The sequence below is a fragment of the Lissotriton vulgaris genome, unplaced genomic scaffold (assembly GCF_964263255.1).
Source record: "Lissotriton vulgaris unplaced genomic scaffold, aLisVul1.2 SCAFFOLD_563, whole genome shotgun sequence".
NCBI lineage: Eukaryota > Metazoa > Chordata > Amphibia > Caudata > Salamandridae > Lissotriton > Lissotriton vulgaris.
In genome coordinates this window covers 463499-751856 of record NW_028253855.1, presented here as the reverse complement: position 1 = coordinate 751856, position 288358 = coordinate 463499, and the positions used below count along the sequence as shown (strand labels likewise).

Sequence of the window (288358 nt, the reverse complement as noted above, 5' to 3'; positions counted from 1 at the left end):
CCATGGCTGCATGACTCGACAGAAACTGCCTCCTCTGCCTGAGGCCAGTCCTGCTATACTGGTTCTCGTGTTCGTTGGCCTGATCATGATTAGGCGGCCGAAGCTGGTAGCCTTGCCCATTTACGACCCACAAACATCTCTTATCCTGCTTTTCTATCTTCTGCACCTGGCTCTGCTCCTTTCCTTCTGGGCCTTTATTAGGGGGAGGTAACGAAATTTACGATGAGGCGGTCCGGCTCTTGAATAAGAAGTTGACATGGAATTGTGATGGAATAGTGGGAACCCCTCGTTCGTAATGTTTTGACATCAGATATTGTCGACGATTCCTGTGCAACGCCAAATATTTATTGTTTAGGACACAAAGGTTTGGGAATGTACTAACATGTGAAGAATTTGCCCGAAGCCTAATATTTAGTATATAAGGAGCAACCCTTTTTGTACAAATCGAACAGGCTCCTAGAATCTGCCCGTGTGTAGTTTCTGTGACTTCTGTGTCCCTGCAGTAATAAACCTTTGGTCTTTGACGCCACCATCGAGAAGCCCGTGTTTCTGTTTATTTGTGCACCGAGACAGGTAGAACTCCGGGGTCTTCGGGTGTTATCCCTGACACCTCTGGACGGAACCAAAAAGTCCAGAACTCCAATTGGCGCCCAACGTGGGGCGACGTCATTCGGTACCGGTCCAAAAGCCTGAAGAGTTCGAGAAGCTTCGTGTGAAGATTCCTGAGGGAGGCGCCCCACTTCATCGATCCCGGCATATCGCAAAAGTGGCCCGACGTTCTCTTCCACGAGGGTTCCCGTTCAGGATGGCTGCAGTGGTCCGTTGCCTTGACCGTCGCCCTGTCTTGGACCCGAGGTGCAGTCCTTAGTACGGCGAGACAAGACGGGTTTCTCCTTGGTGACGTTTTCAGTGCCTCAGTTAAGTATTAAGTGGTTGCTAGTTGGTTACTTCGTAAGGGTTGTTCTTGTTTGGATAAAATCCTTTTAGTTTTTGGTTTGGTTTGGTTTCGTAAGATTGTCACTGGTTGTTCTGGTTACGATAATCTTTTGGTTTAGTTTGGGTATCGATACATTGGTTCGCTTTGGTAGGCCTAAGTTCTTGGTTCGAGTGCACATTTCTGTTTGTATTTTTGTTCGTTCTGTGTTCCGGATTATAAAATGGTAAGTCGGAAAAATTGTATGTTGTCGTGTTTTGGTTGCAACAGTGATTCCCGGTTGGAGGACTCATGTCTGGTTCCTCCGATTGGAACTCCTCTATATGATCTTTATTGTAAACACGGTGTGGGTCCTATATCTTATAATGAGGTGTGGGTCCGATATACGGAAAAAGACGGTGTCCTTAGTTGGCCACTGCATGGTAGTTTTGAACCCGAAGTCCTTGACAATTTAGAAGTGAAATTGTTTAAGAAGAAAGCCCCGCCGGCAATGTTTGATTCTTTCCGTTACTGGCGAAAAGAATCTAAACAGAGAGAAATTAAAAGGTTGAAGAAAGAACAGAAAGAGCAAGAGTTGACTTTAGAACAGGCTGCTAAGCAGCTGCAAGTCAACGAATCTGAGAAGGCAATGGAGGTGGCTACTAGAGAGCGTAATTTAGCGATAGACAAGTGCTATCCTGCCTTGCCATCAAGTACGGCTAAGATAGTAGAGGACCCCGAAAACGATCCTCTGTTGTCTTACTTGTTAAGGTCACCCCCACCGTATGCACAGGGTGCTACGGCTCCACCGTTACCGAATGTTCAATTACCGGTTGCTGGACAACATGGTATTCCTGCTCCTGCTCCCCTGAATCAAGCTCCTGTACCTCCTGTGGTCAATGTGAATGTTCCTTCGGCACCCCCTCTTCCAGGGTTGCCGGCTTCTTTGCCTATACCTGTATCGCTTATACCTACTGTTTCACAGGCTACCCTGCCTGATACTCCTACTGTTCCTGTTCTATCTGTTCCAACTGATACTGTGTTTTCTACATCTGCTAGTATTATGACTCCACTGTCTGTTCGTCGGAGAATCACTGATTCTGTCTCTAATATTCTGTCTCCCTTCTATAAAACTTTAATTAAGACTCCTGCCTCTGACTCTGTACAGAGACGTAGTCAGCTTCCAAATCCTGAGGAACGGGGAATATTAGATTCCACGGCTCTCAGATGGATTTCGAAGAGTAGGAGATACAGTACTAGAGATGTATTAGATACATTTATGCAATGGAAAGAACCGACACAACGATATGTGTTCGACGAAATGTGCTCCCTTTTACGTGAGGAATTGGAAGAAGATGACACTGACTCGAATTTAGAAGAATTAATTAATGTTCAAAAAGAATTTGCTGCAGGTATGATAGTTGGTCAAGATATAAAGGAAGCGATGGAACTGATTTTAAGCTATAGGAATGACCCATCCCTTCGTTCACCGAGAGAGTTAGAAAGACATAGTACGAAGCAGAATCGCCAATATCCAATGAGGGAGGTTCCACCAATTTGGCGCGAAGCTGTGCAAGCTGATGCAGTCCTTGGTATTGCTGCCGCTCCGGCGCGATTCCAGAGAAGTGTTAGCAGTGAAACAGGCCTTACCAGATCCGCGTAAGAATCCTGCCGGATACTATAAGGAGTTAGCACAGACAGTTGAGGCTTGCGTGATGAATTTAGCGGACATTGACATGCTATTTGGGAATGTAGTTCCGCAACCAATCTGGGCTAAAATTCGGAAAGAGAATCATCCAGTTGCCCTAGGTGGTGATTGGGCAGCTATCATTGCGGCAGATGGTCAGCAAATAGGTGGTTCCAAACCCGAACCTCTAATTGCTAATCTTCCAGGTAGGATAATTGACTTAATGAAGACTCTGATGCCAGCATTGCGCGTTAACTGGGACAAGTTGTCCGCATGCAGGCAGAAGAAAGACGAAAGTGTCTCCGACTTTTTCACAAGGTTCGAAGAGACTTTTGTAGATCACAGTGGTCAGGATATGAGCACAGAAGGAGGACAGAGATTGTTTGTCGATAAATTTGTACACAATTTGCTACCAGAGCTCAGTAATAAATTGAAAGATTCCGAGAGTGCGTGGGCTGTCTCTACAACTGCGCAAATAGTTGCAATTGCACAGCATTATGAAAATAGGGATAAAGAGGAGAAAGAGAAATCAGAGAAGAAAACGAAAGATTTAAAAACTAAAGTTCTTTTGCAGCAGGCATATCCGCCTCGTATGAATCAGACTAATACACAGCAAGGGTCGTATCAAAGGACAGATTATAGTTCACCGAGGCCGCAATATCAGTGGAACCAGTGTGCATACTGTAAGAAAGAGGGTCATTATAAAAATGAGTGTCCAATCTTAGCGCAAAATAATGCTGCAGCAGCACAAAGAGGTTGTGGTGGTTCCATGCAAAATTCTAGAGGTCGAGGACGAGGTGCTATGCCTCCACAAACAAATGATCGCCCTTCTAATCACTTTGATCAGCGAAATGGACAGTCTGCCCAACAAAATAGATCTCAACAGTATCACGTTGAGGATTATTGTGAAGTTGATGAGGGATTTCAACAAACTGAATACTAGGACAGCCATGGACAGAGAGAGGGAGTAGTATCAGTTCCAGTGGATCAGAGTGGGCCTTATGTCGCAGTAGCAACATCGGGTGTAGTCGAACCGTTTCTGTTGGATACTGGTGCTGCAAAAAGTTCTATCATTCATGCGAAACTCCCTGGCGCACCTTTGTCCGGCTTAACAAATGTTTCCGTAGGTTTTTCAGGCGCCCCTGTTTACAACCCCGTATCTGGTCCTTTGTCTATTTCTGTTGGACCATGTCAATTGAAAGCACCCTTGATTTTGACAACCGGTTGTAATGAAAATCTGCTTGGTTTAGACTTGTTAAAACGCCTATATGCGACATTGTACTGTTCTCCTTCAGGAGTACAGCTTACATTGGGTAAAAGAATCACCTCTCCGATGTATTTGTCAATAGATGCACTCCAGCCAGAGCTGCGTTCACTCCCTGATACTCTTTGGGCGACTGGTCCTAACGATGTAGGCCTTTTGGAAATTCCACCATATGTAGTCACTTTGAAAGCAAATGTCAAATTTCCACGAATTCCTCAATACAGGATTTCTAGTGAAGGTGAACGTGCACTTTTATTGATCGTGCAAGATTTGATTAAGAAAGGTGTGGTTGAGGAAACTAGAGGAAATGTCTGTAACAGCCCTGTATTACCAATTTTGAAACGTACTGATCCTTCAAAGCCTCCAGTGTATAGGTTTGTTATCGATCTCAGAGAGGTTAATAAAATCGTGGTTCCGCAGTTTCCTGTGGTTCCAGACATTACTGCATTGTTAACGTTGATTCCTGCTACAGCCACATGGTTTTCAGTTATCGACTTGAAGAATGCCTTTTTCAGCATTCCGATAGCCGAAGAAAGCAGAGATATTTTCGGCTTCTCTCTAGGAGGTCGAAGCTTCAGGTTTAAACGTGCTCCACAAGGCTATTGTGAGAGCCCATCGATTTACAGCCAGGCATTAAAAAGTCAGTTAGATTCCTTTCTACTTCCTCCTGGTTCTGCTCTAGTGCAATATGTAGATGATCTTCTAGTGGCTGCCGATGACAAGGAGACTTGCAAAGTAGCTACAATTTCTCTATTGCATCATTTGTCTGATTTGAACCAGAAGGTGTCACCTTCCAAAATGCAATACTGCTGCCAAGAAGTGACTTACCTAGGTCATCTCTTGTCAAAGGAGGGAAGGAAGTTGACCCCAGAGAGAATAAAAGCAATTACGCAGATGAATGTTCCTAGCACACAGAGAGAAGTACGTGCCTTTTTAGGTATTACCTCGTACTGTAGGCAGTGGATCCCAAATTTTTCTCTTTTGGCAAAACCATTGGTAGCTTTGACTGGGAAAGGTGTTCCGAGTCCGGTGCCATGGTCTGCTGAATGTCAGGAGAGTTTTTCTGAGTTACGAAATGCACTATGTTCAGCTCCTGTATTGGGTACACCCGATTACAGTAAGCCATTCACGCTCTATGTTCACGAGAGAGAAGGTTGCGCGTTGAGTGTTCTGACACAGAGATTTGGTGATAAACAACGCCCTTGTGCGTATTTTTCATCAACATTAGATCCGGTAGCTAGAGCGTTGCCTAGTTGTTTGAGAGCTACAGCGGCAGCTGCGGCTTCCATTCGACAATCTGCTGGTTTGGTGATGAATAACATGCTAGTGGTTATGGTTCCTCATGCTGTGGATACACTCATGAACCGAACCAAGACACAGCATCTTACCAGTGCTAGGTTATCAGGCTATGAGCTGACACTGTTAGCTAGTCATATTCAGATCAAAAGATGCAATGTATTGAATCCAGCAACATTGTTGCCGACTAGTCAGGAGTCGAGTGATTCTGAACCCCATGATTGCTGTTTCAGAACCGAGGAAGAGACAAAAGGACGAATTGATTTAAAAGACACTCCGTTGTCAGATCCAGATGGCACTTGTATGTGGATGGGTCATGCTTTAAATTGGAGAATGGTGATGTGACTGCTGCTTATGCAGTAACGACCTTGAGTACGATTGTGGAGACTGCAAGAGTGAGTCAGAATTCTGCCCAAGCTGCAGAATTGATCGCTCTAACGAGAGCGTGTGTTTTAGCTAAGGGAAAGAGAGTGAATGTGTTTACAGATAGTCAGTACGCGTTCGGCGTGGCCCATAGTTTTGGCCGTTTGTGGAAAGAAAGAGGTTTCATTATGTCCCATGGGACTAAGATTCAACATGGTCAGCTAGTTAACGACTTGTTGGAATCTCTAACCTTGCCGACTGAAGTTGCGATTGTGAAATGCAGTGCTCATAAAGCAATCACGGATGATGTTGGTCATGGAAATGCTTTTGCTGATGAGACCGCTAAACAGACAGCTAGAAATATGATGAGTAGAATGTATGTTGCTACGTCTGCGAGATGGATTTCCGAGTCTGGAATGTGTGAGGACACAGTGGAAAGTGTGAAAGAAATTCAGAAAGAGGCGACTGAGGAAGAAAAGCTTGCATGGAAAGAGAGTACGGGTAAATTGGACTCGAGTGGATGTTGGATTGATTTGTCGGAACAACAGCGTTGGATGTTGCCTGATGCGTACGTGCTTGCAGTGGTAACGATGGCGCATGGAGCTGCGCACATTAGTTCTAAAAGGATTTGTAAGATGTTGGCTCCAGTCTGGAAAAATGATGGGATTAGTAAGTGCGCAGAGAGAGTGGTGAGAAATTGTATGGTATGCCTGATGCATAATCCTGGCAAGGGAGTCCCCACACCTGCTGGTCACTTCGCTCCTCCTTCCTGCCCCTTTGAAGTGATTCAGTTAGATTTTATTCACATGGATCGTTGCAACAACCTAAAGTACGTCCTAGTGGTAGTTTGTGCTTTCTCCAGATGGATCGAAGCATATCCACTGAAGGACAACACTGCCCTGTCAACTGCCAAAATCCTTCTCAAAGAATACTTCCCTAGGTACGGTATGCCACAGATTGTATGGTCAGATAACGGAAGTGAGTTCGTAGGGAAAGTTATGCAGAGTGTGTCTGCCGGTTTAGGGATCAAGCAGAAATTTCACAGTGCGAACCATCCCCAGTCTGCTGGTTTAGTTGAGGGTTACAATGGCACCCTCAAGCTGAAACTTGCTAAAATACAGGCATCCACGGGTTTGTCCTGGCCAGACGCACTACCCTTGGCTTTGTTATCAACGAGAGCGACTGTACATTCTAGAGTAGGGCTTAGTCCATATGAGATAGTTTTTGGTCGTCCCGCTAATGTTTGGGGAGTGCCAAGGCCAAAAGAATTCTGTTCACTGGAATATCCAATGTTGATTGATTACCTTTACGACTTGACTGCTAAATTGAGTCTTATTCACCAACAGGTTTTCGATGCATTGCCAAAGCCACCGGAGAGTCCAGGTCATCAGCTGAAACCTGGAGATCAAGTCGTCGTTCGCAACTTTGCAAGGACGAAAAATCTTCAACCCAGATTCGTCGGCCCATACCAGGTGCTGCTAGTAACAAGAACTGCTATTCGTGTGGCTGGCCGGAAGAATTGGATACACACGACACACGTCAAACGTGTGCCCCTGCCACTTCCTTACGATAACTGGGTGAAGACGGGAATTGGTGCCTCTGAGTTTGAACGGACACCCAGGTTTATCCCTTTCAGCGATGCCGAACTAATAACTGACACATCGAACTCTGGCTCTCCTCCTGAAACTGCTCCTTTGAATTCTGAACATTTATCCTCTGCATCAGAAGTAACTTTGCCATCTGCGAACTTGAACATTGCAACGTCTGCTGAAAATACACTGTTTCCAGATCAAACAGCTCCTGCAAAACTGAGATACAATTTACGGTCTCGTAATATGGACAAATAAAGCAGGAAACTGCCTATTTTACACATTTGAATTTTGACACTTCGCCTCCAGCCAGGAAATTTGCTATTGTTTTTATTGTTTTAAATTGCCTTGCCGTCTGGGTAGCCGTAGGGTCGTGGCTGTGTGCCTAGCTGAATCTGCGGGGGTCAGACACTAGGTCGATCTTTCTGTTAGTTCTGGGAACTCCCAGGGCTGATAGAGGCATTTTCATCTACGTACACATCATCAGTGGTCGCGAGCGGATTGTAGAAGATGGAGCTTCCTGAGCTGCAACGAGAAAATGTAATTTATGTACGCAGAAATAGACTTTACAGAATTCTTCACAGCAAATGCTTTCTGATGCAATGTGCCATTACATTTTTGATTGTTTTGATAACGTTGGTGGGTGGAATCGTCTTTGGTGTGAATTTAATTTTTATGCCAGTAACTACAGTACATCCCCTTGATCCTGCTACTTCTACTGTTTCTTCTATGCATTCTTTTCACTCATTTCCTGAACACGAACAAGCTCGACGCTCAGAATTCATAAATAACACTTTCGTACAGCTCTTGCACCAACACCAACTGGTAGTTAACACTACAGACTGTTGGGTGTGTGGCTTGATGCCCCACACTATGGATAAAGGCATTCCCTATTTAGTTTTGCCTTTTAGCTATAATGGATCATTTCAGGCCTTTCAGACCATTTTTGCCTATGCCCTTGAGACCTATCCTCCGCGTCCACCACGTTCCACTAAATACAACTCCGTCAACAAAGCTTTAGTCCAGGGAATTAGTGACATGATCAAAGACGTCAATAATACTCCATCTTACCCTAGAGATGAATTACGAGTATATTTGAGTTGGAACTCCACAGAGTATTGCCTTAGTTTGGGAGAAAGCAAGCGTAAAAGCTCAACTCCAGTCTGGGTCGTACCTCACCGAGGTCAGGTCTGTTTGCAAGGAAATGGGAGAAATCCGAGATCTCAGCTAGGGAGGAGCGAGTGCGTTGAGACTTACGTGTTTCCGTCTAACTCTTCCCCTGCCTTCCTTACTGCTAGGGGTACCTACTTCATCTGTCAAGACAGAGCGTATACATGGTTGCCTGCTGACTTTTCAGGTTCGTGTTATATTGCTCGATTGTTGCCTCCAACATACACTGCTTCTTCTGATTATCACAAGACCAGAGTAGCAAGAGGTGTCTTCAGCAAGGAAGATACCGCTGGTCAGGAAGCTGGAGACTTCTTCAAAGGTTTCCTTCCGTTCTGGGGGCCTATGGCCAATAGTAGAAATATACGTCAGCTAACACGGATAGTTGAATCTACTATTACCGAAACTGCTGGTGCCCTTAGTAACTTGACAGCTGAGCTTCAGGCGGATCGTCTCATGACGTTGCGGAACCGTATGGTTCTAGACGTAATACTTGCAGATCGAGGTGGGGTATGCAGAATGATCCAATCGAGCTGCTGTGTTTTTATTCCCAATAATGCTCCAACTGTCTATGAGGCGATCTCTAAGCTACACAAGATTTCCGACTCTATACACGTAGACAAGGGAAACTGGTCCTTCATGGAGTGGTTTTGGACTCTGATATCAGCGTGGGGATGGAAGGTTCTGATGGTCATTGGTGTCATCTTAGTATTCCTGTTCTCGTGCTGCCTGATTATCCAGTGTGGTCCCGCTTTGTGTAGTCTCTGTGCTGCAACCTGTTTCAGAAAACCACCTGCTTTTGGAGAAAAGGCGCGAGAAAGAATGATGATACAACAACATGTCACTGACCTGATGAGCATAGAGTTAGACTCTGACATAGACTGAGTAATTGCCTATGTAAGGGCAAAAGGAGGGTCTGAGGTTCCGTGACGATTTGAACCCGTGTTTTCAACATTGTCGTAAATACATAATTTTCGTGTCAGCGAACCGCAAATGATCCATTTAGCATATCCTGGTGTTTTCGCTATGCTACGAGCAAGAGTACTCCTGTTACAAACACATTTCTGATCTACCCATGGCATCCATCTTAGATTATGGCAGCCATTTTGTGTTTCTTGCCCTCACATAGACAATGGACACGCAATGACCTCTGATTACTTCATTTCGATTAAGGACACGTAGGCTTTAGCCAGCGATTCACCTCTCCAGTGACACGTGCACCTTAGAACAGAACACGCCATGGCTGCATGACTCGACAGAAACTGCCTCCTCTGCCTGAGGCCAGTCCTGCTATACTGGTTCTCGTGTTCGTTGGCCTGATCATGATTAGGCGGCCGAAGCTGGTAGCCTTGCCCATTTACGACCCACAAACATCTCTTATCCTGCTTTTCTATCTTCTGCACCTGGCTCTGCTCCTTTCCTTCTGGGCCTTTATTAGGGGGAGGTAACGAAATTTACGATGAGGCGGTCCGGCTCTTGAATAAGAAGTTGACATGGAATTGTGATGGAATAGTGGGAACCCCTCGTTCGTAATGTTTTGACATCAGATATTGTCGACGATTCCTGTGCAACGCCAAATATTTATTGTTTAGGACACAAAGGTTTGGGAATGTACTAACATGTGAAGAATTTGCCCGAAGCCTAATATTTAGTATATAAGGAGCAACCCTTTTTGTACAAATCGAACAGGCTCCTAGAATCTGCCCGTGTGTAGTTTCTGTGACTTCTGTGTCCCTGCAGTAATAAACCTTTGGTCTTTGACGCCACCATCGAGAAGCCCGTGTTTCTGTTTATTTGTGCACCGAGACAGGTAGAACTCCGGGGTCTTCGGGTGTTATCCCTGACACCTCTGGACGGAACCAAAAAGTCCAGAACTCCACCAGTCATACAAATCAGAAAAACACAATGACGCCAGCAAAAAGTGGGGTTGACCAGACCATGAAAGCAGATCCTACTTTCCTACGTGCCATATAAAAGAAAACTGCTGCTTTGCAGCCCCGTTGATCCAGCAATTCCTGGAAGCGTAGGAGCAAGCCATCAGAGAACAAGTCCCCCATCATGCCATTACCTACTCTCTCTCATGCTGACAGAAACCTGGACATGTTGGTGCCATGCCCTGTAGGGATTCCCTCAAGTGGCACGGCCAGGGCGTAGGGCTCTGTTGATTTACTGCAAGAGAAACCGCATTTTAAGCAGCCCATAGCAGTAGTGAGCAGTAGTGAATGGGTGACCAGGACTAATGGATCCAGGGAAGAGGACACCACGAAGGACTCCCTCCCAGATCTGAGATTGCACGAGGTCTGTCTCCAAGAGGTTGTATCCAGCCAACCAGTATGCCGCCCATTCCAGTTGTGTTGAAATATTATAGTTCGTGAAATCAGGGGCTCCCATGCCGAGGTTGGGGGTTTAAGTTTTGCAAATGCTATGCATTTCCTACCCATGCCCCAAATATGATCATTTAAAAGGCTGTCCAACTCACTGAATTTTCAGGAATGGATCTCGATTGGAAGGTTGGCAAAGTAATGGAGGAGGTGGGGGGGCATTACCATTTCAGACAACACTATACGGCCCGCCACCAACAATGGGAGAGGGATCTAAAAGGAGACCTGTGACCATAACAATCTTATAGCTTTCCCAAGATTACTCTCCAGCAGGTCTACCTATGCATGATGGATTTGGATTTGCATATAATGAAAGGTGTGTGGAGAACCCGTTAGGGTCCCACTCCCCAGATGGATCGCGCGTTCTAGGATGGCATTGCGGAAGGGAAATACTAACAATTATTTAATTAACTTTTTGCCCCAATAGCCTCCAGAATTCCTCTATAGTGTAAACCACGGTACCGTGCCATATAAATATCACACATAAACAGTATCATGTCATCTGTTCAGAGAGAAATTATGTGTGTAGCTGTCCTCTTTGAGATGTCGCAAAAGAAGTCCCTGGGCACTTATTTGCACCCCTCAGAACGATGTAAAATCGCCTGACATTTTACATACGTAAAGTATTACGACTGGGAATTCGAAAAACGTGAACAATTACATCTATATTTAATCAGCATATACAAACAAGAGAAAAATGTGATGGATGGAATGCCCAAATTAATTTCAGCCACAGGTAATGACTTGGGCCGCATCCCCGTCCATGACAGTTTCACACCATGCCACCTCAGCTTTGGATTGTTGTGGCGCACAGCAGTAAAGGAACCATGGGCCATATTATCAAGCAAGGGCGATACATTATCGCTGCTTTTAGCGGCAGGAAACTGCAGATAATGCGGCGATGATGGGCTTGATAATATGCCCTTGTGAATTCCCATAGAGGCCCAGGTTCTGGTGTGGAGAAAATAGATAATTAACACAAATTGCCCAAGGACTGTGTCTGATTCATCCTCCACAAACGAAGTGGAGGTTATCCTTACTGGGGCTCAGTGCTGCAGGGAGTTCTGGCTTCCATTACACTCGACTGATGTCATTTAACGTAGGCATCCATGCTGGCGCTCACTGCACCGGATAGGCTGAGGCAGGACACTGACCATCGGACTCATGCACGAGTTGGACCTGTGTTGCTGGGCCGGCAAAAAAACAATTAGATCATGATGCCATTTGGCCATCGTGTGCGACCGGGACCCCTAACTCCTACCCTGGCATTTGCAATCATAATAGCATGATCCTGCATTATAGCATTTTGGACTCCAGGGCGCTCTCTGTCCCACGTGGGGCCTGGGCGGGGCCAAGCCGGCACTCGAATCTCCATCAGGATGTGAGAGGCAACATAAACAGTCGGATGTAATCATCAGCTGCCTAATAATTATATAAAGACACTGTTAGATTGAGTCAGTGGTAACCCTAGGCGTAGGACTACACTACGCTTGCATAGTGTGCGTAGTTTGCGCAACTACGTGCTATGCAAATTGCATGTAGCACAGTGCAAAAACGCATAGCATAGCGGGCATTTTTTGCTTGCTCGCAATCCTCAACGTCAAGTTTGCGACCGCGAGCGATCAAAATCAACATCCCGGTGAGACTTTTTCCTTGTTTGCGATAAGAGACATTAAGTTGCCAATCGCGAGCGTGGAAAATAAACCTCCCGGCGAGATTCTTAACGCGGGGAGGTCAGGTTTCTCATTGCGAGTGGTCGCGCATGCTCGTGACGAGAAACTACCAGTCCACGTTGAGAAAGCTGCCGCTCGAGTACAAATCTACTCGAGCGGCAGAAAACGACCGCTTGCACTGTGCAAGATGCCATTTGCAATGATTGCACAAGGCGGACAAGCATCCAGCACTGTGCAATCAGAGCGAACAGCATTTTCCTACCGCACTACGCACTTGCGTAGTGCGAAGTGCACTCCGCATAGCTTTGCGTAGCTACATGTAGCGCTACTACACAAACTACGCGCAGGGTTAGTCAGTGGACTCATTCGAGCCAACAATACCGGGCATTAAGTCTCTGAGAAGTCGGTGAATCAGTGTAGACGAGACTGAGGTAGACTGAGACACAGGTCAGACACATAGGTGACAGCCAGGCGGCCTCAAGCTGGCTGTATTATTATTATTTTTTTAAACTACAAAGTTGTTTACTCACGGCTGCAGGCGCAGGTAATCAGCCTGTCACATAGCCTTAGACATAGCTGCACCACATCACACAAGCCGCACGCACGGCGCCCCCAGCATCAACTCATTCACAGAGCTGAGCTGGGGCCACTCTGCTAAACATCAGTGACAGGAGCAATGTAATTACTAGCATAAGCAGCAACTAAAGTCATTGACACTCCCCAGACACTCACTTTTTTGCAACGAGCAGGGCAATTTGATAATGGTGGTGCCGACAAGCCACAAAATTACAAATGGACTAAAACCCACCGCCACGACCCTGCAGGCGGCCGGTGGCACTGCCAACGAATGGAAACTCCCAAGCTATCATGGTTCTGGGATGCTGGTCATGTGTGTTCAGCTCTGGGACCCAAATGCACTGTGTAATGGTGTGATTCAGAATACCCGCCGCCGTGCGAGGACCCAAAAGTTATTAACTTGCCGCTGCTGCAGTGCGCACGCTCTGAGGAAACCGGCACACTGTAAGAAAAGCGGCCCCCTGAGGCCACAAAACCGGCCCCACCTGACCCCTCCAGCCCACCGGGGAAATGCCTGGTGCCCGCTACGGCCAGTCCGGCTCTTTATATGTCCTGGCATATTTCACCCTCTGCACTTTCAGAGCGTTCCCATACTGTTGCCCACTGTATAATGGTAGATGGATAAGATGGGTAGCAAGCCTGCTCTCAGAACATTTATTCTAGCTAATACAAGCGGCCTTCAATGGATGCGGGAAGAACGCGCCCAGTTTTAAAAGCTGGAAAACCCAAAATGTTAAATCATCAGGTGAAAGGGCTACTCTGTTCAGCAGCCCCCACTAACCCCCAGGCACCATCACCCCTTCCCCTCCGCTCCTGTATGGGAGCCGCACATACATTAAGCAGCTCCTCAAAGCAGCTGGTAAATGTATGCATTGAACCCCACTGAACAGGGAAGAATGGGCTTCATGCCACCTGGTAACTTCTGGGCAGCTGTTATTCCCCATTCCTCAGAGTTTAACTTATGATTACACAGTGCAGGCAAGGTGTTACTACACATTGCAAGGGAGTAGCCAGAAATGAACATACCCCTTCTTTGACCCAAAGCGCTATAGACCAACCAAGCAAAGCAAGTGATGGCAGCCCTCTGCAGAAGAGCACTCTCGCCTCCTCCATCCAAGAACCCTCCGAGAGCTCTCTCGCCTCCTCCATCCAAGAACACTCAGAGAGCTCTCTCGCCTCCTCCTTCCAAGAACCCTCAGAGAGCTCTCTCGCCTCCTCCATCCAAGAACACTCAGAGAGCTCTCTCGCCTCCTCCATCCAAGAACCCTCCGAAGGCTCTCTCGCCTCTTCCATTCAAGAACACTCAGAGAGCTCTCTCGCCTCCTCCATCCAAGAACCCTCCGAAGGCTCTCTCGCCTCTTCCATCCAAGAACACTCAGAGAGCTCTCTTGCCTCCTCCATCCAAGAACCCTCCGAAGGCTCTCTCGCCTCTTCCATCCAAGAACCCTCCGAGAGCTCTCTCGCCTCCTGCATCCAAGAACCCTCCGAGAGCTCTCTCGCCTCCTTCATCCAAGAAAGCTCAGAGAGCTCTCTCGCCTCCTGCTTCCAAGAACACTCAGAGAGCTCTCTCGCCTCCTCCATCCAAGAACACTCTGAGAGCTCTCTCGCCTCCTGCATCCAAGAACACTCAGAGAGCTCTCTCGCCTCCTCCTTCCAAGAACCCTCCAAGAGTTCTCTCGCCTCCTCCATCCAAGAACGCCCAGAGCTCTCTCATCTCATCCATCCGAGAACCCTCCGAGAGCTCTCTCGCCTCCTCCATCCAAGAACCCTCTGAGAGCTCTCTCGCCTCTTCCATCCAAGAACCCTCCGAGAGCTCTCTCGCCTCCTCCATCCAAGAACATAGAGAGCTCTCTCGCCTCCTCCATTTAAAGAACCCTCCGAGATCTCTCTCATCTCGTCCATCCAATAACCCTCCGAGAGCTCTCTCGCCTCCTCCATCCAAGAACATAGAGAGCTCTCTCGCCTCCTCCATCCAAGAACCCTCTGAGAGCTCTCTCATCTCGTCCATCCAATAACCCTCCGAGAGCTCTCTCGCCTCTTCCATCCAAGAACCCTCCGAGAGCTCTCTCACCTCCTCCATCCAAGAACCCTCTGAGAGCTCTCTCGCCTCCTCCATCCAAGAACGCCGAGAGCTCTCTCATCTCGTCCATCCAATAACCCTCCGAGAGCTCTCTCGCCTCCTCCATCAAAGAACAAAGAGAGCTCTCTCGCCTCCTCCATCCAAGAACCCTCCGAGAGCTCTCTCGCCTCCTGCATCCAAGAATCCTCAGAGAGCTCTCTCACCTCCTCCATCCAAGAACGCTAAGAGTTCTCTCGCCTCCTGCATTCAAGAACCCTCCGAGAGCTCTCTCGCCTCCTCCATCCAAGAACGCCGAGAGCTCTCTCATCTCGTCCATCCAATAACCCTCCGAGAGCTCTCTCGCCTCCTCCATCCAAGAACATAGAGAGCTATCTCGCCTCCTCCATCCAAGAACCCTCCGAGAGCTCTCTCGCCTCCTGCATCCAAGAATCCTCAGAGAGGTCTCTCACCTCCTCCATCCAAGAACGCTAAGAGCTCTCTCGCCTCCTCCATCCAAGAACCCTCTGAGAGCTCTCTCGCCTCCTTCATCCAAGAACCCTCCGAGAGCTCTCTCACCTCCATCCAAGAACCCTCCGAGAGCTCTCTCGCCTCCATCCAAGAACACTCCGAGAGCTCTCTCACCTCCTCCATCCAAGAACGCTGAGAGCTCTTTCGTCTCGTCCATCCAAGAACCCTCTGAGAGCTCTCTCACCTTCTCTATCCAAGAACCCTCCGAGAGCTCTCTCACCTTCTCTATCCAAGAACCCTCTGAGAGCTCTCTCGCCTCTTCCATCCAAGAACCCTCAGAGAGCTCTCTCGCCTCCTACATCCAAGAACCCTCCGAGAGCTCTCTCGCCTCCTCCATCCAAGAACCCTCCGAAGGCTCTCTCGCCTCCTCCATCCAAGAACCCTCCGAGAGCTCTCTCGCCTCTTCCATCCAAGAATCCTCTGAGAGCTTTCTCGCCTCCTCCATTCAAGAACACTGAGAGCTCTCTCAACTCCTTCATCCAAGAACCCTCCGAGAACTCTCTCCCCTCCTCCATCCACGAACCCTCCGAGAGCTCTCTCGTCTCATCCATCCAAGAACCCGCTGAGAGCTCTCTTGCATCCCCATCCAAGAATTCTCAGAGAGCTCTCTCGCCTCCTCCATCCAAGAACCCTCCGAGAGCTCTCTTGCCTCTTCCATCCAAGAACATCGAGAACTCGCTCGTCCCGTCCATCCAAGAACCCTCTGAGGGCTCTCTCGCCTTGTCCATCCAAGAACCTTCCAAAAGCTCTCTCGCCTACTCCATCCAAGAACCCTCCGAGAGCTCTCTCGCCTCCTGCATCCCAGAACCCTCTGAGAGCTCTCTCACCTCCTCCTTCCAAGAACCCTCCGAGAGCTCTCTCGCCTCCTCCATCCAAGAACACCGAGAGCTCTCTTGTCCCATCCATCCAAGAACCCTCCGAGAGCTCTCTCGCCTGCTCCATCCAAGAACCCTCCGAGAGCTCTCTCGCCTCCTCCATCCAAGAACCCTCCCAGAGCTCTCTCACCTCCTCCATCCAAGAACACCGAGAGCTCTCTCGTCCTATCCATCCAAGAACCCTCCGAGAGCTCTCTCGCCTGCTCCATCCAAGAACCCTCCGAGAGCTCGCTCGCCTCCTGCATCCATGAACCCTCTGAGAGCTCTCTCGCCTCCTCCATCCAAGAACAGAGAGAGCTCTCTCGTCCCGTCCATCCAAGAACACTCTGAGGGCTCTCTCGCCTCCTCCATCCAAGAACCCTCCGAGACCTCTCGCCTCCTGCATCCAAGAACTCTCTGAGAGCTCTCTCGCCTCCTGCATCCAAGAACATTCTGAGTGCTCTCTCGACTCCTCCATTCAAGAACCCTCCGAGAGCTCTCTCGCCTCCTCCATCCAAGATCCCTCCAAGAGCTCTCTCGCCTCCTGCATCCACGAACCCTAAGAGAGCTCTCTCACCTCCTCCATCCTAGAACGCCAAAAGCTTTCTCATCTCGTCCATCCAAGAACCCTCTGAGGGCTCTCTCGCCTTTTCCATCCAAGAACCCTCCGAGAGGTCTCTCGCCTCCTACATCCAAGAACCCTTTGAGAGGTCTCGCGCCTCCGCCATCCAAGAACCCTCTGAGTGCTCTCTCGCCTACTCCATCCAAGAACCCTCCGAGAGCTCTCTCGCCTCCTGCTCTCGCCTCCTCCATCCAAGAATGCCGAGAGCTCTCTCACCTCATCCATCTAAGAACCTTACGAGAGCTCTCGCTTTTTTTTTTGAGTTTTATATAGCGCAAACTTGACCCAAACCGAACAGAGTATCAGAGCGCTTTACATAGCACCAGTTACATTATATGAGGACACACATTTATTTTGTTAGGCACGGGAGATTAAGTGATTTGCCCAGAATCACAGGAGGTTTAGTGACATTACCGAGACTCGAACCCGGTTCCCTAGGTCCGAGGTCGAGTGCCCTAGCCGTTAGGCCAACTCCTCTCTCCAAGATTGCTTCCTCCATCCGAGAACCCTACGAGAGCTCTCTCGAATCCTCCATCCAAGAACCCTCCGAGAGCTCTCTCGCCTCCTCCAAGAATCCTCTGAGAGCTCTCTCGCCGCCTCCATCCAAGAACCCTCCGAGAGCTCTCTCGCCTCCTCCACCGAAGAACCCACCCAGAGCTTTCTCGCCTCCTCCATTCAAGAACGCCGAGAGCTCTCTCGTCTCGCTCATCCAAGATCCGTCCAGGAGCTCTCACGCATCCTCCGTCCAAGAACCCACTGAGAGCTCTCTCGCCTCCTCCATTCAAGAACGCTGAGAACTCTCTAGTCTCGTCCATCCAAGAACCCTCCAAGAGCTCTCTCGCCTCCTCCTTCCAAGAACCCTCCGATATCTCTCTCGTCTCCTTCATCCAAGAACCCTCCAAGAGCTCTCTTGCCTCCTCCATATAATAACCCTCAGCGACCTCTCTTGCCTCCGCCATCCAAGAGCCCTCCGAGATCGCTGTCACCTCCTCCATCCAAGAACCCTGCAAGAGCTCTCTCGCATCCTGCATCCAAGAACCCTCAGAGAGCTCTCTCGTCTCCTCCATCCACGAACCCTCAGAGAGCTCTCTCGTCTCCTCCATCCACGAACCCTCAGAGAGCTTTCTTGCCTCCTCCATCCAAGAACCCACCGAGAGCTCTCTCGCCTCCTGCATCCAAGAATCCTCTGAGAGCTCTCTCGCCTCCTCTATCCAAGAACCCTCTGAGAGCTCTCTCGCCTCCTCTATCCAAGAACCCTCTGAGAGCTCTCTCGCCTCCTCCATCCAAGAACGCGGAGAGCTCTCTCGCCTCCTCCATCCAAGAACCCTCTGAGAGCTCTCTCGCCTCCTCTATCCAAGAACCCTCCGAGAGCTCTCTCGCCTCCTGCATCCAAGAATCCTCTGAGAGCTCTCTCGCCTCCTCTATCCAAGAACCCTCAGAGAGCTCTCTCGCCTCCTCCATCCAAGAACCCTCTGAGAGCTCTCTCGCCTCCTCTATCCAAGAACCCTCCGAGAGCTCTCTCGCCTCCTGCATCCAAGAATCCTCTGAGAGCTCTCTCGCCTCCTCTATCCAAGAACCCTCAGAGAGCTTTCTCGCCTCCTCCATCCAAGAACCCGCCTAGAGCTCTCTCGCCTCCTCCATCCAAGAACCCTCCGAGAGCTCTCTCGCCTCCTACATCCAAGAACCCTCCGAGAGCTCTCTCGTCTCCGCCATCCAAGAACCCTCTGGGAGCTCTCTCGCCTCCTCCATCCAAGAACCCTCCGAGAGCTCTCTCGCCTCCTGCATCCAAGAATCCTCTGAGAGCTCTCTCGCCTCCTCTATCCAAGAACCCTCAGAGAGCTCTCTCGCCTCCTCCATCCAAGAACCCTCTGAGAGCTCTCTCGCCTCCTCTATCCAAGAACCCTCCGAGAGCTCTCTCGCCTCCTGCATCCAAGAATCCTCTGAGAGCTCTCTCGCCTCCTCTATCCAAGAACCCTCTGAGAGCTCTCTCGCCTCCTCTATCCAAGAACCCTCCGAGAGCTCTCTCGCCTCCTGCATCCAAGAATCCTCTGAGAGCTCTCTCGCCTCCTCTATCCAAGAACCCTCAGAGAGCTCTCTCGCCTCCTCCATCCAAGAACCCTCTGAGAGCTCTCTCGCCTCCTCTATCCAAGAACCCTCCGAGAGCTCTCTCGCCTCCTGCATCCAAGAATCCTCTGAGAGCTCTCTCGCCTCCTCTATCCAAGAACCCTCAGAGAGCTTTCTCGCCTCCTCCATCCAAGAACCCGCCTAGAGCTCTCTCGCCTCCTCCATCCAAGAACCCTCCGAGAGCTCTCTCGCCTCCTACATCCAAGAACCCTCCGAGAGCTCTCTCGTCTCCGCCATCCAAGAACCCTCTGGGAGCTCTCTCGCCTCCTCCATCCAAGAACCCTTCGAGAGCTCTCTCGCCTCCTCCATCCAAGAACCCTCTGAGAGCTCTCTCGTCTCCGCCATCCAAGAACCCTCTGAGAGCTCTCTCGCCTCCTCTATCAAAGAACCCTCCGAGAGCTCTCTCGCCTCCTGCATCCAAGAATCCTCTGAGAGCTCTCTCGCCTCCTCTATCCAAGAACCCTCAGAGAGCTCTCTCGCCTCCTCCATCCAAGAACCCTCTGAGAGCTCTCTCGCCTCCTCTATCCAAGAACCCTCCGAGAGCTCTCTCGCCTCCTGCATCCAAGAATCCTCTGAGAGCTCTCTCGCCTCCTCTATCCAAGAACCCTCAGAGAGCTTTCTCGCCTCCTCCATCCAAGAACCCGCCTAGAGCTCTCTCGCCTCCTCCATCCAAGAACCCTCCGAGAGCTCTCTCGCCTCCTACATCCAAGAACCCTCCGAGAGCTCTCTCGTCTCCGCCATCCAAGAACCCTCTGGGAGCTCTCTCGCCTCCTCCATCCAAGAACCCTTCGAGAGCTCTCTCGCCTCCTCCATCCAAGAACCCTCTGAGAGCTCTCTCGTCTCCGCCATCCAAGAACCCTCTGAGAGCTCTCTCGCCTCCTCTATCAAAGAACCCTCTGAGAGCTCTCTCGCCTCCTACATCCAAGAACCCTCCGAGAGCTCTCTCGTCTCCGCCATCCAAGAACCCTCTGGGAGCTCTCTCGCCTCCTCCACCGAAGAACCCACCCAGAGCTTTCTCGCCTCCTCCATCCAAGAACGCCGAGAGCTCTCTCGTCTCGCTCATCCAAGATCCGTCCAGGAGCTCTCACGCATCCTCCGTCCAAGAACCCACCGAGAGCTCTCTCGCCTCCTCCATTCAAGAACGCTGAGAACTCTCTAGTCTCGTCCATCCAAGAACCCTCCAAGAGCTCTCTCGCCTCCTCCTTCCAAGAACCCTCCGATATCTCTCTCGTCTCCTTCATCCAAGAACCCTCCAAGAGCTCTCTTGCCTCCTCCATATAATAACCCTCAGCGACCTCTCTTGCCTCCGCCATCCAAGAGCCCTCCAAGATCGCTGTCACCTCCTCCATCCAAGAACCCTGCAAGAGCTCTCTTGCATCCTGCATCCAAGAACCCTCAGAGAGCTCTCTCGTCTCCTCCATCAACGAACCCTCAGAGAGCTCTCTCGTCTCCTCCATCCACGAACCCTCAGAGAGCTTTCTTGCCTCCTCCATCCAAGAACCCGCCAAGAGCTCTCTCGCCTCCTGCATCCAAGAATCCTCTGAGAGCTCTCTCGCCTCCTCTATCCAAGAACCCTCTGAGAGCTCTCTCGCCTCCTCTATCCAAGAACCCTCTGAGAGCTCTCTCGCCTCCTCTATCGAAGAACCCTCTGAGAGCTCTCTCGCCTCCTCCATCCAAGAACGCGGAGAGCTCTCTCGCCTCCTCCATCCAAGAACCCTCTGAGAGCTCTCTCGCCTCCTCTATCCAAGAACCCTCCGAGAGCTCTCTCGCCTCCTGCATCCAAGAATCCTCTGAGAGCTCTCTCGCCTCCTCTATCCAAGAACCCTCAGAGAGCTCTCTCGCCGACGCCTCCTCCATCCAAGAACCCTCTGAGAGCTCTCTCGCCTGCTCTATCCAAGAACCCTCCGAGAGCTCTCTCGCCTCCTGCATCCAAGAATCCTCTGAGAGCTCTCTCGCCTCCTCTATCCAAGAACCCTCGGAGAGCTTTCTCGCCTCCTCCATCCAAGAACCCGCCTAGAGCTCTCTCGCCTCCTCCATCCAAGAACCCTTCGAGAGCTCTCTCGCCTCCTCCATCCAAGAACCCTCCGAGAGCTCTCTCGCCTCCTCCATCCAAGAACCCTCTGAGAGCTCTCTCGCCTCCTGCATCCAAGAATCCTCAGAGAGCTCTCCCGCCTCCTCAAAGAACCCTCTGAGAGCTCTCTTGCCTCCTCCATCCAAGAGCCCTCCGAGAGCTCTCTCGTCTTGTCCATCCAAGAAACCTCCGAGAGCTCTCTCGCCTCCTCCATCCAAGAACCCTCCGAGAGCTCTCTTGCCTCCTTCATCCAAGAACCCTCTGAGAGCTCTCTCGCCTCCTCTATCCAAGAACCCTCTGAGAGCTCTCTCACCTCCTCCATCCAAGAACCCTCCGAGAGCTCTCTCGCCTCCATCCAAGAACCCTCTGAGAGCTCTCTCGCCTCCTTCATCCAAGAACCCTCCGAGAGCTCTCTCGCCTCCATCCAAGAACCCTCCGAGAGCTCTCTCGCCTCCATCCAAGAACACTCCGAGAGCTCTCTCACCTCCTCCATCCAAGAACGCTGAGAGCTCTTTCGTCTCGTCCATCCAAGAACCCTCCGAGAGCTCTCTCACCTTCTCTATCCAAGAACCCTCCGAGAGCTCTCTCACCTTCTCTATCCAAGAACCCTCTGAGAGCTCTCTCGCCTCTTCCATCCAAGAACCCTCCGAGAGCTCTCTCGCCTCCTACATCCAAGAACCCTCCGAGAGCTCTCTCGCCTCCTCCATCCAAGAACCCTCCGAAGGCTCTCTCGCCTCTTCCATCCAAGAACCCTCCGAGAGCTCTCTCGCCTCTTCCATCCAAGAATCCTCTGAGAGCTTTCTCGCCTCCTCCATTCAAGAACACTGAGAGCTCTCTCAACTCCTTCATCCAAGAACGCTGAGAGCTCTTTCGTCTCGTCCATCCAAGAACCCTCCGAGAGCTCTCTCACCTTCTCTATCCAAGAACCCTCCGAGAGCTCTCTCACCTTCTCTATCCAAGAACCCTCTGAGGGCTCTCTCGCCTTGTCCATCCAAGAACCTTCCGAGAGCTCTCTCGCCTCCTCCATCCAAGAACCCTCCGAGAGCTCTCTCGCCTCCTGCATCCCAGAACCCTCTGAGAGCGCTCTCACCTCCTCCATCCAAGAACCCTCCGAGAGCTCTCTCGCCTCCTCCATCCAAGAACACCGAGAGCTCTCTCGTCCCATCCATCCAAGAACCCTCCGAGAGCTCTCTCGCTTGCTCCATCCAAGAACCCTCCGAGAGCTCTCTCGCCTCCTCCATCCAAGAACCCTCCCAGAGCTCTCTCACCTCCTCCATCCAAGAACACCGAGAGCTCTCTCGTCCCATCCATCCAAGAACCCTCCGAGAGCTCTCTCGCCTGCTCCATCCAAGAACCCTCCGAGAGCTCGCTCGCCTCCTGCATCCATGAACCCTCTGAGAGCTCTCTCGCCTCCTCCATCCAAGAACAGAGAGAGCTCTCTCGTCCCGTCCATCCAAGAACACTCTGAGGGCTCTCTCGCCTCCTCCATCCAAGAACAGAGAGAGCTCTCTCGTCCCGTCCATCCAAGAACACTCTGAGGGCTCTCTTGCCTCCTCCATCCAAGAACCCTCCGAGAGCTCGCTCGCCTCCTGCATCCATGAACCCTCTGAGAGCTCTCTCGCCTCCTCCATCCAAGAACAGAGAGAGCTCTCTCGTCCCGTCCATCCAAGAACACTCTGAGGGCTCTCTCGCCTCCTCCATCCAAGAACCCTCCGAGACCTCTCGCCTCCTGCATCCAAGAACTCTCTGAGAGCTCTCTCGCCTCCTGCATCCAAGAACCATCTGAGTGCTCTCTCGACTCCTCCATCCAAGAACCCTCCGAGAGCTCTCTCGCCTCCTCCATCCAAGATCCCTCCGAGAGCTCTCTCGCCTCCTGCATCCACGAACCCTAAGAGAGCTCTCTCACCTCCTCCATCCTAGAATGCCAAAAGCTTTCTCATCTCGTCCATCCAAGAACCCTCTGAGGGCTCTCTCGCCTTTTCCATCCAAGAACCCTCCGAGAGGTCTCTCGCCTCCTACATCCAAGAACCCTTTGAGAGGTCTCGCGCCTCCGCCATCCAAGAACCCTCTGAGTGCTCTCTCGCCTACTCCATCCAAGAACCCTCCGAGAGCTCTCTCGCCTCCTGCTCTCGCCTCCTCCATCCAAGAATGCCGAGAGCTCTCTCACCTCATCCATCTAAGAACCTTACGAGAGCTCTCGCTTTTTTTTTGGAGTTTTATATAGCGCAAACTTGACCCAAACCGAACAGAGTATCAGAGCGCTTTACATAGCACCAGTTACATTATATGAGGACACACATTTATTTTGTTAGGCACGGGAGATTAAGTGATTTGCCCAGAATCACAGGAGGTTTAGTGACATTACCGAGACTCGAACCCGGTTCCCTAGGTCCGAGGTCGAGTGCCCTAGCCGTTAGGCCAACTCCTCTCTCCAAGATTGCTTCCTCCATCCGAGAACCCTACGAGAGCTCTCTCGAATCCTCCATCCAAGAACCCTCTGAGAGCTCTCTCGCCTCCTCCAAGAATCCTCTGAGAGCTCTCTCGCCGCCTCCATCCAAGAACCCTCCGAGAGCTCTCTCGCCTCCTCCACCGAAGAACCCACCCAGAGCTTTCTTCCCTCCTCCATTCAAGAACGCCGAGAGCTCTCTCGTCTCGCTCATCCAAGATCCGTCCAGGAGCTCTCACGCATCCTCCGTCCAAGAACCCACCGAGAGCTCTCTCGCCTCCTCCATTCAAGAACGCTGAGAACTCTCTAGTCTCGTCCATCCAAGAACCCTCCAAGAGCTCTCTCGCCTCCTCCTTCCAAGAACCCTCCGATATCTCTCTCGTCTCCTTCATCCAAGAACCCTCCAAGAGCTCTCTTGCCTCCTCCATATAATAACCCTCAGCGACCTCTCTTGCCTCCGCCATCCAAGAGCCCTCCGAGATCGCTGTCACCTCCTCCATCCAAGAACCCTGCAAGAGCTCTCTCGCATCCTGCATCCAAGAACCCTCAGAGAGCTCTCTCGTCTCCTCCATCCACGAACCCTCAGAGAGCTCTCTCGTCTCCTCCATCCACGAACCCTCAGAGAGCTTTCTTGCCTCCTCCATCCAAGAACCCACCGAGAGCTCTCTCGCCTCCTGCATCCAAGAATCCTCTGAGAGCTCTCTCGCCTCCTCTATCCAAGAACCCTCTGAGAGCTCTCTCGCCTCCTCTATCCAAGAACCCTCTGAGAGCTCTCTCGCCTCCTCTATCCAAGAACCCTCTGAGAGCTCTCTCGCCTCCTCCATCCAAGAACGCGGAGAGCTCTCTCGCCTCCTCCATCCAAGAACCCTCTGAGAGCTCTCTCGCCTCCTCCATCCAAGAACCCTCTGAGAGCTCTCTCGCCTCCTCTATCCAAGAACCCTCCGAGAGCTCTCTCGCCTCCTGCATCCAAGAATCCTCTGAGAGCTCTCTCGCCTCCTCTATCTAAGAACCCTCAGAGAGCTTTCTCGCCTCCTCCATCCAAGAACCCGCCTAGAGCTCTCTCGCCTCCTCCATCCAAGAACCCTCCGAGAGCTCTCTCGCCTCCTACATCCAAGAACCCTCCGAGAGCTCTCTCGTCTCCGCCATCCAAGAACCCTCTGGGAGCTCTCTCGCCTCCTCCATCCAAGAACCCTTCGAGAGCTCTCTCGCCTCCTCCATCCAAGAACCCTCTGAGAGCTCTCTCGTCTCCGCCATCCAAGAACCCTCTGAGAGCTCTCTCGCCTTCTCTATCAAAGAACCCTCTGAGAGCTCTCTCGCCTCCTACATCCAAGAACCCTCCGAGAGCTCTCTCGTCTCCGCCATCCAAGAACCCTCTGGGAGCTCTCTTGCATCCTCCATTCAAGAACCCTTCGAGAGCTCTCTCGCCTCCTCCATCCAAGAACCCTCCGAGAGCTCTCTCGCCTCCTCCATCCAAGAACCCTCTGAGAGCTCTCTCGCCTCCTGCATCCAAGAATCCTCAGAGAGCTCTCCCGCCTCCTCCAAGAATCCTCTGAGAGCTCTCTCGCCGCCTCCATCCAAGAACCCTCCGAGAGCTCTCTCGTCTCCGCCATCCAAGAACCCTTTGAGAGCTCTCTCGCCTCCTCCACCGAAGAACCCACCCAGAGCTTTCTCGCCTCCTCCATCCAAGAACGCCGAGAGCTCTCTCGTCTCGCTCATCCAAGATCCGTCCAGGAGCTCTCACGCATCCTCCGTCCAAGAACCCACCGAGAGCTCTCTCGCCTCCTCCATTCAAGAACGCTGAGAACTCTCTAGTCTCGTCCATCCAAGAACCCTCCAAGAGCTCTCTCGCCTCCTCCTTCCAAGAACCCTCCGATATCTCTCTCGTCTCCTTCATCCAAGAACCCTCCAAGAGCTCTCTTGCCTCCTCCATATAATAACCCTCAGCGACCTCTCTTGCCTCCGCCATCCAAGAGCCCTCCAAGATCGCTGTCACCTCCTCCATCCAAGAACCCTGCAAGAGCTCTCTTGCATCCTGCATCCAAGAACCCTCAGAGAGCTCTCTCGTCTCCTCCATCAACGAACCCTCAGAGAGCTCTCTCGTCTCCTCCATCCACGAACCCTCAGAGAGCTTTCTTGCCTCCTCCATCCAAGAACCCGCCAAGAGCTCTCTCGCCTCCTGCATCCAAGAATCCTCTGAGAGCTCTCTCGCCTCCTCTATCCAAGAACCCTCTGAGAGCTCTCTCACCTCCTCTATCCAAGAACCCTCTGAGAGCTCTCTCGCCTCCTCTATCCAAGAACCCTCTGAGAGCTCTCTCGCCTCCTCCATCCAAGAACGCGGAGAGCTCTCTCGCCTCCTCCATCCAAGAACCCTCTGAGAGCTCTCTCGCCTCCTCTATCCAAGAACCCTCCGAGAGCTCTCTCGCCTCCTGCATCCAAGAATCCTCTGAGAGCTCTCTCGCCTCCTCTATATAAGAACCCTCAGAGAGCTCTCTCGCCGACGCCTCCTCCATCCAAGAACCCTCTGAGAGCTCTCTCGCCTGCTCTATCCAAGAACCCTCCGAGAGCTCTCTCGCCTCCTGCATCCAAGAATCCTCTGAGAGCTCTCTCGCCTCCTCTATCCAAGAACCCTCAGAGAGCTTTCTCGCCTCCTCCATCCAAGAACCCGCCTAGAGCTCTCTCGCCTCCTCCATCCAAGAACTCTTCGAGAGCTCTCTCGCCTCCTCCATCCAAGAACCCTCCGAGAGCTCTCTCGCCTCCTCCATCCAAGAACCCTCTGAGAGCTCTCTCGCCTCCTGCATCCAAGAATCCTCAGAGAGCTCTCCCGCCTCCTCCAAGAACCCTCTGAGAGCTCTCTTGCCTCCTCCATCCAAGAGCCCTCCGAGAGCTCTCTCGTCTTGTCCATCCAAGAAACCTCTGAGAGCTCTCTCGCCTCCTCCATCCAAGAACCCTCCGAGAGCTCTCTTGCCTCCTTCATCCAAGAACCCTCTGAGAGCTCTCTCGCCTCCTCTATCCAAGAACCCTCTGAGAGCTCTCTCACCTCCTCCATCCAAGAACCCTCCGAGAGCTCTCTCACCTCCATCCAAGAACCCTCTGAGAGCTCTCTTGCCTCCTCCATCCAAGAGCCCTCCGAGAGCTCTCTCGCCTCCTGCATCCAAGAACCCTCCGAGAGCTCTCTTGCCTCCTTCATCCAAGAACCCTCTGAGAGCTCTCTCGCCTCCTCTATCCAAGAACCCTCTGAGAGCTCTCTCACCTCCTCCATCCAAGAACCCTCCGAGAGCTCTCTCGCCTCCATCCAAGAACCCTCTGAGAGCTCTCTTGCCTCCTCCATCCAAGAACCCTCCGAGAGCTCTCTCGCCTCCATCCAAGAACCCTCCAAGAGCTCTCTCGCCTCCTCCATCCAAGAACCCTCTGGGAGCTCTCTTGCCTCCTCCATCCAAGAACCCTCTGAGAGCTCTCTCGTCTCCGCCATCCAAGAACCCTCTGAGAGCTCTCTCACCTCCGCGATCCAAGAACCCTCCAGGAGCTCTCTCGTCTCCTACATCTGGGAACCCTCCAAGAGCGCTCTCGCCTCCTCCATCCTAGAACCCTCCGAGAGCTCTCTCGCCTCCTCCATCCAAGAACCCTCAGAGAGCACTCTCGCCTCCGCCATCCAAGAAGACTCCGAGAGCTCTCTCGCCTCCCCCATCCAAGAACCCTCCGAGAGCTCTCTCGTCTCCTCCATCCGAGAACCCTCCGAGAGCGCTCTCGCCTCCTCTATCCAAGAACCCTCCGAGAACTCTCTCGCCTCATCCATCCAAGAACCCTCCGAGACCTCTCGCACCTCCTCCACCCAAGAACCCTCAGAGAGCTCTCTCATTTTCTCCCTCCAGGATACCTCCAAGAGCTCTCTCGTCTCCGCCATCCAAAAACCCTCCGAGAGCTCTCTCGTCTCCTCCATCTAAGAACCCTAGAAGAGCTCTCTCGTCTCCTCCATCCAAGAACCCTCAGAGAGCTCTCTCACCTCCTCCATCCAAGAACCCTCAGAGAGCTCTCTCGCCTCCTGCATCCAAGAACCCTAAGAGAGCTCTCTCACCTCCTCCATTCAAGAACGCTAAGAGTTCTCTCGCCTCCTGCATCCAAGAACCCTCCGAGAGCTCTCTCGCCTCCTCCATCCAAGAACGCCGAGAGCTCTCTCATCTCGTCCATCCAATAACCCTCCAAGAGCTCTCTCGCCTCCTCCATCCAAGAACATAGAGAGCTATCTCGCCTCCTCCATCCAAGAACCCTCCGAGAGCTCTCTCGCCTCCTGCATCCAAGAATCCTCAGAGAGGTCTCTCACCTCCTCCATCCAAGAACGCTAAGAGCTCTCTCGCCTCCTCCATCCAAGAACCCTCTGAGAGCTCTCTCGCCTCCTTCATCCAAGAACCCTCCGAGAGCTCTCTCGCCTCCATCCAAGAACCCTCCGAGAGCTCTCTCGCCTCCATCCAAGAACACTCCGAGAGCTCTCTCACCTCCTCCATCCAAGAACGCTGAGAGCTCTTTCGTCTCGTCCATCCAAGAACCCTCCGAGAGCTCTCTCACCTTCTCTATCCAAGAACCCTCCGAGAGCTCTCTCACCTTCTCTATCCAAGAACCTTCTGAGAGCTCTCTCGCCTCTTCCATCCAAGAACCCTCCGAGAGCTCTCTCGCCTCCTACTTCCAAGAACCCTCTGAGAGCTCTCTCGCCTCCTCCATCCAAGAACCCTCCGAAGGCTCTCTCGCCTCTTCCATCCAAGAACCCTCCGAGAGCTCTCTCGCCTCTTCCATCCAAGAATCCTCTGAGAGCTTTCTCGCCTCCTCCATTCAAGAACACTGAGAGCTCTCTCAACTCCTTCATCCAAGAACCCTCCGAGAACTCTCTCCCCTCCTCCATCCACGAACCCTCCGAGAGCTCTCTCGTCTCATCCATCCAAGAACCCTCTGAGAGCTCTCTTGCATCCCCATCCAAGAATTCTCAGAGAGCTCTCTCGCCTCCTCCATCCAAGAACCCTCCGAGAGCTCTCTTGCCTCTTCCATCCAAGAACATCGAGAACTCGCTCGTCCCGTCCATCCAAGAACCCTCTGAGGGCTCTCTCGCCTTGTCCATCCAAGGACCTTCCGAGAGCTCTCTCGCCTCCTCCATCCAAGAACCCTCCGAGAGCTCTCTCGCCTCCTGCATCCCAGAACCCTCTGAGAGCTCTCTCACCTCCTCCATCCAAGAACCCTCCGAGAGCTCTCTCGCCTCCTCCATCCAAGAACACCGAGAGCTCTCTCATCCCATCCATCCAAGAACCCTCCGAGAGCTCTCTCGCCTGCTCCATCCAAGAACCCTCCGAGAACTCTCTCCCCTCCTCCATCCACGAACCCTCCGAGAGCTCTCTCGTCTCATCCATCCAAGAACCCGCTGAGAGCTCTCTTGCATCCCCATCCAAGAATTCTCAGAGAGCTCTCTCGCCTCCTCCATCCAAGAACCCTCCGAGAGCTCTCTTGCCTCTTCCATCCAAGAACATCGAGAACTCGCTCGTCCCGTCCATCCAAGAACCCTCTGAGGGCTCTCTCGCCTTGTCCATCCAAGAACCTTCCGAGAGCTCTCTCGCCTCCTCCATCCAAGAACCCTCCGAGAGCTCTCTCGCCTCCTGCATCCCAGAACCCTCTGAGAGCTCTCTCACCTCCTCCATCCAAGAACCCTCCGAGAGCTCTCTCGCCTCCTCCATCCAAGAACACCGAGAGCTCTCTCGTCCCATCCATCCAAGAACCCTCCGAGAGCTCTCTCGCCTGCTCCATCCAAGAACCCTCCGAGAGCTCTCTCGCCTCCTCCATCCAAGAACCCTCCCAGAGCTCTCTCACCTCCTCCATCCAAGAACACCGAGAGCTCTCTCGTCCCATCCATCCAAGAACCCTCCGAGAGCTCTCTCGCCTGCTCCATCCAAGAACCCTCCGAGAGCTCGCTCGCCTCCTGCATCCATGAACCCTCTCAGAGCTCTCTCGCCTCCTCCATCCAAGAACAGAGAGAGCTCTCTCGTCCCGTCCATCCAAGAACACTCTGAGGGCTCTCTCGCCTCCTCCATCCAAGAACCCTCCGAGACCTCTCGCCTCCTGCATCCAAGAACTCTCTGAGAGCTCTCTCGCCTCCTGCATCCAAGAACCATCTGAGTGCTCTCTCGACTCCTCCATCCAAGAACCCTCCGAGAGCTCTCTCGCCTCCTCCATCCAAGATCCCTCCGAGAGCTCTCTCGCCTCCTGCATCCACGAACCCTAAGAGAGCTCTCTCACCTCCTCCATCCTAGAACGCCAAAAGCTCTCTCATCTCGTCCATCCAAGAACCCTCTGAGGGCTCTCTCGCCTTTTCCATCCAAGAACCCTCCGAGAGGTCTCTCGCCTCCTACATCCAAGAACCCTTTGAGAGGTCTCGCGCCTCCGCCATCCAAGAACCCTCTGAGTGCTCTCTCGCCTACTCCATCCAAGAACCCTCCGAGAGCTCTCTCGCCTCCTGCTCTCGCCTCCTCCATCCAAGAATGCCGAGGCCTCTCTTACCTCATCCATCTAAGAACCTTACGATAGCTCTCGCTTTTTTTTTTGAGTTTTATATAGCGCAAACTTGACCCAAACCGAACAGAGTATCAGAGCGCTTTACATAGCACCAGTTACATTATATGAGGACACACATTTATTTTGTTAGGCACGGGAGATTAAGTGATTTGCCCAGAATCACAGGAGGTTTAGTGACATTACCGAGACTCGAACCCGGTTCCCTAGGTCCGAGGTCGAGTGCCCTAGCCGTTAGGCCAACTCCTCTCTCCAAGATCGCTTCCTCCATCCAAGAACCCTACGAGAGCTCTCTCGAATCCTCCATCCAAGAACCCTCCGAGAGCTCTCTCGCCTCCTCCAAGAATCCTCTGAGAGCTCTCTCGCCGCCTCCATCCAAGAACCCTCCGAGAGCTCTCTCGCCTCCTCCACCGAAGAACCCACTCAGAGCTTTCTCGCCTCCTCCATTCAAGAACGCCGAGAGCTCTCTCGTCTCGCTCATCCAAGATCCGTCCAGGAGCTCTCACGCATCCTCCGTCCAAGAACCCACCGAGAGCTCTCTCGCCTCCTCCATTCAAGAACGCTGAGAACTCTCTAGTCTCGTCCATCCAAGAACCCTCCAAGAGCTCTCTCGCCTCCTCCTTCCAAGAACCCTCCGATATCTCTCTCGTCTCCTTCATCCAAGAACCCTCCAAGAGCTCTCTTGCCTCCTCCATATAATAACCCTCAGCGACCTCTCTTGCCTCCGCCATCCAAGAGCCCTCCGAGATCGCTGTCACCTCCTCCATCCAAGAACCCTGCAAGAGCTCTCTCGCATCCTGCATCCAAAAACCCTCAGAGAGCTCTCTCGTCTCCTCCATCCACGAACCCTCAGAGAGCTCTCTCGTCTCCTCCATCCACGAACCCTCAGAGAGCTTTCTTGCCTCCTCCATCCAAGAACCCACCGAGAGCTCTCTCGCCTCCTGCATCCAAGAATCCTCTGAGAGCTCTCTCGCCTCCTCTATCCAAGAACCCTCTGAGAGCTCTCTCGCCTCCTCTATCCAAGAACCCTCTGAGAGCTCTCTCGCCTCCTCTATCCAAGAACCCTCTGAGAGCTCTCTCGCCTCCTCCATCCAAGAACCCTCTGAGAGCTCTCTCGCCTCCTCCATCCAAGAACCCTCTGAGAGCTCTCTCGCCTCCTCTATCCAAGAACCCTCCGAGAGCTCTCTCGCCTCCTGCATCCAAGAATCCTCTGAGAGCTCTCTCGCCTCCTCTATCCAAGAACCCTCAGAGAGCTCTCTCGCCTCCTCCATCCAAGAACCCTCTGAGAGCTCTCTCGCCTCCTCTATCCAAGAACCCTCCGAGAGCTCTCTCGCCTCCTGCATCCAAGAATCCTCTGAGAGCTCTCTCGCCTCCTCTATCCAAGAACCCTCAGAGAGCTTTCTCGCCTCCTCCATCCAAGAACCCGCCTAGAGCTCTCTCGCCTCCTCCATCCAAGAACCCTCTGAGAGCTCTCTCGCCTCCTACATCCAAGAACCCTCCGAGAGCTCTCTTGTCTCCGCCATCCAAGAACCCTCTGGGAGCTCTCTCGCCTCCTCCATCCAAGAACCCTTCGAGAGCTCTCTCGCCTCCTCCATCCAAGAACCCTCTGAGAGCTCTCTCGTCTCCGCCATCCAAGAACCCTCTGAGAGCTCTCTCGCCTCCTCTATCAAAGAACCCTCTGAGAGCTCTCTCGCCTCCTACATCCAAGAACCCTCCGAGAGCTCTCTCGTCTCCGCCATCCAAGAACCCTCTGGGAGCTCTCTCACCTCCTCCATCCAAGAACCCTTCGAGAGCTCTCTCGCCTCCTCCATCCAAGAACCCTCCGAGAGCTCTCTCGCCTCCTCTATCCAAGAACCCTCTGAGAGCTCTCTCGCCTCCTGCATCCAAGAATCCTCAGAGAGCTCTCCCGCCTCCTCCAAGAATCCTCTGAGAGCTCTCTCGCCGCCTCCATCCAAGAACCCTCCGAGAGCTCTCTCGTCTCCGCCATCCAAGAACCCTTTGAGAGCTCTCTCGCCTCCTCCACCGAAGAACCCACCCAGAGCTTTCTCGCCTCCTCCATCCAAGAACGCGGAGAGCTCTCTCGTCTCGCTCATCCAAGATCCCTCCAGGAGCTCTCACGCATCCTCCGTCCAAGAACCCACCGAGAGCTCTCTCGCCTCCTCCATTCAAGAACGCTGAGAACTCTCTAGTCTCGTCCATCCAAGAACCCTCCAAGAGCTCTCTCGCCTCCTCCTTCCAAGAACCCTCCGATATCTCTCTCGTCTCCTTCATCCAAGAACCCTCCAAGAGCTCTCTTGCCTCCTCCATATAATAACCCTCAGCGACCTCTCTTGCCTCCGCCATCCAAGAGCCCTCCAAGATCGCTGTCACCTCCTCCATCCAAGAACCCTGCAAGAGCTCTCTTGCATCCTGCATCCAAGAACCCTCAGAGAGCTCTCTCGTCTCCTCCATCAACGAACCCTCAGAGAGCTCTCTCGTCTCCTCCATCCACGAACCCTCAGAGAGCTTTCTTGCCTCCTCCATCCAAGAACCCGCCAAGAGCTCTCTCGCCTCCTGCATCCAAGAATCCTCTGAGAGCTCTCTCGCCTCCTCTATCCAAGAACCCTCTGAGAGCTCTCTCGCCTCCTCTATCCAAGAACCCTCCGAGAACTCTCTCGCCTCATCCATCCAAGAACCCTCCGAGACCTCTCGCACCTCCTCCACCCAAGAACCCTCAGAGAGCTCTCTCATTTTCTCCCTCCAGGATACCTCCAAGAGCTCTCTCGTCTCCGCCATCCAAAAACCGTCCGAGAGCTCTCTCGTCTCCTCCATCTAAGAACCCTAGAAGAGCTCTCTCGTCTCCTCCATCCAAGAACCCTCAGAGAGCTCTCTCACCTCCTCCATCCAAGAACCCTCAGAGAGCTCTCTCGCCTCCTGCATCCAAGAACCCTAAGAGAGCTCTCTCACCTCCTCCATCCAAGAACGCTAAGAGTTCTCTCGCCTCCTGCATCCAAGAACCCTCCGAGAGCTCTCTCGCCTCCTCCATCCAAGAACGCCGAGAGCTCTCTCATCTCGTCCATCCAATAACCCTCCGAGAGCTCTCTCGCCTCCTCCATCCAAGAACATAGAGAGCTATCTCGCCTCCTCCATCCAAGAACCCTCCGAGAGCTCTCTCGCCTCCTGCATCCAAGAATCCTCAGAGAGGTCTCTCACCTCCTCCATCCAAGAACGCTAAGAGCTCTCTCGCCTCCTCCATCCAAGAACCCTCTGAGAGCTCTCTCGCCTCCTTCATCCAAGAACCCTCCGAGAGCTCTCTCGCCTCCATCCAAGAACCCTCCGAGAGCTCTCTCGCCTCCATCCAAGAACACTCCGAGAGCTCTCTCACCTCCTCCATCCAAGAACGCTGAGAGCTCTTTCGTCTCGTCCATCCAAGAACCCTCCGAGAGCTCTCTCACCTTCTCTATCCAAGAACCCTCCAAGAGCTCTCTCACCTTCTCTATCCAAGAACCTTCTGAGAGCTCTCTCGCCTCTTCCATCCAAGAACCCTCCGAGAGCTCTCTTGCCTCCTACATCCAAGAACCCTCTGAGAGCTCTCTCGCCTCCTCCATCCAAGAACCCTCCGAAGGCTCTCTCGCCTCTTCCATCCAAGAACCCTCCGAGAGCTCTTTCGCCTCTTCCATCCAAGAATCCTCTGAGAGCTTTCTCGCCTCCTCCATTCAAGAACACTGAGAGCTCTCTCAACTCCTTCATCCAAGAACTCTCCGAGAACTCTCTCCCCTCCTCCATCCACGAACCCTCCGAGAGCTCTCTCGTCTCATCCATCCAAGAACCCGCTGAGAGCTCTCTTGCATCCCCATCCAAGAATTCTCAGAGAGCTCTCTCGCCTCCTCCATCCAAGAACCCTCCGAGTGCTCTCTTGCCTCTTCCATCCAAGAACATCGAGAACTCGCTCGTCCCGTCCATCCAAGAACCCTCTGAGGGCTCTCTCGCCTTGTCCATCCAAGAACCTTCCGAGAGCTCTCTCGCCTCCTCCATCCAAGAACCCTCCGAGAGCTCTCTCGCCTCCTGCATCCCAGAACCCTCTGAGAGCTCTCTCACCTCCTCCATCCAAGAACCCTCCGAGAGCTCTCTCGCCTCCTCCATCCAAGAACACCGAGAGCTCTCTCGTCCCATCCATCCATGAACCCTCCGAGAGCTCTCTCGCCTGCTCCATCCAAGAACCCTCCGAGAACTCTCTCCCCTCCTCCATCCACGAACCCTCCGAGAGCTCTCTCGTCTCATCCATCCAAGAACCCGCTGAGAGCTCTCTTGCATCCCCATCCAAGAATTCTCAGAGAGCTCTCTCGCCTCCTCCATCCAAGAACCCTCCGAGAGCTCTCTTGCCTCTTCCATCCAAGAACATCGAGAACTCGCTCGTCCCGTCCATCCAAGAACCCTCTGAGGGCTCTCTCGCCTTGTCCATCCAAGAACCTTCCGAGAGCTCTCTCGCCTCCTCCATCCAAGAACCCTCCAAGAGCTCTCTTGCCTCCTCCATATAAAACCCTCAGCGACCTCTCTTGCCTCCGCCATCCAAGGGCCCTCCGAGATCGCTGTCACCTCCTCCATCCAAGAACCCTGCAAGAGCTCTCTCGCATCCTGCATCCAAGAACCCTCTGAGAGCTCTCTCGCCTCCTCTATCCAAGAACCCTCTGAGAGCTCTCTCGCCTCCTCTATCCAAGAACCCTCTGAGAGCTCTCTCGCCTCCTCCATCCAAGAACCCTCTGAGAGCTCTCTCGCCTCCTCCATCCAAGAACCCTCTGAGAGCTCTCTCGTCTCCTCTATCCAAGAACCCTCCGAGAGCTCTCTCGCCTCCTGCATCCAAGAATCCTCTGAGAGCTCTCTCGCCTCCTCTATCCAAGAACCCTCAGAGAGCTCTCTCGCCTCCTCCATCCAAGAACCCTCTGAGAGCTCTCTCGCCTCCTCTATCCAAGAACCCGCCTAGAGCTCTCTCGCCTCCTCCATCCAAGAACCCTCTGAGAGCTCTCTCGCCTCCTACATCCAAGAACCCTCCGAGAGCTCTCTCGTCTCCGCCATCCAAGAACCCTCTGGGAGCTCTCTCGCCTCCTCCATCCAAGAACCCTTCGAGAGCTCTCTCGCCTCCTCCATCCAAGAACCCTCTGAGAGCTCTCTCGTCTCCGCCATCCAAGAACCCTCTGAGAGCTCTCTCGCCTCCTCTATCAAAGAACCCTCTGAGAGCTCTCTCGCCTCCTACATCCAAGAACCCTCCGAGAGCTCTCTCGTCTCCGCCATCCAAGAACCCTCTGGGAGCTCTCTCGCCTCCTCCATCCAAGAACCCTTCGAGAGCTCTCTCGCCTCCTCCATCCAAGAACCCTCCGAGAGCTCTCTCGCCTCCTCCATCCAAGAACCCTCTGAGAGCTCTCTCGCCTCCTGCATCCAAGAATCCTCAGAGAGCTCTCCCGCCTCCTCCAAGAATCCTCTGAGAGCTCTCTCGCCGCCTCCATCCAAGAACCCTCCGAGAGCTCTCTCGTCTCCGCCATCCAAGAACCCTTTGAGAGCTCTCTCGCCTCCTCCACCGAAGAACCCACCCAGAGCTTTCTCGCCTCCTCCATCCAAGAACGCGCAGAGCTCTCTCGTCTCGCTCATCCAAGATCCGTCCAGGAGCTCTCACGCATCCTCCGTCCAAGAACCCACCGAGAGCTCTCTCGCCTCCTCCATTCAAGAACGCTGAGAACTCTCTAGTCTCATCCATCCAAGAACCCTCCAAGAGCTCTCTCGCCTCCTCCTTCCAAGAACCCTCCGATATCTCTCTCGTCTCCTTCATCCAAGAACCCTCCAAGAGCTCTCTTGCCTCCTCCATATAATAACCCTCAGCGACCTCTCTTGCCTCCGCCATCCAAGAGCCCTCCAAGATCGCTGTCACCTCCTCCATCCAAGAACCCTGCAAGAGCTCTCTTGCATCCTGCACCCAAGAACCCTCAGAGAGCTCTCTCGTCTCCTCCATCAACGAACCCTCAGAGAGCTCTCTCGTCTCCTCCATCCACGAACCCTCAGAGAGCTTTCTTGCCTCCTCCATCCAAGAACCCGCCAAGAGCTCTCTCGCCTCCTGCATCCAAGAATCCTCTGAGAGCTCTCTCGCCTCCTCTATCCAAGAACCCTCTGAGAGCTCTCTCGCCTCCTCTATCCAAGAACCCTCTGAGAGCTCTCTCGCCTCCTCTATCCAAGAACCCTCTGAGAGCTCTCTCGCCTCCTCCATCCAAGAACGCGGAGAGCTCTCTCGCCTCCTCCATCCAAGAACCCTCTGAGAGCTCTCTCGCCTCCTCTATCCAAGAACCCTCTGAGAGCTCTCTCGCCTCCTCTATCCAAGAACCCTCTGAGAGCTCTCTCGCCTCCTCCATCCAAGAACCCTCTGAGAGCTCTCTCGCCTCCTCCATCCAAGAACCCTCTGAGAGCTCTCTTGCCTCCTCTATCCAAGAACCCTCCGAGAGCTCTCTCGCCTCCTGCATCCAAGAATCCTCTGAGAGCTCTCTCGCCTCCTCTATCCAAGAACCCTCAGAGAGCTCTCTCGCCGACGCCTCCTCCATTCAAGAACCCTCTGAGAGCTCTCTCGCCTGCTCTATCCAAGAACCCTCCGAGAGCTCTCTCGCCTCCTGCATCCAAGAATCCTCTGAGAGCTCTCTCGCCTCCTCTATCCAAGAACCCTCAGAGAGCTTTCTCGCCTCCTCCATCCAAGAACCCGCCTAGAGCTCTCTCGCCTCCTCCATCCAAGAACCCTTCGAGAGCTCTCTCGCCTCCTCCATCCAAGAACCCTCCGAGAGCTCTCTCGCCTCCTCCATCCAAGAACCCTCTGAGAGCTCTCTCGCCTCCTGCATCCAAGAATCCTCAGAGAGCTCTCCCGCCTCCTCCAAGAACCCTCTGAGAGCTCTCTCGCCTCCTCTATCCAAGAACCCTCTGAGAGCTCTCTCGCCTCCTCTATCCAAGAACCCTCTGAGAGCTCTCTCGCCTCCTCCATCCAAGAACCCTCTGAGAGCTCTCTTGCCTCCTCCATCCAAGAACCCTCTGAGAGCTCTCTCGTCTCCTCTATCCAAGAACCCTCCGAGAGCTCTCTCGCCTCCTGCATCCAAGAATCCTCTGAGAGCTCTCTCGCCTCCTCTATCCAAGAACCCTCAGAGAGCTCTCTCGCCTCCTCCATCCAAGAACCCTCTGAGAGCTCTCTCGCCTCCTCTATCCAAGAACCCTCCGAGAGCTCTCTCGCCTCCTGCATCCAAGAATCCTCTGAGAGCTCTCTCGCCTCCTCTATCCAAGAACCCTCAGAGAGCTTTCTCGCCTCCTCCATCCAAGAACCCGCCTAGAGCTCTCTCGCCTCCTCCATCCAAGAACCCTCTGAGAGCTCTCTCGCCTCCTACATCCAAGAACCCTCCGAGAGCTCTCTCGTCTCCGCCATCCAAGAACCCTCTGGGAGATCTCTCGCCTCCTCCATCCAAGAACCCTTCGAGAGCTCTCTCGCCTCCTCCATCCAAGAACCCTCTGAGAGCTCTCTCGTCTCCGCCATCCAAGAACCCTCTGAGAGCTCTCTCGCCTCCTCTATCAAAGAACCCTCTGAGAGCTCTCTCGCCTCCTACATCCAAGAACCCTCCGAGAGCTCTCTCGTCTCCGCCATCCAAGAACCCTCTGGGAGCTCTCTCGCCTCCTCCATCCAAGAACCCTTCGAGAGCTCTCTCGCCTCCTCCATCCAAGAACCCTCCGAGAGCTCTCTCGCCTCCTCCATCCAAGAACCCTCTGAGAGCTCTCTCGCCTCCTGCATCCAAGAATCCTCAGAGAGCTCTCCCGCCTCCTCCAAGAATCCTCTGAGAGCTCTCTCGCCGCCTCCATCCAAGAACCCTCCGAGAGCTCTCTCGCCTCCATCCAAGAACACTCCGAGAGCTCTCTCACCTCCTCCATCCAAGAACGCTGAGAGCTCTTTCGTCTCGTCCATCCAAGAACCCTCCGAGAGCTCTCTCACCTTCTCTATCCAAGAACCCTCCAAGAGCTCTCTCACCTTCTCTATCCAAGAACCTTCTGAGAGCTCTCTCGCCTCTTCCATCCAAGAACCCTCCGAGAGCTCTCTCGCCTCCTACATCCAAGAACCCTCTGAGAGCTCTCTCGCCTCCTCCATCCAAGAACCCTCCGAAGGCTCTCTCGCCTCTTCCATCCAAGAACCCTCCGAGAGCTCTCTCGCCTCTTCCATCCAAGAATCCTCTGAGAGCTTTCTCGCCTCCTCCATTCAAGAACACTGAGAGCTCTCTCAACTCCTTCATCCAAGAATTCTCCGAGAACTCTCTCCCCTCCTCCATCCACGAACCCTCCGAGAGCTCTCTCGTCTCATCCATCCAAGAACCCGCTGAGAGCTCTCTTGCATCCCCATCCAAGAATTCTCAGAGAGCTCTCTCGCCTCCTCCATCCAAGAACCCTCCGAGTGCTCTCTTGCCTCTTCCATCCAAGAACATCGAGAACTCGCTCGTCCCGTCCATCCAAGAACCCTCTGAGGGCTCTCTCGCCTTGTCCATCCAAGAACCTTCCGAGAGCTCTCTCGCCTCCTCCATCCAAGAACCCTCCGAGAGCTCTCTCGCCTCCTGCATCCCAGAACCCTCTGAGAGCTCTCTCACCTCCTCCATCCAAGAACCCTCCGAGAGCTCTCTCGCCTCCTCCATCCAAGAACACCGAGAGCTCTCTCGTCCCATCCATCCATGAACCCTCCGAGAGCTCTCTCGCCTGCTCCATCCAAGAACCCTCCGAGAACTCTCTCCCCTCCTCCATCCACGAACCCTCCGAGAGCTCTCTCGTCTCATCCATCCAAGAACCCGCTGAGAGCTCTCTTGCATCCCCATCCAAGAATTCTCAGAGAGCTCTCTCGCCTCCTCCATCCAAGAACCCTCCGAGAGCTCTCTTGCCTCTTCCATCCAAGAACATCGAGAACTCGCTCGTCCCGTCCATCCAAGAACCCTCTGAGGGCTCTCTCGCCTTGTCCATCCAAGAACCTTCCGAGAGCTCTCTCGCCTCCTCCATCCAAGAACCCTCCAAGAGCTCTCTTGCCTCCTCCATATAATAACCCTCAGCGACCTCTCTTGCCTCCGCCATCCAAGAGCCCTCCGAGATCGCTGTCACCTCCTCCATCCAAGAACCCTGCAAGAGTTCTCTCGCATCCTGCATCCAAGAACCCTCAGAGAGCTCTCTTGTCTCCTCCATCCACGAACCCTCAGAGAGCTTTCTTGCCTCCTCCATCCAAGAACCCACCGAGAGCTCTCTCGCCTCCTGCATCCAAGAATCCTCTGAGAGCTCTCTCGCCTCCTCTATCCATGAACCCTCTGAGAGCTCTCTCGCCTCCTCTATCCAAGAACCCTCTGAGAGCTCTCTCGCCTCCTCTATCCAAGAACCCTCTGAGAGCTCTCTCGCCTCCTCCATCCAAGAACCCTCTGAGAGCTCTCTCGCCTCCTCCATCCAAGAACCCTCTGAGAGCTCTCTCGTCTCCTCTATCCAAGAACCCTCCGAGAGCTCTCTCGCCTCCTGCATCCAAGAATCCTCTGAGAGCTCTCTCGCCTCCTCTATCCAATAACCCTCAGAGAGCTCTCTCGCCTCCTCCATCCAAGAACCCTCTGAGAGCTCTCTCGCCTCCTCTATCCAAGAACCCTCCGAGAGCTCTCTCGCCTCCTGCATCCAAGAATCCTCTGAGAGCTCTCTCGCCTCCTCTATCCAAGAACCCTCAGAGAGCTTTCTCGCCTCCTCCATCCAAGAACCCGCCTAGAGCTCTCTCGCCTCCTCCATCCAAGAACCCTCTGAGAGCTCTCTCGCCTCCTACATCCAAGAACCCTCCGAGAGCTCTCTCGTCTCCGCCATCCAAGAACCCTCTGGGAGCTCTCTCGCCTCCTCCATCCAAGAACCCTTCGAGAGCTCTCTCGCCTCCTCCATCCAAGAACCCTCTGAGAGCTCTCTCGTCTCCGCCATCCAAGAACCCTCTGAGAGCTCTCTCGCCTCCTCTATCAAAGAACCCTCTGAGAGCTCTCTCGCCTCCTACATCCAAGAACCCTCCGAGAGCTCTCTCGTCTACGCCATCCAAGAACCCTCTGGGAGCTCTCTCGCCTCCTCCATCCAAGAACCCTTCGAGAGCTCTCTCGCCTCCTCCATCCAAGAACCCTCCGAGAGCTCTCTCGCCTCCTCCATCCAAGAACCCTCTGAGAGCTCTCTCGCCTCCTGCATCCAAGAATCCTCAGAGAGCTCTCCCGCCTCCTCCAAGAATCCTCTGAGAGCTCTCTCGCCGCCTCCATCCAAGAACCCTCCGAGAGCTCTCTCGTCTCCGCCATCCAAGAACCCTTTGAGAGCTCTCTCGCCTCCTCCACCGAAGAACCCACCCAGAGCTTTCTCGCCTCCTCCATCCAAGAACGCGGAGAGCTCTCTCGTCTCGCTCATCCAAGATCCGTCCAGGAGCTCTCACGCATCCTCCGTCCAAGAACCCACCGAGAGCTCTCTCGCCTCCTCCATTCAAGAACGCTGAGAACTCTCTAGTCTCGTCCATCCAAGAACCCTCCAAGAGCTCTCTCGCCTCCTCCTTCCAAGAACCCTCCGATATCTCTCTCGTCTCCTTCATCCAAGAACCCTCCAAGAGCTCTCTTGCCTCCTCCATATAATAACCCTCAGCGACCTCTCTTGCCTCCGCCATCCAAGAGCCCTCCAAGATCGCTGTCACCTCCTCCATCCAAGAACCCTGCAAGAGCTCTCTTGCATCCTGCATCCAAGAACCCTCAGAGAGCTCTCTTGTCTCCTCCATCAACGAACCCTCAGAGAGCTCTCTCGTCTCCTCCATCCACGAACCCTCAGAGAGCTTTCTTGCCTCCTCCATCCAAGAACCCGCCAAGAGCTCTCTCGCCTCCTGCATCCAAGAATCCTCTGAGAGCTCTCTCGCCTCCTCTATCCAAGAACCCTCTGAGAGCTCTCTCGCCTCCTCTATCCAAGAACCCTCTGAGAGCTCTCTCGCCTCCTCCATCCAAGAACGCGGAGAGCTCTCTCGCCTCCTCCATCCAAGAACCCTCTGAGAGCTCTCTTGCCTCCTCTATCCAAGAACCCTCCGAGAGCTCTCTCGCCTCCTGCATCCAAGAATCCTCTGAGAGCTCTCTCGCCTCCTCTATCCAAGAACCCTCAGAGAGCTCTCTCGCCGACGCCTCCTCCATTCAAGAACCCTCTGAGAGCTCTCTCGCCTGCTCTATCCAAGAACCCTCCGAGAACTCTCTCGCCTCCTGCATCCAAGAATCCTCTGAGAGCTCTCTCGCCTCCTCTATCCAAGAACCCTCAGAGAGCTCTCTCACCTCCTCCATCCAAGAACCCGCCTAGAGCTCTCTCGCCTCCTCCATCCAAGAACCCTTCGAGAGCTTTCTCGCCTCCTCCATCCAAGAACCCTCCGAGAGCTCTCTCGACTCCTCCATCCAAGAACCCTCTGAGAGCTCTCTCGCCTCCTGCATCCAAGAATCCTCAGAGAGCTCTCCCGCCTCCTCCAAGAACCCTCTGAGAGCTCTCTCGCCTCCTCTATCCAAGAACCCTCTGAGAGCTCTCTCGCCTCCTCTATCCAAGAACCCTCTGAGAGCTCTCTCGCCTCCTCCATCCAAGAACCCTCTGAGAGCTCTCTCGCCTCCTCCATCCAAGAACCCTCTGAGAGCTCTCTCGTCTCCACTATTCAAGAACCCTCCGAGAGCTCTCTCGCCTCCTGCATCCAAGAATCCTCTGAGAGCTCTCTCGCCTCCTCTATCCAAGAACCCTCAGAGAGCTCTCTCGCCTCCTCCATCCAAGAACCCTCTGAGAGCTCTCTCGCCTCCTCTATCCAAGAACCCTCCGAGAGCTCTCTCGCCTCCTGCATCCAAGAATCCTCTGAGAGCTCTCTCGCCTCCTCTATCCAAGAACCCTCAGAGAGCTTTCTCGCCTCCTCCATCCAAGAACCCGCCTAGAGCTCTCTCGCCTCCTCCATCCAAGAACCCTCTGAGAGCTCTCTCTCCTCCTACATCCAAGAACCCTCCGAGAGCTCTCTCGTCTCCACCATCCAAGAACCCTCTGGGAGCTCTCTCGCCTCCTCCATCCAAGAACCCTTCGAGAGCTCTCTCGCCTCCTCCATCCAAGAACCCTCTGAGAGCTCTCTCGTCTCCGCCATCCAAGAACCCTCTGAGAGCTCTCTCGCCTCCTCTATCAAAGAACCCTCTGAGAGCTCTCTCGCCTCCTACATCCAAGAACCCTCCGAGAGCTCTCTCGTCTCCTTCATCCAAGAACCCTCTGAGAGCTCTCTCGTCTCCGCCATCCAAGAACCCTCTGGGAGCTCTCTTGCCTCCTCCATCCAAGAACCCTTCGAGAGCTCTCTCGCCTCCTCCATCCAAGAACCCTCCGAGAGCTCTCTCGCCTCCTCCATCCAAGAACCCTCTGAGAGCTCTCTCGCCTCCTGCATCCAAGAATCCTCAGAGAGTTCTCCCGCCTCCTCCAAGAATCCTCTGAGAGCTCTCTCGCCGCCTCCATCCAAGAACCCTCCGAGAGCTCTCTCGTCTCCGCCATCCAAGAACCCTTTGAGAGCTCTCTCGCCTCCTCCACCGAAGAACCCACCCAGAGCTTTCTCGCCTCCTCCATCCAAGAACGCGGAGAGCTCTCTCGTCTCGCTCATCCAAGATCCGTCCAGGAGCTCTCACGCATCCTCCGTCCAAGAACCCACCGAGAGCTCTCTCGCCTCCTCCATTCAAGAACGCTGAGAACTCTCTAGTCTCGTCCATCCAAGAACCCTCCAAGAGCTCTCTCGCCTCCTCCTTCCAAGAACCCTCCGATATCTCTCTCGTCTCCTTCATCCAAGAACCCTCCAAGAGCTCTCTTGCCTCCTCCATATAATAACCCTCAGCGACCTCTCTTGCCTCCGCCATCCAAGAGCCCTCCAAGATCGCTGTCACCTCCTCCATCCAAGAACCCTGCAAGAGCTCTCTTGCATCCTGCATCCAAGAACCCTCAGAGAGCTCTCTCGTCTCCTCCATCAACGAACCCTCAGAGAGCTCTCTCGTCTCCTCCATCCACGAACCCTCAGAGAGCTTTCTTGCCTCCTCCATCCAAGAACCCGCCAAAAGCTCTCTCGCCTCCTGCATCCAAGAATCCTCTGAGAGCTCTCTCGCCTCCTCTATCCAAGAACCCTCTGAGAGCTCTCTCGCCTCCTCTATCCAAGAACCCTCTGAGAGCTCTCTCGCCTCCTCTATCCAAGAACCCTCTGAGAGCTCTCTCGCCTCCTCCATCCAAGAACGCGGAGAGCTCTCTCGCCTCCTCCATCCAAGAAACCTCTGAGAGCTCTCTTGCCTCCTCTATCCAAGAACCCTCCGAGAGCTCTCTCGCCTCCTGCATCCAAGAATCCTCTGAGAGCTCTCTCGCCTCCTCTATCCAAGAACCCTCAGAGAGCTCTCTCGCCGACGCCTCCTCCATTCAAGAACCCTCTGAGAGCTCTCTCGCCTGCTCTATCCAAGAACCCTCCGAGAGCTCTCTCGCCTCCTGCATCCAAGAATCCTCTGAGAGCTCTCTCGCCTCCTCTATCCAAGAACCCTCAGAGAGCTTTCTCGCCTCCTCCATCCAAGAACCCGCCTAGAGCTCTCTCGCCTCCTCCATCCAAGAACCCTTCGAGAGCTCTCTCGCCTCCTCCATCCAAGAACCCTCCGAGAGCTCTCTCGCCTCCTCCATCCAAGAACCCTCTGAGAGCTCTCTCGCCTCCTGCATCCAAGAATCCTCAGAGAGCTCTCCCGCCTCCTCCAAGAACCCTCTGAGAGCTCTCTTGCCTCCTCCATCCAAGAGCCCTCCGAGAGCTCTCTCGTCTTGTCCATCCAAGAAACCTCCGAGAGCTCTCTCGCCTCCTCCATCCAAGAACCCTCCGAGAGCTCTCTTGCCTCCTTCATCCAAGAACCCTCTGAGAGCTCTCTCGCCTCCTCTATCCAAGAACCCTCTGAGAGCTCTCTCACCTCCTCCATCCAAGAACCCTCCGAGAGCTCTCTCGCCTCCATCCAAGAACCCTCTGAGAGCTCTCTTGCCTCCTCCATCCAAGAGCCCTCCGAGAGCTCTCTCGCCTCCTGCATCCAAGAACCCTCCGAGAGCTCTCTTGCCTCCTTCATCCAAGAACCCTCTGAGAGCTCTCTCGCCTCCTCTATCCAAGAACCCTCTGAGAGCTCTCTCACCTCCTCCATCCAAGAACCCTCCGAGAGCTCTCTCGCCTCCATCCAAGAACCCTCTGAGAGCTCTCTTGCCTCCTCCATCCAAGAACCCTCCGAGAGCTCTCTCGCCTCCATCCAAGAACCCTCCAAGAGCTCTCTCGCCTCCTCCATCCAAGAACCCTCTGGGAGCTCTCTCGCCTCCTCCATCCAAGAACCCTCTGAGAGCTCTCTTGTCTCCGCCATCCAAGAACCCTCTGAGAGCTCTCTCACCTCCGCGATCCAAGAACCCTCCAAGAGCTCTCTCGTCTCCTACATCTGGGAACCCTCCAAGAGCGCTCTCGCCTCCTCCATCCAAGAACCCTCCGAGAGCTCTCTCGCCTCCTCCATCCAAGAACCCTCAGAGAGCACTCTCGCCTCCGCCATCCAAGAACACTCCGAGAGCTCTCTCGCCTCCGCCATCCAAGAACCCTCCGAGAGCTCTCTCGTCTCCTCCATCCGAGAACCCTCCGAGAGCGCTCTCGCCTCCTCTATCCAAGAACCCTCCGAGAACTCTCTCGCCTCATCCATCCAAGAACCCTCCGAGACCTCTCGCACCTCCTCCACCCAAGAACCCTCAGAGAGCTCTCTCATTTTCTCCCTCCAGGATACCTCCAAGAGCTCTCTCGTCTCCGCCATCCAAAAACCCTCCGAGAGCTCTCTCGTCTCCTCCATCTAAGAACCCTAGAAGAGCTCTCTTGTCTCCTCCATCCAAGAACCCTCAGAGAGCTCTCTCACCTCCTCCATCCAAGAACCCTCAGAGAGCTCTCTCGCCTCCTGCATCCAAGAACCCTAAGAGAGCTCTCTCACCTCCTCCATCCAAGAACGCTAAGAGTTCTTTCGCCTCCTGCATCCAAGAACCCTCCGAGAGCTCTCTCGCCTCCTCCATCCAAGAACGCCGAGAGCTCTCTCATCTCGTCCATCCAATAACCCTCCGAGAGCTCTCTCGCCTCCTCCATCCAAGAACATAGAGAGCTATCTCGCCTCCTCCATCCAAGAACCCTCCGAGAGCTCTCTCGCCTCCTGCATCCAAGAATCCTCAGAGAGGTCTCTCACCTCCTCCATCCAAGAACACTAAGAGCTCTCTCGCCTCCTCCATCCAAGAACCCTCTGAGAGCTCTCTCACCTCCTTCATCCAAGAACCCTCCGAGAGCTCTCTCGCCTCCATCCAAGAACCCTCCGAGAGCTCTCTCGCCTCCATCCAAGAACACTCCGAGAGCTCTCTCACCTCCTCCATCCAAGAACGCTGAGAGCTCTTTCGTCTCGTCCATCCAAGAACCCTCCAAGAGCTCTCTCACCTTCTCTATCCAAGAACCCTCCGAGAGCTCTCTCACCTTCTCTATCCAAGAACCCTCTGAGAGCTCTCTCGCCTCTTCCATCCAAGAACCCTCCGAGAGCTCTCTCGCCTCCTACATCCAAGAACCCTCCGAGAGCTCTCTCGCCTCCTCCATCCAAGAACCCTCCGAAGGCTCTCTCGCCTCTTCCATCCAAGAACCCTCCGAGAGCTCTCTCGCCTCTTCCATCCAAGAATCCTCTGAGAGCTTTCTCGCCTCCTCCATTCAAGAACACTGAGAGCTCTCTCAACTCCTTCATCCAAGAACCCTCCGAGATCTCTCTCCCCTCCTCCATCCACGAACCCTCCGAGAGCTCTCTCGTCTCATCCATCCAAGAACCTGCTGAGAGCTCTCTTGCATCCCCATCCAAGAATTCTCAGAGAGCTCTCTCGCCTCCTCCATCCAAGAACCCTCCGAGAGCTCTCTTACCTCTTCCATCCAAGAACATCGAGAACTCGCTCGTCCCGTCCATCCAAGAACCCTCTGAGGGCTCTCTCGCCTTGTCCATCCAAGAACCTTCCGAGAGCTCTCTCGCCTCCTCCATCCAAGAACCCTCCTAGAGCTCTCTCGCCTCCTGCATCCCAGAACCCTCTGAGAGCTCTCTCACCTCCTCCATCCAAGAACCCTCCGAGAGCTCTCTCGCCTCCTCCATCCAAGAACACCGAGAGCTCTCTCGTCCCATCCATCCAAGAACCCTCTGAGAGCTCTCTCGCCTGCTCCATCCAAGAACCCTCCGAGAGCTCTCTCGCCTCCTCCATCCAAGAACCCTCCCAGAGCTCTCTCACCTCCTCCATCCAAGAACGCTCCGAGAGCTCTCTCGCCTCCTCCATCCAAGAACACCGAGAGCTCTCTTGTCCCATCCATCCAAGAACCCTCCGAGAGCTCTCTCGCCTGCTCCATCCAAGAACCCTGCGAGAGCTCGCTCGCCTCCTGCATCCATGAACCCTCTGAGAGCTCTCTCGCCTCCTCCATCCAAGAACAGAGAGAGCTCTCTCGTCCCGTCCATCCAAGAACACTCTGAGGGCTCTCTCGCCTCCTCCATCCAAGAACCCTCCGAGACCTCTCGCCTCCTGCATCCAAGAACTCTCTGAGAGCTCTCTCGCCTCCTGCATCCAAGAACCCTCTGAGTGCTCTCTCGACTCCTCCATCCAAGAACCCTCCGAGAGCTCTCTGGCCTCCTGCATCCAAGATCCCTCCGAGAGCTCTCTCGCCTCCTGCATCCAAGAACCCTCTGAGTGCTCTCTCGCCTCCGGCATCCACGAACCCTAAGAGAGCTCTCTCACCTCCTCCATCCTAGAACGCCAAAAGCTTTCTCATCTCGTCCATCCAAGAACCCTCTGAGGGCTCTCTCGCCTTTTCCATCCAAGAACCCTCTGAGAGGTCTCTCGCCTCCTACATCCAAGAACCCTTTGAGAGGTCTCGCGCCTCCGCCATCCAAGAACCCTCTGAGTGCTCTCTCGCCTACTCCATCCAAGAACCCTCCGAGAGCTCTCTAGCCTCCTGCTCTCGCCTCCTCCATCCAAGAATGCCGAGAGCTCTCTCACCTCATCCATCTAAGAACCTTACGAGAGCTCTCGCTTTTTTTTTTGAGTTTTATATAGCGCAAACTTGACCCAAACCGAACAGAGTATCAGAGCGCTTTACATAGCACCAGTTACATTATATGAGGACACACATTTATTTTGTTAGGCACGGGAGATTAAGTGATTTGCCCAGAATCACAGGAGGTTTAGTGACATTACCGAGACTCGAACCCGGTTCCCTAGGTCCGAGGTCGAGTGCCCTAGCCGTTAGGTCAACTCCTCTCTCCAAGATCGCTTCCTCCATCCAAGAACCCTACGAGAGCTCTCTCGAATCCTCCATCCAAGAACCCTCCGAGAGCTCTCTCGCCTCCTCCAAGAATCCTCTGAGAGCTCTCTCGCCGCCTCCATCCAAGAACCCTCCGAGAGCTCTCTCGCCTCCTCCACCGAAGAACCCACCCAGAGCTTTCTCGCCTCCTCCATTCAAGAACGCCGAGAGCTCTCTCGTCTCGCTCATCCAAGATCCGTCCAGGAGCTCTCACGCATCCTCCGTCCAAGAACCCACCGAGAGCTCTCTCGCCTCCTCCATTCAAGAACGCTGAGAACTCGCTAGTCTCGTCCATCCAAGAACCCTCCAAGAGCTCTCTCGCCTCCTCCTTCCAAGAACCCTCCGATATCTCTCTCGTCTCCTTCATCCAAGAACCCTCCAAGAGCTCTCTTGCCTCCTCCATATAATAACCCTCAGCGACCTCTCTTGCCTCCGCCATCCAAGAGCCCTCCGAGATCGCTGTCACCTCCTCCATCCAAGAACCCTGCAAGAGCTCTCTCGCATCCTGCATCCAAGAACCCTCAGAGAGCTCTCTCGTCTCCTCCATCCACGAACCCTCAGAGAGCTCTCTCGTCTCCTCCATCCACGAACCCTCAGAGAGCTTTCTTGCCTCCTCCATCCAAGAACCCACCGAGAGCTCTCTCGCCTCCTGCATCCAAGAATCCTTTGAGAGCTCTCTCGCCTCCTCTATCCAAGAACCCTCTGAGAGCTCTCTCTCCTCCTCTATCCAAGAATCCTCAGAGAGCTCTTCCGCCTCCTCCAAGAATCCTCTGAGAGCTCTCTCGCCGCCTCCATCCAAGAACCCTCCGAGAGCTCTCTCGTCTCCGCCATCCAAGAACCCTTTGAGAGCTCTCTCGCCTCCTCCACCGAAGAACCCACCCAGAGCTTTCTCGCCTCCTCCATCCAAGAACGCCGAGAGCTCTCTCGTCTCGCTCATCCAAGATCCGTCCAGGAGCTCTCACGCATCCTCCGTCCAAGAACCCACCGAGAGCTCTCTCGCCTCCTCCATTCAAGAACGCTGAGAACTCTCTAGTCTCGTCCATCCAAGAACCCTCCAAGAGCTCTCTCGCCTCCTCCTTCCAAGAACCCTCCGATATCTCTCTCGTCTCCTTCATCCAAGAACCCTCCAAGAGCTCTCTTGCCTCCTCCATATAATAACCCTCAGCGACCTCTCTTGCCTCCGCCATCCAAGAGCCCTCCAAGATCGCTGTCACCTCCTCCATCCAAGAACCCTGCAAGAGCTCTCTTGCATCCTGCATCCAAGAACCCTCAGAGAGCTCTCTCGTCTCCTCCATCCACGAACCCTCAGAGAGCTCTCTCGTCTCCTCCATCCACGAACCCTCAGAGAGCTTTCTTGCCTCCTCCATCCAAGAACCCGCCGAGAGCTCTCTCGCCTCCTCTATCCAAGAACCCTCTGAGAGCTCTCTCGCCTCCTCTATCCAAGAACCCTCTGAGAGCTCTCTCGCCTCCTCTATCCAAGAACCCTCTGAGAGCTTTCTTGCCTCCTCTATCCAAGAACCCTCTGAGAGCTCTCTCGCCTCCTGCATCCAAGAATCCTCTGAGAGCTCTCTCGCCTTCTCTATCCAAGAACCCTCTGAGAGCTCTCTCGCCTCCTCTATCCAAGAACCCTCTGAGAGCTCTCTCGCCTCCTCTATCCAAGAACCCTCTGAGAGCTCTCTCGCCTGCTCCATCCAAGAACGCGGAGAGCTCTCTCGCCTCCTCCATCCAAGAACCCTCTGAGAGCTCTCTCGCCTCCTCTATCCAAGAACCCTCCGAGAGCTCTCTCGCCTCCTGCATCCAAGAATCCTCTGAGAGCTCTCTCGCCTCCTCTATCCAAGAACCCTCAGAGAGCTCTCTCGCCGACGCCTCCTCCATCCAAGAACCCTCTGAGAGCTCTCTCGCCTCCTCTATCCAAGAACCCTCCGAGAGCTCTCTCGCCTCCTGCATCCAAGAATCCTCTGAGAGCTCTCTCGCCTCCTCTATCCAAGAACCCGCCTAGAGCTCTCTCGCCTCCTCCATCCAAGAACCCTTCGAGAGCTCTCTCGCCTGCTCCATCCAAGAACGCGGAGAGCTCTCTCGCCTCCTCCATCCAAGAACCCTCTGAGAGCTTTCTCGCCTCCTCCATCCAAGAACCCGCCTAGAGCTCTCTCGCCTCCTCCATCCAAGAACCCTTCGAGAGCTCTCTCGCCTCCTCCATCCAAGAACCCTCCGAGAGCTCTCTCGCCTCCTCCATCCAAGAACCCTCTGAGAGCTCTCTCGCCTCCTGCATCCAAGAATCCTCAGAGAGCTCTCCCGCCTCCTCCAAGAACCCTCTGAGAGCTCTCTTGCCTCCTCCATCCAAGAGCCCTTCGAGAGCTCTCTCGTCTTGTCCATCCAAGAAACCTCCGAGAGCTCTCTCGCCTCCTCCATCCAAGAACCCTCCGAGAGCTCTCTTGCCTCCTTCATCCAAGAACCCTCTGAGAGCTCTCTCGCCTCCTCTATCCAAGAACCCTATGAGAGCTCTCTCACCTCCTCCATCCAAGAACCCTCCGAGAGCTCTCTCGCCTCCATCCAAGAACCCTCTGAGAGCTCTCTTGCCTCCTTCATCCAAGAACCCTCTGAGAGCTCTCTCGCCTCCTCTATCCAAGAACCCTCTGAGAGCTCTCTCACCTCCTCCATCCAAGAACCCTCCGAGAGCTCTCTCGCCTCCATCCAAGAACCCTCTGAGAGCTCTCTTGCCTCCTCCATCCAAGAACCCTCCAAGAGCTCTCCTTCATCCAAGAACCCTCTGAGAGCTCTCTCGCCTCCTCTATCCAAGAACCCTCTGAGAGCTCTCTCACCTCCTCCATCCAAGAACCCTCCGAGAGCTCTCTCGCCTCCATCCAAGAACCCTCTGAGAGCTCTCTTGCCTCCTCCATCCAAGAACCCTCCGAGAGCTCTCTCGCCTCCATCCAAGGACCCTCCAAGAGCTCTCTCGCCTCCTCCATCCAAGAACCCTCTGGGAGCTCTCTCGCCTCCTCCATCCAAGAACCCTCTGAGAGCTCTCTTGTCTCCGCCATCCAAGAACCCTCTGAGAGCTCTCTCACCTCCGCGATCCAAGAACCCTCCAAGAGCTCTCTCGTCTCCTACATCTGGGAACCCTCCAAGAGCGCTCTCGCCTCCTCCATCCAAGAACCCTCCGAGAGCTCTCTCGCCTCCTCCATCCAAGAACCCTCAGAGAGCACTCTCGCCTCCGCCATCCAAGAACACTCCGAGAGCTCTCTCGCCTCCGCCATCCAAGAACCCTCCGAGAGCTCTCTCGTCTCCTCCATCCGAGAACCCTCCGAGAGCGCTCTCGCCTCCTCTATCCAAGAACCCTCCGAGAACTCTCTCGCCTCATCCATCCAAGAACCCTCCGAGACCTCTCGCACCTCCTCCACCCAAGAACCCTCAGAGAGCTCTCTCATTTTCTCCCTCCAGGATACCTCCAAGAGCTCTCTCGTCTCCGCCATCCAAAAACCCTCCGAGAGCTCTCTCGTCTCCTCCATCTAAGAACCCTAGAAGAGCTCTCTCGTCTCCTCCATCCAAGAACCCTCAGAGAGCTCTCTCACCTCCTCCATCCAAGAACCCTCAGAGAGCTCTCTCGCCTCCTGCATCCAAGAACCCTAAGAGAGCTCTCTCACCTCCTCCATCCAAGAACGCTAAGAGTTCTTTCGCCTCCTGCATCCAAGAACCCTCCGAGAGCTCTCTCGCCTCCTCCATCCAAGAACGCCGAGAGCTCTCTCATCTCGTCCATCCAATAACCCTCCGAGAGCTCTCTCGCCTCCTCCATCCAAGAACATAGAGAGCTATCTCACCTCCTCCATCCAAGAACCCTCCGAGAGCTCTCTCGCCTCCTCCATCCAAGAACCCTCTGAGAGCTCTCTCACCTCCTTCATCCAAGAACCCTCCGAGAGCTCTCTCGCCTCCATCCAAGAACCCTCCGAGAGCTCTCTCGCCTCCATCCAAGAACACTCCGAGAGCTCTCTCACCTCCTCCATCCAAGAACGCTGAGAGCTCTTTCGTCTCGTCCATCCAAGAACCCTCCAAGAGCTCTCTCACCTTCTCTATCCAAGAACCCTCCGAGAGCTCTCTCACCTTCTGTAATGGCTGGATTTCCTGTCTAGATGGGATCAGCCCCCAGGGGCCCCTGTGACCCAGCCAAAACGTACTCACCTTCCCTTCTTAGATCGTATTCACAATAAGTACCTATACAGATAAATATACAGATTGCACCTAAGAATGGGGAATGACAATATACATATATGGGTTTTTTACAATATCTTATTCACATCAGTTGGCCTCGCGGTCGCCCCGACCCAGACCGTTCTACCCTAGGGCAGATCTGACACACAATCCGGCGTGTCTACACACGGGCCTGCAGAACCCAATGCTCCCTTTTCCAAAGCGTTCGCGATCCTGCGAAACATCCACGTCAGTATCCCCCCTGACGCTCTCATTTAGTCTTATGCCACAATCCGGTGGCTTTACACGGCAGTATCCCTCCCGCCGTTCTCATTAACGCCGCATATCAACGACGACCACATTCCTATGAAACATTATTGGGATGATATCTCAACAGTCTACTTAGGATAAAACTACAATGATGACTTTGGATATGGATTCAGATTGTATAGTGTACTCCGTGCTTATGACATCAAAGGTCCACTCACTCCCTCCTTATTTGACGACTATTCATCTGATCGGGATTTCTCATCCGTTCGTCTAAATAGTGCTCAACTAGGAGCATCATTTACCAAGATTGAACACAAGAACCAGGTACACGATAATTCTATATGAATTAGGGCATTTATTAACCATAAACATAAATCACATTACTATGCAGCATTACATTTACACAAGAAATAAAAGAGAAAGATTAGGGTGCACGCACTATAAGAATCGGTCGGACATCACCTGGTTAATGGGAAATCGGGACTCGGCAGTCATCTAGGCTCCTGTCTCGTCTCTGGGTCCTGGCTCGCCTTGCAGTCACCCTCAGCCGTCACAGGTACACGTCTGCACTGATAGGCTCAAACTCGTCTGCTCTCCCTCAGGACCTCGGAACCTCGCTGTTAATTAGCTACCGTCTCTCTCTCTCTCTGCCTTAGTGCGCTCCGCGCCACTTCTCGTTCGGTCTATTTTCAGAGAGTTTCGGTCTTAAATCTTTCTCCGACTTCAAAGATGGCGACTTGTCCACCATGAAAATGAATAATGGTAGAGATGCTAACGGCTAGATGCCGCCTACGGACTGACTGACTGAAAGACTAACACCTTCGCTAATATCAAAGCCCGTTCCTTCATGGAAATTCACGGCCAGTAACCTGCCGCCCACCAAATTCTTGTACCTCCCCGTACCAAGGACACTTTCCCAGCCGGCCGGCCTGAAGTTGTGTCTTCGGAGTGGAGAAAAATACATTCCTTCGATAAGGGTCAGCCTGAACCGGTTCTCTCCAAGCGAACAACAGCTTGAAACTAAAACATTACTCTTGACCTAGAAAGCCTTCTCGAGCTACCAGGCAGAAAGCAAAATGGAGTCTGTCTCGCTTAAGGCCTACGGAGCCCATAATATACATAGCTCCATGAGAAACAAATCGGCATGTTAGCAAATGAGTAAATCATGACTAATACCTATATATCTAACCCCTAACTTAAATTCATAAGCCTTACTCTAAGGGAAATGGCACGAAAATGCCCTTATATCTGTAAGACAGGGTCCCTGTCTATCGGCCTAATCCCTATGCTATGAGGGTGATAGGCTGGAGTCACTCTCCATCATTCTCCTTCTCCAGAGGGCTGGCAAAAGGACAGCCATAACATTACACCCCTTGACTCCAGTCTATTAACCACAAACTAAATGGAACTAACGTCAGTAGACGAATAATATGAAACAAAACTAACTGATCTATGAGCCTTAGTAAGTTTAAAATATTGTAGCAGGGAAGGGATACACTGAATAAAACAGCAAATCGCTATAAGGATGCAAACAATAATAATAACCCCTCCCAAAATTTGTCGTAAAAAATGCATGTCAGGGAGCCAATTAAAAAGCCAGTCAAAGAAACCCTGATCTATGTGTTCTCTAATTTCTGCAGTCAAGTCGTGGAGTTTATTAATATGGGATTGGATATCTTTAGAATGGTCAGATAAATTAAAACAGCACAGACCTTCAAATTCAGAGCATTCATGCCCGTGTTTTAGCAACAAATAATCGATAGCGGCACGATTTTGCAAAATAGCTCTACGTTCACCTTGGGAATCTAATAATAAATCTGACAGAACAGTAGAAGTTTGGTTGATCGATTTGACCATCCAGCAGGCCATCTTGCCGATTGTTTTGGCATTATAAACGGCCAATGCAGGAACACCAATAATGGAAAAAGCTAAACCAAGATATTCTGATCTGGAATAAAGATGAACAGAGGAATCACAGTCTTCATGCAATGACATAGAGTCTCGAACAATACGGGAATGTGAAGGAGGATGTGAAGAAAACATTAGCAAACTTAATCTAGTGATGGCACATGGGCCACCAGAAATATTCGCAGGAATATAGGGCCAAGATGAATTCCCGCATGAAAAGAGCCATCCAGCCGGTAACAACATTGAACGATAATGGCTAGTGGCAACAACTAAACTTTTGCAAGTCATATTGTTCTTCACTGAAAAACATGAATTAGGAAGTCTTTTCATACATAACAAACGCTGGTGAAATGAAAAAGTAGTAGCGGCTTGGAGTTTCAACCGCAAACATTCAGAGATGGCTTTAGGATTACAGGTCATCATGAAGCAAAGGTCACCAGGGGTAATGTTAAAAGTAGTGATTCTGGAATTAAGTAGGACATCTTGGTCTGGAAGAAGAGTACATGAGGGACAATATTCATGGGCCAAGAAGTCGCCCAAAATGACATTAGGTCGGGCACTGGATATATTAAATACATGACGAAGTGTATCAGTAGATGCAGGGACAGCAACCAAACAGGTTGATAAAATGTTAGTAACGGATTTCATGGGAGTAAGGCAAAAATGCGGAGAGTTCGTCACTCGCTTCGCGAGTGTGATCCAAAAATTGGAGGACTTCTGCCACGCGGATCGCGCGGCTCTTGTTATCCCATCACTCGGCGTCGGTAGATCCTCTCCTCTCCCGGCGTAGCAGGCCAAAAGGAGTCCAACGACGACACATCCTGCAGCAGCAGTCCAAAGAATGATCTGAAAGAATACAAACACAGGCCTTAATCATTCTCGTAAATAACATTTGTCAGCTGGGACAGCTTCCCAGCCATCTTTCCCTGGCTTCATCACCAAAACGGTGTTGTCATGACCGGTCGCAATAATATCAGCCTGTTCAGGAGGATTCTTAGGCGATTGCACCCATATTTTAGCTCCAGGAAGATCAGATGAACCGAAGCCTTTTTGTCCTCGCACAGTTAGCAACGTTGGGGCAGAGCCTTTCTTGATCTCACCACTGAAGACAGGCATAATCAGTAACTGAGCAACACGGTCAGACTTTTTGATAAATAAATCAATCTCACTGCTGTTAAGCAAGAGAACCTTAATCTCTCCCTGATAATCACTGTCGATCACACCACCAAGGACTTGAACACCTTTCAGGGCCAGGCCAGATCTAGGGGCAATTAATCCAAAATTACCGGCAGGTATAGAGACACCTATGCCAGTTTCAACAATTATTCGATCTTTTCCTGGGAAGTGTACATCATTTAAAGCATGCAGGTCGAGGCCTGCGGAACCTGGGGTTGCTCTACATGGAGCCAAAGCACCGGGGGTAATTTCCCAATAAGTGACAGTACTTCCAACAGAATTAGGTTTCGCATCAACATGTGGAGGAAACAAACGCATCAAAGGAGATTCAGCATGCAACAAAGGACGATTATTCAATATTAACAAGGCTTGAAGTAAGACATCTCTCCACTGGCTGTAACGGTCATCAGTCAACTTGCGCAACTGTTCTTTCAACAAACCGTTCATTCTCTCAATCAGTCCTGAAGCTTGTGGATAATATGGAATGTGAAATACCCAGTCGATATTGTTTTCCATACAGAATTCCTGCACCAATCTTCCACGAAAGTGGGATGCATTATCTGATTGAATTTGGAATGGGACACCATAATATAAAATAATCAGCTCCAGGGTTTTAATTGTATTCACTTGGGTAGCATTCTTGCAAGGGAAAGCGACCAAAAGGCCACTATAAGTATCAACTGCTGTACAAATGTATTGACAATTTCTGCTCATGGGGAGCGGACCAATATAATCAATCTGCCAAATTTGGGCGGGCAATTTACCTCGATGTAAGTGACCTCGAACAATTTGAGGCACCTCTTTCTTTCTAGAATGCTGGCAAATGGGGCAATGTAAAATGGCATCTTTAATTAAAGAAAAGGGAATATGAATTCCTCTATCAGCAGCCCACCTGTTAGTGGCTTTCTCTCCAAAATGTCCTGCTTTCTGATGGGCCCATTTCGCCAATCCCGCCAAATCAGAATCTTGCATGTCAACCACTGCCTCAGAAATTTTAGACTGTTCATCTGCAATGTTATGGAAAAATTTGTCAAGGGAGTCGATTGGAGTATGAGCATCCACGTGAAAGATTGTTACAGTACTCTGCGGAAGCAGTTCCCAAATTTCTTGCCACAATTCTTTACCCCACAACTCCTTAGAATGCAATTCCCAATTGTGCGAGTGCCATGTAGGCAACCACACCGCTAGTCCATTTGCAGTGGACCAAGAATCAGTGAAAATATGACATGTACCTGGTAACTCTTGTTTCAAAACTTGGTAAATCGCATAGAGTTCAGCATATTGACTACTCTTACCGTCTCCAGTTGTGCTCAACAATTTCTTAGTAGTCGGGTTATAGGAGACAGCTTTCCAATGTCTCTTGTCACCAATGAACTTCGCAGAACCATCCGTAAACCACACATGTTTTCTATCCTCCACGGACAGATCATCAAACGATTTACCCCACTTCACGGGAGACTCCTGCACTACGGGAACCGAACGCTCACTCTCAGCTTCATTGGAGGGCGCCTGCGCCACTCGCTCATGTAGAACCGCAACACCTTTCGGACCCACACGTGCCCTGTCCTGAATGTACCATTTCCATTTAATCACACTAGCCTCCTGAGCATGTCCAATTCGATGGGACTTCGGTGAACTCAAAACCCACTGCATGATGGGAATCTCAGGCCTCAAAATCACAGCATGGCCTAAAGTCAATTGCTCGGTATCCACCAGAGCCCAATAACAAGCAAGCAACTGTTTTTCAAAAGGAGAGTAACGCTCACCAGCCTCTGGTAGCTTTTTGGTCCAAAAACCTAATGGCACTTTTTGTCTGCCCTGCTTTTGCCACAAACTCCAATTGGCATACAGACCTTCCACGGACACATTCAAATCCACATTACCTTCACTCACGGGCCACAAATCCAAAGCATACTGAATAGCTTCTTTAGCCAAATCAAAAGCAGCTTGTTGAGGTTCACCCCACTCAAACGCATTCTTTTTACGAGTGACTCGATACAGTGGAGCCAAGATTTGACTCAAATGTGGAATATGTTGACGCCAAAATCCAAACAACCCAATAAAGGACTGCGCCTCTTTCCTATTTCTGGGAACAGCAAAGTCAAGTATCTTACGTTTAACTTGTGGGATCACCTCTCTGTGACCCTCATGCCAGTTAATTCCTAAAAATTTTACAGCTTGGGATGGAGTTTGTAATTTGTCAGGATTGATTTCCCAACCTTTTGCCCGCAAACAGTCAATAATCTGATCTAAATGAGACTGTACCTGATCTTGCGTCTCACCTTGAATCAAAATGTCGTCAATATAATGACAAACCTGAACCTGTGGATTCGTAGGCACCTCAGACAAATGTTCCGCCACCAGCCGGTGACAGATTGTAGGACTATGTACATAGCCTTGAGGAAGACTCCGGAACGTCATTTGACGTCCATTCCATGTAAAACTGAATTGTTCTTGACATTCGGGGGCAATTGGAATCGAAAAGAATGCATTAGCAATATCAATAGAAGCATACCATGTACCTGGATGCTTTTGAATTCTCTCAATCAATGTAACAATGTCAGGCACTGCCACAGTCAATTTAGGTGTATGTTTGTTCAATTCTCGATAATCAACAGTCATGCGCCAAGAGTTGTCACTTTTGCGCACTGGCCAAACAGGATTATTCCAAGCAGATGTGACCGGAGTAATGACTCCTGCGTCAACCAAATCCTGAATCGTAGCTGTAATTTCTTCATGACCACCTGGGATGCGATATTGTTTCTGAGAAATCACTTTCGTTGCTAAAGGGATCTTAATAGGTGGCATGCGTAAACGGCCAACCCGTACGGGTCTGGTCGAAATGTACTGTCTAGTACCAAACTGATAGTAACCATCATCTAAATGCAAGGTCATACCTTTCAAGATGTCAATTCCAATAATGTATTCCAAAAGTGGCACAACCAACACAGAGTATTCTCTACGAGGAATCCTACCAATTTTAATTTCAAGTGCAGTTTGAACTGCGGGTGTTTCCTTACCACCCAACCCGGTAATTGTGAAAGACTGTCCATGAAATTTTCTTGATTTACCATGAATTAAAGTGGCCTCCGCCCCAGTATCAACCAACGCTCGGGCCCTTTGGATATTACGATGTTTCCAAAAAATCTCAATATCTACATATGGTCTGTAATCTCTGTGGGCCCACCTGCGTACCGGAGCTTGACCTATTTCCTAGTCATTTTTCCTGCGTTCCGTCAACCAAGACAGATCAGGGTAGATGTTTTCAGTTTTCTTCGGTATCAAAATCTCTTGTTCATATCCGTCTCCAGTACGAAACGGATTAGTGTCAGGTTCAAAAAGTTGTGAATTACGGTCAGAGAGTCTGTTACGATCCTCCCTCCTTCGTACATCAGGGGAAAAACTCCTTGCATCTCTACGTCTGTTAGAACCACGATCATCTCTTCCCCTTTCACGATCATCCTCTCTCCCCCTCCCATCACTCCGACGGGGGGAATCACCACGTTCCTGGCGCCGATCATCACGGCGATCAAAATTCACACGTCGTCTCTCATCACCACTGTCATCCGAACCACGATCATAATCATTCTTTCGCACACGACGGGCACCTTCCTTCCGATCCAAACCACGCTTACGAAACATATCCCATAGGATATTATTAGGTTCACCATCGATCTCTTCCCTTTTGACACCATCAGCAATGAGAGCAAGAAACATGTCACGTCTAGAGAACTTATAGTCCCCTCCAGTACGACCCTCAGGTCGGGATTGTCTTTCAGGTTTAAACCATTCACCCAGCTCACCAAGCTGACGAACAGACTCAAGCACAGCAGACAAAGGATTGCCAGTTTGATTAATCAACAATGTCATCATGACCTGCTTGTAAGCAACAGGAGAAGTACGTATAATGCGGTTACGCACGGAAGATGTTAACAAACCATCCAATAACCTATCAGCAGTACTAAGGAAGATACACGTTTTCATGACTTCCTCCTTCAAACGTTGCGACGCATCGCGCAAAGTGTACCACGGCTTTTCATCAGAGGGCCAATCAGACTCTGTTGGATATTTATGATTACAGCCATCAGACGCAAGCTGGAGCAAAGAAGTTTGGACATTACCATTAAAATTTCGAAAATGGTCCTGAATAGTAGAATCAGAACTCAAAGAGCAAAATCGTAAGCAATCAACAGCATCGAGCATAATACCGGAAGCGCCAAGCTCATAAAGACGCACCATCCAGGTAAGCAAGGCCTCACCAGGCCGTTGTTTAAAACGTTGCAGGATGTCACTAATCTCCTGCTGAGTAAAATCTTCAATACAGTCAAGAGGGATGCCACCCGGATTACCAGGGGCTTGTTGTAATTTCCGTCGAAAGATCGGGTGAGCAGAAACTGCGGGAAGAGCTTCCGAGGAAGCCCGCATTTTAGATTTAACAGAACAATCAGGGCAAGCTACGTCATCCGCACGGGAAGAACGAGCACAGTCAGAATCGGGAGTCAAATCAATGCATGAAGCAGATTTACAATCACGTCCGGAGCGAGAAGACTCGCGCTTGTCACCCTCCTCTGCCGAGGAGTCAGAAGTATGAGAATCCCAGATATTACCGTCCCATTCATCAGGGTTCCAATCCATTCCAGCTTTTGCTACAACCATACGCACTTTGCGTGAAGACACACGTCCACGCCGATGTTTGTATTTATATCGTGCAATACGGACCGCAGCTCTTTCGGCAATGGTCTGATACGTTTCAAGTTTGTCGGCAAGCAGTTTATTTTGACAACGTAAAAGAGTATGCGAATTTTGCAACTCAACACACTGTCCTTCCGTATCTTTAAATTGTTTCTGTAGTTGAACAAACTTCTCATGCAATATTCTGTATGCATTAAGAATAATCCACCCTCTGCGTCCTAAAATAGGAAGCTCATCGCCTTTCACTATCGGCGCTTTCTGTAAGCATGAAATCACATCGGCAGGCTCCGCCTGCTCCAAGCATGAAGACCAATTTTCACTCAAACCAGTAGAATCAGCCCACTCGCGGGCCAAGGCCTCGTAAGGCGTAGACTCCCAGCCGGGAATCTGAATCGGTAATTTGAAAACCGACGGAGATTTTTTCGGAAACATATTAACACGCAAAAAATTATATACACAATTATAAACAAAATTTGATACGTACAAGCCGAGCGCAAACCAACGAGATGAAAACAACACAATGCACACAGGCTTCGTAAACAGTTCGTGACGCCAGATGTAATGGCTGGATTTCCTGTCTAGATGGGATCAGCCCCCAGGGGCCCCTGTGACCCAGCCAAAACGTACTCACCTTCCCTTCTTAGATCGTATTCACAATAAGTACCTATACAGATAAATATACAGATTGCACCTAAGAATGGGGAATGACAATATACATATATGGGTTTTTTACAATATCTTATTCACATCAGTTGGCCTCGCGGTCGCCCCGACCCAGACCGTTCTACCCTAGGGCAGATCTGACACACAATCCGGCGTGTCTACACACGGGCCTGCAGAACCCAATGCTCCCTTTTCCAAAGCGTTCGCGATCCTGCGAAACATCCACGTCAGTATCCCCCCTGACGCTCTCATTTAGTCTTATGCCACAATCCGGTGGCTTTACACGGCAGTATCCCTCCCGCCGTTCTCATTAACGCCGCATATCAACGACGACCACATTCCTATGAAACATTATTGGGATGATATCTCAACAGTCTACTTAGGATAAAACTACAATGATGACTTTGGATATGGATTCAGATTGTATAGTGTACTCCGTGCTTATGACATCAAAGGTCCACTCACTCCCTCCTTATTTGACGACTATTCATCTGATCGGGATTTCTCATCCGTTCGTCTAAATAGTGCTCAACTAGGAGCATCATTTACCAAGATTGAACACAAGAACCAGGTACACGATAATTCTATATGAATTAGGGCATTTATTAACCATAAACATAAATCACATTACTATGCAGCATTACATTTACACAAGAAATAAAAGAGAAAGATTAGGGTGCACGCACTATAAGAATCGGTCGGACATCACCTGGTTAATGGGAAATCGGGACTCGGCAGTCATCTAGGCTCCTGTCTCGTCTCTGGGTCCTGGCTCGCCTTGCAGTCACCCTCAGCCGTCACAGGTACACGTCTGCACTGATAGGCTCAAACTCGTCTGCTCTCCCTCAGGACCTCGGAACCTCGCTGTTAATTAGCTACCGTCTCTCTCTCTCTCTGCCTTAGTGCGCTCCGCGCCACTTCTCGTTCGGTCTATTTTCAGAGAGTTTCGGTCTTAAATCTTTCTCCGACTTCAAAGATGGCGACTTGTCCACCATGAAAATGAATAATGGTAGAGATGCTAACGGCTAGATGCCGCCTACGGACTGACTGACTGAAAGACTAACACCTTCGCTAATATCAAAGCCCGTTCCTTCATGGAAATTCACGGCCAGTAACCTGCCGCCCACCAAATTCTTGTACCTCCCCGTACCAAGGACACTTTCCCAGCCGGCCGGCCTGAAGTTGTGTCTTCGGAGTGGAGAAAAATACATTCCTTCGATAAGGGTCAGCCTGAACCGGTTCTCTCCAAGCGAACAACAGCTTGAAACTAAAACATTACTCTTGACCTAGAAAGCCTTCTCGAGCTACCAGGCAGAAAGCAAAATGGAGTCTGTCTCGCTTAAGGCCTACGGAGCCCATAATATACATAGCTCCATGAGAAACAAATCGGCATGTTAGCAAATGAGTAAATCATGACTAATACCTATATATCTAACCCCTAACTTAAATTCATAAGCCTTACTCTAAGGGAAATGGCACGAAAATGCCCTTATATCTGTAAGACAGGGTCCCTGTCTATCGGCCTAATCCCTATGCTATGAGGGTGATAGGCTGGAGTCACTCTCCATCATTCTCCTTCTCCAGAGGGCTGGCAAAAGGACAGCCATAACACCTTCTCTATCCAAGAACCCTCTGAGAGCTCTCTCGCCTCTTCCATCCAAGAACCCTCCGAGAGCTCTCTCGCCTCCTACATCCAAGAACCCTCCGAGAGCTCTCTCGCCTCCTCCATCCAAGAACCCTCCGAAGGCTCTCTCGCCTCTTCCATCCAAGAACCCTCCGAGAGCTCTCTCGCCTCTTCCATCCAAGAATCCTCTGAGAGCTTTCTCGCCTCCTCCATTCAAGAACACTGAGAGCTCTCTCAACTCCTTCATCCAAGAACCCTCCGAGATCTCTCTCCCCTCCTCCATCCACGAACCCTCCGAGAGCTCTCTCGTCTCATCCATCCAAGAACCTGCTGAGAGCTCTCTTGCATCCCCATCCAAGAATTCTCAGAGAGCTCTCTCGCCTCCTCCATCCAAGAACCCTCCGAGAGCTCTCTTACCTCTTCCATCCAAGAACATCGAGAACTCGCTCGTCCCGTCCATCCAAGAACCCTCTGAGGGCTCTCTCGCCTTGTCCATCCAAGAACCTTCCGAGACCTCTCTCGCCTCCTCCATCCAAGAACCCTCCTAGAGCTCTCTCGCCTCCTGCATCCCAGAACCCTCTGAGAGCTCTCTCACCTCCTCCATCCAAGAACCCTCCGAGAGCTCTCTCGCCTCCTCCATCCAAGAACACCGAGAGCTCTCTCGTCCCATCCATCCAAGAACCCTCTGAGAGCTCTCTCGCCTGCTCCATCCAAGAACCCTCCGAGAGCTCTCTCGCCTCCTCCATCCAAGAACCCTCCCAGAGCTCTCTCACCTCCTCCATCCAAGAACGCTCCGAGAGCTCTCTCGCCTCCTCCATCCAAGAACACCGAGAGCTCTCTTGTCCCATCCATCCAAGAACCCTCCGAGAGCTCTCTCGCCTGCTCCATCCAAGAACCCTGCGAGAGCTCGCTCGCCTCCTGCATCCATGAACCCTCTGAGAGCTCTCTCGCCTCCTCCATCCAAGAACAGAGAGAGCTCTCTCGTCCCGTCCATCCAAGAACACTCTGAGGGCTCTCTCGCCTCCTCCATCCAAGAACCCTCCGAGACCTCTCGCCTCCTGCGTCCAAGAACTCTCTGAGAGCTCTCTCGCCTCCTGCATCCAAGAACCCTCTGAGTGCTCTCTCGACTCCTCCATCCAAGAACCCTCCGAGAGCTCTCTGGCCTCCTGCATCCAAGATCCCTCCGAGAGCTCTCTCGCCTCCTGCATCCAAGAACCCTCTGAGTGCTCTCTCGCCTCCGGCATCCACGAACCCTAAGAGAGCTCTCTCACCTCCTCCATCCTAGAACGCCAAAAGCTTTCTCATCTCGTCCATCCAAGAACCCTCTGAGGGCTCTCTCGCCTTTTCCATCCAAGAACCCTCTGAGAGGTCTCTCGCCTCCTACATCCAAGAATCCTTTGAGAGGTCTCGCGCCTCCGCCATCCAAGAACCCTCTGAGTGCTCTCTCGCCTACTCCATCCAAGAACCCTCCGAGAGCTCTCTAGCCTCCTGCTCTCGCCTCCTCCATCCAAGAATGCCGAGAGCTCTCTCACCTCATCCATCTAAGAACCTTACGAGAGCTCTCGCTTTTTTTTTTGAGTTTTATATAGCGCAAACTTGACCCAAACCGAACAGAGTATCAGAGCGCTTTACATAGCACCAGTTACATTATATGAGGACACACATTTATTTTGTTAGGCACGGGAGATTAAGTGATTTGCCCAGAATCACAGGAGGTTTAGTGACATTACCGAGACTCGAACCCGGTTCCCTAGGTCCGAGGTCGAGTGCCCTAGCCGTTAGGTCAACTCCTCTCTCCAAGATCGCTTCCTCCATCCAAGAACCCTACGAGAGCTCTCTCGAATCCTCCATCCAAGAACCCTCCGAGAGCTCTCTCGCCTCCTCCAAGAATCCTCTGAGAGCTCTCTCGCCGCCTCCATCCAAGAACCCTCCGAGAGCTCTCTCGCCTCCTCCACCGAAGAACCCACCCAGAGCTTTCTCGCCTCCTCCATTCAAGAACGCCGAGAGCTCTCTCGTCTCGCTCATCCAAGATCCGTCCAGGAGCTCTCACGCATCCTCCGTCCAAGAACCCACCGAGAGCTCTCTCGCCTCCTCCATTCAAGAACGCTGAGAACTCGCTAGTCTCGTCCATCCAAGAACCCTCCAAGAGCTCTCTCGCCTCCTCCTTCCAAGAACCCTCCGATATCTCTCTCGTCTCCTTCATCCAAGAACCCTCCAAGAGCTCTCTTGCCTCCTCCATATAATAACCCTCAGCGACCTCTCTTGCCTCCGCCATCCAAGAGCCCTCCGAGATCGCTGTCACCTCCTCCATTCAAGAACCCTGCAAGAGCTCTCTCGCATCCTGCATCCAAGAACCCTCAGAGAGCTCTCTCGTCTCCTCCATCCACGAACCCTCAGAGAGCTCTCTCGTCTCCTCCATCCACGAACCCTCAGAGAGCTTTCTTGCCTCCTCCATCCAAGAACCCACCGAGAGCTCTCTCGCCTCCTGCATCCAAGAATCCTTTGAGAGCTCTCTCGCCTCCTCTATCCAAGAACCCTCTGAGAGCTCTCTCTCCTCCTCTATCCAAGAATCCTCAGAGAGCTCTTCCGCCTCCTCCAAGAATCCTCTGAGAGCTCTCTCGCCGCCTCCATCCAAGAACCCTCCGAGAGCTCTCTCGTCTCCGCCATCCAAGAACCCTTTGAGAGCTCTCTCGCCTCCTCCACCGAAGAACCCACCCAGAGCTTTCTCGCCTCCTCCATCCAAGAACGCCGAGAGCTCTCTCGTCTCGCTCATCCAAGATCCGTCCAGGAGCTCTCACGCATCCTCCGTCCAAGAACCCACCGAGAGCTCTCTCGCCTCCTCCATTCAAGAACGCTGAGAACTCTCTAGTCTCGTCCATCCAAGAACCCTCCAAGAGCTCTCTCGCCTCCTCCTTCCAAGAACCCTCCGATATCTCTCTCGTCTCCTTCATCCAAGAACCCTCCAAGAGCTCTCTTGCCTCCTCCATATAATAACCCTCAGCGACCTCTCTTGCCTCCGCCATCCAAGAGCCCTCCAAGATCGCTGTCACCTCCTCCATCCAAGAACCCTGCAAGAGCTCTCTTGCATCCTGCATCCAAGAACCCTCAGAGAGCTCTCTCGTCTCCTCCATCCACGAACCCTCAGAGAGCTCTCTCGTCTCCTCCATCCACGAACCCTCAGAGAGCTTTCTTGCCTCCTCCATCCAAGAACCCGCCGAGAGCTCTCTCGCCTCCTCTATCCAAGAACCCTCTGAGAGCTCTCTCGCCTCCTCTATCCAAGAACCCTCTGAGAGCTCTCTCGCCTCCTCTATCCAAGAACCCTCTGAGAGCTTTCTTGCCTCCTCTATCCAAGAACCCTCTGAGAGCTCTCTCGCCTCCTGCATCCAAGAATCCTCTGAGAGCTCTCTCGCCTTCTCTATCCAAGAACCCTCTGAGAGCTCTCTCGCCTCCTCTATCCAAGAACCCTCTGAGAGCTCTCTCGCCTCCTCTATCCAAGAACCCTCTGAGAGCTCTCTCGCCTGCTCCATCCAAGAACGCGGAGAGCTCTCTCGCCTCCTCCATCCAAGAACCCTCTGAGAGCTCTCTCGCCTCCTCTATCCAAGAACCCTCCGAGAGCTCTCTCGCCTCCTGCATCCAAGAATCCTCTGAGAGCTCTCTCGCCTCCTCTATCCAAGAACCCTCAGAGAGCTCTCTCGCCGACGCCTCCTCCATCCAAGAACCCTCTGAGAGCTCTCTCGCCTCCTCTATCCAAGAACCCTCCGAGAGCTCTCTCGCCTCCTGCATCCAAGAATCCTCTGAGAGCTCTCTCGCCTCCTCTATCCAAGAACCCGCCTAGAGCTCTCTCGCCTCCTCCATCCAAGAACCCTTCGAGAGCTCTCTCGCCTGCTCCATCCAAGAACGCGGAGAGCTCTCTCGCCTCCTCCATCCAAGAACCCTCTGAGAGCTTTCTCGCCTCCTCCATCCAAGAACCCGCCTAGAGCTCTCTCGCCTCCTCCATCCAAGAACCCTTCGAGAGCTCTCTCGCCTCCTCCATCCAAGAACCCTCCGAGAGCTCTCTCGCCTCCTCCATCCAAGAACCCTCTGAGAGCTCTCTCGCCTCCTGCATCCAAGAATCCTCAGAGAGCTCTCCCGCCTCCTCCAAGAACCCTCTGAGAGCTCTCTTGCCTCCTCCATCCAAGAGCCCTTCGAGAGCTCTCTCGTCTTGTCCATCCAAGAAACCTCCGAGAGCTCTCTCGCCTCCTCCATCCAAGAACCCTCCGAGAGCTCTCTTGCCTCCTTCATCCAAGAACCCTCTGAGAGCTCTCTCGCCTCCTCTATCCAAGAACCCTATGAGAGCTCTCTCACCTCCTCCATCCAAGAACCCTCCGAGAGCTCTCTCGCCTCCATCCAAGAACCCTCTGAGAGCTCTCTTGCCTCCTTCATCCAAGAACCCTCTGAGAGCTCTCTCGCCTCCTCTATCCAAGAACCCTCTGAGAGCTCTCTCACCTCCTCCATCCAAGAACCCTCCGAGAGCTCTCTCGCCTCCATCCAAGAACCCTCTGAGAGCTCTCTTGCCTCCTCCATCCAAGAACCCTCCAAGAGCTCTCCTTCATCCAAGAACCCTCTGAGAGCTCTCTCGCCTCCTCTATCCAAGAACCCTCTGAGAGCTCTCTCACCTCCTCCATCCAAGAACCCTCCGAGAGCTCTCTCGCCTCCATCCAAGAACCCTCTGAGAGCTCTCTTGCCTCCTCCATCCAAGAACCCTCCGAGAGCTCTCTCGCCTCCATCCAAGGACCCTCCAAGAGCTCTCTCGCCTCCTCCATCCAAGAACCCTCTGGGAGCTCTCTCGCCTCCTCCATCCAAGAACCCTCTGAGAGCTCTCTTGTCTCCGCCATCCAAGAACCCTCTGAGAGCTCTCTCACCTCCGCGATCCAAGAACCCTCCAAGAGCTCTCTCGTCTCCTACATCTGGGAACCCTCCAAGAGCGCTCTCGCCTCCTCCATCCAAGAACCCTCCGAGAGCTCTCTCGCCTCCTCCATCCAAGAACCCTCAGAGAGCACTCTCGCCTCCGCCATCCAAGAACACTCCGAGAGCTCTCTCGCCTCCGCCATCCAAGAACCCTCTGAGAGCTCTCTCATCTCCTCCATCCGAGAACCCTCCGAGAGCGCTCTCGCCTCATCTATCCAAGAACCCTCCGAGAACTCTCTCGCCTCATCCATCCAAGAACCCTCCGAGACCTCTCGCACCTCCTCCACCCAAGAACCCTCAGAGAGCTCTCTCATTTTCTCCCTCCAGGATACCTCCAAGAGCTCTCTCGTCTCCGCCATCCAAAAACCCTCCGAGAGCTCTCTCGTCTCCTCCATCTAAGAACCCTAGAAGAGCTCTCTCGTCTCCTCCATCCAAGAACCCTCAGAGAGCTCTCTCACCTCCTCCATCCAAGAACCCTCAGAGAGCTCTCTCGCCTCCTGCATCCAAGAATCCTCAGAGAGCTCTCCCGCCTCCTCCAAGAACCCTCTGAGAGCTCTCTTGCCTCCTCCATCCCAGAGCCCTCCGAGAGCTCTCTCGTCTTGTCCATCCAAGAAACCTCCGAGAGCTCTCTCGCCTCCTCCATCCAAGAACCCTCCGAGAGCTCTCTTGCCTCCTTCATCCAAGAACCCTCTGAGAGCTCTCTCGCCTCCTCTATCCAAGAACCCTCTGAGAGCTCTCTCACCTCCTCCATCCAAGAACCCTCCGAGAGCTCTCTTGCCTCCTTCATCCAAGAACCCTCTGAGAGCTCTCTCACCTCCTCTATCCAAGAACCCTCTGAGAGCTCTCTCACCTCCTCCATCCAAGAACCCTCCGAGAGCTCTCTCGCCTCCATCCAAGAACCCTCTGAGAGCTCTCTTGCCTCCTCCATCCAAGAACCCTCCGAGAGCTCTCTCGCCTCCATCCAAGAACCCTCCAAGAGCTCTCTCGCCTCCTCCATCCAAGAACCCTCTGGGAGCTCTCTCGCCTCCTCCATCCAAGAACCCTCTGAGAGCTCTCTCGTCTCCGCCATCCAAGAACCCTCTGAGAGCTCTCTCACCTCCGCGATCCAAGAACCCTCCAAGAGCTCTCTCGTCTCCTACATCTGGGAACCCTCCAAGAGCGCTCTCGCCTCCTCCATCCAAGAACCCTCCGAGAGCTCTCTCGCCTCCTCCATCCAAGAACCCTCAGAGAGCACTCTCGCCTCCGCCATCCAAGAACACTCCGAGAGCTCTCTCGCCTCCGCCATCCAAGAACCCTCCGAGAGCTCTCTCGTCTCCTCCATCCGAGAACCCTCCGAGAGCGCTCTCGCCTCCTCTATCCAAGAACCCTCCGAGAACTCTCTCGCCTCATCCATCCAAGAACCCTCCGAGACCTCTTGCACCTCCTCCACCCAAAAACCCTCAGAGAGCTCTCTCATTTTCTCCCTCCAGGATACCTCCAAGAGCTCTCTCGTCTCCGCCATCCAAAAACCCTCCGAGAGCTCTCTCGTCTCCTCCATCTAAGAACCCTAGAAGAGCTCTCTCGTCTCCTCCATCCAAGAACCCTCAGAGAGCTCTCTCACCTCCTCCATCCAAGAACCCTCAGAGAGCTCTCTCGCCTCCTGCATCCAAGAACCCTAAGAGAGCTCTCTCACCTCCTCCATCCAAGAGCCCTCCAAGAGCTCTCTCGCCTTTTCCATCCAAGAACCCTCCGAGAGCTCTCTCGCCTCCTACATCCAAGAACCCTCTGAGAGCTCTCTCGCCTCTTCCATCCAAGAACCCTCCGAGAGCTCTCTCGCCTCCTCCTTCCAAGAATACTCAGAGAGCTCTCTTGCCTCCTCCATCCAAGAACCCTACGAGAGCTCTCTCAACTCCTCCATCCAAGAACCCTCCAAGAGCTCTCCCGCCTCTTCCATCCAAGAACCCTACGAGAGCTCTCTCGCTTCTGCCATCCAAGAATCCTCAGAGAGCTCTCCCACCTCCTCCATCCAAGAACCCTCCGAGAGCTCTCTCGCCTCCTCCATCCAAGAACCCTCCAAGAGCTTTCACATATCATCCATTCACGAACCCTCTGAGAGCTCTCTCGCCTCCTCCATCCAAGAACCCTCCAAAAGCTTTCACATATCATCCATTCACGAACCCTCTGAGAGCTCTCTCGCTTCTTTCATCCAAGAACCATCCGAGAGCTCTCTCGCCTCCTCCATCCAAGAACCCCCCAAAATCGCTCTTGTCTCCTCCATCCAAGAACGCCAAGAGCTCCTCGTCTCCGCCATCCAAGAACCCTCTGAGAGCTCTCTTGTCTAGTCCCTCCAAGAACCCTCCAAGAGCTCTCTCACCTCCTCCATCCAAGAACCCTCCGAGAGCTCTCTCTAGCCTCCTCCATCCAATAACCCTCCGAGAGCTCTCTCAACTCCTCCATCCAAGAACCCTACGTGAGCTCTCTCACCTCCTCCATCCAAGAAGCATCCGAGAGCTCTCTCGCCTCCTCTATCCAAGAACCCTTCGAGAGCTCTCTTGTCTAGTCCCTCCAAGAACCCTCCAAGAGCTCTCTCAACTCCTCCATCCAAGAACCCTCCGAGAGCTCTCTTGTCTCCTCCATCCAAGAACCCTCCGAGAGCTCTCTCGCCTCCTCCATCCAAGAACCCTACGTGAGCTCTCTCGCCTCCTCCATCCAAGAACCCTCCAAGAGCGCTCTTGCCTCCTCCATCCAAGAACCCTCAGAGAGCTCTCTTGCCTCCATCCAAGAAACCTCTGAGAGCTCTCTCGGCTCCTCCATCCAAGAACCCTACGAGGGGGGCGTGGCCAAGCAACATAGCTGACAGGACGTAGGCTCCTGCGGCTCCTGGCGGTCCGACACTACAATCCTGCATTAAAGATCCTTTTCGGGCTCACTGTTCACCCCAAAGCAGGGTGCAAGAGTGCCAGGAACTGTGCCCACATCCTGGTGACATTTCTGGGCGGACCGCTGGAGGGGAAGCGCGGAGATCGGCTCAGACGCTGCAGAGGCCGGATCAGACGCTGTGGAGGCAGGGCTGTATTCACGCGAGGCTGGAGACTTGGCATGTATTCGCGTGAAGGTGGTGGAGCTCGCCTGAAACACTGGCGGTAACTAGTACCTCCGGACCAGAGGGGCCCGCGGTGGTGGAGGCGAGGGATGTGACCGCCTGGGACCTAGACTGCTGGTGATCGTTGGACTGCAAATCCTGTCAGGAGTCATCGGAGCATCCAAGGTGACTGCTGGGCCACTGGTGCTGGGGGAAAGTGAAGCAGCTCGACCGGCTCGATAGATTGGAGCCGCCCTGCTGGTGGGAGAAACATTCGGGGAGGTGCCCTTTGTTATCGGGGCCCTCCTGTTCGTACCCGAGCCCTGCTCCGGAAATCCTGGCCTGGTGAGCACCTGCTGTGTGGGCTCAGGGAGGATCCTGATTGCCGGTGGTGCGTGGCCTGGTCCCGTTGGACTGGGAAAAGCAGACCCCGGGAGCCCATGGTCATCGGGCCCTGGAGGGAGTAGGAGAGATTCGGCGGCGACGAGACCCACTGCTGGCTGGAGCCCCCCCGGGTGCTGGGGACAGGAGGCGGTGCTGCTGGGCCTCCTGTTGGGCCTGCAGGGATTGCAGCACACCGGCACAGGCTGGTGGGGTGAGACCCGCGCCGCCTAGGAACCGTGGAGCCGTCTTGTTGGTGGGGGAACTGACCGCGGAGGTGCCTGACGTCGCTTGGACTCGAGCCCCGCGCTTGTAAAAGTGGCCAGGTGAGCGACAGGTGTGCGGGACAGCGGGGCCTGAGGTTGGAGTATCCTGGGCGCTGGCGGTCCGAGGCCTGGTCCCGTAGGACGGAGCAGAGTGAATCCCGGGAACCCATTGCCATCGGGCCCGGGGGAGGGGGAAGAGATTTGGCGGATACAAGGCCTGCGGCCGGCTGGAGCGCCTCGGGGGCTGGAAACAGTAGGAGGTGCTGCTGGGCCTGTTGTAGGGCCAACAGAGTCTGAAACGCATCAGCGCCGGCAGGTGGGATGTGACCCGCGCTGCACAGGACCTGGACCCCCCCCCCACCACCAGTAACATTCTGCGGGGAGCGATCCGGAGGCGCCCGCTGCCATAGGGGCCTCCTGTGAGGACTGCGCCGGGGGATAGCATTGTGGCCCAGCGGAGGACAGGAAACCGGACCGGGGGGAGCTGAGTGGTCCCGGAATCCTTGGGAGTCTTGGTCGGTGGCACAGAAGACGGCAGCTAGAGGGGACGGCTCGCGGTACCTCTGTTGACCGGGAAACGATGCTGGGGGAAGTTCCACCCTCGTCGGGGGCCAGGAGGCCAGAAAGAGCATTGAGGGCCTAACTTGGAAGAGTGGCGGTAGTGCTGGCGATGTCTGCCTGACCGTGGCTTGAGGTACTGGTGCTCTGGGGGACCTTATCTGGGGGAGCCTGCCTGTTGCCGGAGGGGTCTGAGGTTCTGTAAATTACAAATTTGTTCGTGCTCAGCCTCCATTTTGTAGTCGCCGCCATTTTGTGTTGCCCTCACTCAGGTAGTGCGGCGAACGCAATGTTTTTGTCGTTTCTGCATTAACGTGTCAGGTGGCTTCTTCGCCTATGTTTCCTAACGAGTGTCAGGGTCTGGCCGAGTACACTAATTCCTGTCTGAGCTGATTAATCCCCGTCCGGACCATTTGTTGGTTCACACCATTCTTTCCTCCAAGTTAACTTATCTGCTGTCCTTCGCTACATGTTTCATGCATTCTCCTGTTTCACGACTGTCCTTCTACAACATGCAGCTGTGTTTTCTCTACTTGTAAATCGGATTGTGTGGATTCACTTGTAATTTACTCAAGGGGTCGAGTGACAAACATAACCGGGAAACTTGAGTTGCTTTGGACTTAACGTATTGTTTATAAGGTTTGCCTATGGCTCATGCTCTCGTGTGATTGCATTTTGCATTGTATTGTATTGTATCTAAACCTGTGCGCCACGGAGTTAAGTTGCAGTCTCTTTTGAACCTCGTTATACCAACAACTTCTAAGACCACTGTACTAGGTGCAGCTAATAAATACTATCTTCTACGCCAGATGAAGAGTCCGTGTCTCTGTTTCTGACAAGGCAGGTCAATCCCGGGGATTTCAGGCGTACCCTGCGCCGCTGGGCCGTAAGGCTGCGGTTCTCCAACTGGCGCCCAACGTAGGGCGACTTCAGCGGTAGTGGTTGAGCCTGAGGGTCGTGAGGATCCCCGCAAGAAACTTCCGGAGGAAGCGCACCACGTGATCGATCCCTGTATGTCGGAAGTGGACCGAAGGTCTTTTACAAGGCGGCTACTCCTCTCCGACGGCTTCTGACGACTGATGCCCTGACTGTCCCCCTGCCTTGGACCCTTCTGATGTTTTGGTAAAGCGAGACGATAGACAGACCTTCGCTGGTGTAGGACGATCCTTAGTTAAGTATTTGGTGGGTCGCTCCCACAAAACTTTGTTTTTTTTTTGAGTTTTTATTCAGGTATTGCAATACCCGAAGCCAAGTGGTAAGTACGTTTGTACTGTTTCTTTGATTTACACCCCTTGTTGTTTGTGAGCAGTCTAGAGAAGTAACGATGCCTGGACTGAGTAAGTTCAAAAGAATTTATTGTTTAGGTTGTACGAGGGATTCCCAGTTGGAGGAATCATGTCCGATCCCTCCAGTTGGAACTCCCACTTATGAGCTCTATTGGAAACTTGGTATTGGTCCCATTACCTTTAACGAGCCATGGGTCCGATACACGAAAAATAGTGGAGTTTTGAGATGGCCCCAAAATGGTAGTTTTGATCCCGCCATCTATACTACTATTATAAAGAGAGAACTCTCACCTTTGAGCCAGGTAAACTCTGGAACCACAGTGCCAATCTACACACCCGATACACCGTTGAAATCGGCAGGGTGTGTAGATGGTCATAGGCGTTAAACATTTTAAAAAAAATCCTTATATAAAAAGTTAATTTAAAAAAAAAAGTAGTTCTCCAAAGTAGCGCCGGCCGCGACGTGCGTCGTCACGTCAGGAGCAGGGGAGGAGCGGCGGACATCACGCGCGGGGGAGGAACGGTAACGTGCAAGGCGCTTGAGATAATTAGACTGACACATGTTGCCACGATCTTGCTTCGCTAATGCGTCCTTCCATCCAGCTAATAGTGCAGAATGGGCAGTGCCCCTACTCCGTAGGGTGAAAATGAAATCCATTCACCTCGAGTTGCATGAAAATCTACCAGTTATGTGCAATGTGCCCACTAGATGGCAGTAAACGACTGGTTAAATGTGCCAGTACGAAACAAGCTACAAGAGAAGAATGTTTTTCGTGCTACATCAGTCACGTGAACTGAAACCAATTATTGACAGTGATTCCATGCATCTGCTTAAAGACACATTAAGCAAGACCATTTTTTCTGAAACTTACCAGCGCTATAACTCATAGCAAGAAGTCCATTTACCGGTGCATTTGAAGGATTACAGCGAGAAGGGAATGCCTGTTAGAACCTCATTTTCAAGTGGGCCGTTATTTGGAATGCAATATTCCACCCGGTAAATACGATACTGTTTGGTGCGGTATTTAACAGGTGTGGAATTACCGTCAAATTCTAAGTTCAGCACCTCGCAATGTGGGATAACATGAGAATGAGGCACAGCAGTGACATGTTGGCATTCTATCCCTTCATATGGGTTTAACACAATGACATCTAAACATGGAGGAGTACACAAAGAAAGTGTAATCTATACTACTATTGTAAAGAGAGAACTCTCACCTTTGAGCCAGGTAAACTCGGGAACCACAGCGCCAATCTACACACCCGATACACCGTTGAAATCGGCAGGGTGTGTAGATGGTCATAGGCGTTAACATTTTTAAAAAAAACCTTATATAAAAAGTTAATTTAAAAAAAAAAATAGTTCCCCAAAGTAGCGCCGGCCGCGACGTGCGTCGTCACGTCAGGAGCAGGGGAGGAGCAGCGTCCCAGGAGCGGCGGACATGGCGCGCGGGGGAGGAGCAGTAACGTGAGGCCAGCGGCGGAGCAGAGAGGCGGACATGGCGCGGGGGAGGAGCAGCGGCGGACAGGTGGTGAGTACCAGAGCGGCGGAGCTGGACCGGCGGTGAGGAGCAGAGGCTGAGGTAAGGAGCCGGGGTCGGGGCAGGCGGGGGACGGGGCGGGCGGAGGCACTGGCTGCTGAGCACTGACACAGGGCAGGCGGGGGTGGGGGAAGCCAGCATTTCAGGCTTGCGTGCACTCCCGCCCCGGCCCCCGCCCGCCACGACATTGTTCGGGACACAGACAATGTCGTGGCGGGCGGGGGCCAGGGCGGGAGAGCACGCAAGCCTGAAATGCTGCCCGCAGCCCTCTTCTGCCCCGGGCAACGCCGGGGCGGGCTGCTAGTACTAGATAATTTGGAAACGATTCTGTTTAGAAGAAAAGCCCGGCCGGCAATGTTTGACTCTTTTCGCCTTTGGCGTAAGAAACCCAAACAGAAAGAAATTAAACAAACGAAAAAGGATAAGAAAGCACAAAACATGTCAATTATAGAGGCTGCTTAGCAGTTTAAAAATAACGAAGCAGAACGAAGCAGACGGTGCGAATGAGATACTAGAGAGACAACATCGCATGGCGATAGATAGATGCTATCCGATGCTGCCTACTTCCTCTTCAGATAAAAGTAAGGAATTGGAAGAAGATTCCCTAATGTCTTGTTTATTGAATTCACCTCCGCCCTATGCCCAAAATGCTAATGTACCTCTGTTACTCCTCCTATTGCTCAACCAGTGGTTGCTCAATTGCTGATTGTTCAGCCACCAGCTCAGCCTACTAATGCTTCCTTGTCTGCCTCTGCTCCGTCTTTACAGCCTGTAATTCAGCCCATACCTCCTCTTCAATCCCCCACTCTTATTCCTCAGTCGGCTACGTTTCAGTCTCCGTTGCTTTCTACATCTGTAATGCCTCCTATTCTCTTAAGGGATTCTCCTACATCACATAGGAGAATTGCAGATACTGTTTCGAATTTCCTTTCTCCTCTTCTTGGGTCTTTTAATCTGTCTCCAGCTTTCTCTAGACGACAATCTCGTGGTCAACTTCCTCTTACGGATGAAAAAGTAGTTTTGGGTTCCCTCGCTCGTAAATGGATTGAGAATGGAATAGAATATAGTACAGAGGATATTATGAGTTCCTTCCACCAATGGGTGGAGCCCACGCAGAGATATGTTTTTAACGTCATGTGCCAAACTCTTATTAAAGTTTGGGAAGATATGGAGTTTCCTACAGTCCCTTTGGAGCTATTGAAGTTACAAGCTGATTTTGATAAAGGTTTTATTGTAGGACCACGGGTTGAAGAGGCAGTGAATAGACTCGTTGCGTTTCATGTTTTTGTCCCTGTCTTTTTCCGAGGCTGATCCTGCTAATAAAAAAGGCATTAAGAATTATCCGATGCGTGAAGTTCCTCCCGTATGGAGAGAAGAGGTGGTTGGTCCACCCCTTACCCCTGCTCATTGTGGTAAATTTAAATTACCTATACTTAATTTATGCGGTAAAGTTCAATAAGAATAACTCAGTCAAAAAGAAGAGGCAAAATCCGTGATATTTGAGGTTTATAAAGGGGTTTTATTCCTTAAAAAGGAATTGGCATTGGTTCGAACCAAGGTAGCATACCATTCCGTCACCACGTAGGTTCGGGAAGGGACTGACAGACAATACTTTATTGACAGTTAATCGTATATATAGTCAATGCATTACAGTAGAGACAGATGCAGTAGGCGTAACAGCTGAGAGGAGAGATAAGAGTACACATACGTAATGAAAAGGCGTTACAATAGGCGTGCATGAAGACGTGTACTAGAAACGTCATTAAGAAGATGTCACAAGTGGGTGGATCCATAAGAGAATCCTGCAGTGTCAGCAGAAATACATGGCAGAGATGCGCGCGCAGGCAGCATGACGTGTGATTGACGTGTAACTGGAGGGTGAAGGGGACTTGACATTTAGCCCTACATGAGGAGACAGAAGTCTGGGATGTCAGATCAACCTAATCCCAAATCGTATCTAATATCTCGTGTTTAAGGAACTGTATTATCTGGAAAGAAAGGTCTCTCGGACAGAGGCTATTCTATACTAACTGTGAGTGCGTGTATAAGCGTCTACGTGTCTGCATGAGATGCGAGGGGGCATGGGCCTACCATGGTAACAGGAGCTATGAATTACTTGCACGGAGACAGTGAGGTCGGGCCCTTTGCTCTGCAGCTGGAAGGATGTTTACTTGAACTACTAGACAGGAATGTATTTTTCGCGGAGCAGATAACTTGAAGGCTGAATACAGTCTTGGCAGGCCGGCAGGATGAGCCAGGCACCGCTAGCCGCGCAGGGAGTAAGCCAAAGGTCACGGATACAGATGCAGGCCCAAGCTGAAACATTCAGAGGCAGAAGGCAGGAAAAAGCTCGATGGCAGAATTCAGGGCCTACTTCGCCAGAGCTGAAAAACGTGTTAAGTACACCACATAAAGACGTTGGCAAGGCATACTTAGGAACTGAATATTCGACCCATTCATGGTGGGTCTGAAAGAGGATATGTTAACGTTGGACGCAAATGTATTTGCGTCTTCATAGCTGGAAGTGGAGGGAACATACATGTACTTGTAGCGCGTACACGGAGTCGTTGGGGTCTAAGATAGGGGACACAATTGATCATAAAAATTCATATTTCCTCATTCCCTCCTTGTCCCCTACGGACCCTTCATGATATATCGATCCTCATGAATCGATCAATCTGTTCACGTAACATCATTTGCTCTTCTTTCTTCTTATGGCGTTTTGAATGGGAACTTGAATGTGGAATACATGATGTGGCACACAGGCCGCAAATCGCTGGCCCACATTGCAGACATAGGCAGCAACTGAATACTACGAGAAGGGCAATGCCTAGGAAAGATAGGACCTTCCATCCCCAGGCGGTCAAGGTGGTCCAGAACCAACCGGACCAAGTCCAGGTGCCTGGATTCTGGTGTATCAAACTCGCAATCTTATGAAGACGGGTTATAGCTTTGTATACGGATGGCGCGTTTTCTGGAATGAAAACACAGCAGCTCGACCCGATGACCTTACAGGCTCCGCCCCTATCGGCCAGAATGACGTCAAGGACGAGACGATTCTGAAGAACAACAACCCGCATCGCAGACTGTTCCTCTGTTAAGTTGCCTAGGGCAGAAGTAGTCTCATTCACTACTGCTTCGAGGGTTCTAGTCAATTTGCGTATCAGTTTACTATTGAAGACAGCACCTAAGTAGGGAAAGAAACCTTTATTGAAGTCTGTGTATTGCTCCCATGCCGTTTCAGTGTAATCGACAATCGGGAGATCTCTTCGGAGTCTATGGTTTACTAGATTACTATTTCTATGATAATCAGGAGGGGCTAGGAAGACGGGTGGCAGAAGGAATGCAATGTAACAGGTACCATCCCAATCTAGAGGTAAGCGTATATATGCGGTATGACCACAAATGAAGTAGGAATGACGAGTAGCTCTGAATGTAGACTTGCCTTGATCACTGAATTCGACTACAGTAGTACATTTACTATGACCTAAGTGCACTGAACCATTTTTCCTAACACATAATTCACCTGTGACTGGTAATACTGACATAGCAGGCAAAACTGGAGCAGCTTCGGATTCAACATTCAAAATCATGAGGTTAATGGTAAAGTTACCTAATCCATATACTTCATTTTCTAGATCAGTTCCTGTCCTTGTGGGAAGTCCCTCCTTGTTAGGGTAGCAAGCTTTAAGCAAAACTAAGTTCAGGTTTCCCCAAACCCAATTTCCTTCATAAACTATAGTATCAGAATCTAAAGAATTAATCAAACTAAACCATGCACCACAGGAACCATTGTGTGTGAACGGGTACGGAAAAAGGGGCAGAACTCCCTTGTATTTCTGAAAGGGAGGGAGTCGGCCACATATCCAACAATTTGTAGCGTTATTGGTCAGATGGGAGTGATGTAACATACTAATGAATGTGTTGTTGCGCAGCGCAAGTCTGTAAGACAATTCATGCGGAGGTAATTCGCTAAAAGAATGTTCGGCAGTGACGTTGAAAGCAGAATGTGCAGGCTTGAAAATAGGGTAATAGATATGCAATAATGTACTGGCAGCAATAATCAGCAGACTCAGAAAAAACATAATCAATAATGTCACTATACAGTGACTACGAAGAGATTTACAATAAGCACGTTTCTTGAGCTGTATCTGTCTATCTCTCTCTCTATCTCGGTCTAGGGGATACATGTCAGAGACTAATTTAACCGATTCACCTAGGGGAGGACTTAAACAATTAAACTGTCTGACTTGCTAGACCGTAGTTTCAGTCTATATTCCTCGGAGGCGGTTTTCTCAACCAGGGGGAGTTTTGAGTCAGTCTGTGGAGGAGGGCAGGGCTTAGAGTCCAAGTCCGAAGGGAGTCCGTAAAACTTCTTAACGTGGCTTGAGTGCAGCCACCCTTTTCTGCCCTCAACCTTCACGGCGGGCCTCGTCGTCAGAAGAACCAATTTCGGGGTTTGCCAGCGGGGTTCCAGCGGACTTCTCCGATCAAAATTGCGAACAAAAACAAAATCCCCGGGAACCACTTCATGGGGCTTCACCTCGGTGTTGTCGGGAAAGGCTGCAGCTACCTGTGAACGACAAGATTGTAGTGCAGACATCAAGGAAGCAAGGTAATCTGTCAGCATAATACAGTCAACATCTGTTATTTTACGAGGTATGGGCGTCCCCCACATATTTGGTGGCCTACCGAAGACCACCTCATACGGGGATAGCCCTGTTCGAGAATGCGCAATCATTCTCATGTAGAAGAGCGCAACTGGCAAAGCTACTATCCAGTCAACACCTTTCTCTCTGCAGATTTTTGAAAGTCGGATTTTCAGAGTCTGATTATGACGCTCCACGAGACCTGCTGCCTCGGGATGCCGGACACAATGGAATTTCCATTGGTAGCCTAACAGGAGTGTAATGTGTTTCACAAGCTCGGATGAGAATGGCTGACCGTTATCTGAGTACACGATACGGGGCAAACCATACCGTGGGAAGAATTCACGAACCAGCTGCTTGGCGGTGGTCGGAGCAGTGTAATCTGGGACTGGATATGCTTCTGTCCATCGGGAAAGTGCACATACGACTACAAGGACATATTTGAATCCTCGACACCGTTCCATCTGGATATAATCCATCTGGAGGACTTCAAAAGGGTGATCGGGAGGCTGAAATCCACCTTGCTCTACGGGAATGCTTTTACCTGGATTGAACTGACAACAAATCATGCAAGTACTCACTTTCTGTTTGGCTGCTGCTCGTAAGTTTTTATTGAACCATATGTGTTGAATACTGTCTAGCATGGCTTTTTCTCCTAGGTGTGCTGGACTATGTATCGTGTTAATGATGACTTGAACCATAGAGTCGGGGAGAAACCATGTAGATTTTCCCTTCGTCATCCATCCCTGATCTGTTTGGATCCCTCCTAGTTCAGTCCATTTCTTGATTTCATCTGGTGTAGCATGTGTCTGTATGTCAATTACATCATGTGCGGGATCCCTGACTGTCATGCAATGTGTCGATGTCGGAACTATTGTCTTTGTCACGTCAGTTACATGAGTTTGATTCTGGGCAGTTTGCTTAGCTGTTCGGTCTGCCAGGTCGTTACCCTGGGAGATGATATCGGTGACTTTTGTATGTGCTTTACACTTCATGATAGATATTGCAGTAGGCAGGTGTATTGCATCTAACAGGGCTTGAATGAAGGGACCGTGTTGAATGTTGGCACCGTGAGAAGTTAAGTAACCTCTCTCTCGCCAGAGGACTCCGAAGTCGTGAACGACTCCGAATGCATAACGTGAATCAGTGTATATGTTAACTTTCTTATTTTTGGCTTGAATGCAGGCTTGTGTCAGAGCGATGAGCTCTGCTGCTTGAGCTGACAGGGTGTCGATACAATTGGTTTCAATAACTTCGGTGTCTGTCGTGACTGCGTAGGCGGCCACTAATACACCTGTCCTTGTTCTCATACATGAACCATCCACATAAAGTGTCAATCTGGTAATGGGACGTCTGTCAAGTCTTGTCTGGGTTTCGTTGTAATAGTAATGACTTCAATACAATCATGTGCCAATGGGTCTACGCCACTTAATGGCAAAAGTGTGGCAGGATTTAATGTACTACAGCGTCTGATTTCTATGTGTGGCTGAAACAATGTCAATTCATAACCTGTCAGTCTTGCTATAGTCAAGTGTTGGGTCTGTGTACGGTTTAAAAGAACTTCCACGGAATGTGGAACTTGCACTGTCAATTGATGTCCTAGTACTATGGAATCGCTTTGTCTGATTGCTAAAGCTGTCGCTGCAACTGATTTCAAGCACGCAGGCAGAGCCTGGGCTACTGGATCCAATGTGCTAGAGAAGTAAGCACACGGTTTGTGTGAACTTGCTTGTTCCTGAGTGAGTACTGACAAGGCAGTACCTTCACGTTCTGTGACAAAAAGTGTAAAAGGCTTACTGTAACATGGTGTTGCTAAAACAGGTGCTTGGCATAAGGCTTTCTTTAAGTCTTCAAAAGCTTGTGTATGTTCTTGAGTCCAACGGAGGACAGTCGAAGACGCTGCCTCCTGGGTTGTCAACTGAATGAGTGGTTTTGCTAGAAATGCATATTGGGGAATCCATTGTCTACAGTACGAAGTGAGGCCTATAAAGGCCCGCACCTCCTTTTGTGTCTTGGGTGGTGACATGTTTACAATTAACTGGATGCGATCAGGTGTGAGCTGTCTCCCCACTTTGGACAGCAAGTGACCAAGGTACACAACTTGCTGAACACAGAATTGCAGCTTCGAAGGGGATACCTTGTGCCCCTTGTCAGCCAGAAAATTTAAAACCGTAAGTGATGCTTTTTCACATTCCGGTTCGCTTCGGGCGGTGATCAGCAGATCATCGACATACTGAAGTAGGGGGGTGTTAACAGGCATGTAGATACTGTCAAGTTGTCTTTTCAGTGCTTGGCTATAGATGCTGGGGCTTTCTGTGAATCCTTGAGGTGCGCGTGTAAATTTGAAACTTCGTCCATTTAAACAGAATCCGAACAAGTATTGGCTTATCGGATCGATTGGGACGCTAAAGAAGGCGTTCTTGAGGTCAATTACAGTAAAGAACGTTGCTTCTGGATCAATAGCTGTCAGTAATGAAGAGATATCTGGAACCACGGGGTACTGTGGTACAATGCATTTATTCAATTCGCGCAGATCAATAACTAATCGATAAACTGGTGGTGAATTTGGATCAGTACGTTTAAGAACTGGAATGATAGGAGAATTACATACATTGGAGTCGGTCTCTACGACCACTCCTTGTGCAATGAGCTCGTCAATGATTTTCAGTAAAGCCACTACAGCATCTGGGGGCAACTTGTATTGCCGAATTCGTGGTAATACCACTCCTGCTTTGAGTGTGACTCGATATGGTGTGATGTGCATACAACCTACATCAGTGGGGCCTTGTGCCCACAAATGTGCAGGGACATTCTGTAATCGGTGATCCATGTCTTTCAATACATAGTGACCTTTAAAATCTCGCAAGAATAATCGTACTCCTTCCGGAGAACAGCATATTATAGCTCCTAGAGCTTTCAGTGTCTTTATACCTAGCAAGTTTTCTGGGCATGATTTTGTAAGCAATAAATCTGTAGTCCGTGTCAGAGGACCAACTGCAAGAGGAAGAGGTTGTGATACTTCGTTAATAATAGGCTTTCCTGAAAATCCAAGGGAAACATTCTGTGAGCCTGGGAGGGGTGCCCCTGGAACCTCATCGTGACTAATCGTTGTTCTGCTTGCCCCTGTATCAATTAAAAACTTTCTGTCTTTCTCTAATACTTGACTGTGTACATAAGGACCCTCTTGATCTACAGGAACCTCAATAAGAGGCAAGCCAACCTCCCTCTCTAGGCTGTTTCATGTGTATCGCTGGTAATCGGGGTAGTCATTTTGTGCATACTGGTACATCTGTTGTGTTGTGTTTTGTGTTGCGGCAATAGGCTGTGGCTGTGGTACTGCTACGGTCTGTTGTGAAGCTGGCATAGGCGGTATATGCTGTATATTCTGGGGTACTTGTTGTTGGGCTTGATCTTGTCTAGGTGGACGTGGTCTCTCCTTGGTCTTACCCGTGGAGATATTGTGTTTCAGAACTGCACAATCGTTTATATAATGACCTGGCTGTTTACAATAGTTACATACCCCTTTAACAGGAGCCGTTGAATTACTGGGCTGGGTCGCACCCTTTTTATGACCGTCAGCTGGAACTGACTGAGCAACTAACATTTTCATTTTCGTGTCTTTCATACGTCTTTGTTCGTGTTCTTGTTCTTCTCTAATTCTGTTCTGGTGGTACTGTAACATTTGCAACATTTGTGAAGGGGTATTAGCTTGCCAAGTACTCTCGACTTTTAGTACTCTGTTCTTAACCTGGGGCAGTGAATTCTCGACTAATTTTGTTACAAAAAGATGTGGATATGATTCGCTACTTGCTTTCAGGCCGCTGTTAATACCAAAACATTTTTCAAATCGGGAATAAAAATCGCTCGTGTCCTCATCGGGTTTCTGTTTACAGGCTGAGATTGCACCCCAGTCTTCCTTTTTCGTACTTAATAAACGTGGCAATACTTGTACTAACAACCCTGGTAACGCTTTAACTTTGTCTCCAAGCCCTAGGCCTGGAATTCGGGTATTTTCTTCGTTTTCTAATGCAGCCCAATCAATCTTTGCATTTCCCACTTCCCATTCTTTTTCTTTGAGTTTCTCGTAAATACCAGCAGGCAGTAGTACTTTCAATATTTTCATAAGGTCAGGATAAGTGTAATCACCCATGAGTAACATGTCTTTTATTTCACGATGAAAACCTGCGGGATCTTTGTCATGGCTAGGAACTAATTTTTTCATTTCCAATAATTCTATTTTAGTTATGGGCGTGTACACAAACACGCGTCTAAGCGTATTATCAGCATTCTGGACTGGGTGCACTTCTCGTAACGGATTTTGTCTGTCTATATAATACATTTTTCTTTCCATGGAGTGTGCTGAATCAGGCTGTGGGCACAGGAAGGCACTATATCTGTGCCGATGTTCTAGAATTACTTTAATTAGATCGGTACCTAGACCTCTCCATTTATTCATGAGTAGTTCTGCTAATATATCAGGCAGGGGACCTGGATCAGAGTGTTGGCTTCTATACAATAGGAGTAGGTGTTGTATCATGTATGTACCAGCTAAACGCTGCTCGCTTGGTGTCATGTTCAAAAATGTGTGTGCTAACGCATCATCACTATATTTCTCAGGATTGTCAGCCCATTGTACTGCTGACCTGGCTAATTCTTGTTCGTCCATAGAATCGAGTACATGGTACCCCATTCGTTCTCGAAGTCTGTTGTCAGTGGCTTGGAATAAGTGTTCAGGCGTTCTCGGATTAGACATGGCTTCCTGAAAAATTCTTTTACTATCTGGACGTACTGGACGCATTGAATTATTATAGGATCTTCCTTTACCTACATAAGCTATCATTTCTCTAACTGGTAATTGTGCTTGTCCTCCTGTCTCTTCTGGTGCGTCCTCCTCCCCCGAGGATTCAATTTTGTCTGAATCTATTTCTGGTGCTGGCTGTCTTCTTTCATGTATCTTTATTACTGCATTTCTGATCCTTCGGTACATATTTTCTATACAAGCCTGTTTATCATGATTCCCGTCTGCTATATTCTGACCCCATCTATGAAGTGCTTTTATTTCCTCCGGGTTTGCACCCGGCCTGTCCACTTCTCTTATTAGGCAGTTTATGAAAAAACGTAATATTTTGCCTTGAGTATCAACTTTTTGGTAAGCCATGGCCTCGCCAATACTTTCAGGGCCTATCCCTGTTTGAACAAAATGATATATTCTATCTAGATGATCAACCATTCCAGGTAGTGTCAATAAAAAGTTTGTAACTCGTCGCAGTCGTACTGATGCGAGCATCATTCTGTCATCATTCTTTTTACCGGGTACTGGATCATATCTACAATCTGCAAGACGTTCTTTATATATGTCAAAATCGGCTGCTTGAGGTGTACGTTGCTGTGCTAAATCCCTATAAGTCCATCGATGTGTTGGTGGTGGGGTTTGGAAACCTATCGCCCCTCCTGACGCGCCTCCTGAGGCGCCGGATCCGAAGGGATTCGTTGGGTGTAAAGTAGGAGGAATAGGTGCAGGAAGAGGTGGAAGGACAGCCGGAAGGGTTGGAACGGGAGGAGGAGTAGTTTGTCGCGGAGGTGGGGGTTGACTATCTCGAGGTCGAGCGCCGCCAGTAGGAGGTGTGCGGGGCGGTGCGGTATTAACATATTCGGGGGCTACATCGTCTAGATAGGAAGACAGGAAAATATCCTTTGCGGTTTTATGATGTATTTTAGTCGGGAGTATTGGAGGTGGCAGATCTTTTGGTACTTCCGGGTTGGCCTTAGGTAAACCCTCGGCCAGAAGAGGATACATACCATTCATAAGGGTGTTTCGTTGTCTATCTACTTGTTCTATTTTTACTCGGATACCTTCCTCAACTAATACGTTTTCTCGGGCCTTGTCTGAATCCTCTCTTCTTTTCTCTTCTTTTCTGTGTGCTTTTTCTGTACGCCTATGCGATCCTTTACGCCATAATTCAATGGCATCTTTCTGTGACTGTCTGGCTTTCTTTTTCCATAATGCTTCTTCTACTCTCATGATGCAATCTGCATCCCATGTCCCAGCAGCGGGCCATCTCTGATTCTCTGCTAGATCCTTGGTGTAGTCTGTGAGAAGTTGGCCCGATATGCAGCGTTCGCTATTCTAGCGACCACTATGTATCGTTCCAAACGACCCTTATGGTGATTGGTTGTAAGTCAACCTATAGACCAGCTATCCTAGTAGCGTGGATACGAGCAGTCTAAGGCTAAAGACTCGAGAGGGCGTGTTAAGCCAGCTGTTTACCACACATGTACCCCTTGAACACCAAGTGAAAGGACACCACACAAGTGTTATGAAAATAAACAGGATATTTATTAAGATTCACAACAGCCCTGGACTCTTTATGAGGACAGGGTACTACGCACAAACCAAATCTCTTAGGAAAATACTTCAAGTGCACAATTAAAACAAGTGTCCTAGGACACGGAAAGTTTAAGGTCTCGGGCGGACCCGATAAGGCAAGTCGGAAGCGAGGGACTCGGGACCCTAGAGTAAAGAGGCTATGCAGGCACCGAAATGCCGAGTTACCTAGCCACGAGGGCTGCGGCTGCACAAGTCTTACAGGCGTCGGGGTCTTCGCTGACGAGCCAGGAGCCGGAAGAAAAGGAGTTGCTGGCCGGCGACCAGTGATGAATAGTTCGTAGAGATCCAAGCCTGGATCAGAGATTGATGATACCTGAAAGCAGAGGGGACCAAGTTCGTACTACTAGCCAGTAGTCAGAGGGTACCAGGAAGGCACCGGTTGGCCGTCACCTCGACCAGGTGAGTGGGCGACGCTAGGCTCTGCAGTCTCACGGACCAGGAGGCGTTGTCGGCGACCACGGTGGAGGTGCGAGCTGTCCCACGAAGGATGATGCTGTCGGCGTCGCTGGGCCCAGGATGGGGCAACAAGCCTTGGCAGATCTCAGGGCCACGTGGTGGGCCTAAGATGGCGTCTTGAGTGGACCAGGAGGGTCCGGGGTGCTTCTCGCAAAGGTGGAAGCAAGGGCCAGTCTGGAGCAACCAGGCCAGCAGTGTTGATTTCCGGATGTCGTCACAGAAGGGCACAAGCCAGCGGCTAGTGACCAGACAACGTGCTGAGCAGCGAGCAGAAGGGCCCCACGCAGATCGTGGAGATGCTGGGAGACTGCACTTCGGTGCTGGAGCGGCTCAGGGTCGGGGCTTCTCGGACCCCAGAGCACTCACCAGAGAATTGCTTCGATGGTCGTGCTGGTTAAGAAAGCGTGCAGGTTTTGATGATGGCCGGTCCCTCGAGGTCTCGTCGCACCCACAGATCACAGCTGAGCTGATGACGTGGGTAGAGGTCAGAGGTGCCAGGGAAGCCGGTTCTCGTCGAGCTGGGCCGTCGGATCCTTGAGGAAGGACTTACAGCAACCCGCAGAGTTCTTAGATGGTGCCCGCTGATGCAGGGTGACTACTCCTTAGTCACAAGGGAGAAATCTTGAGAAGAGTCTCGAATGTCCTTTCGTAGAAAGTAGTTCTTGATTCAAAGATGATCTAATTTGGAAGGGTCCCCGCTCCGGTCTTTATTCTAAAGAAAGGGGTGGGTACATGACTAGGTCCTGCCCTAAGGGTGGGACCAGGAAGTGGGGTAGTTACACCCCTCTCCCCTGCCGGACTTTCCCCAGGCCAGGGCTGGCGCCCCTGGAACTGGTTCTGACCGGCAGATGCGTAGTGAGCACCGGGGTGCCACTCCGCAGTCACCTTCTCGCAAAAGCCCTACCTACCCAGAATACACAAACCCTGTCTGGGACGGTGCGAACACCGCCCTCGACAGGAAACCCTTTGTCCAAGCGCTCCTCGCTGGAAGGACTCCCAGCAGCAGGAGGTCAGACTCGTGTCTGTGGTGGCAGCATCCATTTTGTGGAGCTGAGGCTTTAGTTAACTTTAACCGGGGTTCACAGTTACGTACATGTCGTGTCCCTCTAGAAGGGCGGAATGCTAACCTCGTCGCCAGAGTTGGTGAGAGGGCAGCATCCCGATTCGTATGACACCTTACTCGACATGTCTTGATAACGCGACACCGAAGTTACCGATATGGTACGCGTTATCATGGAACAGCCATTGGGTCTTGATTCCGCAAGCTGCAACCGGCTCGGCTCGGGCCAGAACACAGTTCACACGAGCCCACGCACTCTGCCTTCAGGATTGTCAAGGCCTGCCATAGGAGTGACTGATAGGAACTCGGGTGTCCATTGTATGGTTAGATATAGGGCTACCATATCTAAAGCAAAGGGTGATTACACGACTTCGCCCCAGCTGTCATGCAGCCAGTTGTGTCAAATTTAGGAGGCCAGCCAGGGGTGGCATAATACATGCTGCAGCCCCGGGCGGCCCTGGGTACACCTATGCCCTGAGTTACAGGGTCTGATAAGGTGGCCCAGTACCAATTGGTAAATGCACCTAGGGTACATATCGTAATTTAGAAAGAGAACAGCCAGGCTGTGGGTCTGATTAGCAGGCCCACAGCCAGAGAAAGTCGTAAACCAGTGAAACAAAAGCAAAAAATCTGGGTGATCATAGGATTGCAGACCCTACTCTCCTACATGACCCCCCCCCAAACGTCGGAACAATAAGCTAACCTTGACCAGGTGAGTCTTCTTGCTCTAAGTGGAAATATCTGGAGAGCCCATCGGCATTGCCATGATCAGTACCAGGTCTATGTTCCACTGTAAAGTCCATCCCCTGTAGGGAAATGGACCACCTAAGCAGTTTGGGGTTTTCACCCTTCATCTGATTTAGCCATAAGAGGGGCTTATGGTCGGTCTGAATCTTGAAGTGAGTGCCAAACAAGTATGGCCTCAGCTTCTTCAGGGCCCAAACCACAGCAAAGGCCTCCCTCTCAATAGCTGACCAATTCTTCTCTCTAGGGGTCAGCCTTCTGCTTATAAAAGCAATGGGCTGGTCTTGACCATCAAAATTCAGTTGAGAAAGAACAGCTCCCACACCCAACTCAGAAGCATCTGTTTGGACAATGAATGGTTTGGAGTAGTCCGGACTCTTGAGGATAGGCGCCGTGCACATGGCCTGCTTTAGGTCATCGAATGCTTTTTGACAGCTCGTTGTCCACTGAACCTTTTTTGGCATTTTCTTGCTTGTCAGTTCGTTTAATGGTGTCACGATGGAACCATAGATCCTGACAAACTTCCGGTAGTATCCAGTCAGGCCCAAGAAAGCTCGAACCTGAGTCTGGGTGGTTGGAGGAGCCCAGTCCCTGATCAACTGTATTTTGCTCTCCAGTGGCTGAACCTGGCCTCCACCTACAAGGTGGCCCAGGTATACAACCTGTGTCTGCCCTATCTGGCACTTGGTGGCCTTGATAGTGAGGCCTGCTGCTTGCAGGGCCTCTAACACTTTCCGCAGGTGGACCAGGTGATCCTCCCAGGTGGAGCTAAAGACAGCAATATCGTCCAGATACGCCACACAGAAGTCATCCAGCCCAGTAAGGACTTGATTCACCAACCTTTGGAAGGTGGCAGGTGCATTTTTCAGACCAAAGGGCATCACCACGAACTGATAATGCCCACCAGGGGTTGAAAATGCGGTCTTAGGCTTGGCGTCCTCAGCTAACCTGATTTGCCAATACCCAGCTGTCAGGTCAAACGTACTTAAGTAGTTGGCCGAAGCCAATCTATCGATAAGCTCGTCTGCCCTTGGTATTGGGTGGGCGTCAGTCTTAGTGACTGCATTGAGACCCCTGTAGTCTACGCAGAACCTCATCTCTTTCTTACCGCCCGGGGTGTGAGGTTTCGGCACTAGAACTACGGGACTAGCCCAAGGGCTGTCCGAGGGTTCAATGACTCCCAGCTCCAACATTTTCTGCACTTCACTCTTGATGCAGTCTCTAACGTGATCAGGCTGCCGGTAGATTTTACTCTTAACGGGCAAGCTGTCACCAGTGTCAACCTCATGGGTACACCAATTGGTCTGACTGGGTGTTAGAGAGAACATATGTCTGAACGACTGAAGAACCTGTTTACAGTCGCTCTGTTGATGTTCGGAGAGGCTGCCACAAAAGACAACACCATCTACCGATCCATCGTCAGGATTCTGAGTGAGCAGGTCGGGGAGAGGGTCACTCTCCTCTTCCTGTCCCTCATCTAGGGCCATGAGCAAACTCATGTCCTTCCTGTCGACATATGCCTTGAGCCTGTTGACATGAAGCACCCTGTGGGGGCTCCGGGGAGTTCCCAGGTCGACCAGGTAGGTGACCTCTCCCTTTTTCTCCAGGATGGTGTAGGGCCCGGACCATTTGTCCTTGAGTGCTGCTGGGGCCACTGGCTCCAACACCCACACCTTCTGTCCGGGCTGGTAAACAGTCAAGACAGCCTTTTGGTCATGCCAAGCTTTTTGGAGTTCTAGGCTGGCCTTAAGGTTTTCAGATGCCTTCTCCATGTATTCAGCCATCCGCGAGCGGAGGCCAAGCACATAGTCCACTATGTTGGCTGCAGGCTTTTTGAGAGGTCTCTCCCATCCTTCCTTCACCAAACACAGGGGTCCTCTTACAGGATGTCCGTACAAAAGTTCAAAAGGGCTGTAGCCAACCCCCTTCTGTGGGACTTCTCTGTAGGCGAACAAGAGGCAGGGGATCAGGACGTCCCATCTACGCCGAAGCTTTTCCGGTAGTCCATGAATCATCCCTTTCAGGGTCCTGTTGAATCTCTCAACAAGCCCATTGCATTGTGGATGATAGGGTGTAGTGAACTTGTAGTTGACACCACATTCCTTCCACATAGCAGTTAAGTAGCTCGACATAAAGTTTGCACCTCTGTCGGAGACGACCTCCTTAGGGAAGCCCACTCTGGAGAATACTCCAACTAGGGCTCTTGCCACAACAGGTGCTGTAGTGGTCCTAAGGGGAATAGCTTCAGGATACCTGGTGGCATGATCCACTACCACCAGTATAAACTTGTGCCCTGATGCTGTTGGTGGTTCCATGGGACCGACAATGTCGATCCCCACCCGTTCAAAGGGCACCCCCACCACAGGCATTGGTATAAGGGGGGCCTTTGTCGTGCCACCTGACTTACCACTGGCTTGGCAAGTGACACAGGAGCGGCAAAACTCCTTGGTATCTTCGTTCATATGAGGCCAGTGAAAGTGCGAGACAAGCCTGTCCCACGTCTTCGTCTGGCCTAAGTGACCTGCTAAGGGAATCTCGTGGGCCAAGGTAAGTAGGAAACCACGCTGAGACAAGGGTACAACCAGCCTCCTGGTCATGCCAGGCTTGGGGTCTCTTGACTCAGTGTACAGGAGTCCATCTTCCCAGTATACCTTGTGAGTACCTGTGGCGTTCCCAGCAGCCTCAGCAGCAGCCTGCTGTCTGAGGGGTTCAAGAGAAGGGCAGTCTAACTGGTCCTTCCCCAGGTCTTCCCTTGAGGGTCCCCCTGAACCCAAGAATTCAACTTGATCAAGTTCGAATTCCCTAGGCTCAGTTTCCCTCAATTCCTGTAGGTCAGCCTCCTCTGAGACTTGATCCACGACCTGGGGCAAGGGGGAAGGCGCAGCCTTAACCCTACTGCTCTTTTTCTTGGGAGGGGTCTGGTCCGTTGTTCCCGGATCCAGCACCTGTTCAGTGGGGCATTTCCTGACCTGTGACCTGGTCACAGCGAACACATGTGCTGGCAAGCCTAACATTTCCATGTGAGTCCGGTGCTCCACTTCTGACCATTGTGATGACTCCAAATCATTGCCCAACAAACAATCCACTGGGAGGTCTGGACTAACTACAACCTTCTTTTGGCCAGTTACCCCTCCCCAGGAGAAAGCTACAATTGCCATACTGTGATTGGTAGTGACATTGCTTGCATTGGTCACCAGGAATTCTGTACCTGGCATGATCTGTCCAGGGTCCACAAAGTTAGGTGTCACCATGGTGACACTGGCACAAGTGTCCCTATAGGCCTGAGCCATTTTTCCATTTATGAAAGGTGTCTGTCGGTATTTGCCCAAAGTATTGGGACTTACGTCAGGGGATATATCCACATCCCCTGTACTGACAAGGACAGCCTGAGTGAGTGTACCAACTAAGTTGTCACGCCCCTCAGAACCCAGGGTTAACCCTACTAAACCCTTGGGAGGTGCACTACCACTGCTGGCTGTACTAGGGGGCACAGGTGCCTTAGGGGCTGCAGTGGCAGGAGTCTGCCCTCCTCCTTTCTTGGTGCACTCACTAAACCAGTGAGATTTACTTTTGCAGTACTGGCACCATCTTTTGGATTGGCCTTCTTTCTTCTTTTGGGGAGCCTGACCCCCACCCTCTTTGGGTTGTTGGGGACCTGTCGAAGACTTCTGGTCATTTTGTTCCCCCTTTGAATCTTTACCCTTCTGGTCTGCTTTCTTCTGACCACCTTGATTCTGGCCCTGGTTCTGTTTAACTCTTGTACGAACCCATCTGTCTGCCTTCTTTCCCAATTCTTGGGGAGAGGTCAGATCCGAGTTGACAAGATGCTGATGCAACAACTGGTTCTGACAATTGTTTAAAATTTGTTCTCTCATCATCAAATTATACAATCCTTGGTAATCAGTAACCTTACTGCCCAGCAACCAGCCCTCAAAAGCCTTAGTGGCACAATCGACAAAGTCAGACCAATCCTGAGACTGCGTTTTCTGGGTATCCCTGAACAGCACCCTGTACTGCTCAGTGGTTAGGCCAAACCCTTCAACGAGTGTATTCTTCAAGACGTGGTAATTATTAGCATCCTCTACCCTTGTGGTGAGGAGCTTGTCTCTTCCTTTACCTTCAAAGGAGAGCCACAAGATAGCTGCCCACTGACTCTGGGGAACACCTTGCACAGTGCAGGCCCTCTCCAAAGCAGTAATCCATTTGTGGATGTCGTCCCCTTGTTTAAAGGGGGGCACTATCTTACCAAGGTGTTTCGTATCAAAACTCCTTTCCCTATTACTAGGTACAATGCTGCCACCAGTGGGGACTACCCCACTTAACTGTTGCTCTCTAGCAAAGGCAAGCCTTTCTTTGGCCAGGGCAAGTTCTTCCCTTTCAATCCTCAGATTAGCTGCCCTTTCCTTAGCTTCGTACACTCTCCTCTGAGGGGACGTCATCCCTCTTTGAGAAGAGTTGTGAGAGCCATTGGTTTGAAGGGATCTGCCCGAGTCTCTCGACAGAGATCGGGCTCGTCCATTCCCAATATTAAGCTGACCTGACAGTAGCGCTGGGGGTCCCCCAGTACCACTATCATGTTTGCTTAAGTTGGACCGGGTTAGTCTGACGACTTCTACCTGTCCCTTATCTGCCTCATCCCCAGAGGGATCCTCATCATCATCATCCTCCACATCTTCGTTCTCAGTTGCGAGGTTGATGAGGTCAGGATCGTCTCTGGTTCCCTCGAGGGGAGGCATGTCTCTTTCTGGATTAGAAGAGCTGGGAAGGGTCTCAGCTTTTCTGGCATCATAAGTCTCCAAGAGACCAATCAGAAAGGACGTGGTGGGGTTAGACCCCTGCTTGATCTTCCTGGAGTGACACACTTGTCTTAACTCCTTGAAGCTCAGCACAGTATATCTCGAAGGGATGACCTGTGGAGGGTCAACTGACACAAGGGGAGACTCAGAGTTTCCTCCTTTGTCCGACATACTGTTTCTAGTGTGGTGTAAGTGATGCACCTACCTACACTATGTGTTTACCTACTATTCCCTTGCTAAGAGTTGCAGCCAAGGTGTGCTAAGCCTTGAGGAGCTGCAACAGCTGGTTCAGTAGAACTCAGAGTATTCTAAGCTTTAGTTATATGTACTAACAGTACTTATGTGATCTTTCAACAAGATATTCTTAGGATACGTGTGGTAAAACAACAGCAAGCTCAAATCCCAACCGCTGCTCACCAATGTGAGAAGTTGGCCCGATATGCAGCGTTCGCTATTCTAGCGACCACTATGTATCGTTCCAAACGACCCTTATGGTGATTGGTTGTAAGTCAACCTATAGACCAGCTATCCTAGTAGCGTGGATACGAGCAGTCTAAGGCTAAAGACTCGAGAGGGCGTGTTAAGCCAGCTGTTTACCACACATGTACCCCTTGAACACCAAGTGAAAGGACACCACACAAGTGTTATGAAAATAAACAGGATATTTATTAAGATTCACAACAGCCCTGGACTCTTTATGAGGACAGGGTACTACGCACAAACCAAATCTCTTAGGAAAATACTTCAAGTGCACAATTAAAACAAGTGTCCTAGGACACGGAAAGTTTAAGGTCTCGGGCGGACCCGATAAGGCAAGTCGGAAGCGAGGGACTCGGGACCCTAGAGTAAAGAGGCTATGCAGGCACCGAAATGCCGAGTTACCTAGCCACGAGGGCTGCGGCTGCACAAGTCTTACAGGCGTCGGGGTCTTCGCTGACGAGCCAGGAGCCGGAAGAAAAGGAGTTGCTGGCCGGCGACCAGTGATGAATAGTTCGTAGAGATCCAAGCCTGGATCAGAGATTGATGATACCTGAAAGCAGAGGGGACCAAGTTCGTACTACTAGCCAGTAGTCAGAGGGTACCAGGAAGGCACCGGTTGGCCGTCACCTCGACCAGGTGAGTGGGCGACGCTAGGCTCTGCAGTCTCACGGACCAGGAGGCGTTGTCGGCGACCACGGTGGAGGTGTGAGCTGTCCCACGAAGGATGATGCTGTCGGCGTCGCTGGGCCCAGGATGGGGCAACAAGCCTTGGCAGATCTCAGGGCCACGTGGTGGGCCTAAGGTGGCGTCTTGAGTGGACCAGGAGGGTCCGGGGTGCTTCTCGCAAAGGTGGAAGCAAGGGCCAGTCTGGAGCAACCAGGCCAGCAGTGTTGATTTCCGGATGTCGTCACAGAAGGGCACAAGCCAGCGGCTAGTGACCAGACAACGTGCTGAGCAGCGAGCAGAAGGGCCCCACGCAGATCGTGGAGATGCTGGGAGACTGCACTTCGGTGCTGGAGCGGCTCAGGGTCGGGGCTTCTCGGACCCCAGAGCACTCACCAGAGAATTGCTTCGATGGTCGTGCTGGTTAAGAAAGCGTGCAGGTTTTGATGATGGCCGGTCCCTCGAGGTCTCGTCGCACCCACAGATCACAGCTGAGCTGATGACGTGGGTAGAGGTCAGAGGTGCCAGGGAAGCCGGTTCTCATCGAGCTGGGCCGTCGGATCCTTGAGGAAGGACTTACAGCAACCCGCAGAGTTCTTAGATGGTGCCCGCTGATGCAGGGTGACTACTCCTTAGTCACAAGGGAGAAATCTTGAGAAGAGTCTCGAATGTCCTTTCGTAGAAAGTAGTTCTTGATTCAAAGATGATCTAATTTGGAAGGGTCCCCGCTCCGGTCTTTATTCTAAAGAAAGGGGTGGGTACATGACTAGGTCCTGCCCTAAGGGTGGGACCAGGAAGGGGGGTAGTTACACCCCTCTCCCCTGCCGGACTTTCCCCAGGTCAGGGCTGGCGCCCCTGGAACTGGTTCTGACCGGCAGATGCGTAGTGAGCACCGGGGTGCCACTCCGCAGTTACCTTCTCGAAAAAGCCCTACCTACCCAGAATACACAAACCCTGTCTGGGACGGTGCGAACACCGCCCTCGACAGGAAACCCTTTGTCCAAGCGCTCCTCGCTGGAAGGACTCCCAGCAGCAGGAGGTCAGACTCGTGTCTGTGGTGGCAGCATCCATTTTGTGGAGCTGAGGCTTTAGTTAACTTTAACCGGGGTTCACAGTTACGTACATGTCGTGTCCCTCTAGAAGGGCGGAATGCTAACCTCGTCGCCAGAGTTGGTGAGAGGGCAGCATCCCGATTCGTATGACACCTTACTCGACATGTCTTGATAACGCGACACCGAAGTTACCGATATGGTACGCGTTATCATGGAACAGCCATTGGGTCTTGATTCCGCAAGCTGCAACCGGCTCGGCTCGGGCCAGAACACAGTTCACACGAGCCCACGCACTCTGCCTTCAGGATTGTCAAGGCCTGCCATAGGAGTGACTGATAGGAACTCGGGTGTCCATTGTATGGTTAGATATAGGGCTACCATATCTAAAGCAAAGGGTGATTACACGACTTCGCCCCAGCTGTCATGCAGCCAGTTGTGTCAAATTTAGGAGGCCAGCCAGGGGTGGCATAATACATGCTGCAGCCCCTGGCGGCCCTGGGTACACCTATGCATTGAGTTACAGGGTCTGATAAGGTGGCCCAGTACCAATTGGTAAATGCACCTAGGGTACATATCGTAATTTAGAAAGAGAACAGCCAGGCTGTGGGTCTGATTAGCAGGCCCACAGCCAGAGAAAGTCGTAAACCAGTGAAACAAAAGCAAAAAATCTGGGTGATCATAGGATTGCAGACCCTACTCTCCTACATGGTCCACCCATAAATCGAGATATAAAACGGCATCTAGGCCATGTTTGTGGTACATAAAGTACCCTGGAGTGTCCCTAGGTGGAATGGGAACGGCTTCCTCGAGAATCCCTTTTCTAGTTTTTATCTGTCTTAATTTGGAGAATAACGGCATCTTAAAAATCAGGCTACTTGATCCTTACTTAGATATGAACACAATTAACACAATAATCACAATAATGAAAATCAAACAAACACTCATACCACGACATTTTGAAAACACATTAAAACATTTTAAAATGAACAACAATGATTAGAATAAAACTAGCTAACGACATGATACTGGATATACTGCTAAACAGTACAGATACACTGCTAAACAGTGCAGACCAGGTCTGTGTACCCAAACCCGTCTTGACCGGCACAAATTAATGCGCACGTCTAGATTGCTCCCCAGCAATGGTACTCACCGGGAAGCACGGAACGGAAGGCCTCGGAAACTGGACTGGACTGGACCGGACTCGACTCGTGACGCAGATACTTCGGAACTTCGGAACCTGGTGGGCCTCTGTATACCTCGGATCTTGCTCTCTCAGCTAGGCTCTGGTCGGGATCCTCCGCACTCCTCACCGCCTCGTCTGGGTGTTGATCGCAGCCTCGGTCACCTCCGTTAGCCTGAGGGAGATACAGGAAATCCTGCGGGTACGCGTAGTTGTCCGTCCGGCTGTGGCAGGGGGCTAGGCCTGCAACGCACCTCCGGCGCGTGGGGTGGGGGAGGGGTCCCTGTTCGGGCGCCAATTATGTGGTAAATTACACAAACACGCGTCTAAGCGTATTATCAGCATTCTGGACTGGGTGCACTTCTCGTAACGGATTTTGTCTGTCTATATAATAGAGGGGGTTTTATTCCTTAAAGGGGTTTTATTCCTTAAAAAGGAATTGGCATTGGTTCGAACCAAGGTAGCATACCATTCCGTCACCACGTAGGTTCGGGAAGGGACTGACAGACAATACTTTATTGACAGTTAATCGTATATATAGTCAATGCATTACAGTAGAGACAGATGCAGTAGGCGTAACAGCTGAGAGGAGAGATAAGAGTACACATACGTAATGAAAAGGCGTTACAATAGGCGTGCATGAAGGCGTGTACTAGAAACGTCATTAAGAAGATGTCACAAGTGAGTGGATCCATAAGAGAATCCTGCAGTGTCAGCAGAAATACATGGCAGAGATGCGCGCGCAGGCAGCATGACGTGTGATTGACGTGTAACTGGAGGGTGAAGGGGACTTGACATTTAGCCCTACATGAGGAGACAGAAGTCTGGGATGTCAGATCAATTTAATCCAAAATCGTATCTAATATCTCGTGTTTAAGGAACTGTATTATCTGGAAAGAAAGGTCTCTCGGACAGAGGCTATTCTATACTAACTGTGAGTGCGTGTATAAGCGTCTACGTGTCTGCATGAGATGCGAGGGGGCATGGGCCTACCATGGTAACAGGAGCTATGAATTACTTGCACGGAGACAGTGAGGTCGGGCCCTTTGCTCTGCAGCTGGAAGGATGTTTACTTGAACTACTAGACAGGAATGTATTTTTCGAGGAGCGGAGCAGATAACTTGAAGGCTGAATACAGTCTTGGCAGGCCGGCAGGATGAGCCAGGCACCGCTAGCCGCGCAGGGAGTAAGCCAAAGGTCACGGATACAGATGCAGGCCCAAGCTGAAACATTCAGAGGCAGAAGGCAGGAAAAAGCACGATGGCAGAATTCAGGGCCTACTTCGCCAGAGCTGAAAAACGTGTTAAGTACACCACATAAAGACGTTGGCAAGGCATACTTAGGAACGGAATATTCGACCCATTCATGGTGGGTCTGAAAGAGGATATGTTAACGTTGGACGCAAATGTATTTGCGTCTTCATAGCTGGAAGTGGAGGGAACATACATGTACTTGTAGCGCGTACACGGAGTCGTTGGGGTCTAAGATAGGGGACACAATTGATCATAAAAATTCATATTTCCTCATCATTTCCAGCGTATATGGGTCCACGAACCCTGGAAAAGGTCTGAAGTATTAAACAGACTCTTCAGGACCCTCGTAAAAATCCTGCTGGATATTATAAGGAATTGTCTCAAACAGTTGAGGCTTGTATTATGAATTTGGCCGATATTGATATGTTATTTGGAAATGTTGTTCCGCAAGCATTATGGGCACGGATTCGTAGGGAGAATCATGTTGGTGAATTAGGTGGTGATTGGGCTGCTATTCGAGCTGCCGATGCAAATCAGGTGGGTGGTGCGAAACCCGAGGATCTGATTACGGCCCTACCAGGCAGAATAATTGAATTGATGAAGACTATGATGCCTGCAGTGCGAGTAAATTGGGATAAGCTGGCTGCATGCAAGCAAAAGAAAGACAAAAGCGTCTCTGATTTCTTCACTCATTTTGAAGAGACGTTTATTGACCATAGTGGTCAGGATTTGAGTGTAGAGGGTGGCCAGCGGTTGTTTGTGGATAAGTTTGTATACAACTTGCTTCCCCAATTGTCAAATAAATTAAAGAGTTCTGAAAGTGCGTGGGCTGTCTCTTCCCCTGCTATAATATTGGCTACTGCACAGTATTATGAGAATAGAGATAATTAGGGGAAGGAGAAACAGGAGAAGAAAAATAAAGATTTGAAAACGAAGGTTCTTTTACAGCAGGCCTATCCTCCGGTCCTGCACAGCCTCAGTTTCTTCAACCCCCACAGTTTCAGAAAGTGTTCCAGAAGCCTGAGTATTTTGCACCGCGACCTTCGTTAGGTCCTAATCAATGTGCGTATTGTAGGGAAGAGGGACATTTCAAGAATAGTTGTCCGGTTTTATTACAGCGTAATAATGGGATGTCTGCTCCACGAGGTCGTGGTAATTTCCAGACAGGATCTAGAGGTAGATGACGAGGTGTGTCCTCTCAGGAGCAGCGTTCTTTTCCCCCATCTACTACGAATTACCTTGATCAGCAGAGAGTTCAGTCTACGCAGTATTATAATGACGATTATTGTGTTGAAAGGGCGGACGATTTTCAGATCGAATAGGACAGCCATGGATGAAGTGAGGGAGTTGTGTCGATTCCAGTAGATCAAAATGGGCCGTATGTCACTATTAATACTATGGGTGTTTCAGAACCGTTTCTTTTTGATACTGGTGCGATGAGAAGTTCTATCATGCATTCTAAACTCCCTGGGGCACCTTTGTCTGGCTTAATAAATCTGTAGGATTTTCTGGCGCCCCAGTCCATAATCCAGTTTCTTGTCCCTTGCCCATTTCGATTGGTCCCTATGATTTGAATGCTCCACTTATTCTGACAACTGGTTGCGGCGAGAACCTGCTGGGTCTGGATTTGTTGAAAGTACTACATGCAACATTGTATTGTTCCCCTTCTGGTGTGCATATTACGTTGGGGAAGAAACTGACGTCTTCCATGTATTTGTCCCGAGACCAGTTTCCACCTGAGTTGCTTTCTCTTCCTGAAAGTCTTTGGGCTACAGGCCCAAATGACGTGGGTCGTCTTGCAATCCCACCGTATGTTGTCAAAATTAAGGAGAATGTTAGAATGCCACGCATTCCCCAATACCGTATCTCAAGTGATGGAGAGAGAGCACTTTTGGCTATTGTTGATGACTTTATTCAGAAGGGTGTGGTTGAAGAAACGAGAGGCAATGTTTGTAACAGTCCTGTTCTTCCGATTCTTAATAGAACTGATCCTTCACAGCCTCCTGTTATCGATTTGTTATTTACCTTAGAGAGGTCAATAAAACTGTTATGCCACAGTTTCCTGCTGTTCCAGACATTACTGCTTTGTTGACGATGATGCCTGCTTCGGCAGCTTGGTTTTCAGTCATAGACCTTAAGAACGCTTTCTTTAGCATTCCTATTGCTGAAGAAAGTAGGGATATCTTTGGTTTCTCCCTAGGAGGCAGAAGTTTCCGATTTAAAAGAGCACCTCAAGGCTATTGTGAAAGTCTCTCAAGGCTCTTAAGTCACAACTTGATGCTTTCTCTTTGCCTCCAGGTGCTACGCTTATTCAGTATGTGGACGATTTGCTGGTGGCTGCTGATACGGAAGATGTGTGTAAGAGTGTGACTGTTGCATTGTTGCATCATTTGTCTGCTCTACATCATAAGGTGTCACCCTCTAAGCTGCAATATGCCCGCAAAGAGGTTACCTACTATTTAGGTCATCTCTTGTCGAAGGAGGGAAGGCGATTGACCCCAAAACGTATTCACGCTATTTCACAGATGTCTGTACCTACCAGGCAGAGAGAAGTGCGTGCCTTTTTGGGTATCACTTCCTACTGTAGACAATGGATTCCCAATTTTTCACTTTTGGCTAAACCATTGTTGGCACTAACGTTGAAAGATACGCCCCATCCGCTCCCTTGGACGGATGAATGTTAGAAAAGCTTTGTTGACCTACGTACTGCTCTGTGTTCCGCTCCAGTTTTGGGTACCCCGGATTATAGCAAGTCCTTTACACTGTACGTACACGAGAGAGAGGGTTGCGCATTGTCAGTTTTGACACAGCAATTTGGAGATAAGCAGAGGCCATGTGCCTATTTCTCCGCTACATTAGACCCAGTAGCTAAAGCTTTGCCCAGTTGTCTCAGAGCTTCGGCAGCTGCGGCGATTTCTATTAGACAGTCTGCCGGATTAGTTTGGATAACACACTCATTCTTATGGTTCCACATGCAGTGGATACCCTTTTGAATAGGACAAGAACACAGCATCTTACGAGTGCTCATTTGTCTGGATACGAGCTGACACTTCTAGCGAGTCATGTACATATCAAAAGATGTAACACATAAATCCAGCTACACTGTTGCCACTCCCAGATGAGAAAGACGCTCAGGAAAAACATGATTGTTTTCTTCGAACGGAAGAAGAAACAAAGGGTAGGATTGATTTAAAGGACACTCCGCTCAAGGACCCGGATGGGATCCTATGGGTGGACGGTTCTTGTTTCAAGCTTCCAAATGGGGAGACTACTTCTGCCTATGCTGTCACCACCTTATGCACAATTGTTGAGACGGCACGTATTGGACATAATTCAGCCCAAGCAGCTGAATTGATAGCCTTGCCTAGCACGCGTGTGTCGCCGAAGGGAAAGAGAGTGAATGTGTACACAGATAGTCAGTATGCTTTTGGCGTTGCACATAGTTTTGGTAAATTATGGAGAGCGGATTCTTTAACTCTCACGGGACAAAGATCCAGCATGGTCAGTTAGTGACTGATCTTCTTGAGTCACTTACCTTACCTGCACAGATAGCGATCATAAAGTGCAGCGCACATAAGAAAGTCACAGATGATGCGGGTTGTGGAAATGCGTTTGCAGACGAGGTAGCAAGAACTACAGCTAGAGACACCGCTAGTCGAATGTATGTGGCAGGTCCTGCAAACTGGGTTAGGGAAATTGGAATGTGTGAAGACACGATTGAGAGTGTGAAAACGATTCAGGGAGAGGCAACTGAGAAGGAATTGAGAACATGGAAAGAAAGTACGGGAATGTTAGACTCGACGGGTTGTTGGATGGAGTTGTTGGAACATCAGCGATGGTTATTACCGGACGCTTATGTGTTGCCGGTTGTAACTATGGCTCATGGTCCAGCTCACTTTAGTGCAAAAGGCATTTGTAAGCTCTTGGCTCCTGTATGGCAGAATGAAGGAACCCCGAAATGTGCAGAGAATGTGGTTAAGCATTGTATTGTTTGTCTAATGCATAACCCAGGAAAGGGTACCCCAACTCCGGCAGGTCATTTTGCTCCCCCGTCATATCCTTTTGAGGTGTTGCATATCGATTGCATTCATATGGATCGATGCAACAACCTTAAGTATGTTCTGGTGGTGGTATGCGCCTTTCCCCGCTGGATAGAGGCCTACCCCTTGAAAGATAACACTGCTCTGTCAACTGCTAAAGTGTTGCTTAAAGAGTTCTTCCCCCGATTTGGTTTGCCGCGAATTGTCTGGAGTGACAATGGAAGTGAATTTGTGGGTCAAAGTATGCAGAAAGTGTGTTCTGGTCTTGGTATTAGACAGAAGTTCCATGCGACAAACCATCCACAGTCAGCGGGTTTAGTTGAGTGTTATAATGGTACACTCAAGCTTAAACTAGCCAAGATTCAAGCCAGTCGGGTCTTGCTTGGCCAGATGCCTTGCCCCTAGCTCTTTTGTCAACCAGAACTACTGTGCACTCTCGTATGGGACTTAGCCCATACGAAGTGGTATTCGGACGCCCAGCTAATGTTTGAGGTGTCCCTCGTCCCAAGAAATACTCAGATATGCCATATTCTCTGTTAATTGATTATTTGCATGACTTGACTACTAAATTAAGTATTATTCGTCAACAGGTACAAAGTGCTTTGCCGAAGGCCTCCACAGACCCAGGTCACACCATTTTGCCCGGTGACTGGGTCTGCATCAAAAAATTTCAACGGACTATCGGCCAGATTCATGAAGCTCAATTGCGCTCACAAAGGGCCAGATTCTGAGAATCTGCCCCTTTGCGAGAGCAATTTTTGCATTTGGGATTCATCATCCCAAATGCAAAATTCGCTATTTAAGAACTCGCAAATTTGCGAGGAATAGCATTTAAGGAATCTCTATTAGAGATTCCTTAAATGCTATTCTTGAAACATTTTAAAATTGCGAAATCGCAATTTTTGGCCGCTATTTACCGCGAGGTCAAACCTTGTGGTAAATAGCGTTAACTTAGAAAAATGCTTTTAAAAGCATTTTTCTAAGTTGCATGTTACATCTGTGTGTAATATCTGTGTAAATTTGCATTTCAGGGGTGTTACAGGGTGTCCTTTGGACACCCCTGCACCCTTGAAATCGCAATCTCATTTGCGATTAGCTAATTGCTCATCGCAAATAAGGAATTACTCCCCATTCATTCCTATGGGCCTTTAGGCCCATAAGAATGCATGGGGAGTTATTCCTTATTTACGATTAGCAATTAGCTAATCGCAAATAAGGAACCTGTAGGAAGCACAAAAAATATTGTGATTCCTACATGAATCCCGTTTTGCGAGTCTGGAATAGCGATTCCTTATTTATCGCTATTTCAGACTCGCAAAACTTCACAATGATGAATCGAGCTGTAAGAACTTGGAGCCTCGTTGGTCTGCGCCTACGCAAGTTTTGCTCGTCACCCGCACAGCTGTGAAGGTGGTCGGCAAGCGAAACTGGGTGCATGGCGTGCACTGTAAAAAGGTGGCATTGCCATTACCCTTCGACCAGTAGATCCACAGTGGTGTAAGGGAATCGGATACTGCAGCGGTTCCTTGTTTTGTGCCTTCAGTGATGCTCAAATTTATGGAACTCAGTCTAAGAAAGCGGATGACGATATTCTTCAAGCTGCTGTGCCTGCGCATCTTCGAATAGACACTACCAATCCAGAAACTCTGTTTAAGGGCCAGACAGTGCCGAGCAAAACACACTACAACTTGTGGCTGAGAGCTGACCAAAGGAACTGAACACTTTGAACACTTTTTTTTCCTTATTACTCAGAGACATTCTTTTTTTGGGTCTTTTTGACTTTGTTTTTTTTGTGTGATATTTTAGTATTAGATGTGCCATCTGTCTCCGTCGCAGGGTCACGGTAGGAGACTCAAACTGTAACCTGGTTTTTGTTCTTTTAGCAAGAGGCTAGTGCCTCAGGATATACAGAAGTAAGTAGCTGAGTGATTGAGGAAGATTGCCGTGACCGAAATTTTTATTTTAGATAAAGATGGATGGTACAACAACCATAGGTAGGGAAAATAGGAAGCAGGAAATGAGATTGAAGCATTTTAAATTATTGCGTAGTCGATTTGGCGTAACTTTGTGTGTTTTTATGCTTTTGTGTATTTTATTAGCCTGCACAGGTTGGATTGTACATATTTTGCAACCAAGAAATGTCGTTAATTCTACAACTTCTTTGCCTTCTCGTCTTTCTGTCTTTTCACATAAAATGCATGCTCTACCTCCTCATGAACAGATAAGGAGAGCCGAATATATGAATAATACGTTCATCCAGTTGTTACACCAACATCAGTTGGCTATCAATATGACTGGCTGTTGGGTGTGCGGACTTATGCCACACAATACACGAAAGGGGATGCCATATTTGGTTCTTCCCTTCTCATGTGAAGGTTCAGCTTGGGCCTATTTGACTATGTTTTCGGCCGCATACCACAACAGACTTAGAAGCCCTGTAAAGACTTCTGGGAATGGATTGGATTTTAGCCACAGCTCTTTGATTAAAGGTATAGTGGCGATGGCTAAGATTGTAGAGAAGAGCAAGTTTCCGTTAGACGAGAAGAGAGCTTATGAAGGATGGAATGTTACCCACTATGTTTCTAGCCTTGGTGACAAAACTAGAAAGTATGGACTGTACCCCATCAAGGTAATTTTTGGCTCCAAGTTAACAGTAAGAAAGCTGACATCAAGCAGAGTTGTTTGCACACCTGCATTTTCTCGTCCCCTGATTTCCCTCCGATGGTTCCATCTCAAGGAACATATTTTGTTTGTAAAGACCGAGCTTACACATGGTTCCCTTCCAACTCTTCCGGAACCTATTTTATAGCTTTCCCTCTTCCCCCTACATATACGGCTTCGTCAGACCACCACAGAGTTAGATATAGCCGAGGTATATTCGATGTCAAGGACACAGCAGAACAAGAGGGAGGAGACTTCCTTAAAGGATTCCTTCCCTTTTGGGGCCGATGGTTAACAGCAGAAACATCAGGCAATTGGTTTGTGTGGTTGAGACCACTATTAATGTTACTGCAGGTGCGATAGGTAACATTACAGCAGAGCTTCAGGCTGACCGTCTTATGACGTTGCAAAATCGAATTGCGCTAGATGTGATCTTAGCAGACGGAGGAGGCGTCTGTAGATTGATTGGATCTAGCTGCTGCATTTATATTCCAGATGATGCTCCGGCAGTATACCAAGCCATTTCCAAATTGCATACCATCTCTGAGTCGATTCATCAGGACGAAGAGGATTGGTCTATTATGGGATGGTTTTGGGGAATATTGTCAACTTGGGGATGGAAGATCTTAACGTTCCTTGGAGCAATTTTGGCCATCATATTCTCTTGTTGTCTGTGTGTTCAATGTGGTCCTGCAGTGTGTGGCCTACTGGCTACTTTATGAGTTCCACAACCTGCAACTCAGAGGACAGAGAATATTAGGATGATGGTGCAGCAACAGCTTGAGGATTTTATGAATATTGATGCTGATTCCGACTCAGATTAACATGAGTTGGTTTGTTTTTGCCTGGGTAATGGCAAAAGGAGGGTCTGAGGTTCTGTAAATTACGAATTTGTTCGTGCTCAGCCTCCATTTTGTAGTCGCCGCCATTTTGTGTTGCCCTCACTCAGGCAGCGCGGCGAACGCAACGTTTTTGTCGTTTCTGCATTAACGTGTCAGGTGGCTTCTTCGCCTATGTTTACTAACGAGTGTCAGGGTCTGGCCGAGTACACTAATTCCTGTCTGAGCTGATTAATCCACGTCAAGACTATTTGTTGGTTCACACCATTCTTTCCTCCAAGTGATCTTATCTGCTGTCCTTCGCTAAATGTTTCATGCATTCTCCTGTTTCACGACTGTCCTTCTACAACATGCAGCTGTGTTTTCTCTACTTGTAAATCGGATTGTGTGGATTCACTTGTAATTTACTCAAGGGGTCGAGTGACAAACATAACCGGGAAACTTGAGTTGCTTTGGACTTAAAGTATTGTTTATAACGTTTGCCTATGGCTCATGCTCTTGTGTGATTGCATTTTGCATTGTATTGTATCGTATATAAACCTGTGCGCCACGGAGTTAAGTAGCAGTCTCTTTTGAACCTCGTTATACCAACGACTTCTAAGACCACTGTACTAGCTGCAGCTAATAAATACTATCTTCTACGCCAGACGAAGAGTCTGTGTCTCTGTTTCTGACAAGGCAGGTGAATCCCGGGGATTTCAGGCGTACCCTGCGCCGCCGGGCCTTAAGGCTGCGGTTCTCCAGGTCCGTCACGGATGAGTCACCCTGCGAGACCCAGAATACGGAGGATTGGCGGGCATCCTGTAGCCGGTCTGAGGCCTAGAGGCGCAACTTTCCACTGAGGTTGGTGTGATTGTTGGTCGGAGATGCTGTGGGGACATAGATCTGCGGCCTGCTGGTTGGACAGAGGAAGGCGCCCATAGGACACTGCGCATCTCCTGACGACCAAGGACCCTTGAGAGTGTCGCGGAGACCTGTTGTGGGTCAAGTTAGCGGAGCGCCTCACCGGGGCTTGCGATCGGAGGCCGACTTGGTGGAGACCGGGCAATAAACATTGGGAACCCCTCTGCCCTTAGAGGGCCTAGGAGAGCACGGGGGCACCTGCAATGTGTAAAGACAAGAAGTTTTGTTCCTCGCAGCCGAACACGATAACGCACTATATTACCCAGCGGCTACCCACGCAGCGGATAACGCGCCAGTCGGGCCAGGACGAGGGGGCGGAAGCTGCCGGGGAGCCCTCCCGGGCAGAGCTGCTGAAGGCGATCCAGGGCTCACACTCTGCATTGGAATGACAAATAGAAACAGTGTCTATTGATGTGAATTTGCTGCGGACAGATCTCCGTAAGGTGGCAGATAAAGTCTCCAATGCAGAGGGGAACATAGTACAGTTGCAGGGGAAAGTGGCATCCCTCAAAAAGACAGTCTCACAACTTACGGCCACGGCGGGAGCCCTGGGGCGGAGAGCAGAGGATGCGGAAGGGAGGGCAAGCCGCAGTAACATCAGGGTCCTTGGCATCCCGGAACGGGCGGAGGCGGGGAACGCGGAGCGCTTCCTGGAGAACTGGATTTGTACAGAACTATGCCCGAGAGGTCTATCGGAGGTCTTCATGATTGAGCGGGCTCATAGGGTGCTGGTTCCGCCGCCGAGACCTGGAGCCCCTCTGCGCGCCCTCATTGCCAAAATCCTCAATTACCGGGACAGAGACTGTATCCTGAGGGCGGCGAGGGAGACGGCGAACCTCACCTTCGAGAATAACAGGGTCTCCATTTATCCAGACTACACCCAGCAGGTACAGGAGCAGTGGAAGTCCTTCTTGGGAGTCAAACAGAAACTCCGGGAGATGCACCTACAGTATATGATGCTTTATCCGGCCAAACTTAAGGTACTGTCACAGGGGAAGGCGCATTTCTTTGATTCCCCGGAGGAAGTCTGGGAGTGGTTGGAGATCAGGGGAGATGCCCTCCGGCCGGGAGAACGGGGATGGCCCCGCAGGACTTGGGGAACCTGACCACTGAGGAGACACGCCAGCAGACAGAGACGCCGCTCCAATACAGCTGAGAGTGAGGAGAGACGCGGAGTTACAGTGGGGGATGATGGGGCCCGAAACTGGGGACTTCTCGGCGATGTCGAAGTCTCCCATGCCAGAGGAAATATTGGTCCCAGATACACTGCAGGTCACGGTGGAAGATTAATCGCCTACCGCCTCTGCGGTCCCTGAGACAGCGGGGGACAAAACTCCTGTGTCGGCGGATCCATTTTGAAGAGACTGAGCGGTTGCGTGTATTTGTCTGTATAATGTATGACATGCTTCCCGGCCTCGATGGGCCTCCCCCAGTGGGGATTACGAGTGCTGCGTAATACATAGGGGAGACTTCTTCTCTCTATGCAGAATGTGGAGGAGGGGGGTGGAGGAGGGGGATGGAGGGAGGTTGGGGGCTGGAGGGGGTCTAGACTTGGGAAGAAAGGTTTGAGCCCTGTAGTAATGCTGTGATGGTGGGCCTTGCTGGGAGTCGGGGTGGGGGGGGGGGAGTTTTTCTTTTTCTTGTGCGGGTTAGCCTTGTTGGGCGAATGGGGTGGCTGTGCACGTCCTGGCACCAGCGGGTGAAGGGCATATTGGCATGTTTTGTTGTTGCTGGTATATTGCTCGTGGGTGGGGGAGGGGGAACTGTTGGAAGGGGATGTTGAATGGGAATGTTTTAGGCATCATTTGTATTACATTTTGGGCACTGGAGGGGAACTACACTGTGACCAGAGGGCTATGGCGGGGTAGATTGCATTGGAAATCATGGGGTATAAGTTTATGAGTAGGAACATGAGGGGGCTAGACACGTGCACTAAGAGGTATAGAGTCCTATCCTTCCTTCAAAGACATGGAGTCTCAATTGCATGTCTTCAGGAGACCCACCTTGTAGATGAAGGAGCACAGAAGTTGGGAAAAAAGTGGCGAGGTCAGATATTCCATGCATCCTTCTCTACACATGCCAGAGGGGTTCTGATCTGGGTGTCACCTGGGGTTCCGTTCGATATTCAGTATGTAGAGGCGGACATTCATGGTAGATACCTGCTTCTCAGGGCTAAACTGGATGGCAGGGAAATTGTCATATTGAATTGTTATGCACCGAATACTGATGACCCGACCTTCTTTCAGGCCTTGCAGGAGGTCCTGATCCACGACCTGGGGGCTCTGGTCCTTTGGTTTGGGGACTTTAATTGTGTTATCGACCCAGTCCTGGATAGGTCTCCACCCCGTGAGGGCACAAAACCTCGTATGACAGTACAACTCAGGCAGGTCATGGAAAACATAGGGGCAGTGGATATTTGGTGCCTGAAAAATCCGGAACAGAAAGTGTATACCTGCTTTTCCCCCACCCACAACACGCACAGTCGCCTAGATAGAGTCTTAGTGGTGAATGCTGAGCCTAACATGTCCGTGGATGTTACCCACCAGGCTCGGTTTTTTATTAGACCATTCTCCAGTAGCCTGCGTGGTCCAGTGGGGGGCCCCGGTTATCCATCCACGGACTTGGAGGCTTCAAGTGGATATCCTCCGAGACCAGGTGGGGAAAGCGCATGTGGAGACGGCCCTTGGGGACTATGTGGACCTCAGTTGGGGAGAGGGAGGCAGCTCCTCGGCCACCAAGTGGGAGGCCCTGAAGGCGGTAGTGAGGGGCGCTTGTATGGGACTCACCTACGGAGTCCAGAAACAGCTCCTCCAGGATCTCCGGACGGCAGAGGATACTCTCCTGCATGTTCAAAACTTGGCGGACCCTAGTGCTCCACAGAGGGTAGAGGAACAGACTGCCCGAGCTCGGCTACATGATATCCTTGATAGACTTGACAAAGACACCTTTGGGCAATACAGGCTTTGCCTCCCCAGGGAGGGCGATAAGTCAGGGCGGCTCCTGGCTTGGATCCTTCGAAGGAAGCAGACCCCTGAGCGTATCGTAGCCCTGCGGGACCTGAACGGGGACATGGTTTATTCGGATCAGGCCATCCTCGGGGTTCTCCAATCCCACCTAGGACGGGCATACACTGCGGACCCAGATATTTCTGAGGTCTCTTATCTCCCTTATTTACAGGGGTTGCTTCTACCGACCCTTTCGGATTCGGAACGTGAGGAATTCGATGCGGGCCTGAAGTTGGCCGAGGTCTGTATGGCTCTGACCCGCTTGCCACGTGCAAAGTCGCCGGGGAGCGACGGGTTCCCACCGGAATTTTACCATGAATACCGGGACATACTGGCGCCGCTCCTATTGCAAGTATTTCTCGAGGCGTTCGAGAGCGGGGGTCTCCCACAGAGCATGGCTCGGGGGGGATATTTGTATGATAAAATGACCCTTCGTCCTATCGTCCGATTACCATGATAAATACGGACGTCAAAATGTTGACTAAACCATTGACCACCCGGTTAGCACCCCATATGGAGCATTTGGTACACTAAGACCAATGCGGATTCATTCCTGGGCGAAACACAGCCATGAACCTGAGACACTTGAATCACATCCGGCATGAGGTACGGGGTGGCGCAGAACAGACGGTCTTGGTCTCCATAGATCTTGCCAAGGCGTTTGACACGGTCGACTGTGGCTACTTGCAGGAGGTCCTCCGGGCGATGGGATTGGGGCCCAACTTCTGCCATTGGATTCATATCTTATATAGTTCCCCTTGCGCCAGGGTGCGTTTGGGAGCCGCGAGATCAGAGGAGTGGCAGCTAGGACGAGGCACGAGACAGGGGTGCCCCCTCTCACCACTACTTTTTGCCCTAGCGATAGAGTTGTTTGCCGTAAGGATTCGATCTGAGATGAGGCCATGAGGCATTCAGGTGGGAGACACGTGCAATGTTCTGTCGCTAAATGCGGATGACGCCTTGTTTTATTTCAAAGCCCCGAGGGAGGCGTTCCCGATGTTCCTGCACCACATGGACCGCTTTGGCGAGGCGTCGGGCTTGAGGCTTAATCGTAGTAAGTCCCTGATCTTCCCGCTATTGGGTCTTGACTCTGTGCCCCTTGAGGACTTGCCAGAGCTCGGGCTGCGCTGAGAACGGGACAGTTTTCGATATTTAGGCATTAATGTGGCCTCTACAGAGGCGCAATCACTGTCCCGCAGTATAGACCGGGTGATTAAGTCTCTCCAGCAATCCGTGTCTTTTTGGAACAACCTACCACTATCTCTAATGGGACGAATGGCCGTCGCCAAGATGGTGATGTTGCCAAGGACACTGTATGTTCTTCAGAACACGTTGTGCCCTCTTCTGCCTAGGATTTTTCAGACCATTAAAACACTGCTCACATCCCTGCTGCGGGTGGGTCAGCGCAGCAGGGTGGCTCTCCGCACCGTTGTGCGCTCCTTTGAGGGAGGGGGGTTAGAAGCCCCATGCTTCGATCTCTACTACTACGCAGCGCAGCTACTACCAGCTGCCAGGTGGTTTTGCAGACGCAGATGTCTGGGAAACGCGATTACTGGCAGGTAGAGCGACGGTGCGGGAGCTCCGGATGGCGTTAATGCACGGGACGGGTTCCGGAGCCGCATTACCCTACGTGGTGAGGCACACAGCGGGCGTATGGCAACGATTCGTAGAAAGAATCCTACACTCTGCGCCCTTTCACAGAGATTTACCGATCTGGATACTGGCACCCATGGTAGAAATAGAACACCATATGTCCTTCCGTGAGTGGAGAGAGGGGGGCTGTGAGGTCCTGGCTGATCTGTACCCCTCAGAGAGCTTCCTGAGGTACGAGCAGGCGGAGGAGACCTTTGGCCTTAGTGGGGGATAGTATTTACATTACCAAGGATTGTGTGCCCTAGTGCGCTCGGGCTGGCCTCAGTGTCCGGAGATACCTCCAATGACTCACACCTTACATATCCTCCTGTCCTGCGGCAGGGGTCGCAGGCTGATATCCTTGCTGTACACAGCTATGAAGCAGGATTTCGCCCCACCGAAGCCGCGGACATGGGCGGCCGGGATCACCACTGCACCAGGGGCAGCGGAATCGCATAGGGACCTTGACACGGCGGATGTCCTGTAATGCGCGCTTCAAGCTCATTCATTTTAACTTCCTCCACCGCACCTACCTCACTCCAAAGATGTTAAGCCGTTACTCGGAGGATAGAAGGGATAGAAGGGACAACTGCCCCAGATGTAGCACAGAAGGGGCGGGATTCCTGCATCTGGCCTGGGAGTGCCCGTTAGTGGGGGGCTTTTGGGCAGGGGCTGTGGGTCATATAACTGCGACCACTGGCCTTAAAGATGTGAGGGAATGGACCCTCGCAGAGAAAACACACATGCAGAACACCAGGAGAGATGAGAAATTGCAAGCGGACTTGCTGGCATGCCAAACCTTGTGTATGGCAGGGTCAGCTACGGATAGGCAATTATCACACAGCGACTCCGAGGGGACCAGTGGCAAATTATTTTCAGCGCAAGAATCAGGGTCTGAGGGGGAGGGGGACCCCTGAGGGGTTGCTCATACAATGCACGGAGCTGGACCTGGTCTGTCTCCTCCCGATGACACTTGTCCTTTGCTTGTTATTTTACTGTCCTTCATGAACTTACGTATCTCAAGATGTAGACCTTGTCCAAGATGTGCCATAATGAGTCATTCTATCTGTAAACAAATGTTTTTATGATGCCTCTTGGGGGTTCTTTTTGTACATTATAAATTCAAAAATAAAGTTTAAAAAAAAAACCTACGAGAGCTCTCTCGTCTCCTCCATTCAAGAACCCTCCAAGAGCGCTCTCGCCTCCTCCATCCAAGAACCCTCCGAGAGCTCTCTCGCCTCCATCCAAAAACTCTCCGAGAGCTCTCTCGCCCCCACCCTCCAAGAACCCTGAGAGCTCTCTCACCTCCTCCATCCAAGAACCCTCCGAGAGCTCTCTCGCCTCCTCCATCCAAGAACCCTCCGAGAGCTCTCTCGCCTCCACCCTCCAAGAACCCTCTGAGAGCTCTCTAGCCTCCATCCAAGAACCCTCCGAGATTTGTCTCGCCTCCATTCAAGAACCCTCCGATAGCTCTCTCGCCTCCTCCATCCAAGAACCCTACGAGAGCTCTCTTGCCTCCTCCATCCAAGAACCCTCCAAGAGCGCTCTCGCCTCCTCCATCAAAGAACCCTCCGAGAGCTCTCTCGCCTCCTCCATCCAAGAACCCACCGAGAGCTCTCTCGCCTCCTCCATCCAAGAACCCTCCGAGAGCTCTCTCGCCTCCACCCTCCAAGAACCCTCTGAGAGCTCTCTAGCCTCCATCCAAGAACCCTCCGAGATTTGTCTCGCCTCCATTCGAGAACCCTCCGATAGCTCTCTCGCCTCCTCCATCCAAAACCCTATGAGAGCTCTCTCGCCTCCTCCATCCAAGAACTCTCCAAGAGCGCTCTCGCCTCCTCCATCAAAGAACCCTCCGAGAGCTCTCTCGCCTCCTCCATCCAAGAACCCTCCGAGAGCTCTCTCGCCTCCGCCATCCAAGAACCCTCCGAGAGCTCTCTCGCCTCCTCCATCCAAGAACCCTCCGAGAGCTCTCTCACCTCCTCCATCCAAGAACCCTTCAGAGCTCTCTCGCCTCCTCCATGCAAGAACCCTCTGAGAGCTCTCTCACCTCCTCCATCCAAGAACCCTTCAGAGCTCTCTCGCCTCCTCCATGCAAGGACCCTCTGTTCATCAGGTTATTTGTGTTGTGCAGTGCCTGGAAATCTCACTTTGTGCCCTCGGAGCTCGTGTCCGATTGGACAAGTGTGGCTAGCGCTTAGTAACCAATGTACCTTAAGAGCATTGTCAGCAGCGCAGCGCACACCTCCAATGGGTGGCTTGGCGCTATAGAGACACTCAGGGAGCGCTGAAAAGCGTGGGGTGACAGGAGAAATACAAGCATTTGCAATGTAATCGTCTTGTCTTTTGGACCTTTGAAATGTTTAGCCATTCAACACATATATGACATCTTATGAACAAGTACTTATTTTTAAAATGTGCATTGAACTGCTGCTGCATTGGGCGGCCCTCAGTGAGCTGAAGAGGTATCAATGCCTCTCACATTGTCAGGCGAAGTGGTTGAGAGTTTGCTCCAGCCATGTCCGTTTCCATGAGTACCATATAGAATGAGGCACTTTCAAAGTCAAGGGTGAATCACAACACATTTTGTTCACTTATTTTTAGTCACATGCATCACCCTTTCAATGCCCTTTTTGTCTCAGAATTTACAAAATGCCTCTTCTCTCTACCAGAAAAGTAACAGGGGAGCCAGAGGTCGCCCAATTTGTGAGGGGGGGGCAGTTCTTGCTCTGGGGCTGACCAGAGCGTGACTTTAAGGCTAGAAAGTGCCTGGTTAAAGTGCTGGAGTACACTGTATGTTAGGCTCGCTCGGTAGAAAGCCCATTTAGCTGATAGCTACTAGTTGATTCTTTGAGGAGTTTCTGTCGCCACCTGCACATTTTAATGTGAGGAATACAACAGGCAAGAAATGCATAGTTAGAAGAACAGACAATAAATGAAAGAATTACCAAAAAACATTAGGTTAATTTAGGTTAGGTTTTATTAAGCGCACAAATCACCCTGGAGCATCTCGGCGCTGACTAGCAATCTATCTAGAGGAGAGAGGAGCATGGGTGTCTATTTACTGAAGAGAAAGGCTTTCAGCTGTTTTCTGAAAGAGCCATAGTTTGGATCGGCGCGAAGGGTCTGTGGGAGTTGGTTCCAGTATAAGGGAGCTAGATAGAAAAACGCTCGACCACCGGTCCGAGACAGGCGAATTCTGGGGACTCTTAAAAGTTCTAGAGTAGAGGATCTCAGCCTCCTACTGGGGCAGTATTTAGTTACTTTATTTTGCAGATAACGGGGGCCTTTTTTTTAAGAGCGTGTAGGAACTGGGGTCACCAGTTCCCCGGGGGGTAGCTTGGCTCGAGCAGGTAGGCACCCGAAAGCTTAGGTGTAAAGTTACCATACAGCACACACATCCACTGAGGCAGGAAACACACACAATGACTGAGACCACACCAGTAAGTTTTATTCAAATTGATAAGTTTTATCTAGATCAAGGTTCAGGGAAATCAGGAATAAAGGCATCAGCATCTCCTTAGTACATTTCATCAGGGGAGCAAAGGGAGCAATTCAAGAATCAGTATAGCATGTCTCAATAACCGTTGCATTACAGGAATAACGTTCCATTACTCAGCAATCACCCTCTTTTCAAAGAATTATGTAAGAGTAACCATCTCATCAGGTCAGAGTGAAGCATTTCATTAGGCAAGAATGAACATCCATTTAGGCAAACATCTCATAAGGTGAACATAAGCATTTCATCATATAACGGTGGGCCTTGAATCATCAGCTCCTTAGGATAACCAATGCATCAGGCAAGGAGGAACATTTCAGCAGGCATAATAGAAACCCGGCCTAAAGCAAGGATGAGCAATTCATTGGACACAATAAAAACAATCCCTTAATTCGGGCCTAGCAGTAACTGAAAATCACCTTTACCCCAGGCAGGGGTTAACCTTTTTGGCCCAGCAGTCACTAGAGGGCCTTACTCATGTTCAGAGGTCCCTCTTGGGGTTAATTAGGGCCAACGGGGCCCAACAACAGTCTGCTCCAGGGGAGGGGCGAACTCGGGCCCTCTCCGGCCTTCGGGGGTTACCTTAGTCTTCGGGCCTCCTCTGCCCCTTGCGTCGGTAATTTGGGAAGGAGGGCTCTCTTTCTTCTCAGAGAGCCCTCCGGTGACTCGGGCACTCTCTCCAGGCCGGTGGCGGTCGGCAGGGCTCTAGGCTCGCTCTGAGCCTTCGCGCCGGTGTCTCGCCCGGTCCCGGGCCTTCCTTGGGCCTGGCAGCACCCGGGGACCAATGAGGGCGTTGGCACTCCCGCAGCCGCCTATGGCAGCGCGGCATGCGGGGGCACAACGCCGGCGGCCAGTCAGAGCGCTGCGGGGGCGGAGTCACTTCCGACGCCCCCGTCACGTGAGGCAGGCCGGTTGGCTTCAGGCCTGGCTGGGCCTAGCGTGGCCTCTACGATGTCGGGTCGGGCTGCGGTGGTGACGGGGCCCCTAGGCGCAACGGAGGACAGCACCTCTCTTCAACTTTCTCCTGTGCCGGGCGTTGCCCACGGCAACACGGCTGCGCTCCTCCCCTGGCATCGGGGGCCGCTGGGGAGCAGATGACGACAGTGTCAGCGCTCCTCATGGCACAACAGGCAGCCCGGGCGCAGCGGTGACTGGGTGAGGACAGCGCCTGACAGGGGTAGCGCTTCAGAGATGCACACAGCGTTCGGTCCTCGCAGCGCCTCGTGGGGGAGAGGAGCGCTTGGAAGCACCACACAAGTCGTCGATGTCAGCGCTTCACAGGACTCAGCAGGTGAGTGCTTGAGGGCAAAATTACAGCACTTCTCAGGGGACAGTGTAGGAGAGCGCTGGGTAGGCAGTTCAGGCAAGGCAGGACAACGCTGGGGGCCCAGGTTGAGGCAAGGGGTGCAGGGGTGACGCAGCCCGGTACCTGGTTGATCCCCAGTAGTCCTGGTTAGTGCAGATGGGTTTCTTCTTGGCGCTTGGTGGTTCTGGCGCCCTTTGTAGTTAGTTTCTTGAGGGGGGGTTGGGTTGAAGGCTGCTGACAGGATTCCTCAGCAGGTCACTGCAGGTGGGCCCTGGGTTCCCCTCCCGCCGGGCCAGATCAGTGGGCTAGTTCAGTGTTCCTCACACAGCTTGGTGGGCAGCGCCTAAGCCACTGTCACCCCCAGTGGTATAGGTTCCTGACTAGGCCCTACTGCTTAAGTCTCCTGCGTAGGTTCCCCCAGGTCAGTGATGCCCCAACTGACTAAAAAGTTTCCCTTCTTTCTTTATGTATGCCCAGTGGTAATGTGGTGTTTCATAGATAGGGAACAGTCAATTATTATTCCCAAATTCCTCACAGATGGTTAACAGGCGCTCATGGCTGGAAGCCGAGCTGAGCTCATTCTGCTGTGAGGGTTGGGGGGGGCGTTTGTTCCCCGGTCTGCCTGCCTGGGGCCTTGGCTGCCAACAATAACAATGATTAGCTGCCAACACTGAAATACAAGCATTTGCAATGCAATCGGTCTCGCATCTGGGACCTTATATGTATTTAGCCATGCAGCACATTAGCCTGTGTGCTGAAACACCTACTGTTCTTTAACATGGAGGGAAAGAAAGCACCATAACTGTGTGACACACCACTTATTGGAACACATGGAGAGAACTATTGCCTTTCAGTGGGAAATGGTATAGTCCAAAGCTCTGTTTTTAATATAAAAGCAGGACCTTCGGTGGTCATATCACTAAAAATACAAGATTTGAAAAAAAATATGATTGTCTTCGGGTACTTGTGGAAGACAATGTCTATGGACTGGAATCTAGAGCATGCTAAAGTGATTCTGGTATTTTACTGACCTCTGCTGGTCGTTTTCTATCAAGACAGTTAAATCGAGGCAGTGGAACAGAAAAATGAGTCCCTAAGCGGAAGCAGAGAAGTCCTAAGGCTGATCTCCAGAGCCCACAAAGTACATACACATATAATTATATACTAAAGGATATACACTAAAGCATATACAAGAGGTCTTGAATGCTCAACCTAAAATGCCAGCTGCCTGAGCCTTGCAAAAAGAAAAAGCGAAAATGAAAGAGTGTGCTGAACCACAAGGGGTTGAAAGGAAATGGAGTGCGGGATAAAAGGGCTGCTGTGGGAGCTTGTATTTCAAGGGGGGGCAGCACCCAAGAAAGAGAAACAAAACCCATGCACTCTCTTGGAGTGCTTAATGAACAAGCACTGGCGTTGCCAATAGGTCTCGCAGTAGGAAAGTTTGAGCTATTGGTTTTCTAAATGACATTTTATTTTTTTGTTTTGTGATTTACAATGTCCATACTTTTAACTTTTCGCATTAGGAAATTATAATTATGCAATTCCTCCGAATCAAGACAATGCTGATTCAAACAAAGTTGGCAGCCATGCAATCTAAACCAAAACAACTCCTGTATTAATAAGCTTAGCACAAGCCACGGCACTCCCTGTGTTAAAAAAGGCTGTGCCTAATTAAAGCAGAAGCTGTGGAATAAACAAAGACGCAGAGTTAAACTGCTGGAAATTACGTCTCTAAAGTTGAAAGAGGCATGCTCTCATATAGCGGATTAATTTCTTTGGATGTCAATGTGAAGATTTAATCATAACACAACTATCCGCTGGCAGTGGCACCACATGAAATAAATAGCTGTGCCCGAAGGAGGCAAAAGCTTTGACTGAAAAACACAGTGAAGGCCACTCTTGCGGTGCAATATATTTCGGAAACTAAAAACTTGCACTCACGGTATGAGTGAAAGTAATTACCTGGGAGTAAATGCAACGCCTTCACGAACTGCCAAAAGAGTGTAGCAGCCTGAATGCCGAAACCACATTCGGTTTTCAAGTAGAACATTCACATGATTGAATGCAGGAGGTGTAATGGAAGCGGTAAACAGAACCAAACAAACACACTAAAGGCATGGAGTTAAAAAGCACTGCACTGCACTGAACGAAGAATATCATCTGCGTGAAAGTGTCAAGGCAAGAAATCAAGGACAGAAGAAACTACGCATGAAGCCTGTCTAGGCACCTAATGCCACAACAAATAAAGAACAGAGCTGCTGACTTTGGGACTAAGGAACCGGGTTCGTATCTCGGTGTCGGCTTTCCCACGGTCTGTATAAAAAAAAATTAAAGGCTTTGTTATTTACAATGCCAATAGCTTAAACTTGTGTAAATGGAAGACCTATTGCATTGCAAATGCTTGTTTTTAATTTTGTTAGACAACTAAAAGAAGTCTTAATTCAGCTTTACATTATACATTAAAAATGCAAATGTTTGATGCATTTAATGTACTGCTGTATTACGATAGTTATTTTTACATTGTAGCTTTAAAGTATCGTAATGTGAGCGGAATAAAACTGAGAGGGTTAGACAGTTAATGAATTTCCCTGTAACTAAGCCTGTGTCTGGTACGAAATTATGGGTGTTCCGCTCTCAGTGCTAAATCTTCTCTCACGTTACTCGCAACAATAAGGATTTTCCATAAACGCCATCTCCAAATAACAGAAAAAAAGCACCGCGATTCCATTCAGTATCTCTCGCCATGTACACCGAAAGCTTTTCACTCTCTCCTGCATCTTCTTCATTCACCAATGACCAATCCCCCACACGCACACACAATACACCCACTCACCTATACCGACTCACATGCACACACGGCATGTTCTTTAAATTTCGCCCTGTCAATAGTTTCACAGCTGCACACCTCCTTCACACACTTTTGCGTATAATCACAATTAAAAGCAGGCCAAGGTCAGGATTAGAGGAGCAAGTATTCCTAACCCCTTTATGAGCCGCCGACAGAAGCTCAGCCTGAATGCAACTCTCAATAATGGGCAACCCACAAAACCTGCACACAGGAGCGACTTGTGTCACATTACGCACTACACATTAGTAACAAGATGCCTGAAAAAACTGCAGAAACACACCATCCAATATACTTCAGTAATGCAATTGTAAGCAAAATGTGAAATGTAAACAGGAACAGGCAGTCTGTTTTTGGGGTCTGTCTCCGGCAGTGGAGCCAGGATATTTACAGAGGGGGCACTGGCCCCACCTAGCCTTTCCTCACGACGCCAATAGGCCCAATTTCTTGGCTCTGAAGAGGAGATGGCCCTAAGAGAAAAGACAGCTTCGAGTGCAGCTGCACTGGATGCATTCTTATCTTCCAGTGCTTGAACAGCTAACGAAGGGCAAAGAGAAAAATTCCAATCATTGTGAGAAGATATAAGCAGTCGTCGGCTGAATCGGTGAGGTCGGAAATGTGAGACAGCTGAATGAAACAATTATCAGACTTTAAGTTTAAGAACTTGACGAAAAGTACCAGGGAGCGAGAGAATCCAAACAAGCGCTCACCATGACATATACTTTTCTTTTGGCTTCAAAAATCGGAAGTCTCCCGTTTGAATTAGGTCTTTTGGAATGTACGCTTTAGGCTTCCATACATTTTTATTTAAACTTGCACTGATGTACAGGCGAGCTGTTTGCCCACTGTCCCACATCAAAAGCGCTCCCTCATTTGATAGCTCCTATGCGCCTACTTTATTCCCAGCTTGAGTCCCAATAAAAATAGTGAAAGTACCGCATTTGTATAAAACTCTATACGTTGGTTAAACACCAGGTTGACTCATGAGCTCACAATGGGAATGTAGAAGTACCTCCGTGCATTCTGGCATGCCTCTTATTCACCAGCCCCAGCACAACAGTTGCAGAACGGTGCACGAGTGTCCATAGGAGCAACACCCCCCTTTCAAAAACACATTGTCACGTAAATTACTTCCTATGTCTGTACGGTTTAGGTAAAGGGGACCGGCGGTCGAATTCGTTTCCCAGAGAAGCAGATTATCTGCATAGCTACGAAGACCATTGAAAGGTGTTTTATTCAAGAAAGAGCTGCAAAGCGGCGTGGCGGTGTCGCTGTGATTCTTCAGATGTGCCTTTGTGTGTATTTGTTATTTTATAAGTGCATGCGTCTGTGTGATCTTATCTGTATGTTTGATGGTCAGTGTACAATAAATGTGTTACTAAAAGTATCTGTTTATTCTAATGCTTTGTATGTGTGTGTGTGTGTGGGGGGGCTCCTATGTGTGATCTTTTCTGTGTGTGTGCGTGCTGGGTGCGTGTGATTATCAGTTCGTGTTATTGTGTTTAATTTTGAGTGACTGTCTTTGTTTTAGTTTTGCGCATGCCTATGTGCTTCTGCTTTGTGTGTGCCTGTGTGTAGATGTGTATATGCGCTTGCGCGTCTATCTTTGTGTCTGTATATCTCTGTGTGTCGTATGTTTGGGTGTGTTTACTCGTCTCATTTCCTTGAAGGTGCCTGTGTTTTCGTGTATTTGTGCGTGCAGAAGTCTCTGTACGCATGTACATAGCTGTGTGTGCTGCGCACTCACTGGTGACCACAAATACCCACAACACATGATGCAACCGCGGCAAACACGTTGTAATCCACACAACCACAGCGTGACAGTCAAAGCAGCCTGACAGATGCTTCAAGCACTAATGGGCAGTCTTGTGCCACTCAAAATCTCTCTCCATTGTAGGCGCTTTACAAAGATTTGACGTCAATTTACAGTATGCGTGTTTATATTTACACACTCGGGTGTGAGTATGTTTAGTTATTTGTGTATAATTGTAAGTCTTTGCAGTCAGATTTCGCCAAATAGTGGTGTTCGCTTGAATGACAGTTGTCTATCCACACACTATGACCCAGAGGAAAACAAGACGGAGGGAAGGCAGAGAAGGGGAGGGGGGAGGAGAAATGCGACACGGTGTGAAGCAGCAGGGGCCGTTGAAGTGAAGCTAAGCTTCACTTCAAAGGTGTGGGAGGATTGCTACTACGGCCTGGGGGAAGCTGGCTGGGGAGGGGGAGGAGAAATGCAAGTAAGGCTGTGTTTGCGGGGAGAGAGAGGGGAGGTGCTGGAGCTGGGGAACAGAGTTTATGGCCCAAAAGCGCGTGCCTGTGGCCACGTGAACTCGAAGAAAACCGCACGAACGAAACCCTTGGTTTCACGAGTATTTTGAGCACTTGAATTCTCGCTCCGCTCCTGCGAGACCTAAAAAGGAAGACGTAGTTCCTAAAATCTGGAAGGATACAAGTTAGTTCATCATATGGATGGAAAGAAGATATGCTCCAAGGGAGGGGCAAAGACAAGAAGACAGAGAAAGGGAAGCAGCAGATGAAAGTAAGATTAAAGCCAATAGATTGGAATCACTGCTGGGCTGTGAGCCCCCTGTGTGGGATTGGTATGGTCCACACTAGGCGGTCACCTCCAAACAGCTGAAGCCACCTATAGAGCCACCAGGGCTGTTTGAGGGTCCAAGCCGGCTTGCTGTGACCCATCGCTGGTCACATTTACCTTTCGGACAGACGCTGACCTGTCTCTAAAGCGTCCTTATTACTTGTTTTATGATCGGAGCTGCTGCACTGCCATGTAATGCTGATTACACAGCTGAGCTTTTACAGCTGTCACTCAACCAACCAAGCAATCGTTTGAGGCAGAAACTTTACCTTCACCTTATGGAGTTTAATAACTGGTTTGAAACTACAAGTTCCATTGACCTTTGAGATACCTTTGCGATTGTTCTTCTCACAGAAAGATGAGATTGTATTAATTTCATGAAGAGAAAGCACAGAAAAGTCACTGTGTAGTGTCAAGGATTTGAATGGCTGCAGATGGAGGCCAAGGAGTCCTTCATGGTGGTGTCAGAAGGGCTTTTCGAGCAGTGACACCATCCATGCCCTTGTCTCTTGCAGCTTGAGCTTGGTGCAGCCCACAGAAAACACAGTATGACGCGCAAAAGCCGCTGCCCATTAATGGCCTTATTTTGCCTAGTTTATGGGTTGACAGAATTCAGATGAATTCATCCAAAGTCCATGATTGGATCGGGCTACACAGAGATGTTTTAAGGCCAAGGCCCCACCTTCCAAAGGCCCCCTGGCCCCTCTACCTCACATGTATTCTCTTCAGCTCAACCTTTAAATCATGATTCAATATTGTTTACCATCATCAGGCTTGAAATACCAGGAAATGGGTAATACCGTACACACGTGTTATGGCCCGGATCAGCGAACGCGGCTCTTGCTTAGGGCTCCAAAATCCTTCAGATGACCCTGGGTCTGCAATAAAAATATGAAATCACATAAAAGCTGAACATTTACTGACATTCACTATAGTCATTGCACTAACCAGGTATGTGTATGTTTGGGAGTAATAAAAATAAGCATTGGCATAGCCAATAGGTCTCGCTTTTGGGACCGTATAAATATTTAGTTATGCAGCCCTACCAGCTCTAAGGTTGCTTATAAATAACCAGCGAAGGGATGAGGCATAGTAAGGGAGGGTGTTGTACTCGGATCCTTTCCTGCGCTGTTGAATGTTTTTAGTACCGACTAATCTGGTCACAAACACTGAACACAGGCTCTTGCACATGTAGCTCCTGGGCTAAGTTTTGGAGGACATACACACTTATTGAGTCAGCAGGCTGCTAGGAGAAGTGTATTCTCCTTGTGTAGAGTGCACCGCTACATAGGCATGTAAACGTGGTGCTTTAGGGGGTCGCATGTTAGCCAGGATTACATGTACCACTGTTTTCACTATTTGCCCCATGCACAGAATTGTACCGCAGCACATCATAATGTATCCCTGCTGCCCATTATGGTATAGACGTGGCTAATTCACCAGTGATTGAAAACAATGCAAGCGTGACAATGCAACCAGGATATGCACATAATTACCAGTGATTGCCAACAATGCAAGCACGGAAATGCAAGCACGATATGCACATAATTACCAGTGATTGCCAATAATGCAAGCATGGCAATGCAAGCACGATATGCACATCCTTACCAGTGATTGCCAACAATGCAAGCACGGCAATGCAAGCACGATATGCACATACTTACCAGTGATTGCCAATAATGCAAGCATGGCAACGCAACCACGATATGCACATCCTTACTAGTGATTGCCAACAATGCAAGCATGACAATGCAACCACGATATGCACATCCTTACTAGCGATTGCCAACAATGAAAGCACGGCAAGGCAACCTGGATATGCACATATTTACCAGTGATTGCCAACAATGCAAGCATGGCAATGCAACCACGATATGCACATCCTTACCAGTGATTGCCAACATTGCAAGCATGACAATGCAACCACGATATGCACATACTTACCAGTGATTGCCAATAATGCAAGCATGGCAATGCAACCACGATATGCACATCCTTACTAGTGATTGCCAACAATGCAAGCATGACAATGCAACCACGATATGCACATCCTTACCAGCGATTGCCAACAATGCAAGCACGGCAATGCAACCAGGATATGCACATACTTACCAGCGATTGCCAACAATGCAAGCACGGCAATGCAACCACGATATGCACATCCTTACCAGTGATTGCCAACAATGCAAGCATGGCAATGCAACCACGATATGCACATACTTACCAGTGATTGCCAACAATGCAAGCATGGCAATGCAAGCATGATATGCACATAATTACCAGTGATTGCCAACAATGCAAGCATGGCAATGCAACCAGGATATGCACATACTTACCAGTGATTGCCAACAATGCAAGCATGGCAATGCAACCACGATATGCACATACTTACCAGTGATTGCCAACAATGCAAGCATGGCAATGCAACCAGGATATGCACATACTTACCAGTGATTGCCAACAATGCAAGCATGGCAATGCAACCACGATATGCACATACTTACCAGTGATTGCCAACAATGCAAGCATGGCAATGCAACCAGGATATGCACATCCTTACCAGTGATTGCCAACAATGCAAGCATGGCACTGCAACCAGGATATGCACATACTTACCAGTGATTGCCAACAATGCAAGCATGGCAATGCAACCAGGATATGCACATACTTACCAGTGATTGCCAACAATGCAAGCATGGCAATGCAACCACGATATGCACATCCTTACCAGTGATTGCCAACAATGCAAGCATGGCAATGCAACCACGATATGCACATACTTACCAGTCATTGCCAACAATGCACACACTTATGAATCCTGCTGCAAGGTAGGCTCACCAATGCTGGTTTGGGGGTTTTAGACCCCATCTGATGTATTGTATGGGAGTCATTTTAAGATGCATTTCCCAGTAGAACCCAAACATGTCCCTTCATAAACACATTGAGACTAGTATTACTACCAGCCACGTGTTACAGAACTCACAAAACCAATGAGGCAGCAGAATAGAGAAACGTTGAACCCAATGCAGCAAAAATGACAAGACTCGTGAGAAATCAACAAGACAGCAGCACTGCCAAATACAGAAATCACTTCCAGCTGAAAAACAGACAAGATAGAGCTACATACACAAAATACAGAAATCACTCCCGGCTGAAAAACAGACAAGATAGAGCTACATACACAAAATACAGAAATCACTCCCAGCTGAAAAACAGACAAGACGGAGCTACATACACAAAATACAGAAATCACTCCCAGCTGAAAAACAGACAAGATAGAGCTACATACACAAAATACAGAAATACACAAAATACAGAAATCACTCCCAGCTGAAAAACAGACAAGATAGAGCTACATACACAAAATACAGAAATCACTCCCAGCTGAAAAACAGACAAGATAGAGCTACATACACAAAATACAGAAATCATTCCCAGCTGAAAAACAGACAAGATGGAGCTACATACACAAAATACAGAAATCACCCCCAGCTGAAAAACAGACAAGATAGAGCTACATACACAAAATACAGAAATCACTCCCGGCTGAAAAACAGACAAGATAGAGCTACATACACAAAATACAGAAATCACTCCCAGCTGAAAAACAGACAAGACAGAGCTACATACACAAAATACAGAAATCACTCCCAGCTGAAAAACAGACAAGATAGAGCTACATACACAAAATACAGAAATACACAAAATACAGAAATCACTCCCAGCTGAAAAACAGACAAGATAGAGCTACATACACAAAATACAGAAATCATTCCCAGCTGAAAAACAGACAAGATGGAGCTACATACACAAAATACAGAAATCACCCCCAGCTGAAAAACAGACAAGATAGAGCTACATACACAAAATACAGAAATCATTCCCAGCTGAAAAACAGACAAGATGGAGCTACATACACAAAATACAGAAATGAAGAGCCACAAGACGTCACTGGCTGCCAGTACCACCTGCCAAGCCCAACAGAAATCGTGTGATCTGGAAGATGGCAGGAGAACAAACCTTAGAACCAACGCGCTACAGAAAGCAAAAGCGATGAGAACTCAAGAAGAGAGCAGCAAATACAGAAGAAATGAAACTTCCAGAGTATCACACGTTATCTATACTACAGCTCATGCAGGAGAGAGCCACTGTCTAACTCCCTCCCAGAGGCAGGGGGTGCCACATGGGACAGAGTCCGCTCTGGCTCTATCTGCCTCTCAGGACAGGGAACCCTGATTGGTGACTGACACTGCCCCAGCCCCCCTTGCAGCCAGAATAGTCCAGTCCACTCCTGAAGTGGGAGGTCCGGTGGGCCCCGTTGGCCAGCAGCATGTTAGACCCCACAGAGTGTGGCTCTAGTGCTCACCTCTTCTGTGACCCCCCCCGCCCCCCGCCAGAGGGAGTGGGGAGAGGTGGGGAGGGTCTCACCTCTGGTCTCTGTCCGCATAGATGGGAACCAATGGAGGAGCTGCAATGGATGCTGCAGCTCCACTAAGGATAGTTCGGCAGGTGCAGTGACACCGGGGCTCAGGGGGGTAAGGGGCTCACTGCACCCCAATTATAGATGCGTTTTTAGGTCTCGCCTGTCGATGCGCATGCGCATCGAGCAAGCGAGACTATGGGGACTTATCCACTCTGTCCAACTTGCAAGGAATCGTGGCGATTCCTTGCAGTGCCCGTGACTTTTAAGCTCAATGCGCATGCGCATTGAGCTTAAAAGCGCGTGCACATGCCCCCAGCCGCCTGCCTTGCCTACTCTCCCAGCTGGTGCCGCTCCACCCCCTGCGGCATCAAAGGCTTTCACGGCCGGCCGGCCATGCTTTCAGTTTCACGACCGGCCAGCCGTGTGAAGTGCATTTCAAAGCCTGCTCTCCCTGCTCCGCCCCCTGCTCCGGCCGAGACGCATTTCTCCTCCCTCCTCCCCCCTCGGCTTAGCTCTTGTTTTGTGTGCCGTTCTGAAATGCTGGCTTTTCAGTGGTGTGCTGGTTGCATTTCACCATCTTTTTGGTGCTTGGTTTCCATCCCATGGTGACTGGCCCTATTGCTTGTACTTGTTCCCTCTTTTTACGCTAGTTTCAATGTACTATTGTTTTTCCAACTCGGTTTGTGTTTTCGGAATTTGGTGTTTCTATGCTTTTCAAGCGAAACTCGCTCAGCTGACACAATTTGCTTTTTCAAAACAAGAAGGTAGCGTGTGCAAAAACACTTTTATAATGATATGCTTTTTGAGCCCAGGCGACCTATGTTAGATCAGCACACGCTGCTTTTGTTTGTTCAGCACCATGCCCGCTTCATGGTTCATATTTTGCTTTTCATTTTTCAAGGAGTTGGAGCATGTGCCACAACTCTGATGCTAGATTCAATAGGATTCGTATTTTTCAGAGTAATGCAGGCACATCATTCCGACGGAATGATGTTTCTAAGATACAACTAACGCACATTTCGAAGTGTGTTTTATTTTTGTTATTACACTCCAGTTTGGTCTCTAATTTATTTTGGCACATTACAGCATGTAAATGAATTACCAGGGACACGGCATACATGTCTCAAGCAACTAATCGTCACGATTAACCATTACAATTATGCGTTGGACAACATCAGTGCTTGAGGAATGTGTTTTTTGGTAAGTCACTTGCGTGGTCAAGCTGAGCGGTTTTCTTAACTTTTCTCTGTACTCAATCATGATATTCTGACATTTTGAAATGGCCGCCTTTATTTTTTTAGACTTGGACATTTACTCTCACACTGCGTAGAGCTGCATGGTGTGGATTCGTTTGACTATCTTTAACTACGTTACAAGATGCCCTGAACCGTTTCGTCAAAGTAAATAAGAGCGTGATATTGCATTGTAATGGCTGTCGTTCGGACCATGTTGAATATGGGAATCCATTTATACTCTATTATACTATGTTTTTAATTAACGTTGTAGAATTATGCGGTATAATTTTCATGGAATTGGCTTTTTACAACAACTGTTTTCGAAATGGTGTTCTAGGTTTCGGGGCACACAATTTCTGAACCAACTGTTTTTTGCCTTTTTTGATTGGCCTTATGACCATTAAACATGGCTGATGCTGTTTCTCAAGGTCTGAGCCGCCTTCTTAAAATCACAGGTGGGATCTCTCTGGGTCAACCAATCAAGAGTACTACAAATGGCAGTCTAAACCCACCTACTTTTTTCTCGTCATACACACGTCTGTTGGTGTGGAGCTTTTCGCATGTAGAATGCACATAGGTAAGTGTTTGGGCACTATGGTTCTAACTGAGACATGATGCTTTTAGTAACAGTTTCAGTAGCATGCCTGACCTAATTATAGGCTCTAGTCTACCTGTGTCGCATCTGGAATTTTACTGGCCTTGACTAACCCGGCAACACTATAGCACTTTATTTTTTCTTTCTATTTGTTTCTGTAATTTTCTTACTAAAGGCACATCCTGCTTAAGTATTTGGCTTTGGTACAATTTTCCAGCAGTGTATAGTTACTGGGCATCTCACTGTTCTGTTAGTCATAGAAACTTGGAGGTTTGCGCAGCATTGAGGCACTTAACAGACTTTGACATCAAGTTGTTAGCAACCTTGGTTTAATTTTTTCTGTCTTTGATTACCCTGTGAGGGTATTTACCATATCTTAGCTGTTGTCTCTATGTAATGTAAAATATGTCCCCTTACATTCAATACTACGTCTGCGTGCAATGTTTACCACTCACCAAACTTTTGGAGAGTGTTAGTCACCTCTCTCCACTGTTTCACTTACTCCCCAGTGATTTACATCTCTGAAAGGCATTGTGTGTTCTTATTCGTTCTAATTGTTTCTCATACATGGTTGTTGGATCTATGCTCCTCCTCTCTCCTGTTTGACTCTTGTCTTCCCATACATTATTACATATTTTGCCTTATGAATGTTGTCTGGGAAGAATTTTTCTTTCATTTCATCATGCTTTCATCCGGCCTCTGACCCATTCAGCACCATACATCAGCTCATAACATTTCGCCACATCTAACCCTCAACCCCTCAATCACCCTTACCCTCACTCACCCTCACCCTCACTCACCCTCAACCCCTCACCCTCACTCACCCTCAACCCCTCACCCTCACCCTCACTCACCCTCAACCCCTCACCCTCAACCCCTCACTCTCACTCATCCTCACTCACCCTCAACCCCTCACCCTCACTCACCCTCACCCACCCTCAACCCCTCACCCTCACTCACCCTCAACCCCTCACCCTCACTCACCCTCACCCTCACTCACCCTCACTCACCCTCACTCACACTCACCCTCACTCACCCTCACCCTCACCCACACTCACCCACCCTCAACACCTCATCCTCACTCACCCTCACCCTCACTCACCCTCAACCCCTCACCCTCACTCACCCTCACTCACCCTCACCCTCACTCACCCTCACCCTCACCCTCACTCACCCTCACCCTCACTCACCCTCACCCTCACTCACCCTCACCCTCACTCACCCTCACCCTCACTCACCCTCAACCCCTCACCCTCAATCCCTCACCCTCACTCACCCTCAACCCCTCACCCTCACTCACCCTCAACCCCTCACCCTCACCCTCACCCACCCTCACCCTCACCCACCCTCACCCTCACTCACCCTCACTCACCCTCACTCACCCTCACTCACCCTCAACCCCTCACCCTCGCTCACCCTCACTCACCCTCAACCCCTCACTCACCCTCACTCACCCTCACTCAGCGCAACCACAGCATCTTCACTAAATATATTTAATAAACTTTAAGCTATTGGCAATATAAAATAAAATCCATTTTATTTACGTATTAATTATTAATTGTTTTTTAAAGCCATTGAGTTTTTTAATATCAATACATATAAGTCCCGTTAATACAAAACATGTTGCATACAAATGCTAGAGGTGTCACATTTACAAAAATTATAACTATTGGCATTGTAAAGAAGAAAGCTATTAATTTAGCCATTTAGAAAAAACAACAAATAAATAAAAAACAAAAAAATAAATAACACCTATAGCTCAAACTTTACTACTGCGAGACCTATTGCATTTCCAATGCTTGTTTTACTTCCACTCTGGGGCATGGAGCCCATTTGCACTGGTAGCAGTAATGCCCACAGCACCCTCGCTGCTGCACTGATTACAGTCCGCCCTCTAGTGGTGGGGTGGGGGTAGGACTGAGAAAGAAAAGGAACAGCAGGCGAAGATCGAGGCTGGGAGGCCTGGGACAGGAACAGCAGTGCAGGGGGGTGATGGGTCAGGGGTGAAGGTCTGTGGTAGAGCTGTGGGCGGGGCCTGGTACAGGAGCAGCAGGGGGTGTCTCAGCTCAAGAGGGGGGGGGGGGAGAGGTTCTCGTTAGAGCTGTGGCCAGGACTTTAAGTGGGATGAAAAAACTGGTCTCTTAAAGGGGCGTGACCAATGTAATTAAGCACCGTTGAGACCCGGCCCACTTAAAGCCCTGGCTCTGGCAGCTGTGTACAGTATCTTAGAACATAAATTGCTGGTGTGTTTAGCTGTGAAAGGTGAAAAACTTACATGTAAAGCACAGGAGACAGTAGTGACAGAGTCTGTTCTGTTCTGTGCCTGTAACATGAACCAGGAAGTCCCAGCGCACGCAGAGAGGGACAGACGCACAGACACATCCACTGCACACAGAGAGGGGCAGACGCACAGACACACCCACTGCACACAGAGAGGGGCAGACGGACAGACACACCCACTGCACACAGAGAGGGGCAGACGCACAGACACACCCACTGCACACAGAGAGGGACAGACACGCCCAGAGCACACAGAGAGGGGCAGACGCACAGACACACCCACTGCACACAGAGAGGGACAGACGCACAGACACACCCACTGCACACAGAGAGGGGCAGACGCACAGCCACACCCACTGCACACAGAGAGGGACAGACGCAAAGACACACCCGCTGCACAAAGAGAGAAACCGAAACTTACCTTAACTTCCTGTATTTCTGCATCATGGCGGCAGCAGCTCAGCTCGGGAACCTCCAGGAAGAGGCCACGTGTTCCATCTGTTTGGAATATTTTACTGATCCGGTGATGATCGATTGTGGACACAACTTCTGCCGCTCCTGCATCACCCAGAGCTGGGAGGGAAGAGATGGAAACTTCCCCTGTCCACAGTGCAGGGAAATATCTTCTGGGAAAAACCTCCGACCCAACAGACTAGTGGGGAACATGGTGGAAATGTTAAAACACCTTCATCTGCCCCCTGTGAAGCCCCCGGAGGAGAATCTATGCGAGAAACATAAGCAGGCACAGCTGCTGTTCTGTGCAGAGGATCAGAGGATGATATGCCTGGTCTGCCGGGAGTCCAAGGAGCATAAAACTCACTCAGCAAGTCCTGTAGAGGAGGCTGCAGAGGAGCACAAGGTACGTCTGTGGATGATCAGGGACAACCAACTCACACCTTAAATAAACCCTGTTGAGAAGCCTGCAAAGGTGTACATGGCGTGTGCGTGTTTAGTATGGACAACAGAAGAGCACAAGATAGGTCTGTGGAAATTCAGAGATCAGTGCTTCACAGCAAGGGGCAGCCTGAGCACAGACCCTGTGTGTACAAATGTTCAGGGGTCACAAGTCACCCTGTGTGTCCCACGGAGGAGGCTGCAGAAAACAACAAGGAAAGTGTGTGGATTTTGAGCTTTCACAAATAAAGACATTGTAAGTTCCACAAAGGAAGAAGTTGCAGAGGAGCACAAGGTATGTCTGTGGGTGTTCAGGATTTACATGTGAATTCACTTGTTAAGTCTTGAAGAGGATACAAACTATATTTTAGGGGGTGAAGGAATAAAAATTCACACCATCAATCCCATAGAGTTGGGTGCCTAAGAGCACATAGTGTGTATGTGGGTAGTCAGGATTCACAAGTGAAGACACTCAAAGTAAAAAAGAGAAATCCAAGGAATATATGTCAGCTTTCAGGGATCACAAGTTGTATACGTACTGTGTGCTCTTGGGCATCCTTCTCTTTAGGACCTTCAGAGTGAGTTTAGATCAATTAAAACACCAAACATACTTTGTATCCCCTTAAAGATTTAATGAATTGCTTGTGAATCCGAAACACCGACAAATATCCCCAGCTTCTTACTCTGTGGAACCCTGTATGAGGCTGGTCTCTCGTCCTGCTCTCTGCAGCAGACCCTGTATGAGGCTGGTCTCTGGTCTGTTCTCTCTTGCAGACCCTGTATGGGGCTGGTCTCTGGTAGTCTCTTCTCTGTTGCAGACCCTGTATGAGGCTGGTCTCTGGTTCTGTTCTCTGTTGCAGACCCTTTATGAGGCTGGTCTCTGGTTGTCTGTTCTCTGTTGCAGACCCTGTATGAGGCTGGTCTCTGGTTCTGTTCTCTGTTACAGACCCTGTATGAGGCTGGTCTCTGGTCGTCTGTTTTCTGTTGCAGACTCTGTACCAGGCTGGTATCTGGTCGTCTGTTCTCTGTTGCAGACCCGGTATGAGGCTGGCCTCTGCTTATCTATTCTCTGTTGTAGACCCTTTATGAGGCTGGTCTCTGGTTCTGTTCTCTGTTGAAGACCCTGTATGAGGCTGGTCTCTGGTTGTCTGTTCTCTGTTGAAGACCCTGTATGAGGCAGCCCTCTGGTTGTCTGTTCTCTGTTGCAGACCCTGTATGAGGCTGCTCTCTCGTTATCTGTTCTCTGTTGCAGACCCCGTATGAGGCTGGTCTCTGGTCGCCTGTTCTCTGTTGCAGACCCTGTATGAGTCTGGTCTCTGGTTGTCTGTACTCTGTTGCAGACCCTGTATGAGGCTTTTCTCTGGTTGCCTTTTCCCTGTTGCAGACCCTGTATGAGGCTTGTCTCTGGTTGTCTGTTCTCTGTTGCAGACCCTGTATGAGGCTGGTCTCTGGTCGTCTTTTCTCTATTGCAGACCCTGTATGAGGCTTTTCTCTGGTTGTCTTTTCCCTGTTGCAGACCCTGTATGAGGCTTGTCTCTGGTTGTCTGTTCTCTGTTGCAGACCCTGTATGAGGCTGGTCTCTGGTCGTTGGTTCTTTGTTGCAGACCCTGTATGAGGCAGGTGTTCGACTGTTCTCTGTTGCAGACCCTGTATGAGGCTGGTCTCTGGTTGCCTGTTTTCAGTTGCAGACCCTGTATGAGGCTTGTCTCTGGTCATCTGTTCTCTGTTGCAGACCCTGTATGAGGCTGGTCTCTGGTCATCTGTTCTTTGATGCAGTCCCTGTATGAGGCTTGTCTCTGGTTGTCTGTTCTCTGTTGCAGACCCTGTATGAGGCTGGTCTCTGGTTGTCTGTTCTCTGTTGCAGACCCTGTATGAGGCTGGTCTCTGGTCGACTGTTCTCTGTTGCAGACCCTGTATGAGGCTGGTCTCTGGTCGTCTGTTCTCTGTGGCAGACCCTGTATGAGGCTGGTCTCTGGTTGTCTGTTCTCTATGTCAGACCCTGTATGAGGTTGGTCTCTGGTTGTCTGTTCCCTGTTGCAGACCCTGTGTGAGGCTGATCTCTGGTTCTGTTCTCTGTAGCAGACCCTGTATGAGGCTGGTCTCTCGTCGTCTGTTCTCTGTAGCAGACCCTGTATGAGGCTGGTCTCTCGTCGTCTGTTCTCTGTAGCAGACCCTGTATGAGGCTGGTCTCTCGTCGTCTGTTCTCTGTAGCAGACCCCGTATGAGGCTGGTCTCTGGTCGTCTGTTCTCTGTTGCAGACCCTGTATGAGGCTGCTCTCTGATTCTGTTCTCTGTTGCAGACCCTGTATGAGGCTGACCTCTGGATGTCTGTTCTCTGTTGCAGAACCTGTATGAGGCTGGTCTCTGGTCGTCTGTTCTCTGGTGCAGACCCTGTATGAGGCTGGTCTCTGGTTCTGTTCTCTGTAGCAGACCCTGTATGAGGTGGGTCTCTGGTCGTCTGTTCTCTGTAGCAGACCCTGTAAGAGGCCTGTCTCTGGTCGTCTGTTCTCTGTTGCTGACCCTGTATGAGGCTGGTCTCTGGCTCTGTTCTCTGTTGCAGACCCTGTATGAGGCTGGTCTCTGTCTGTTCTCTGTTGCAGACCTGTATGAGGCTGGTCTCTGGTTGTCTGTTCTCTGTTGCAGACCCTGTATGAGGCTGGTCTCTGGTCTGTTCTCTATTGCAGACCCTGTATGAGGCTGGTCTCTGGTCGTCTGTTCTCTGTTGCAGACCCTGTATGAGGCTGGTCTCTGGTTGTGTTCTCTGTTGCAGACCCTCTATGAGGCTGGTCTCTGTCTGGGTTCATCACCTTCAGTCCGCAACTTTTAGTCCGCATACCTTCATTCCGCATACCATTATCCCGTAAGTACTTTTATTCCGCAGAATATTACAACGCATGTCATTATATCTTATATGCTTTTATCACGCATGCTTTTACAACGAAATTCGTTGTAAAAGCATGAATGGTAAAATCATATGTTTTTAAAATTTAAGTGTAAGGTAAGTTTGGTGTAAGTTTGGGGGTGCTGGGGTATATGTTTTAGGGGTTCAGGGGTATTTTAAGGGTGGGTTTGGGTTATGGGATACAGGGGTAATTAAGGGTTATGGGGTATGCTTGCGTTTTGGGGTACAGGGTTATTTTTATGGTTTGGGGTAGCTTTGGATTTTGGGGTACAGGGTTATTTTAAGGGTTGAGGGGTAGGTTTTGGTTTTGGGGTACAGGGGTATTTTTAGGGTTCAGGCCTAGGTTTGGGTTTTGGGGTACAGGGGTATTTTTAGGGTTCAGGGCCTGGTTTGGGTTTTGGGGTACATGGGTATTTTTAGGGTTCAGGGCTAGGTTTGGGTTTTGGGGTACAGGGGTATTTTTAAGGTTCAGGGTTAGGTATGGGTTTTGGGGTACAGGGGTAACTTAGGGGTCAGGGCTAGGTTTTGGGGTACAGGGGCATTTTTAGGGTTCAGGGCTAGGTTTGGGTTTTGGGGTACAGGGGTATTTTTAGGGTTCAAGGCTAGGTTTGGGTTTTGGGGTACAGGGGTATTTTTAGGGTTCAGGGCTAGGTTTGGGTTTTGGGGTACAGAGGTATTTTTAGGGTTCAGGGTTAGGTATGGGTTTTGGGGTACACGGGTCATTTAGGGTTCAGGGGTAGCTTTGGGTTTTGGGGTACAGGAGTAATTTAGGGTTCAGGGCTAGGTTTGGGTTTTGGGGTACAGGGGTATTTTTAGGGTTCAGGGCTAGGTTTGGGTTTTGGGTACAGGGGTATTTTTAGGGTTCAGGGCTAGGTATGGGTTTTGGGTACAGGGGTATTTTTAGGGTTCAGGGTTAGGTATGGGATTTAGGGTACAGGGTCATGCTGAGGGTAGTTTTTTAGGGTTTTGGGTAGTGTTGTAGTGTTTGGTCATGCTAGGGGAAGTGTCATAGGGTTTAGGGTAGTGTAGTGTAGGGTCATGCAGGGGGTAGTGTTTTAGGGTTTAGGGTAGTGTTGTAGCGTTTGAGTAGTGTAGGGTCATGCAGGGGGTAGTGTTTTAGGGTTTAGGGTAGCGTTTGAGTAGTGTAGGGTCATGCTGGGTGTAGTGTTTTTGGGTATAGGGTAGTGTTGAAGTGTTTGTGTAGTGTAGGGTCATGCTGGGTGTAGTGGTTTAGGGTAGTATTTTAGTGTTTGTGTAGGGTCATGCTTGTAGTGTATAAAGGTTGTGTTGTAGTGTTTGTGTAGGGAAGTAGAGTGCTTTATGGTAGTGTTGGGGGGTCGTGCTGGGTAGTGTAAATATAGGTAATGGACTGTGTGTTAAGGGTGGGTGGTGCAGGGGTTCTACTTTAGAGTGTAGTTATGTTATGTTATGTTAATCTTTTTCTTCTATAGCGCTCGGCTACTGCATGGAGCATCCCGGCGCTTTGGCGAAGAGTATCTACAGGTAGAAAGGCAACATAACAACTAAAAATGCAGACTAAGAAAGACAGAAAACTATTTAGTAAAAATCCACGTTTTCAAGCCCTTCCTGAAAGCAAGAAGGGTAGAAGCCTGTCTTAGGGATAGTGGTAGCTCGTTCCAAGCTCGCGGGGCCAGGTAACGAAACGACCGACCTCCCATTCTAGCACGCCTAATGACAGGAACCGTCATTTTAGACAGAGAAGCTGACCTCAGGGTTCTACTGGGTTGGTAAAAGGAAAGGCGTTTCCCGATATACTTGGGACCTATGCCATGTAGAGCTTTGAAGGCCAAAGTCAGGCTTTTGAAAAGGATCCTCTTTGGAGTAGGTAGCCAATGTAAGGTGTTAAGTAATACAGTGGCACCTGCTCTTCTCGGGAGTCCATAAATGGACCGGGCTGCCGAGTTCTGTACTACTTGCAATCGGGTCAAAAGATACTTCGGTAGACCGAGAAAAAGAGCGTTTGCGTAGTCTAATCGTGATCCAATCAAAGCCTGAACAATTATTTTCCTATGGTGAAGTGACACCAAAGGAAGAAACTTTCTCAGCATCCGTAGAATGCTGAAGCACTTCCCTGAAAGGCACGAGATATGTGGCCCAAAGGAGAGATCACTGTCCACTATCACTCCAAGGTTCTTAGCCTTGAAGGATACATTGTCAGGGGGAAACATATCCTGTGGCCACCAGGATTTCCAATTTGGCTCGGGAGTGCATCCAAAGAAGAGCAACTCAGACTTATCGGAGTTGCACTTCAGGCCATGACATCTAAACCACTCAAAGACCGCACCTAGACATTCCCTAACCTGTATGCCATCAAACACCCCGCCCCTGTCGCATGTGAACAGGAGCTGTGTATCGTCAGCGTAAGATATGATCTGGGCGCCAAAGGACTCCGCTACCACCGCCAGAGGGGCCATAAAGATGTTAAAAAGCATGGGGCTAAGAATGGAACCCTGTGGGACCCCCACCTCTAGCGGTGTCATATCAGCGGAGAAAGGGGGCGCCCAGATCGTTTGCCGGCGGCCGGCCAGAAATGATTTGAACCAGTTCCACACCGTTCCACGAAGGCCACATTCCCAGAGTCTTAAAAGGAGGCTCTCGTGGGGAACGGTGTCGAAGGCCGCCGACAAATCTAGCATGACTAACATGGCCTTCCCCCCAGAATCGAGCACCTCCCTGATGGCATCAGTGACCTCGAGTAAGGCCGTCTCCGTGCTAAAATTGCGCCGAAACCAGATTGTGATGTGAGCAAAAGGTCGTTTCCTTCGATAAAACTGGAAATCGACCTATGCACGTATCTCTCGGTCACTTTCGCCAATGCAGGGAGGAGGGAGATTGGCCTATAGTTGGCATGGATGAGGGGATCTAGGGCAGGTTTCTTGATCAGTGGTAGAATCATGGCGTGCTTCCATGCCTGCGGAACCACACCTGTAGACAGGGAGGAGCTCAAAAGAGGGTTCAGCAAAGCATTTAGGGCTGGTGCCACTTTTCCCAGACATTTAGCCGGGCATAGGTCCAATGGGGAGCCAGATTTCAAGCCTGACAGAAGATCCAAGGATGTGTTAAGGCACATAGGGGGAAATTCATAAAGAAAAGGGCCCTGACCCTCTGGAGAGGAGGAAGAGGGTAGGAGACACAGATCCACCTGTGGGCAAGAATAGGAAAGAGATGCCTGAATAGTTGTAATTTTATTGACAAAGAAAGTGGCTAGTTGTTTTATCCAGGGTTCTGAATGTGTATGAGTGGGAGTACACATAACAGGAGATGTAAAATCCTGAACCACTTTAAAAATCTCTTTGCAAGTGTTCTCAGCCTCATCAATTCGACGCTCAAGATAGATCTTTTTTTCTTCCCAGATCGACTTATGGTACGCTCTGGTTACCGCTCTAAATTTCAGTCTTTCTATTGGGTCGTAGACCCGCCTCCAAGCTCTCTCAGCCTATTTACAATCCTGCCGTAGCGTCCTCAACCGGGGGGTAAACCACGGGGCCGACGCCCTTCTCTCACCTAGTTTAGACTTCTTCGCGGGAACTAAGGTCTCAAATCTGGCCATAAGCCATTTTTGGAAGAGAACAAGATTCTCCTCCAAATTACCCAGAAGAAGACAAGGGAAAGTAGTCAGAGCCTCAGACAGCATATCCGCTGAGAGCAGATGGAAGGGCCGCGAGGCCCGCGAGGCAGCTGTTGTAGGTCTCACCCGTATAAGGGCGGTGGCGAGCAAAGAGAAAGTAATTAAAAAATGGTCAGACCATAATACTGGTTGTAAAGAAATTACACTAATAGGTTTCACAGAAAAAACCTGATCCAAGGTATGGCCTTTGTTGTGGGTTGGCCCTTGTATGAACGGAAACAGCCCTAACGGAGCCGTAATATCACCAAGTTTTATGGCATCAGTGTCAAGTTTGTTGTCCATGTGAACATTGAAATCACCAAGTAGGATACAGTGTTCTGATCTAAGACAAGGAACTGAAAGTGCTACTTGTAGTTCATCAAAAAAAGGCCCAGTGGGTCCCGGTGCTCTATATAAAAGAATCCCGGTACAAGCCTGAAGAGGAGAGAGGTGAAGGGTGAAACCAAGAGCTTCACATCCCTGAATATTCTCTACCGGGAAAATCGAGCAGGGAATGTTTTTGTTCACAATAAGCGCTACTCCTCCTCCTCTGCCCGATATTCTATCCCTCCTGAAGATGATATAATCAGGAGGGATGGCATTGGCCAAGTCAGGGGCAGAAAAGTCGCCCAGCCAGGTCTCTGTAAGGAATAAGCATGATACATTGGAGTTATGCAACAGATTCCAGATATTAATTAAGTGACAGTTCAGAGACCTGGTATTAAGAAGGAGACACTGAAAGTGAGCAGATGTGTTAGTCTGCAAGGGTCCATTCGGGTCCGGAAGACGCCAACCACACTCCGAGCAGCCTTTTCTAAGCGCCCGACCACCAGGGAAAATATGATGGCAGAGGCCCCGAGGGAGGCGTAGAGTGAGAAGATCTGCCGCAGTATAGGTAATCATACTTACATAGCAAAGCAGAAGCGCGACCAAGATAGAAGAAGCCAGTCGTCCTGCCCCGTCCGCCACCGAGACGCTGACGAGCGCAGACGGGCAGGACTCTGGCGCGACGAAGGCGCATCACCTGCGCGTCACCGCTGCGCGTTGAAGAAAGTGGAGCTTCAAGTAGGCCGGCGTGCCTGTAGATTCAAGCGCCGAGACCCGCACCAAGATGGCGGCGTCTGGCTTCAAAGAGCTGTTCTAATATGGCGCTCCCACACCTACCCTAGATCGGACCCGCAAAATAGCGGTGGGTATGGTTGAATTTATAGTGCAAGTGAGGGGCCGCTGCGGCACTGTTTTAAAAACAAGGTAAATCCAACTAAGATACAAAGTAAATACAGGAGGTTTTAAAATATAGCGGAAGCGCTCGTGAAACGCGCGACTATCCTGCAGCAGCAGCGCTGTGCAGTCACTCTGCCTGAAGACACCTTGTAGTGTAAGGTAGTGTAGGATAGGGTGCTCTTACTTTCTTTAACAACTTTTAAAACGAGTATACATTTAACATGCATGACTTTTCGTTTTAAAGGCATGCGTGCTAAAGGCATATTCGTTATAAAAGTATGCGGTTTTTTTGTTTCTGGCCTAATGGTATTTGCGGGATTTTTTTTGCGGACTAATGGTATGCGGGATTTTTTCATGCGGGATAACGTCATATATTCCTCTGTCTGTTCTCTGTTGCAGACCTTGTATGAGGCTGGGGTCTGGTTGTCTGTTCTCTGTTGCAGACCCTGTATGAGGCTGGTCTCTAGTTGTTTGTTCTCTGTTGCAGATCCTGTATGAGGCTGGTCTCTCATTCTCTGTTGCAGACCCTGTATGAGGCTGGTCTCTGGTTGTTTGTTCTCTGTTGCAGACCCTGTATGAGGCTGGTGTCTGGTTCTCTTTTGCAGACCCTGTATGAGGCTGGTATCTGGTTCTATTCTCTGGTGCAAACCCTGTATGAGGCTGGTCTCTGGTTGTCTGTTCTCTATTTCAGAACCTGTATGAGGCTGGTCTCTGGTTGTCTGTTCCCTGTTGCAGACCCTGTGTGAGGCTGATCTCTGGTTCTGTTCTCTGTAGCAGACCCTGTCGGAGGCTGGTCTCTTGTCGTCTGTTCTCTGTAGCAGACCCTGTATGAGGCTGGTCTCTGGTTGTCTGTTCCCTGTTGCAGACCCTGTGTGAGGCTGATCTCTGGTTCTGTTCTCTGTAGCAGACCCTGTATGAAGCTGGTCTCTGGTCGTGTGTTCTCTGTTGCAGACCCTAAATGAGGCTGGTCTCTGGTTCTGTTCTCTGTAGCAGACCCTGTATGAGGCTGGTCTCTGGTCGTCTGTTCTGTGTTGCAGACCCTGTATGAGGCTGCTCTCTGATTCTGTTCTCTGTTGCAGACTGTTGGACCGGCCTCGTGGCGTGGTCCGACCCCTCCCGCATGGCGGGTCCCGGACTACTGCTACCCCTGTTCCCTGGACGAGAACCACACCTGCAGCCCTCCGGGTCACCCCCCAGCTCTTCCCCGACGGAACCCGGACCCGTAACCACAACCTTCTCGGCTGGCCCGGGCCCGTTGACGACTCACCGTCCCCGGCCCAGCCGCCATTTTGGACCCTCCACGGCCAGGCCTCGTGGCCTCGGGTCGACCTCCACCTCAGGCCCAGCCAGGCCCCGACATCGAGGCACCACCATCCACCCAGGGTTCATTCTCGTCCTGGTGGACCATGCCACCCGCTATCCCGAGGCCATACCTCTCCGGACCGTGACAGCGCCCGTAGTGGGCCGAGCTCTGATGGGGATCTTCTCGCGGGTGGGCTTCCCCCGAGAGGTCGTCAGTGATCGGGGCACGAACTTCATCTCCAGATACATGAAGTCCCTATGGCAACAGTGTGGGGTCACCTACAAATTTATGACCCCCTACCACCCGCAAGGAAACGGACTAGTGGAACGATTCAATCGCACCCTCAAGGGTATGATCATGGGCCTGGCAGAGCCCCTACGCCGCCAATGGGACGTGCTGCTACCCTGCCTCCTGTTTGCCTACCGGGAGGTCCCACAAAAGTCCCTGGGATTCAGCCCCTTCGAGCTCCTGTATGGGCACCCCGTCCGGGGTCCCCTCAACCTGGTCAAGGAAGGGTGGGAGGTGACCCCCCAAAAGGCTCCCCCTGATGTATACCGGTACCTCTTGACCCTCCGGAATCAGACTCCGAGGTTCCGGGAACTCGCCAAGACCAACCTCGAGGCCAGCCAAGAGGACCTGAAACGCTGGTATGATCAAAACGCCTCGTCCATTGAATTCGAGCCGGGACAACAGGTCTGGGTCATGTCCCCGGTCGAACCGTGCGCCCTCCAGGACAAATGGACCGGACCCTTCAAGGTGGTGGAGCGCAAGGGCCACGTCACCTACCTGGTGGACCTGGAGTCCCCCAGGAACCCCCTCCGGGTTCTCCATGCCAACAGACTTAAGCCACACTTTGTGCGATCCGAGCTTAGCCTCCTGATGGCTACCGACAGTGAGGCTGAAGAGGACTCCGAGCCCCTCCCCGACCTCCTAAAGACTCTAGCACAAGACGGCTCCGTGGAAGGAGTCAACCTCTCTTCCACCCTGACCCCAGCACAACGCCACAGCTGCCAAGACTTGTTGCAACAATTCGCCGATCTGTTCTCCCTCACCCCCGGGGTCACCCCCTGGTGCCTCCACGATGTCGACACCGGGGAAAACCCCCCTATCCAGCACAGGGCCTACAGAGTTCCCGATCGGGTACGCGCCTGCATCCAGTCGGAGGTCTCCAAGATGCTGGCTCTAGGAGTAATCGAGCCCTCCGACAGTCCCTGGGCCAGCCCGGTCGCGCTGGTCCCCAAGGCCGCTGCCATCGCCCCAGAACTCAGATTTTGTGTGGACTACCGGGGCCTGAACGCCGTCACCCGAACAGACGCTCACCCCATCCCCCAAGCTGATGAGTTGATCGACCGTCTGGGGGCCGCCCGCTACCTGAGCATCTTTGACCTGACCGCGGGCTATTGGCAGATCGGCCTCACCCCAGGCGCCCAGGAGCGATCCGCCTTCTCCACCCTGGATGGCCACTACCACTTCAAAGTGATGCCCTTCAGAATGAAAAACGCCCCCGCCACCTTCCAGAGGCTTGTGAACAAAGTATTGGCGGGGCTGGAGGAATTCAGTGCCGCCTATCTGGACGATATCGCTGTGTACAGTCTCCACTGGGCGGAACACCTCCAACACCTCCGGGAGGTCTTGACCGCCCTCCGGCGGGCAGGGCTGACAATCAAGGCCAGCAAGTGCCAAATCGGCCAAGGATCCGTGACCTACCTGGGGCACCAGGTAGGAAGTGGCCAGGTGGCCCCTCTCCAACTCAAGATCACTGCCATCCAGGCCTGGGAGCCCCCGGTCACCCAAACAGAGGTCCGAGCCTTCCTGGGGCTCACCGGATACTACCGGCGCTTCGTGAAGGACTATGGCAGCATTGTGGGGTCCCTCACAGAACTCACATCCAAGAAAAAAACCCCGAAAGTGCACTGGACCCCTGAGTGTCAGGGCGCCTTTGAGAACCTCAAGTCCGCAATGTGCACCGCCCCAGTGTTCCAAGCCCCCGACTACAGCCGGGAATTTATAGTACAGGCCGATGGCTCCGATCACGGCGTTGGGCCAAATCAACACATAGGGAGTTGACCAGCCAGTGGCCTTCATCAGCCGACGCCTGCTGGCCCGAGAACAACGCTGGAGCACCATAGAGCGAGAGGCCTTCGCCGTAGTGTGGGCCCTCAAGAAGCTCCGGCCCTATATCTTCGGTACCCACTTCCGGGTGCAAACAGACCACCGTCCTCTGCAATGGCTGATGCAGATGCGGGGAGAGAATCCGAAGCTGTTGCGTTGGTCCATCTCCCTACAAGGGATGGACTTCACTGTGGAGCATCGCCCAGGCCAAGACCACGCCAACGCAGACGGCCTGTCCTGCTTCTTCCGCCTCGGCGAGGAGATTACCCAAGAGGATGGGTGACTCTCCCTGCCTTCAGCTGGGGGGGACGCATGTTGGACCGGCCTCGTGGCGTGGTCCGACCCCTCCAGCATGGCGGGTCCCGGACTACTGCTACCCCTGTTCCCTGGACGAGAACCACACCTGCAGCCCTCCGGGTCACCCCCCAGCTATTCCCCGACGGAACCCGGACCCGTAACCACAACCTTCTCGGCTGGCCCGGGCCCTTTGCTGACCCACCGTCCCCGGCCCAGCCGCCATTTTGGACCCTCCACGGCCAGGCCTCGTGTCCCCGGGTCGACCTCCACCTCCGGCCGAGCCAGGCCCCGACATCGAGGCACCACCATCCACCCAGGGGGTAACAAGACCACTTGGGGAGTCAATGGGAGAAGGAGTGTCGATGGCTCCCCTCCGCCTGGTTACGATCGCCCCCAGCCTCCCTGGGCGCTGGCTTCACCCCGCTGCTGGGTGTCTGGACTCCCTCATCCCGGACCCCCCGACCTCCAAGTGTGAGGGTCCGGACATCAAAGGGCACCAGACCTATAACTGGGGTAGCTCCAGAACAGGAAGGCAGTTGTATCTTGGAGTCGAGAGACCCTAGACGAACTCATCCTTGGAGGCCTGCTGGCGCTGCTGCGGCTCCTCTTCGTGAACCATCCTTGAAGGCCTACTGGCGCTGCCGCGGCTCATCCTCGTCGTGAACCATCCTTGAAGGCCTGCTGGCGCTGCCGCGGCCCATCCTCTTCGTGAACCATCCTTGAAGGCCTGCTGGCGCTGCCGCGGCTCATCCTCGTCGTGAACCATCCTTGAAGGCCTGCTGGCGCTGCCGCGGCTCATCCTCTTCGTGAACCATCATTGAAGGCCTGCTGGCGCTGCCGCGGCTCATCCTCGTCGTGAACCATCCTTGAAGGCCTGCTGGCGCTGCCGCGGCTCATCCTCTTCGTGAACCATCCTTGAAGGCCTGCTGGCGCAGCCGCGGCCCCTACTTGAGAACCCTCCAGCTCGAGGATTGAGATCTATACGCCTGTACCGGACCGGTACCGAGACTGTCCCGCTACCCCTTTTCCCCCCAGAGACTAGAATTGAAGGAATCACCGTATCCTGGTCCTACTGTATCGTCCAGTATAACCTGCTTAAGAATACCGATAAAAGTGTGCAGAACCTATCTTTGTGTGGCGTCCATCTGTGGGGGGGTAGTTGCTTGTCCGTACGATCTCAGGAGAGGGCCCTGTTATGGCTGGATTTTCTGAGTAGGTGGGATCAGCCCCCAGGGGCCCCTCCAACCCAGCCAGAACGTAATCACATCCCTCCTCAGGACCAACTATCCAGGCACCTGGTACCTACCTGAAGATGGGGAACTCGCAATATACAAGCTCATATTATTAAAAACACCACTAAATCTATAGGGATACTAAGAATACTTACTGATTACTAGGGATATCCATACCCTACACCACACTTATTCACATCAGTTGGTCTCGCGGCCACCCTGACCCAGACCGTTCTACCCTAGGGCAGATATGACACACAATCCGGTGCGTCTACACACGGGCCTGCAGAACCCAATGCTCTCTTTTCCAAACTGTTTGCAATCCTGCAAAACTACACGCTAGTTCGACCTCCTAGCGCTCTCATTTATTCAAGCCACAATCTAGTGGGTATACACACTGATCTCCTACTCAGTGCTCTCATTATTGCCGCATATCAACGACGACCACATTCCTATGAACACCTATACATATATATATATATATATATTGGGAAGTCTCTTCACTAAGGGTCTGCTACTACAATAATATTATGGGATGGTGTACTAACTTAGTCCCTTAGTTGCAAGTCTCCTCTCTCCCTCACTATTACTTACCTGATCAGGGGTAGCATCTGTTCAAACAGCAATACCTACCAGGAAAGATTACCCTCACTGTATGGGGACAAAGATATACACACTATGTGATTGAGTTATTTCTTGATTTAAGCGCTCCTACTCCCTTCTGATCCATCAGTGGCTCAACAGCAACTGGCTAGAAGCCAGGATAACTTCATCATAAAAGAACTCATGCACACTAATTCACTAATTAATGGGGGTCATTTATTAGTACAATATAAACCTTTACACAGAACTGACAAAGACTATAGGTAGAACACACCGCTGAAAGAGAAAAGATTAAACATAACACTCCGCTGAAAGGGAAAGGATTAGTTAGCCTAGGGAATAAGAACAAGATTAAGGTGTTGTAAGTATAACTAATTCAGACTACCTCACCTATTAGAAGGAAGATTTCTCTCTCTGCCTCTGGTGGGATTAGGGCTCTCTCTCTGCCTCTGGTGGGATTAGGGCTCTCTCTGTCTCTCCCTCCTTCACCACATCACCACGCCTCTGGTTCAGTTGCTCCAGCTGACAGCCTTCTTTGATGCTCTCTGCACTGCTTTCTCTCTCATCATCTTCAGCAATCGTCTGCCTTCTTTCTCCATTTAAGAACTGCACTCTATTCTGCAGCTCCAGCAGACATCCTCTCTCTCTCTGCAAGCTGTTCTGAGCTCCAAGCTGAACTGAGCTCCCAGCTGTTCTGTGCTCCAAGCTGTTCTGAGCACCACGCTGAACTGCACACCACGCTGGACTGAACTCCAAACTGAACTGAACACTCCTCCTCTCCTGTAGCTCACTAATAATATGGAAGCTTGTCCTTTCATGGAAAGTTACGGCCAGTAACCTGCCGCCCACCAAATTCTTGTACCTCCCCGTACCAAGGACACGTTCCCAGCTGGCCAGCCTGAAGTTGTGTCTTCGGAGTGGAGAAAAATACATTCCTTCGATAGGGGCCAGCCCGAGCCGGTTCTCTCCAAGCGAACAACAGCCTTAACTATAAACTTTGCCTTTGCCCTGAAAAGCCTCTCAGCTTTATCAAGATGGAGTCCCTCTAGCTCTAGGCCTGTAGGCCTGAAAGGGGTGAAATGCTCCTTAGCTCTGTCAGAATACCTACATAAACCATACCAATGTGTCTAATATGTCAAAGCCAATAGGCAATAGACAGGTTAAAGTCAAGAATAAAGGCATATTAAGCAGCTATCCTCTTCTAGGTCTGGAAAAAGGGCTTAAAAGGGCCAACACAGGCTAAGAATACCTATACTAGATGCGAGCAAGATTAATGATCTATATCACTGCTAAATAAAGCCAAAAACTCTGCCATTACACTCCACCCTTAGATCCTTATCTTGCGAGCATCAGTAAACAACAACAACCATCTAAACAAACATCAACACAATCTATCAACAAATCAAAACCTAAAAAACTCCCTAAAAACAATGACAACTTAAGGAAATTCCACCTGAAACTCAATTGTAGGGAATACAAACCTAACAACCAACTGAAAACAAATCAAAGCACCCTTGACTTGAATGCTGAAACATATCTGAGATTGGATCTGATAACAACAGAAACTAACCAAAGCATCCTCAAACTAAATGTGCCTCAACTTCTAGTGATAACTGGTGAAATCTAGTGATGTAGGGACTTATGTGTTGAATGAAAACAGCAAGGGGCCTAAATGGGGCTTACTTCGGACAACTTAAGCCTAAATGAGGCCTACCTACTATAGTCAACTTAAGCTAATGATGACTCATAAAATCTATTGGTGTAGGGGCTTGTTTGTGGGATGAAAATAACAATGGGCCTAAATGAGGCCTACCTACTATAGTTAACTTAAGAAAACATTTTGGTGAAATCTGAGAAGTAGACATGACAAACTGTGTCAAGGTTTGGGCAAACATTAATACATAATCATACTAAAAGACACACCTCCCAGAACAATCCAAAGTCTAAGGTAACCACCCTTTGATCAATCAAGGTGAAAATGTAAGAACAATAAAAAAACAACCCAATTTCTACAAGATAGCTGGTGTAACACCAAGCCTAAAACAGCGATTTTACATCATACTGTGGAACACATGTGTGCACCACCATTCAACAAAAAAGTCCTTCAGTGGCAAAAACTGTTTTGAAGAAAACAGGAAAACTATAATAGGTGACATGTTTTTGCTTTAAAAGTGGGGCCTGCTTGTCCAAGGGATTATGCAAGCAAATCCCTGTATGATTCTGTCACAAATAAAACATGTTTGTGTGTTTTTTTTTTTAAAGTGGGGCCTGCTCGTAGTGATGTCAACAACAAAACAAAAAAAAAGAAATTGCAGGCCAAGGAATTATGTAACCGAGTCCAAAAAAAAAGTCAATTCAAATTTTTCAGTGTAGGCCACCACCCTGCATCTTCGGTATCCGGACACTTCCTCCGACGCGGCCATCCATCACCCTTCCGGTTTGGTCTGGTCTGGTCTGGTCTGGTCTTGTCTGATTCCATCATCCAAAAATAATAAACTAAAATAAAAACATGAAAGTAAAAAACTAAAACAAGAAAGGAAGTGGAAGGGGGAGGGCCCCACGCATAACCACAACCCAGCAATCCTAGAGACAAGAAAACAAGTATCATTAATCTTGCAAAATAAAATTTTCCATTTAAAAAGCACCCCGGGTGCCTTTCATTATTGAAAAGAAAATATCCTAATTAATTAAAAACATTCAAAATTTAACTTTTAATGACTTTTAGCAGGGCCTAACATACCCTAATCCTCTCTAAGCCAGCCCCTCCCTTCAGAGCAGGAGCCAGGCTACAGTGTGAAGCAATTTGAAATACCGCCAAGTGATGAGCTCACAGCAGGAGCAGGGCACTGCAAGCCTCCCATTTCCCTGGTCAGAGAAGCCCGCCCAGGCCCACTGCGACTAACTAACTCCAAGGGCAAGAGTCTGCAAGAGTCCCTTATCAGCAGGCAATGAAGCCGCCTGCGTCAACAGCCAGGAAGAGCCAGGTCACCCCGCCCTTACAATAAACAAGCCGTTCGCGGAAGAAAATTGGATTGTAGCCAATCATAACAAACAGGGACGTGATCGGAACCTGCAGCGGGAAGGAAAAAAAAAACTCGTCTGCACAAACCAGCTGGTCTGCCAAGGTCGACAAACAAATTCCTTGCCTGTTCCCAGGCCTGATTGTGCTAACCAACGAAAGCTAGCATTTTTAAAAAAAACAATTCTGTTACAGTGTACTGCTAATTAAAAGCTCCAGTTTCTAAAAAGACTTGTCTAACTAATTCAGCTAAAGGCAAGACATTTAAAATATGGGCACTTATTTAGAAAGTGGCAACTAAGTTTTGCACACAAGATTATACATTCTGAATTTGAAAAAAAAAACGAATTAACATGGTCCATTGTCAGCTGCTGAAAGAGAAATAATTTTAAAACAACATAATTGTACATTACAATGTAATTTAACATGTAAGCCATTTAGGCCAACCTAATAAAAGGGCCACATTCATACACTAATAAACAGCGTATTATTTTCTAACTGAGTTGGTGAACTAATTAAGAAAAGGTTTTGCTGACACATTTATAAAAGAATACATTTTAATTTACATTTGGGAAAATAATAATGTTACATTTAACATTTTTTCAAAGGCACACGGTTGCCTTACACTAATTAAAAGCACATGTTACCATGCACTGTCGGGCAAGATTGATTATTCTCAACCTGTGATCATTGCAACCAGCACATTCCTATCTAGATGGAAACCCCTCAAAGAAATAATTAATGAAAACAGCCCGTAGCATGCATTCTAACGGGCCATCTTTTTAACATTTCACTCATTTTAAAAGAACACAGCTCTCTCCGTAATCCGACTGGTTGATTTATAACCACATCAGTTCCAAGGCAAAGCCACACAAAAATTCGTAGACGCAGTCCAAAAAGAATGTGAAATGAACAGAATCCTTCGCAAAGCACAAGATGGTACCTTTCCGTCAAGAAACTGACAAAGCACATAGGCAGACCAAGGAACCAAAAAAAAAAGTCAAAATCAAACCATCAAATAATCCACTGACTTTTATAGTCAGGTCAGATAACCATGCATGTTGACAGCATGTTAAAAATAAAGACTGCCATCTCAACTCAAGATATTAACCCTTTGGCAGCTCAAGCAGAATCATTCCCCAACGTCTGTAGATACATGGGAAAATCATGAGCACATTTCTTCACGTTTACAAATAACACGTACACATATTTTCAAAAACGTTATCCCCAAGCACCCGAGAGAGATCCAGCTCTCTCCTGCCAAACGTAATGATAACATGCCCTGTCCAAGCCATGACCACATGGCGCTATTCACAAGCCATATTTACAAGACAAACTTTTCACAAACAATATATCCAAGGCGCAATGCACAAGGAACACAGTAGATCAACATGAGAACATGCACCTCACAAGCCACATTAATATGGCGCTATTCACAAGTCATATTTACAAGGAGCTATATTCAAAGAACTCCACAGATCATATTACAATGAACACATTTCACATTGCACAGCATAAGCAGATGCAGCAAGCAATTTAATGGGCAATTTAAAAGCATTTTTTACACACATTTATACAATTGGACCATCACAAAGATGTAACTGGCTTCCTCATGTAATGCCATCCTTCAACCCTGACACTTTAAACACCAAGATGAAAACCATTCCTTCCACCCTGAATAAGCCAAATGCCATGATGTAATGCAATCTCCTCACGCTGCAACTGTTCAAGCCCATAGGTCTCACAGGCTACATAAACTGCAACATTACGCCAGATGGAACCGGCGTTCAGGGCACTCCCTCAGAACACATGGGAAACTCTCTAAGCACATGGCAAGGTCACACAGGTTTCGTAAACTGTTCGTAGACGCCAGATGTTATGGCTGGATTTTCTGAGTAGGTGGGATCAGCCCCCAGGGGCCCCTCCAACCCAGCCATAACGTAATCACATCCCTCCTCAGGACCAACTATCCAGGCACCTGGTACCTACCTGAAGATGGGGAACTCGCAATATACAAGCTCATATTATTAAAAACACCACTAAATCTATAGGGATACTAAGAATACTTACTGATTACTAGGGATATCCATACCCTACACCACACTTATTCACATCAGTTGGTCTCGCGGCCACCCTGACCCAGACCGTTCTACCCTAGGGCAGATATGACACACAATCCGGTGCGTCTACACACGGGCCTGCAGAACCCAATGCTCTCTTTTCCAAACTGTTTGCAATCCTGCAAAACTACACGCTAGTTCGACCTCCTAGCGCTCTCATTTATTCAAGCCACAATCTAGTGGGTATACACACTGATCTCCTACTCAGTGCTCTCATTAACGCCGCATATCAACGACGACCACATTCCTATGAACACCTATACATATATATATATATATATATATATTGGGAAGTCTCTTCACTAAGGGTCTGCTACTACAATAATATTATGGGATGGTGTACTAACTTAGTCCCTTAGTTGCAAGTCTCCTCTCTCCCTCACTATTACTTACCTGATCAGGGGTAGCATCTGTTCAAACAGCAATACCTACCAGGAAAGATTACCCTCACTGTATGGGGACAACGATATACACACTATGTGATTGAGTTATTTCTTGATTTAAGTGCTCCTACTCCCTTCTGATCCATCAGTGGCTCAACAGCAACTGGCTAGAAGCCAGGATAACTTCATCATAAAAGAACTCATGCACACTAATTCACTAATTAATGGGGGTCATTTATTAGTACATTATAAACCTTTACACAGAACTGACAAAGACTATAGGTAGAACACACCGCTGAAAGAGAAAAGATTAAACATAACACTCCGCTGAAAGGGAAAGGATTAGTTAGCCTAGGGAATAAGAACAAGATTAAGGTGTTGTAAGTATAACTAATTCAGACTACCTCACCTATTAGAAGGAAGATTTCTCTCTCTGCCTCTGGTGGGATTAGGGCTCTCTCTCTGCCTCTGGTGGGATTAGGGCTCTCTCTGTCTCTCCCTCCTTCACCACATCACCACGCCTCTGGATCAGTTGCTCCAGCTGACAGCCTTCTTTGATGCTCTCTGCACTGCTTTCTCTCTCCTCATCTTCAGCAATCGTCTGCCTTCTTTCTCCATTTAAGAACTGCACTCTATTCTGCAGCTCCAGCAGACATCCTCTCTCTCTCTGCAAGCTGTTCTGAGCTCCAAGCTGAACTGAGCTCCCAGCTGTTCTGTGCTCCAAGCTGTTCTGAGCACCACGCTGAACTGCACACCACGCTGGACTGAACTCCAAACTGAACTGAACACTCCTCCTCTCCTGTAGCTCACTAATAATATGGAAGCTTGTCCTTTCATGGAAAGTTACGGCCAGTAACCTGCCGCCCACCAAATTCTTGTACCTCCCCGTACCAAGGACACGTTCCCAGCTGACCAGCCTGAAGTTGTGTCTTCGTAGTGGAGAAAAATACATTCCTTCGATAGGGGCCAGCCCGAGCCGGTTCTCTCCAAGCGAACAACAGCCTTAACTATAAACTTTGCCTTTGCTCGAAAAGCCTCTCAGCTTCATCAAGATGGAGTCCCTCTAGCTCTAGGCCTGTAGGCCTGAAAGGGGTGAAATGCTCCTTAGCTCTGTCAGAATACCTACATAAACCATACCAATGTGTCTAATATGTCAAAGCCAATAGGCAATAGACAGGTTAAAGTCAAGAATAAAGGCATATTAAGCAGCTATCCTCTTCTAGGTCTGGAAAAAGGGCTTAAAAGGGCCAACACAGGCTAAGAATACCTATACTAGATGCGAGCAAGATTAATGATCTATATCACTGCTAAATAAAGCCAAAAACTCTGCCATTACAGGCCCTCGCCAGGAGGCCTCTCCCCCTTGCTCGGCCGACCCTCAGGGTCCCCGTCTAACACAGACCCTGTATGAGGGTGACCTCTGGTTGTCTGTTCTCTGTTGCAGACCCTGTATGAGGCTGGTCTCTGTCTGTTCTCTGTAGCAGCCCCTGTAAGAGGCCTGTCTCTGGTCGTCTGTTCTCTGTTGCTGACCCTGTATGAGGATGGTCTCTGGTTGTCTGTTCTCTGTTTTCCAGACCCTGTATGAGGCTGGTCTCTGGTCTGTTCTCTGTTGCAGACCCTGTATGAGGCTGGTCTCTGGTCGTCTGTTCTCTGTTGCCGACTGTGAGAAGTTGGCCTGGTATATAATGCTCACCAATTCTTAGTGATCACTTTGTACCATGCCAAGCAACCCTTATGATGATGGTTGTAATTCAACCTTGTAGACCAGTTATCCTAGTGGTAACGTGGACAAAGCAGTCTTAGGCTAAACTCTGAAAGGCATGTGAAGCCAGCTGTTATACCATACACAACCCCCTTGAATACCAAATGAAAGGGACACCACACAGATATATATTGAAAATATATATTGATTTATTAACTATAAAATCCCCTGGACTCTTTATGAGCACAGAAGCACAAGCGTTAAATCACAAGACAGTTTAAAATACACAAAAGTTGCACAATATGGATGAGCCCTAGGGGCCACCTAAACCATATACTAAGAAAGTGGTATAAGAGATACCAAGAGGAAAGTGAAGAGGCCTAGGGCCTTGGGAATCGCTGGAGCTATTCGAGACTAGCTGTGACTAAGTCGGGAGAGGCCCACGGGACTCGGGTGCAGTGTTCAAAGTGCACGCACTTTCCAATGCAAAGTCTATGGTGCTCAAAAAGTACAAAGTTAGAAAGTTAGGAACCTTCCGAGTGACCTACGGAGTTAAAACTTAAGACACAGGCCCTTGAGATGTGTACCAATGCAGGAGCACTGGCGGAGCTGAGTTACCTCACCCACAGGAAGCGGGTGCACAGGGTCGAAGTAGTGTCGGGTTTCGTCACGCCGGTCGATGGTGCTTGGAGCTGAAGATGCTGCAGGCGGCTCAATGAGAAGGGTTCCGGTGGATCCAAGGGTGGATCTGAAGATGTGAAGACCTGAAAGCAGAGGGGACAGTGTTCAAAGTCACTAGCCAGTGACTACCGTGGAACCAGGTTGGAACCAGGCGATGTCGGGTGCAAACAGGCGTTGTCGGGTAGCTTCTTTCTGCAGCCACGTGGATACCCGGGGTCGAGGACGTCCAGGAGTCGGTCAGGAGCTGTCCCACGCAGGCTTCTTGCTGTTGGCGGTGTCGGCACCTCGATCGGAGCAAACAGGCCTTGGCAAAGGCAAGCCAGGCAGAAGTTGAAAGATGCTTAACACTCGGACCAGCAAGGTCAGAGCGGGTGCTCCTTTTCACAGGAGCTTGGGTAGGTCTGGAGCAACCAGACCTGCTGTGTAAATCGTCGGGTTCATCGCCAAGATGGCCGCTGACCACGTGGCTAGTGGCCGGGATGGCGCGTCGAGTGGCACAATGCAAAAGGGGCCCCACGCAGATCGTGGAGATGCTGGAGGGCTGATCTTCGGTGCAAGGGCTGCTCGGTGGTGGGGGTTCTCAGTCCCCAAAGCACAACGTCGAGGGTGCCTCAGAAGCTGCGCAGTCAGCTTTTCGAGTGTCTTCCAAGAGGTCCGGTCCCACGTCACTCGGTGCCTCCACGGGTCCCTTCTTTGCAGGGACTGTGGATCGGGCTCTGAGAGGTCTGGGAGTTTGGTTCTTGTCGGGCTCTGGGCTCGGTCTCCGGCGGGAGGCGGCGGCAAAGCAGACGTCGAGTTGCTGGTTGGTACCTGTGTTCACAGGGTGGCCACTCCTAGGCCACAAGGGAGATTCTCTTCAGTCTTCTGTGCAGCAGAATGTCGAAGTCCAGTCTTCTTCTTCGTGTAAAGTTGATTCAGGATGATCTGCTGTGCAATGGCACTGCTCCCGCTCTTATTCCCAATCTGAGGGGTGGATCACCTACTAGGTCCCTCCTCTGGGAGGAACCAGGAAGGGGGGCGGTTACACCCCCTTTCCTTTGTCCAGTTCCGCGCCAGGCCTGGGTCTGGAAAGTCCCAGGACCGGTTTGGACTGGCCTATGCACGGGGACACCTTGTGTGCCCCGGGCATGTCTGATTCTATTCAGCCCTGTCCTACCCAATACACAAAATCCTGTCTGGGGTGGTGCTCGCACCTCCCAAGGCAGGAAACCCTTTGTCCAGGCCACCATCTGCCGAGTTTCGGTCAGCAGCAGGAGGCCAGACTCGTGTCTGTGGTGGCAGCATCCATTTTGTGACGCTGAGGCTCTGTTTAACTTTAACCGGGGTTAAGGCTACACACATGTCGTGTCCCTCTAGAAGGGTGGAATGCTATCCCCGTCGCCAGAACTGGCGAGGGGATAGTATTCCAATTCGTATGACACCTTACTCGACATGTTTTGATAAAGCCAAACCAAAGATAGCATTTAACCGCGAGGATTATAATGCACTTAAGAGTATATGGTATGGCAGTATCCCGGAACAGCTTAGGGAGTGGTTCCCGACAGCTGCAGACAGGCTCAGCTCATGCTAGAGCACCATCTCACATATTTCCAAGCACTCTGCCTCCAGGATTGATGAGGCCTTCCATAGGAGTGGCTGATAGGAACATATGTGTCCAGTTTAGGGTTAGGCACAGGCATACTGTACCTAAGCAAGAGGTGATTACACCAACTTACCCCAGCTGAGAGATCAGCAAGTTGTGTCAAATATGGAGGCCAGGCCAGGGGTGGCACAATACATGCTGCAGCCCCTGGTAGGCCTTGGATGCACCTATGCCCTGGGTACCTATGGTACACTGTTACAGGGGCCTATAAGGTGAACCAATTCCAATTGTGTTATGCACCTAAGGTACATGGAGTCCATTTTAAGGAGAGAGCAATCAGCCTGGGGCCCTGAATAGCAGGATCCCAGGCCAACTAAGTCAAAAACCAGCTAAACACCAGGCAAAAAGTTTGGGGGTAACCATAGTCAGATATCCACCTTCCTACATAACCCCCCCCCCAAACGAAAGGAGATAAGGCTATCCTTGACCAGGTAAGCCTATATTGCCTAAGTGGCCATATAAGGAAGTACCAGCTCTGGCTTGGTAACCCCCTGTCTCATGGTCCACTAAGCAATCCCTCACCCTAAGGGTATCTGAGGGTCTCCACCATTGGGAATCTCTACCTGTGGTGTGTCTTTGCAAAGTTAAAGGCTGGTGTTGAGATGGAGTACTGAAGTGAGTTTCCTCTGTAGGGCTCAGCTTCCTCCAATCACTCTCCACCATGTGTGCCTTTCTTTCTCTGACTGAGTTGCACTGTGCTCTCAGGGTCAACCTCTGGCTACCTAAAGCTGGAGGCTGGGTCCCTCTGTTTGGCTTACTGGAGGGACAGGTCAGGTTTGGGGCCTTTTGGTCCCAGGTTTGGCTGTGCCCAACAATATCCATCTGGGGGAGGTCCCTAACTACTTTTAAGGGGGATCCCTCAGGAGTTTTTAAAGTTTTCACCTCACTAGGGCTACTAGTTTCGGTGCCCCTAATCTGTTGATGGGGGTGCTTTATTTGACAGGGGGCCCTTTGGGTCTCACTGTCCTTCTTGTCCTCTGCAGCCCTGGGCTGAGTAAGGCAAGGTAGAGAGGGGCAGGTTACCTGCTCCAGACTGGGTCCCACCTGAGAAGGGTCCACTGCCATCAGAGGCTCTGTCAGGCCAGGCCTAACAACCTCTGGGACAGTTCCTTCATCAGGGGTAAGATCAGTTCCCTGAGGAGGCTGATCCTTTCCTAAAGTCTGGTGAGGGGGAGATTTCTCTTCCTCCTCCATGCTCTCTGTTTGGGTGGAGTGATCCATCATTTCAGGCTTCACTACCCATGTATCAGTTTGAGTTTGGGCTGTGGCCATCACAGCCCCACCAACCTTTTCAGGAGGAGACTCAGTTTGGGTATGGGCTGTTACTAGTACAGCCCTGCTACTCTTTTCAGGAGGGAGGTTATCTAAAGATGGGGCTGAGGTTTGCTCAGCCCTCCCAACCTTTTCAGGAAGGACATCTTGGATTGGGGCTGTAGCCATCACAGCCCCACTAACCTTTCCATGGAGATTTACCATTCTAGAATGGGTTTGCTGTTCAACCTCAGCCCAGGCTGAGATTTCCAAATCATTACCCAGTAGGCAATCTACAGGCAAGTTTGCTGACACTGCCACTCTCTTTGGGCCAGTGACACCTCCCCAGCTAAGATTGACTACTGCCATGGAATGATTGGTTTCTATGCCATCAATGTTTGTCACCTGATATCTGGCATCAGGTAAAAGTTGCCTTGAGGGGACTAGACATTCAGCCACCATGGTGATGCTAGCCCCTGTGTCTCTGAAGGCCTCAACTTTCAAGCCATTGATGAGGGGCTCCTGTCTATACTTGCTCAAAGTGTTTGGGCAAGGTGTGAAATTGGCAAACCCCATGCCAGTCTCATAGACAAGAGTATCTGAGTTAGGGGACCTGGATAGGCCAGAGTCCACCTGTCCTCCAAAAGTAAACCCACCCAAATTCTTGGGGGTGCTCCCGCCACCTGGGGGACCACTGCTAACAGTGACAGGAGGTGTTGGAGCCTTACCTGGAGGTATATTCTCCTTATTGCCATTCTTGGGACAACAGCTATCTGTTTTGTAATGCCCCACCTGTTTACAGGTATGACAATACGGCTTTTTCTGGGATGTAGAAGTGTCTTGGGACCCACCCCCATTCTTGGAGTTTTGGGGCCCTGGGGAAGTCTTTTCCTTACTTTTATCCCCACCCTTCTCTTGAGGCTTGGTAGTCTCTTTCTTTGGGTCACCACCCTGGTTCTTAGGCCTGATCCTGGTTCTGACCCCTGATCCTGGTTCTGACCCATTTGTCTGCCCTCCTACCCAATTCTTGTGGGGAGGTCAGATCAGAGTCAACCAGGTGCTGATGTAGAAGCTGATTTTGACAATTACTTAAGATTTGCTCTCTCATAATTAAATTATACAATCCTGTATAGTCAGTAACCTTACTTCCCAGCAACCAGCCCTCCAGAGCCTTAGTGGCACATTCAACAAATTCAGACCAGTCCTGAGTCTGTGTCTTCTGGGTATCTCTGAACATTAACCTGTACTGTTCAGTGGTTAAGCCTAACCCATCAATCAGAGCACTCTTCAGGACCATGTAGTTTCTAGAATCCTCATCACTAACTGTGAGGAGTCTGTCTCTGCCTCTACCTTCAAAGGAGAGCCACAAGATTGCTGCCCACTGCTCCTGAGGGATCTGCTGTACTCTGCAGGCTCTCTCCATTGCAGTAATCCATTTATGGATATCATCCCCAGCTTTGTAGGGGGGCACAATCTTACTCAGGTTTCTTGTATCAAAGGACCTGTCTTTATCCTTCTGGATATTGCTGCCACCAGTGGGTTCTATTACCCCACTCTCTCTAGGCTGTCTTGCTCTAGCAAGTTTCTCCTTGGCTAGGGCAACCTCTAACTCTTGCCTCTGGATCCTAAGCTCAGCCTCTCTCATCTTGGCCTCATGTTCCCTTCTCTGAGGGCTAGTCATCTCCTTCCTGGAGTGACCATGAGAGCCTCTAGAGACATGGGAGGTATTGGATTCACCCGAGTGACTCCTCCTCCTCCTATGCCCCTGGTTAAGTCCACCTGGGGGTCTGAATGGGTTGTTACCAGATTCATTCCCAAGTTGGCTTAAGTTAGCCTGGTTCAGTCTACTGACCAGCACCTGACTATCTCTGTCATCATCTGACTCACTGCTTTCCACCTCCTCCTCTTCCTCCTCTTCCTCTACATCTACCTGAGGAGCTCCAGTGGTGGAGGCTTCCTCATCTACCAGGATGATAGGAACAGGGGTGTCTACAGTGTCATCCTCTGAAGGATGGCCTCCATCAGCATCCCCAGTGGGGTTTGCCTTAGAGGGCTTTAGAGTCTCAGACTGGTCTAAGAGCTCTCTTAGGTGGTCTGTAGTAGGGGAAGGCCCTGTCTTCAGACCCCTTAAGACACAAAGCTGTCTTAATTCCTTAAAGGAAAAAATAGCAAATTTGGATGGTGCCCTTGGAGGGTCACTCTCAACAGGAGTAAGTCCACTGGACCCCTCTGCTCCAGACATTGCTCTAGTGTGGGTGGATGTGTTGCAATCTACCTACACTGGTGTTTACCTACTAAACCTATCTAGTAGTTGTAGCTAGGGTGTGCTACTCCCTTTGCTCTACAACACTAAGTTCAGTAGAACTTAAGTATACTAGTCTTGTTTTATATGTACCTAGCAGGTACCTGTATGATCTTTCAAATGATAATCTCAAAGATTGTAATGGTAAAACAACAGCAAGCTCAGATCCCACCGCTGCCACCAATGTGAGAAGTTGGCCTGGTATATAATGCTCACCAATTCTTAGTGATCACTTTGTACCATGCCAAGCAACCCTTATGATGATGGTTGTAATTCAACCTTGTAGACCAGTTATCCTAGTGGTAACGTGGACAAAGCAGTCTTAGGCTAAACTCTGAAAGGCATGTGAAGCCAGCTGTTATACCATACACAACCCCCTTGAATACCAAATGAAAGGGACACCACACAGATATATATTGAAAATATATATTGATTTATTAACTATAAAATCCCCTGGACTCTTTATGAGCACAGAAGCACAAGCGTTAAATCACAAGACAGTTTAAAATACACAAAAGTTGCACAATATGGATGAGCCCTAGGGGCCACCTAAACCATATACTAAGAAAGTGGTATAAGAGATACCAAGAGGAAAGTGAAGAGGCCTAGGGCCTTGGGAATCGCTGGAGCTATTCGAGACTAGCTGTGACTAAGTCGGGAGAGGCCCACGGGACTCGGGTGCAGTGTTCAAAGTGCACGCACTTTCCAATGCAAAGTCTATGGTGCGTAAAAAGTACAAAGTTAGAAAGTTAGGAACCTTCCGAGTGACCTACGGAGTTAAAACTTAAGACACAGGCCCTTGAGATGTGTACCAATGCAGGAGCACTGGCGGAGCTGAGTTACCTCACCCACAGGAAGCGGGTGCACAGGGTCGAAGTAGTATCGGGTTTCGTCACGCCGGTCGATGGTGCTTGGAGCTGAAGATGCTGCAGGCGGCTCGATGAGAAGGGTTCCGGTGGATCCAAGGGTGGATCTGAAGATGTGAAGACCTGAAAGCAGAGGGGACAGTGTTCAAAGTCACTAGCCAGTGACTACCGTGGAACCAGATTGGAACCAGGCGATGTCGGGTGCAAACAGGCGTTGTCGGGTAGCTTCTTTCTGCAGCCACGTGGATACCCGGGGTCGAGGACGTCCAGGAGTCGGTCAGGAGCTGTCCCACGCAGGCTTCTCGCTGTTGGCGGTGTCGGCACCTCGATCGGAGCAAACAGGCCTTGGCAAAGGCAAGCCAGGCAGGAGTTGAAAGATGCTTAACACTCGGACCAGCAAGGTCAGAGCGGGTGCTCCTTTTCACAGGAGCTTGGGTAGGTCTGGAGCAACCAGACCTGCTGTGTAAATCGTCGGGTTCGTCGCCAAGATGGCCGCTGACCACGTGGCTAGTGGCCGGGATGGCGCGTCGAGTGGCACAATGCAAAAGGGGCCCCACGCAGATCGTGGAGATGCTGGAGGGCTGATCTTCGGTGCAAGGGCTGCTCGGTGGTGGGGGTTCTCAGTCCCCAAAGCACAACGTCGAGGGTGCCTCAGAAGCTGCGCAGTCAGCTTTTCGAGTGTCTTCCAAGAGGTCCGGTCCCACGTCACTCGGTGCCTCCACGGGTCCCTTCTTTGCAGGGACTGTGGATCGGGCTCTGAGAGGTCTGGGAGTTTGGTTCTTGTCGGGCTCTGGGCTCGGTCTCCGGCGGGAGGCGGCGGCAAAGCAGACGTCGAGTTGCTGGTTGGTACCTGTGTTCACAGGGTGGCCACTCCTAGGCCACAAGGGAGATTCTCTTCAGTCTTCTGTGCAGCAGAATGTCGAAGTCCAGTCTTCTTCTTCGTGTAAAGTTGATTCAGGATGATCTGCTGTGCAATGGCACTGCTCCCGCTCTTATTCCCAATCTGAGGGGTGGATCACCTACTAGGTCCCTCCTCTGGGAGGAACCAGGAAGGGGGGCGGTTACACCCCCTTTCCTTTGTCCAGTTCCGCGCCAGGCCTGGGTCTGGAAAGTCCCAGGACCGGTTTGGACTGGCCTATGCACGGGGACACCTTGTGTGCCCCGGGCATGTCTGATTCTATTCAGCCCTGTCCTACCCAATACACAAAATCCTGTCTGGGGTGGTGCTCGCACCTCCCAAGGCAGGAAACCCTTTGTCCAGGCCACCATCTGCCGAGTTTCGGTCAGCAGCAGGAGGCCAGACTCGTGTCTGTGGTGGCAGCATCCATTTTGTGATGCTGAGGCTCTGTTTAACTTTAACCGGGGTTAAGGCTACACACATGTCGTGTCCCTCTAGAAGGGTGGAATGCTATCCCCGTCGCCAGAACTGGCGAGGGGATAGTATTCCAATTCGTATGACACCTTACTCGACATGTTTTGATAAAGCCAAACCAAAGATAGCATTTAACCGCGAGGATTATAATGCACTTAAGAGTATATGGTATGGCAGTATCCCGGAACAGCTTAGGGAGTGGTTCCCGACAGCTGCAGACAGGCTCAGCTCATGCTAGAGCACCATCTCACATATTTCCAAGCACTCTGCCTCCAGGATTGATGAGGCCTTCCATAGGAGTGGCTGATAGGAACATATGTGTCCAGTTTAGGGTTAGGCACAGGCATACTGTACCTAAGCAAGAGGTGATTACACCAACTTACCCCAGCTGAGAGATCAGCCAGTTGTGTCAAATATGGAGGCCAGGCCAGGGGTGGCACAATACATGCTGCAGCCCCTGGTAGGCCTTGGATGCACCTATGCCCTGGGTACCTATGGTACACTGTTACAGGGGCCTATAAGGTGAACCAATTCCAATTGTGTTATGCACCTAAGGTACATGGAGTCCATTTTAAGGAGAGAGCAATCAGCCTGGGGCCCTGAATAGCAGGATCCCAGGCCAACTAAGTCAAAAACCAGCTAAACACCAGGCAAAAAGTTTGGGGGTAACCATAGTCAGATATCCACCTTCCTACACCGACCCTGTATGAGGCTGGTCTCTGGTTATCTGTTCTCTGTTGCTAACCCTGTTTGAGGCTGGGGTCTGGTCGTCTGTTCTCTGTTGCAGACCCTGTATGAGGCTGGTCTCTGGTTGTGTTCTGTGTTGCAGACCCTCTATGAGGCTGATCTCTGTCTGTTCTCTGTTGCAGACCTTGTATGAGGCTAGGGTCTGGTTGTCTGTTCTCTGTTGCAGATCCTGTATGAGGCTGGTCCCTGATTCTCTGTTGCAGACCCCGTATGAGGCTGGTCTCTGGTTGTCTGTTCTCTGTTGCAGACCCTGTATGAGGCTGGTCTCTGGTTATCTGTTCTCTATTGCAGACCCTGTATGAGGCTGGTATCTGGTTCTATTTTCTGGTGCAGACCCTGTATGAGGCTGGTATCAGGTTCTATTCTCTGGTGCAGACCCTGTATGAGGCTGGTATCTGGGTCTATTTTCTGGTGCAGACCCTGTTGAGGCTGGTCTCTGGTCATCTGTTCTCTATTGCAGACCCGGTATGAGGCTGGTATCTGGTTCTATTTTCTGGTGCAGACCCTGTATGAGGCTGGTATCAGGTTCTATTCTCTGGTGCAGACCCTGTATGAGGCTGGTATCTGGTTCTATTCTCTATTGCAGACCCTGTATGAGGCTGGACTCTGGTTTTCTGTTCTCTGTTGTAGACCCTGTTGAGGCTGGTCTCTGGTCATCTGTTCTCAGTTGCAGGCCCTGTATGAGGCTAGTCTCTGGTTCTGTTCTCTGTTGCAGACCCTTTATGAGGCTGGTCTCTGGTCGTCTATTCTCTATTGCAGACCCTGTATAAGGCTGGTCTCTGGTTGTCTGTTCTCTGTTGCAGACCCTGTATGAGGCTGGTCTCTGGTTTTCTGTTCTCTGTTGTAGACCCTGTAGAGGCTGGTCTCTGGTCATCTGTTCTCAGTTGCAGGCCCTGTATGAGGCTGGTGTCTGGTTGTTGGTTCTCTGTTGTATCCCATGTATGGTGCTAGCATCTGCTCTCTCACTCTCTGCACCTGCTTCTGCTTAAGGTTTAGTAGTAGAAAGCATTGCTTTATAGAGAAGCCTCAAAGATGGTTCACTGTGGGCCACGGCCCTGATGTAATTTAAAGGGAACTGGAAAGGAGACACCCTGAGGGTACCTCACTAATACAAAAAGACTGAGGGCATATCTTTAATTAGTCTGGGAGGTATAGATGTAACATATTCAAGAGCAATATGGATATGTGTGGCAAGAATTAGAATCTGAGTTTTTGTTATTGGTATGTACAATCTTGATATATTTGGCCAGTATAGAGCAGTAAACCAGGAGCGGTCGCTAGGAAGATACAATTGTTGGAGAAGGTCAAGGGTGGGCCGTCGGGTCAGGGGTTGAGTTCCTTCAAGGGGTAAGGACAAATCCTGGGCACTCTAGTAGGCACCTTGGTGCGTAAATATGTTCAATAAAGTTCTGAGTCCAAAGTTGAACAAAACTGTTGTTTGATTTATTTCAACAGATTTTCATCGTCATGGTAGTTTGTTAATCATAATTCCATATTTTCATAATCATATTCCAGTCATATGATCAAACATCAAAATTTCAATGTTTTTGTTGGATTATACAATCAAAATTGTCCCCGATGCATTTCGTGCAAGGATGCACTTCTTCAGGGGGAATCTAAAAAGTAAAAGGAAACACTATGTAGGGCGCTGATACAGGAGTCCTAAATACACACCATGCATTAATGGTGAATGAGTGAAAAAAGGAGGGGTGAAGTCCGAGTTTATTTAACAGTAATATAAGGGTGTGGGGTCATCACCAATCTAGTGAGAGGAAACACAAGCAATAAAGAATAAAATGTGATATAAAAGAGTGGGAGTGCACGGAGAGAAAATAAAGAAGAACAAAGATCCTGAAGATTCAACCCAAGGTGTGCGTGTAGGTTTAGAAAAAAACGGCGGTGCTCTAAAGTGAATAATCACTTGTGAACGGAAGAGGCGTTGTGGAAAGCGTTAGAAGACCATTAAAAACAAATGTGCCACCTTACCAGGTATGAGAAGAAAAACCGGCATTCTACATAATCCAGGGAATCTCCGCGAAAGTGATCGTGAACCTGGAAGACGCCGGGCATGCGCATAAGTGCGAAATAAGAACGCGAGGAACATGGAAAGTGAAAGCAGACTAGGCTGCAGGGACGGTAAACAACGCGAATGTAACAAAAAGTGAGGAACCAAAGCGGAAAGTCCGAAAGGAAAGTGAATGAAAGTAAAAAATATTTTTAAGATAAAGAATGAAATGGTAAATGAAATATATTAAGAAAATGAGAAAAAGATGAAGAGAAATGGTGAGATTTATACATAGAAATGCGGTAACAGAACACAGAGAAAAACATACATGACCCCACACCCTTATATTACTGTTAAATAAACTCGGACTTCACCCCTCCTTTTTTCACTCATTCACCATTAATGCATGGTGTGTATTTAGGACTCCTGTATCAGCGCCCTACATAGTGTTTCCTTTTACTTTTTAGATTCCCCCTGAAGAAGTGCATCCTTGCACGAAATGCATCGGGGACAATTTTGATTGTATAATCCAACAAAAACATTGAAATTTTGATGTTTGATCATATGACTGGAATATGATTATGAAAATATGGAATTATGATTAACAAACTACCATGACGATGAAAATATGTTGAAATAAATCAAACAACAGTTTTGTTCAACTTTGGACTCAGAACTTTATTGAACATATTTACGCACCAAGGTGCCTACTAGAGTGCCCAGGATTTGTCCTTACCCCCTGTAAGGCTCCCACTGCTTTCATATCGAACGCACCTTTTGGACCTGGAAGGTGACTTCCTGCGCACCTATCTAATAGATTATCTACATTACCCAGTTTAATTGTATTTACCTTGGAGTGCAGCGGCCCTCATATATTGTTTGAGTTCCTTCAAGACATGTGTCTATTTTGTAGGAGACTTGGAGCTGATGTCATATCGATAGGGATGATGTACCAGATCCAGATAGCATAAACAGAGGAGGCTTACTGTAACCCGACTGGGTTAACAAGGAGGGAAGGAGCCAACAAGCACAGCGATTGTACGTAAGTGGGTTTTATTTGTGGGTATAAGAATCTGGTGACGAGATTGGAAATAGAGTCCGTCATTGAGAAGCTGGGTTGAATGGTTCCTGCCGTCCTTCGTGTCTTCTCGGTCCTCCTGAGTCCTTGGCTCTTGTCACCAGAAATGCCCCAGGAAAAAAAGAGGATACGTAGTATTTAGAGAACCATTCCGAATACTACCAAACGATATGGGGAAGGGAGTGCAGGTAACACTTGTGAAAACAGCCACCACCAGTGTAAACAACAAAATATTCGTGAGAGGCAGTAATCCACGTACCATAAGCCATGATGTGATTTCAAAGAAAGAAACAAGGCAGAGGATTCTGCAACACTTTAGACCGCCCACTTGCAGTTACCCGTTCCCACCCTTATGGTAAAAGAGGCCCCGGAGTCTTCTCCGTACATGGTTTAGCCACGCATCTCTGAGAGCCTCCTGGCTCTCCTCCCGATGGTTCCTCCAGGTCTTCTCCGCTGCTTGGAAGTCCCTCCGGCCGATCCTTGATTTCCTACTCCTATCTGCTTGCTCTCCATCTCTCGCCGTCTTTTCTCCTGGCTTCCCTCGTTGGTTCTTCCGTGTCCGCCCTTTTCTCTAACGTAGTCGGCCGGGATAGGCCGACGAGCGCTATCGTCATGGGGGCATGCCTCGGCTCTGTAATGTCTGGGTCTTCTTTCAAGGGCCCACTCAAATCCGGTGAAGGAGATTGAAAGTCACTCTCGGGGGATACTTCGTATGATCGCGTGACCCGGTGACACTTACCTTTTTAGGTCGAGCTGGCGTAAGCAGCTTCCAGCGAGCTCTATTGTTAGGGACTTGCTTTGGAAGTGGAACAGGGGATGGGCACGTGCAGAGCCCTCGGTGATTTCAGCAGGTGTACGCGCATGTACAGCCACACACCGTGCACATCTCCTGTCCCGCTTCTAAGGCGTCAGCCTCTTGCAATCTCTCAGCCTCCTGCAAACTCTCTCACGCGCACGCACACACACACACATACACATACACACACACATACACACACACACACACACACATACACACACACATACACACACACACACACACACACACACACACACACACACACATACACACACACACATACACACATACACAAATACACACATACACACATGCACACCCACACACACCCCCCTAATCTTACCGGGCTCTTGTTGCTGCGCTGGTGTCATCTCTGCATCACCTGGCAAACGCGGGGCTTTTTTCACTTATGGGAGCCCCGCACGTGCATCGGCGGCCCTCCTTATGTCTGCAGCCACCGCAGGGCTCTCTTTCAGGCATGGGAGCCCCGGGTCACCACTGCTCCTCTCGGCCATGGGCTCGGGCTTCCTGCAGAAGGCGAAAGTCCCGCCCCACAACAGGCTTGACGCTGCCAAACTTCCGCTTTTCGGACCGGCTCTTGTTTATTTTACTACCTGTTTTAGCCTTGTCCGTATGTTCAGTCCCAAATTACCCCACTGACTTCAGTGAAGTACGCTTTGTAAGGATTTTTATTGTATAAAAAGCCGAACATGTGGTCTCTCTAAACGATTTCCGTATTTTTGCTGCCAGCATGGAGTTCTTGCCTCAACACTGTTCGGCGAGAGTGAGCGGGTTCGTCCGAGCGGATGGTGGCTTTGCGCACCTTGGCCATTAGACTGCAGTTAGGTGGCATCACCGCCATCATCTCCAGGGAGGTGAAAACCAAGGGGTTGGTTGTGTGATGGCGCAATGAGCCCGGATGCTCCTACAGTTCATTTTTCGTGTTGTTGATTCTCTGTTACACTCCATGCTCTTGGAGTCCAAATGTATCATGATACCGCGCGCCAGTTGTTTCACATTTAGACCACTGAGTGGTAATCTTTCTATCTGGCATATAAGAAGATTTTGGGCTGCCTACAGAAGATTCAAAATTATGCAGTTAGAGTAGAGACCGGACCCAGATATCCTCATGACCACCTAAATCGATCCACCGAGATTCCATTGGTTGCTATTTGTCAATTGCTGTGAATGTTAACTTACGAGTCCATCTGGTCGGATGGCCGGGTTCAATGGAAGTGAAGGCCCAGGGTCCACCTTCCTAGCAGAGCAAGGGCGATTGTCTTTCCCTTTGTCAGCCTTCACAGTGCTAATGGGATGTGCCACGGAGAAAGCTCCTTTGTCACTTCCACTGTTCATCAGCGCCCCCTACGTTGCGTGACTGCTCCTGGAAGTGCAGGCAAGAGCAGTTTAAACCCTTCCTAGCAGCTTACCATGGACATCTAGTTTAGGATATGTTTTATTATCCTGCGGAAAAGCTTTGTTATAACAATGGCTGTGTGTTTATGTTGTTCTATGTCTTATGTTCCTTGTCTTCGTTTATTATTAAATTACCTGAATTCTTGCACGTACACTCAATAGTGAATTTATTTTTTGCTCTAGCTCTGACTAGGTAAAACATTAAATCTAATCTCGGCCTTTTGGGCCCTGGAGCCTCATTGAGACGCGTCGTTCTCGTGTGAATTTTTGTGTTGCTTATCTATTGCATTTTATGTTCACAACAGTTTACACTATTTTGGTAGGTTTTCAAATGAAACCAGCTTAATGTATTTCTGCAGTGTTCGGCTAACCCGTTTATTACATTTTTGCTGTTATTTCAGCTCATAATATTGAGTGTATAGCACACACCACAAACCCAGGTGTGCCTTAGGTAGAAAATGCAAGATACCTTAGTGGGTTAAACGCTCGCTGCTGACATCTGCTGCAGCCTACACGTCTTAAGTTTGCATCTTAATTTGGGCAGATAACCCATCCGTCCAAATGAAATATTCGATTGGGTAATAGCAACACTAGTTATTTATATTGCTTCAAGGTGATCAGTGTGTAGTTCAGAGCGCTATATAAAAGTTATTGACTCTGTCTTTCAATGTGCACCCAATCTGACCTTTGTTTCCTTTTTACCTTGCTCACAGATAATGTTACATAGTCACCCTCACCCCGTCACTCTCACCCTCACACCCCCTCACCCTCACCCTCACACTCACACACTCACACCCTCACACACCCTCACCCCCCCTCACCCCTCACCCTCACACTCACACCCTCACCCTCACACACCCTCACACCCCCTCACCCTCACACCCACACCCTCACACTACTCATCCACACACACCCTCACCCTCACACCCCCTCACCCCCACACCCCCTCACACCCCCTCACCCACCCTCACATCCTCTCACCCTCACACACCCTCACCCCCCTCATACCCCTCACACACCCCTTCACCCTCACACCCCCTCACCCTCACACCCCCTCACCCTCACACACCCTCACACCCCATCACCATTAAACACCCTCACATCCCCTCACCCTCACACCCTCACCCACACTCACTCACCCTCACACCCCCTCACCCTCACCCCGTCACTCTCACCCTCACACCCCCTCACCCTCACCCCCTCACCCTCACACTCACACCCACACCCTCACACACCCTCACACCCCCTCACCCCCTCACCCTCACACCCACACCCTCACACACCCTCACACACCCTCACACCCCATCACCCTCACACACCCTCACCCTCACATACCCTCACACCCCCTCACCCTCACCCCCACACACCCTCACACCCCCTCACCCTCACACATCCTCTCACCCTCACTCCCCCTCACCCTCACACACCCCCTCACCCCCTCACCCTCACACCCCCTCACCCTCACACCCCATCACCCTTAAACACCCTCACACCCCCTCACCCCCCCTCACCCTCACACCCCATCACCCTCACAACCCATCACCCTCACACCTTCACCTTCACAACCCCTCACCCTCACATTCCCTCACCCTCACACACCCTCACCCTCACACACCCTCACTCACCCTCACACACTCACCCTCACACCCCCTCACCCTCACACACCCTCACCAGCATAGCATAACAAAAAATAGCATAGCATAACAAAACATAGCATAACTTAACAAAACACAGCATAGCATAACAAAACACCGCATAGCATAACAAAAATAGCATAGGGTAGCAAAACATAGCATAACAAAACAAAGAATAGGATAGCATAACAAAACAAAACCTAGCATTAGCAAAACACAACAAAGCATAGCATAGCATAACAAAACACAACAAAACATAGTATAGCACAACAAAACAAAGCATAGCATAACATAACAAAGCATAGCAAAACAAAACATAGCATAGTATAACAAAACATAGCATAGCATAACTAAACACAACAAAACATAGCAGAACAAAACATAGCATAACATAACTAAGCCAAGCATAGCATAACAAAACATAGCATAACAAAACATTGCAAAACACATCAAAACATAGCATAGCATAGCATAACAAAACACAACAAAACATAGCATACATAACAAAACATAGCAAAACATAGCATAGCATAACAAAACACAACAAAACATAGCACAGCAAAGCATAGCAAAACATAGCATAACATAACAAAACACAACAAAAAATAGCATAGCATAACAAAACACAACAAAACATAGCATAACAAAACACAACGTAGCATAACATAACAAAACAAAGCATAGCATAGCATAACAAAACATAGCATAACAAAGCATTGCATAGCATAACAAAGCATGGCATAACAAAACAGCACAACAAAACATAGCATAACAAAACACAACAAAACATAGCTAGCATAACAAAACAAAGCATAGGATAGCAAAACTAAACATAGCATAGCATAACAAAACAAAGCATAGGATAGCAAAACAAACATAGCATAGCATAACAAAGCATAGCATAACATAACAAAACATAGCATAACAAAACACAACACAACACATAGCATGACAAAACATAGCAAAACACAACAAAACATAGCATAGCTTAACAACACATAGAAAAACAAAACATATAATAGCACAGAAAAACATAGCATAGCATACCAAACACAACAAAACATAGCATAGCAAAGCACAACAAAACATAGCATAGCAAAACAAAGCATAGCATAATAAAACACAACAAAACATGGCATATCATAACAAAGCATAGCAAAACATAGCATAACAAAACATAGCATAGCATAACAAAACACAGCATAGCATAGCATAACAAATCAAAACAGGATAGCAAAACATAGCATAGCATAACAAAACAAAACATAGCATAGCACAGCATTACTCAGCACCACTACAGCATCACTCAGGGCGCCACAACATCACTATGCGCTACTACAGCATCACTGAACGCCACAGTATCACTCGTTCGCCATCACAACATCACTCAGAGCCACCACAGCATCAATCTGTGCAACCATTCAACAACAACTGGTTCAAATATGTTCTCTCAATGTTTCAAGCTTTATTACAAATGTCACAAAAAGATGTTAATATTTCACTTCTGTTCTTGGATTTTCATCACAATAAAATACACTGAACATAATCACAAAAGTTATTTACAAAAGTTTAAGCTATTGCCATTATAAATTACAATAACTTTTATTGAAGTATTAATTATTTAAAAAAATTAAAATCCATTGTTATTTGTAATATCAATACATCTAAGTCACGTAAATACAACACATATTGCATTACAAATGCTATAGGTGTCACATTTGAGAAAGTTATAACTATTGGCATTGTAAATGACAAAGCTATTAATTTCCCTATTTTCAAAAACAAAACATATATACAAAATTTGTCATTTACAATACCAATAGCTCAAACTTTCCTAATGCGAGATCTATTGCACTGCAAATGCTTGTTACTTTTTTTCCATCTTACGTTATTTTGACTCCAGTGAGGTGATACCAAGGCTCCTGGACTGATGTTGTCCCCTAGACCTGGTTAGTTTGTTTGCCAGGTAAGTCGGGGTCTTGTAATCGAGCGCTTCATAAGTGATGCAAATGATGTTGAAGATGATGTGGGCTGGATGAGGAAGCCAGGGTAGGTCTTTTGACGTGGAGATGATATGATCAAATTTCTTCAAGACCTTGATGAGAGGTGCCGCTTCGTGTATGCTTCCTTTAATAGTGCCAGGGAGGTATTGGGGAAAGAGTTGAGCAGGGCTTTGCCTCCACCCTCATGGAAGAGGACTTGTACTGTTGTTCTGATGTTGCTTTGTGTATGCTACTTTTCAGGGGTGCTAGTGTAGTATTGGGGAGACCATTGAACATGACTTCCCTACTTCCACTGCGGAGAGAACTTGTTTGGTTAGTCTGAAGTCATCTTCCAACCCAAAGAACTCCATTTTCTTCAAGAGAGAGATTTGGAGCCAAGCTTACTTCTTAACCAGCATGTGGCTTGAATGAGAGGTGTGTGTTGGGGGTACACCTGAAAGTTGGAAAGCCAGGCTTTAACCTGGGGCTGTTTTGAGCCGGTGGCATACAAGAAGAATTCAATATTTGTGGGGTTTAAATTTAGAATGTTATTCAGAATGTATGAGTTTGGGGTAGGAGTTAGGCGGGTTGGAGAAAGCTGGTAAAATTATGGTTCCCCCTTTTGGGCAATCCAATAGAAAGTCAGGTGGCCAATTCAATGCGAAGTCAGGTGGCCAATCTTTTTCAGGCAGTAAAATGTCATATCTCTGAGTGCGTTCCTCGCAAAAGAGGAATTTATAAATCTGAGTACATCCCCTTCCAACCATAGCTGGTCTTGTATAAACGGTGTGGAACGCTGACGCTGGTATCAGGTGTTTTCACCATGATATACTCACTCAGCGCTATTCCCACCAGGCAATCCATCAGATTTTGGCAAACTATTGTGACTTTTGCCACTCTGTCCAGCATTGTCAATGCCCACTTCCCGTTCAGAACCAGAGTCCTCAAATTCCGGGACATGCCTGACCTTTAGTCTGGCTACCTCTTCTTTTTAAACTGAGGTTTTGGTATTTTAGGTTTGTCTTCCTGCTTATGTATTTTGATGAGCATTGTGGGTCCTTTGTTTCCGGGGCTCTTCTGACCTCCACTTTGACCGTCCTCGTCAGAACGTCTTTCGGGTGTATCCTGAGAGGAATGAGAGGAACATGTATCAGTATCCTGATATCTATCAGGCGGTTTAACATGATTATGGTTACTTAAATTGTAACGTTTTTTGGCAGTGGAAACCCACCCTGTGATTGTTTTTTCTTGGTTTTTCTTATTGTCGCACTTCTTTTTTGTAGAAGAGTTGGGTGCTTGCTTAGAATTATCCTTTTCAGAATTACTCTTAACCTGTGGCTTTCCTGGTCTTGCTCTCAAATTATCTCTACTCAGCATAGCATAAGTTTCTTCGCTAATTTTGGGCAATCGCGCTCCTACTGGGCAGGAGTCAAATCCCTTAGGCGTATAGCTAACGCTGCTGTTTCCTCATTAATGTTACTCAACATTATGGCAGATACTGCGGCAAAATTGCCCATCAGTTTCATCCTTAATTCTAGGACAGATACTGCCCCACGCTCATTCTGCACCTGTTTTAAAACTTCAGGTAAAACTGCCAGAGAAGGGATACTACAGACTGAATAATAAACACATGTGTATCACATATGTGAAGACCTTGTACTTAATGGGGGATAATTTAACACAGGAAAATACCTTGGCGCTCACCAATTAACATGAGGTAAACAAAAACAGATGAAGCAGTATTAGCGGTGCTACAGGTGAGGGAAAACCCCTAAACCCTCAGTTGTGAGACCTAAGTGTCAGAAATTTGCTGAAACCAGTTCCTTTGCACACGCATACAAGTAAAATGAAAGTTCAAAGTATTGTTGCCTTAAAGATCGAGGCAAGTAATGTTTCTTGTAGAGTTTTCTTGTCTTTATTCAAAAGGTATCCAAAGTCCAGCCAACACATGTTTCATCAATAGGGCGTAAAAAAAAATTGTCATGAGGAAGTTCTTACCTTAATAGGGGGGACAATATATATACCTTTCTTGTACCTTATTTTCCGCCCGAAAGGCATCAGACATTGTATAGTATGATTCATCCCTGTATATGATTATTATTTTGGTAGTGTTAATAATTTCTGTACATGATTACTGTGTTTGCTTCTCTTAAATCATTATGTTGCATCTTCTTGCCCATCACGCGCTCACCCAGGTCTGTAAATGTTCTATTAGTTGTTCACCACTTGATTCAATGCTTAGTAGAAGCCCCATATAATTCATGTTTAGATTTTACTATAATTTTGACTATTATTCCTGTTTATGATTATTCACTTACTATCCTTTTATCACCACGCCCCATCATATAGCCCCCTCCTTGTCCACTCTGGACTTATAATTGAATTGTTATATGCGAACTCTTTGATCTTATGATTAATTTGCTACCCATGTTGATTCATGATCTGATTGTTACCTTTCCCTATAACTGTAAAGCGCTCTGATATCCTTCGGGATCTAGTCCGCGCTATATAAAACCTTATAAAGAAAATAAAAACCTTTGACTTCTTCAGGGCTGTTGCGCAGTGAATGGTATCTTAGACCTAAAAAATGCTGAAATATACTGCAGCAAAGACTGTATCCCAAGTGGCACAATCTTCTATGGGGTAGACATCCCCATTGGCAAGCAAACTGTTAGCATCCTATATTTCTCCAGCGGGCCCATACAGGGAAATACAGCTTCAAGCTGGTTTGTTTTTTGTGCGATCCAAAACGGAATTTCTTCCCTTTTGGTGGATATTTTCCCAATTACTGTATTCAATGTTTGCCGGCTAATGCCCGGTGTAGCTAACTGTGGTGCTACTGCTTGAACAGTCCGGCAGGAGCGAGTGTTAATGTTCTCATCACGTATTATGTAAGTCTTCCTTAAATTGTTACTAGATTATTGTAAAACCCCAGTATTTGGCCTGTGGTCAGACGATCAACATTGGGATGCGGTGTGTAACTAGATAAGATTGGCCTAAGATTGGGCTCAGTCAGCGGCCAATCTTAGCCAGTCTCATTGTTGTATACTATGGGGAAGGTCACCTTTAAACCAATTAATATGTTCTTGGTAAGTTAGTGGTATTTCTATCTTCTCATAAGGAGTGTATTTGTCTCGTGTTTCACCTACTTCATATTTGTGAAATACCTGTGTAGCATCATCTGCAGCAGGGAATTTAACCCAAGAGTTACATACTTCCGTTCTAAATGCTTTGTGTGCCTCTACTACAAAGGTAACATCCCCACCATCTAGTGTGAGGCCGTTTTGTAGTCGATTTTTAGTCAATACATGTCTGCAGTTCTCGGAAATATTCTGTCCTATGTTATATAAGAAATAAATTACAGAGTTCTGCTAACACATTGGAAACAATATCCTATCAAACTTAAATGTACCAATGGCCAATACATAGAATATACCTACTTAGCTCAGGAGGATAATCCCTACCACCTTGGACGTCACCCATTAAATAGGTGTGTAGGGATCTTTGAGCACAATTGAACTACTCAGTCGATCCATCCAAAATAATAAACCAACTAACGTTGGTGGCGCCATGTGATGTAATTTCCACTATTCAATAGGAACTGTGCGTTTGCAAACAAAATAAAATTAAGATGTGCCAGACTGATTCCATGCTCCCCCATTAGGATATGTTGTTCCTTGGACGAGCTAGCTCGCAGTGCCACCATGGGCCCCCTAAATCTGGTGGGTAAAAGTGTAGGACCCCGTCTTGGTCCCGAATTGGACACCCCTCACTGAGATGTCAGTCAGCTGCTAGGCGAATGCTTAAGCATACAGGGACCTCACAAAGTCAGCAGAAGTGTCTCCTCGGATTGTATTTGGAAAGAAAAGGATATATGTTGAAAAGGCCATCCTTGCCTCGGGCTGTGATTGTGATCAGGCTGCCTCTTGTTTGTATTTCGTAGATAGCCGCGTCGCCATATGGCCTTAATAATCAACACATTTGTATCACATATGTGAAGACCTTGTACATAATGCTAACAAAATGGGGATAATTTAACACAGGAAAATACCTTGCCGCTCACCAATTAACGTGTGGTAAACAGATGAATCAGTATTAACGGTGCTACAGGTGACGGAAAACCCCTAAACCCTCAGTTGTGAGACCCAAGGGTCGGAAATTTGCTGAAACCAGTTCCTGTGCACATGCATACAAGTCAAATGAAAGTTCAAAGTATTGTTGGCCGAAAGATCGAGGCAAGTAATATTTCTTGTAGAGTTCTCTTGTCTTTATTCAAAAGATACCCGAACACCAGGAGCTTTGCTAACAGCGCGAGACGCCATCAGGCTTTGCCGTGAGGGGAACGGCTTGACATACACGGAGGCGGAGGTGGGGGCGGACCGGCAGACCAGCTTACCGGACCACACTCCCCAGCAGCCTCTGGGACAGCGTGCCCGTGACGCGCCAGGAGCGCCAGGAGGCGCTAGAAAAAGGCTGACCCTCGCGAAGCTCAGGGGGAACACCAGGAGCTTTGCTAACAGCGCGAGACGCCATCGGGCTTTGCCGTGAGGGGAACGGCTTGACACACACGGAGGCGGAGGTGGGGGCGGACCGGCAGACCAGCTTACCGGATCACACTCCCCAGCAGCCTCTGGGACAGCGCGCCCGTGACGCGCCAGGAGCGCCAGGAGGCGCTAGAAAAAGGCTGACACCCCACTCGCCACGCGAGTCGCGCGATGGAGTAGCCCGGGACAAGGGCGGGCCCTCTTTGGCCCTCAGTGGCCTGGCCCCAAGGTCCTAGGTCAAGTAAGGACAATCAAGTAAGACTCTGCACTGTTCACTGTTAATAATTGACTATCAGTCACCCGTGGGTGGTTAGGTAACTGTTGTTGGATATTGGGAAATCACACACCCTGTCTGACATTAGCCAACATGCCCACAATTACTACGGACCCAGCAGCATTGGGCATACGAACTATGGATAACTTTTTAGTTAAAAAAATCACGCAAATTAACAATGAGCGTAGGGCTTCATTAGGTAGTAAATGTGTCCCCCCTGTCATGGATAGCGTGCCTAACGAAATCACGGAATGTCTGGATGGCACCCAAGAACATGCTACAAGCGGCATTAAGGACCCCAGCATATCAGTACAGGCACAGGTCCACTCTAATAAGCCTGCGGTCCTGTATGTTACCTCAGAGGAAGACTCAGCAGCAGAAGAGCTAGTGGAGGTCCCCTCTCCACAAAGACCAGTTAGGAAATGCAGAAAGACCCAGGGGAGGCGTGGGGGGAAGCCTGTAAATACCAAATCTCACACCAATCCTCCGAATAACTCTAAAGGTACTATCAACAATAGCGCAGGTAATCAGGGGCTGGAAAAAACCAACAAAGATAGTGTGATCTTGTCTGATACAAATTTAGAAGCACTTATAAATGCTATTGTGGGAAGACTGAAGGCAAAAATTGTAGATCTAATCACTCCTCTAATGACCAAACTTGATATACTAGCTACTGAGGTAGAAAGACTGGGCAGTTTGGTGACTGGATACATGGCCCCTGCCCCAAGTGTCCCAAGTGTGATAACTCCTACAACCGCCCCTGTTGGGGGTGGAAATGAGGATGTTTGCAGGGGAGAGAGTGGGCAGCAGACACGGCAGTCAAATTCCGGGGCAGTGTTACCTGTAGTGTTTCCTGCTGCTCCTGTAAACCAGCCCACCATACAGGCCCGGTACCCCCAGATAGCTGTGCAGTGGCCCCCTCAGAGGCCTAGACTTAGGAATGTAAACCTCCCTCCTGATTGTGTCCCATACGTGGTAGTGCTAACTACTGTTCCACGTTATGAGGAAGTACCAGCCCAGCCATATGGAAAATCCCACGACTCTCTAAAAAACAAAACGGTGGCATGGCTAAACAAAAACTGTGGTTACCCATCCCACTATTATGATCAAATCATATCTACCGAAAGAGTCAATTGGGTGGGACCATCAAGGAAATCAACACCGGGGGACTGTGTGATTGTCAACTTTCAGCACCCCCAACATGTCGCCACGGTCTTATTACGTGCATCCTCACTGGTTTATAATACAAAAAGTGTCTGTGTGCGACCCCTGGGTTACTTTTATGCGCCTGACCAGAACTCCCCTAAAAATCCCCCTAATAACTTTCGTGGGAACAGATTTATATCACAAGTTCAGATTCCAAGCCCTGGAGTATCTTACATGTACAACAATAATAATACTAATGGGCTGATTGGTAGGCAAACGCCGGTAGTAAACGCCAATGGCTGGCGGACACCTGCAGTAAACTTTAATGCTGGTAACCAGAATACTAGAGGGTACAATGTCCCCATACAGAATCGCTTTGAGATGTTCTCAGGGTTGGACGCTTGTGACTGACTGAGGGCCCCGTAGGGTCAGAGTACTGTACAGCCTTCTGTTGTTCAACAAATAGAGGTGATTTCTCCAATTACGCCAAAAAATAATGTTATATGTTGGAATGTGGCGGGCTTAGAACATAAAATGCAGGATGAAAGCTGGTTAGCTTACATTAGGAACTTTCAAATCATATGTTTACAAGAGACTTGGTCGGCAAAATGTGATATGTATATTGAAGGATATAAGGCATATTATGTACCTGCTATATCAGTAACCCGGGGAAGATCAAAGGGGGGTATGGTGATGTTCATATCAGTAGCACTGAAATGTACAATTGTTAGCAGGCCATCAAGTAATCTTGGCATACAAGGACTAATTTTATCTGTAGGCAACTGTAAGGTTGGTCTAATCAATTTTTATAACTCTACTAGTGATGTTTCAAGTTATGGTAATTTAGAAACCTTGAATGACTACATAGGTAGCTCTATGAGGGACTGCTCCCATAACTTGATGATTATGGGCGATTTTAACATTCACCCTTGTGGTGATCCCCTAGGGAAAAACCTTCAGGAAATGCTCTGTCCTAGACTAAACGGGTTACATATGGAACATACCGTGGAGGGGGACTGTTTTAATAACTTACTCAATGAACATGGTCTTACCACTGGAATGGCATTAAGCGATCCCTCAAAGCGTTTCCTTACCCCAACATTTAAAGGGCATGGGAAGGGGACGCTTATTGATTATATGTTACTAACCATGCCTATGCAGGTGTTTGTGCGCTCATTCTCCATAGAAAATAATTTACATAGTGACCATAATCCTCTGACCATACACCTAAGGGGGCCCTGGGTGGCTAGAGAAAGTTATAATCTAGGGAAGGGCAAGGTAACACCAACTGACGGGAGACGCCGCCTAAAATGGTCTATATCAGAAGATTCAAGATAATTGCAGCGACATCATCGATAGATGTACGCAGGCTGGTTCTGATCCAACCCAGGTTCTGTCGGATTTTCAGACTCTAACGGACAAGATAGCTGTTTCAATGACAGAACCTTCAACCCACAAAGGGAGCTTGGGCCCGAGGTGGTTCAACAAGGAATGCTCCAAGGCAGCTCGTGATCTCAGAGCGGTTTTGTTGTTAAAACCTCGAAATAAGGAATTAGTCCAGAGATCACGCAAAGAGTATAAATCAGTCACTGCTAAGAGAAAGGAGGCTCTGAAGAATGATGCCTGGGCTGAGATTCTTGAACCACACACTCTGAACAACAGTGCTAGATTTTGGGCTGTGATTAAGAAACCCTTCCTGGTGAAAGACCCAGGGGAGGGGTTAGAATGTGTTATCACAAAAGAGGAGTGGGTAGCACATTTTAAAAAATTGTACGGGGGATCTGAATTAAGTGTAGTACCTTTTGAATGCACTATAGGGGATCCTACTTTGAACGTTAGTGTAGAAGAGGTGGTGGTAGGAATAGAGGGGCTCACAGGGGGAAAATCACCTGGACCGGATGGGATACCCCCGGATCTTTTTAAATCTGATCCTAATTTCTGGGCCCCGATTTATTGTGGCAGTTATCAATGCAGCCGCAAAGGTGGGATGCCCGCTATCTTGGGGGCTCTCTACCATTGTGCCGATATTCAAAAAGGGGGACAGGGATAGTCCCCTCTGTTACAGGCCCATCTCCCTGATCAACTCCATGGCAAAACTTGTGGGGAGAATAGTATTGAGGCGACTTTTAAATTGGACACGGGACAATATTATCATGTCTATCGCCCAATACGGTTTTTGCAGCGGCCGCTCGACCACAACTCAGTGTTTGAACCTCTTCCTAATACTAACGAAATATACTGTTATTCAAAAAGGCACAGTCCACTTGGCCTTCATGGACCTTTCCTCAGCTTTCGACTGTGTTAACAGGGGGAAGCTGTGGGGGTCCATGAGGGACAAGGGAGTGGACAAGGACATTATAAATTTCCTGGTTGATCTCCATAACAACACAAGTGCAAATATAAGGTACTCTCAAGACCTGTCTGTGACTGACGATTTTAGAACTGGGAAGGGGGTACGGCAAGGCTGCATATTAGCCCCCTTCCTTTTTAACTTCTATATAAATGAGCTGGATGGTGCCTTGCGGGAGGTGAAAGCAGATAGTCCTAGAGTGGGGAATAGAAGCATTCCCGTTCTATTATACGCAGATGATGCGGTGTTGTTAGCAAGAACAGAAAAAGGCCTCCAAAAGTTACTTGATGCATTTAAAAAGTTTATGGAAGATAGAGATTTGTTAGTGAACAATTCAAAATCTTTCGTAATGCAGGTGGGGAAACAGCCAAAAAGACAATACACCTTCAAACTAGATAATGTAGCTATACCATTTTCCAGCACATTCTCTTATCTAGGCGTACTTTTTGACTCGAAATTATCTTGGGCCCCGCAACTTGTTAAAAAGAAGTGTGATGTGTCTAAGGTTAATGCCTCCATCTTTAATTTCGCGTCTAAGCTTGGCAAAAAACCCACGGCTGCTATGATCAAATTATATGACGCAAAATCTGTAGCAACCGCAGCTTATGGGAGTGAGCTCTGGGGCTATATGGCCGGGGATCAACTTCAGATCACAGAAAATAAGTTTTATAAACGACTTCTGTGTGTTTCAGCCTCTACTTCTAACTTTATGGTACACGAGGAACTAGGAGTGGGGTATTTGAGCGATATCCTGTCCCTACGACCTCTATCATGTTGGCTGAAAATGTGGTTATGTGAAGAAATCCCCCTTACACATTTAATTGTGAATGACTTCCTGGCCCTTGAGAACGCATTAGGCTCCCCCTGGCTGAAGTATTTAAAAACATGTTTTTCTGAGTTGGGTCGCCCAGATTTATTTGAAAATCCATCAGGAATTGTAAAGGCGGACATTCACCTAGTGAAGCAGGTGTTTACACAGCGCAAGATGGCTGAGAGGGAGGGTGCCGAGATACAAAAAGTCAGCGTGAGGAAATTCATTATGGTCAAAACATGCTTGACAACTGAGCCTTACTTACTTGGCACTTTTAGCACCCATGACAAGTTCTTGCTTACAAGATTTAGATTTAACCAGTTTCAACATCTGATTATAAGACCCAAAAAGGAGAGCTTCTGGAAAAAACCTTCGTCCTGTGGCTGCGACGGAAAGTCTCCACAGGACATGATGCACTTTATGTTTTTATGTAAATATTATGAATTCCCCCGCAAACGCTTTTTAATTGCCCTTTTAAAAAAAATGAATTTTAAACAGATACGGCCAGCCTTTTTATATTTACAATTACTACACAGTGAAAGTGTCCTTCAAGTTCTTAAATTTTTAAAACTGGCTCTTAAACTGCGTCTTTGTCTGGATCAATGAATGAACTAATGTATGTAACTTTTTTCTTATCTTGACTTATAATGAAACTTGATGTATGTACTGTTTGTTTTTAATGTACTTTTATGGTTGAAATACACCGAATAAAGTTTCTTTGAATTTGAATTTGAATACCCGAAGTCCAGCCAACACGTGTTTCTTCAATAGGGCATAACACTTGACTTCTTCAGGGCTGTTATGCAGTGAAAGGTATCTTAGACCTAAAAAACGTGAACTCCTGTGTAGAATGTTCTGAGAAATTAAAACTCTGCAAACTTTGGTATGGATTTATGGATGTAGATCTTTGTGGTAAAAGCAAAGACTGTGGAGAGATTGTCTGAAGATAAACAGGGGGTTTTCCTATTTGCATCCGTGAAGGGGAGAATTGCTTTTACTGTTAATACGGTGCTCTGTCCCCTTGGTTTGGGGGCCCCCTCTCGTCTAGTACACTTCTTTAAAGTGCTGCCACGTCTAAATGTTGCCAAGCATTTAGGCGTCAAGTACTGCACAATGTCTTTATCAGTTAGCAATAAGTGCCAATGATGAAGCTAATTTACCAGGGATTCTGGCCCTATGACCAAACAGGCCTAAAGAAGAGACACCAGTGTCTGTCTCCTTGTCTATGATACTTGGGACTGGTACCTACAATCTGGATATGTGTGGCCGGTACTTACATTCCTGATATGTATGACTAGTACTTACAATCTGTATGATATGCGCCTATACATACGATATCGTATTGTTTTGTTATGTGTATTTTTAGAGCGCGGCTCAACACCCGTGAGGGTATCCAGACACCGAGTAGGGCAGGCCTACGGGTGGATGAGAGATCATGCCTGTGTCGTCAAGAAGAGTCACGTCTTTAGGTTCCTTCTGAAGTCCATGAGGGAGGGGGAGGTTCTGAGGTGTTGCTGGAGGCTGTTTCATGTCTTGGTTGCGAGGTATGAGAAGGAGTGTCCTTTGCTTCTGGTCTTCTTGATGAAAGGGAGGTGTGATCAGGGACGTAGATTGAAGGTGTCTGGCGGGTTGGTAGAAGTTGAGGCAGTGGTTGAGGTAAGCTGGATCAATGCTGTTGTGTGCTTTATGGGTTTGGGTGAGTAGCTTGTACTTACATCTTTCATGCACTGAGAGCCAGTAGAGATTGTTGAGGTGCAGAGAGATGTTCAGAATGAGTCTGGCGGATACTTTCTGGGTGGTTTGGAGTCGGCCTAGAACATGGTCTGGGATTCAGAGGTAGAGTGTGTTTCCATAGTCAAGTCGGTTTGTGATTAGTAGCTGGGTGACTGTTCGTCTGCTGTTAAATGGTATCCACTTGAAAATCCTGCGTAGCAGTCGCAGGATGAAGAAACATGATGAGGCCATGGGGTTGTCTGTCTGCCCATGGAGAGGTTGGTGTCCAGTATGATCCCGAGGTTCTTGCCATGGTTCATAAGGGTGGGTGGGGGCCACCAAGAGACATCCCAGGGGGAGTGGTTGTTCCCGGAGTAAGGGCCAACATTTTGTCTGTGTTGAGCTGGAGGCAGTTGTTTTTCATCCAAGCAGCGACATTGCTTCAGCAGTTGGTGAAGTTTGCTTCGGCGCTGTGGTAGAGGTGCTAAGGGAGAGGTTGAGCTGTATGTTGTCAGTGTAGGATACTATGTTGATGTCATGGGCTTTGACGCTGTCCACGACGGGCGTCATGTAGATGTTGTAGTGTGTTCAGCTGAGCGACGATCCTTGAGGGTTGTGGGGCCAGGGTTCCTGGCGCTTGGAGCAGTCCAAGTGCAGACGGGTTTGCCTTTGCCACGCGCACTGTGCACATCCACTGCGAGATCGCGCTGTGGCCTACATTATGTAGGGCCACGGGTGGGCGGTGCTTCTGCTGTTGGGAAGAACAGTGAGTTGGAAAATCCCAGGCAGGGAAACCTGGTCGAGAAAAAACGGGAATGAAAACCTTGGCAGGCGTGGTGTCACTTGGTCAAACAGAAGAAAAGTTGGACTTTAGGTCTAAACTTAGACTTTTGGTCTAAGTTTATCTTTGTGAATTGGACCCAGGGCTTGTGCAGTTGTCCCTGTAGTGATTCTATTCTGTAAGTGGGACCACACCCTACTGATCTTTACATATTTCTTGCACTCTCATCTCTGCAGGTAAAACTTCAAGAGTGGCTGCGTCTTCTGAAGAAAGAGGAGGAATATTTTCATGAGTCTAAAGTCAAGGAAGAGGAACAATGTAAGACCATGAGGGTGAGTGGCTGCAGTGAGTGCTGTGGGCCTGGTCATGTCTGCACTTTAGTCTATGTGTGGACCTGATAAGGTTCCAAATATACAAAAACCGACGATGCACCCAAAAGAATGGGTCATCAACACCACCAGGTAAATTCACTGACCGGAGTCACTGCCGTGGATATTGGGGCTCAAATGTGCCCAGGGTTTGTCCTCAAATAAACCAAGTGTAGTGTCCTCGAAGACATTTTTTACAATAGATCTTTTCTCGATTCTTAAAGGCTATTTGGTGGCCGACCGAAGGTTGGACAAAAATGTATATGTATTACGTTTCAACATAATAATAGGTGTGCGCCTAAATTGAACTTGGCTACCTTGTAACATAAAATGTCTAAAATAAAAACACTAATTACTCTGCTGACCTGAATGTATTTAATTGGTGTGTAATAGTGTGTGTATGTACAATTGTGTCATTATCTAGCTGTGAGCATCTACTAGTTTGTCTGAGCATGTTCATGCTTATGTGTGCGTGTCTTAGGATGTGTTCATATGTGGACGTCTCTGAAATTATCTTTGGGAGTGCATTCATGTCTGCGCATCACTGTATCTGTGGACATAGATAAGTGTTTGTGTGTGTGTGTGTTTGTGTGTGTGCGTGTGCATGTATGGATGTTGAGCCACATAGTATGCAAATTCATTTACACATTTGTGTGTGTGTGTTAGGGGGTTGTGTATGCTTTCGTCTGGATTTATTGTCTGTGAGTTTGTACTTGCATATGTGAATGCCCGTCTATAGGTTTGCATATTGCAAGGTCGGTAGTGTTTGTGAGTATGTAAGTACATGTATGCTTCTATATGAGTGTGTGCACTGAGAGTACTTGTATGCGTGGGTGTGTCCATGCGAAAGTGGGTTTTTGTGGGTTGTGTAAGCACTGGTTATGAATATTAATCTCTGAGTTTGTACAAGCATCTATGCATCTATGTGTGCATCTGCGTGAGTTGGTGCCTCTGTGAGGTTATGTGTGCATGGAGTGGAGATATGCATCTGTGAGTATATGTGTGCACCTATGCATCTGTGAGTGCACACACTAATGTGTCCTTATGTATGAGTGTGTGCCTCTGTGAGGTTATGTATGCACAGAGTGGATTTATGCATCTTTGAGTATATGTATACATCTATGCATCTGTGAGTGCGCACACTAATGTGTGCATCTGTGTGCGTGTGTGCCTCTGTGAGGTTATGTATGCACGGAACTGAGATATCCATCTGTGAGTATGTGCATGCATCTATGCATCCATGTGCAAGTGTGATCATGCATTTGTGCATATGTAAGAGTCTTTGCCTCTGTAAGTTTGTGTATGCGTGTATCGGAACACTGTTCAGAGGGCCACACGGCTACTGGACCCAACCAAGGTGTCTGAGGCCTTTTACTCGCGATGTCCCAAGGCCCGCCCTCCTATGGATCCTGTTCACCTGGGTCAAGCACCTCCTTCTGGGCCTGAATCTCAGTTGGGTAGTGTAGGTCAAGCAGTCAAGGCTCCTTTGGGGGAAGCTCAGATCAGTGAACATGACTCATAACTCAACGTGCGAGCAGTGTGAACAATAAATTAATGTTTTTACATAAAAAGAAGTATTCTAATTCTAACTCTACACAAGCAAAGGTAAACAACATTCAAAAGCAATATTACAAACTCCTTGAGGTCGGGGCTCTAGTAGCACACAGCAGCAGAACTTTTAAAATGGTGAGTGAGCCTGTGGGCCTCACTCCAGTGGCACAGGGTAAAAAGTAACTGTTCACTACTACTGATCACTACACGGTCTGGTGTCGCTGCTTAACTCCTGGTGAAGGCGGGAGCCTTCCACCACTGAGGGCAGCCCTTTCGGCGCTCCCCCCAGTTCAACAAGACCCTGCACTCCCTGAGACAGGCCTATGTCATGGCGCACACGTACGATCCGTTTTTGCCTGTGACAAACAATCAGCCTTGGGGATCCAGACAACAACACATTTGGGCACTGGGGGCCGGGGTTTTTCATCCCATCAGCATAGATCTTGAGTTATCTATTCATCCATTGGACTGACTCTGCCATTCTGTTGAATTTCTTGCTTGGGTGTGGAAATAGTTACCTATGACCTAGCCACGTAGATGGTGTATGCAGCCCCATGTCTTCTGGCAAAGCTGTTGACAAAGAGAAACTGACATCTTGATAGTACGCTGCCACCACCACTTTAGTCAGGACTTGGGAAGTAGTGTCCTGTGGGTTAAGGGGACATGCTTGGCGCGCCTCTCCACATCAGCAAACAGGTTCTGAAACGTAAATGACGAAGGATAGACCTCGGCCTCTTTGCACACATTATATTAGGGGGATTACGGGTCTCACAAAAAGTCAGGGTACCAGTTTCACATGCAGTCAGGCACTCCGTGCAGGGGTACATGCCAGGTTACAATTCGGGAGGCAACTCCTCTCCTAATGTACCCTACTGTACTGTTCACTTAATACCTTCTGGCAGGTACCCTGTCTCAGAACATTTCTTACCTAATTGTGCTGTGGGACGCAGAGAGTAGTTAACTGGTTCCCCAAACTAGGAGCCCTGTCCTGACGAAGACCCCATCGGACCACAGAGGGTAGAAACACATTGTGTTGACAACATGGAGGAAGAGTATGAATTCAAAATTGAATATGAAAGGTGTTGCCTGTAAATCATTCCACTCAGGGAAGCATATATTTGATAAACCTATGAGGCTGATGAAAAACCACATTGATCAGCCCCGATCTCACAGAGTAGAATCTTTCAACATGGGTGGTTTACAAGTCCCTGCAGTATGTAAAAATCAAAAAATGGTGAATAGTGATGATGAACTATATGTTTCTCGCTTTATTCAAAGTGCTATTACAATATATATGCAACAGATATACTAATGATAATGCAAAAGAAGCTGCATATAAGATTTATCTGCTGTGCGCCTTTAAATATTTCTAAAATAATTCAAATCAGCCAAGAGACCGTGACTGATCCATATTCCTCTAGAAATGCCTTTAACACTAAAATATTAGAACTAGTGGTCAGCTCTCTGCATGTTTACTTTTGGACACTTCTGAGCACAAGAGGCATTCCTCACTTGTCCTCATCGATGAAACAGCCGCAGACTTCCCCAGAGCATTTCACTAAATTCCCAGTTTCAAATGTGTTCACCTACAGGATTCTGCCATGTGTTGAACATAAACATTACAAAATAATTAAATGGAAATAAACCTCAGTCCCACCTATGTTTCAGGGAGCTATACTGTTAGAGTTTAACACAACAAGGAACACTTTCCTTATTAGGACTTGTGACACAGCACGAGGACACAACCCTGTACCAGGGAGAGAGCTAATAAGTGCAACACTCTGCCAGGATTTGTGACACAATACAAGAACAAAGCACTGCCAGTACTGGTTACACATCACAGTAGCACAAACCTCTACATGTATACTAGTGACACAGCACAGGAGCACAACCATTACCCTGTACACTAGTGATACATACAGGAGCACAACTTCACACATATGTCCTAGTGACTCAGCACAGGAGCACAACCCTCCACCTGTATACTAGTGACACACACAGGAGCATGCCCCTCTACCTGTATACTAGCGACACTGCACAGGAGCACGGCCCTCTATCTGTATACTAGTGACACATACAGGAGCCCAGGCCCCCAGCAGGAGTGGAGACATACCTGACTCCACAGTATTCTTCAGTCCAGCTCTTCATGGTGACGCTTGAGAGGCAAACCTCTCTCATCAGCTGAAACCCTCCTATTCCAGGCTGGGGTGTGATATACTTCCCCTGATGGCTCACACCCTGTTATTCTACGCTAGGGTGTGACATACCTTATCTGATAAGTCACAGCCTCCTATCCTCGGATAGGACAAGATGCCACACCCGCCTCCTCGCCCATCCTCTATAGGAATTTGTTGTGAATTACCTGACGAAACTGGAGCTGTAACACTGATTTATCTGGTAATTCTTGATTTCTCATTTTTATAGCGCAAAACTCATAATCCTGGTATAATTTTAAGTATGGAATTACTACTTTAGTAATTCCACATCCCTCTCAATGGATCAATAGTAAGTACACCCTGAGCGTCTCCTGGGCGGACATAGCCAATGTCCACGCAGCACAGGGGCAGCCCGCACACCCCACATCTCGTGCCTTCCACCCCAAGTGCTGAAACTTCCTGGCCCCCCTTCTTTTACATTCTCTCGTGTGACTCACGCTTGACTTCAGCCAGTCTCTCCACTCATCCCGTCTCTGGGACTTTGACTGTCTCTGCCTGCGGTGGATTCTCTTCCTTGCACTCGCTCCTTGGATCGAGCATCTCTGCCTGCGGTGGGTTCTCTTCCTTGCACTCGCTCCATGGATCGAGCGTCTCTGCCTGCGGTGGGTTCTCTTCCCTGCACTCGCTCCTTGGATCGAGCGTCTCTGCCTGCAGTGGGTTCTCTTCCTTGCACTCGCTCCATGGATCGAGCGTCTCTGCCTGCGGTGGGTTCTCTTCCTTGCACTCGCTCCATGGATCGAGCGTCTCTGCCTGCAGTGGGTTCTCTTCCTTGCACTCGCTCCATGGATCGAGCTTCTCCGCCTGCGGTGGATTCTCTTCCTTGCACTCGCTCCATGGATCGAGCGTCTCTGCAGCTTCACATATTCTGATCTCCCTACAGTTCGTGAGGTGTCGCAGGAGGGCAGGAATGTGAGAAGGACGTCAGACAGTAGAAGTGAAGTTATTGAATTTAAAACGTTTTATATAGTGCAAACAAGATCCCGAAGGATATCAGAGATTACAATGGATGGGAGGAAGGACATAAATGCAATATCGACATAACGTGAGAATAAAAAAAAACAGGGATAATCTTATAATTACAAGACAAATGAGTCAAGGAGAGTAATACAATAAACAGGTATATGGCGGGATACTAAGGGGGGCACACTATGCGGTAAAAAGAACAGCATCAAATGATGGTCCAATGGTTGTAGGATCAATGACTTTGAGTAGTAAGGTAGCAAGAGGCTGCAGGTCAGAAATTAGGAAAAGCACGCTAATGATATGAAGAAACTATCATCCTCTCCACCTTCCGCTGAACTCCCACACTAAAGGCCTGATTACGATTGCGGTTTTCCCGCATCCTCTGGGCCGGCGGAAGCCACCGCCGGCCCGGAGGATGCGGGAAAACCGCTGTGGACTGAAAAAGACCCCCGCCAGATTAGGATGGCTGGGGGATCGTTTTACAGTCCGCAGCTTTTCCGCCGCGGTCGCCTTCCGACCGCGGCGGAAAAGCTTTAACATGGCTGGCGGTGTCTATCAGACACCGCCAGCCATATTAGGATGTCTGCGGAAAGATGCCATTACACGGCGGCATTTCCGCTGTGTAAAGGCATACGGATTTGTGTTTGGGGGCCCGTTGCGGGCCCCCAGGGGTGAAGGGGGGGTGGGGGGTGCACATGGGGGGTACCTATGGTACCCCCCTGCATTTGCCTGCACAAAGCGGCAGGCACCGCGAGGTGCCTGCCGCTTTGTGCATGCAAAAGCACAACTTACATTTTTATGATTGCGGCGGGTGCTGCTTCAAGCAGCACCCTCCGCAATGATAAAAATACAGGATGTGACCGCCAGGGTTGCGGTCACATCCTAATTTGCACGGAGGGACCGCCGCAACCCCTGCGGATGGTCCCTCCTACTCTATGGTGGCGGACGGACTCAGGTCCGTCCGCCATCATAATCGGCCCCTAAGGACGGCTTGTTGGAAGCTTTTTTATATCTAACCATCGTTTCTTTGCTCCTGACAGGACACGTTAAGAATTGAGAAGCAGAAAATTGAATCTGAGTTTGAAAACCTCCAGCAGCTCCTAAAAGAAAATAAGCAAACACTGCATGCAAAACTAGAAGAGATGGAGAAGAAAATTACCATGGCTGAAAATGCAAATATCACCAAACTGTCCAATCAAATCATCTCTCTCAAGACCCTGATAACGGAGATAGAAAAGAAGTGTGAGGCGCCGGCGTGGGAACTCCTGAAGGTGAGATACTGTTTGGTAAATACAACAAAAGAAGGAAGTGAATGATCTATTTTTTGTGTGCAGTGTTACATGTGTCGGCGGAACACACATGATCTCCTGTCGGAGGCAATGCACAGTGACCCCATGCACTCCGACAGGCACACAGCATACAGACAGACAGTTCTATACTGTCCCTTTTATGCTGAGAGCTGAATACAATATACAAACAGTTGACTTTACATTAACTTCTTACAGTGTCACATACATGTCAGTAACCCATCTCAATATGCAGATGAGTTGTTTTGTATATATGCATTTTTCCTTATTATGCGCGGTGCAGCACGCCAACCAATCCCAGTGACCGTAATTAACATGGAGACAGGGGAGCAGAATGTAAAAAAAGCAGGATAAAAATGTGCAACATAGTGAGAAGCAAAATCTGTGAGAATGTGAAAGAAACCAACTTCCTCAGAAGTGTGAAAACATTTCTTTCTCTTCTACAGCGTTTACTTTTTTCCTAATGGACACTACATGTTTTAACTTCATGTTAGGATGAACAGTGAGCTATGTAATTAATCATTTGTAAAAAGGTAATGATTTTTTTAAAAATATTAATTAATAGCCATTTTGTTCTATCATAACAGCAGATCACACTATATATTATATCAATAAATATATCAGCATTTAAGTTCACACTGGAAACAGTAAATGAGTAAGTAATGCATTTATAGAGCGCGCGGGGGCGTCTGTGGTATGCCAACGTATCAGCGAGCAATATAGAAGTGGAATTAGTGTACATGGAAACGTTTTGTTCCAAAATTATAGTAAACAGAATTAACAAAGTTGTTAACGCTCCATCAGGGTGCAGCCAAAAATATAAATTTACGGTTATAATAACAAAAACTGACAACAATAGATTAGGTCCTCGGGCGGCAACTGAAGCACAATAACACGATCACTGTAAGATCAGGGGCCTCATTTATGAGGTTTTACCGTAGGGCAGCGCCGCACGCCTTCCTGTTGCGCTGCCCTACGGTAAAAGAAAAGGGCAGGAATGCGCTGTGTCTATCAGGTACGGCACATTCCTGTCCTTTTCCCCTGCGCCGGCGCACAACGGGCTGCCGTACGCTGGTGCACAACGGGCTGCTGTGCGCCTAGGTAGGCCCCTTATTACCATGGCGCAAGGGTGCCTGCGTTGCGGGGATGATTCTTTCTGTGCAGGAAGGGAAACCTTCAGAGGAGGCTTTTTCCTCTTTCTATGTGTGTTGCAGAACGACAGTAAAATAAAGGTATTTCCCCTCGCTGTGCCTCCAGCAATGCTAATACTAGAGCTTTCTGAATTGTCTCCGGTGAGAAAGCATTAAACTTTCTTAAAGTGGTGGCGCTGTCCGAGTGGGGCGGGATGAAAGTAATCTCCACACATGCTTGTTCAGACAGGCTAGGGGAGTTCTGAGGGATCACTTAGATTTTGTCTTCAAAGTGGTTGGACAGAGAATCACAAAGTGCTTGTGACGCATTATTTCTTTAGAGCAAAGTCTAGGGTTTATGAAAGCGTTAAGCACTTTAAATAGCACTTTGGAAGAATTTTCTGCCTGATCGATTTGGTTAGAAATATAAGTTGTCAATTTTTGTAAGGCTTCAGAAGAGTAAGTGATTCTTGGGGGTACCTCAGTTCTGATGGAAGGGGGGCAGGGGTTCTGGCTCCTGGCGACGGATGAGCGCCGACAAGTTTCCACACTGGCCTCCTTGGGGCAGAGTAACAACGCAGCGATGTGTGCTGCATTGCATTGCTGTGGATCTATCAAGCCGTTAGGGGCAATGGAAGCTGGACTTGCAAGGCTTGAGAAATCACTCTTAAGGGTTGTATTGTGGTGCAAAAGCAGCTCTATCCATTCATAAATATGGCCCTAGGGATCATCTTTCTCTGGTTCCAGGCCCAATTCTGAAACAGTCTAAGGTGAATTTGTTTATTCTGATCATGGCCGTCAATGTTGGTACAGAAATGTAATTGACCAATAAAGTTAACCTAAAAGCCATTTCTGCGTCTATGAAAATTATAGATAAATGTTTGTTTATAACTGGAGCTCACTTGAGAAGGGGTGTGGCCAAGCTAGTGCTCACTGTAGACCCTTGTCTGATAATGAATCCATGTTTTCCAGGGTGACCAAATTTGGGGCTCAAGGCCACCACCCATGTAGATAAAAATGTGGATTTCAGTTTCTTTTCAACGCTTACAAGAGAAAATGGGAGACTTTTCGGTCTCAAAGACGGGGAAACTCCTGCCTCCTGTTAGAATGGTGGTCCGTAGCCTGTTAATGTGACCTCTCGAGGAATCTTTAGAAAGACTGGATGAAAAACCCTGAGAGTTCCTTGTATTGCTCTCACTGAAGACCATTAGGAACAGTATCCGGAGCATCTCAAAGCGACCTCACAGCCTCCTTTATATCTTTAATTCTGAATGGGAATTTAAGATACAAGACGGTCCCTGGGTCCGGACCACAAGAATAACAGCCATAAAAAGCAAAGATATCAATGGGAGATTGGACCCCTTCACAATTCCCACCGCGAATCTTGCTTACAATGTTGGTTGCGTGTATGCCGCTAACACATCCCAATATGCAGGTTAGTTCTTCCTGCATGGTTTTTGCATGGCAGTAATCTATCCTAATATACAGGTGAGATCAGCCTACAGTGTTGCATGCATGCCAGTACCCCATCCCAATATAAAGGTGAGTTCAGCCTACAGTGTTGCATGCATGCCAGTAACCCATCCCAATATAAAGCAGAGTTCAGCCAATGGTGTCAAATGCTTGTCACTAACCCATCCCAGTATACAGGTCAATTCTGCCTGCGATGTTGCATGCATGCCAGTTACCCCTCCCAATATATAGGGCAATAAAACTGAAAAAAACACACGAAAGGGAGTGCCTCAAGAGTCCAACAATTGTATCGGAGAGTATGGTCTCTGTGTTTCTTCTCTCCACCTTCCACGAAGTACGCATAGTTCAGTGGTATCAATATCAATGTACTCTTCTCAAATATCAAAGTCACATGGGAGCAGTGGTATGAAGTCTCAAAACAATGCTCTTTATTATTCTTCAATACATCGAAGAAACGCCCAGCCAATGCGTTTCTTCCCCTGAAAGGACTTCATCAGGGCTCAAAGAAAATTTACATATGTACATGTACAATCATATCTAAAAACACATCATACAAAATAAATGATTAATCCATTACAATGCATAAACAGTGTTACAACTTACACACACAGGCTCAGACGGAACAACGTTTACATACAAACCATATTTTAAAACAATACTTTGTATCACTTATTACATGCACATTGTTTTCCTATAACATGCTAACACATAGTTCACCATTGAAAAGACATACAATCACCAATCCCCCATTTTATTGACAAAATACATTTCCATCATTTATCCTACCAAATGAGTGTTATATGCAACACCTTTCTAGTGAATAGTTCATTAATTATTTACCACGTCCTCAACATGGATATCTAATCCAATAACCTTACTTAATGTATTTCGTTACAGCAATGTCACAGCGAAGTCTAAGTGTAAAATCGATCAATTATCCCCGAAATACCTAGATTTACAAAAACATATTAAGATGTACAGGATTCATATTAACATCAAAAAAAGATTTTTACATTTAATTAAAAAAATATTCCTATTGGAAAAAGACCTTTTGTGAAATGGGACATTGCTGCGGGGGTCCCGTCTGTGACATTAGGATGCGCCCGCCATTAGGATGCGCCCGCCACACTGGCGGGCGCATCCTGCATTCTTGGAATTGCGTCGGTGGTGCTCTCAGCACTGCCCGCCGCAATGCCAAGAAGGCATGTCGTGCACTTCCATGCACAACGTGGTAGGCACCTCGCGGTGCCTGCCATGTTGTGCATGGAACTGCAGGGCGGTACCAGAGGTACCCCCCATGTGCACCCCCCAGAATCCCTGGGGGCCCGCTACGGGCCCCCAATTGCGTGAACCGCCTGCATATCCCCGCAGACATACTAATATGGATGGCGGTGTCTCCCAGACACCGCCACCATGTTAGCAGCTTTTCCGCACGATTGACACTTCGACGGGGCGGGAGACTGACGGACGAAAAGACCGTCCGCCGCCATGGTAATGTGGCGGGGGGAAATTTAAAGCGGGTGGTGGTTTATGGCGGGCGGATCGCCACCGCCATACAGGCGGTGGCGATCCGCCCGCCATACTAATGACCCCCCAGTATCTACAAATTCTATTAATATTTAACCTGATATTTGATATCTTTCTATTTTTTTGATAAGAGCATAAAATGTTCAACTCCTCACTTGGAACACTTGCACTGCTCCTACATTGTTGTAGGGAAATACCCGGTGACCATATATAAATATCACAGCTTCATATCCACACCCCATTGGGTTCTGTAAAATAAAAATCAGGAAAAACATTTTTACCCTCCCAAAAAAGTTTAATTATTCTAAATCTCAGCTTGATATCCATCATAGAGTCCCTTAGGAAATCATAACATGCTATAACACCATAAAGTTATCCACTTCAAACAAGTAAAGGACCTCCCCAATATATGAGTTAATCCTCTCCAAAATCACTAATCTTGACCTATACGTATCAAAAAAGAGCAATCCCTAGTGCATAATATCCAAAGACTACAAACAGAACCAACTGCTAGCCAACAAATTGGGTAAAAGCACCCAAGCCACAATGCAAGCAAAATATAATTCACTCTTTTCGCCACTGACCTGTAAGCTCAGACTGAATAATACGACATGCCACCACCGTCACCGACCTTCTTCTGAATCTTTGTAGATGACACTGATTCTATAAAGACATTTTACACCATTCACCATCCATCTTGGTTAACATAACCGATCACCCTGCATCAACCACTTTAATGGTCCAAAAACACATTTGGACCAGAAAGGAAAAACCCTTTCCTGTGAATTCATTGGTTATTAGGATAGTCCAATCACAGTAGTTAAAGATCTATGGCCACTCCTCCCAATATTATGGTCCAGAAACATTATTGGACCAGAAAGGAACAGCCCTTTCCTGGGAATTCATTGGTTTTTAGGATACTGCAATCACAATAGTTAATAATCTGTGACCAGAAAGGAACAGCCCTTTCCTGTGAATTATAACAACCAATGAATAGATGAGGGCTCCATAGATCCATTTCAGGAGCTGGTTTCAGGCAGTTCCTGATAATGTATTTATTTACCCAGAATGTTCAGGCCAAAGTTTGTGTTCGCTCAGACGTGGCAGTAACTGGGAGTAGAAGTGGGTGTGCATTGATGGAATCGGAGACAAAGGCACAAAAGAGGGAGACGCCTTCCAACTCAGCTGCTACACAAAACTGTCCACAGCAACCATTCTGGAGACGAATGAAGCAGGAAGTGGTCCGGGTCTGTCCCGGCACATCTAAGTGGCACCTGTCTCCCTCCTTCCTTCCAGAAGAGCCTGGTCAGCTTCAAAGGACTTTAATATACCCATAACCTACCTCCTTGTTTGGCAGACTTTTCCCATCTTTCCGTCTTCCTTATTGGGTTGCATTGACACACAGCAGAGACAAAATTCTATCCCCTTAGGTTAACGCACAAGAGACACGTTCCACGCTCACCCTAATCCACACATGCAACACTCATAGTGCACACACAGTCTTTATAGATGTTTTCTGCAGCCTACCCACAGCCCCTTACCCTAACTGTTCAGACTCAGTTGGCCATATATTAAAAGCCAGGCTCTAAAGGTTGCAGCTCCTTATTCCATTTTAACAGTGACTTACAAAACTAGAGGTCAAGGACCAGTGGTGAAAAGGTGAACTCTTGGGGTTTTCAGGGGTGGAGATCCTTTTTAAAGTTCTCCGACTATCACAGCCTCTGCTGTTTCATGTGACCCCTTTCAGAACATTACAGATTGTGCTGTGTCATGGGATTTCCATTCTGGATATCACCACCTGTGTCAACAGAATATCAGACTTTGTACGAGGATGTGGGGGCAGCTCCCAATGTCTTCAAACAAGAGATAGAAGAGTCAATGAAGCTTAGATTTCCAAACACACTTCACTTCTTATTTATTTATTTATTTATTTATTTTTAATATTTATAAAGTGCTGCATATACCCGTGGGCGTCAAGGCGCTAAAACCAATATTAACTAAGGAGATGTGAGGGGGTAAGTTGAATGGATCAGATGTGACGGAATGGAAAAAGAGATTACTGAGAAAACAGCCAGGTTTTCAAAAGTTTGCGGAACTGAAGCAATGTAACACTTTGTCTGATATTGAGAGGCAAGGTGTTCAAGAGTCTGGGGGCCGCCACCAAAAAGCGTCGGTCACCCCAGGTAACTGTTTTGGTACGAGGGACAACCAGTTGGCTGAGAGTGGCTGATCGTAGAGCTCTTGTAGGTTTGTAGGATTGTAGTTGGTCTCTTAGAAAATGAGGTCCTTGATTATTGATTGATTTAAATAATATGCAGAGTGCTTTGAAATGAATTCTTTTTTGTACAGTCAGCCAATGAAGTTCTTTTATGTTTTTGGAGATGGGTTCAAACTTTGTTTTGCCGGTGAGAAGGCGAGCTGCTGCGTTTTGTATTGTTTGAAGTTTTGCAATTACTCTGATTTGAGCATTGAGGAATAAACCATTACAGTAATCCAAGGATGAGAGGACAAGGGCAGAAACCAGTGTCTTAATGGCACAGTCAGGGAGAAAAGGGCGTATTTTGCGGATCATTTTTAACTTCAAGTGCGCTGTAGAAACGGTTTTGTTGGCATGGTTCATGAAGTTTAGTCCATCATCAAAGGTGACACCAAGGTTCCTAACCTTCGAGGTCGGCGTAGGAGGAGTACCGAAGGTCTCTGGCCACCAACAGGTGGACCAGGCTGGGGAGAGTGGACCAAAGATGAGTACCTCGGTTTTTTTCCGAATTCAGCTTTAAGCAGTTTGTCGCCATCCAATCTCCTATATCTAGGAGCCCTTTCTTAAATTTTTCCGCTACTTGCTCTCCGTCGCCTTTAATCGCCAACACTAGTTGGGTGTCGTCGGCGTACGAGGTAAGGCTCATCCCATGTGCTTTGATGGTCTTAGCAAGGTCCGACACATAGATGTTAAAAAGTGTCGGACTAAGGGATGAGCCTTGAGGAACTCCGCAGGGAGCAGAGAGTTGAGCTGATTGAAAGGGTCCCAGAATGACAGCCTGGGTTCTTTTGGCGAGGAAGGAAGCTATTAGGTTTTTGGCCGTGTGGCAGATGCCCAGTCCTTGGACACGGTCGACCAAGGTGTTGTGGTCGACCGTGTCGAAAGCCGCTGATAAATCTAGTAGAACCAGTATGGCAGTGCCACCCTGGTCCCTGATGACCCTGATATCATCAGCGGCTTTGATCAAGGCTGTCTCGGTCCCGTGATGTTTTCGGAACCCAAACTGCGTGTTGTCGAGAAGCTGATGTTCTTCAATAAACTCGGAAATCTGGGTATTCATGATTTTTTCGATCGTCTTTGCCATGAAGGGTAGACTAGCGATTGGTCGATAGTTTTTTAACTCACTTTTGTCCAGTGAGGGTTTTTTTTAGCAGAGGTTTTAGTAAAGTGTTTTTAAGGGGATCCGGATAATTGCCTGACAGCAATATTAAATTGCAAACCTGTGTAAGTGCCGGTATGATAACATCCATGACTGGTCTGAGCACAGATAAAGGGCAAGGGTCCAGGGGTGAGCCTGATTTGATGGTCGATAATGTGTTTTTTATTTGGTCCGGGGTGACTGGTTGGAAGCAAGGGAAGGTATTAGCTGGAGGGGAGGTAGTAGATGAGATTGAGCCCGGAGGTGATTTGGAAGAGAATGCTTGGTAGATGTCATCTACTTTGATGTAGAAAAAAGAAGCAAGAGAGTCACACAAAGATTGTGACGGGGGGGGAGTGAGGTCTGGGGAATTGCCTGATAATACTTTGGTGATTAAAAATAATTGTTTACTGGAGTTCTTGGCTTTCTCAATTTGAGCACTGTAGTATTCTTTTTTTGCTTCCGCTATCATGTTTTTGTATAGTGCTAAGGATTCCTTATAGACAGATTTACTACTAGTATCATATTCTTTCCTCCAAGTTCTTTCCTTGCTACGGTTTATCTGTTTTTGTGTCCTTAGTTTATCATTAAACTTCTAAAGTAATATTAAATGTTAACATCTTCTGTGGAAACTGATCTCCTTGTATTTCTTTCTCTGTTTTGCAGGATGTCAAGAGCACCCTGAGCAGGTAAGGCTGATGTATTAACCTCCTCTCAGTGTATAAGAAGCATGCCTTGCTGCTGCAGTGTGCAAAGTCCTCTACTGAGCTCACAAATCCCTATCCTGAAAAAGAAATATGTCAAAAACCTAATTTTGTAAAATAAATACTATTCCCCTATGGTCCTCAGAAAGTTAGGTCCAGTACTTTGAAAGATCTAAACTGTACCTGCACTATTCTCCCTGGTCTCAGAATCCACAATATATCCACACGTTCTTTCAAACCCTTCATATTGATTTAAGAAATCTTCAGATCCTCATAAAACTTTATTGAGATCTCAGAATTCAGCTGAGTCTCCTGAAAACATCAGTGAGTCCTGAGAATTCTCACTCGCATCCTCTGGAAACTCGTTTGAGTGCTGAAATAATTGAACTTCTTTAAATTTTGTTAACCTACCACAAGTCTTATAAAAAGTGCCATGAGCCCACAGCCAACTTCATTGCATTCCTGGAAAGCCCCTCAAGTTTTCTGTCAGGTTTAGGGATTGTGCAGAGCTGGTCCTCGATGCCAATCTCAAACTTCTTGTCACATATCGCTCAAAAAGGCCTTTGGAAAACAGTTTCCAACGATATTCTCAAAGGGGAAAGAGCGGATAGAGTGGAGGGATCCACACTCGACTCAGTGGGTCCCAGAGGGTGAGTGTCACAAGCACTGAATTCTGATGAATAGTTAAGGCACAGACTTGTAGCTAGGAAAGTATTCACACTGCAGACCGAGTACGGTGAAACATACCCGACCATATGATTAACTCCAGATCCGCACCCTTCCCACTTCAATGTATAAATGCCCCAGTTTTAGGCCTTACCTGTTTATCCACACAGTAGGTAATCTTGAGCCCAAGGGCGACAGGGACAGAACCATTAAACCCTTTACTGTACAGAAAAGATAAAATGTGAACAACAGGTATAAAAGCGAACAAACTAAAACAAAGGAATCAAAGTAACAAATGAGAGCACAGCCAGGCACAAACTTGTCTGGCAAGCAAGAACCTCAGAACACTCAAAAGCTGCTCGGCAATTGTTTTTGAAAGTTGTTTCCAGCTGACTCTGCCTAAATAGCCCCGGAAACTTTCTAGCTCTATCTCTTCTCTGACCTGTGTCTCTTGAGCTCCATCCCCAGTCTGTGCCTCGGGCTCCACTGGCCCGGTGTCCAGCTCTTCCAGTGACCTGCGGCTGTTCTTGTTTTACAGCCCGGCACCTTCTTGGAAATATTCTTCCTACTCTTGTTGCCACAAATCTCAAATTCCGACATGGCTGAGATTGTCCTTTTATTTGACACAATTCAAGATGTCCCAACAACTGGGTTAGAATTTCCTAATCATGATGACAATCCCTAAAACATCTGTTTTGTGCCTCCAAATATCACTATAATTTGGTTAAAGACAAGTACTTTGTCCAGTTGGCTCCTTGTAATCCGAAGAAGTCTCATCTAGTTCTCATAAACCTCATTGTAATCCTCGGATCTGCTCCTAGACCTGTTAATCTCTCTCCAGTCTTCCTTGACTTCCCTCCTGTCCATCCTCTGGGGTCTCTAGAAGCCTCGTTTCAATCCTCAAACCTCTGCCCAGATTACTAAGCGCTCATTATAGGGAGCGAATGCTTCAAGTCCCCGGTGTCTTCCTTTCAGCCCAATTCAGCGAGAGTCAATAGTGTATTGCTCGTCCATCATATCATCTTAAGCAGTTTTGTCTGTATGTAAACACACTCGTTCACCAGCACCTGGTTAAGAACAAGCCGGGAGCAGCGGACCCAAACAGGAGGGACCGCAGGGTCGGACCCTCGATGAAGTGAGTCTCTGTGTGTATGTGGACTGGCACGGGAATGGTTTTGTTGGTCACGTGCAATGTATGCCTTTTCTCGGCCTCACTTTTGGTTTGTCTCCCATCTTTAACCTCCATTGTAAACAAAAAGAGTGTGTTTGCAGGGCGACCCCCGTCTCCACCCTCTCCCGAGAGGCGATAGGTTCAACCCCAATGGGTGAGTGCAGCATGTATTAGTCTGTGTGTTACCAGGGCGTGATTGATGTAGGCAAATTCTAAACCATCATTAAACATACCTCACTCATGAGGCACCTTGTGACCGATGAGGGCGGCTTCAGCTCTAACTGGAGGCGGGTGTTTGTATTTGGAAAAGGCATTCACTGTTGTGGCTGTTGTGCTTAAGATGATATGATGTACGAGCAATACACTATTGACTCTGGCTGAAATTTATTATTTATTTATTTATTATAGTGTTTTGTATAGCGCGGACAAGACCCGTGGGTATCAGAGCGCTTGACATTAAGAGGTCGGTTAAAGATTAACATAAGTAATTACAATTTAAAACAACAGATATGAGGTAGGTAATTATATGGCTTTTGGAGGTGAGTATATAACTATGTTTACATAATATGAGCATTTACGATATGAGTTAGATTAAAGATTAGCATATCTGGAAAACGGATTAAACAGCAAACAATTATGAGGTAGATAAATATAAGAAAAGTGAGGCTAGAGGTGTCTCTAGTCTCATCCCTTAGCAGGCACACGCATTATTGTCTTTGTGAGGACAAAAAGACTTCCACTCAATAGGCTTGATTTAAATTTTGTTGTATTTCTTGTAAATTATATTTTCAATATCTTCAATTTTTCAAAAGTTCATTTGTGCATTTTCAAGATCTTTGCGAACAATTTCTTAGTTCAGGCAATGTCTATATCATACATCCAATGCATTTCGGGCATTTCTCTATGCCCTTCATCAGGGATTTGACACTGTAAATGATAATGTGAATGACCATTAGTATGGTGTCAGAAAATAGTAAAAGAACATATAAATGAACACAGATATAATAAGCGTGTATTTAAAACTAACGTGCTGCAGACTTTAAAGCATGTGTATAAATATTATGTGATTTGTGACAAAAAGGCGTTTAACCCTAAAGAACGCTAAATAGAAACATAATGTCGGCGTGTCACTTACATGCCTGTCGAAAAAGAAGGCTGGATTCTGTGAAGGAACGGGGAGAATACACGCGGGGTAAATGGTTTGCTCGCTTAATGAAAGCAGTAGGGTTTAAAGACCGTATGGTAACTGAAACTAACCTGGGGTAAGGTTTAGGAGTGTTCCGATGTGGTGTTCCTCTTCAAAAACGCCAGCAAGAAACAGCTTGCCGCGTTTAGCTGTTTTGAAAATTGCCGGTCACGTGACGTAGTCCCATGACGCGTCACGTGTAGGGGGGTGGTGAAGCGATTAGGTTTCTATTGCATCGGGTAGATAATACGGTCAAGGTAAACTATGAACAACAGTGAAGGTAGACTGTGTGAGGGGCGACCTATAGTGAATGTAAAAAATAAAAAATTGAAAAATGAAATAATTACAGGACGGAAAGGTCCGGGACCGAACTCATGAGGTTAGGGATGCAAGTAGGTATCACGTACGTGTTGAGGCAACTGGGAGGTAGGTGGAAACTAAGGGAAATGTGTTGATGTAAGGTGTCAATGTCTGAAGCATACATAAACAAACACAGTAATAACACAGTTTGGTCTGTTGAGCAAATATTTACAGATAGCAGGAAAGTTCGATTCTATCATTTAAACCCATCGGTTTCTGGGTTGACAATTTCTGAATCCAAAAGTTCTCTCTTTTAAGGAGGCGTTTGTTATTATCCCTTCCCTCCAACTTGTCAACTGTTTCAAGAATAATAAATTTGATTTGTGACACATTATGATGCTCTTCCACGAAATGTGAGGATAGTGCTGATTTCAGATTTTTTAATCTGATGTTTGACTTGTGTTCCGTGAGACGCACCTTGATGCGTCGTTCAGTCTTCCCCACATAGATCTTGCCACATGGGCATTTTATTCCGTAGATCAAATTACTTGAGTCACAAGTTGCGTTGACCCTAAGTTTGATAAGATTGCCTTGTCGGGGATGGTTGATAGTATTTCCTCTTATTATGGAATTACAGTTACCGCAGTTGAGGCAAGGTTTCGTTCCTGTGAAGGCTATGTCTTTGATAGGTTTGTATTGAAGGATTTCCCCCAAGTTTTTGGCCCTTCTGAAGGCAAATAGAGGTGGTTGACTAAATGAATCCTTGAAGTCTGGTTCAATACTCAGTATTGGCCAATGTTTAAGAATAGCTTGTTTATATTTTTTACTCGCTGTTGAATATTTGGAAACCACCACTGTACGTGTTTGTTCGTTTTTTTCTTTGGGTGTTAAAAGTTTGGTTCTATTAATGTGGTCAATTCTCTCTTTGGTTTCTTTCAATAGGGTTTGGGGGTAACCTCTGTTGGAAAATGTGTTGGTCATCTCTTCAAGTCTTATGTTGAGTGTATCTTCTTCAGAAGTAATCCGTTTGACTATAGCCATCTGGGAAAATGGAAGGTTCCGTATCAAATTAGGTTCATGAACGCTCGAGTGTAGCAACATATTGTTTCTGTCTGTCGGTTTGACATGCAGATCCGTTGTGTTAAACCCTACTGCTTTCATTTAAGCGAGCAAACCATTTACCCCGAGTGTATTCTCCCCGTTCCTTCACAGAATCCAGCCTTCTTTTTCGACAGGCATGTAAGTGACACGCCGACATTATGTTTCTATTTAGCGTTCTTTAGGGTTAAACGCCTTTTTGTCACAAAACACATAATATTTATACACATGCTTTAAAGTCTGCAGCACGTTAGTTTTAAATGCACGCTTATTATATCTGTGTTCATTTATATGTTCTTTTACTATTTTCTGACACCATACTAATGGTCATTCACATTATCATTTACAGTGTCAAATCCCTGATGAAGGGCATAGAGAAATGCCCGAAATGCATTGGATGTATGATATAGACATTGCCTGAACTAAGAAATTGTTCGCAAAGATCTTGAAAATGCACAAATGAACTTTTGAAAAATTGAAGATATTGAAAATATAATTTACAAGAAATACAACAAAATTTAAATCAAGCCTATTGAGTGGAAGTCTTTTTGTCCTCACAAAGACAATAATACGTGTGCCTGCTAAGGGATGAGACTAGAGACACCTCTAGCCTCACTTTTCATGTATTTAGTAAGACGCCGTTGGGCCCTCGGAGTCACCTTGCGGAGCACCAGTAAAACTAAATTAACATTACTCAACACAGCGTGTTCACCTTTTCAACTAAACACAAGCTGTGCATCTACCCAATTTCATGTAGATAAATATAAGACATTCAGGAGGTGAGGACGTAGAAATAAATCAAGTAAAACATGAGGTAGTAGTAAGGATACAACTAGGTCTCAGGAGAGACTCCTGCACCGCATCATAGTTCAGGGTTTATCTTGCTTCAAAGTTAGCGATTTTCCTTACTAGCGACATCGGCGCTCTGTCTTAGGGCAACAATAGATCCTATCTATGACCAGCCGTCATCACTATGTGAGGTATTTACTCATCAGGAAGCTTTTCACTTCCCTCTTAAATGATACTGTATTTTGAATCTTTCTAATGTTTGGAGGGAGTGAATTCCAGATTCTGGGGGCTGCTCCCGAGAATGCTCGGTCATAAGTCTTTTTCTTCCGGAAGATGGCTGGCCGCAACAGCAGTTCCTTGGCACTCCTGGCTGGTCTGTTTCCTCCTGATAGTTCAATTTTCCCGGCTAGGTATCTAGGTGTGTTGTAGTGGAGCGCTTTGTGGGTGGTACACGCCATTTTTAGTTGAATTCTGGCTTCATATGGTAGCCAGTTTAATGCTTTCAGGTGCGGAGAGATATAGTCGAATTTCCTCGATCCAGAGATAAGTCTTGCCGCTGCGTTAAGGCATACTTTTAGTGGTGCTGTGGACGTTTTTGGTAGGCCGGCTAAGGTGGTGCACCCATATTCAATTCTTGAGATAACTAAGGATTGGTTTGCCAGTTTCAGATCCGCCTCTGAGATGAATGGTTTCAGTTTTCTTATATAGTTCAAGTGGAAACGGGCACGTTTAGCCATGGATTTAATGTGGGCTTGCATGTCGAGGTTCTCATCTAATGTGATTCCTAGCGATTTCGCTGAGTAGACTAGGGTAGACCGCCACCTTCCCGGAGAGCTGGAAGCACGCCGAACTCAGCGCCCTACTAAAGAAACCTACAGCGGACCCCACCGAAATCAAGAATTACCGCCCCATCTCGCTCCTCCCGTTCCCAGCCAAAGTCATCGAGAAGACCGTCAGCAAACAGCTGGCCGCCTTCCTCGAGACGAATGGATCCCTCGACCCCTCACAGTCTGGCTTCCGAGCCAACCACAGCACCGAGACCGCCCTCATCGCTGCCACCGATGACATGCGAGCCCTGATGGACAACGGAGAAACAGCGGCCCTCATCCTCCTAGACCTCTCCGCGGCATTCGACACTGTCTGCCACCGCACCCTAGTGAAGCGCCTCAGCAACGTCGGAATCCAGGAGAAGGCTCTGGAATGGATCATCTCCTTCCTCGACGGAAGAACACAGAGAGTCCGTCTACCACCGTACAAGTCAGAGGCCACCGAAGTCATCTGCGGCGTCCATCAAGGATCCTCGCTGAGCCCCACCCTCTTCAACGTCTACATGAGCCCCCTCGCGGCCATCGCACGCCAACACAACCTCAACATCATCTCCTACGCTGACGACACCCAGCTGATCCTCTCCTTGACCAACGACCCCGCCGCCGCCAGAGCCAACCTTCACGAAGGGATGAAAGACGTAGCCGAGTGGATGACGACCAGCCGCCTGAAACTGAACTCAGACAAGACGGAAGTCCTCATCCTGGGTTCCTCGCCCTCCGCCTGGGACGACTCCTGGTGGCCCCCCGTCCTGGGCACCGCACCCAAACCGACAGACCACGCACGCAACCTGGGCTTCATCTTGGACTCCTCCCTCACCATGACCAGACAAGTCAACGCCGTCTCCTCGTCATGCTTCAACATCCTGCGCATGGTACGGAAGATCTTCCGGTGGATCCCCACCGAGACCAGGAAGACGGTCACCCAGGCCCTCGTCACCAGCCGACTGGACTACGGCAACGCCCTCTACGCCGGAACCACCGCCAAGCTCCAGAAGAGACTCCAGCGGATCCAGAACGCCTCAGCCAGACTCATCCTCGACATCCCACGACACAGCCACATCTCCGGACATCTGAGAGACCTGCACTGGCGCCCCGTCAACAAAAGAATCACCTTCCGTCTCCTCACCCACGCACACAAAGCCCTACACGATCAAGGCCCGAGCTACCTCAACAACTGCATCAACTTCTACGCTCCCAAACGCCATCTCCGATCAGCCAGTCACGCCCTCGCCACCGTCCCCCGAATCCGAAGAACGACAACAGGAGGAAGGTCCTTCTCCTACCTGGCCGCCAGGACCTGGAACTCCCTCCCTCCCGACCTGCGCCTGACCCAGGACCACCTCTCCTTCAGGAAGAAGCTCAAGACCTGGCTGTTCGAGCAGTAGCAGCACACCCCCCCCCCCCCCAAGCGCCTTGAGACCCTCCGGGTAAGTAGTGCGCTCTATAAATGTCTTTGATTGATTGATTGATTGAGGGTAGGGGTGCAATTTAGCGCTGTCACTAGCTTGGTCCATTCCTTCATTTCCGTTTGGTTCCTTGGTGGTGCAATTAATAGGAACTCAGTTTTGTGAGCATTTAGCTTCAGATGGTTGTTTGTTAGCCATTGCAGTGTCATTTTTAACGTCTCATTCATTAGTTCGATGTCTTCCAGGGATGCGATCTTTATGTATATTTGCGTGTCGTCTGCGTACATGTGATACGAAATCTGTGAATTACGGAGAATTTCTGTAAGAGGTTCGACATACAAGTTAAACAGTTCAGGGGATACCGTGATCCTTGAGGGACTCCAATTGAGTTAGGGCATGATGGTGAGAGTGATTGGTTAACCAGGAATCTCTGTGATCTGTTTTGCAGGAATGATTCGAACCATTTCAACACAATGCCAGATATACCCATCCTATCCTGCAGCCTGGTCAGTAATGCTTCGTGGTTTACTGTGTCAAACGCAGAAGATAGGTCCAGGAGAATCAGTAGGCATGCTCGATTTTGATCTAGGGCTTGTAGTGCGTCGTCAACAATATGGAGGATCACTGTTTCCGTGCTATGTCCTGCTCTGAATCCTGATTGGTAATCGTCTAGTAGGGAGAAGTTGGTGATGTGTTGACTCAGTTGGCCTTGCACGCATTTCTCAATTAGTTTGGCAAGTAAAGGGATGTTGGTCACTGGGCGAAGATTACTCGGGTCTGTAGCATCCGCTGTGGGTTTTTTGATTATGGGGACGACTTGTCCTGTTTTTAGGCAGTCTGGGAGGATCCCTTGAGATAGCGATGCATTTACTATTTTGGTCCAGATTGGAACCCCAATATGGCTGATTTCTTTTAGGCATTTCGCGGGTAAAGGGTCGTTATAGTGGTTGTTAGGTTTGATATCCGAGAGCGTTTTGGTGACGGTATTCTGGTCATATAATTTGAAGGTACTCCACTGTGCTTTGTTTTTGGCCTTATTACAATCTGTTTCCAGGCTGGAGTCGATCGTGGATACTGGTTGGGTGGGTAGGTTATCCGCCGCGTTTTTGAGCTCTTTCTCAAGCGAATTGGCCTTCTCCGTGAAAAATGTCGCAAATTCTTCACAGCTTAGAGGTGTTTTCGTGTTCATTTGGGCAGATTTCGCTAGTTTATTTGATTGTTCCTTTAAGATTTCGAAAAATTTCCTTGGTCTGTTTTTGGCCTTATCAAGTTCTGATCTTATGAATTCCTTTTTACAGTTGATTATCTTTTTGTTATATTGGTTTCTGATTTTTCTGAGGGATTTCAGTTCGGGGGATGACGGGTGTTGTCTCCATTTTCTTTCAGCCATTCTCAGTTTACGCCTTTCTTCGTTCAGTGACCCATTAAACCATGGATTTTTTATCTTCTCAGTGACTCTTTTCAGCTTTAGTGGCATGGTGTTGTTGAAGATTTTCGAGACTGATGTTGTGCAGTGATCTGTCAGATCGTTTACATTCTGCAGGTTGCTAGGAAGCTTTAGGTCTCTCTCACAGCATTCTAGTAGTTCAATATTCTCCTCTTTTGTGTCTCTAATCCATTTTTTGATCTTGATGGGTTGCGAGGTCTCGCTCTTTTTCAACGTGGGTATCAAAAATGTTATTGCATGATGGTCTGACCAGTCACATGGGTCTATTGAGAGGATTGATGTGTCTTTGTTTCTTGATATTATCCAGTCTAACGTTGCTCCTTTCAAGTGTGTCGGTTGCGTGCATGCTTGTGTGAGATTTAGTTCCGTTAGGAAATCTTTGAGCGTGTTGATTGATTTGTCATTGCAGTCGTCCCAGTGTAAGTTGAAATCGCCTAGGTAAATGTTATTGGCGTTGGTGTTAGAGTTGGCCGTTATGATCTCCATTAACTGGTCGATGAACTTGGCGTTCTCTCCTGGTGGGTGGTACAGCGCTTGCAGGGTACATCTCTGATTGGCTGCAGATCTTACATTAAGACCTAGGTATTCACATGATTCTAGTGGGTCGGATTGTATTTGGTTGACCTCAATATCTGATCAGTGAATGCAGGCTAAGCCTCCACTATCTTCTTTAGTCTGTCTAGTCTTACAATGTTATACTGTGGAGGTACTAAAAGATCCATGGTTGGAGATGAAGACTTCGAAACCCACGTTTCTGTAAGTATTCCCAAATCGATTTCCTTGTTGATGATGAGGTCTGCTATGTCTGATGCGTGTTTGGTTGCAGAGCAACAGTTGAGTAGAAGGCATATCATAGGTTTCCCTGGATTACTGGGGTTCAGATTTTTCGCTTCGGCAGTTAGCTGAACTTTTTGTAAGTTATTGTGGTTGGATTTTCTTTCATTCTGTTTAGATGTTCTATTGGGGTCAATCGGTACTGTTTTGATTCTCTCTTCTCCCTTTCGGTTCGATGGTTCATATGAGCGAAGCAAGGCAAGGGTCTCCTCCTTCAACCAGGAGCTGGTCCTAGCTGGTTGGTTGTGTCTATTTGATAGTGGCATAGCCGTCTTGTTGCTCTTTCTTTGTGAGGCGTGTACCAGATTTTGGATATGTGTTACCGTGGAGTGAGTGCTTGTCATCATTTCCATTATTTTTTCCATTGTTAGTCGAGTATTAAGTGTGTCTTGTGCCATGCTGCCAATTAGTTTCTGAAGATCTTTGATATCTTTCTGATTATGGAGAGATCTCTTAAGGATGGAGGACCTATGTTTTCCTATGTCTTTTCTATGTTTCGGAACAATTCTTTTAGCCGAAATCCTTTTAAATAGTGAGTATACAACGCATATGTATTGCTACAGGTGTCCTGGTGAGAAAGGCTCATGTCCAGGCACTCTATTGCTGATAACCGAGGGGTATATTTAACCTCAACGTTATAATATAAAGATCTCACAATGGGATTCATTATAATGTACAGGCAATTTCATACTGATGAAAAATACCATAAATACCGGTGTTAATATGGACTTTTTGATTACAGGTTGGACACAAAAAAAGAAAGTATACACGTTGCCCCTAGATGCAGTCAGTTACATGCATCTGTTGTGTATGAACTAGACACCACGTAACACGCACATACCAGGGAAGTGATTCTAAATCACCCTGATGAAAGCCCCGGACCCTCCTGGGCCATAGAATAGGGTTGAAACATGTTGGTATAGGGTCATAGGACCATTAAATCCTAATTCGCTATTGATATTCTTTTTAGCATCCCCAACTTCTCCACTAAGAAAGGGACACCTTGGAGAGAGCCGGCGGATTTTTTATCTTTATGCCCCCTGATCTCATTCTTTTACCTGCTCCCTGGAACTTGGTCGAGCCCACCCTGACCTTAAGGAGTCAGGGTGAACCCGATGATAAAGCATGACACTATTATAGTGTATGAGGGTTATTTAAATAAAAGGAATAATTGAATTGGACCAGTTTGAATCTAGCTTTGCAGGATTGTCTTTTTACCCATTGACTGGCTTTATTGGCTACCAGTCAATGACCCTTCATCATTACAAGCAGTGTGGCCCTGGTGTGTTGGGTATTCTGTGCTTTTAGTGGGTTTGCACCAGTTGGGGAGGACTCTGGACCCGCCTGGATTTCGGGAACTGCCGAGAGACCTGGTTGCTTCGTCCTCCCTGGACAGTGCGGATGCACACGTGAGTGCCTCTTTGGGACACATGCCTATCCTGAGCCTAGGGACGCGCTGCTGTTCTTCTTTCTGGGCCGCCTCAACCACACCGCGACATTCGCCGGACAGTGATATTTTTCCTTCATGGTTGGTACTACTGCGCTTGGACTTTGTGACACTCGCGGGCGTGCTATTGCCGTCCTTGGACTTCGGCTGCACACGACTGGATGGACTCGAGCTACTGAACCCTTTTTTGGTATTACTCGAGATTGATTCGCTTGGATCTTTCAGATCCTCCAAAAAGTACTGTAACTTGATTGACAAGGGATCATTGGGTGGTTCCGTGGCTAGACGAGGCCAGGGGTGATGCATTTTAGGTTTCGGTGGCCCTCACGTTAACTGACAGTGCTCTGGGTGTGTTTGTACTGGGGTTGTATTTTTGGTGTGCTTGGTACTTGACGCTCTCCGCGATGCTCCATTTTGCTTTTGGATTTCCTCCACGTGCAGGGGTGATGGGCGGGGCCGGGTAGCGACTTTGAGAGCCCTCCTCCATCTATGCTCTTTGTCTTTTCTCTTTCTCTTTCTAAATTTCGGGTTCCATTAGGGTGACAGGCACGCAGCTGGGGGGGTAGGCCTTGGCCTTCCGCGGGTGTGCAGGGTGGGAGTAGGGGGGTAGGGTTTGTCCGTTTTTTTGTTTCCATGGCCCTTTAGTCTTCGTCTTTTTTATAGTGTCGTCTTCATTCGTGGTTCCTGTAACGTGTGCTGCTTTGAGGGGTGGGGCTGGGGATTGCTCTCCATCGGATTTGTGCTAATGTCTCTCCTGATTTGTGTGCCGTAACCTCACTGCTTCGTCGGTATCTATAGTCATTGTGGATATCCTGATTTGCGTGCTGTGTGATAGGACCACGTATGATTGTATGGCACTTCTTCAGTTCCCTATATTAAAAATGAACCTCTGTAATCCTGATTTCGGACCTGACCGTATGCCCAGGTGCTGTCTCCTGTATACATATCGTTCCGGCTTTTGAACTGCTCTGATTCTTCGTATTGATTGCTACATTTCTACCCTGTTTCGCGGCCGGCCGGGAAGGTTGTAGGCCCGTACCTGTATTTGATGGCAATACTAATAAAGGTTCACAAAAAAAATAAAAAATAAATAACAATATTAGCTGGGTGTGCATTGGGTAATTCACGAGTATCCCGGAAATAAACTAAGAAAATTACAGATCCTAGAAAATATCAAACACCATGTACGGCATTGTAAAGTCCTGATAAAAGATTCTTACCCCTGTTTCAGGAGTGGGTGATCACTAAGCAGAGTCCCAGTATAATGCGTAGGCAACGTATAGAAGAATCGCGAACATCGTGCGATTCTGTAATGTTAAATAGCATAAGGATCAGAACTTGAGTTGAGCGAGAGCACTTATATAAAACAAAACATCGTATGTCACAGGGATCAAATTAGTAATGACCCTGTACGCCAGCTACCATCTTACCTATAGATGATGTAAAGATGTGTAGTGCCCAGGAGTCGTGTACGATCTCGATAAAGATCCCAATTGTCACCGTAATGTCTGGCAGAGACAAGATACTGTCAGTTATCAGGCTAGGAAAAAATTAAGCCAAAATGACAAGCGAAACAACGATCGTAATCAGAGGAACCAGAACCTTACCTGATTCACATGAGTGCAGTGAAACCACGTACTCCCGGGTTGCCGTGTTCCTGTATGGACATGTGACCCGGAAGTTGCGGACGTTAGATAGGAAACGTAACGTAACAGACGTTCATCGGAGACTGGGCCGCTAACCGTATTGCGTGCTACCGGCGTAAGGCGTATAGGGAAGTAAGAGCAGGGCTGTTCGTCCTGATCCCGAAGGACTGCTTGAATACCATCATAAAAAGCCGAGATCGGAAGGAGTAACACTGCGAAATTACTCCCAGAAGATCGTTTAATAAGTCAATTCCCTGACAATAGAAAAGGACAGCGTGATATAAAGTCATCATGCAATACTTTGTGTGTGCGAGTATGTGCATGCGTGCAGGTCCCACACATACGTGGCTAGATACAATACATTTGAATAATGATCAGTAGCTGATTCACAGATATATAGGTTATAAACATAAAGAAAACATATCAACCACAATGTCCTAATATTTCTGGAGGTGTATATTGCCACCGTAAGTGTCAAAATGTGACTAGTAAAAAGGCTCTTATTAAAGATGAAAGGGGATTTTACAAGTCAATTGATAACCAGTCTTGCAGAACAGTAAAGGAATATTCCTCAACATTCAATTGTCTTAAGTACATTACGCATCTTGTACTCTGTAGAATAAAACGCTGTTATGGTATTGGTGTATATCATCACACTGCATGGACAAAAAGTTCACAAATTGAACATCAAGCGGAATATATAGCTAAGTAGACAGAAAGGAGAAGTATGCACAGAAAGACATATGTATGTAGATCTGTACATGAGTGATGCTCTACGACAATATGATAGAGAGTTCACCGGCCAAGTATCAGCCTCATTAACCAGTCCGACGTGTATCCAATTACAAGCTCACATTTCTAACAGGAAATTTTACACAAACATATCAATCACCTAAGAAATATTGCAACTCGTGGTCATAATTCATTCCATGCTCGACCGTACGTAAGCGCATGATCCACATGGCCTCTGTACGATGTAGCTTAAGTTCCCTATTACCACCCCTGACACCTTGTGGGACCATGTCAATGCCAAAGAATCGTACATGTATGTCACTTTCTTCACTTTGGCATGCAGCGACAAGTAATGCCACAGGATACTTGGGGTCTCGTTTGTGTATAGCTCTCAGATGTTCTGTTATTCTGTCTTTGAGGGGTCTAATTGTACTGCCCACATAGTATCTGCCGCAGTTGCATTCAATGATGTAGACTACGAACTTTGTGGTGCAGTTAATGTTCGTTTTGATGGCAAAAATTTTCACCTCTCGGACTAGTGAAATGTGTAGTGCAATGTTTAGCCCATCTGCACATGGTACAGAATCCACATTTATAAAAACCAAGACTATGTTTTTTTTTTTTTTTTTTTTTATCCTCATCTGCCCGACACACGTCCCTTAGATGTGGGAGAAACCATCCAATCATCTCACTGCCTCTAGAAGCAAGACCCTGGAGATTGGGCCGCTTCTCTGCTTGGCAAAGAGTTATATGGATTGATAGGAACAACCGTGCATCTTATGACGATGTCTCAAAGCAACTTCGTGCCGAAGTTTTCAGTATATATATGTTGGAGTCTGGGCTGACCATAATACTGAACTGTTGAGTGGATGGGCTTAATCATCGGATATTGGGGAAAAAAAAAAAAAAAAAAAACACCCCAATAGGACTTCACTTCCACTCAATCAGAAGGTTCCAAAAAGAGAGATTCTGAGCTCTACATGATCTTCTCAGATCTACCTTTGAGGTTTCATACAATGAGTTTAGCCATCCTGAGTGGGTGGGAGGTGTAGTATCCACCCATTGCATACATATCTGCCGTCTTGCCAGTAATATGGCGTAAAACAAAAAGGATCGTGCTGCGCCAGTTATGTTCTGGTGTACACCAAGGATGACTAGTGATAAAGATAATGAAATATCGGTTTGGATAATTGAGTCCAGGGTTGCTTTAATCTCTGTCCAGAAAGTAGCTAGTTGGGGGCATTCCCAAAACATATGAGTGTCAGATGCTGAGGGGAGTTTACATTTGTTACAGCATTTCCCCTCTTGAAATTTAGACAGGCGTAGAGGAGTGAGATAAGCCCGATGTAGAGTGAACAGGTGGTTTCGTCTGAGCCAAGCGGGTTTTACCAATTTATATAAAAGGGTGAAAGATTCTATCCAACTGTCCTCCTCTATTGCCACAATTTCTCTCCCCCATAACTGTTTTGGCAGATGAAACTCCCCATCTATCTCCTCCTGTATCGACCAATACCAACAAGCAACCTCTTTACCTCCTATCTGTTTTTCAACTAGCTGTTGTTCTAGAGGACTAGTTCTCCCGATATTAGGAACCTTCCTTATCAATTCTCTGGCCCAACTGCTAATTTGTATGTATTTAAATTTAGACAATGTCACCCCTACTCTTTCCCTGAGGGCTTCCCTCGGTGTCAGGCTGCCACCATCAAGTAGGTCCCCCCATCTAGCGAGCCCAGCTGATATTAAAGGGGTGGCCAGAGAGTCCTGTAAGCATGGTGGAAGCCCGGGAGAGTCCCAAATTGGCGCATAACTAGAGTAATACGCCAACCCCACTCTGCGCTTAATTTGTACCCACATCTTTAGTTGTGTTAATAGTATCTTTAACCTCACCTTCTTGAAGAACTTTTGTTCTCCGAACTTGAAAAGAAACCCATCCAATGGGAGGTTTGCCCCTACCAACATTGCTTTAAATAGTTTCCCATTTGAGGTGACATCTGGTGTCTTCAGAAGCATTCTTGAGTGGGAGAGCTGGAACGCACAGGAATAATACTGAATATCTGGTAGGGTCAAACCACCTTTTTCCCTCCTCCTCCTCAATTTTTTCCAAGCCAACCTTGTTGCTTTGTACCCCCATATGAAAGAATTTATTTCTTGTTGACATTTAAAAAGTTGTTTGGAATCAAATGCAATGGGAATTGTATTAAAAATAAAGGTGAATTTCGGAAGGATAGACATTTTTACAATATTAACCCTCCCATAAATTGATAATCTAAGACCTACCCAGGATCTTAAAAGGGCCCTACACTCTTTGGCAACCAAGTCTAGGTTTGATTTTGCTAAGTCGTCTATTTCTTGTGTGATTTTAACTCCAAGATAACGTATTGCGTGTGTTGAGGGCGTCACCCCCACACCCGGATTGGCAATATTCCATGTCATCAACTCGGTCTTTTCAGTGTTAATATCATATCCTGAGATACCTCCAAATTCTTTGGCTTTTTCGACCACTACGGGGAAAGCATTTGCAGGGTCACTGGTGTATATTACGATGTCGTCGGCATATAGCCCTACTTTCCTTTCCCACCCTCCGAATTTAAATGGGGGAATTCTTGAGTCGTCCCTAAAGGATTGTGCTAGTGGCTCAATGTATATATTAAATAATAGAGGGGACAGGGGGCAACCCTGTCTTGTCCCCCTAGTGATCTGAAAGGGCTGAGTACTCACACCATTCACCATGATACTTGCACTGGGATTTTGATATAAGAGTCCAATTGATCTTCGGAAATTTGGACCAAGTGCAAATTTCTTCATGGTCTCTGCTAGGTATGTCCAATTTACCCGGTCAAATGCTTTAGTTGCATCAAGGGTCATAATCGCCAAGGGAAGGGAAAAAGTAGAAGCCATATCCACTGCCCCGATCAAATCGTATGTTAGGTCCGAAAGTTGTCTACCCTTTATAAAGCCTTTTTGATCAGTATGAATTATTGACCCGACCTCCCGTCCAAGTCTGCTTGCCAGCACAGCTGCAAAGATCTTATAATCGCTGTTTAAAAGTGAGATTGGCATATATGAGCCGCATTTGGCTGGGTCCTTCCCTGGTTTTGGAATCAAGACAATAATCGCCTCTCCCCAGGACTTCGGAGGAGCCACACCATTTATTAGGATATCGTTAAAGAGTCTTGTCAACACCGAAATTATTTCCGGGGCTATGACCCGTAATAACTCGCCAGGGAGGCCATCCGGGCCTGTTGCTTTGCCCCTCTTCACCTTATTAATGCTTTCCTTCACTTCTTCTTCTGAAATAGGCCTATCAAGACGCTCTCTTTGTTCAGAGCTAAGAGTGGGAAGAGTAATCTTCTCCAACCATCTAATATTTGAAATAGGGTCCTCCAAGATTTCTTCCTTGTATATTTTTTGAAAAAACTCCAAAAATGCTTCTCCGATATCTTTAACAGATGTTCTTTCACTTGCCTCTCCATCTACCATGATATGTTTTATGTGTTTTTTTGCCTGGTCTGATTTAATTTTCCACGCCAGGACCTTACCTGCAGACTCGCCATATTCAAAATTAGAGATTTTACTTACTTCCCATTTTAGGGCAACTCTTTCTTGAAGGATGTTTTCTAGCTTTTCTTTTAATCCCTTACGTTGCTCTCGCTCCATATTGGTTCCGATTCCGGTGCCAATATGTTGATCCAATAATGCAATGTCCCTTTCAATACTATTGATCTTAGCTCTGTAGATTTTCCCTCGGTAAGAGGCCCTATTAGTTATGTAGCCTCTCATATAAGCTTTAAAGGCTTCCCATACAGTGTTTAACTGTGTAGAATAAATATTCGTGTCCATGAAAAGTTTTGTTTCGTGGATGAGAAGGTCTGTTTCTTCTTCATCTAGAAGGATAGTGCGGTCAAAAGACCACAATGCCTGAGAGGGTTGTTGGCCCGATTGCATACAAAAAAATATAGCGGAATGGTCCGATAAGTGTGAAGGTAAATACGTTACTTCGTTAAGGTGGTCTCTGAGTGAGTAACTGAAAAGGGCATAGTCAATCCTTGATTTGTGGTTATATTTATAGTTGTGGTATGATACCCCGAGTGCCCTACCCGCTCTCTCCCTCCATGGATCCGCCAATCCGAGTGTCGACATAACGTCCCCCAACACCTGCCTGGATTTTTTAAAAGTTACTGCCCTTGAGTTAGGGGATTTGTCCAGCCTTGGGTTGAGTACCAGATTAAAATCTCCCATCCAGATTATCGGACCTTGTGTTGATAATAACTGGTTCTGAATTTTAAACAGATATGAAGGGTCGTCCTGGTTAGGACCATAATAGCCTACCAAATTGTATATATTATTAACTAGACTGACTCTAGCGTAAAGCCATCTGCCGCTTAAATCTTCCTCATATGCGAGAATCTGGGCTTTGATTTGCTTTTTGAAAATGATTAATATACCACGAATATTCGCATTATGATTAGTGCTAATATAACTGTCAACCCATCTGGTTTTACTCATGATTTCCTTCACTTCGTGTTGGAGAAGATGTGTTTCCTGAATGACTATGACCTGCGCCGGTGAGTCCCTCAGGTATTGCAGTATTTTATGTCTCCTACTCTTAACACGCAGGCCATTGACATTCCAGGACAGAAATTTTATTACCATCAGCCAGAGTCCGGACCCCTCCCCCTACTCCAACTCAAAAAAGGATTGTGTCTTCCAGTGAGACTTAAGTAAAATATAAATAAAAATAGACTCGAATGAGCTAGTAAGTTTGAGGCTGTGCCTGAACAGTGAGGATGTTTTATGGTTTTACCCCTTCCCCCCTCCCACCCCACCCTGGAAAACCCCCCCTTAATTGATCTGGCTCTTGCTGCCAGATTTGCCTCTCTATGGAGTTCCGTATGCCCAGGTCATTTACATGATTGAGTATGGCCCGGCATGCATTGATTCCATCATAGTTATGTAAACAGAAAGTAAAGGAAACTCTTAAGTTTGGGAATTTAAGTAAATTTAGGTGTTATACGCACACCATCACATATAACTGGAGTGTTGTTCTACTACGCTTTCCCTTTATATATTTTTATTTATTTATTTATTTATTTTTTCCCTCCTTTTTAAAAATGTTATATATATATCTTTTATATATATAACTTTTTAATTTCAAACATATATATATTTATTTCCCTTTATATTATACTTTTTTTCTTCCTCTTTTTTTTATTTTATTTTTTTTATTTTTATTTTTGTATTCCTTTTTGTTTTTTTTTTATTTTTGTTTTTTTTTGTTTTTTAACACCCGTCCCGGGGACGGGTGTTAAAAACCAAGACTATGTTGCGTCATCCAGGTCGTGAAGTTGGTACCACGTGGTACAGTTGGGCTTAATCTAGTCCTGAGTGTGTTGCCTTTCCTGAAAGCAATCTGTGGTTTGTCATAAATGAAGTCTCTAATCGCTCTCTCAGATTTCAAAAGTCCCCAATGTTTAGTCACGCTTTTGCGTAACGCACCATGTAGAGAATTAAAATCGGTGATCAGTCTCAAAGTGTCTTTGCGTGGTAGTCTTGATGTTTGTGAATGCAATATGTCAGGTCTATTCACTCTACCAACTCTCATCTCAGCCTTGCGGATTACATTCATTGGGTAACCTCTCGTAGAGGATCTGTCTTTCATACTGTTTAGAAATTTTTTGAACTCAAAGTCCTCAGTGCAATTTCTTCTAGCCCTCAGAAATTCTCCATAGGGTATGTAGTTGATTTGGTGTGGAGGATGTGAACTAGAAGCATGCAAGATCGCATTGCATGCAGTGCACTTTCTAAAAAGCCTGCTCTGTAAGGTATAGTTGGAGATATAAAATTCTACATCAAGAAACTCAATGTGTGTCTTACTGTATTCCATTGTGAACTTGATCTCCCATGAGTTATTATTCAAGTGTTGAAAAAAGCTGGTCAGAAGTTCCTCTGAACCAAACCAAAGTAAAATACAATCATCAATATATTGGCCCCAAAAGATAATGGAGTCGATATATAGAGCGCCTTTAGTACCCCAAATTAGATCTGATTCCAGTGTGCCCATGAAGAGGTTCGCAAAAGAGGGTGAAAATCTCGACCCCATGGCGACACCTCTTTTTTGGCGATACCACGTCTCGTCGAACATAAAGAAATTGTTTCTCAGTATTAGTTCCATCATTGTAGATAACATCACTGTGTGCTGTATATATAATGTATATATAATGTCGCGAGGGCCTTTGTTCTCGTTTACTAAAAGAACAGCAACCGCATCCGTGGTCGGTGCATTATACCTCCCTTGATGTGTATTAGCTCCAAAGGATGTCATTTGGAAGAGAGTATTGTAAAGCCGTGTATTATTTAAAAATAGATTTGAAAGTGGATGTGTCCCATTGAGTAGTTGTCTAATGAGCAGTGGTGGTTCTTGAATGTTGATAAGATTGACTTTCCCAGAGGAGCAGCAAAGTCCTTAAGGTTCAGCCTTCCATTTAAGGGCGTAGCACTTGTTACAGACGTTGTCCATATGGTTGATGTAGTCACAAACTGGGTTGTATTGGGAGGCGGATCTTTCAGTGTGTCCAATGTGAGGGTGTTGTCTTACAGTAATTGGTGGTTGTTGGAGGTTACATAGTAGTGGTGTACCTGTAATACTGGGTGTTACATCGATGTGTTGTGTGTTGTGCTGGTTAACGGCACGCAAAGTGGCAGGCATGTCTGTTAGTAGCTTGTGTGAGTGAGTCTCTGTAGCACTGGAGGTGGTGATGCATGCACTCCTGTTAGCAAGCCGCACAGAACGGCGCACAGTTGGTTCACTCCATAAAGCAGACGTCGATGGAGCAAATATGCGAGCTAACATTTGCACAGTGTTATCTTGGCTTTTGTGTAGCCGTAGTTTTTTTTGTGCCAATGATTTGGAGGTTGCTCTGGCAAGTTGTGTCTCCCTCTTCACCATGTTTGATTGTTCCAGGAGTAGTGTGGATAATTAGTATGAGAATGACTGTCAGGCTGGTATGGTGTGTTCCAGCTTGCGTGTAAGGTGGTGTAATGAGTAGAGGTAGGAAGTAGCAGAATGGTAATACTTCAGTGTTCACCTATTGCGTGCATTTTGGAGTTGCATGTACTTAGTAATTAGTAATGGTTAGTGCCGTATACTTGTGGCAGTTGTTATGAGTAGCTGTGTGACACTGAATAGATAGTGCAAATTGCCTCCCCCTCAGTGGCCAATCACAATCCCTGGTAAGTGGCTCCCCGTGGGCTGCGTTTACTTGTGGCAGTTGTTATGAGTAGCTGTGTGACACTGAATAGATAGTGCAAATTGCCTCCCCCTCAGCGGCCAATCACAATCCCTGATAAGTGGCTACCTGTGGTATACCTTAATCAGAACCTGATTTACAATCCATAAACGCACACGCCCACCACAACACTGAACGCACACTCATACCTCAGTTCTGGTGCTACTTCCAACGGACTACTTTGTCCCACAACGTGCTTTGTCCCCTCCAAAGTATATGTTGCGCTGGTGTATAGCCTATGTCCATCTGCTTTGCCTCACCTTTCCAATGCTGCATGCAGTGCTCCTGTTGGCACTGTGGTTCCGGAGCTTACCTGCCTCAAAGGTTTCGTCTCTCTCTTTATAATATTAGTATGGATATGGATAACAGGCTGTCTGTGGTGTTCCTTATGTTATCCTGTAAACAGTGTTTGTTCTGTAACACCAAAATTATTTATTTACTGTTTCAGATGTAATAATGTGATGCCTCAGTGCCCAGAGGTGGTGAAGAGTTATAAAGGTAAATACGATTGGGTTTTTAATGCATGTTTGATACTGTTTATGAAAATGATATAGTTTGTTATAGCTATGTTCTTGATAAAGTGCACACACATGCCAAAACAGCAAAACATCTAACTATGCAGACAGCCTAAAAAAACATTGATCAGATCAACTCGAGGCAGCAGAAGCAAAATAACTTAAAAGGTATTTTTGTGATGACAGTATGCACTAGTTCTCAAATCAGAGTCCAAATGCTTAGATTTGTATCTCTACCTTTGAACTTTTCCAGAAGTTTTAAAAGACATTTTGGGATTGCATGCATTTGAAATATAGTGGTTTTTTTTCAACCTTGAACATCTCCACAGGTGATAGATCTCCTGACCTGGTTCATGTTTGATTCTTGCTTCCCTCCTTGGATCTTAAGAAATTCTACTGCAGTAATTTTGCTCTTGGAAATACTGATGCTGTGGAGACCGGTAATTTCAGGCTACACATTTACTGCATTATTCGGAGATGTTACATAAAGGAAGAAAAAATGAAAATTGTTGTTTCGGAAGGAATCATCACGCACACCTGAGTGTTGTCAGAAAGCCACTTTATTCAGGAGCAAGCTGGGCACATCTTAATTATATTGTCACACCTACTAATATGTATATATGTATGTTTGTATGTATGTACATGGTATTTCTTTATCGCAGTAGGGAAATCAAAAAGGGGGGAGGAAGAGGTGGTGCTGTATGGCACCGAGGTGGGCACGTCCTCCTCTTGCGAATAGTGAAGCCACGGACGGAGGAGGAAGCACAACGAGGCTGGGGGTTGATTGGACCCTCAAATACCCTTCGATCTAGAGTTGGCTCATGGGGCATTGTTCCTCAACTTGCTAAGCATACTACAATAGTATCTTAGCATTAGCAAGGGAAGTGTATTAATATAAACTGTATATCTATACACATTGATAAATTAATTTACTACCACACCTTTTCTTGTACATACACTTTATTGTGGAGAAACATTAGTGAGTGACAGGGGGATCTGACCCCGGTCCTGACGAAGGGGCATGGCGTCCCGAAACATGTTGACCCGCACAGGAAAGTAAGCCCATTAACCCGCTTACCCTTTCCGACACCACTTTTTTAAATAATACCAGCCAGTGTTTATTAAATAATTTTTTCTATCACTAGGCCAGGTATTTTTTAACATCACTTTTTCATTACTCCTGACCCCACTGAAACTCACTCAAATTCACTCACATAGCACCCACATTTAAAAGGTGCTCTAGCATAGTCGCTTGTCGCAGCACTGCCCCGTCCGGCAGCCGGGCGGGAAGACCCCGATGATGAAGCATGACACCAAGGGCCCTTTTGGTGTGTGAGGGGTATTTTAACACATTGTGTGTATTCCATAGACATCAGGATACACACTGATCCTCTTAGAGGTGGACCTCTCTGATTTCTTTATCGCAAACATAGCTAAAAGGCAGTGCAGCCTCATCCTTAGCGCCCTTCAGTCCGCCACCAGAAGGAACTCTGAGATGTTACTTCTGCCCCCACGCCCCAACCTATTGGTTGTCTGACCTGCCCATCCACCACCTTCTCAGCACCTCTGTCACCTTCTCAAAATAAAATGTATTTGCCAGCAAAGGTGAATGTACACTATCATGTCTAAATTACTATGGGTTTTCATAAACAATGGCTACATGCCTCACTACTGATACCCCCTGCACCTTACAAAGTCCTGACACCTCTCTGTTAACCTCCTGCCATACCTTATAGCTGGGCCTTAGGTAGCCCATAGGGCAGGGTGCTGTGTAAGTAAAAGCTAGAACATGTCCTGGTAGTGGCAAAAACCCAAATTATGTTTTTTACTACTGTGAGGCCTACTCCTCTCATAGGTTAAAATTTGGATTTCCTTTTTACACTCTTAAAATGTAATTCCTGATTGAGAATGAGTAGTCATATCATGTTTTATATCTTTGGAATGATAATTATAAATTCTCATTTCTGGTAAAGTCAGATTTAACATTACTGTTTTAGAAATACCGCTTTTAAGAACGTGGACATTTCTCTGCCATTACAGCTCTGTATGCCTGCAGCCTGTCTCTAAAACACGTGGGTGGGTGACAACTGCACTTTGTGCATTCCTTCTAAACAGCCATACACAAAGGTAGGAAAGAGGTGTCTCAGTGCCCATCTTCATCCTTATTGCTCGTCATGGGCAGGATGGAAGGGAGGAGCTGACACTTACACCAGAATGGGCAGTGTCCTGTCGCCTAACAAAGGGCGGATTACCCACTACAGATATTCTGTAGCCAGGGCTGAGAAGAAAGACCTTCTATTGCCTTCAAAGACTCTTCTTTGAAGCCACCTCCTCTTCAAAGGCACAACTGGGTATAAGAAATGGGTCTCTGACCTCTCCAGGTAGTACACTCCTGGAACTGAAACCACTGGACAAGAAGAAGGACTGCTGTTCTGAGGATTTTTACTTGATAGACTGCATCTCTGGAAAAATGCTGCATTTTTGTGCTCTCTGCTGCCTGTCTGCTCTCTCTAACTGTCCCAGAGTGTCTCCAAAGGCTAGCTGACTAGCCTCCAGTTCTTCAAAGAATCAGGGACATCAAAGTGTTTAGCACTGCTTCTGTGCCTGGTTCATTAGAAGTGACTCCAAGTACTTGCTCCATCAAAATCGACGCATACTCTGCTGCGACGAGCAGTGTCACTGGAACTGTCGCATTGCCATAACCACTGAAGGACGGTTGACACATCGCTCTCACAAGCATGGAGAAACTTGGTGCATGGTTCCAGATGCATCACTTAGACCACTGAATTGCTACCTTCACTGAAAGACGATCAATGCATCTCTTCGACATTCACAGAGAAACCCAGCCCATCGGCTACTGAATGAACCCTCTGTGGAACCAAAGCTTGTCTCAGGAAAGGCGCTGTCACGTTTCAAGCATGTATAGGGTGACTACAGGTCCCAGAATGCCTGGTTCTAGTCCGTTTTCGCTCTTTCCTCTTTTCTCCCTTTCCGTTTTCTACATTAGCCTCCTGAGTGCCTTCCGCGGTGCTTGTCACCTGTGGTTAGCCGTACCTTCGAGATCTGTCCTTCAGGAGCATTGTACGCATTGGAACTTGTTGAGTCAGCGTGAACGGCAGTAGGAGGATTCTAGTCCGGGCCGTTCCCTTTGGGCGTTTCCTGCCGTCGAACGCCGCGGAGCAGCTGTGTGGAGCCCTGAACTGAGGGTTGAGAGCCGCCGATGAACTGCGCTGGGAGCCGGTGAGAGACTCGCGCTGACAGTGAGGAGAACGCTGCGCTGAACAAAAGCAAAGGTATTCAGAGCTCGTGGCCAGCGATCAGCTCTGGTATGATATTCTCCCTTACGTTGCTCATCAGACCTGTAACCTAGCGGATTTGCTAGCGTGAGAAGAGTGTTTTGTAACTCCTTGTTTTTTGTTCAAGACTTGGCCTATTGAGGTGTTTTTTGGGCATTTGAACTCTGCCGAACATTTTTGCTTTCTAGAGAGCCGTTGAGAGGCTCGGATTAAGTAATCCCTTATTTTTTTCTTGAAGTCATGGACAAACAGAGGTCTAGAAGGAACATTTGCCTTATTCACTGAGCTGCAGCTCTATCGACATAACTTTGGATTACATGAGAAGCTTCCTGTTTTCTCTCTGGATTTAGGGTTCTTGGGCAGATCCCTGTTTTCTTTTCCTTTTACTTTATTTTTCCTATTTTGCCTTCTTTTCTCAGAACGAGTGTGGAAGCCCTATGATGTAAGTGTATGTCCTCCCATTACATACATAGAAGTGGTAGGATACCATAGGGAAAAGTGTAACTTTCCTGCTCTTGTGTCTCTGTGCAGGTACCTACTTACAGACCCAACGTTTGGCGTTCTCCTGTTGTCGAGTCCTGTAGATGGTTTCTGGCTGCCACTCCTTTATGTTTTATTTATCCACTTTTTCCCCTTCCCTGGGTGGGGTCCTCATAGGCGAGTGTTAGTCATATACTCGCTTGTGGTACCGTATCTAGGGAGGAGTGAATCTAGCTTCTGCATCGCTCCTGCTGTATCAGATTATAAGGTTAGTCAATCTGTACTCGTTGTGACAGAGTGACAAGCCCACGTTCTACTACGGCCTGAGTGATGGAGACCGAAACCATATTGTCATCTATGTTAGAAGCCCTTAACGCTTTACGGGTAGAAGTGGATGCAGTTAGAGGGCAAAATCATGAAATGAGGAAGGAAATGGGCACTCTTCGACATGAAGTAGCGGGAATAGCGCGATCCAGTCCCACTGGTTCGAGAGGAGCCCATTATATTAGAGAAGCCACATTGCCACCTCCAATGCAGAATCAGTTTCATATCACTCAGGGAGGGCAAGGCCCTTCTACCATTCAAGTAGTGCAGCCCATTCAATTACCCCTGGCACCCCCAGAAAGGTTCTTGGGGAATCCTAAGAAATTTGGTATTTTCCTGGGTCAGTGTAGATTACATTTAATGTGCAAGCCTACTGTATTCCCTGATGATCATTCCAAAACAGCATTTATGTTGTCCTACTTGGGGGTAAGGCAGCGAGTTGGTCATTCCCGCTCATTGAAAGGAATGATCCTGTATTGAATGACTTTGAGGAATTTTGTGAGGAGATGCGTAAACTCTTCGATCGCAAGGCACATATGCTGTCTTTAGACAGGGAACTGATTACGCTGAAACAGGGATCACAAGACTTGTTATCTTACATAACCAATTTTAACCGTCTTGTTGTCGAAACTGATTGGCCGTCCAAAAAGAGAGTCTCCTTGTTCTACCAAGGATTACGAGGAGAGTTGAAGGATGTACTGGCGCAGGTGGTGACCTTGCCCACCACATGCGAAGAATTAATAGACCTCACTGTTCAGCTGGACCATAGACTGCAAGAACGAAGAGGTGACAAACACCGGTATGACTTCCGATTTCCAACGTCCAAACCTAAAGCAGCTGCAGAAAACGCTTCTACCTCCGATACCAGCGAAGCTATGCAAATCGGAGGGATAAGAGGCCGCTTAACCGCGGAAGAGCGCACCTGCAGACGCAATCAAAAGCTCTGCATGTATTGTGGTAAATCTGGACACTTCCTTAGAGAGTGCAGAGCTAAAACCAAATGCGCACGTACTCTTTCTGTGGTGGATTATCCTCTCAACGCCTCGGGAAACGAGAATGCTCAAGTGAGTCCAAGACCCCTTGCTTGAGCCCAGAGATAGATAAAGAGGTCTACCATGCTGTAGCTAATACAATGCAACCGACTGTGCCCCACATGAACTTATGTGTTACCATACAATGGCCAGGGGAACAACCTGTGATGGTACATGCAATGATGGATAGTGGAGCAACGGGCAATTTCATAGATTTGCAATACGCCAAACGTTTAGGAATCCCTTGTATCCAGAAAGACACTCCTGAAGCGGTGAAGGCGGTGGATGGGTCTGATCTTACCTCTGGGCCTGTGTGCTACCATACAAGCCAGTTGGTGATGCGAGTTGGACAAAATCATCACGAATATATTGCTTTTGATTTAATAGACGCCCCTCAGTTTAAACTAATATTGGGAATGCCTTGGTTAACTTTACATGATCCTGTAGTTAAATGGGCTGCTCGTACCATCACTTTGAGTTTGGAGTACTGCGCTGATCACTGCACCCTCCCTTGTATTCATGAGACGATAAAGGTGGAAACCCCAGCAAGCACTCTAGCAAGAGCAGGAAAACAGCTGGAAGTGAACGCCATCTCCACCCTTCCTGAGGTGTATAGACAGTACCAAGATGTCTTTGATGAGAAAGAAGCCAGCAAGCTACCCCCTCACAGAGATTATGACTGTGTGATAGAGCTAGAACCCGGGGCCAACATTCCATGTAGCAGAATATACGCTCTCACAGAGGCAGAAAATGTCTACCTTCAGGAGTATATGAAGAAGCTCTTAGCCTCTGGATTCATACGTCCTTCTACGTCTCCAGCCTCGTCTCCTCTGTTCTTTATCCCAAAAAAAGAAGGGGGTTTGCGAATCTGTATCGACTACCGAGCCATCAATAGGGTAACCAGAAAGAACAGGTACCCTCTTCCATTAATACCAGTGCTTTTGGATCAGCTGAAAGATGCAACGATATTCACTAAGCTTGATTTGCGGGGGGCATATCATTTGGTCCGGGTTCGTCGCGGAGACGAATGGAAGACCGCTTTCCGCACTAAATATGGGCTCTACGAATACCAAATAATGCCCTTTGGCCTGTGTAATGCCCCGGCAGCATTTCAATTTTTTATGGATGAGGTGTTAAGGGGCTTACTGGATGTGTCATGCATAGTCTATATAGATGACATTCTCATCTATTCTGCCACGCAAGAAGACCACGTTAAGCATGTGATGGAAGTATTGGAACGGCTACAAAGGCACGAATTATACGCCAAGTTGGAGAAATGTCTCTTCCATACCACTGAAGTGGAATTTCTTGGATACATCATCGGTCCGAACGGATTACGAATGGACCACAAGAAGATCCAAGCCATTACACAATGGGAATCGCCGGCTAGTGTAAAGGCATTGCAGAGCTTTATAGGTTTTGCAAACTTTTATCGCCGATTCATACAAGGATTTTCGAGGATCATCCAGCCCTTAACATTTCTTCTGAAGAAAGGAGCTATTTTCAGGTGGACGGACGCTGCGGAGCAGGCTTTTCAAACAATGAAAACCCGTTTCATTACTGCACCCATCTTACGTCACCCAGATGCCAGTCAGCCATTCGTGTTAGAGACTGATGCCTCTCATTTTGCTATTGGAGGTATTTTATCGCAAAGGAATCCGGATACAGGCCAACTACACCCGGTAGCCTATTTCTCCAGAAAACTGTCCTCCAGTGAGGTTAATTACAGCATAACCGACAAGGAGTTGTTGGCCATTAAGCGAGCCTGTGAAGAATGGAGACATCATCTTTTGGGGGCGAGACACACCGTTGAAATCTTTACCGATCATCGGAACCTCCTCTTCTTAAAGAGTGCAAAGGCGTTAACACCTCATCAGTTGCGATGGTCGTTATTCTTCTCGGATTTTGACTTTGTAATTAAGTACCGTCCTGGCCCCCAAAATGGCAAGGCAGACGCCTTATCAAGACCAGAATCGGTATTAAGAGAACAATCTGCAGGGATGGAGGATACCCCCTTTCTTCTACACCAGGCATCATTCAATCATTCCATGTCAGTGATTACCGGTCCTGCGGATTTCTTGAAACAAGTTGAGGAAAAAAGCAACCACGTAGATGTACAATCCTGGTTAGCTAAAGAGCCAATGCAGAGACAGAAGAAAGGCAAACTCCTCTTCAGAAACAAACAGTTGTATCTTCCAGAACATGCTGTACAGAGCTTAGTACTTCATGGGACCCATGATTCATCTTTGAGTGGACATCCAGGGATGCTCAAAACGTTACAGACTACCTCCAGGTACTTTTGGTGGGAAACGATGCGTAATGACATTGAAGAATACGTTGCCAAATGTCCTATGTGTATTCAAGCCAAAACACAGCATCAAAGAAGTACTGGACTGCTACGTCCCATACCAGTACCTCCCTGTCCATGGCATACAGTATACATGGATTTCATTGTGGAAATGCCTCTCAGTTTCGGCAACACCACCATTCTGGTGGTGGTAGACCATCTCACCAAAATGGGTCATTTTATTGCACTACCCAAGTTACCCACGTCAGGAGAACTAGCTATAGTCTTTCTACAGAATGTGGTAAGGTTGCATGGAATTCCTTCTGTTCTTATTACGGACAGAGGAACTCAGTTTACTTCAAAATTTTGGAAGGCCCTATGTGAGGTGATGAAAATCGATGCTAGGTTATCAACAAGCTATCATCCGCAGACGGATGGTAAAACAGAAAGACTAAATCAGACGCTAGAGCAGTATTTGAGATGCTTTACACTTTCAACATGAGGAGGAATGGAGAACGTTGTTGTGGATGGCAGAGTTTGCCTACAATAACACAACTCATTCTTCGTTAGGATGCTCGCCTTTCTTTTGTCTTACTGGGTATCACCCCAACTCTTTGCCATTGGACCAGCTATGCCCCTCCTCTCATCCCACCATACAACAACATCATGCTCATCTTCAGTCTGTTTTGCGGGATGCCAAAGAGCATCTGGAGTCAGCCAGAAACCGTGACAAAACACAGGCCGACAGAAAGAGAACTCCTGAGCCACTGTATTCGGTGGGAGACAAGGTGTGGTTGAGTACCAAACATTTGAAGTTGAAGGGTAACACAAGATTGCAACCCAAGTTTGTGGGTCCGTATCCCATTCTGGCTGTGATTAATCCAGTAGCCATGAAACTGAAGCTTCCTTCCTCTTGGCACATATATCCCGTATTCCATGTATCTTTACTGAAACCGTACATTCAAGGGACGAGAACCGTGGCAAGACCCCAGCCCTTAGAAGTAGAAGAGGAGGTTGAGTACGAAGTAAAGGCAGTGCTGGACTCCAGAAGGGTGTGAGGAGCTTTGCAATATCTGATTGATTGTAAGGGGTATGGCCCTGAGGAGCGCTCCTGGGAACCTCTTAGTAACTTACCTTGTCCTGGGTTGCTGAGGCGTTTCCACTCCAGATTCCCTTTGAAACCTGGTGGACCGCCGAGACGTCGGTCATTGAGAGGGGGTCCTGTCACGTTTCAAGCATGTATAGGGTGACTACAGGTCCCAGAATGCCTGGTCTAGTCCATTTTCGCTCTTTCCTCTTTTCTACCTTTCCGTTTTCTACATTAGCCTCCTGAGTGCCTTCCGCGGTGCTTGTCACCTGTGGTTAGCCGTACCTTCGAGATCTGTCCTTCAGGAGCATTGTACGCATTGGAACTTGTTGAGTCATCGTGAACGGCAGTAGGAGGATTCTAGTCCGGGCCGTTCCCTTTGGGCGTTTCCTGCCTTCGAACGCCGCGGAGCAGCTGTGTGGAGCTCCGAACTGTGGGTTGAGAGCCGCCGAGGAGCCACGCTGGGAGCCGGTGAGAGACTCGCGCTGACAGTGAGGAGAACGCTGCGCTGAGCAAAAGCAAAGGTATTCAGAGCTCGCGGCCCGTGATCAGCTCTGGTATGATATTCTCCCTTACGTTGCTCATCAGACCTGTAGCCTAGCGGATTTGCTAGCGTGAGAAGAGTGTTTTGTAACTCTTCATGTTTTTTGTTCAAGACTTGGCCTATTGAGGTGTTTTTTGGGCATTTGAATTCTGCCGAACATTTTTGCTTTCTAGAGAGCCATTGAGAGGCTCGGATTAGGTAATCCCTTATTTTTTTCTTGAAGTCATGGACAAACAGAGGTCTAGAAGGAACATTTGCCTTATTCACTGAGCTGCAGCTCTATCGACATAACTTTGGATTACTTGAGAAGCTTCCTGTTTTCTCTCTGGATTTAGGGTTCTTGGGTAGATCCCTGTTTTCTTTTCCTTTTACTTTATTTTTCCTATTTTGCCTTCTTTTCTCAGAACGAGTGTGGAAGCCCTAGGATGTAAGTGTATGTCCTCCCATTACATACATAGAAGTGGTAGGATACCATAGGGAAAAGTGTAACTTTCCTGCTCTTGTGTCTCTGTGCAGGTACCTACTTACAGACCCAACGTTTGGCGTTCTCCTGTTGTCGAGTCCTGTAGATGGTTTCTGGCTGCCACTCCTTTATGTTTTATTTATCCACTTTTTCCCCTTCCCTGGGTGGGGTCCTCATAGGCGAGTGTTAGTCATATACTCGCTTGTGGTACCGTATCTAGGGAGGAGTGAATCTAGCTTCTGCATCGCTCCTGCTGTACCGGATTCCAAGGTTAGTCAATCTGTACTCGTTGTGACAGGCGCATCACCATCAACACCTGGAACAAAACAAGCCAGCTCTTTAACTGCGGGAGTGAGATTGACGTATCCTGAATCTCGTGCTTGCCTCAAGGACTAAAGTGCTTTTGCCTATCAGGCCCTGTGTGGGTCCTGTAGCTGGCCTGCGCTTCTTTGTAGGAAGCCTAAACTCTTGACTTTGTCCCAGTCTGGCAAAACCACGTAACCCCTTAAATCATTTTTTGCTTCTAAGTGCTAGAGCTAGAACCACATTTAATCTTCGAAAATTCATATCTCGACTTCTTATTGGATCTTTGTCATTTTGATTTTGTTTAATATATAAAATCATAATCTATTTTTCTATACATGTGTGGATCCTTTTTGTGGTGGTTTAATTGTGTTACTGTGTGTTGTGTTGCACAAATACTTTACACATGGCCTCTTTAGATACGCCTGAGTGCTCTGTGCCAAGCTACCAGAGGGTGGACACAGGCTATCTTTTAGTGTGTATCTCACTATCCCTGACTAGGATTGTGGTTCCTGCTCGGACAAGGTGCATACTCTGACAACCAGAAACCCCATTTCTTACATTGGTGATCGGTTTAGAGGTTAGGACTTGTGTTTGTGCAATACCATGTAGTATTTCAGTGTTCACTACTACTTTACACTGAAGACCAATCCGAACTCTTTTTTATACCTCCTTAATTGGCTTTTTGATTGTTTGCTAAACCATGTCTCTGTGGAGAAGCATCTGCACCTGCATTGATGGGTTGTGACCTGGCCAAGCTGGAGACGTACACCGTGGCCAGCTCATGGATTACTGTACCGGGGTCGACCTGTCTACTAAAGGCTTCACCAGGAGGGTGGAGCTGCAAAAGGCGCTGAGGGCCTGGGCAGGGGCCCGTAATTCATGGGCCGGGACCCCAGAAGAGGAGGAGCAAGAGATTGAGGACAACGAGGAGCTGATCCTAGATGCTGAGCTGGATCTGGGACTGACAGTGGTCGGGGCCAATGACGTGCTGGAAGCAGTGGTGGTAACTAGAGCAGGGAGCAGTGTCTCATCAAAGAACCTATCCCCAGAGAAGCTGGCAGATAGGCGGTAAGAGACAAAGCTCAAGTTGGAGCTTGCCAAGTTAGAGCAGGAACAAAAGCTTCCCAAACTGAAATTGGAGAAGGAACAAGCTAGAGAGGAAAGGAGGTTGGCTCTTGTGGAAAGGAAGATGTCCCAGGAGCGGAGCCTCCATGAAGGAAATGCCCTGAATAGGGTCACCCGGGTCGCATCGTGACCACCTCTTTACCTTTCAAATAATGAAGAGTCGGTCAGACAGAATACAAACCAAAGCATTTATTAATCATACGCTGCAGAGAAGGGCGGTCTGACCAGTCTCCTGAGAGGACTGGCGAGGGACTGACCCCCTTCGACATAGTAACACAAATTATACATTTCCAACACCTCCAAGGGCCCGCCCAAATTGGAATTTTCCAACTCAGGCCATGGTGAACAAAGAAGCACTGACTGGGTACATGCTAACTCGATATACTTAAATCCCCAGCACACGTCAAATTGCAAACTGGTTTCCCTAATGTGAAAAAAGCACTAAATTATATCATCATCATTCAACATAAATTTCGAAACAATTCCGTCTAGTTCTTTTTTCATTTTATTTCGGTGTTCTTGTATATCAGTTGAAAAACAGCCACAGCCAACATGTGTTTCGTTACATTTGGGGGGTGTAGTCCCGCAACTTCCTCGAGGCCAGATGCTTAAAATCAGTACATTTTGAAATGTGGTGATACTTCCGACCCACATTGGGGTTCCGATGTACGCGGCGAGTCCACGATATTTTAACAGGTGTACAGTCTCCTTTCCAACTCTAATTCTGGGTTCTCAGTTTGTTTTATTCATTCAGAGAAACACACAGCTCCTGCTCTCTACCGTTTTCGGTGATCAGCCGGTGTGATTCTACCGAGAGGCGCCATAATCCTATTTATAATACCACGTTTCTGAGGCTTTGTCTACATTCTAACTCGACCCCAAGCCCAGTGGCCGGTGCTTACCATTCTAAGATGGTGCAAACGAGTTTATCTAACAGAAAAGGTATGCAACAATAGATAGTACATTCATTAGTGCAGCGAAGCTTCAACCTTGAGAAGTACAAGCTGGAGGCTCAGTGGCAGCTTTCTGCTGAAGCGGGCATCATGAGACAGAAGCTCGATCTTGGTTAAAGAACAAGATGGCGTAAATAAAAATGGCACCATGAATGCTAACTTAACACGGAACAGAGTTTGAGCATAGCAAAAGGGGCATTTCAGTTCTATGCATTACGGAAATAACATTTCAAATCTAACAGACCCTCTTTTAGCATTTCATGCTTACATTTTTATTGGTGCTATCAGGTAAGGGTCTTTACAATTCTTAAAATGGGGAAAGGGAAATACTCACATAGTCTATCATAATAAGTATATAACTGTTGATTATAGCTTGTCCTGTAGAATGCCAACATACATAATCAATACTCGAAGATGCCTTCGTCTATATTAAGCAAGTCCTGTATACCCTGTATCAGCATAGCCTTTGCATTAGAATCGTCTCTCACGGTCTTGGGACGCGCCTTGAGCATTGTTACATAGCAGGCACAGCAAGCAGGGAGACAGTGTGTACATAAGCAGCATGTCAGGATAATACCTGCTATAGCAACCAGGAAAATGAGAATCTTCCAACCACAAGTAGCGAATAGGCCCCAGAACCAACCCATGAATGACCAGGTACCGTTCTCCTGGTGTATCTCTGAGGCTATCTTATGCAACATCAGTATGGTAGCATACACAGTGGGAGCATGGTCAGGCACATAAACGGAGCCACTTCTGCCAATGATGTGGCTGGCCCCACCTCGATCAGGTAAAACCAGCCAGTTTTGAAGGGCAACAAGTCTCGTAGCCTGGACCTCTACTGTGATGTTGGTCAATATTTCTGTTGTTGTATTAGTAACCCCATCTACTACCCTAGTGAGCCATCTAATATTAAGACTGTTGGCAATAGGGCCCCAGAACGGTATAATGCCTTTCATTGCATCTGTGAACTGCTGCAGAGTGGTGTCTGTCTGATCTATATCTTTAGTGTTGATTATTCTCTTAAATCCCAGGGCAGGGGCGCCCCTACGCTGTAAGCGGTGGTCTTCATGGTAACTGGGAGGGGCTATAAATACTGGTGGCAGAATGTAGGAAAGGTGACACACCTTCCTGACCATCCCCCAGGGAGCCAAACATAACTGCTAGCTCCGCAGACAAAATAAACATTGGGTGGCGGGATCAGGGGTGGGCTCTTCGTTGCTCTCAATGTGTAAGTTTTTGTTACATCTGCTCTTCCCCACCGCTCTCCCTCCAGCCCCCTGAACACAAAAAGGGACAATGACATCCACTACTGCCAAGGGTATTGGCTTATCTTTAGTAACATTGTGGGGCTTGGAAGGACGGGTAGTATGCAGATTCGCTGAAATTGGCCCTTTTCACCCGCGACCAATTTCCCCCTCTCACCCCTTTTTCCTGAAGGCAAGAGCTCAAGAACAACCCACCAAGCTGCTCTCGGCCTGTGGGAGCACCAGGAGGAACTCTATGCTGGAAACATACATTCTGTGTCAGAGTGCGAGAACTAGTACTTTTTCGCTCCAGTGTGTCAGTCTGAGGAAATGAATGGCCCATGCTAAGCAATGTGAACCAGCCCTCACAACTATTAACATATGACAGGGGCATGGGGAGCAATTTCATACTTTTATGTGTTACGGAGGACAGCAACCCACATACCCAATATTTTGTCGTATTATAAGCAGTGTGCGTTTGATGTAAGGTCTGGATGAACACATTATCCTTATAAGACTGTGTTCCTGCTTGTGAGGCGATGGGTAACAAAAATATGCCGGGGGAACAGGCGTAGTAGCTATCCAGGTATGTATGGGATATTTCTCCTCAAGAAAGAAAGTTACCACAAGCACCAATATTAAAGAAATCCGAATAATTGCTACAAAGACAATTTTACTTTTCACAGACCAACCTGACCAAACAGGCCCATCCTTCCCAGGACGCGGAGCTGCAAAAGGCTGCTCTTCCTCCTGAATGGGGTGACCAAATGGATATTTTTTCTTTTTTGTCAAACAATGAAAAAGACTTACACTTGGAGCCTACCTGGAATAATAATAATGACTTGAAAAGAAAACCAAAATTAATACTATATATATTGTTTGTCAGGCATTGGCGATGTTGAGTCCTGTCAGAGAAGCTGTGCATCCAGCTCGGATCCCGATCACACGTGGCAGGGCAAAATCTTCTCCTCATAGACACAGTTTCTTTGCCCTGTTCGGTGACTGTTCGAAAAAACACACTAATCTCCCTTTCCCTAAGCTATCTCTTGTACCACGGGCAGGGCACACTCACCCTATCCTTCAGCAACGCAGTTCATCCCTAGCCATTAAACTTTCACTTGGTGCACTGCTCCTTTTACGGGGGTGCAAATTGTATCTCAACACTTCAGGCACAGCGGGGTCAGAGAACAAGAGGTTGGGATCCAGGGGACCAGAAGGCAAAGGGTCACACTCAGACAGGTCGGTGCACTGGGGCTCAGTTGAGCATGACTCAATCACAAGTGGACTAACAGACTTGGGCTCCTGAATGACCTTAATTTCAGGTGGCACCGCCTCATTCAACACTGCAGGACTCTCTTCTTCCGTTGGCGCCCATATGAGGCGGGCATCTGAAAAAGGAATGAACTGCAGCACTTGTTCTGTCTCACAATCCCCAATCCTGTCTGCTACGCACTTATCTTAAGGCAACAGGAGGGGCACCCGCTTACAATGTGTGCTGTGTATCCAGTTCTTCCCACTGTCAACTTTCACCGCAGTCCGTGTGGCCAGAAGGACCTGCAACGGTCCCTTCCAGTGTGACTCCAAGCTGCTCCTCCTTGCAAAGTTGTGAACTAGGACCCAATCACCGGGCCATATCCGGTGGCCCGGACCCTCTGGATGGGGCTGCAATCTGTTGGTGAATAGAACGCACATTTTTTGTCAATTCATAAAGACAATCTGTCAATAAGGGGTATTCTATGTCGGAGAACTTTCGAGGGCGCGGGACGCCCCACACATTTGCTGGCCATCCAAACTCGAATTCATAAGGGGATAATCCTGTTCTAGAGTGAGGTGTGACTCTTGTTAAACATCAGAGCTAGGGGTAAAGCATCTGGCCACTGCAATGCTGTGATCTCTTTGATCATGGCCATTTTCAACTTGAGAGTACCATTGTACTTCTCCACTAAACCTGCGGACTTGGTTTGGTTTGCCGCATGGAACTTTTGCGTAATGTGCAACCCAAATGTGTACTGGCTGTCAGTATATATATTGACAGCCAGTCCCTTACTCAGCTCACAGGCCCGAAGAAGGGCCACCAACTCTGATGCTTGTGCTGATTGACAGGGAACCGTGATGTCTCAACTACAGTGCGTAGAGTTGTGATGGGGTATTCTGCTGTTGTCCTGCTGTCTGGTAATTTAAAACAAGAGCCATCAACATATAGTTCCCCTTAAGGTTCAGATAGGGGAACATCAGTCAGGACTACCCTTCCCTTCGTCTCCTCCTCTATACGAAAAATGCAATCATGCTCATCCATCTCCTTGCTCTCAGAAGGGAGGGGTAGTAATGTTGCTGGGTTCAGGGTCGCACATGTTTTGATGGTGACGTGTGGTGCAAACAGGGTCAACTCATAACCAGTGAGACTTGCACTGGTAAGGTGCTGCGTCTTCGTTGTGTTCAAAAGTGTGTCTACAGCATGGTGTACCATAACTGTGATATCGGTATCAAGGACGAGCACTGCTGATTGTGGTATAGAAATGGCCACGGCCCCTCTCAGACAGCTCGGGAGGGCTCTGGCGACACTGTCCAGCAGAGCGGAGAAATACGCACACAGTCCTTGCTTACCTCTAAAGGCCTGTGCTAAGACAGACGTCTCGTGTACACACAACGCGAGTTGCCAAGCACAGGTGTAGAAGAGCTATCTTTAGTTGTTTAAAAGCAAGCAGACAGTCATGTGTCCGAGGCAGGGGTTCATGTATATCTTTAGTGGTCCGGTGCAAAAGGGGCTTTGTTAGTAAACCAAAGTTCAGGATCCAGTGGCTGCAGTATGAAGTAATACCTATAAAAGCCTGCACATCCCACTCCATCTGGGGATGGGCATCTTAGTTATAGTAGCAATACACTCCGGTGTCAGTATAGCCCTGAGAAACCCGATAATTGAAAACATCTGCCGGCTAGGGAGAACCCGAAAAGGTACTTGCTATCCGGGTGTATTAGAATGCTGGAGAATGCATTCTTCTAATCAATGACAGAAAAATATGTGGCATTGGGAGGAATCATGGTCAAGAGAGAAGTGATGTCGGGGACAACAGGGAACTGAGGCATTACAATCTTCCTCACCTCATGCAAATCAATCACAAAACGGTAGACATCAGGATGATCATCAGGGGGGCCTTTTTAAGATGGGGAGAATAGGGCTATTGCACACATTCGCATTCGTCTCCTCAACAACCCCAGATGCAATCAAATCCTGTATAATATGAAACAGCGCCCGTTCTCCCGCCTTTGGTCTCTTGCACTGGGGAAGACTGGGCAGGACAGCATTGTCTTTGACTCTGATGGAAACCGGGTGAATCTGCAATAGCCCTATGTCCGTATCACCTGTAGCCAATAACGTCGTCAGCACTTCCTTAAACTCTGGGGGAAGAGGCTCATCCTTCGACAAACATTGCTTGGAAATGAATTCACTGCCTTGGGTCCTATCATCATATAGACACCATCAGAGGAGCATGAAATAGTCGCGTGTAGCCTCTTCAACAAATCCAGACCCATTAAATTCTCTCCTCAGATAGATGGCAGTAAAAAGGGTGAATCTACTGTGAAAGGACCGATAGTCAGGGCTAATGGCTCAGAGATGGGGCTCACAACCCGTACGCCTGAGAAGCCTACCGAAACATTACTTTGGCCAGACAGAGCTGCCCAGGGACCAGTGGACGAGAAACAGAGCTATTCATTGTGTCTGTGTCCACCAAGAATTTCTTCGCTGAGCGATGCAGTAGTAACATAGGGTCCCCGCTTATCCACAGGGATCGGAACTGATCCTTCACCCTGTCCTTGGATGTCCTAGCCTTGGGTAAGTCCCGTCACCTTGTCCAAATCTTAGTCATCATGGTAATACTGTCGCCCTCTCGGATCATCGAAATAGTTCCTCTCAGACTGACCTTTCTGCTTCTCATCTCCTCGATCTCTGCCATTTGCCCCATGTCCTCGCCCTCGTCCTCTGTGTCTCCGTCCTCTCAGTACCTCAAGACTTCGCAGCAACACCAGACACTCATTACGCCAATGACCCACCTCCTTACAGTATACGCACTGATTAAGCCACACAGACCCTCTGTTGCCGCTAGTACGGGCACCTGCTGGGCCGGACCAATGCCCTGTCCTCTGCTGTTGCCCAGGGTCACCTGCTGCATCAATACCTTTGTCTTCAACTCCTTATTTTTCTTCCCTACTTTCTCCTTTTCTTCGTTCTCTCTGTGCTCATAATACTGTGCCATACTTAATATGACCGATGGGGAGGATGTCGTCCAAGTGCTCTCCGAAGCCTCTCACGATCTCTGGAAGCAGGTTCGTAACAAATCTATTGACAAACAACCGAATTCCTCCCACGACTGACAAGTCCTGTCCACTGAAATCCCAAAACACCCCTTCAAATCTAGTAAAGTTGGGTACACTTTCATCTTTCTTCTTAAGGCATGCTGTTAACTTATCCCAATCTACTCTTCTAGGTGGAATCAGAGAGTGTAAATACGTGATAATTCGGCCTGTCAAAGCTAGCATCTCAGCTTTAGGCTTCTCACCAGGCTTCCTCTCTTTGTCCCGTGCCCTGATCTCTTCCCATGTGCCACCCAAGTCCACTACATGATCCTGCATGTGCACCTGCCGCCATATATCAACTGGGACCAGCAAGCCGAAAAACATCTCAATGTCAGCCAGCGTCATCACTGTCGAAGACGCAGCCTCTGGCAACTCTTTGTAATAAACAGTCTGATTTTTTCCCGGGTCAAGTAACTGGGTCTTAAGGGGCAAAACCTCCCTTCTTTTCCAAGGAGTATAAACCCACTGTTCCTGGAAACGGGCCTATACTCGCTGTTTGATGAAGTGATTTCCTTCCCAAAGCTTCGTTAATTCGGGGTGATAGATGGGAAGCACTTCCCTCATCGGGAACTGAGACACTGTGATCGGGCTCCTTTGGACAAGCCTGCCCCGGTATCCAATCAACGTGGCAACATTACTAAAAACATCATTGGGGCCATGTCGGCCGCATACACTCTATCCCGAATATCCTAAACAATTTGGGGGAAAACACCATTAAAACACTGCTCCCATAGCCCAATCAAAGTAGCTATGTGTTTAATGGCATGCTGGTGCACGAACGGCTCATAATCTTTTAGTACACTCCACACATCCTCCACACTGGAAATTGGGTTCCGAGCCCACTGAGAGGCTTGATCAGCCACCATCTTCTCCTCCACATCACCAACATCAGATCGCATCAACACTCGCCCCATTCTCTCCTTTGCAGCCTCTCGATCCCCTCCCACGAGTCTCTGCACCCGCGTCCCAGCATTCAACAAGGGTGGGAAAAACGGTGAGGGGAGGGGCGCACTCAGAGATATTACGGAGACTGGGGACAGGGAGGCTAATGTCTGTGCGGTGAGTGTAATAGGGAGAGAGAGAGAAGAGCTATGGGCAACGGGCACAGCAGATCGGCCTAAGATGTCTGCGGCCTCTGCCGATGGAGCCGGAGAGGAGGGGTGCTCTATCCGAGACGGCCGAGTCAGGGGCGGGGTGTCCATTACAACTTGGCGTTGTCCCTTGGATACTTGTGCCATAATGTACTAATCATAATAGGGCCCCAAGGCCATGTTTTACGTACACATCAAAATTCATGGTGCCTTCCGAAGGCGCAGCCTGCCTCTTTTCCAATCGAAGAAAACCTGGTACGCAGACCGTACCTCACAAGTCTCAAATACTAGCCAAACCACAGGCGTTTTCAAGAAAGGGCCAAATTACCAAGTCTCATGGCAGGGCCCTCATGGGAACCCTGTATTTTCTTAGACGGTCCGCAGACCTACCAAGTTCACAACAAAGCAAGAAATGTCCTTTAGACCATAGCTAAACTACTCAAGCCGGCGTCTGTTAGACCTGGCACCATTAGCGTGGGTCTCCCTTCCATTTTTTGCTGTTGCCTTTTATGTTTTTACTGGTCTTAGAAGCTTTGGGCACTGTGCCACTGCTATTCAGTGCCACAGTGCAAGTGCTCCCTATGGTAAATTGATGTATGGATTAGTGACTCCATGATTGGCTTATTTGGTTTACTTGTCAGACCCTAATACAGTTCACTGCGTGTGCCCAGGGCTTGTAAATCAAATGCTGCTGGTGTGCTTGCAGCACTGATTGTGCCACCCACCGGAGCAGCTTGTAAAGTGTGTATGAGGCCTGCCATTGCAGAGCCTGTGTGCAGCCTGGTACTGCCATGTTGACTTGGTAAGTGCACCCACTTGCCTGTCCCCAACCCTTCTCTTTTCTACATATTAGACACCCCTAAGGTAGGCCAAAGGGCAGTGTGCTTTGTAGGTAAAAGGTAGGACGTTCCCTGATGTGTGTGGCATGTCCTGATAGTAAATTACAGCCATTTTCGTTTTTCACTATTGTAAGGCTACCTGTCCCCATAAGCCAGGTTGGGCAGTTTGATTATAACACCTTATAATCCTAACTGACCCAGGGAGCATGGTAGAAAAACGAATTTAGTATGCCTGAACTCGGAATGATATAATACGTCTTTTAGTGAAGTTGTTTTTAAAATTCTGTGTTTGAAAATACCACTTAAAGAAAGTAGGTATTTTCTTGCCTAACTATCCAAGCCTGCCTCTGCTAGGTTGTGTATTCCTTGACTGGTTTTTGAGTGACTGGTGCTGGGGTGCTCCAGGAGGCAGGGTGAGTCAGCACAGGGCTGAATAGAACTATCTGTATGTAGAGTGGTGGGAGGAGTTGCACCTGGGCCTGAATAGGGATGTGCCCGCCTTCTGCAATGCTGGCTCCACCTCCTGGGGTGTGTCCGATGACCCTGGCCCACACTGTCAAAGGAAAGAAGGATTCCTGTAAAGAAAGTGCTCCAGGTCTGCACACAACTGGTTTGGACTAGGTACAGACACTCTCTGCCTTCAGAGACAAAGGATTTTGGTGTATAAAAGGGGGGACCCGGACCCCAGATTTTTAAATCACTTCTGGGAATCAAGACAAACCTTTGCTGAGGAGAAGAACCAAGGAAGCTGAAGGAGGAGACTTCCCCTGTGCTTTGTGTTTGGGGGTTGGCCTGCAGTGGTTGCTTCATCGCCAAAGAAAGGAGAAGAGGACTGGGTGCACTTTTCATCATCGTGAAGAAGAATCTCCAAGGGCTTGAACTTGAGCTTGCCTCCTGCCTGAAGTCTCAGGGATACAAGACTTCACCAACCAGCTCCCCCCCTGAATTCCCTTGCTGGGAATTGAAGTACCTGCTGTTGTGCTGGTCCTTCTGAGAGACTGCGTGTCACCGCCACAGCAGTTGCTGTCTCATCGCCAAGAAAGCATGTTGCCGCTGTCGCCATCACATCACCAAAGCGCATTGCATCACCGGAGAAGCGTGCCGCCACTGCAGAGGTCGCCGTCGCATCACCGGAGAAGCGTGTTGCAGGGCCTGTCGCGGCAACAAAGATCATCGAGTCACCGTCGGGCGTGCATGTATCGCATCAACGTTATTGCATCGTAACCAAGACGCCATTTTGTCGCATCGCACCGGAGAAGAGTATTACATCGAGATGCCATCCTGTCGCAACATGGATTCTAGTAGCTCATGATCAGTTAATAAATGAAATAAAGCCTTGCACACCCTAGGTTTCCTACCTTTATAATTCCACCCCCAATTTTGAAAATCTTCCGAAGTCATCTTTATATTAAAATCCCCACACAAGAATAACAGAGTGGGCCATGTGGCAAGCTCTCCATTCATATACTCCAGTATTGGGGCTTCGTCAAAGTTAAAACCATATATTGTACACAGAGTAAAAATAGCCACCCCTGTCCTGCATTCAACAATAGGCCTCCATCCAAACGTATCTGTTGACTGGGTTTGAGTGTTTGATTTGTTCAGATGCTCCGTCCGTCACCACCCCCTTTTATACTGCTTTGTTCACCATAAGTTGGCAGGGTATGCTCAGACGTGAGTCCCTTGCTCACTTTGTCACTGGATTCAAGCAAACCTGGCTGAAGACGGCTGAAATGCCAGAAACCGGTCCTAGGAAGCTTGATTCCGGTCCAGGGAAGGCATGGCTTGGCAGTTCGGACTGGACTGTTCCCATGAGGCACAGGTTCAGACTGATTTGCATATGGCCATGTCAGAACTGGGGTGGCAGAGTGGGCTAAAGATCGGTGATGGATTAAACCGAGATCTGTTGACTGGGTGTGAGTGTTTGATTGGTTCAGATGCTCCGTCCATCACCACCTCCTTTTGTACTACTGTGTGCCTCGAGAGATCACAATAGTCTCTGAGTAATACCCCTTTGAGCAAATCTTCGCCGAGGGGAGATGATAAAGGGCTTTTAGAGCACCTATATAACCCTGCCCAAAACCCATTTGTTGCAATCCCTGCCAAAGAAAATTCCACGAAACCCGGTCAAACGCCTTTTCGGCATCGAGAAAAAGCAGGCCAAGTTCTCGAGATTCTGCCTGTGCAATATCCAGGAGAGTAACTACTCTACGCACATGGTCTACCGTCCCTCTCCCAGGTATAAAGCCGTGTTGTTTTAATGACACTATTGATGGTATAATTTTTGCCAGCAGTGTCACCAAGATTTTTGCGTGGATTTTACCATCTGCGTTTAGGAGAGAGATTGGGCGATACAATCCTGGTAACTCAGATGGTTCCCCCATTTTCTTCAACACACAAATATTGGCCTCAGACCAGGTTCGTGGAATCACCCCTTTTTGTGCAGTTTGAAAAACTTGAAGCATATCATCTTTAATCTCCTGAAAAAATGTCTTCAATACTTCCAAGGGGAGTCTGTCCGGTCCCGCAGCTTTCCCTACTGCGAGCGAATTTATGGCATGCTCTAACTCTCCCAACGAAATAGTTTCCTCAAGTATATCAGAGTCCGTTTGAGCCAATTGGCCCCAAAGAGAAGCTGGAGATCCCATATCCATCAAAGAAAACCCCCTAGTACCATTCTCTGTGTATAATTCTGTATACAAGTCATGAAGCACTTTAAGAATTTCCTGGGGATCAGACACAATGTCCCCAGCCGAATTCTGGATCCCCGTTATTCTTTTTTCAGCCTCTTTTACTCTCAATTTCTGGGCTAGACACCACCCTGTGGCCTCGCCATACTCATGATACTCTTTTCTAAAAGTTTGATATTTTATAGCGATCTCCTTACTCCATTCTAGATTAATTTTAGCCTTATATCTCGCTAAATTATTCTGGAGTGCTGTATTATAAGCTGCTGCTAACCCATTAGCTAATCCCTCCTCGGCGATCTTAAGCTCATCATATAAAGCCTGCAATGTCTGTTTCGCTATTTTAGATTTTAAGAACCTGAAACTCTGTGTTTCCCCTCTAGTTCGCTTTTAAATATCCCGTTTTTGTATTTATTTTGTCTAATTTGTATTTGCCCTGTTTTTAGTCTGCCTTCCCCTTCTGGCCACCTACCTGCACTTTAATTGTTGATAACACCGCTGGTCGAGCGGGTCCGGTTCCCGGGGGTCTGCTTTAGCGCTCGCCATCTTGGGAGCAAAGGGGACACTTTCGGACGCCATTTTCGAGCGTTCTAGCGTTCAGGCGCTCTGGCAATTTGGGAAACGCCTACTTAAGGTGTCTGTATCTCCGGGGTGTGCCTGGACAAGAAACTTTACATCGCATTTTGCAGCGCTGCCATAACGGCGTAATTTGCTTTTAAATATCCCGTTTTTGTATTTATTTTGTCTAATTTGTATTTGCCCTGTTTTTAGTCTGCCTTCCCCTTCTGGCCACCTACCTGCACTTTAATTGTTGATAACACCGCTGGTCGAGCGGGTCCGGTTCCCGGGGGTCTGCTTTAGCGCTCGCCATCTTGGGAGCGAAGGGGACACTTTTGGACGCCATTTTCGAGCGTTCTAGTGTTCAGGCGCTCTGGCAATTTGGGAAACGCCTACTTAAGGCGCTCTACACAACGCGCAGCGGTGACGCGCAGTGGACGCGCCCTTGCTGCACCTGAGTCGTGCCAGAGTCCTGCCCGTCTGCGCCCGTCCGCGCCAGTACGAGCCTAGGGGCTATAATGACTTCCCCATCTCGTTCGGCAGTACGAGCTACATCCTCTGCAATTCTATCATATTCCGGTGAGGCCTTGAAATCCTTTTGCCCTCCGACTTCTTTAGATTGCATTACCTGTTCTCTACCGAACGCGAGGCAGACGGAGGACAAAAAAAACTCCCTCTATACTGTCTACTCTCCAATTTTGGAGCATTAATTGTAGGTCTCTCCCAAAACATAAACTAGACATCTTTGATTTTCTTGTTACTGAGCAGCCAGACGCCTTGTTTCTTACTGAAACTTGGCTCCACGAAAGTTCTGGCCCTGATATTGCCGTTGCAGTCCCCAACAACTATGTTATGTTGAGGCAGGACAGAGCCTCCGGAAAGGGAGGGGGCATTGCTATTATTTTTAAGTCCGGTTATGTCTGCAAACTTGAGGCATTTTCCCTGTCTGGATGCGAAGCGGCGCTTTTTAAACTTGCAACTAACCCGCAATTCATAATGACTGGCCTCTTGATCTATCGCCCCCCTGGCAATGCCCACACATGGACATCCTCGCTTGCCGACTCTATAGCTCCGCTGCTTCTTAGGGCAGCAAATTTCACAATTCTTGGAGATCTAAATTTGCATCTTGAAGATCCCTTATGCTCTATCAGTAAGTGCTTTCTAACCGATTTAGAGGTTCTTAACCCTACGTTGTGCAATTCGGGCTCTACTCACTCTGCTGGGCATCTGTTGGATCTTGTTCTTTCTAACCTTCCTTTTGATTGCTCTCAGAGTGCTCGCCCGCTCGAGTGGTCAGACCACTTTGCAGTCCACTTTGCTCTATCTAACATCAAGCAAATTGCTGAGAGCAGCCCCGGCAAAGGCAAATTAATTCATCGGCGGGGTAAACTTGATGTTACGAAGTTTGACCAATATCTTTTTAACACCCACCCTGAGAACAGTGACGTCCCACTTAGGGATTTGAATAATGCTGTATCATATTGGCTTAATGACGCGGTAAATACCGTCCTTCCCCCTACAGCGAAACTTTCTAGATCTCATCGCTGCCCGGCACCTTGGTTCACGGCCAATTTAAAGGCCTTACGAACTAATTGCAAGGCTCTTGAAAGAAAATGGAGGCACTCCTACTCGGCTTCCCGGAAAACTGCCTATAAAGTAGCCTTGAAGGGATACCATTCCCAATGTAAAGCCATGAGAGCTGCATACACTGTAAACACAGTGACACAAGCACAGAACTGCCCTCGCACCCTCTTTGCGGTTGTTAAAAAACTAACAGGAGCAGACACCATTCCGACTCCCCCGGCCCTGGAGGAAGCTCAGTGCAATGCTATTGCGGAATTCTTTATTGCCAAGGTTAAGAACATATATGAATCTATGAGTGCTCCCATGACAGTAAATGAACATCCACCGGGACCAACTGTCGTGAAAGCACCCCTGCATCCAAAGGCAGTGGTAACTCACTGGCAACTGTTCGATGACACCTCATTTGCCTCCTGCCTGAACAGCGTAAGATCTGGCTCACCGCGTAATCCGGTACCTGCAAAGATCTTAAAGCTGCTGGATCTCGAATCCCGGCGAGTTCTCATGAGACTCTTGAATGCCTCCTTAAATGAGTCCCACGTGCTACCGGATTGGAAGCACGCAATGGTGGTCCCTCTCCTAAAAAAGGCCGGAGCTGATATGTCTAACCTCGCTAATTTCAGACCGATATCCCTGTTGCCCGTTCTATCTAAAGTGTTGGAGAGGCACGTGAACATTCAGCTTACCCATCTTGTGGAAAATCAGGACTTTTTACATCCTTCTCATTCCGGCTTTCGTGCGCATTATTCCACCGAGACTGCGCTACTCGGGGCAACGGAGAGGTTACGGCACGGTATCGATCGCGGGGAAACTTTTGCCCTCATCCTTTTGGATTTGAGTGCGGCGTTCGATACCGTGTCTCATTCCACCTTATTGAACTCTCTCCGGTCCCTGGGAGTAGATGGTCCCGCATTGGCCTGGATTGCTTCCTTTTTAAGTGAACGCACTTTCCAGGTCTTCTCCACGAAAGCCGTATCTGATATTTGTCCTTCGGCGCATGGCGTCCCTCAGGGGTCCATTCTCAGCCCTTTATTATTTAATATTTACATCAAACCTCTAGCTTCCATCGTAGAGGATGCTGGGCTAACTATTTTTTCATACACTGATGACACACAAATTGTTTTCTTTCTCTCCAGCACTGAAGGCAACTGCGTGTCTAGTCTGAAAACTGGATTGTCACGAGTGGCTGAGTGGATGCAGAGGCATTTCCTCAAGTTAAACGGTGACAAGACCGAGATTGTCATCTTGGGGAAACATAAAGATCTCTGGGACCCGCAACACTGGCCTGATGCCATGGGTCCCCTCCCCCAACCGGTCCCGTGGTTCGCAATCTTGGATTCCTCATAGATGACAAGCTCTCTATGAGGCAACAGGCTACCAAGGTGGCTGCCATCTGTTTTTCCACCTTGAGATGGCTCCAGAAAATTCTCTGGATGTTGCCATATGCCACTAGGAGAACCGTCGTCCAGGCGTTAGTAACATCTCGTCTGGACTATGGTAACGTCCTCTACCTTGGTGCCGATGCTGCGACCATAAATAAACTGCAGGTAGTACAGAACTCATTGGCTCGACTTTTATGTAACATCCCGAGGAGATCTTCGGCCACTCAGGCTCTTCGCGATCTACATTGGCTCAAGATCCCGAGCCGCATTAAATTTAAAGCCATATGCTACCTTTTTAAAATTAAGCAGGGCTCAGCCCCTCTGTATCTTCAGAACCTTGTTCAGCCGTACAGGCCTTGCCGCACATTAAGATCTTCGGCTAACTGTGACTTCATCATTCCAAGGACCAAGATTCAAACTTGTGAAGATGGGGGGAAGATCTTTCTCCCATCTAGGCCCCAAATCTTGGAATGCGCTACCCACTGCTCTGAAATCCGAGATTAACATGTTCTGCTTCCGCCAAAAATTGAAAACTTTACTCTTCCAATAGATTTCCGGCCATTTTAGCTGTTAATAATGCTGTTGTAATGTCCTTTTTCTTCTTTAGTCTATCCTTTGCGCCGGGAAACCCACTGCGGGTAGCTGTTGCGCGTTATACGTTTTAAATAAAATAAATAAATAAATAAATAAATCACACTTTAAATCGGTCCCATACAATCCCTCAAGACGCATAATGTCTATTAATTTGAGAAAATTCTTTTATCCACACCTTCATGTGATCAATACATTTTTCATTTATCAAATGCTTCCTATCAAATGTGGGGCCACACATCGAGCTAGTGCTGGATTTTCAACTACAACAGGTGCGTGATCCGAAGTCACCCTTGGATGTCGACAGGTTTTCAACCCCGAAAACACTGATGTAGGTGCAAAACAATAATGAAAATGAACAAGCCTATTGCGGGGGCACGAAAAAAACCTGTATCCTGGGTCTTGTCTCTGCAGACTACTCCACACATCTAGTAGCTCATGATCAGTTAATAAATGAAATAAAGCCTTGCACACCCTAGGTTTCCTACCTTTATAATTCCACCCCCAATTTTGAAAATCTTCCGAAGTCATGTTTATATTAAAATCCCCACACAAGAATAACGGAGCGGGCCATGTGGCAAGCTCTCCATTCAGATACTCCAGTATTGGGGCTTCGTCAAAGTTAGAACCATATATTGTGCACAGGGTAAAAATAGCCCCCCCTGTCCTGCATTCAACAATAGGCCACCGTCCAAACATATCTGCCAAATGGCGCCCAGTAGCTTGCACAAAAGGTTTTGCTTAGATCACCACCCCTCTTACCAAACTTGACTGCCGAGAGGTTACTAGCACCGTATACCCTAATTCAGCTAAGACCTTGCGTTTTGCCCACGGGATATGAGTTTCTTGCAAACACACTACATCAGGCTGGATCACTGCCTTTTATTATAATTATTTAGCCCGCACACATTCAGTGTGCATATTCGGAGACCTAAGTTTGACATATCTTCACGGTTGCCATGCCTACAGGCATATATATATATACAGATCTTTTTAGCCCTCTGAACAATTCTTTGCTGGTTTAAAGCTTCCTTTTTCCTTTGCCCCCTCCACCACCCCTACTGCCCCCTACCACTCCCACAAGACCCACCATCACCACCCCCCTACCTCGAGGCTTTAGGACTGTTAGTCCTAGCGATGACATGCTCCTTACAAAAAAGGTGCCTCCCACACCTGTGAGCCCACCCAACCACTGAACCTAGAAATAGAAGAAAAAACACGTACAACGGATAGTAATTCATAATCATTATATTCCCCCCCCCAAAAAAAAAGAATTACCCTGCTACAACAACTGGGGTGTATACAACTTCCTAGGCGAGAGGTATGCTACAATTTATACATCTAAACACAAAGGGAACCTATAAATTAAACAATACTCCTATAAACTTAATCGATCCTTATCCTCCTTTGAGGGTTTGCAGAAATTCTTTCGCCAATATTTCAAAAGTAAAAAACCTAGTACTCCCTTTATGCACAATTTTCAGTTTAGCTGGTTGTAATAAGCAAGCTTGAGCCCCCTTATTTTGAAATGACAAGATAAGCTGACGTAGTGGCAAGCGCTTCTCTACCGTCTGATGGCAGTAGTCTGGCCTCACAAAAAATTCTCCCCCCTTACCAATTCTTTTTCTGTCGGGACGGGCCAGATCGGAAACGGCTTCTCGTGCCAAACAGTTGTTAAATGAGATCAGTATAGCCCTTGGTTTGGACACTGCCGATCGCCCTGGCCTGGCCCAAACAGAACAAGCATTTGCAATGCAATAGGTCTCGCATTAGGAAAGTTTGAGCTATTGGTATTGTAAATAACAACATTTTTATTCATGTTTTGTTTTTGAAAATAGCAAAATTAATAGCTTTGTCATTTACAATGTCAATAGTTATAACTTTCGCAAATGTGACACCTATAGCATTTGTAATGCAATATGTGTTGTATTTACGTGACTTACATTTATTGATATTATAAATAACAATGGCTTTTAAATTTTTTCAATAATAATTTCTTAAATAAAAGTTATTGTAATTTATAATGGCAATAGCTTAAAGTTTTGTAAATAACTTTTGCGAAGATTATGTTCAGTAAATTTTATTGTGACGAAAAATCCAAGAACAGAAGTGAAATATTAACATCTTTTTGTTACATTTGTAATAAAGCTTGAAACATTGAGAGAACATATTGGAACCAGGTGTTGCTGAATAGTTGCACAGATTGATGCTGTGGTGGCGCTGAGTGATGTTGTGATGGCGAACGAGTGATGCTGTGGCGTTCAGTGATGCTGTGGTAGCGCATAGTGATGTTGTGGTGCCCCTGAGTGATGCTGTGGTGGTGCGGAGTGATGCTGTATGCTAGGCTATGTTTTGTTTTGCTATCCTATGTTTTGTTATGCTATGCTATGCTATGTTTTGTTGTGTTTGGTATGCTATGTTTTGCTATGCTTTTATATGTTTTGTTTTGCTATGCTATGTTTTGTTAAGCTATGCTATGTATTGTTGTGTTTTGCTACGTTTTGTTATGCTATGTGTTGTGTTTTGTTATGCTATGTTTTACTATGTTATGCTATGTTTTGTTATGCTATGCTATGTTTAGTTTTGGTATGTTATGCTTTGTTTTGTTATGCTATGCTACCTTTTGTTGTGTTTTGCTATGCTATGCTATGCTATGTTTTGTTGTGTTTTATTATGCTATGCTATGTTTTGTTGTGTTTTATTATGCTATGCTATGCTTTGTTTTGCTATGCTATGTTTTGTTATGCTATGTTTTGTTATGCTATGCTTTGTTATGCTATGTTTTGTTATGCTATGCTAAGCTTTGTTTTGTTATGCTATGCTATGTTGTCTTTTGTTATGCTATGCCATGTTTTGTTGTGTTTTGTTATGCTATGCGATGTTTTGTTGTGTGTTGCTATGTTTTGTTATGCTATGCTTTGTTTTATGTTATGTTATGCTATGTTTTGTAATGTTATGCTATGTTTTGTTATACTATGCTATGTTTTGTTTTGCTATGTTTTGTTATGTTATGCTATCCTATGCTTTGTTTTGTTATGCTATGCTATGTTTTGTTATGCTATGTTGGTGAGGGTGAGTGAGGGTGAGGGGGTGTGAGGGTGAGAGGGTGTGAGGGTGTGAAGGTGAGGGAGAGGGGGTGTGAGGGTGAGGGGGTGTGACGGTGTGAGGGTGAGGAGGGGTGAGGGGTGAGGGGGTGAGAGGGGGTGTGAGGGTGAGGGGTGTGAGGCGGTGTGAGGTTGAGTGAGGGTGAGAGGGTGAGTGAGGGGGTGAGGGTGAGTGAGGGGGAAAGGCCTGTCATCTTTTTTCACTTTTATATGTTGACCCATTCTCTAAGTGTACTGAAATATATACATGTATACATAGTATTTTTTCATTTTTCATTCAGCCATCTTGCTGCTTCAGAGCACCTCAGAGATGGACAGAAAGAGGGGAATGATGGTAGGGGGAAGTTGCCTGGAAATGGCTTGCTGGTGCTGTAGAAAAAATGTAAAGTGATGTTTTAATTTAAAAAACTTGCAAATTTGAGGCATTCAAACTGTGAAAAGTAAAAACAACGATATCGGATAGAACAAAAAAAATATATGGTTATAGGGGCTATGTATGGGAGACAAAACGAATGTGCTGGGAGCTATAGTGTGTGCAGTGAAAGATCTAGAGTTGTTCACGAAGGCCTGTCCTCATCTGCGGTGTACCAGCAGGACAGAATGCTCTTTCCCTTCTAATATTGACGGATGGAAAAGTACGCCGGACAGAGCGGCGCTGTCTGCTCGGCCCGCAGTTGGTTTGTCCCATTGTGCCATTTCGGGGGAGGAGATGCAAAATCATGCAGCAGATTTTTCCAGCAAAGCATGTGGTAACATCCTGTACCCTTGAGGATGCTTTTTGGAAGGAACCATGGTTTTGAAAGGTGTTGAACATTTAAAACGAGGCCAAGGTGGAAAAAACCTGCATGTTCTAATTTTCCAAAACACCTTTCTGCCTTGCCTCAAAAATATGAATTTTGAATGATTTTTCTGTTGTTGTGTGGGTTGTAGTGAATGAAAAACACTGGCCAATCGGGTTGCAGATACTGTTTCGTAACTGTACCCCCAAATCGAAGATACAGTTCCAGTACCCGGAACGGAAGAGTCTCTGACAGAATGCCGAAAGAGCATATCGTGCAGTACCAAGCAAGACCCGGATGGGTCATATGATGCTCTTTCGTGGAGCCAATAGTGGAGAGCCAACATGCTCATACTGAGTGACCAGGCCCAACGCCATTTCCGGCAACGTCACAACTGCCCTAAGGCGGAGGCTTTACCATCGGGAAGGGCGCTTTCCACTTTCCTTGTCATATAACAAATGACGCAGAAGTTAGTGGAGGGGACTTTGTCTGCCTTTTTTTGGCCTCTATCTGATTAACGTTCACCTCTGCAACAAGTATATTGTCTTTAGTGACTAAAAGAATGCATTTTGGTTTTATTTATTATCTTATATTCTGGAGCCCATGAACTAAATCCTCCCCCCCCCCTTGCATTCACGCCACACATCTTTTAAGTGTTTCTCCGCAAGCCCCCAAACATGCCCCCAAATGACAGGATTCATTGGCGGATAATCTGTGAAAACTTCCACATACCATGTGCAAGCTCCAGGCTAACCTGTGCAAACTACAGAATAACATGTGCAAACTCCTGGATATCCTTTGCAAACTCCTGGGTAACCAGTGCAAACTCCTGGATATCCTGTGCAAACTCCTGGGTAACCAGTGCAAACTCCAGGGTAACCAGTGCAAACTCCAGGGTAACCAGTGCAAACTCTGGGGTAACCAGTGCAAACTCCAGGCTGAACTGTGCAAACTCCAGGGTAACCAGTGCAAACTCTGGACTGTTCACATCACTGAAGCGCGCAGCACAAGACTGCTCATATGTAAATCAGAATCAGTAATTAAAGCCTTTCTTTGTGTCATTAAATCTCTAATTGTGAATCTCTTCTCTGCAGTGATGGTGACTCTGAATCCTGACACGGCTCATCCTGGGCTCCTCCTGTCTGAGGGGGGGAGACGAGTGAGACGGACAGACACAGCACAGACCCTGCCGGACACCCCCAAGAGATTCACCTTCCTCTACCCCTGTGTGCTGGGGAGCGAGGGGTTCACCTCCGGCAGACATTACTGGGAGGTGCAGCTGCTGCAGGAGGGGGCGCTGTGGCATGTGGGGGTCGCAGCAGAGTCTGTGAACAGGAAGGGAGCCTTCACATGGTCACCTGGGGGGGGAGTGTGGGCTGTGGGGTGGTCGAGGGGTCAGTATTCTGCTCTCACCTCCCCTGCGACCCCTCTGACCCCTCATGAGAAGCCCCTGAAGCTGGGGGTGTATCTGGACTACGAGGGGGGGCGGCTGTCCCTGTACAATGCTGACTCCATGGAGCTTCTCTTCTCCTTCCCGCAGGCCCCCTTCACACAGAGGCTCTTCCCGTACTTCTGTCTATGGGACAGAGCGGAGCTGAGGCTGGTGTGAGAGTGACCCCCCCCCCATCCCCCCAACTGTCACCTACAGTTCAAAGAACCTTCAAACACCAACATTCCAAAGAATCTTCTTCACAACGACCCTCCCACATGTTGCCATGACACCCAGAAGCCACACGTGAAACTGACTGCTACAGATCTCTTTTCCTTGTACATTTTTAAAACAAGGGCAGGAAATGTTTGCTGTGTGAATCATGCACCAGACATCATGTCACATATGATAAAGCCTCTTTAAACTTCAAAAATGTGTATTTCTTTGGCATGCAGAGCTTTGACATTAATATGCTTATTATAGCGCTGCGCTGAGAAGGACTTATTTAAAGTGATTGTTTTTAAACATGACCCTAGAAACCATTCCAGCCCCGCCCAACAACAGCGCTAATATTAGTGACCTCAGAGGCAAGACATTTGTCACGTGCACCCTGTATGTAACTCAGATTCAGGGCGGCTTTTGGACTGTGCAATCGGTGCGCTGCACCTGGGCTGACCTGGGAGAGGCTCTGTGTGCAGAAATAACTTTAGGTTTTAAAAGCACCTGCTGCTTCCTTGTGTGTCCCGCAGGTTTCAGGCAAGAATACAAATGTCAAGATAACACAGGTGAATAATGTTTCTGCTGGAGAGAGATGGAAGTTTTGTCTTTTCACAGTTTTGACTCATCATTAAGTAGCGCAGAGGGTTAATATGCCGGCTGCAAAGAACATTGTAGATCCTGCATATTATATTGTAAGGGGGTTTACGAGCCCTGCTCAGCCAGTGCCTGTGCTCTGACTCATTGGAGTGTTGGAGTCTGATGAGCCTCGGAATGTTGGGACACAGAGCTGTAGTGGCAGCTGGTCATGGGCAGATCCTGGTGGGGCTCTGAACTACAACGTAACTACATGATATCTTGTAGTTTACTACCGGTTATCTTCATGGAATAAACATCTTGAAATACAACCTTCCTGAGTGGACCTCCTTCACTACAAACGTGTACATGCAGATCACAGAACGGTAATCTGTGCCACTGTTGGAAGGTGGGCGGGAGGGAATATTTGGAAATGGTGGTCATGGGCAGAGGGGCGCTAAAAAATATTGTCACACCTGGCGCCTCTAACTCTAAAGCCGGCTCTGCCCAGATTCTTTTAGATCCACAAATACAGACCATCATGTATAAGTTGTTTCTTGTGAGACATCTGCCCTGCTGCACACACCACTATTGTAATTTATGAAATGTGTGTTGTGCAAAGATGAAATCTCTGTTGAATTAAAAAATGTGTATTTATTTAACACGTGGAGCACATTATATCATTGCGCTGAGAAGTACTTATTGAAAGTGATTGTTTTTAAACATGAACTTAGAAAGCATACCAGCCCCCGCCCCGGCGATTGCACTATTATTAGTAACCTCAGAGGCAAGACAGTTGTCACATGAACCCTGTGTGTAACCTAGATTCAGGGTGGCTTTAGGACAGTGCGACCGGTGCAATGGCACCGGCACCTACCTGGGGGAGGCGCAGAGTTCAGACATGATTTTGGGTTCTAAAAGCACCTTCTGTTTCCTTGTGTGTCCAGCAGGTTTCTGGCAACAATAAAAATGTCAAAATAACTCAGGTGCTTAATGTTTCTGCTGGAGAGCGATGGAAGTTTTGTCTAGTGGCAGTTTTGACTCATCAAAAAGTAGCGCATAGGGTTAATATGCCGGCTGCAAAGAATGTGTCCATACAGATCACAGAATCGTAATCCTCATTGGTTTGTATTACATTTCCTGTAGACTGATTTACACATTGCCTCTTTATAATGTGTGTTTGGTGCAAAGTTCTCTGACACCCCATGGTTAGTATGCGCAGCGCTATTGAACAATAAATGTGTGTGGAACTCGGGCTTTGTAGAGATGAGTGTCACTGTTGGAAGGTGGGAGTGAGGGACTCTTTGGAGAATTCTTCCATGGTGGGGGAGCACTCCAAAAAAGACTGTCGCACCTGGCGCCTCTTACCCTAAAGCCACCCTGCCCGGATTCTTATAGATTAAGCAACAATATATGCAATTAAATCAAACACAATAGGTGTTTGTATCACTGGTATTCTAAACTCACTGATTTGGAGGTGCTCTCATGTGCGATAGTGAAGAAAATGGAGGGTCGGTGAAATCAAATACTTGACTAAAATCACACAATTTTAGAATGCGACGAAGCCTCGATCAATCCAGGTTTTCGGGTTTCACTTTATACAAATCAGCCACTAAATGGCTTTCTATTTGTCTCTTCTTTTTCCCTTAAATGTTAATCCTTTTGTGATCCATCACCTGTGAATTAAGATGATATTTCTGTGCCGGGGTTTAACACATCTTTGTATGGACAGTGTGTTTGTAACATTGAGCATGACGAGGCCAGTGAAGATCTATCTTAATACAGAACTATTTTAAAACAATACGGTGCCTAAACTGTAAAGATTCCATCACAATTACGGACCACTATGAAATATCTACCCGACTGTACAAGCCACTGTTGCTATTCATGAAATGTGTATTGTGCAAATGTATGGCTTTCTTGTAAAGCTGATCCAATAAACTTGACTTAACTAGAGAGTGTTCTCACTGGACTCATCAAGGGGCGCCGCTCCACTAGTGCAATCACACACAGCTCCCGGGGAGCCAGGCTAAATCTGTCTCAGCCCTGCCTCGGGCACTTATCTCCGTTGGTGTCCAGATGCACGTGCCTTCAGTACTGGTGTGGGGTCGAGAGAGAGAGAGATAGTGGTTTAAGTGATGGGAAGAGACGGGGCAAGAGATAGCACAAGAGAGTGGAAAAAGTGAAGGGCAATGGGGTGAAGAGAGTGTGTGGTAGAAATGGAGGGAGAGAGATAGAGATACACTATAAGGGAAGGAAAGAGAGAAAGAGAGTGGGAAATGATGGGAGAGTGAGTGTGATAGAGCCCTGATCACCGCCACGGACAACAGCCACACCCTACTCGACAGAGGAGGATCGGCCACCTTATCCTTCTTGACCTCTCCACCGCCTTCGATACTGATTCCCACCACACACTCATCAAGACTGCACAAGATTGGGATAAAAGGAGACACACTCAGATGGGTGGCATCATTCCTCTCAGGATGCACACAGAGAATTCGCCTCACCCTTCACATCAGAACCCACGAGCACCATCTGCGGCATCCGTCAAGGCGCACCCTCTTCAAAAACCTACATGACACCTCTAGCCAACATTATCAGAACAACATCAACATCATATCCTACACCGATGACACCCAGCTCATCCTCGCGCTCTCAGCAGACCCCCACGGCCACCAAGACCTACTTCCACAACTGCATGACGAATGTCGCAGCCTGGATGAAAGACAACTGTTTGAAGCTCAACACGGACAAAACCAAAGTATTGAACTTTGGCAACCGGAACAACACCTGGTGGCCCACTGAACTCCGACCCAACCTCACACCAAAAGACCACGCCTAAAACCTCAGCATCATCCTAGACAACACATTTGCCATGAAACAACAGATCAACACCGTATCCTCTGCCTGTTTCCACACTTTCCGCATGCTGGGAAGAATCCTCAAATGGCTCCCAATAAGCATGAGAAAAACAGTCACGCACACCCTAATCACCAGCTTCTTGACTACGGCAATGCATTGCACGCTGGTACCACCACCAAACTCATGAGAAGGCCGCAGAGGAAACAGAATTCAGGGACCAGACTGATCCTCAACCTGCCCAAACAGACCCAGCACCTGAGGGACCTCCACTGGCTCCCCGGCCAGAAACGATGCCAATTCAAACTACTGACAAGTGCCTGCAAAGCCCTCAGCAACCAAAGACCAGTATACATGAACCACCGCCTGAACTTCCACTAACCATCTAGAAACCTTCACTCCGCCTTCCTCACCCTGGCTCAGACACCGCGCATCCGCTACACTGGTGGCGGCTCCGTCTATCAACTCGCCGCCAAGTCCGGAAATGCTGTCCCTCTCCACTTCCATATATCACCCCAACTGACGGACGCCGTCCCTCTCCACTTCCGTACATCACCCTTGCTGACGGACGCCATCCCTCTCCACTTCATTCATCACCTTTGCTGACGGACTCCGTCTCTCTCCATTTCCATACATCACCCTCACTGACGGAGGCCGCCCCTCTCCACTTCCATACATCAGCCTGGCTGATGGACTTCGGGAACAGACCCGAGACCTAGCTTTTCGACTGATCTCAGCAACCCAAGCGCCTGGATACCCTCGCGGGTGATAAGCTGCGCCCCACACATACAGATTTGTTGACTGATTGATTGAAAGAGGGGGGAGGTGGCAAGTCAATGTGAGAGCGAGAAAGAGGGTGGCTGAGGGATAGAGAGAGAAAGAGAGAGAGAGACTGCCAGCAGTCAGTCTTCAGAACGATTGTCTGCTCAGGTGAAGGCGCTGCACATCTGAAGGTTGTCCGGCTCCCACCGCCTGTGATGGACTGAGGTTACCTGGGCCTTTCACCGCTGCATTAAAAGGACACCATGCTTATGACCTGGCTGTTGGACGGGGACCTGGAGGGTCGGCCGAGGACAAGGGGAGAGGCCTCCGGAGAGGGCCGTCTCCAGCGATCGTACAGACAAGTAACTTCCCCCCCACAGATGGACACCACACAAGGATGAGGTCAACACTCTTTATATACAATTCTTGAAGCAAGGATATCAGCGATACAGTGAGATCGGGACACGAGGGTCCACTCAATTCTAGTCTCTGGAAGGGAAAGGGGTAGCGGGACAGTCTTGGTACCGGTCTGGTACTGAGGTGGTTCGATGGATAGCTCACAATCCTCGAGCTCGGAGTTCTGGAAGGTCGGGCTGCGGCAGCGCCAGCAGGCTCGGATGATAAGTCTCCCTTGAGAAGGGCCGCGGCAGCGCCAGCCGGCAAGGGCGATGGTTCATACAAGGATGGGCCGCGGCAGCGCCAGCAGGTCCCGACGAAGATGCAGGTTTGCAGAGGGCCGCGGCAGCGCCAGCAGGTCCCGACAAGGATGTAGGTTGCGGAGGGCCGCGGCAGCGCCAGCAGGTCCCGACGAGGATGTAGGTTGCAGAGGGCCGCGGCAGCGCCAGCAGGTCCCGACGAGGATGTAGGTTGCAGAAAGCCGCAGCAGCGCCAGCAGGCAGGACGATGATTCACAAGGCAGGGCTGCGGCAGCGCCAGCAGTCCGTCAAGGATGAGTTCTTCTTGGTGTCTCTCGACTCCAGGATACAACTGCCTTCCTGCTCTGGAGCTCCCCCAGTTATAGGTCTGGCCTCCTTTGATGTCCGGACCCTCGCTCTTGGAGGTCGGGAGGTCCAGGATGAGGGAGTCCAGACACCCAGCAGGGGGGTGGAGCCAGCGCCCGGGGAGGCTGGGGGCGATCGACACCTGGCGGGGGAGAGCCATTGACACTCCTCTCTCCCATTGACCTGCCAAGTGGTCCGTTCACCTCCTGGGTGGATGGTGGTGCCTCGATGTCGGGGCCTGGCCAGGCCCAGGGTTGGGGTCGAGCTGAGGCCACGCAGCCTCGTGGTGCAGTGTCCAAGATGGCGGCTGGGCCAGGGCAATGCTGCTGATGGTGGCCCGGGCCGGCCGATGTCGTGGTGTTCGGGGGCAGGCGTCCCGTTGGGGAAGGGTTGCGGGTTGCTTCTGTGGGTTGCCGGGGTGGTTCTTCTGGTGGCACTGGGAGAGCCGGTGCTCGGACCTTATTATGCGGGGAGGACGCGGCCCCTTCACGAGGCCTGTCCAACATGCGTCCCCCCCAGCTGAAGGCGGGGAGAGTCACCCATCTTCTTGGGTACTCTCTTCGTCGAGGCGGAAAAAGCGTGACAGGCCGTCCGCGTTGGCGTGGTCTTGGCCAGGGCGATGCTCCACAGTGAAGTCCATCCCCTGCAGGGAGATGGACCATCGCAACAGTTTTGGATTTTCCCCCCGCATCTGCATCAACCATTGGAGGGGTCTATGATCTGTTTGTACCCTGAAATGGAAGAGGTAGGGCCGGAGTTTCTTGAGGGCCCATACTACTGCGAAGGCCTCCCGCTCGATGGTGCTCCAGCGCTGCTCTCGGGCCAGCAGGCGTCGGCTGATGAAGGCCACTGGTTGATCGACTCCCTCGGCGTTGAGTTGAGAGAGTACTGCCCCAATGCCATGATCTGAAGCGTCCGTCTGGACGATGAATTCCCGGCTGTAGTCGGGGGCCTGGAGCACGGGGGCGGTGCACATGGCGACCTTCAACTTCTCGAAGGCCGCTTGACAGTCCGGGGTCCAGTTGACGGTTTTGGGTTTTTTCTTGGAGGTGAGTTCTGTGAGGGCCCCCACAATGCTGCCATAGTCCTTCACAAACCGCCGGTAGTATCCGGTGAGCCCCAGGAAGGCTCGGACCTCGGTTTGGGTGACAGGTGGCTGCCAGGACTGGATGGCAGCGATCTTGAGCTGAAGGGGGGCCACCAGACCGCTCCCCACTTGGTGTCCGAGGTAGGTCACGGACCCCTGGCCAATCTGGCATTTGCTGGCCTTGATGGTAAGGCCGGCCTGCTGGAGGGCGTGCAGGACTTCTCGGAGGTGGTGAAGGTGGTCGGCCCAGTGACGACTGTACACAGCGATATCGTCCAGGTAAGCCGCACTGAATTCTTCGAGGCCCGCCAATACCTGGTTCACGAGTCGTTGGAAAGTAGCTGGAGCGTTTTTCATGCCGAATGGCATCACTTTGAAATGGTAGTGGCCATCCGGGGTAGAGAAGGCGGATCGTTCTTGAGCTCTGGGGGTGAGGCCGATCTGCCAGTAGCCCGCTGTCAGATCGAAGATGCTCAGGTAGCGGGCAGCCCCCATACGGTCAACCAGTTCATCTACCCGGGGGATGGGGTGAGCGTCAGTTCGGGTGACAGCGTTCAGGCCCCGATAGTCTACACAGAACCGGAGTTCGGGGATGGCGCCTGGGGCGGCAGCTTTGGGGACCAGTACGACTGGGCTGGCCCAGGGGCTGTCGGATGGCTCGATCACTCCGAGTGCGAGCATTTTAGAGACTTCGTCCTGGATACAGGTGCGCACTCGATCCGGCACTCGGTACGCCCTGTGTCGAATAGGGGGACTATCCCCAGTGTCCACGTCGTGGAGGCACCAGGGGGTGACCCCCGGGGTGAGTGAGAACAGGTTCGCAAATTGCAGCAGGAGAGCCCGACAGTCTTGGCGTTGTTCCGGGGACAAGGCATCGGAGAGTCGGACCCCTTCCACCGAGCCATCTTTTTCACAGGTCCTCAGTAGGTCAGGGAGGGGCTCGGAGTCTTCTTCCGTCCCACTATCTGTGGCCATCAATAGGCTGAGCTCCGAGCGTACGAAGTGTGGTTTGAGTCTGTTGGCGTGGAGGACCCGGAGGGGGTTCCGGGGGGACTCCATGTCTACTAGGTAGGTGACAGGACCCTTGCGCTCAATCACCTTGAAGGGCCCTGTCCATTTGTCCTGCAGGGCACAAGGTTCGACTGGAGACATCACCCATACTTGCTGACCGGGCTCAAACTCAATGGAAGAGGCATGCTGATCGTACCATTTCTTCATGTCCTCCTGACTGGCCTCAAGATTGGCTTTTACGAGTTCCCTGAACCGCCAGGTCTGGTTGCGGAGGGTCAGGAGGTACTTATACACGTCCGGAGGGGTCTTCTGGGGGGCCATCTCCCATTCTTCTTTGACCAGGCTGAGGGGCCCCCGGACAGGGTGTCCGTACAGGAGCTCTAAGGGGCTAAAACCGAGGGATTTATCGGGAACCTCTCGGTAGGCGAAGAGGAGGCACAGGAGCAGCACGTCCCATTGGCGACGCAGGGGTTCCTCCAGGCCCATGATCATTCCCTTGAGAGTGCGGTTAAACCGCTCGACCAGTCCGTTTCCTTGCGGGTGATAGGGGGTCGTGAACCGGTAAGTAACCCCGCACTGCTGCCAGAGAGATTTCATGTATTTGGAGATAAAGTTCGTGCCCCTGTCGCTGACGACTTCCCGGGGGAAGCCCACTCGAGAGAAGATCCCCATTAAGGCTCGGCCTACCACTGGGGCTGTTACGGTCCGAAGAGGAATGGCCTCGGGATAGCGCGTGGCGTGGTCCACCAGGACCAGGATGAACCGGTGCCCTTGTGCTGTTCGGGGGTCCAGGGGCCCCACAATGTCTATTCCCACCCGTTCGAACGGGGTGGTGATGACGGGAAATGGTTGCAAGGGTGCTTTGATTTTCCGGCCGCTCTTCCCGCTGGCCTGGCAGGTGGGGCAGGCCCGGCAGTGGTTGGAGACATCACTTCGCATTTTGGGCCAGTAAAAGTGTGTTACCAGGCGGTTGTACGTTTTGTCTTGTCCCAAGTGTCCAGCAAGGGGGACATCGTGCGCTAAGTTCAAAAGGAAGTCTCTGAAGCGGAGGGGCACCACCAGCACCCGGCTGGCCCCCAACTCAGCAATTCTTTGCTCGCTGTAGAGTAGGTCATTGTCCCAATAGATCCAGTGTGCCCCTGCGGTGTCTCCTGCGCTCTGGGCGAGGGCTTGCTGCCGGAGTCCCTCGAGGGAGGGACAGGTCTTTTGTTCTTGCCGGAATTGTTCCTAGGTGGGTCCACCCTCTTGACGCCACTGAGCCAGTTCTGGAAGGTCCTGGAGCTGAGCGGGCCCTTCTTGGTTTTGCTCTGGGGGATCAGTACTGAGGGCGTCTCTCTCCGGGACGACCAGGGGAGGAGGTGCTGGCCATTCGGGTTCTTCGGGACCGGGAATGGCGCGGGTGGCCATGGACCGGGTCGTTACACAGGCCCAGTCAGGGAGGCCCAACATCCCCAGGTGCGCTCTTCTCTCAACTGCTGCCCAGGGGGAACTTTCAAGGTCGTTTCCCAGGAGGCAGTCCACCGGGGCATCATCGCGGACAGTCACCTTCAGCATACCGGACACTCCTCCCCATTCGAAGGGGACGCAGGCCATCCGACACAGGCTCTCTGAATTGTCAGCTGATCGGATGGGGCAAAGAACGTTTGGCAAGATCTGTTCCGGGATTACCAGATGACAGCGGACTGCCGTCACACTGGCCCCGGTGTCACGCAGGGCTTTGGCCTTGCGCCCATTGATGTTCACCCACTGGCTGTATTTTCTCGTGTTGGCGGGTAGGGGAGCCCGCGGAATCATGTCTCTTTCCCCTAGGCAAACCAGGGACATGGCGGCGGGTTCCCACTTGGGCTGTTCCTGGTCGTACTCTTCATAATCTTCGGTTGCTTGCTCCTCTCCCAGGGCGGCGGCAGCGACCTGGCAGGGTATAGGACTCTGGTTCTTCGGGCAGTTAGGGTCGTTGGCATAGTGGCCGGTCTGCTGGCACCGGTGGCAAGTAACGTTAGCTCGGAACCCTGGTCGCATCGGGGGGTTTCCCCTACCGGCCGGGGGCGGGGTGTTGCTGGCGGGAGCTGCAGCAGGGCATCGCGCCCCTCGTTGACGAACCTCCCCCATAATCCCGGCTCCCCAGTCACTTCGATCAATCCGGTGGGAGGTCATGGCTATCTCGTAGGCCTTGAACCACTGCTGGATGTCGTCGTTCCGATAATATTCTCTGACGACATCTTTGGGGATGTGGACTTTTGGTTCTGCAGTGCCCGGGGTGTTCGGGCGCTCGGGCACCCCGAGGTCTTTATTCTGTTTCCGAATCTCTATCTCTGCTAGCTTGCGCTCATGTTCGTATGCCAGTTTTTTCTCTTCGAGTTCCCTCTGCCTTTGTTTCTCTTCCCGCTCCTCTCGGAGCCGCAAGTGTTCTAATGTGATCTTTTGTTCCGCCAATTTCAGCTCTCTGTCCAACCGAAGCTGTGCCAACTCTAATTCATGGAGTCTGCTTTTCTCTCGTTCTTGGATCTCCTCCAGGGAGAGACCCGCTCTCCTTCCTTCTGTCGGAGGGGTGTTTGTTTCTGGCGCCTCGAAGTTTTGGTTTTGGGGTACGGCCGTACCCGTTTCTGCCCAAGATTCTAGGGCGTGTTTGAAGTCCTCTTTCGTGCTCAGTCCGGTGGTAGCAATGCCTAGTTCTATGTAAAATTGCTTTAACTCTCGGTGGTTGTACTCCTCTAGTTTCTCCATCTGGAATTTCTCTGTGGATCCGCTCTCTTTGGTTGTCATTGTGGTTGAGTCGTGGGGTGAGTTACTCTCTGTACGCTTACGCGTGGTTCGGATCGCGCCGCTGGCCACCAATGTTAGACGGGGACCTGGAGGGTCGGCCGAGGACAAGGGGAGAGGCCTCCGGAGAGGGCCGTCTCCAGCGATCGTACAGACAAGTAACTTCCCCCCCACAGATGGACACCACACAAGGATGAGGTCAACACTCTTTATATACGATTCTTGAAGCAAGGATATCAGCGATACAGTGAGATCGGGACACGAGGGTCCACTCAATTCTAGTCTCTGCGAAGGGAAACGGGTAGCGGGACAGTCTTGGTACCGGTCTGGTACTGAGGTGGTACGATGGATAGCTCACAATCCTCGAGCTCGGAGTTCTGGAAGGTCGGGCCGCGGCAGCGCCAGCAGGCTCGGATGATAAGTCTCACTTGAGAAGGGCCGCGGCAGCGCCAGCCGGCAAGGGCGATGGTTCATACAAGGATGGGCCGCGGCAGCGCCAGCAGGTCCCGACGAAGATGCAGGTTTGCAGAGGGCCGCGGCAGCGCCAGCAGGTCCCGACAAGGATGTAGGTTGCGGAGGGCCGCGGCAGCAGGTCCCGACGAGGATGTAGGTTGCAGAGGGCCGCGGCAGCGCCAGCAGGTCCCGACGAGGATGTAGGTTGCGGAGGGCCGCGGCAGCGCCAGCAGGTCCCGACGAGGATGTAGGTTGCAGAGGGCCGCGGCAGCGCCAGCAGGTCCCGACGAGGATATAGGTTGCAGAAAGCCGCGGCAGCGCCAGCAGGCAGGACGATGATTCACAAGGCAGGGCTGTGGCAGTGCCAGCAGTCCGTCAAGGATGAGTTCTTCTAGGTGTCTCTCGACTCCAGGATACAACTGCCTTCCTGCTCTGGAGCTGCCCCAGTTATAGGCCTGGCCTCCTTTGATGTCCGGACCCTCGCTCTTGGAGGTCGGGAGGTCCGGGATGAGGGAGTCCAGACACCCAGCAGGGGGGTGGAGCCAGCGCTCGGGGAGGCTGGGGGCGATCGGCACCTGGCGGGGGAGAGCCATCGACACTCCTCTCTCCCATTGACCTGCCAAGTGGTCCGTTCACCTCCTGGGCGGATGGTGGTGCCTCGATGACGGGGCCTGGCCAGGCCCAGGGTTGGGGTCGAGCTGAGGCCACGCAGCCTCGTGGTGCAGTGTCCAAGATGGCGGCTGGGCCGGGGCAATGCTGCTGATGGTGGCCCGGGCCGGCTGATGTCGTGGTGTTCGGGGGCAGGCGTCCCGTTGGGGACGGGTTGCGGGTTGCTTCTGTGGGTTGCCAGGGTGGTTCTTCTGGTGGCACCGGGAGAGCCGGTGCTCGGACCTTATTATGCGGGGAGGACGCGGCCCCTTCACGAGGCCTGTCCAACACTGGCCAGCTAGACCCTATGGACTAGCAGGGTCCATAATCTAGTGCCTAGGTTCTGCAGTCATCGGATCGTGGCAAGCCAGTAGTGTGGCTCACTGGTTAGAGGCGGCAGACCCGAGAGCAGAGGACGGCCCGGGACCAGGGTTCGATTCCCGGCGCGGCAGGTTTCTGGACCAGGGTCAGTGGACTCGATAATTCTCTCGCCTCGGTGCCCACTCTGATCAGCGATCACACTCGGCAACTCTGGGCATTAGCTTGCCTCATCTTCACTAACGGCCCCACCAGACCGCCGGGGATGCCTGGTCTCACCCTGGAGATACCCATTAAGGGACCATCTCTCAGGGAAGCCAGGAAGGGTTTCGCAGCGGTCGAAGCGCCTTGGGACCCTACGGGTAAGTAGTGCGCTATATAAATGCCAATACATACATACATACAGCCACTTTTGCTATGAACATACCTAAAACCAGTCTTTTTTAGGGCTCGGCCTACGTCACCACTTCGTCAGAAGTGGGGGGGAGCTCCGAGCCGTCTTGTTACGGGGCTCAGAATAGTGAAGTAAAAATTCCTCACTGTGTGAGATTTTTCAGTAGTTTATTTTGGCATCTGCATGCTAATCGGTCCTCGCAGTGCTGTGTTTCTAGTAGCCTTCACACAATAGGCCATATGGATTTCAGTTTCTGCACTTCCTGCATATTATGTGCGGTTACGCGCAGGGGAGTGTAATAAATTGTCAATTATGAGCTGTCAGGGTGCCGCGGTAATAGAACCCAGATGTTCGGGGCACGTTCACCAGTCTGCAATGAGTTTGGTGGGCGCCCGTTCGTCTGCATCCTTTCATGTGTAAGTGTTGGCCTTTGAAGAGCTGGCTTGTTCGTGCGCCGACAATGAGACACACAGTCTTCATTACCCCACAAAGTATGTAAGTGCGTTTGTATTGGAGACAGTAACGTCCAGGTACGAAACGGAATTCTTTTCACTGGCTTACGAACAGGCCCACATTTTGCCGCATTCTCCTCATCTCATCAAAGGGGCTCATGTCTTGTTCAGCAACAAAACAAAACCTCCGAGAGCAGGAATGTGTTTCTGCATGGAGGGTCCAAGCAGCCGGGTTGCAACAGTTGTGCTTGTGTGTCTAACCTTGGGCCTCATGACAAGTAGGTTGATTTTAGGTGCAGGGATACACAGGCACTGCTCACACACACACACACACACACTGTTGACACACATGGACACTGCTCACACACACAGGCACTTCTCACACACACAGGCAATTCTCACACACACAGGCACTTCTCACACACAGGCACTGTTCACACACAGACTGTTCACACACAGACTGTTCGCACACAGACACTGCTCACACACACACAGACACTGTTCAGACACACAGACACCGGCACTGTGCGCACACATAGGCACTGTTCACACACACAGGCAGTACATACACACACAGGCTGCTCACATACACTGGCACTGCGCGCACACATAGGCACTGTTCACACACACAGGCACTACATACACACACCGGCACTGCGCACACACACACAGGCGCACTGATCACACACAGGCACTGTTCAGACACAGGCACTGTTCACACACAGGCACTGTCCACACACAGGCACTGTTCACACACAGGCACTGTTCACGCACACAGACTCTGCTCACAAACACATACACTGCTCACACACACATACACTGCACACACACACAGGCACTTTTCACACACACAGGCACTTCTCACACACACAGGTCCTTCTCACACACAGGCACTGTTCACACACAGACACCGCTCGCACACAGACAGTGCTCACACACACAGACACTGCTCACACAGAGTGTGCAGGGTGAACAGTATGTGAGTGTGCAGGATGAACAGTGTGTGACTATGCAGGGTGAACAGTGTCAGTGTGCAGGGTGAGCAGTGTGTGAATGTGTAGGGGCAGTGTGTGAGTGTAGAGTGAAAGTGAGTGTAGAGTGACAGTGAGTGCAGAGGGACAGTGAGTGCAGAGTGAGTGCACAGTGACCGTGAGTGCAGAGTGAGTGCACAGTGACCGTGAGTGCAGAGTGACAGTGAGTGCAGAGTGACAGTGAGTGCAGAGTGACAGTGAGTGCAGAGTGAGTGTGATTGACAGTGAGTGAAGAGTGCATGTGAGTGCAGACTGAGTGCAGAGTGAGTGTGAGAGCAACAGTGAGTGCAGAGTGAGTGTGAGAGTGACAGTGAGTGCAGAGTAAGTCCAGAATAACAGTGAGTGCAGAATGACAGTGAGTGCAGAGTGAGTGCGAGTGACAGTGAGTGCAGAGTGAGTGCGAGTGACAGTGAGTGCAGTGAGTGCAGAGTGAGTGCAGAGTGACAGTGAGTGCAGAGTGAGTGCAGAGTGACAGTGAGTGCAGTGTGAGTGCAGAGTGACAGTGACTGTAGAGTGAGTGCAGAGTGACAGTGAGTGCAGAATGAGTGCAGAGACAATGAGTGCAGAGTGAGTGCAGAGTGACAGTGAGTGCAGAATGAGTGAAGAGTTACAGTGTGAGCAGAGTGAGTGTGTGCAGAGTTAGTGTGAGAGCAACCGTGAGTGCAGAGTGAGTGCGAGAGTGACAGTGAATGCAAAGTGAGTGCAGAATGACAGTGAGTGCAGAGTGACAGTGAGTGCGGAGTGAGTGCAAGTGACAGTGAGTGCAGAGTGACAGTAAGTGCAGAGTGACAGTGAGTGCAGAGTGACAGTGAGTGCAGAGTGACAGTGAGTGCAGAGTGAGTGCAGAGACAGTGAGTGCAGAGTGACAGTGAGTGCAGAGTGATTGCAAAGTGAGTGTAGAGTGAAAGTGAGTGTAGAGTGACAGTGAGTGCAAAGTGAGTGCAGAGGGAAAGTGAGTGCAGAGTGAGTGCACAGTGACCGTGAGTGCAGAGTGAGTGCACAGTGACCGTGAGTGCAGAGTGACAGTGAGTGCAGAGTGAGTGTGAGAGTGACAGTGAGTGCAGAGTGCCTGCAGAGACAGTGTATAAGGGTGCAGGGTGCACATTGTGTGAGTGTGCAGAATGAGTGTGCAGGATAAACAGTGTGTGACTATGCAGGGTGACATTGGGAGTGTGCGGGTGAGCAGTGTGTGAATGTGTAGGGGCAGTGTGTGAGTGTGCAGAAAACACCACACACACATACACCACACACACATACCACACACACACACCATACACACACCACACACACATACACCACTCACACATAACACACACACAAACCACACACACCTCACTCTCTCAACACCACACACTCGTCACCACTCACCACAACACACTCACCACCACAGACTCACTCCCACAGACTCACCACCACAGACTCACCACCACACACTCACCACTACACACAAAACAACACACCCCCAGCCGTCAATGAATGCTTTCACCAGGCACAAACACCAACAACCATCAATGTACGCTTTCACCAAAAACAAACACGACCATGCATCAGTGCCGCTAAACACCCACGCACACAACAAACAATGTCAGTGCAACTTTCACCAAACACACACACACACCAACAGCTGACAGTGCACCAGCCACTCTTTCAATTGGCACAATCATCAACAGCTGTCAGTGCACCCATTCACCAACCACACGCATTACCATCCAGCTCTGTACGCTTGACAGCCACACTCAGTAACAGCACTTACTGCATGCTTCCACCAGTCATACACACCTCAAGCCACCACTACACGCTTCCACCAAACACAGCCATCACTGCACAATTCCTACAGGCACACACATCCACCACCCATCAATGCACACACAAATTGATAACGCATCCACCAATTAATATTGTATCTATCGCACTATGCTGCACTTTACCTTTTAATGATAATGTGTTAAAGTGCAGCATGCCACCATTGATAACATTCCAATCCAACACACACATCTCCAACACACACCACATGCTTCCTCTCCAAAACACATGCCTAAAACACATTGCCATTTACAATGCCATTATCTCTAACTCAAACAAACCCGAGCCCTAATGCATTCCTAATGCTTGTTCCTTTGTGTAAAGACCTTTCATTGTTTGAGTTCCCACGAGTCTGTTTTCCATGTGTGTCCATGTCACTGACTTGTGTTTATAGAAAATAGCGCACTTTCACCACTGGTCCTGTGGCTTTGACAAAGACCGGGCAGGTTGAAAAGCATCAGCCTTAAAAACTTCTTTGAAAAATCTGTTGGAGTGCGGGCGTCTTCTTGCGCGTCAGCGAGATTACAATCCTGCACCAATACACGAGTCCTTTACCCATCTTGCCCTGCACCAACCCCACGAGGTGGAAGAAGTCGGAAGAACTGCAGGGAGCAGTTTCATGGTTCAGTGAGTCAAAAAACCAACAGCAACTGTCAGGGGACTTTCCTGTCCTAACATCTTAAAATTATCAGGTACACACATCTCTTCCAACATCCTTCAATACTCACCCGTAACTCTTGCCCTTCTGAACTAGGGGTCGACTCATAACACGGCCACCTCACCTAAACACCTGCCGCCATATTCATGAAAATCGGCATTTGCGATTCTGAAATAGCGAAAAATAGCGATTCGCTATTCAGAAATCGCAAATCCGAATTCATGAATAATTGCGATTAAAAGAAGCGATTCGCACGCGATCGCAAAATCCGATAGCGATCCGATTGAAATTGCGATTAATCGCAGATTAATCGCTATTTCCGCCTACCCGCGCCTGGACTGCGATCTCGCAAATAGCGATATCGCTATTTGCGATATCGCTATTTGCGAGATCGCAAACTCGCGAGATCGGGAAAACCGGAAGTCGCAATTCGAGCCCAGTGATGACATCACAACCAGGAAGCTGCCGGTTCCCACCACCATTTTGCACATTGAGGCACAGAGAGAGGGAGCACATTGGAGAGCTGCAGCACATCTTGGCAAGTACACAGAACCACAGATCCACAACCCTATACCATGGCTGAGGAAGCTGCACCTGGGACCAGCAGCTCGTCTGGGAGAAAGAGAAAACTCAAATTCTCTGAGCAGGAGCTGGAACACCTAATTGAGGGGGTTGTGGCCAACCACGAGCAACTGTTTGGCGCTAATTCACGGAGGGTCCCAGAAATGGAGAAGTGGCGCATATGGCAGGGGATAGCCTCAGCAGTGAACTCGGTGGGAGTGGCGGCCAGGTCCCTGGAAGAACTCAAAAAGCGGTGGTACGACCTCCGAGGCCATGCCAAGGAGAAGGTGGCGGCGCGCCTTGGGGAGTCCTCGGGCACAGGAGGAGGAGGACCAACGGTACCACCAAACACCCCCATGGAGGACCAGGTTGAGAACACCCTGGAGAGGGAGGCCTGTGTGGGTTTCACGACACTGGACTCATCCCGCCCCACCCAAGACACCCAAGGTAAGTGGCATGCGACTGCGACCCTGCCCCCTATGGATGTCCATGACCAAATAGGCTCCCCCAATGTCCCATAGGCATGCCATAGTTGCACATCAAGGAATGTCCTGAAGCATTGTGGGAGATGTAGTCTGGCCACAATGTTGTAGTACCACAATGCAGCCAGTCAGGTCCCAATGCACACAAAGCCACTGCCATTCAGGGAATGTCACCCAGCATGCATGTAGCAACTGCACGTCTGCCAGATGCATGCAACTAATGGTCCACCACTTACCCCCACAGGTGGCGATACCAGTGACAGCGACAGGCTGGTGATCGATGACAGCGTCCCGGAGGTGGAGGTGCCAACACCTACCCAGGCACCAGCCCCTGCCGCTGCATCTGCACCAGCAGCAACTACCACCAGCAGCGTCCCCCCTGCAACTGGTGCAGCGCCCACATCCGCTGGCATGGCAGCCCCCATTCTGCCTCCTGCCACCGCTGCTCCTCCCAGAGCCGCAGCCAGGGCAGTCACTCCTGTGTCCCCTGCATCAACTGCTACTGCCACACCAGCAGGCACACCCCCTGCGACTAGCTCACCTGCAACACCGGCGGCCTTACCCCCAGCAGCTGTTGTCTCAACATCCGGGGCTGCGCCACTGTCCACTCAGCGGCCAGCCTCACAATCAGGCCAGCAGGGCAGGCGTGGCAGGTCACGCCAGCGCTCCACAGCAGCTACCAGGCGGGCCAATGCTGATGGACTGGCGCGGCTCAGCGTCGAGAGACGCATGCTGCGCATTCACCAGCGCCAGGCTCAGCAGCAGGGAGCTATACAGCTCCAACTACACAATATTGGCCGCAACGTGGCATCTGTTGCAGGCCACATTGAAGGCATGAGGGCCGACCTGGCAGGTGTGGGAGATGGAATGGCCCGCATTGCTGCAGCCGTGGAGGCCAACACCCGTGCCATGTTGAGAGTGCGCAGTGGGCAACGCCGGCACCACCGCCAACTATTGACCCAGCTTGGCACTTACAGCAGGGCAAGCTATGTGTCGGCAAATGCAACAGCTCTTTTGGCACGGCGCAGTCTGACCCAGCAGCACGCTATCATCCAGTGCAGTGAGGTCATGACGAGGGTGCTGGAGACCCTCACTACGGCCGTCGTAGCTCTTCACCCTCCACCTATTCCATCTGTTGTGGGGGGTGATGATGCGAGTGAGGGGGCGTCCAGCCTCAGCTCACATTCTGCTTCACAGGCCCCACTACCCACCCGCAGCACCAGGACCCCCCCATTGCCTGAAGCCCCGGAGGAGGATGCCCCTCAGAGGGGCTATGGAGGAACGCGCACTAGGCGCACCTAGAGAACTGCACTTCACCTATGGCACAGGCTGAGGTCAAGCCTGCCATGCACTCATGCACAGCAGTATGGCGTAATACTGTTTGTTGGACTAATTTGGACAGAACCCTTATATTTCATTTTGTGAATTTAACAAGTACATTTATTTTGCTACACACATTAGCGTTGTGTCATCATTACATTTTGCATGCATTGTTGATTTGTGGGGTGATGGAAGTGGTTGTACTAGAAACTGTTCACTGTGATGTGGTTGTGACGTCTGTGCCCTTCTGCTGGGTTCTCCCCTTGTGCATGGCGCGCATGTGCAGGTGGCCGGTTGTCCCCCTCAGATTCACTGCCAGAGATGTCAACAGGTATCCGGCGCTTGGTTGCAATGTTATGTAGTATTGCGCAGACAGCCACTATGCAGCAGCACTTTTCAGGACTGTAATACATGGCCCCACCTGTCTTGTGCAGTATGCGGAACCTGCTCTTGAACAGCCCAAATGTCCTTTCTATGCAATTCCTTGTCCGTATGTGAGCAATATTGTAGCGCCGTTGCTGGGGTGTAGCAGGGTTGAGGTATGGGGTCAGGAGGTATTCACGGAGGGCGTAGCCACTGTCACCTGAATGAGAGGAGCAGATGGTGATTGCCTGTGCTGCGCTGTTACATCTTTGCAATGTGACATTTCAATCAAAGTGTACTTACCAAGTAGGTGTCCTTCCCCAAACTCTCCCCTGACCAGTCGTGTGTGGAGTCTGCTGTGCCGGAAAATGAAGGAGTCATGGGTACTCCCTGGGTACCGTGCGACGATGTCAGTGATGTATGTCTTGGCATTGCAGACCATCTGGATGTTGAGGGAGTGGTAGCACTTTCTATTGCGGAACATATACTCCATGCCAGCTGGTGGGCAGATGGCGACGTGGGTACAGTCTATACATCCGAGCACATGTGGAAAATGGGCTACATTGTAGAATTGTAGCTTTGTCATGTCCAATTCCTGTTGGCTGGCGGGGAATTTGATGTGACGGTGTAGCTGGGTGAGCATGGCGTCAACAAAAGTGTGGAGGCAGCGTGACATGGTGGGCTGGGATATTCCCCCAGCAGCCGCTACTACCCCCTGGAAACTTCCGGAGGCCAGGAGGTGCAGGCTACACAATACCTGCACATGTGTAGGCACCGCATTGGTATGGCTTGTTGGGTGCTGCATCAGGGGGTCAAGGTCCTGTATTAGCTGCATTATCATTTCCCCATTCATCCTGTATTTAGCATATATCTGCTCTCTGGTTTGGCCTGTCCTGGATCCTGCGTCTCCTCCGTGCTAATCGCTGTAGCCTGCGACGCCTCACCACCATGTACATTCCTGGCATTGTGGGACTCCTAATGCTGCTGATGATGATGGTCCTTATGTGTGATTGGTCAGGCCAGTGCCTGTTGGTGATAGGACAACGGTTTTTTGAAAGTTTTTTTTTCCATGGCTTTCATGGTTACCACCTGCTTTGAGTTGTCCTTATTTTGCGCGGTGCAAAATGCGATTTTTGGGTTTTTCGCTAATTTTGATTTTTCTTGAATACCGATTGCGATTATTTTGCGATTTCGCTATTATTTTCGCAGATTCCGTGGTGTGTCGCTATTTCCGAATCGCTAATGCTCAGCGGCAGGGATTCTGCGAATATATTAGCGAATTCGCAAATATGTGTTTGCGAATTCGCTATTTTGTTGTTGAATGCCGATTACGGAAATTGCGCCTGCATTTGCGTTTTCGCAGCGATTGCGGGCGCAATTTCACTTCATGAATCAGGCTGCTGATCACTCCACCACTAAAGCTGCCGATGGGGTGTTAACCGTCTTTACCAACAAAGGGAAATGGATCAACCTTAAAATTGGTGTCAAATCTCAACAGCTCTTGAGCGTAAAAGAGACCACACTACTGCTCTTCCGGCATTTATCTGCCTACTCACTGATATCACGCATGGGAGGTGTTGGTCGGTGTGAGATGCAGGGGTATCTAGGGAGTGAGGGCTTGAAGATGAATCAGTTGCAGTGGGTGGTTTGCAAATGGCAAGGGTGCAAGAGTCAGGGGTGTGGAGGAGCCAACGGGGTCAGATACAACATCAGCAGACAGGACGGATAATGTTGCTTGTGAAGTTCAGAAGGTGAAGTCTGAGGAGCAGAAAGGAAATATAAGGGGATGAGAAGGGTGGAAATACAGGAGCGAGAGCGAGAAAGATAAAAGATGGTCCTATATGGAAATAACGATGCCTTTGGGAGCGCATTTATCTAATTATATGAAGAAGAAATGGAAGGGAGAGTGTGTGGATGTTTCCAAGTTATTCCACAGAGAGATACCAGTGAAAGAGGGATCAAAGGAAAAGTGGGAGCTGCCGGACATTCTGGGGTTCTAGTAAATATCGAGACATGGACATCAGTGTTTTTAATCTACGCCGCTGTATACTGGTGTATACTGCAAGCGTTTCGCTGATGGAGCCGTTGTATACTAGTGTATACTGCAAGCGTTACGCTGATGGAGCCGCTGAATACTAGTGTATACTGCAAGCGTTTCGCTGATGGAGCCGGTGTATACTAGTGTATACTGCAAGCGTTACGCTGATAGCGCCGCTGAATACTAGTGTATACTGCAAGCCTTACGCTGATAGAGCTGGTGCTTCCCCCGAGTTCATTGATGTTATCCAGGTCTTTGCATCGACAAGAGACACTGAGGAGTTCAGAGCTCTTTTGAGCATCAATACAGAGAAGTCCTCAGGGGGAAGTTGATTCAGAGCTGGGGTTGTAGTGGATGGCACATCAAGTGGTATGCCGACTCAGTACCACTCTTTCGGGGTTGTCCCTCCGGTGGGGGGTGGGAAGCTATGAAAGAGGAGAGCCTGAGGTCCCAGAAGTGTCATGTTGGGGATTTAACAGTTGTAGGAAGGAAGAACCTGACTACATGGTTGCCCCCACTTTTTTCCTGGTGTTTTAATGGTTTTTGACTTAGTTTGGCTGGGAACCTGCTATTCAGGTCCCCAGCCTATCTTTTTCCTCTCTATAATGCTTCCATGTACTTTAGGTACACTCCAGTTTGGTTACTAGGGTACCCTTATAAGTCCCTAGTATGTGGTAACTTAGGAACAGCGGGCATATGTACCCCAGAGGCCTACCAGGGGCTGCAGCATGTATTGTGCCACCCCTGGGAAGCTTTCCAAAATGACACCACAGGACTGCTACTGCAGCCTGGGTAAGCTGGTGCATGCAGCCCTTACTTAGATATGTTGCCTATATCTACCTTAAATCATTACACATATAAACCTATCAGTCACCCCTATGGCAGGCCTTATCAATCCTGAAGGCAGGGTGCTGGGTTTTGTGTGAAAGGATGCCCATGCAAGAGCAGGGCCCCTCTGCAGCCTTCAGTATCTATTCTCTGGAGTTGTTCTGTGATGCAGCCAGACCATATACTCTTAAGTGCGTTATATCCTCACGGTAAATGCTAACTTTGGAATGGCTGCGCAGAAACACTTTGGGATCATGCCTCCCAGCCAGTCCTGGATGATGAGTGAGAGACATGTACACACTGGAACACCTGGTACCAGTTTAAAAGAGCCCTGGCATCACGAAATGGATGTTGCAGCCACAGACACAAGTCTGGCCCCCTGCTGCTGGAAGAAACTCCAGCAGGGGATGCCTGGACAATAGGTTTCCTGTCACAGGGAGGTGTTACCACCTCCCAGAAAGGCTTTAGTGTATTGGGGCTGGGTGGGTGCACTCCAAGAGTGCTTTGAACTCTGCACTGGGGGCACATTTGGTGTCTCTGTGCATAGTCCAGTTCAAACCGGTTACAGAGGCTACCAACCCCTTCTCTGGGGCAAAACTGGACAAAGGAAATGGGTGTAGCCACCCCTCTTTCAAGACCCTCCCATAGGTCGGTCCCCAGAGTATGTCCAACCCCTTCCTTGGGTATAAGGAAGGAACCCCTAGCAACAGGACTTTAAATTACCCCTGGACGAAACTTTACTACAGAATTCCCGGAACTTCGACGATCTACCCGGCTAGATGACTGAAGAATCTCCCTTGGAGTAAAGGTGTTATTCCCATGCTTGGTAGGCACCTAAGACGCATCTGCCGGTTTGCATCTCCAAAGCTCCCCCGGACTCCATAGTATTTGCAACACAGGAGGTGGGTTTCCTGACTTCCCAGAGGCCGAACTGAGTCCCCAGCAAAGCTGAGACCCTTAGCCCTCGTGGGTACCGTGGAACCGGAAACCCTGGCCACTGTGCACATTTGCAAGTGCATTAGCTTCTCGATGTTACTGGAGGCTGTGCTTTGGGTTACTTGTAGCCCAGACCCAAACACTCTTTCCATCGAAGATTGCTGGCCTACACTTCACAAGTGTTCCTTGAGCCGGCCCTTTGTGTTTTCATTCACGGTACCTTCGCGATCCCTGGTCCGTCGACTGGTGGGTCTCTGAGAAGGCAACTTTGACTTTCCATGGGCTTTCCTGGTTGCTCCAGACGTGCCCGGACTCTCCACCACTTGGTGAATCCCCTGGACCTTGCTGGTCCGCACCGAAGCATCTTTCCTCTTCCTGCGTGGGTTGCTGTTGTCAATCTTGTTGGGTCCAATCCTGGCACCGACAGCGCAGCACTCGACATCCATCGTGGGACAGCTCGAATCCAGCTCTTGGTCCTGTCAGCCACCTTTGACACGGTCTGCCACCACACACTACGAACGCGCCTCCAAAACGCCGGGATCCAAGAGAAGGCCCTGGACGGGACCACCTCCTTCCTCTCCGGCAGAACACAGAGCGTCCGCCTTGCCCCCTTCCGCTCAGAAGCCACTGAGATCATCTGCGGCGTACCCCAGGGCTCATCCCTCAGCCCGAGTCTGTTTAACATCTACATGGCACCACTCGCCTATGTCGCCCGTCGGCACAACCTCAACGTCATCTCCTACGCCAATGACACCCAGCTGATCCTCTCCCTCACCAAGGACCCCCACACTACCAAAACCAACCTTCACGAAGGAATGAATGCCATCGCTGAATGGATGAGGAACAGCCGACTGAAGCTGAACTCGGACAAGACGGAGGTCCTCAACCTCGGATCCACCCCTTCGGCCGGGGACGACTCCTGGAGGCCGACCGCACTAGGAACCGCTCCAACACCCGCCGACCACACACGCAAACTAGGGGTCATCCTCGACTCCACCCTCTCCATGACTAAACAGGTCAACGCCGTCTCCTCCTCCTGCTTCAATACCCTCTGCATGCTCCGCAGGATCTACAAGTGAATCCCCACTGAAATGAGAAGAACTGTCACCCAGGCCCTTGTCAGCAGCAGGTTGGACTACGGAAACGCCCTCTACGCAGGAACCGAGTTTATTGGGGGGCGCTAAAGTTTAAAACGCCATGGATCTCGGGAGGAGGGTGGTAGCAAATTGGCGTCTACAGGTACCAAGCGCCCCCCAATAAACTTGGTTCCACTCCAATCATTTTTGGAATCCTAGACAACTATCTTTATTTTTAACACATTTAACCTCAGGATAGGGTGGGCCTTGGCGCGCACATTTCACCGGGGTTCAAAAAACACACGATTTGTATATATTTTAAATTCACTGGTCCTGATGAATGCCTGATAGAACACTTCACATATGCTGAAACATGTTGACCGACCTCACATTAGGATAACAGTGGACTTTTAATTTGGTCTGTTATCCTGTATTTACTTTTATCCCTGTCCAATTGGCGAAATGAATAAAACTTCTTTTTTTTACTCAATTGGCGATTTTATCTTTCACTTCACATTCACAAAACCAGCTCCGCAGTAATCTGGCGTTGTAGCACAACGGGGTGGCACTCGGCCGATGATGAAGCATGTCACCGACCATGTCAAGAAAACTGTAGTATTCACTGTTTTGTGCCTTCCTGGCACCTGTAGTTGGAACTCCTGTGCTTGTATGTTCCATGGCTTTGTAGTAGAATGTTGCCTTCTGGCAGTTGATAGCTTTGCCTGTTCCCTGTCGCTGTGCTTCTCCTAAGCCGAATAAATCAACTCTACAAGCTATCCTGTTGTCCTGTCAACTTCAATACTACAAATTTGTTGGCGACGATGCTGCTTAGGAGAAGATAAAGAACCTGCCTTACCTCTCCTTCCTCGTATTCCTGTGGACTGTACACTGTGGATCGAGTGTATATGAGGAGCAGCTGTTTCAACTCTCTGGTGAAGCAAAGATCATTGGCAAGATAAGTGGTCCGCTGCTTTTCTGCGCGAATTTAACTAATTATTGGCTCTTTAATCAATCTTAATTACGTTGAGGCTACAACGTCATTCCAGCGCGAGCGCGCCATGTCATCGGTGTTTGCGCAAGGCTTTTAACGTGGAGGCTCGAGGAAGCTGCTACGCCTCTCCAGCGCGAGCGCGCCACGTCACTGATGCCTGCGCGAGGCTCCGCTTTGCTCTGTTGCCAGCGCAACCACCTGACGCGCTCTACTTAACTACACGCGTCTCCTTGACTACGCCTGACGCGCGCTCTTCCAGCCAGACGCGTCTCCCTGACTACGCGTCTCAGTGCCTCTTCGTATCTCGCCGCCTTTTGTCAATTTCACGGCGTACTCACAACGCGTCTTTGAGCCATCTTGCCGGTCTGAAGTCCTCGGAAGCGCTCTTCACCATCCTCATGCTGGCGCCGTCTGTTAATAAAAAAACGCTTAAACATAAGGAAAAGAAAGGCATTACAACACATTAGTGGTTGTTTGACTCTAGCTTTACACGTCGGTGCCATCTTGTGGCGGAAAAAATTATTACATGGTCCTTTTTCAAGGGAAAAACATTATATTTGCATACTCAACTTCATTTGCGCAGCGACAGAGTCAATAAAGGGTAAAATCAAGTATGCAATCTGTTTCTCCTCCTCCTCCTTTTCTTGAGACCCCAGGCAATCCTCCAATAATCTGGAGAAAATGGTTTGATGCCTTTGAGACTTATTTGGGGGCTATAGGCGCGTCCAGATATCGCGCTGAAAGGAAGAAGTGTCTTCTACTGCATTCTTTGGGCTTCGAGGGTAGAGAAATCTTCAAGCATTTACCTCCCTTGGTCAGAAACAACGCAGAAGAGGATGTAGATGAATACACAGAGACAAGGTTGAGACTTGAGTTACGATTTGACGTCAAGCCGAGTCTTGTTGTCATAAGACATAAATTCTTCAAAAGAGAACAACTACCTGGGGAGGATGTTGAGACGTATGTTTCCTGTCTAAGACAACTAAGTGCTGAATGCGAATTTGAAGGTTTTCGTGAGCAATTAATTAGGGATCAGTACGTTTGTAAGTGCTCCGACAAGTCTATTCAGCAGAAGCTCCTAACTCTGGGCAATCCTACACTTGAAGAGACTATTCGTATGGCCAAGAGTATAGAACTGTCGAAAAAAGAAGTAAAGGAACTTGAAAAGAAATGTGATGAGGGAGTTTCAGTTGTCAGAACCAAGGAAAACAAAGCCAATAAAGTGGTTGGCAGTCAACGTTTCGACAGAAACAACACTCCTGGTCCTCAGCGTTTTGAGAGAAATGCTTTCTCAAGAAATGACATTTGTTACAGATGTGGAAATCCTTCCCACAATAAAAATAACAAGTTTTGCCCTGCCAGGAACTCTACATGTCGGAACTGTGGGAAGTTTGGGCATTTCACAAAGATTTGCCAAGTCTCTAAACAAGGAAATCCTGCTTTCAGCAACAGGTCCCAGAGTCTGAGTACCGTCAACACTATTGGGAATGTCTCAGAGTCCTATGGAAGTACTGCTGATGACTCTGACTCTATGAATGGCATCCAAGATGACCTTAGAGACATGGTCGTAGTAGTACGGGACGATGGGGTCATTATTGGAGATCCTTCTGATTGTGTTGATCCTCTTGAAGACTTTGGTGTGGGTGACAAGATAATTACCCTTTTAGTAGACTCTGGGGCTAGAGTAACTATGATTACACAAGAATTGTTTGATGTAACTTGGCCTGAAAGGAACCTCCTACCACCTGACAGGACTCCTGTTTCTTATGAAGGGCGTAGAATTGCTCTTCTTGGGTTCTTTGAAGACATTATTCAGTTCAGGGGAAGGAGGATCTTTGGTAAAGTTTACGTTTCTTTGAAGGGCCTAAACATTTTGGGTTGGTTCCACCAGGGTTTGTTCAAAATGATCCTTAGACCCGGGTCCAAAGAACAAATCAGTATTGAAGAATCTGGTGACAATGTAGAGAGTTTAGCAGTTATTGTCTCAGGTGACAATATTGAGAGTTTAATTTCCAGATTCCCCAGAGTCTTCGGAAACAGCCTTGGCATCATTAAGGGTTTCAACCACGAAATTAGAGTAAAGGATGGTGCCATTCCCGTAAAACATAAGGTGAGGAGTGTTCCTTTCAGCGTGAGGGATGATCTAGAAAAGGAGTTGATGGGTTTGTGCAGAAAAGGAGTCATAGAACCCATCGAGTCGTCCTTGTGGTTGTCTCCACTTGTTGTCGCCAGAAAAAGGAATGGGGATTTGCGCGTCTGTGTGGATTTGCGCAGTCTCAACAAGAACATCTGGATTGATTCACACCCCTTACCAAAAATCACAGATTTGCTGTCCCTTACCAGAGGGGCAAGGTGGTTCACAAAGCTGGACTTGGCCTCCGCTTACCACCAGGTGGTGTTGAGTCAATCCTCTAGACATCTGACTGCGTTTGTCTCTCCCTTTGGCAGTTTTCAGTACTGTAGGATGCCGTTTGGCCTTGCGTCAGCGGCTGCAGTTTTCCAAAGGTTGATGAGTCAGATGTTTAGAGACACCCCTGGAGTAATCGTCTTCCAGGATGATGTTTTAATTTTTGGCGAGAACAAGGCGGATCATGACTTTTCATTGAATCAGGTCCTGGAAATCATGCAGGAAAAGGGAATCGTATTGAAGAAAGAGAAATGTGTTTTCTTGAAAGAAAAAATGGAGTTTCTAGGTCATGTTGTTTCTCATGCAGGTGTCGAACCACGTCCTGGCTTAGTGAAAGCCATTGTTGATGCTCCTCCACCTGCCGACAAATCTGGGTTAAAATCTTTCATTGGTCTCAGTGAGTTTTACTCAAGGTTTATCAAGGACTATGCGTCAAAAGTTCAACCTTTGACTAACATGTTAAAGAAAAGTGTGCCTTTTGTTTGGGATGATAATTGTCAAGAAATTTTCAAGTGGATCAAATCACAGCTTGTTGGGGAGAGCATTCTCAAACCCTTCGATCCCAACAAGGAGTGTGTTGTGACTGTGGACGCAAGTGGGTTTGGACTTGGGGCTGTCCTTACCCAGAGGAATGGACAGGTCGATAACACCATCGCATATGCCTCATGTTCTGCGTGGGGCAGAAGTCAACTTTTCTGTTATTGAGAAAGAGCTCTTGGCTTGTTGGTGGGCGGTCAGGAAGTTTAATCCTTATCTCTGGGGAAGTCATTTCACCATTCGCACAGATCACAGTCCCCTAGTTTCTATCTTGTCCGGGGAAAAGATTAAGGAGCATACCCCTAGAATTGCAAGGTTGTCCACTAAGCTTCTTCAGTATGACTTTGAGGTTGTTTATCTGCCGGGCTCAAAGAATGTCAGGGCCGACTATTTTTCTCGTTTTCCTTTAACTGACAATGACCCCGAGATTGAAAAAGATGAAGATCAAGAGGATTGTTTTGTTGCGGCTTTGGATCTTGAGGGAATGTGTGCAATCAGTGAGGTTGAGTGGAGAAAAGAGCTATTGAAGGATGTGGTTCTCCTACAGGTTGTCAACTATCTGAAGTCTGGGTGGCCCAAAGAAAAGAATGTTTCTGGTCTTTTCCAAACTTTCGTCAAGGTTGCTGATGAACTCACTGTTGAAGATGGCATTCTCATGCGATGTGGCAGGCTTATTCCCCCTGAGAGCTTGCGGAAGCGTCTGGTGGATGGTGCACATGAAGGGCATTTAGGGAAGACTTTCACCAAACGCAGGTTGAGAGATGTGTTCTGGTGGCCGCAGATGGACGTGTGTGTTGATTCTCTGGTTGACAACTGTGTTGTTTGTAAGTCCTCAGACAAAAGTCATAAGGTTAGGTCTCCCCCTATGGAGCCTGTTCAACTTCCGGAAAGAGCGTGGGAAAAGATTGGAGTTGACCTGGTTGGTCCTTTTTGCCTTTTACCCCCTTGTTCCCGTTTTGCCATTGTTGCCATTGATTACTACTCCAAATGGCCGGAAATCCGCTTCATCAGGGAATCCTCCTCTGCCAGTGTAATTTCCTTTCTAAAGGACATCTTCTTGAGGGAGGGGTTCCCTTCAGTTGTCATGACTGACAATGGTGCCCAATTTGTCAGTTGTGAATTTGAATCCTTCCTTAAACAAGGTGATGTGACACATAAGAAAAGTTCCCTTTACCACCCCCAGGCCAATGGCCTCGTTGAGAGGATGAACCGCGTTCTCAACAGCTGTATCCAGTGGGCCATTGCCAGTAAGTGTGTGGTTGAGAATGCTGTGCGTTCCATGTTATGGTTTTATCGCACGACGGCTCATTCTTCTACTGGGGTTTCCCCCTTTGAGCTCCTGAGGGGTAGGAAACCCTCCACCAAAATTTGTCCGGGTTGGATGTCAAAGTGGGTAAAGATGAATGTAATGGATGGAATTGATGATTTGGTCAGAGACAATGTTTCTGAAGCTCAAAAGAAGCAGAAGACCTATTTTGATGAACGGAAGAGGTCTGCTGCCCATGACATTTGTGCTGGTGATGTGGTTCACATTAAGAATCCTGTTCATGTCACCAAGGGTAGGAGCAAATTCTCTCAGCCACTTGTGGTTGATAAAGTCTGTGGTAATGCTGTACGTGTGAATAATAAGGACTGGTGGAACATCTGTAAAGTTGTTAAAATCTGTAGTGATGATGCTTCCACTGGTGTTTCTCAGCCCAAACCCAACTCTGTTTCAAGTGACAAACGTAACGGTACTGTTGCAATTAACGGAAATGGAGGAAATGTTGTTGATGTTTCTGTACCAGGACCTCGCAGGAGTCACAGAGTGTGTAGGATTCCTGCCAGGTTCAGATAACTTTTTGCTTCTGTTCCTTTCCTTCACAACCAGCTGTGTTGTCCTTTACCTCTTGCTTCCCATACTGGTTTCCTGGTTACTTCGCTTCTTTCTTCCTTTCTCTCTTCTTTTCTCCTCTTTTCTTTTCTTTTCTTTCCTCTCTTTTCTCTCCACTCTCACCAGGTACGAATTCTTCTTCTTCTTCTTTTGTTTTGCAGAAAAGAGGATAATGTAGTATTCACTGTTTTGTGCCTTCCTGGCACCTGTAGTTGGAACTCCTGTGCTTGTATGTTCCATGTTTTTGTAGTAGAATGTTGCCTTCTGGCAGTTGATAGCTTTGCCTGTTCCCTGTCGCTGTGCTTCTCCTAAGCCGAATAAATCAACTCTACAAGCTATCCTGTTGTCCTGTCAACTTCAATACTACAAAAACCCACTGAGGTTTCTCGCAAGCAACTAAAATAATGTGTCAAGACAACCTTTTTGCTGCATTTTGCTGTCATTCTTAAAATTGACGCTCCTAAGTTGTTGTTTTGTATCTAAACCGGAGGGGAATAGGAGCGTTCCTGGTCTCCCTTCCTCTCTTGTTGTTACTAGTAGTCTCCTTTCATTTGGCCATTCACGAAATTATAGACTGGTAAAACAAGCTGCTTTACATTCTTTCAAGACTTAGCCTGAAGGCTGCTCTCCATAGGTACCACTTAGATAGCTTTCAAATAAGGTTGTCTTTAACCTATCACCTCTAAGGGGTTGTTTGGAATGGTGCAATGTGCCCACTATAACTAGTGGACAGCATATGCCAGGCCAACTTCTCACATTGGTGTGCAGCGGTTGGGATTCAAGCTTGCTATTGTTTTACAAGATAATCTCTAGTAAGTGACTCACTGAAAACCACTAAAGGTACCTGAGGTACATATAATTCAAGCTTAAACTACAGTAAGTTCTACTGAACTTGGAGTTGTGTGTCAAGGACTTAGCACACCGTTTCTACAACTCAAGAGAGTTTAGTAGGCCACACTAGAGTAGGTAGGTACACCACACCACACTAGTGATGTCTTCAAGACCGGGAACCAGTGGGTCCCTGCCAGACGTCAGTGGACTGCTGGCATCTAAGTATGACAAACTCCCATCCTTGGAATTGAGAGCATTGTGTACTACTAGGAGATTGAAGACAGGAAAAAGTGCAAACTCCCAACGCCTCATAGAGGTACTGCTGTTGGATGATCTCTGAAAGACCTCAGGGCCTGAAGGGGTAGGCAGCAGAGGAGGAAAGGGACAGGGGTGAAGGTACCCAGGACCAGACCTCTGAAGCTGACCAGGAAGATGGCAATGATCTTAACCTGGAAGATACAACTCCTCCTGGAAATGAGGAAGATGGCCATGATGGCCCTCTCTTTACTCCACCTGAGAGAGTTGAGGGTGTGCTTAGAAGGTCCAGATCTCATGAGTCTATCCATTCTGACACATCTACAGGGACCTCTGTTTCTTCTCACAGGAGGGAATCCTCCCATGAGAGGAAAGAAAGTCTGCTCAAGTATGAGAAAGCTCAGCTTAGAATCGGAAGAGAGCATTTGGCCTTAGAAAGGGAGCCCCTAGAGCTTCAAAAAACTAGAAGGAAGCTGGGGCTAAAGACCCATGGTGGCAGCAACATCCCTAGTGGTAGAGAAAGATTTCATGACCATAGGAACCTAAGCGAGATTGTCCCTCCCTACCAGAGTGAGGATGACATCCACAAATGGATTACTGCACTGGAAAGTGCCTGTAAAGTTCAGAGGGTCCCCCAGGAGCAGTGGGCAGCAATCGTGTGGCTCTCCTTTGCAGACAAAGGTAGAGATAGGCTCCTCACTGTTAGAGAGGGGAATGCAGATAATTATACAGTCTTGAAGAGTGCTCTGATTGAAGGGTTTGGCTTAACCACCTAGCAATACAGGTTAAAGTTCAGAGACACGCAAAAGGCACAGACTCAAGACTGGGTTGACTTTGTAGATTGTGCCACCAAGGCTCTGGAAGGTTGGATACATGTCAGTAAGGTGTGTGATTTCAAAGGATTGTACAACTTAATTAGGAGGGAGCAGATCCTTAGTAATTGTCAAAACCTGCTTTTACACCAGTATCTGGTGGAGTCTAATCTGACCATTCCCCAAGAATTGGGAAAGAAGGCAGACAAATGGGTCAGAACCAGGGTAAGGCCTAATAATCAAGGTGGTGACCAAAAGAAAGACTCTACCATGTCCCAAGAGGAAGGTGGGGATAAATCAAAACAAGTCCCCTACAGGGCCCCAAAAGTCCACTTCTGGGGGTGGGTCCCAAACTCCTTCCCCTCCTGAAAAGAAACCATATTGCCATGTTTGTAAAAAGATTGGTCACTGGAAAACTGATCCCGGTTGCCTCAGGATTGGCAATAACGAAAATGTTCCTCCACCTAACACTACCACTCCTCCTGGTACTACTAGTAGTAATCCCCCAGGCGTTAGTGTTGCACCCAAAATGTTAGGTGCATTCTCATGGGGAACAGAGGTGGGCCCTAGTTTAGACAGGCCCCCCTCTCAAGCCTCCTTAGTCTGTGATGGTGGCATGGGATTTGCCACTTTTACCATGGGTCCCAATGCTTTGGGCAGGTACAGACAGGAACCCATAATCAATGGTCAGAAATCTGCGGCATTCAGGGACACAGGGGCTAGTGCCACCATGGTGACAGAGAAACTAGTCCCCCCTCAACAACTTTTACCTGAGTTTAAATACCAGGGGCCCGATGTAGGTAGGCAAATACCGGTCGGTAACGGCCGAAATTCGGTAATTTCGGTCGTTACCGACCGGTATTTGGAAAATGAGATGTAGGGCCACCTAAAATACAGATTCTGTCATTTTAAAGAATCGGTAATTTTACAGATTCGGTAAAATTACCGATTCTGTAAAATTACCGAATCTGTATTATGAGATGTAGGTAGCACTGTAATCAGTGCTACAGGGCTTTAAGAATTCATTATTTACCACCAACTAGAGGTTGGTGGTAAATAATGAAAAGCCTTGAAAAAGCATTTTTTTTGCTTTTCAAACGCTGCCATGTTGCAGACATATCTGGAACATGTGCATCCATACCCGATAGAGGGGTGCAACAGGGTGTCAAAGTGACACCCTGCCACGCTTCAATGTTTCCCCCAATTACCGAATCGGTATTTACCGATTCGGTAATTGACATTCATAGGCCCATAGGAATGAATGGCAATTACCGAATCGGTAAATACTGATTCGGTAATTACGTAATCTTACCGATTCGGTAATTTAAAAAGAGAAATTACCTACATCCCATTTACCTACTCCTAAATACCGAATCGGTATGATTCTTGTTGGACTTGGCCCGTCTGGCAGGTCCACCCCTGAAGTTTTGTGCTTATTATATGTGTCCGGGGAATCGTGATTCCCCTTCTGAGTGTGTGTGTGTGGCGAGAGAGACCTGCCTCCCATAGAAATGCATGGGGAATGTATGTGGCTCCGGTAGTTCCTGATGCGTGGGGCGTGCCGGGTCGTGTTTGGTATGTATGCGCTCATGAGGTTGAATGCTACAAGATGATGTATGCGGCATATGTGTGACTAGAAGGGAAGTGCCACTTCTAGACCTTGGTGTGTGTGTGCAGTAGGTGTGCTGGCGCCTGATTTGCTGAAGCCGGCCGGGCCTTCCCCCACCAGGCTGGCTCCACCCCCCTGGGGTGCGTCCAGTGTCCCTGGCCTGGCCAGTAACCTGAAATTCCTTATAACCAGTTCTGGCCGGTTCTCTCCCTGCCTGCCCCTTTTGGAGACAAAGGAAGCTCCTGTATAAAAGGAGGGTGGGCCCTCTTCTCTCTCTCTTCCTCTCTTCCTGCTTGTCCTGCCTGTAACCCTGCCAGGGGCGCGCTGCTGCGTGGGCTCAGGGTTGGCTGGCCTCCCTGGGCCCTGCCCTGCTCCTGAACTGCTGATGTCCCTTCTTCCCCTCCAAGAGCTGATGTGCTCCCCCTGAACTCCTGGACTCCCTATGGATTCTGCTTGCTATGGCACTAGCGCCTGGGAGCGCTTTCTTGCTGTCCCGGCGCCTCGGGGCGTGTCATTCACCCTTCTAGCGCTGGGGAGCGCTGTCTTACTGTCCTAGCGCCTTGGGGCACTCATGCGTGGTTCTAGCGCTTGGGAACGCTCGACTTTCACTGATAGCGCGAGGAGCGCTGTATCCCTGCCCCAGCGCTTGGGGAGCGCTGGATCTTGCCTCCCCCTCCTGAAGCGCGTGGGTGCACTCCATTGTCGCTGCAGCGCTGAGAGCGCGTTGCTTTCCACACCGGTGCCCACCCGGTATTGCCCCCGTCCTTTCCCCAGAGTTCACCGCCACCGGCCCGGGACCTTCGTAAGGCCCTCCCCCGGGCCGCGCTGGGATTGGCTGCCGGCCCGGGCTGGGCATCTGACGTCTCCCCGGGCCGCGCTCGGATTGGCCGGCGGCCCGAGGAGCTGCCAAGAGACGAGGGAGATGGCCGGACATGCAGGGGGGCGGCGGGAGCCTTCTCCGTGCCCCTGCGTCCCCCCACGAGTGCTGCCGCTTCCCCCCCGGGCCCCCGGGAGCTTGAGGAGGGGCCGGAGAGCGAGGAGAATCCCGCGCAGACCCGGTGAGTGCCGCGAAGGGGAGGGGGCGTCGGGGCATATTGTCGGTGCCCGCTCCTCCCCTCCAACGACTCGTCTGTTGCGTCTTTGGGCCCGTGGGGCCCCCGGTTGCCGGGTTCCCCCGAGGGGGACCCCGCCCACCCACAGCTTGGTTCACGAGCCCCGAGAGGCTCCACCGATGTCCTTGCCCTTCCGAGCCGATGAGGCTCGCCCCCCACAGCATTCCTCTCGAACCCTGAGAGGCTCCACCGGGGTACATTGTCCGAGCCGGCAAGGCTCAGCCCCAGCTCATTTCTAGAGTCCGAGAGGCTCCACCATTATCCTCGAGCCCCGAGAGGCTCCACCGTTGGCCCCAGCCCCTATGAGCCTGCAAGGCTCCGCCCACCATTTTGTCCTCGAGCCCCGAGAGGCTCCACCACGTGTCCCTGACCCTGCCGAGCCTGCGAGAGGCTCCACCATTGCCCCCCCCTGAGCCTGCAAGGCTACGTCCAAGTCCCTCAGAGGCCCAGCACTTCGTGGGCTGCTGCCACGTTTAGGTTTGCCCCGGGCCCCCTTGCAGCCCACTCTGGACATCGAGACTCTAGAGCGCCCTTGCCCCAGGAAGGCCATCTGGCCTAGGGGGCGCTACTGACTATTATGAAAGTAATGCTGAGAATTCTTATGTGTTGCCCTGCTTATGGGGGCCTCTGTTGCGTTATGTACCTTGCCATTCCTTTCCTCCTGTGTAACCTGTCTATACTGGTTAGAGTGAGTTCTATTGCTAGTCCTATGAGACCCCGGGGCGTGACGTATTCTAATGCTAAGCTCCTGGTGATTATGTGTCCTAGTCCGAGGAAACTCCCAGTTGTTATGTGTTCTAAATGCCAACTCCATCATGTGCACCTTCCTGGCAGTGGTCCCTTGGCTCTGCCCTGTACCTTTTCCCTTGTAACCCCTGCCGTGCCTCGAGCCCATTGTAAAGTGTATGTTCCTATGTGTCCTTCTTAATACAAAGACTATTTTTATATATACTTGGTGTGGAGTTCCTTTTGTGGGAGTGTTGGACTGTTCCCATGAGGCACAGGGTCAGACTGATTTGCATATAGCCATGTCTGAACTGGGGTGGCAGAGTGGGCTAAAGAACGGTGATGGATTAAACCCAAATCTTTTGACTGGGTGTGAGTGTTTGATTGATTCAGATGCTCCGTCCATCACCACCTACTTTTGTACCACAGTATAGGGAGTTGGCATAATCTAATCAGGAGATCATCAAGGCTAAGATAACCAAGATCAGAATTTCCCTAGACCGATATCTGCTGATCTTCCTTATTCTCAGTAATTGGAAGAAAGTAGCAGAAACTACTGAGCTTATTTGGGCATTCATTGACAGGTCGTTAGAGATCATGATGCCTAAGCTTTTGGCAGAGTCTGCAGGCTCTGGAGGGTGACCTAGAGATGTTGGCCAGAAGTTGGAATGCCATGGGTTGGAGGAGCCACCTGTAAGAATCAGCTCCGTTTTGTCGGGGTTGAGCTTGAGTTGGTTACGATTCATTCAGTCCCTAATAAAGATTTTGGTGGATTGAAAGTGGGATGCTGACAAATTAATTTCAAACACCAATTGGAGGTTGTCAGCCTAGATGAATGTCCCAATCCTTTTTACTCTCAAAGATCGAATCAGAGGGAGCAGATACAGATTAAAAAGGAGGGGAGAAAGAGAAGAGCCCTGAAGAACCCCGCAGGTCAGTTCCCTCTTGTTGGACGAGAAATTAGCCAGACGCACAGCTTGAAAGCGGTTGCTAAGGAAGGAGGAGAGCCATCTCAGTGCCAGCCCCTGGATCCCCGCACTTCTGACACGGTCAATAAGAATGTTGTGATCGACCGTGTCGAAGGCTGCTGATAGATCCAAAAGGACTAGGGCCTGGGGATACCGTTATCGGCGCCTCTTCTTAGTTCGTCCACAACTGTGAGTATAACAGATTCCGTGGAATGGATGGGTCTAAAACCTGCCTGATGGGAATCCAAGATCTAATAGTGTTCAATAAATGAGCTGATACAGTTGGCCACACATGCCTCAAGGACTTTACCCAAATAGGGCAGGAGGGAAATGGGGCGATAATTACTTAGTACTGACGGATCCGCATCCTGTTTCTTCAGAAAGGGGATGATTTCCGCACTTTTAAATAAGTCAGGGACAATGCCATAATTGAGTGAATTGTTAAGAAACGAAAGAGGGGGGTCAGGGCAAATAGAGAAAGCTTCTCCAATAATTGACCTCGGATTGTGGCTTTGCACGCATCCACAGCAGTCCCGAGTCAGCCACCGAGCCTGTATTCTAGGCAAAATATGTGTTGATCGCTGCCCCAACTGCTTCTCTGAATGGGGGGTCCTCCAGCGCTAGAGGCTGTAGCCTTCACACTCGAGTAGTGAGCCCCACTTCTTCCCCCCGCAGGCGCAGTATGTGAGGCCTATGGTCTGAATGAGTTTTGCCCAGATACTCCACATCTATGCATTTGGTGAACATCATTCGATCTGCAATGAACCGGTCAATACGAACATGCAGGTCGTGTGGGTGGGAGTACGCTTGTGCCAGCGGGTGCAGTGACCTCCAGATATGCAGTAATCCCTAACGCTGGATCCATTCCCCCAGCCCCGAGCAGTAGATGTCGCTACCGTTTGCACAAGTGGTGTGAGCGATCTATCTAGCGTGGTGTCCAGTACTGCATTAAAGTACCCACCCAACAACCAGGGGACATCACACCATCGCGAGAGCTGACCTGTCAGTGTCCTGCCCTAACTCTTTTTGATTAGTGTTTGGGGCATGGATGGAACCAAGCACCACCAGCTTCCCATGTAGGTGCCCTTTGGACAGTACATATCTACCATGTGAGTCAATTACGCTCGCCTCAGACGTAAATTGCATACCCGATCTGACCGAGATCAGAGCCCCTCTAGCGAAAGAGGAGTAGCCTGTCGCTAACATCTGCCCCCTCCAGCGCTGCTGCAGTCTTCCTATCTCTGGCTTGGCGATGTGGGTCTCCTGTAGGAATGCCACGTGAGCTTTATGTCGCTTGAAATAAGCGTAGACTTAGTCCCTGTGTGGGCAGCTCCCTGACGTTCCAAGTGATTATATTAGTGTGTGCCATACATAGTAGAAACAGAGTGGCGCTGCGTGCACATACTGTGGCGTGCTTGACCACGGATAACCACCTGCCATATCCGTGGCAGGGGCATGTTGTACCGAAAGTGCTTGGGTATTTCTGCATATTTCATGTCGAGGAGCTGTGAGAACGGGGAGCCAGGTGGGGCCAAACTGGGATAGATCAGAGGGACAACGGGTGTCTTCCCAAACTAAGAACCATGCCATGTGGCAACCAACAGCAATGTACACAGAGTTAAACACAGAAGGGGGTTGAGGCTATGGGTAGCAGTGCAACTAATGGCAGTACGGACAGTATACGTCTAATTATGTATAGTTCCTCTGTCAGGGTGTAGTCACCCATGTCCCCATCCAGTGTGCTAGCGGGCACAGTGTATGAAACGTGCACTACAGTGTCTGCGTTCTGCATGTAGAGCATGTTTACATGCCTTGCTTAGGCGCCAGTGCCAGGTCACACATCAGTGAATAATCAAGATTACAATCAAACAATGCAAGGCAGTCTCTACTTGCATATTGCTCTAGTCCATGGAAGTCTCTCACATAATGTCATCAGCAGTCTGCGGGGTGACATCAGGCAGCCACACACCGTTGAAGTCCTCAGGTCGAGGGGTGGACGAACCGCTGGCAGTTGCTGATCCAGAAGAGCTTATTTCTCTGGCCTCACAGTACACCGGATTCCCAGCATCGCAGCCACTGCCAGGGCGTCCTGACGCACCATCATGCTTTGCTCCGGCGTGGTACCGCCGCCCGAGTGGACATGTTTCCTATTCTTGCACCCCTCCCTTGATGGTGGGTCCTCTTGTTGGCTGGCCTAGTGGATTTTTCGCTCGAGGGGCTAGGCCCCGTCCATAGGCCTGACTCCTCCAACCAATCCCATGTCTCCTCGGCGAGTCAAAGAAAGGGGTAGTACCCGTAGCTACCACCGCAGCCAGGCAGGGAACTGTAGTGAGTAGGGAAGTTCCAGCTCTCGTACTTGATGCTTCACAGCAGTGAAAGTGCTTCTTCGCCTTTGTACCTCGGATGTATATTCAGGGAAAACCATGATCAAACTTCCACTGAGCTTGAGATCTGAGAATTTACGAGTTTCGAGAAAGATTGCGTCTCCATCTCTATAGTTTAAGAGTTTAAAGAGGAAGGGCTTCGTTGGAGCTCCTGGAGTGGGCTTGTGGGCCGGCACACAGTGTGCCCTTTCGACTACGAATTGCAGTAACAGTGTCTCTGGGGGCAGGATATCTTGAAGCCATTGTTCCACATAAAGTTTCGGGGTCCAGCCTTCTTCTCCCCTCTGGCAGACATAGCACATGAACATTATTACGGCGAGAGCACCCATCTGCGTCCTCAACTATAATGTTTGGCTGTGCGACTGAATCTTCTCCGCCAGATTATTGTGGTCAGCACGCAAAAGAGTAAAGTCAGATGTTCCCTTATTGATCCACGCTTTCAAGAGACGACCACGTCTGGTCCTACACAGCCCCAATTTTCTCAACCGCTGCCAGCACCGACTCCAGTTTTGCAGCAAGCGGCGCACTTGGAATGTCGGCGCCTGTTTCAGCAACTGTGTGTGCTGACTCCAGAGTGCCAGTGTGGAGAACTTGGCCTTATGGGCCGAGCAGCGCAGGGCACGCCTGAAATCTCCGGGTTCACCTGCCTTGTCAGACAGGGACACGAGACACTCTGTTAGGCGTAGAAAATCAGGTTTATTAGCTGCAGCTAAGCACAGTTGTCTAAGAAGTACACCGATGGTAGGTTCTCAGGAGACTGCCACTTCATTCCGTGGCGCACAATCTTTTATGTCAAACATATATACAATGCCTACTCCCAAAACATACAAAACTGACAAATAGGAAAAGTTTGAAAACAAGCTATCAAGTGTCTTGTATACGCCCTTCTTTCAGACCCCGTGTTCTCCCCTCCCCTCAAGTTAATCAATGCTAGCGCGTGTAATTCAGTTTGCAGGTGGCAGGACGTATTTGCGAGCCTCAAAGGTTGGTTGTGTAATAGGAGAATACACAGAGAGAATAGTGAAGGCCAGTCAAATAAGATAAAGTAAAGGAAGAATGGTGGGACCCAAACAGTCAACTAAGACAAGGATCAATCAGTCTAGACATGGATTAACTAACTCGGCCAGACCCTGACATCGGTTTCACAAACAAGGAAAAAGGGTTACTTTTTAACAAGAGAGACGAGCAGCTGGAAAGGCAAAAACACTATGTTTGCCGTGTCGCCTGAGTGAGGGCAAGACAAAATGGCGGCTGTCACAAAATGGCGGCTGACTATGAAGCGAAGTCGAAAATCACAGAACCTCAAGTGCACGCTGCATTCTGCTGCGCGGTTGTGTGGTGGCAGCCCATTGCCAGCTTTTGCACGGAGAGCATTTACCCCTGGTGTAAAGCTACTGTTGGATGATATGTGCCAAGTCGAGGGTGTGCATCCGTCCCCGCTGCCAATGCATGCTCTGGCTGGGTTGTTTCCAATGCCCCACCGTAATGCGTCACCATCTCTTGCAATGTTCAGCTCGGCCAGTGCCCCGACACCGGTGCACACCCACACAAGGCTCACTCCCAACAATGCAGCCCCTTTTTCCAAGGACGCAGGTGCCCACCAATCTGTCCACTTGAGCAGTCCCTTGCATGCAGGCTTGAAGATTCAGTGGGCGGCTCTCAGCTAGGTAGAGCCTCACCGATCCATCTCTCCGTAGATAGCGATGGCTTTCAACGACCCCATCAGCAGCGTATTGTTTGTCAGTTTGGGCCGCACGGTCAGGTTGCAATGAAACGCGTGCCAGGCAGAGGTCCTCCCCAATGCGGCCAAACGTAGGGTACACTATGTCGTGGCACGTGAGGTGATATGGAAGTCCACAGTGGAATGACGGAAGCGACGCTAAGGACCAGGTGCTTGTTTGTTGTCAGGCCTCCTGCGACCAGTTGCTTGTCTGTGCCTCTTGACAAGGCGTAACGTAGTCTGAAACTCACCAGGGTGGCATAGCTCCAGTGGTTTCCCACCAGACCCCATACAATGTCACCTCTCCAAGGGGTGATCCCTCAGTGCCCGCGCCGCTATCGGTGAAGTCTGCACGTAATGCTAAGCTCTCCCCATAGGATTAGGTGCACTTCCAGTATGTGCTGAAAAAGCCTTAGAATGTCTTGCGTGCACCCTGCCACTGTGACCTGGGCCCGATCCGGCCTCTGGGCTCACTGGGCCGCGTGGCTGACAGGGCCACAGGTTGGGGCAGCTACGACACAATAGCAATATTCTCCGTCATTATTGCCATCCAGGTGCACCATCTAATTCTCTCAGGGGGCCTCCACCTCTGGGGGACCTCAGCATAGCCCACTATCTGGTCTACAGCAGGCTCTCGGAACGTGCTCAGGCTCCGCACCACTGTGTGTGGGCACAGTTGGTCGCGTGGTTCTATGTGCTTGATATCCTCTATGCGTGCCGGCAAGGCCTGCTGAACTGTTGCTAGGCCTCCCACTCTGACTTGCCGGGTGCACCTCCCCACCTCCTTCACACTCTGTCGGCGAATTAAGGGCTGGGATCTTCAGTGGGGGCGCCCCAGTTCTTCCCCATGCAGCCCCTCACCTGACGCCGTGATTTACTTGCCAGGACCAGCCACTATCGTCAGGTCATGGAGCACCCGGCCTCTTCCTGCATGCGCTCTCAGAGGAGAGCGTGACCTGCAGCCATCTGCAGAGGCTCCCCAGCAAGCGGTCTGTTCTTAGGTGCAGTGCAGCTCCGCTGGGCCTTCGGCACTGCCCACTCTCGTGCTCCGGCTCGCGCTTGGTCTCAGCTCTGCCTCACTGCGGTCGCGAGCACCGCTGTGAGCACCACTATTTCCTCTAGCTGCACATTACTCTCCGGGCGCGAGCGTCGTAGGCGTCTGTAGCCATTCTTGCTGGGAAGTGTGCTCACGCAGGGTTCTGGGGTCACCAGCAGCACCCGCAATCAGCTTACGGTCGGCCCCTCCGTATTCAGGCTTGGAGGGTCTGGAATGCAGCAGCTTTTCAGGAATATTGAGGGATTAAGGACAGAGCTCTAACTGCTTGCATTCGCCATGTTGGCTTGCTTCATCCTATACTCTCTAGCGTGTGGAGATTCTCCCAGTCTTTACTCTCTGTCCTGTACTTTCTAGTGTGTGGAGCAGTTCCTAGTTTTTACTCTTCCTCCTGTACTCTCTAGCTTGTGAAGCTGTTCCCCGTCTTTACTCTTTGTCCTGTACTCACTA

General features: G+C 49.0%; 1 protein-coding gene across 1 annotated transcript; it reads left to right on the top strand.

Moving 5' to 3' along the window:
• The first annotated feature begins 128991 nt into the window (after window positions 1-128991).
• Window positions 128992-248112, top strand: LOC147660724 (E3 ubiquitin-protein ligase TRIM39-like). The gene is made up of 6 exons (XM_086951509.1): window positions 128992-129521; window positions 179712-179807; window positions 185614-185844; window positions 194072-194094; window positions 215393-215442; window positions 246662-248112. The coding sequence occupies exons 1-6, from the start codon at window positions 129108-129110 to the stop codon at window positions 247174-247176; spliced, it is 1329 nt and encodes a 442-aa protein (XP_086807635.1). The 5' UTR covers window positions 128992-129107; the 3' UTR covers window positions 247177-248112.
• Window positions 248113-288358: the final 40246 nt, after the last annotated feature.

What these genes read in the sequence shown, in the direction of transcription:
- LOC147660724 (XM_086951509.1), top strand. Translation starts at nt 129,108, where the DNA reads ATGGCGGCAGCAGCTCAGCTCGGGAACCTCCAGGAAGAGGCCACGTGT. An exon ending in AGGCTGCAGAGGAGCACAAG is followed by an intron (nt 129,522 to 179,711) that starts GTACGTCTGTGG and finishes TCATCTCTGCAG; the next exon opens with GTAAAACTTCAAGAGTGGCT. An exon ending in CGGCGTGGGAACTCCTGAAG is followed by an intron (nt 185,845 to 194,071) that starts GTGAGATACTGT and finishes TCTGTTTTGCAG; the next exon opens with GATGTCAAGAGCACCCTGAG.